The sequence below is a fragment of the Cervus elaphus genome, chromosome 15 (genome assembly GCF_910594005.1).
Source record: "Cervus elaphus chromosome 15, mCerEla1.1, whole genome shotgun sequence".
Classification (NCBI taxonomy): Eukaryota; Metazoa; Chordata; class Mammalia; order Artiodactyla; family Cervidae; genus Cervus; species Cervus elaphus.
In genome coordinates, this window is record NC_057829.1 from 47,763,759 (window position 1) to 48,052,116 (window position 288,358).

The window sequence follows — 288,358 nt, forward strand, 5'->3', positions numbered from 1 at the left end:
TTGTTCATAGTGATACTTCCTAAAGACCACTTGACTTCACACTCCAAAATATCTGGTTGTAGGTGAATGATCATACCAAGTGGTTATCTGGGTCATTAAGATCTCTTTTGTACAATTCTTCTGTGTATTCTTGCCACCTCTTCTTAATATCTTCTGCTTCTGTTAGGTCCATACCATTTCTGTCCTTTATTGTGCTCATCTTTGCATGAAATTTTCCTTTGGTATTTCTAATTTTCTTGAAGAGATTTCTAGTCTTTCCTGTTCTGTTGTTTTCTTCTATTTCTTTGCACTGATCACTGAGGAAGGCTTTGTTATCTCTCCTGCTGTTCTTTGGAACTCTGCATTCAAATGTGTATATCTTTCCTTTTCTCCTTTGCCTTTTGCTTCTCTTCTTTTCTCAGATATTTATAAGGCCTCCTTAGACAACCATTTTGGCTTTTTTCATTTCTTTTTTGGGGGGATGGTTTTAATCAACACCTCCTATACAACATTATAGACCTCCATCCACAGTTCTTCGGGCACTCTATCTATCAGATCTAATCCCTTTAATCTATTTTTCAGTTCCACTATGTAATTGTAAGTGATTTAATTTAGGTCAGACCTGTATCGTATTTAGGTGGTGGTGGAAGTTAAATATGCACAATCCAGCTAACATAGGGTCATCGACAGGAGATAATTGCTTGATTGAACACTATAATTAAATCTAAAAAAATGAGTTTTAATTGTTAAACGTAACTGTTTAAGGACATTTTAAAAGTTGTTTTACAGAACTTACCTCTTTGCTGGGTTGTTGGACCAATTTTGTTATTTTAAAAGTGAAATTAATCAGAAACTACTTTAACATCTCTTTTTGATTATCCAATGTGTGCCAGGCATATGACTATGCTTTGAAAATAATAAGGAAGCTATAATCAATGACTCCAAAGAGCTCATTGCTTGGTGAGTTATTAGAAGACACACATACAATTCACCGTCATGCAATAAGATGAATATTTATAAGGAATATGGATAAAACACTATGGTAGGACTGTTTCAATAGAAACAGTTTGCAAAACATGTATGTAGTTTATATTTTCTAATGGTTTCATTAAAAATGTTAAATACAACCTTAAATTATAAGAATTGATTTATATAATTTAAATAACCAATGTATCATTTCAAATAATATAAGCCTTATTAATAATTTATTTTGCATTCTTTTTCATACCGTTAATAAGACTTTGAATTTTGGTGTGTATAGTAAACTTAAAACCAATTTCAAGTGCTCAGTAGTCATATGGGCTGGTGGCTACTGTAAAGAAGCGATCAGCACTATGAAATTATAAAGGAAGGAGCTATATACTTAAAAATAGCTATCACTTGCCTATTGTTATTTTTCCTATCATATTACCAAACTTTGTTGTTCATATCCTTTACTATTAAGCATAATATAAAGCAAATAAGAACTTGGTGTAACACATACAGAAAGAGTAATGTTATTTTGAAATTAGTTAAGTATATTGTGCAGTTATGTTGCAAATCCATTGTGAACTCAAAAACTTTGGGCCAAGGAGAACTGTGGCCACAAGCAAACCAGTACTTCCAATACAGTGATATACAAATTGCCTTTAACAGTGTGTATTTAGTTGGAATGTTCTTGAAGCAGATCAAAACCTTTGGTACTAAAATATAGGAAACAACCTTTATGCCTCTGTTTTTGATATTATTATTATTTTGTGGGAAGAATAGTTAACCTAGGTCTAAGTTGTTGTTCAGTCTCTAAATCATGTCCCACTCTTTGCGACCTCATGGACTGCAGCAAGCCAGGCTCCTCTGTCCTCCACCTCTCCCAGAATTTGCTCAATTTTAAGTCCATTGAGTAAGTGATGCGATCTAACCATCTCCTCCTCTGCTTCCCACTTCTTCTTTTGCCTTCAATCTTTCCCAGCATCTGAATCTTTTCCAATGATTCGGCTCTTAACATCAGGTAGCCAAAGTATTGGAGCTTCAGCACCAATCCTTCCAATGGATATTCAGGGTTGATTTCCTTTAGGATTGACTGGTTTGATCTCCAAGGGATTCTTCTTTTCACAGATTTTCAAGTGCTGTTGACTACAATACTATATATAGCACTGTATTGTAGAACTTACTCCTCTAGCTGAATTCATAACTAAAATTTTACTCCATGAACAACATTGTCCCCACTCCCTCTTTGCTGGCAAGAACTAGTATAGTCTCTCTCTATCTCACACAAGATTGGCTTTCTATCACTGACTTATCTAGCTTAATGTCCTCCAGGTTCCTCCATGTTGTCGCAAACTGCACATAGAACTTCCTTGGTTTTAAGGCCAAATAGGATTTAATTTTGCCTAAATAAAACATTTTCTTTATCCATGTATCTGTCAGTGGATACTTGGGTTGTCTCCATAGCTTGACTTTTATGAATAATACTGCAGTGAACATATGAATGCAAATATTTATTCAATATCCTAATTTCAGTTCTTTTGGATATAGACCCAGAAGTGGAATTGCTTAATCACATAGAAGTTCTATTTTTAATTTTTGGGGGAACCTCCACACTATTTTCAATAGCCACTACAGTGCTTTGCATTCCTACCAATAGCACACAAGTTTTCCAATTCACTCCTTCATTGCTAACACTCATTCCATGTTTTATAACAACCATCTTAACAGGTTTTAATTTGCATTTTTCTGGTAATGTTGTTGAGTATCTTTCAATATATACTTGCTGGGTACTTGCATGTTTTACTTGGAGTAGTGTCTGTTTAAGTCCTTTGCCCACTTTAAATCAAGTTTATTTATTTACTTATTTATTACTATTGAGTTATAGGAATCCCTTATATATTTTGGAAATTAATCCCTTATTAGATATATGGTTTGAAAATATTTTCTTTCATTGTATAAGTTGCTTTTTCATTGTGCTGATTGTTTCCTTTGTTATGTAGAAGTTTTTTTTGGGTATAATCCCACTTGTCCATTTTGACCCTTGTTTTTGGTATCATATCCAAGAAATCAATACCAAGATCAAGAGGCTTTCCCCTGTGTTTTCCCTGTGTTTTCTTTTATGAGTTTTATAGTTTTAGGTTTTAGTTTAGGAGTTTTATAGTTTTAGGTTTTACATTTAAGGTTTTATTTCATTATGAGTTGATTTTTGTGTTTGATGAAATATGGGGATCCAATTTCATTTTTTTTGTGCATATGGATATTCAATTGTCCCACAAACACTTTCAAACATTGAAGAGAATATAACCTTGGTGCTGGTGGTTTAGTCACTAAATCATGTCCGACTCTTGTGAAGCCTGGTAGGCTCCTTTGTCGATGGGATTCTCCAGGCAAGAATACTGGAGTGGGTTGCTGTTTCCTTCTCCAGGTGATCTTCCCAACCCAGAAATCGAACCCGGGTCTCCTGGATTCCAGGCAGATTCTTTATTGACTAAGCTATGAGGGAACAATGAATAGAACCTTGCCAAACTCATTTTACAAAGCCAGTATCATCCTCATATGAAAATCAGTCAAAGATACTGTAAGAAAGGAAAATTACAGGCCAACATCCCTGATGAACACAAACCTCAACAAAATAATAGCAAACCAAATCCACCAATTCATTAAAGGGATCATTCACCATGATTGAGTGAGATTTATCTTTGAGAAGAATGGTTCAATATCCACAAATCAAGCAATGTGATATACCACGTTAAAAGAATGAAGGGTAAAAATCACATTATCATCTCCACATGCAGAAAAATCTTTGGACAAAATGCATATCCTCTTATGATAGAAAAATACTATAAATGAGGTATAGAAGGATGCACCTCAAAATAATAAAGATGCTATATGACAAGTTCACAGTTCAATAGGTTCAATGCTATCCCTATCAACATCTCAATGGCATATCTTACTGAAATAGACAAAAATTCTCATTAAAAAAAATTAAAGTATAGTCGATGTATAATATTATTTTCAGTTGTGTTTTGTAATGATTAGGTATTTTTATAGCTTATACTCCACCTAAAATTATTATCAACTATTAGCTATAGTCCTTGTGTTGTATGTTACTCCCTTTTGTGATATAGGTTTTTACTTCTTAATATCCTTTATTTGTCCTTCCCTCACCTCTCTTCCCATCGATTACAACTAGTTTGTTCTCTGTATCTGTGATTCTGTTTCTGTTTTGCTTTATTCCTTTGTTTTAGATTTTAGATTTCACATATCAGCAAAAATGTGCAGTGTCTTTGTCTGATTTATTTCATTAAGCATAATAGAATCCAGGTCAATCCATGCTGTTGTAAATGACAAAATTTCATTCTTTTTACGGCTGGGTAATATCGATAGATAGTTAGGTCTCACATTCTTTTTATCCATTCATCTTTTGATGGACACTTAGGTTAGTAGCACATCTTGATTGTTGTAAATAGTGATGCTGTGAGTACTGGGGTCCATATATCTTCTTGAATTAGTGTTTTGGTTTCTTCAGATATATACCCAGGAGTGAAATTTGTAGATCCTATGATAGTATTATTTTTAATTTTTTGAGGAAACACTGTATTATTTTCCATAGGGGCTGTACCAATTTACAGTCCCATCATCAGAATATGAGTTCCCTTTTCTTCACATCCTTGACAGCACTTGTTATTGTGTGAAGTGAACTTTCATTGTGATTTTGATTTGAATTTCCCTGATGATGTTGTGTTTTATGGATCACAAAATACCCAGAATAACCAAAGCAATCTTGAGAAAGAAGAATGATGCTAGCGGCATCACTATTTCTGATTTCAGAAAATAAATCTGAAGTAATCAAAACACTATGGTACTGGCATAAGGACAGACATATAGAGCAATGAAAGAGAATAAAGACCTCAGGAAAAAGTTTCATGCACATATAGTCAACTGGTTTTTGACAAGAGTACCAAGAGTTCACAATGGGAAAAGAATAGCTTATTCAAAACTCAGAATTTTTATAATGAAATTGTCAGAATTAAGTTATCAGTCAAATGAAGTTCATAAAACAAAGAATGTAGTCAACATTTTAAGACTGACATGAACTCTTATATTTGAAGATTTATGCTCATAAGTTCAAGCACATTACAGTAGTTTCAAACCTGTTACATTTTAGAGGAGTCTTTCATTTGATAAATAATCTTAATAGAAGCATTTTAGTGAGAACAAGGTATAGCTTTATAGACTCTTCAGGTCTGATTAATTATTTCTATCAATGAATAAATAAAATACATATAAAATATTATAAGCTTGAAAATTACATTTGGAGTAAACAAATAAATGTGGAGTGAAAGATAAAATATTGTGAGGCCAAATAAGGCAGTAAAAATTTAAAGAAAATGAAAATTTGACTATTTTGTATAAACTATTAATGTGAGATTTGAAGATAAAGCATATATTTGGTATATTTGTGACTTTGATTAAAATTATTACATTGATAACATCACTGTATTAGATGACTTATGTTGTCAAGACTCTTAATGCATCATTGCATGTGTGTGCATGCTGTCGCTCCAGTCATGTCCAACTCCATGTGACACTAGGGACTGTAGCTTGCCAGGATGCTCTGTCGACAGGACTCTCCAGGCAAGAATACTGGAGTGGGTTGCCATGCCCTCCTCCAGGGGATCTTCCCAACTCAGGAAGCAAACCCGCATCTCTTATATCTCTTGTATTGGCGGGCAGGTTCTTTACCACTAACACCACCTGGGAAGCCATCACTAAGATGGTCCAAATCAAATGTAATTGGAAAAGTGTAATTTGGGGGATCTGCCCTCACAACTCTGAATTTTTACCATTCAGATTTAAACATGTAAGTTTCTTAATTGGACAGCTTGCATTTAAATCCAATAATATTGGTAATAATATTTCAATTTATTTAAGAATAATTGAAAGTTGTAATTGGGAAGTAATAATCCTGAGTGTTGTACCACTACAGCACTCTGAGTTTATTCAGTGAGTAGAATTAAGAACAAAAGAGAGAAATTAGAGAGGTGTATTTCTTACTTGGTTATAGAGCCAATTCACAATAGAAACCTTCTAGATTGTAATAGAGTGTAGAGTAAAATATCATTTGCAATCATTTGAATTGCTCACTGGTAAGTTAGTTAACAACATGCTATAGAGACTCCTTTCAGTAGATTGGAAATGCTATGATCTCTCCCCAAAATGAGGAATATTTATTTTAATAGCTAATGGGTTTTAAACATAATACAGTTATAATTAGTTGCATCATAGTCTGAACCATTTCCAAATGAATAACACTCATTTATAAATATTACTTATAACCCCTAATTTTTATTTTATCATGTGGCAGTGTGTACGCTTACAAAAATTGTCATTTTATCCTTAAAGAACTACCTTATAATCTAGGTTCAAATATCTCACATATTACAGATTTAATTAAGGAGTTTCAAAGAATGTAAGTAACATAATCAATATTACACACTTGTTAAACATTTTCATTCTATATAATATCTTCAAGACAGGCTACTATACATCATGTCCTAAGTGACCAAAAAACAAGCTCCTTGACGTTTACAGTAAAAGATTTTGAGTATTACAGCAGCTTTTTAAAAATAACTTCACACCAAAAAATAAGGAAATTGTGGAGATATATAAATATATATGAAATCATCTCTTTGGGATTTATAGAAATGCCCTTAAATGTCAAAAATATTTAATTTTTAGATAAGACATTATTATTTTTGAACATACAGCCCTATAAGATTTCTAATTACCATGAGTGTATTTTAATATTTTAACAATGTTAGTTAATTGCAAATTGATTTCAAGTAACAAAAAATAATACAAAGTATCTGGTGAACCCTTTGCCCACTTTTTACTGATGTCTTGCAAAACTGCTGTACAATATCAGAGCCAGGATACTGACATTGACATAGTCAAGATACATGACAATTCCATCACCACAAGGGTTTCTTCCTTTGCCCTTTTATAAAACCACCCACTTCCGTCCCAGACAATCCCTGCACATCCTCAGCTCAATCCCTGGAAGCCCCTAGTCTGTTCTCTATTTCTAACGTTGATACTTCAGAATGTTATACACATAAAATTATACAGTAAAATTGGGATTGATTTTTTTTTTTCACTTAAAATAATTCTCTGGAGATTGATCCAGGCTGTTGTATGTATTGTCAAAGATAACTAGACCCAGACATTAACTAAAGTGTTAAACACAGATTTTAGTCAGTAATATACTATTGCAATGGCCACAGAATTAAAAGACACTTGCTTCTTGGAAGAATAGCTATGACAAACTTAGTGCATTAAAAAGCAGAGACATCACTTTGTTGACAAAGCGTTCATATTGTCAGTTCAGTTCAATTCAGTCACTCAGTCGTGTCCAACTCTTTGCAACCCCATGGACTGCAGCACACCAGGCTTCCATGTCCATCACCAACTCCTGGCGCTTGCTCAAACTCATGTCCATCAAGTCGGTGATGCTATCCAACCATCTCATCCTCTGTTGCCCCCCATATTTTCAAAGCTATAGTTTTTCCATTAGTCATGTGTGGATGTGAGAGTTAGACCATAAAGAAGATAGAGTGTCGAAGAATTGATGCTTTCAAACTGTGGTGCTGGAGAAGACTCTTGAGAGTCCCTCAGCAGCAAGATCAGTCCAGTCAATCCTAAAGGAAATCCACCCTGAATATTCATTGGAAGGATTGGTGTTGAAGCTGAAGCTCCAATACTTTGACCATATAATGTGAGGAGCCAACACATTGGAAAACATCCTGATTCTGGGAAAGACTGAGGGCAAGAGGAGAAGTGGGCAACAGAGGATGAGATGGTTGGATGGCATCACTAATTCAATAGACATGAGTTTAAACAAACTCGCGGAGATAATGAGGACAAGGCAGCTTGGCGTGCTGCAGTTCATGGGGTTAAAAAGAATTGGACATGACTCAGTGACTGAACAACAGCAATACTATTGCAATGGAGTTTAGTGAGAAGTGAACTTCTCTTTATACAGAGATGACTGGGCATTTTATGGGAGAAAGAAGGAATAGGGAGCAGGATGAGTGGATATTGATGGCATCAGAGAACTGAAAAATTTTTAAAAGCTGTAAGAGGAAAACAATAGAATGGCAAAGACTAGAGATCTCTTCAAGAAAATTAGAGATACCAAGGGAAAAATTCATGCAAAGATGGGCTCCAGAAAGGACAGAAATGGTATGGACCTAACAGAAGCAGAAGATATTAAGAAGACGTGGCCAGAATACACAGAAGAACTGTACAAAAAATTCTTCATGACCCAGATAATCATGATGGTGTGATCACTCACCTAGAACCAGACATCCTGGAATGTGAAGTCAGGTGGGCCTTAGGAAGCATCACTATGAACAAAGCTAGTGGAGGTGATGGAATTCCAGTGGATCTATTTCAAATCCTAAAAGATGATGCTGTGAAAGTGCTGCACTCAATATGTCAGAAAATTTGGAAAACTCAGCAGTGGCCACAGGACTGAAAAAGGTCAATTTTCATTCCAATCCCAAAGAAAGGCAATGCCAAAGAAGTCTCAAACTACTGCACAATTGCACTCATCTCGTACGCTAGTAAATTAATGTTCAAAATTATCCAAGCCAGGCTTCAGCAATACATGAACTGTGAACTTCCAGATGTTCAAGCTGGTTTTAGAAAAGGCAGAGAAACCAGAGATCAAATTGCCAACATTTGCTGGATCATCAAAAAAACAAGAGAATTCCAGAAAAACATCTATTTCTTCTTTATTGACTATGCCAAAGACTTTGACTGTGTGGATCACAATAAGCTGTGGAAGTTTCTGAAAGTGATGGGAATACCAGACCAACTGACCTGCCTCTTGAGAAACCTGTATGCAGGTCAGGAAGCAACAGTTATTACTGACCATGGAACAACAGACTGGTTCCAAATAGGAAAAGGAGTACATCAAGGCTATATATTGTCACCCTGCTTATTTAACTTATATGTAGAGTACACCATGAGAAAGGTTGGGCTGGAAGAAGCACAAGCTGGAATCAAGATTGCTGGGACAAATATCAATAGTTTCAGAAATGCAGATGACACCACCCTTATGGCAGAAAGTGAAGAACTAAAGAGCCTCTAGATGAAAGTGAAAGAGAAGAGTGAAAAAGTTGGCTTAAAGCTCAACATTCAGAAAACTAAGATCATGGCATCCGGTCCTATTATTTCATGGCAAATAGATGGGGAAATAGTGGCTGACTTTATTTTTCTGGGCTCCAAAATCACTGCAGATGGTGATTGCAGCCATGAAATTAAAAGACGCTTACTCCTTGGAAGGAAAGTTATGACAAACCGAGATAGTGTATTAAAAAGCAGAGAGATTACTTTGTCAACAAAGGTCCATCTAGTCAAGGCTATGGTTTTTCTAGTGGGCATGTGTGGATGTGAGAGATGGACTATAAAGAAAGCTGAGTGCAGAAGAATTGATGCTTTTGAACTGTGGTGTTGGAGAAGACTCTTGAGAGTCCCTTGGACTGCAAGGAGATCCAACCAGTCCATTCTAAAGATCAGTCCTGGGTGTTCATTGGTAGGACTGATGTTGAAGCTGAAATTCCAATACTTTTGCCACCTGATATGAAAAGCTGACTCATTTGAAAAGACCCTGATGCTGGGAAAGATTGAGGGCAGGAGGAGAAGGGGAGAAAAGACAAAGGATGAGATGGTTGGGTGGCATCACCTACTCAATGGACATTGGTTTGGGTAGACTCCGTCAGTTGGTGATGGACAGGGAGGCCTGGTGTGCTGTGGTTCATGGGGTCACAAAGAATCAGGCACAACTTAGCGACTGAACTGAACTGAACTGCATTTCAGTCTCTTTAGTTTACTATGAGGGCTACTTCATTTCTTCTAAGTGATTTTTGCCAACAGTAATAGATATAAGGGTCATCTGAATGACCATTCTGGTTCATTATAGTTCAGTTTAATTCAATCATTCAGTCATGTCAGACTCTGCGACCCCATGGACTGCAACATGCCAGGCTTCCCTGTCCATCACCAATTCATGGTGCTTGCTCAAACTCATGTCCATCAAGTTGGTGATGTCATCCAACCTTCTCATCATCTGTTGTCTTCTTCTCCTGCCTTCAATCTTTCCCAGCATCATGGTATCTTTGAATGAGTCAATTCTTTGTATCACATGGCCAGATTATTGGAGTTTCAGCTTTAGCATCAGTTCTTCCAGTGAATATTCAGGACTGATTTCGTTTAGGATTGACTGGTTTGATCTCCTTGCAGTCCAAGGGACTCTCAAGAGTCTTCTCTAACACCACAGTTCAAATGCATCAATTTTTCAGTGTTTAGCTTTCTTTATAGTTCAACTCTCACGTCCATACGTGACTACTGGAAAGACCATAGTTTTGACTATATGGACCTTTGTTGGCAAAGTAATGTCTCTGCTTTTTAATATGCTGTCTAGGTCAGTCAGTCATAACTTTTCTTTCTGGGGCAAGTGTCTTTTAATTTCATAGCAGCAGTCGCCATCTGCAATGATTTTGGAGCCCAAGAATATAAAATCTCTCACTGGTTCCATTGTTTCCCCATCCATTTGTCATGAAATGATGGGACCGTTATTGTTCACTGATTCCTAAAATGTCAATGTTCATGCTTGCCATCTCCTGTCTGACCACTTCCAATTTACCTTAATTCATGGACCTAACTCTCCTGGTTCCAATGCAAGTCTTTAGGGCAACCGTTAAGGCCTAGTTGAGAAGAGGACTCAGAGGAGCCTGGCTAGAGTTTGCTCAAAGAGAGAATCTTTCTCAGTGTTAGTAGGTTATTTATTTTTGTTGTTCAATAGCCCATGATATGGATTACCACAGCTTGTGCAACCATTTATCTGTGGAAGGGCATCTAGGCTGTTAACAGTTTTTGATATTAGTAATAAAGCTAATGAACCTCTGTGTGCAGGGTTTTTGTGAATTTTTTTTTTTCATTCTATGGAATAATTCTAGGAAACTATTGTGAGGTCACACAGTTGCCTGTCTAGTTTTGTTAAAAAACGATTGCCAAATTGCATTCCCGAGTAGTCACATTATTTAACATTTCCTCCAACAAAGTAAAAGTAATAGAATTTCTCTGCATCCTCACCAGCATTTGGTGCTTTCACTGTTTTTTGTTTAGTTTAACCATTCCAGTAAATTTATAGTGATATCTCATTATAGATTTAATTCTAATTTATCTAGTATCTAACGATGTTAACATCTTTCCATGTGCTTATTTGCCATCTGTATGTCCTCTGAGATGAAATGCCTACTCATGTTGTGGGCTCATTTAACTATTACATTGTTTGAGCTTCTACTGTTGAAATTTGACAGTTCTTTATATATTCTGGATATAATAGTTTTATACAAAAAGATTATCATAGGAAATCATCTAATATTTATTAAATTTATTATTTTAACACTAAAATAGTGAATATGGGTTATTTTGTGGGTAACTTCCACAAATAAATCTTTATCAATTTGATAAGATTGTTATAACCATGAAAATTGATAAAATGTCATTGTCACTGTTGAGTGGTTCCCTGATAGTTCATTTGGTAAAGAATCTGCCTGCAATGCAGGAGACTTGGGTTCAATTCCTGGGTTGGGAAGGTCCCCTGGAGCAGGGAAAGGCTACCCACTCCAGTATTCTGGCCTGGAGATTTCAACAGTCCGTTGGGTCACAAAGAGTCAGACACGACTGATTTTCACTTTCACACAATGATTACCTCTCTATTATATATTTGGACCTTTTTTTAAAATCTATTTATTTCTTCTACCAATCTATGATCTACTTATAAATATTTATCTGAGTGGATATAATTTTAATAAGATGTAGAAGAATGAACCATGCCTGAAAGTGAAAACTGGGTGCCCAAATATTGAATTTGGAGTACACTGGTCTCAGATGTTTCAGCTATCTAAAGGAGACTTATAGAAATTTCCAGTTAAATACACTAAAAGTGTTTTGAATCATAAGATAATGAAAGCTACCGGGACTCAAAAGCTCAAAATATTTAATATTTAGTTAATTCCTATCCCACTTTCTTCTGCAGGTAAAGCAAACTTCAGAAACAGGATTGATGTTCACCAATTCACAAATAAAATGTTATTTGAAGGAGCTTGCTGGTAGTTGATTATTAAATTTGACTTTCCAATTATAGTGAATTTTTCACCTCTTTCTGGCCCACCGCCCCCCCAGCAAATCATGTGAAACTCATTTCACTCAACTTTATTTTTTTAATATCCTTTGTATCCTTCAAATACTACTAGTATTTCTTGGGTTAGTTAATTTAGCTTTATTTCTCTAATATTTCTTTTAGAAATTTAATTTGTCTTCACAAGATTTGTGTTTCTATTTTGTATTCACCAAGTGACAATTGTCAAGTTTTTAGAGTCATTTTAAACTTAAGTTTATAGTTGGTAATAATTTACATAACGTCTTCATTAGCTGATATAATAGTGCAAGCAAGCAGCTACTGAAACACAGTCTATGTGGTCAACTTCACACACACAAAAATTCTAAAGTCATTATTCCCCACAATGAATGATCTAGTTGATTATATTACATTTTGGCTTCACTTGCTGTCACAAAGCACTAAATATCAAATATTATGAATCCCTAGGCAACTAGTCAAATATTCCCATAAAAGAACTTATTACCTCTGATCCTTCTTGTCTCCAATAGATTCTAAAATTTATAGAGAAGAGTTAAGTGGTAAAAGAAAGTTAACAACACTATGATTTGCAGATGCTGTGAATCTAGCAGAAAAAAAGATAGCTTTTAACTTTTCCCCCAGTATGCTAGGGGACATAGGGAGTTGTTGCTATGTAAAAAGTCAATGGTCTGAATAGTGTTCCTCATCTTTCCACCTGGAATTGTGTCCTTTAGTTCTTGATTGGTGAGTAGTTAAAGATGAGCACATAAGGTAAGGCCTACAGAAGCCAATTAATATGGACAGTATATTTTATTTCAATGAATGAGATTTAAAAAAAAAAAAAACATACTTTTCAGGGACATCAATATGTGTGGATCTTAAAACTGAAATTGAAGGTTGCTCAGTGTTTTAGAAATCTGAATTTCTTCCTATAAATAAATAAGGACTGTAAGTATACTTTTTCTTTTTTGTTGGGGCATAGTTGTTTACAGTGTTGTGTTGACTTCTGCTATGTGACAAAGTGAATCAGGTATATGTATACACATATCTCATCTGTTTGGGATCTCCCTCCTACCCCTATCCTGTCCCACTCCTCTAGGTCACCACAGAGCAAACTGAGCTCCCTGTGCTATACACTACGTTCCCACTAGCTACCTATTTCACACATGGTGGTGTATATGTGTCAATCCCAATCTCCCACTTCATCCCCCTACCATGTCCACACATCTCTTCTCTATGTCTGCATCTCTCTTCTTGCCCTACAAATAAGTTCATCTGTATCAGTTTTCTAGATTCTACATATATGTGTTAATATGCAATACTTGTTTATCTCTTTCTGACTTACTTCAGTGTGTATGATAGACTCTAGGTCTAACCATGTCTCTACAAAAGACCCAGTTTCATCCCTTTATATGGCTGAGTAATATTCCTTTGTGTATAAGTATCACATATTCTTTATCCGTTCACCTGACTATGGGCATTTAGGTTGCTTCCCTGTCACGGCTCTTGTATGAAATGCTTCAGTGAACATTGGTGTGCATGTGTCACTATGGAGAACAGTATGGAGGTTCCTTAAAAAAGCTAAAAATAGAACCGCCATATAACCCAACAAGTCCATTACTTGGTATATACATGGAGAAAACTATAATTCAAAAAGGAATATAGGTATGTTTTGAAGATCTTTTTGACAGTTATGCAAATAATTATAAAGAATGATTCACAAACTTTGGGGACATAATCAACTCTGTTATATTAAATTTAACAGAAATAGTCATATTATGATGGTGATGTGCACATGTGAGATTCCTTGATTTGCATGATACCTGCTTCTTTTTTAATAGTAGTTCTCAAACTTTTAAATCTCAGGACCTCTTTTTGATTCCTAAGGTTATTACGTACTCATAAAACTTTTGTTTATGTGGTCTATGTCTATTAATACTAGTCAGATTAAAATTATAATTGTGAAAACTATAATCATCATTTCATTTAAATAAAATAATACTAAATCTATTACTAATATAAATAACACATTTAAATAAAATATGATTATTTTTGAAACAGTAGAAGACAGCCAGATTCTCCTATCAGCTGCTGCATTCAATCTTTAACATTGTGTGCTTTTTCTTGAAATATATGAAAAAAATTCAGCTTCTCATAAATCCATAGTTAAAAAGAAAGGAGTATTTAGTAGCATTTTGGATAATAGAGAATATTATTTTGAGGTAACAGAGAATATTTTTTATAGATAATTCACCAATCTCGTCAAGTGGTAGTTGATGAGATTAAAGGTAGTTGCAATGTAGAATCTGAAACCATATAAAACATTTTGTATTATATTTTGGTGAAATGCCCTTGTTAATCTTATAACTTGAATGTATTTTATAATATTGTTTATCTGTCACTTAGAAAGTATTAGTCACTGAGATATTTATTATCTTGAAATATGTCATTTTACAAAAGCATTACATGTCATGGGTCCTCAGGAAATTGTCACTATATCCTCTTGAATAAATAGGAGTGGGGAAAGTAAATATTATTTATTAATATTATGAAATTATAGTAGGGCCCTTAAAGAACCCTCAAAAGGATGACAAGGAATCCAAGGAATTTTCATACTACTTTTTGAAAATAATTAATTTTAAAGAAATAAGAAAATATTTTGCATCTAAGATGAGAACTGTAAATATTTCAGTGATTTGCCACACTTTTTTTAAAGTGGAGTTAGGGGTAGAATACTGGGGCCAGGCTGCCAAAGATAGATTTTCAGTGGGATTCCTTATACATAAAGTATTCTCAATAATAATAGTCTTGGATTAAGAGTTTACTAAAATTAATTTCTAAATTTCTTTTCTACCTGAACAAATATGAAAAGCATCATACCGTAAAGTGCCAAATTCCAGCAGGATTTATATCTACTGTCCTTTTTACATCTCTATATGAATTTTAAAACATTGTTCTAAGAAAAAACATTTGGTAATATAGAATTATCCCATTAAATGCCATCAAATGCAAAGATCCAATATTAAACTACTTTTTTCCAACTTTATTCTTTCGTTTTACAAACTGGGATAAAACTGTGTGTGTTTATTCCAAATACTTGGGCTTCCCAGGTGGTGCTAGTGGTAAAGAACCTGCCTGCCAATGCAGGAGACGTGAGAAATACAGGTTCAACCCCTGGGTTAGGAAGATCCTGTGGAGGAGGGCACCGGCAACCCACTCCAGAATTCTTGTGTGGAGGATCCCCACGGACAGAGGAGCCTGGTTGACTATAGTCTACAGGGTCTCAAAGAGTCAGACCCGACTGAAGCGATTTAGCCTGCACGCAGCACAAACACACGTTCCCAAATGCTTCTAACATTTGTTTCTTTTATTTTTTATTATGTTTAATATGATATAATGTTCTAATCATGAGTTTTAATTAAAATTTGAGTTGCATAGGCAAGTATAAATCATGAGAAATACTAGAAGACATTAGAAAGATGACCAAGATTTAAAACAGAGGAGAGTTACCTGAACTGAGTACAAAGATGGAGTTTTTTGATGAAACCAATAAGACAGACACATAGTCTTTACATTCATGTAACTGAGTCAGACCACATACAGCAAACATTTGACATTTCTTGTATCCTTGTTTCTCACAACACTCTTATGGGCATGGATTTTTAGCTTCTCTGTTTCCACATAAAACACTATCAATCATATTGTCTTGAAATCTCAACTATTAATTTTTACTCCTTATTACTCTTTGCCAGTGATTATTTAAGTCACTCAATTAATCACCACATTTATTAACATAACCAATATGTATAAGATATTGTTCCAAATGAAGCCAGTATACACACTGACACTTGGTAATAGACTGCTATAAAAGAAGTTTAAGATTGAGGAAAATCCTTTAAGATTTATTTCTCCCTTAATTGCTCCTTTATTTCCAGAATTTAACAAATTGCCATTGTCATCTTGGTTTCCTGTAGAGAAGGAAGAAATTTTGTTTAATTACTTCTCCCTGTGTTCTTTCTGCTTTGGGAAAGCAAGTGACTGAGGATGATAAAACACTGAGCCAAAAGTCTGAAGAACTAGGATACACTAATTCTTCCAGTGACTTGGTCTGGACTCCTGTGGTTAGAAAACAATCTTTAAGTTTAATACGCTTCATTCTTCCAGCAGCCAATTGTATTTACAAAAGGTGTCAAGGTTCTTGAAATAAAAGACTCTCTGTGGTAACTGAGCAAGGATAAACTGGTGATTTTTCCCCTCCATCAATTCGTTGTAGGGATTCTCAGATATCTGTTAGTCATTGACCTGGGGAGAGATAGATGGTCCACTCACACTGAAGCAGAAGCACTTAGGTCAAGATGTATTAGTTGCCTGTGGAAGCATTCTATAGCTATAATCCAGGTTCCAAACACTGCCTACAGTCACATTTTTTTGAAGTGCATTGTAAGAGCATTAATCCCAAAAGATATGCTGGGGAGAAAAAAAAAGATATCCTGGAATAACAAAAGAATTCTTTACACATATGAATTTAGAAGATTCTAAGTATTATGTCCCCATCACAGAGCATCAATAGTTTATTGAATTATCTAAAATATATGCGAAGAAACCAGTTAACATTGTTTAACTAGTAGTTCTCAAACTTTTGACTTTATAATTAAAGAACCATTTAAAGTTCTACTAGTCAGTGTTGGCTAAAAACCACTTGAGGAAATTTTCACTTTTTGATCTAAGAAAATGTAAAGTCAATCCCCTTCATTTTCAGCACCCCCTTTTACTGCATCTTCTTGAAGATTCTTCAGTACATTAATGATAACATTTTTCATCCCTAATCAAAATATTCCTCTCAGAAAGAATTCTGAGATTAGATATAAAAAAGTATACTATCCATGAGTTAGTATATTGTGAGATCTATTCAAATCTTTATAACTGGTCACTGTTTCAGGGATTTCAATTATCAGTGAAAATTGTGGGTGGTATTTGTTTGACCTAGTATTTACTTACCTTGAGTAGTTTAACTATTATTTACAGTTAGTCTCCTGTAGATGCTAATAATAGTAGCATTTTAAAGGTCCTGTATAATCCTCAGGAACAGAAAATTGGCAAATATATAACTCTGAAGTAAAGTTTGGAATTACGCCTGGTAAAAAGATAACTCACCTTTGCACTGAGGTGAACATAAACATACCAAATTTGCTTATTTTCTGTTGAAAGATGATCAAAGTTTTCTTGGAAGCCCATACCAAATCTTTACATACTGTAAAAACATTTTTGGAAAATGTAGCTAAATACCTATATATATATTAGTATATATATAGAATATATATGTATATACACACTTTGAAATGCTTAAATTCTTTTTAAAAAAAGAGAATCAAGAAACTGAAAGTTTTTGACTCAGAAAGGAGAATTAAACAGGTTGGGGTCTGAACTGAAGAAAAACTTATTTTGTAATATTCTGCCTTGTTTTGCTTTTGCATTTTGAATAAATATTTATAAGAATAAGCACATCTTAAAAGCTATATGGTTAGAACAAATAAGCAAATACCCCCAATCTAGACTCATTAGCAATTTACTCATCAAATCTTGTAGTATGATGCTAGACTTAAGGAATGATGAGTAGTAAAATGTTTATAGTTTAGAAACTTTTTTAAAGATTAAAGGGAGAAAAATATATTTAACTACTGATTCTAACCATTGATTATACAGCATTTTTCTATCAGTTCCATATTTCCACATTTCATACATCTATCTGAATTATAAACATATAAACATTGTGACTCAAAGAAACTGCATTTGGGGGTGGAGGGAAGTACCAGTAATTTAGTTTGGGCTTCAGGAATATATTATTTAAGATTAATACATGATTCTACTATATTAAGAAAAAATTTGACTTTTTCTTTTCCATATTTTCTAAAATATACTGTAGTTATATAAACACAATATATAAACATGTAACATTGCTATAATTTATTATCAGAGATCAAATACATTATTTATTTGCCCTTAAAAATTACATTTCTTAGAGTTAAGAGATTTAGTTCAGAAGAACCTTTGATCCCTATCTAACAGCTCATAATACAATAAATTGTCTGATATTGAACTGTTATATATCATGGGAAGCAATAAGTCATCGTGGAATGTCATAACAAAATTGTCATTCAGGAGTCCTGAGACTTAAGTTCCAGTCCTACCATCACTATTAAACTGTAGACCCATCTGTCAGTTTCCTAATCTCTCTATGTAGCTATTTCCTCATCTGTGAAACTATTATATTATCTTCTGGTATCTTCTAGCTGGGAGTTTCAGTAGTTCTATGATTTATGACTCAGACATAGAATCGTTTCTCGTGAATCATGCTTTGTTGCTGCCTTATGGCTTACTAACAGAGAAAAAATTTTCTGCAAATTTAAAATTATGTTTGCTGCTGAAATCCTTATCAAATAAGTGTGGAGAAACAGAAATAATAACAAAAAAAGCTAATATACACCCTGCCATACTAATTTTGATGATGATTCTAGAAAACAAACATCTATATAATCTGCTCTCAATTACTGTGATGGGGCAGCCGTAAAAATCACATCTATGTTTCTAAATTATGGATTCTCCCCTAATAAGAGTAGCGTGTATGTAAACTGGAATTTTATTAGTTACTATATCTTTTAAGTCTTTTTGAGTGGTGCTCAAGATATTCTTCTAAAGTGGTTGACATTGTAAACCTGGTTGCTTTGTTTGGCTTCTAGATATGCTTGTTGGTTTGAAATTGTTTTGAACTTTTGGTTTAGGTTTAGGTTTTGGTCACCCAAAGCTTATTATTTTTAAACTGGAAGCATGTATTCTACCAATTGATCACCCTTTCACCTTCCAGTACTGTGTTGCATCAGGAAATTCCACACATCTGTGATTGTATGGATCTTAAAGGCAATTGAGTTTCAGATCTTGATGCTTGATGTTATTTCTGAATTGAGCCAAATCTTTAAGTGTGTGCATACTTTGACAGATTGCCTTGACTTCCTCTTCCTCACCCTACTCCAACTTTCTAATAATCAGTTTATATGTTTTTCTCTATCATGAACTTGCATCAGAATTATTCACAAAGTAGCATACTAAGTGTATCTGTGTTTTATGTATTTTAAGCTTTTATCTTAAAGATTATAAATAATATTTTGTTTTGTCTTGTTTTGCTCTGGTTTAGTTATTTGGACCTCACATATGAAATTGCAGTATTTAATTACATAGGATAATTTGACATGCATTTTTGTTTAATGGTTTTGTTCCTGACCTTTCTTTACAATTTGCTTTCTTGTTTATCTGGCTTCTTTATTATAATTATTAACTTTTATTTTATTATATATAGTATAATGAGCTGTGTAATATCCTTTGGGAATAAAGTAAGGAATTGAATGCAAGAACTTTTGAATAAGATCAAACAATATGATGTCCCCACCCATTTTAGAAAGTCCATGGCTTTGGAAATGTTCATGTCAACTCATAAAATCTGATTACGTACAGAAAAATGTCATAAAAAGTAGTTCAGAGCTATGAATATGATTTCTCTTCTCTGCAGGTTTGTACATTCTAGTTCTAATTGAAGGCCAGATAAAACTTTGAATTAAACAAGCTGACGTGATCTGACTTAGGAATACCTCATCTGAGTAGTTTTTTGTTTGAATTTTACTGCTTTTCTAAAAATGTGTCAGTGCTTCCCAAACTTACAGAAGTGAAATCTGCTGTCATTTCAATTGATCACCACATAGAAGCCTTGTATTAATTTCTTGGTTAGGAAGCAATAAATAATGGTATGCATATATGCATGCTCAATTGCTCAGTCACATCTGATGCTTTGATATCCTATGGACTGTAGCTTGCCAGGCTCCTCAGTCCAAGGGATTCTCCAGGCAAGAACACTGGAGTGGGTTGCCATGCCCTCCTTGGTGAGGGGATCTTCCTGACTCAGGAATCAAATCCGCATATAATGCATCTCCCACATTGCAGGCAGATTCTTTACTACTGAACCATCTGGGAAGGCCCATTAACTAATGACAGAATATATGAAGGATTTTTTTTTAATTAGCCTATGCTAATTTCATTGGGTGAAACAATATCATAGTCCTTACATAATAGAACCATACATCATATCATTTTCTAAGTATTTCCTCCTATGGTGCAGCCATGTTGTTGTTCAGTCACTCAGTCACATTCAGCTCTTTGGGACCCCATGGCCTGGAGCATGCCAGGCTTTCCTGTCCTTCACTATCCCCCAGAGTTTGCTCAAACTCAAGTTCATTGAGTCAGTGGTGCTATCCAACCATCTCATGCTCATTGTCCCCTCCTCCTTCCCTCAATCTTTCCCAGCATCAGGATCTTTTCCAATGAGTCAGCCCTTCGCATAAGGTGGCCAAGGTCTTGGAGCTTCAACTTCAGCATCAATCCTTCCAATGAATATTGAGGGCTGATTTCCTTTAGGATTGACTGGTTTGATCTCCTTGCAGTCCAAGAGACTCTCAAGAGTCTTTTCCAGCACCACAATTTGAAGGCACCAATTCTTTGGTGCTCAGCCTTTTTTATTGTCTAGCTCTCACATGTGTATCTGACTACTGCAATAACCATAACTTCGACTAAATGGACCTTTGTAGGCAAAGTGATATCTCTGCTTTTTAATTCGCTGTCTAGGTTTGTCATTGCTTTTCTTCCAAGGTGCAGCCACAACATGTAAATATATAACCCATTTTAATTGTGGTCTTCCCACCACATCATAATAATATCTAATCTTTAAAAACTTAATATAAAAGTAAATAACATTTTAAAGAGTAAGATACCATGATGATATGCTAAACAGAGTAGCAGCACATTTGTTCTTTGTGATTATCAAGCCATTCAAATTACAAAGCTCTGATATTCTACCTCAAACATTTAGGATATTTTAAAATTTTCAAATTGTACAAAGGTCACACTGAATTTTTAAGTAGGTAGAAGAGCTTTAATTTGGATATCTTAACTTGATTATGATTAAGAAAGATACCTTATTGATTGCTCATGCAATAGCTAAATCTGAAGTATTCTATATGAGTAACATTGCCTTTCCTATGACTCAGCTTTACTATTTAAGTATATGTTAATCTTAAGTTATTTAAATGTCTAATCATTTTATAAGTAACTTGAATCCATAAAACCCCAGGCCACCCTCTGGATTAATTTTTCCAACTGTAATATATGACAATGTTCATGTTCAAATGGAAAGCTCAAATAACTTGTTCCTTTATTCTTTTCAAAATTTTTGTTACTTTAGTTTTCTAGTTTATAATATTTAGAGGAATGATATCTATGTCAGTTGTCCCAATACCTGGACTTAGCTTGTGTGTATGTGTGCATACAAACTCTAGCACATAGATATGAATGATAGCTGTTTATCTCTTGAGAAATATTATGTATTGTAGCATTGTAGCAAAATATGGTCATGTATTTTTTATTTCTATGAAAACTACTTTTTTGTGTGAGATGTCTTTATTTATTTTTTGAAGGTAATACTCCATTTATATTTATTACTAGATATTGGCTATATTCCCCATGCTGTACAGTACACCTTTACAACTTATTTTATACATTTTTGTACTTCTTATTCCCCTATCTCTAAATTTCTGCTCTTCTCTCTCCCTACTAGTGACCACTAGTTTGTTCTCTATATCTGTGAGTCTCCTTTTTTGTTATAGACACTAGTTTGATTTGTTTAGATTTTACATGTAAGTGGCATTATACAACATCTGTCTTTTTATGCTGACTTATTTCATTCGCACAACACTAAGTCCATCCATGTTGTTACAAATGGCAAAACTTCATTCTTTTCTATGGCTGAGTAGTATTCCTCTGTGTGTGTGTGTGTGTGTGTGTGTATACTACATTTTCTTTAACCATTCATATGTTGATGGACACTTAGGTTGCATCTATATCTTAGCTATCATAAATAATGCTCCTGTGAACATTGGGGTGCATGTATGTTTTCAAATTAAGGTTTTGGATTTTGGGGATGTATACCCCAGAGTGAAATTCCTGGGTCATACGGTCTTCCTTGGTGGCTCAGATGGTAAAATTTCTGCCTGCAGTGCAGGAGACTGAAGCTCAGTCTCTGAGTTGGGAAGACCCCCTGGAGAAGGAAATGACTACTCATTCCAGTATTCTTGTCTGGACTACTCCAGGGACAGAGCAGCCTTGTGGGTTATAGTCCATGAGGTCGCAAAGAGTCGGATATAACTGAGTGACTAACACTTTGACACTTTGGGCTTCCCAGGTGACACTCATGGTAAAGAACCTGCTTACCAATGCAGGAGACATAAGGAACGCAGGTTAGATCCCTGGGTTGGGAAGATCCCCTGGAGGAGGGCACAGCAACCCACTCCAGTATTCTTGTCTGCAGAATCCCATGGGCAGAGGGGCCTGGTGGGCTATAGTCCATAGCGTCTCACAGAGCTGGACTTAACTGAAGAGACTGAGCACTCATGGTAGTTCTATTTATAGTTTTGTTTTTTTTTTTTTTTTTGAGAAACCTACATACTATTTTCCACAGTGACTGCATCAATTCATATTCCCACCTTATACATATATATATATATATATAACTTGTTTTATATATATATATATATATATACATACATACACACACACACACATATATATAAGGTTATAAAGGGAATATCAAGTTAAGATTTAAATGTATTAACTCTGAGTGTAATAGGGTTCCCATTTTTCCACATCCTTGCAAATATTTGTTATTTGTGTTCTTTTATGATACATATTTTGACAGGTATGAGGTGGTATTTCATTGTGGTTTTCTTTGATGTTTAGTGGAATGTTGAGTATCTTTTAATGTGTCTATTGTCCAATTGCATTTCCTCTTTGGAAAATGTCTATTCAGTTCTTCTGCCCATTTTCTAATTATGTAATTTATTTTCTAATTTTCAGTTGTGTGAGCTGTTTATGTATGTTGGATATTGACCCCTTATTGGTCATAACATTTGGGAGGAAACTTACTATTTTTTAGTTTTTTTTTTTTTATTTTTATGGTACATGGTAAATGCTTTACATCTAGATTTTCTTTTCATTTAATCTTTGTTGTAAACAGGTGACCTAGGATTCTTTTGTAGAAAATGTTGCAACTTTGATTCTATGAATCCTCAAGATAACATTCATGTTATGATACGTTAAACTGCGTAGATTCTATAGTTAACTGTTTAAAAATTCGTGTTTTTAAAAAGTGATGTATACACATATTAATTTAATTAAGCACATATTCCAAGTCATTTATGTTTTTTATGTCATTATGTCATTTATAATACTGTTTCATGTGGTAATCTTTAAAAATCTCTCAACACTCTGTAAATCAGCTTTCAGAAAGTAGTATGATTTTTTTTCCCCCAGAATGGTGCCTATGTTACACAATAGTTGTAAGATTTCAGAAGAAATGATTAATGTATTAGAAGACATATTAGTCAAAAAAGCACTATATAATCATCACTTGATATCTCAAGTTTTTGTTTCTGTTTTACCTCACTAGCTAAATAAAGATTTTTCTTAAATTGCTAAAATAAATAAATAAGTTGGAATAAAGGAAATTAAGAAAATAAATTACCAATTACTATTCAATATTCTCAAGCAAATGAGCCTTTAAGTACTCCTTCCCCCTAATATGATTAATAATTGCAATGGCTTCCTAGGGCTTCTATAACAAAATAACACAATTTGAGTTTCTTTATACAACAGAAATTATTATTTCACTGTTCAGGTGATTAGAAGTCTGAAATCAGTGTTTGCAGAGCTGTGCTTTATCCAAAGTCTCTAGAGGAGAATTCTTCCTTGTCTCTTCCAGCTTTGCATAGCCCCAGGTCTTCCTTGACTCATAAATGAATAGCTACAATTCCTACTTCCGGTGTCATAAGGTAGGGTTTTCCCTACCTCTATCTTCTTCCATTCTTAGAAAGAAACAAGTCATATTCAATTAGAGCCCACCTTAATGACCTCATCTTAAATTAATGACATCTCCAAAGACCTTATTTTAAAACAAGGTCTCATTCACAGGTAGTAACTGTTAACATTTCAGTGTATCTTTGGGAGGGGTACAATTCAATCCAGAACAATGACCAACTAATTAATTTTTGATAGTAAGATCAGCCTCATTTTGAAATACATTGAAGCATTTTCTTGTATAGCATCAAATAATCAATACATATTTGTTAAATATGTTTTAAATAGCCATAGAAGCAATAATAGGAACAGAATTCTGAATTTATGTACATTCAAAGATTTCACTTCTTGTACAAGTGATTCATAATTCACACAGGTTGCCCCTAAATTCAGAAGACTGAAGCAGTGCCGATGTACCATCTCTGACTGTGATTCCATAGGAACCATCTAAGATTCCCTATACAAAGTGTGGCCACTAGACCAGCAGCATTTCCATCATCTGGAAGCTTATTAGAAATGAAGAATCTAGGTCCCTGCTCCAGTCTTACTGAATTAGTATCTACATTTTAAAAAGATTCTTAAGAAAGGCATAATCAGATCAAACATAAGGAAGTGCTTCCCTATAGAATTTTTTTTTTAATAACATCTTTTGTTTTTTGAAGTTTTGCCACTGCTTTATTTTTTTCTTTGTTTTGTTTGCTTTTTAAAATTGTAATTGGAGGATGACACATTTGAGTCAGTCCTAATGAGGTGGGTGAACCTAGAGCCTGTTACACTTAGTGAGGTAAGTCAGAAGGAGAAAAACAAATATTGTATATAAATGCATATATATGGAATACAAAAAGATGGTACTGCTGAGCCTGTATGCAAGGCAGCAATGGAGATGCAGACATAGAGAACAGGCTTGTGGACAAAGCGGGGGAAGGACAGGGTGGAGCGGATTGATAAAGTAGCATGAGAATTGTCTTATTTTTAACTGTAAGTTTATAAAATTTTCTTGTTTCCTGATAATTGGTTTTTCCCAATACCTAATATAAAAATTATAATAATAGACTATGTGTGTTAGTCGCTCAGTCATGTCCAATTCTTTGTGACCCTGGGGACTATAACCTGCCAGAGTCCTTTGTCCATGAGATTCTCTAGGCAAGAAGACTAGAGTGGGTTGCCATTCCCTTCTCCAGGTGATCTTCCTGACCCAGGGATTGAACCCAGGTCTCCTGCATTGCAGGTAGATTCTTTACCATCTGAGCCACCTTGGAAGCCTATACTAATAGGCTAATCAATTTAAATATCAAAAAATAAAGATAAATCAACATTACACAAAATGAAAATAATAGTTTTGTGTTATTGTTTCAATAGATTAATTATCCCACATATTCCAGTCTTCTGTTGAACATGCTTTAGTCAAGTTTATTCTAATCAGTGTAACTGTGAGAAATTTTAAAACTTTATACACCCTAGTATAGGTATTGTTTACCCAGTCATTTACAAAAATTCTACTTCTCTTCTATTGCTCTTCTTATTTGATGTAATAGTTTATATACAATTTTTAGAGACTGTTCCCATAATCATCAATCACAGTTACTTTTATGACTATTAAAATAGTCATAGTCACACTATGACTCAAAGTGGCTAACATATTTTAATAGATACTATATTTTCTAATACATTTTCTTATTTAATTTTGCAAAAATATCTCAATATTTTCAAAAATATGTGCCTTTTATATTCACACAATAAATCACACAATTATTTCAGTGTATTGGATTTTTAAACCTCTTTCACATATCTAAGTAAAAGTGAAGTCACTCAGTTGTGTCCGACACTTTGCAACCTCATGGACTGTTGCCTGCACCAGGCTCCTCCACCCATGGGATTTTCCAGGCAAGAGTACTGGAGTGGGCTGCAATTTCCTTCTCCAGGAGATCTTCCTGACTCAGGGATTGAACCGAGGTCTCCCACATTATAGAAAGATGCTTTACCATCTGAGCCACCAAGTTGCATGCTAATTGAAGTCTTTTATCCTAAAAGAAACTATCACTAAACAAATGTAGTTTTATTCATTTGAACTATTCATTTTGATATTGCACAAAAACAAATTTTTCAGGGTTTATATTTTAACTTGCTATTCTAAAGCATTACAAATTAAACACAATTTCAAGCTGTATTTCCACATGGAATATTTTGGGGCTACCTCCCTAGAAATCCTAGGGAATGCATTTTCATTTGGATAGCCTTTCATCTATTTTATTTGAACCCAGGTTTGACTTTGACAATTAAACTGAAAAAGATTATAGTATAAAGAAGTGTAAACAAAACAATTAAGAATTTTTTCAAAATGAAGATTGATAAACCTGGAATAATAAGACAGGAAAGATGCAATATTACATATACATGTGGAGAAAAACTAAACAAAGAAGGCAGTTTCAATTTCCCTTTTATGATTATTCCAGGAAGATTGATAGCATTTTTCTTGTATTCAAATGTATTATTTTTTTCTCCAGGTCATTTGAAAAGATCATGTCAAAATTACATTAGTTTTCTATTGCTGCCAAACAGATTACAACAAGTTTGGAATTTTAAAACAGCATTCATTTATAATCTCTTCATTTGCCTCTTTCAGGTGTCTGGGTTTGGGTGCTGGATCCTCTATTTAGGTCTTGCCAACAGGAAATTAAGGTATCGTTCAAGACTGTAATATACAAGGCTCTAGTCCTCTTCTACACTCCCTGGTTGTTGACAAAGTTCTCTTCCTTTGCTTGGGGGCTCAAGGCCCTCATTGTTTATTTTTTTTTTCCTCTGGCTGTCAACTGGAGACCATTGTCAACTCCTGGAGGATAATATTGCCCTGTCTAATTATGGTGGTTTGCTCCTTTAAGGTCAACAGAAGAGTCATCTATTGAATCTTTGAATGTCTCTGAATTCTATTTCTGATGCATAGATTCTCTTTTAGAAAGTTATACTTTTCTAAGAATTTGTCCATTTCTTCCAAGTTGTCCATTTTATCGGCATAGAGCTGCTGGTAGTAGTCTCTTATGATCCTTTGTATTTCAGTGTTGTCTGTTGTGATCTCTCCATTTTCATTTCTAATTTTGTTAATTTGGTTCTTCTCTCTTTGTTTCTTAATGAGTCTTGCTAATGGTTTGTCAATTTTGTTTATTTTTTCAAAAAAAACAGCTTTTAGCTTTGTTGATTTTTGCTATGGTCTCTTTAGTTTCTTTTGCATTTATTTCTGCCCTAATTTTTAAGATTTCTTTCCTTCTACCAATCCTGGGGTTTTTCATTTCGTCCTTCTCTAATTGCTTTAGGTGTAGAGTTAGGTTATTTATTCGACTTTTTTCTTGTTTCTTCTCTTTTAAAAGGACTCATCAGATTAACCTCCCATATTCAAGGGGAGACTATTGGAATTCTGGGAACCACTTTAGAAATCTGTGTACTGTAAGGTCATTGTCAGCTTCTGCCTTAGGATTCAAAATGAGGTTCAAGTGTCAGTTCATTCCAAGTGTGGCAACTTTCTGCAGTAGCAATTATTCATGTGGTACTCTGTATATTCCAGATTTAGCATACTCTAACCCAGTTTTCATTGTCCTAGGATGCAGTGACACTATGTATAACCAAAATTCATTTTTCATTTCAGGGTGTATTAGACACTTGGCACCATGATTATATGTTTTAGTTCTCATTGGAATTGCCTTGATGAAAAGTAAATGTTGAACTTCTGGGAGGTTTTTGGGTTTTGTTTTTATGTGGTTTGAGACAAATGGACTGGCATTATAAAACTGAGTGTCTTGATTTGCTTTCCTTGGACACAGCTATACTACAGAGTTTCATGCCATTTTAAACACACACTAATTGCCCATTCTTCAAAAGTCTCTTTAGTTCTTAAGAACCTATCTAGGTGTATTTATCTCTATGGAGAATTAAATAACCCTTGCCTTTTTAGAAATCTGCCTCATTTGCAAATCTCCAATGAGTCATGAGGTTCAGAAGGAACCTCAGGTGTACTCTTGACTGCAAAATATAATCACTCTACCTGCCTAAATCTGTTTAAAAGCACATAGGTGGAGATAATTTCACTCTGCATTTAGTCATTTTATAATTGAATACAGAACATGGAATCTTTGAAACCCATTTCCTTCTTCAAAAGTATAAACATTAATGAAGGCACTTAAGAGTAGATATAGGCTAAACCCAACAGATTTATACTTATCCACAGATAAAAGAGAATTTCAATCAAAAGATTCCAGCAATTTCCAGTTAATCTTGTACATTTTGACCTGATAGAATTTCAAGAAATTTCACTCTGCTCATTTCACATCTTTCCACTTATATTTATCTACATGTAGATAGAATCATCCTGACAGATATTTGGTGTACGCTTATGTGAAAAATGAATTTAAACAGAGGAGATGAAATAGGATTCAGAGAGCAAGATTCTTATATATAGTCTAAGAAAACTTAAAATATTTATTTTTCGAGAAATAACTTTGGTAAGGCATTCAGACACAGTATTCTTATTTTATTGTGGTCTGCTTTTATTGGTTTAAATATTATTTTAAATAAATGTTTAATTTTAATATAAAAATGTTTGTCCAAGGAAACATTAAATGGATGACATTTTATGAAGTCATATTATTGATGTGATCAATTCATCAAAGCTGTGTTATTATTACTTACAAGAAATACAGTCAACTCCAATTTAAAAAAAAATGTTTTAAAAATAATACCTCTTTCTATATTGAAAGATGTAAGTTGCTATTTTGTCCTCCTTTAAGTTTCTATCTCATCATTTATCTGGATTAATTAATTCTAGCCTGTCAAATTTTTCCCATGAAAAATGTCTCAAATAAGTATTCTATGGTCAAATAAATACCAGTAAACTGCATATTTTATGCAATATTAGAGATTTATAAAGCAAATTACCTTATTAAATCAATGGAAAATTGTTAATTTATTAACTTGACCTTTTCAAAAATTAATCAGCTAGGAAATCAGATATATTTCCTCTATTACATCCATCAACAATAATTGAAACATTAATTAAAAAAATAGAGATATTATTGATTTTGTTCATTTGGCTTTTTCTTCTTATTTCCTATAGTGTGATTAACATATATATGAATATGAATGTATAGTGTGTACATATATAATATATACATGCATATGTAACTAGCATGTTTATATATACTAACACATACCTGGTGGCTCAGATGATAAAAAATTTGCCTGCAATGCAGGGGACCCGGGTTCACTCCTTGGGTTGGGAAGATCCCTTGGAGAAGCGAATGTCTACTCACTCCCATATTCTTGCCTGGAGAATTCCATGGACAGAGGGGCCTGGTGTGCTAGAGTCCATGGGGTCACTAAGAGTCAGACATGACTAGAGACTAAAACTTTCACTTTTTTTCACTTTCATGTGTACACATATCTATAAATATTTCCATATTAGCACTAAGAGGTGTTCAAACTAACAATTTAAACTTAAATTCAGCAACACTTGATTAATTTAATGCTCCCCTCTTGTTTATTTGTATTGTTTTCTCTGACAGTTAAAACTTGGCTATCTTTATCTACAGCTTATTTAATTATGTAACTCTAGGGTTTATGTGTATGTAAATATAAATATATCAAGTTTTTATCTTATTTTTTGTGCTACAATCCTTTAAAGATATTGCTCTGTCATCTTCTGGTTTACGAAGTTTCTGAAGTCTGATTTCTTTTTTATATAAAATTTTTGATATCTATTCCACACAATATATTTCACCCATTTAAAATGCCAAACTTAAAGTTTTTATTAGCTCATACAATTGTGCAACAATCAGCATAACCACATTTAATTTTTTTCATTCTTTCCCTCAGTAAACCACCCAAATCTAGCAGCCACTGCCTTTTTCTCACATCCCACTACCCCCAACTATAGGGATTCATTAATCTACTTTCTGTCCTGTATATCTGCTCATTTTAGACATTTCATATGGGCTTCCCAGGTGGGACTAGTGGCAAAGAATCTGCCTGCCAACATAGGGGACTAAGAGATGCTGGTTCAATCCCTGGTTTGGGAAGATCTTCTGAAGGAGGGCATGGCAACCCACTCCAATATTCTTGCCTAGAGAATCCCACAGACAGAGGAGCCTGGCGGGCTACAGTCCATAGGATTGCAAATAGTCAGACATGACTGAAGTGACAGCATGCATGCAGATGTTTTATATGGAATCTAAAGAGATGGCACTGGTGAATTTATTTTCAGGGCAGCAATGGAGAAACGGACATAGAGAACAGACCTACGGACATGGTGGGAGGAGAGAAGGGAGAAGGGGAAATGTATGGAGAGAGTAACATGCTGCTGCTGCTGCTGCTGCTAAGTCGCTTCAGTAGTTTCTGACTCTGTGCGACCCCATAGACGGCAGCCCACCAGGCTCCCCCGTCCCTGGGATTCTCCAGGCAAGAACACTGGAGTGGGTTGCCATTTCCTTCTCCAATGCATGAAAGTGAAAAGTGAAAGTGAAGTCGCTCAGTTATGTCCGACTCTTAGACACCCCATGGACTGCAGCCTCCAGGCTCCTCCGTCCATGGGATTTTCCAGGCAAGAGTACTGGAGAGTAACATAGAAATTTACAATACCATATGTAAAAATAGCCAATGGGAATTTGCTGTATGCCTCAGGGAACTCAAACAAGGGCTCTACAACAGGCTGAAGGGTGGGGTGGGGAGGGAGATGAGAGGGAGGTCTGGGAGGGAGGGGACAAGGGTATACCTATGGCTGATTCTTGTTGATGTATGATAGAAAACCACAAAATTCTGTAAAGCAGTTATCCTTTAGTTTACAAAACACACACACACACACACACACACACACACACACACACAACTCAGCATTCAAAAAGCTTTAAAAAAAATTGCAATCATACAATATGGTCTTTTGAGATTATCTTCTTCCACTTAGTACATTTAGTACAACACTTAGTACACTAGTACAATATTCACCCATGTTGTAGCATGTATCAATAATTCATTTGTTTTTCCTAAAGAATAAGATTAAATTATATGGCTAGTCAACATTTTATTTTTCCATAAACCAGCTAATGAATTTTTTTCCCACTTTTTAGCTGTTAATCATATTGCTGGTATGAATATTTATGTACAAGTTCTTGTATGGGTGTGTTTTCATTTGGAGGGTGTATAAGAGGTAGAATTGTTAGTCTATATGTTTAATATTTTGGGAAAATGAAAATCTTTTTCTCTAAACCATTTGCAACTCTAAATTCCCACAAAGTTGTCTGAGTATCCTAATTTTCCACATTGGCAAATACAAGTTGTTGCACGTTTTTAGATATAGTCACACTACTGAATGTGAAGCTGTGTTTCATTGTGGTCTTGCGTTTCATTTTCCTAGTGACTATTGATATTGAGTGTCCTTACACGTACTTTTGGCTATTTGCATATCTTCTTTGGGAAAATGTCTATTAAAATGCTTTCCCCATTTTTAATTGGGTTATGTCTTTTACTGTTAAATTGAGAGCATTCTTTAAAATTCTGAATAGAACTTTATTATCAGAGATAGGACTTTCAAGTATTTTCTCCCATTCTTTGTCTGATAACATTTATGGCAGAAAAGTGTTTAACTTTTATGAAATACAAGTTATATATTTTATCTTTTGTTAATCATAATTATGCTATTGTATCTGAAAATCTACTGGCTAGGCCACGGACATGAAGATATACAACTATATTTTCCTATGAGAATTTTATAGATTTAGCTCCTAGCTAAACTATAGTTCTGTGTGGTCCATTTTGAGCTAATTTTTGTGTGTGGTTTAATTAGGGATTGGATATTATTTTTTCACATGGAGATATTCAGTTATACAAGAACTTTTTATTGAAATACTATTCTTGGCACATATGTCAAAAATTAATTGACCATAAGTGCAAAGATTTTTTTTGTGAATTCTTTATTCTATTTCATACACTTATATGCCTATAGTTATGACAGTACATCACTTCGTCAATTACTGTAGCATTGTAGTCATTTCATCTTGAAATTAGAAAGTTCTCTGTTTTTTTCAAAATTTCCACATATGAATGTAAAGATTAAATGAAGAAATAATTATAACAAACTGTTAATGAGTTACAGATATCACATATTTTCCCCTATGCATTGGTCAAACTTTCTTGATTTTTTTATTTGTATTTGTTGTTATTGCTGAAACCAAAAATTTTAGGTTACATATTGTAATTCTTAATACTAATACCATATCTTCCCACACTTCCAGAGAGTTGCTATTGTTGCTCATTGGCCATTTATTTGTTTAATGACTTAGTGGAACTAATTTAGTAAAGTCTATTTCCCCTGTAGTGTCAGCCTCTGATGTCCTTGTTAATATTGTCTTCCCGTATTATCTTTTATATCAGTTAGCTAGAAATAGCCCCTGGATTGATGCAAACCATTTATCGATCAAAGATTACAACTGACTCCCTGTGACCAGTTAGATTGACATCATTCACCATTGCATATGTGGGTGATTTGGGGAGAGGGGCCACTTTTACAGTGTGAAGTTTTATGATTTTGTCTCATGCTTGGCCTGGGACTAGAAGCTTAGAGATTTCATCTCTGATAATTTCTGAGAATTTGCAGTTTGGATCATTCACACATTTTTCCAGATTGCCAGTAATGCCTATTTTTATTTTATATTCAAACTTCTTTTCCTAAGAGTCATCCTTAGGCCAGAGTTATTATTCAGTAAGTGTGTGGTCAGAGGTAGTGTTCAAACTCCTTGAACCCGTGAGGGTTCTGCTTTCTATTGATTGGCTTTGTATACTGCTGGGGAATGATTCCATGCAAACTTAATGTCCTTCTGTCATTGTCCCTTAGTGGGTACAGCTTAGCACATGTATATGTCCTACTTGACTACCAGAGTTGAACTCGATACCAGGAGACCTATTAGCTCTCTCATTTTCTTCTGTTGTGCCATTTTTGTGTTATGGAACTAACATTTCCTCTTAATTTCTCTCCACTAAGATTTCCTCTGTTTTTAGCAATGATCCTAAACACGGAACTTTCCGTATTCTGTTTCAAGTAAAAGCAGTCTCTGAGGATTGAGCTGCAGATTCTTTCATTCTTCTGGGCCGTCTCTCTCCTTGACTGATTCCCTGAACCATTGCATGAGACTGAGTGAGGGTGGCAGCCCCTGTGTTCTCACTTTTCACACCCACCTCACGTTATGAGCAACTGGTTGTTGTTTTTGTTCAGTCGTTATGTTGTGTCAGAATCTCTGTGACCCCATGGACTGTGCACGCCAGGCTTCCCTGTCCTTCGCTATCTCTCGGAGTTTGCTCAAACTCATGTCCATTGAGTCAGTGATGCCATGCAGCCATCTCATCCTCTCTCACCCTTCTGGGCCAAGGGCAAAAGTGACCCCAATATTTTCAGCAACAGTACCTGGAGTAGAGCCTCAAGCCTTTGTAGAATGACTGGATGGGAGTAGGGAGACCCAGGACTCTCTGCCAGAACTGCCTAGAGTTCAACTTCTGAAACTGAGGCTGGGGGCAGAATGAACAATGCTGGCAGTCTGGTCTTCCTTGGTGAAATCATACAGAGATTGAGAGTCTGGAGAAAAGGAGGCCCCAGTTTTCTTGGTCACACCTGCCAGAGATAGAACATTGAGGTTAGAGCCTCCAAAACAGATCTGAAGGAGGTGATAGGGGAGCAGATTGGGGTTCAAATTCCACAGATTCCCACTATTACTGAAATTTGGTAGACTTTTGAAGAAATGTTTCTCCATTTTCTGTTCAGCCTTAAAAAATTTTCCAAAGATTTTAAATATTCTTAAAAATAATTTTCACCAGTTGTTATTTTACTGGGAGTAGGTTCAACTAAGCTCTTTATTTGCAATTTCAATTCTTCTGTGATGGGTTTTAAATTTATTCTCCTGCATGGAATGTTTATGATGGGAGTTTTCCAATTTTTTTTATTCTTATAGAAACTTCATTTATGTAATTTTCTTTGTGTTTTCCCTCTTGGGCTTTAATGAGCTTCTTGGATCATTAATTTATATATATATATATATATATATATATATATACACACACACACACACACACACACACATATATATATATAGTTTTGTTTTTATGGTAAGGGTGGCTTTATAATAATTAAAACTTTGTGGGTAAAAACATGTTTTTAGCAGAAAAACAACTTTTAAAACTGTTAGCAAAGTTTTACTTATTTATTTTATTTTAAATTTTTAACACTAAGTTCCTTTACTTCCATTTCTTTTACACTTGGAAGTTTAGTATTTCATAACTTATATTTTTATTAAATGTCATTTCTTCATATAATTTTTCTATCTCTTATCCATTCATCTCTTGGTAACAATTACACATATGTTAGACTGATATCCAAATTAACTTGATATTTCTGTGTGTAGTTTTTAAATTTTTTAGGAAAAGTCTGAGTTCCCTTTACTCTAGGGCTAAGTAGTTCTGTTCCCAATGTGCAGGCCTTCTTGGTTCTCAGGCAAATTCCCATACAGTCAATGATGTCACTTTACTCTGACTAGTGGCTACTCAAAAGATTTCTAGCACTTTGTGAGATCTGGAAATTTTTTAGCTTTTAAATCCACTGTAATGTTTCTTTCCTTAGCACTTGTTATTTGTCCAGTCTCATGGAATTTAATATGCAGATTGTTATTCAACTGCAGATTCACAGTTAGCCCTCAGTTAGAAGCTCTTTCTAGAGCTCTTTCTCTTTTTAGTTTTATCTTTTACAGTTCACTTGCAGATTCTAGGAGCCTTAGTATCTCTGAACCCTGATTTGTTTCTCCTCAGTGTTGCAAAATCTCTGATTCTGTGTGTGTTCCCTTTCTCCACTGCAGTTGTTAAATTGCCTCCTGGAAGAATGCTAGGAATTCCGCAGTTTCACCTAGTGTATATTTCTTTTTATTCTGCTGTTCTATGGTCTAGTCTGTGAAAAGAGTTGTTTCATGTATTTTTCCCCATGCTTTTTTTTTTTTTTTTTGGTAAGGGTGGTTTTATAATAATTAAAACTTCGTGGGTAAAAACATGTTTTTAAGCAGAAAAACAACTTTTATAATTGTTAGCAAAGTTTCTTTATTTATTTTTCATTTTTAACACTAAGTTCATTTACTTCCATTTATTTTACACTTGGAAGTTTAATTTTTCATACTTTATTATTTTTTAATTATTGATTTATTTATTAGTGGCTGTGCTGGGTCTTTACTGTCTGGGCTTTTCTCTATTTGTGGCAAGTAGGAGCTACTCTGTGTGGTGCCCAGGCTTCTTGTTGTGGTTGTTACTCTTGAGGAGTGCGGGCTCTAGGTGTGTAGTCTTCAGTAGCTACAACACATAGGCTCAGTTGTTGGAGTTCCCAGGCTCTAAAGCACAGGGTCAATAGCTGTGATGCACAGGCTTAGTTGCTCCACGGATTGTGGGATCCTCCTGCACCAGGAATTGAACCCACGTCCCCTGCATTGGCAGACAGACTCTCAAGCATTGGACCACCAAGAAACCCCAATTTGTAATATTTTAGATAAAATTAAAAAAAAATTTTGTTGAGTTCTTATTTTTATAGCTTTAAATTAATATCAGGATAAACATATATTGAATATTTGCTGCCCAAGCCACTATCACATTACAATGCTTTAGAAATGGCAGAAGAAAATAAAAGACCATGTTTTTGCTCAGTCTTTGGTTAAGTATGAGCTTTAGTAGTTTTAAAAGTAATTTTGAAAGCTATGACCAATCTAGACAGCATATTAAAAAGCAGAGACATTACTTTGCCAACAACGGTCCTTCTAGTGAAAGCTATGATTTTTTCCAGTAGTCATGTATGGATGTGAGAGTTGGACTGTAAGGTTTCAAAGAATTGAAGCTTTTGAACTGTTGTATTAGAGAAGACTCTTAAGAGTCCCTTGGACTGTAAGGGGATCAAACCCGTCAATCCTAAAGGAAATCAATCAATATTAACTGGAAGGACTGATGCTGTAGCTGAAACGCCAATACTTTGGCCACCTGATTCAAAGAACTGACTCATTGGAAAAGCCCCTGATGCTGGGAAAGATTGAAGACAGGACAAGAAGGGGATGACAGAGGATGAGATGGTTGGATGGCATAACTGACTGGATGGACATAAGTTTGAGCAAGTTCCGGAAGTTGGAGATGGACAGGGAAGCCTGGTGTGCTGCAATCCATGGGGTCACATAGAGTCGTACTCAACTGAACAACTGACCTGAACTGAACTGAATTTCAAAAGGAATATTTAATGTTAACTAGTTATCTCTCTTTGATAAGAAGATATACATGGAAATGTTTCTTACTTGGGAGCTATGACTTCCTGAGATCACTTTCTACACCAGAATTATTCATGGGGTAAAAGTGAGCAGTGGATTTTACATTTGGAAGCTACGTACAGCCTGTCAAATGTAAGAACTTGTATTTTAAAGTAAAGATATTCTCTGAAAAAGTGAATATGAAAATTACATTACAGGACTCCATATTTATTTCTTTTCAATAGCTTTTAAATAAAATTTTATGGTATATCAAGACAGAGAGAGTTTTCTAACTGCTGGAATTGTAAAGTTAATCTCATCTATTACTGCCACATTTATCACTGGCAGAAATAAAATTCTGCAATTACTATTTAGATGGCAAATTTTAGACTTATAAATGATAAGTAATGTGTTAACATTTTATAACTAAATCGATGGAAATGTTTTTGTAAGGAATTATTTTTCTTTTAAGATAAAATTATGGTGGTTAAAGTATTTCTAGTGCTATACATTATTACTTTTTCCTTATTTAAAATTTTTTCTTATATCTTTCTGTCTCTGATTGAATAACTGATTTATTGTTAGTATAAATGAAATAATATAAATATAGTCTTAAGTATATTGACTATATCAATTATTTCATAAGTAGATAATAAAAGTCAATTTGATTTGAATGCATTAGTGCCAATACATTGTGGCATTGAATTTCATAGCCACACTCAAAAATGGTAAGTATGTTTCTGGCTTACTTCACTCTGTATAATGAGAGATCAGCATCGAAACACGTATATTATCTAGGGTGAAACAGATCACCAGCCCAGGTTGGATGCATGAGACAAGTGCTCGGGCCTGGTGCACTGGGAAAACCCAGAAGGATCGGGTAGAGAGGGAGGTGGGAGGGGGGATTGGGATGGGGAATAAATGAAAATCCATGGCTGATTCATGTCAATGTATGACAAAAACCACTACAATATTGTAAAGTAATTAGCCTCCAACTAATTAAAAAAAAATGGTAAGTATGATAGCTGGATTTAACCAGTTTACAGAAAGAATTCAATAAAAAGACAAAATGACAAGAATTTTGTGAGTTATGGTTGTAGAGTGGTTAAATAGATGTGCCTCAGGGAGATGTTCTGAGAGGAAGGAAATGAAGGAAGGAAAGAAAGGAGAGATACATAAAAAGGAAATGGATAGGTTTTTGCTTTTGTGTGTATGTGTGTATTTGACTAATAGATGTGCATATTTTAAAATGCAAGGGGAAGGTGAGAAAGAAAATGCTAAATGCAAATGAGGTGGAAGCATCTGATAATAACAAAGCTTTGGTGTGGTTATGGAATTGTGTCCCTTGTGTCCTAGAGGTGGGTAAATGTGGACGATATTAAAGCTGAATAGTTAAGGGCTCAGAGAAAAGTTTTGATGCTCTGTTCCAAAGTGAGTACACCAGAATGTCACTGAAGCCATAAAGAGCATCCATACATACCAGAATAATTGATCAAACAATGTGATCCTAAGGACTTGAGATTATGAATAGAGTATAAATAGTTTAAATGACTGTAGGCAAGAAAGAGGAGGTTGTGTTTGCTTGCAGTCTTCATACTTTGTATGGTCTTAGAAAATAAACACTAGGGTGAATGCTTTTATTCTCTGAGGAAAGGAAAATTTTATGTTTCATTGAAGTCAAGCATGAAGGACAGCTATTTTGTGATAATGTTGAGGTTTTAGGTAATAGGAGTTTTTTTTTTTTTTTTTTTTTTTTTTCCAGTAAAATATTATTTCTAAGTACACAGTGAAACTGCTTAAAAGGAAATTCACTACAGTGTAGATGCCTCAGAGAGGATGTAGAGACTAATAAAAATGTCAGGTCCTATATATGAGAACATATATAGGCCTGAGGTTCAGTGCAGTTCAGTTGCTCAGTCATGTCTGACTTTTTGCAACCCCATGGACTACAGCACGCCAGGCCTCCATGTCCATCATCAACTCCAGAGTTTACTCAAACTCATGTCCATTGAGTCGATGATGCCATCCAACAATCTGATCCTCTGTCTTTCCTCTTTTCCTCCTGCCTTCATTCTTGCCCAGCATCAGGATCTTTTCAGCTGAGTCAGTTCTTTCCATCAGGTGGCCAAAGTATTACAGTTTCAGCTTCAACATCAGTCATTCCAATGAATATTCAGGACTGAAGAAATCACTTTAGTATGGACTGGATGGATCTCCCTGCAGTCCAAGGGACTCTCAAGAGTCTTCTCCAACACCACACTTCAAAAGCATCAATTCTTCAGTGCTCAGCTTTCTTTATAGTCCAGTTCTCCCATCCATACATGACTACTGGGAGAACCACAGCTTTGACCAGACAGACAATTGTTGGTAAAATAATGTCTCTGCTTTTTAATATGCTGTCCAGGTTGGTCATAATTTTTCTTCCAAGGAGTGAGCGTCTTCTCATTTCATGGCTGCAATCACCATCTGCAGTGATCTTGGAGCCCAACAAAATCAAGTCTGTCACTGTTTCTGTTGTTTCTCCATCTATTTGCCATGAAGTGATGGGACCAGATGCCATGATCTTAATTTTCATGTGGAGTTTTCAAAACTTAAATGTGGAGTTTTAAGCCAACTTTTTCATTCTCCTCTTTCACTTTCATCAAGAAGCTCTTTAGTTCTTCTTCACTTTCTGCCATAAGTGTGGTGTCATCTGCATATCTGAGGTTATTGATATTTCTCCTGGTGATCTTGATTCCAGCTTATGTTTCCTCCAGCCCAGCATTTCTCATGATGTACTCTGCATATAAGTTAAATAAGCATGGTGACAATATACAGCCTTGACCTACACCTTTCCTGATTTGGAACCAGTCTGTTGTTCCATGTTCAGTAATAACTGTTGCTTTTTGACCTGCATTAAGACTTCTCAGGTAGCAGGTCAAGTGGTCTGGTATTCCTATCTCTTTCAGAGTTTTCCACAGTTTGTTGTGATCCACACAATCAAAGGCTTTGGCATAGTCAATAAACCAGAAATAGATGTTTTCCTGGAACTCTCTTGCTTTTCCGATGACCCAGCGTATATTGGCAATTTGATCTCTGGTTCCTCTGCCTTTCCTAAAACCAGCTTGAACATCTGAAAGTTCACAGTTCACATACTGTTGAAGACTGGCTTGGAGAATTTTGAGCATTACTTTGCTAGTGTGTGAGATGAGTGCAATTGTGTGGTAGTTTGAGCATTCTTTGGCATTGCTTTTACTTGGGATTGGAATGAAAACTGAGATTTTCAAGTCCTGGGGCCACTGCTGAGTTTTCCAAATTTGCTGGCATATTGAGTTCAGCATTTTTACAGCATCATCTTTTAAGACTTGAAATAGCTCAACTGGAATTCCGTGACTTCCACTAGTTTTCTTCATAGTGATGCTTCCTAAGGCCCACTTGACTTCACATTCCAGGATGTCTGGCTCTAGGTAAGTGATCACACCATCGTGATTATCTGGGTCGTGAAGATCTTTTTTTTTACAGGTCTTCTGTGTATTCTTGCCACCTCTTCTTAATATCTTCTGCTTCTGTTAGGTCTATACCATTTCTGTCCTTTTGTGCCCATTCTTGCAGGAAAAATTTCCTTGGTATCTCTAATTTTCTTGAAGAGATCTCTAGTCTTTCCCATTCTATTGTTTTCTTCTATTCCTTTGCACTGATCACTGAGGAAGCCTTTCTTATCTCTCCTTGCTATTCTTTGGAACGCTGCATTCAAACGGGTATGTCTTTCCTGTCCTCCTTTTCCTTTTACTTTTCTTTTTTTCAGAGCTATTTGTAAGGCCTTCTCAGACAACAATTTTCACTTTTTGCATTTCTTTTTTTGGGGGATCTTGATATCTGCCTCCTGTACAATGTCATGAAACTCCATCCGTAGTTCTTCAGGCACTCTGTCTATCAAATCTAATCCCTTGAATCTATTTGCTACTTCCACTGTATAATCACAAGTGATTTGATTTAGGTCATACCTGAGTTGTCTAGTGCTTTTCCCTACTTTCTTCAATTTCAGTATGAATTTGGCAATAAGGAGTTCATGATCTGAGCCACAGTCAGCTCCTGGTCTTGTTTTTGCTGACTGTATAGAGCTTCTCCATCTTTGGCTGCAAAGAATATAATCAATCTGATTTCGGTGTTGACCATCTGGTGATGTCCACATGTAGAGTCTTCTCTTGTGTTGTTGGAAGAGGGTGTTTGCTATGACCAGTGCGTTCTCTTGGCAAAACTCTATTAGCCTTTGCCCTGCTTCATTCTGTACTCCAAGGCCAAATTTGCCTGTTACTCCAGGTGTTTCTTGACTTCCTACTTTTGCATTCCAGTCCCCTATAATGAAAAGCACATCTTTTTTGGATTTAGTCATAAAAGGTCTTGTATGTCTTCATAGAACCATTGAACTTCAGCTTCTTCAGCGTTATTGGTTGGGGCATAGGCTTGGATTACCGTGATATTGAATGGTTTGCCTTGGAAACGAACAGAGATCATTCTGTCATTTTTGAGATTGCATCAAAGTACTGCATTTCGGACTCTCTTGTTGACTATGATGGCTACTCCGTTTCTTCTAAGGGATTCCTGCCCACAGTAGTAGATATAATGGTCATCTGAGTTAAATTCACCCGTTCCAGTCCATTTCAGTTTTCTGATTCCTAGAATGTTGACATTCATTCTTGCCATCTCCTGTTTGACCACTTCCAGTTTGCCTTGATTCATGGACCTAACAATCCAGGTTCATATGCAATATTGCTCTTTATAGTATCACACCTTGCTTCTGTCACTAGTCACATCCACAGCTGGGTATTGTTTTTGCTTTGGCTCCATCTCTTCATTCTTTCTGGAGTTATTTCTCCACTGATCTCCATTAGCATATTGGGCACCTACCAACCTGGGGAGTTCCTCTTTCAGTATCCTATCATTTTGCCTTTTCATACTGTTCATGGGGTTCTCAAGGCAAGAATACTGAAGTGGTTTGCCATTCCCTTCTCCAGTGGACCACATTCTGTCAGACCTCTCCACCATGACCTGTCTGTGTTGGGTGGCCCCACACAGCATGGCTTAGTTTCATTGAATTAGGTAAGACTGTGGTCCATGTGATCAGATTGGCTTGTTTTCTGTGATTTTGCTTTCAATGTGTCTGCCCTTTGATGCCCTCTCACAACAAGAACATCCCAAAACTTCAATTCCCATGAGTTGCCCAAAGACAATCATGAAAACAAACACTTCTTGGGAATGTTCAAGGTTTGAGCAATTCAGTTCTCTTCTATTAATTCTTTATTGCACAACTAGAAAGGTCACATTTTTGTTCCAATTTTTTTTTCAGATTTATTGAGATATCAGTTAGTTCAGTCACTCAGTTCAGTTCTGTTCAGTCACTCAGTCATGTCCAAACCTTTGAGACCCCATCAACTATAGCATGTCAAGCTTCCCTGTCCATCCCCAATTCCCACTGCTTGCTCAAACTCATGTGCTTCAAGATGGTGATGTCATCCAACCATCTCATCCTCTGCCATCCCTTCTCCTCTCGCCTTCAATTTTTCCCTGCATCAGGGTCTTTTCTAATGAGTCAGTTCTTTGCATCAGGTGACCAAGGAATTGGAGCTTCGGCTTCAGCATCAGTTCTTCCAATGAATATTCAGGACTGATCTGGTTTATTCTCCTTGCTGTCCATGGGACTCTGAAAAGTCTTCTCCAACACCACAGTTCAAAAGCATCAGTTCTTTGACACTCAGCTTTCTTTATGTTCTAACTCTCACATCCATACATGACTACTGAAAAAACCATGGCTTTGACTAGATGAACCTTTGTAAGCAAAGTAGTGTCTCTGCTTTTTAATATACTGTCTAGGTTGGTCACAGCTTTTCTTCCAAGGAGCAAGCATCTTTTAATTTCATGGCTGCAGTCACCATTGCTGTGACTTTGGAGCCCAAGAAAATAAAGTCTCTCACTGTTTCCATTGTTTCCCCAACTATTTGCCATGATGGGACCAGATGCCATGATCTTTGTTTTCTGAATGCTGTTTAAGCCAACTTTTTCACTCTCATTTATTCAGGTATAATTGACATGTAATGTTGTAAAAGTTTAAGGTATACAGTGCATTCATTTGATACAGTTATATCTTACAGAATAATTTTCACCATAACATTAAAATTCAGCTTGAAACCTAAATAAATAAATAAATAAACATTTTATACATGTGTAACCATTATACTTTACATTATACATTATACTTTACAAACCAAACAAAAACTTTGTTATTTAATGGTAACAACCTATATATTCACATCAAGGGTCTGTATAGTAGATTCTTATTATTTGTGATAGGTAATTTATAGAAAGTTATCATAATCACTGAATTAATAAATGCTGATCCATTGCTCTCAAAGGAAATATAGGGTTAGATTCCTGTGGGCCTTTGGTAACAATATTTTGGTTAATAGATCAACATATAAACTCATATTATGTGTACTTATGTTTAAAGACACCTTATTAATATATTATTGATCAGTTAACATGGAACTCAACAGTATAACTTAATGCCCAAATGAAGCTTATCTAGCAAACATATTCTCTCCCCAAGGCACATTATATAACCTTTTTGTGCTTAGGGACACTAGACAGCACATTAGTACAATAAGATGGGCCATTTAAAAACATCAGTATCACCAACATAAGACACAGAAATGCAAAGACATGACACTTAAATAGACCATGTAAAGAACAATGGTTTACAATATGAGAGGTAACAAGGGTAATCGGAGCATAGGTTTTTTCAGTCTCAAATGGTCATATGTATATTGGGTACTCAATTTTTACTGCTCTGTATAGATCCACAAATGAGTGAGAGCACCATGAACCTTAATTTGAGATTTCAAATAAGTTTTACTGAGTAGGAAAACTCAAACATACAGAATTCACTAGTAATGAAGACCATTTATTTTTCTTTAAATTAGGCAATTTAGTCATATAGTTATGGGCCTCCCAGGTGCCTAGTGATAAATAATCCACCTGCCAAGCAGGGGATGAGGCTTCAGTCCCTGGGTGAGGATGATTCTCTGGAGAAGGAAATGGGAACCAACTCCAGTATTCTTTCCTCGGAAATCCCATGAACAGAGGCGCCTGGCGGGCTACAATCCATGGGGTGGCAAACGAGTAAGACATGACTTAGCAGCTAAACAATAACAACAATCATATAGTTATGTTACCTTTTTCTTACATTTATTCTTTTCTCTCCACCCCGTTATTAAAGTTTAACTTACTTAATCCCTTTCCCAAACTCCAACAGACTAATCATTCAGAGACTTATTAGGAACGCATAAATGCTGCTTTGTAGCAAGCCTCAGAATTTAGCAAATAATTACTTATAGTCCTAGAAAAGTATTAGTCACTCAGTTGTGTCCAACTCTTTGCGAACCCACAGACTGTAGTCTGCTAGGTTCCTCTGTCTATGGAATTCACCAAGCCAGAATACTGGAGTGGGTAACCATTCTCTTCTCCAGGGGTCTTCCCAACCCAGGTATAGAAGCTGGGTCTCTTGCATTGCAGGCAGATTCTTTACTGGAAAAAAAAAATCTAGAAAAGAAAAGGTGCAAATGTTTTTCACATATTTATATAAGATGACAGTTAATCACATGAGAAGCACTTTCAAAGACGTTGTTCTCTGCTTCAAAGCAAGTACAAGTATCTTTAATGTCACTCCTTTTAATGGAGTTAATTGCCATCTCTGATTAGACAGTTTCTACTTTGGTAGGTAACAAAAATTATCTTCTTTTTTTTTTCTGTTACTTTTCAAAGAAAACTTTATTTTGAAAAAATATAGGTTTCTATAAATATTTAAAATTTGAAAGATGGTATAGAGAATTTCAAAATATCTTTCACTTCGTTTCTACAACTGTTAGCATCTTAGGTTACCATGATACATTTGTCACAACTAAAATACTAACACTGGCACATGGTTAGTAACTAAACTCCCAATGTTATATGTATAGTATTTCACCAACAATGCTTTCTTTTTGTTCTAGGATTCACTCTAGAATACAACATTGTACTCAGTTTTTACGTTTCCTTGGTCTCCTTTAGTCTGAAACTGTCTCTCAGCATTTCCTTGTTTTTCCTTACCTTAACAATTTTGAGGAGTACCAGATAAGTATCTTATAGAATGTCCCCACATCTGGATTTGGTTAGTGTTTTTCTGATACTTAGAATGGATTTTGAAAAATAGCACTGTCAAGGAAAAATGCCTTTTTCATCGTATCATATCAGGGATGCATGATATGCATATAGCAGTAGAAGGGATGTTAACACTGCAGACATTAATGTAGTGTTTTTCAGCGTTCTTTATTGTAAAGTAAATGTTTTTCATTTTCCTTACTTTATTGTTCTGGAAGAAGTTAGTGCTGAGTTTAGCCTGTTCTCAAGTAGGAGGTGGATATAGAATTAAGTTCTATCTCCTGGAGGGAGACCATATCTATGTGTACTATTTTAGAATATTTTAGAAAGTTAGGAAGATTTGACTTTCTTCTTCCACATATTTATTTATTCAATCACTTTTTTACATTTATATGTATATATTTATTTTATATTTTAGGTTATAATGTGTCACTAAGTCATTTATCTTGTTGCTCAAACTGTTCCATATTTGGCCATTGGGAGTTCAAGTTTGACTCCTATGTCCCTTTGAAATTTAAATTTTATGATTTAATTTCTCATTTATTAACAGACTTCCAGAAACAGGTTTAATGAAGAATATATATGTTTATATGTGAGGAGTTAAGCAATGGAGGAATAAAATATCCATTAAATGTAACCTCGTTAAATAAAACTTTAGTTCTAATAATATATAAATCAGAAATTAGGAGTTCAAAAAAACAAGCATATTTTTAAATAGGCATTTTTAAACATAAAAAGAATTGACTTTGAGATAAAATTAATGATCATCTATAAAATTTTATGTATTCATATGAGTTTTTTCAAATGTTTAGAATAATAATTTGTATTTCATCTTGTACAAAGTCATGTCAATGAAACAATGTGGTATGTTATCTTTGTATTTAACTTTTTTCACTCTGCATTTTTGTTAAGCTTTATCCCTATCATTATAGATTAATATTTTGTTCATTTTTATTACTGAGTGTGGGCAGTATATGGATAGCTTATAATTTGCTTATCCCTTTACCAGGTAATGCATGCTTGAGTTATTTTCATAAGTTTATGAATATTTTCTCCTAGTCTGTGGCTGACTTTCTTTTTTTAATCACATCTTCCAAAGAACAAATGTTTTGTTTGTTTGTTTTAATTTTAAATAAGTATATTTTACCATTGTTTTTCTTTTGTGTATTGAACTATTTTCATTTAAGAAAAATATTTGCTTTAATCAATGTAACAAAGCTGTTTTATTTCCTATTCTGTTTTAGTAGTTTAGTAGTTTTAGTGCCTGCTCTTAGGTCTTAAACCCATGATGTGTGTCTGTGTTTAATACATTATGAAGTAAAAATCAAGGTTCATTCTTCTTCCAAGTTTCTTCAACATCATTTATCAAAAATGGTATCTTTATTCCATTAATTTACACAGACAGTTTTGTCAAAAGTCAATTCACTATATAATTCAGGATCTGTATCTTGATTCTATTCTATTGATCTATATCTCTGTACTTGTACAAACAAAGTGCTTCTTTGATTACTGCAGCTTTATAGTAAATCATGAAATCAGATAGTGTAAGTGCTCTAAACTTTTTATTTGTGAAACTGCTTTGGCTATTCAAGTTTTTGCCTTTCCATTTAAATTTTAGAATCAGTTTGTCATTTTATTCAGCAGTTCTGTTGCAATTTTTCTAGGAATGCATTGAATCTATAGATCTGTGTAAGGAGAACTATCATTTTAATATTGTGCAAGGTTTTGTATGTGTGTTTGGGGGCAGTTGTTAAAAGTATTGCTTATGATTACCAAGAATGGAAGTCATGATCTAAGTTATTAAAATATAGACACTTTCTGAGTTTTAAAAACCCTTTTAAAGTTATCTTTACTGTATGTTTGGAAAAATGCAAATAAAAAACAAATGGGAAGTCTTCCTGACTTATCTTTTATCATATTCTTGGTCAAGTTGACCTTTGTGCCTTACTTTTTGTGTGTATGAAATCCAAATGGCACCTGATCTCACCACTTTATACATTAATAATGATAGAATATTTTCGTTCATGGACAAATTACATGGACTCTTAGTCTTGATTTGGGTAAAGGAATACTTGCCTCAACATAGGAATCAATAGTTTCTTCCTTATATCCATAGCAAATAGCATCCATCTGGCTAGGAAAGGTCCTCATATAGTATGTTCCATATTTTTTCTCCTCTCTTAAGGCTTCCACTTCATTCATCCATTCTATCTGCATTTATTTTGTACCTACTTTGTACAAAGCATAGTTCTAGACATCTGAGTAGAGAGCAGAACTCTACTTGTCCCTCAAATATTGAGGGCATTCTAATCAATATCTCAGGCCAAACAAGCTATTTTGAAAACACTAAATGATGGCATGCTGATGTTATCTCTTGTGATATCATGTTTGTTCCAAGCACTTTGTTTCTACCATGCTCCCCAAATCTATGGTCCACAGAGCTCCAGAGCATTGATGAGTTTTGGACTGGCATGGAGAGAATGACCCTTTTCCACTCTGCCAGATTATACCCTTTAAGCATTGAAGCAACCCTGCTTATAATCAGAATCTAAGAATTCTCTTTTGAACAGTTTTTTGACTTGGTTCCAAAACCTTTGTCCTTAATCTCATAGTTTTTCTTATGTAGACATTGTGCTTGAGTTCTGGCCCTCCTCTATTTAAACATAGATGTCCAAGTCCAATCCAAGGATCTGTATTAAAGAGAAGCTACACAGTACATATAAGTCTTCCCTTCTGCCTCCCATTCCTCTGCTGCATCTAGAGTGTACAATGCTTTTCTCCTATCTAGAAGTAAAAGAAATATCAATGCCCAACAAAAAGTATGATAACTATATTTTAATATTTGGATCTGTGATGAAAAGAAAGGTATATCTCTTCTCAGTGAATCTCAGTTCTTTATCAAGCAGACAAGGACATACAGATACACAGAGATACCTCACTGGTTCACATTCAAGTACCTTAATGCATGACTTGTGTTGACAGTTTTTGCTAAGGCAGGATTTTATTATGTGGTTAAAATTTTGTGAAAATCAGGAACACAGGACTGGATTTCTTTTTATTAGTTTATGAAGGCAAAGAGAGTTGGGCAGCTCAATAATTGAGGAAATAAGATAATCACGGGACAATCTATAGAATATTTATTGCCATGAGTAAGTACAGTTGCCATTTTCTTTAGTTTTATTTTTGATACAAGATAGATTAGAAGAAAAATCATATAGTTTTAAATTGCCAAGATAAGTAAGTAGTAAAGTAAGCAGATTAAGTAAAATGGAATTGATTTTCTTCATGTTTAAAATTTTTGAGAGCCAGATAATACATCAATCAAACTAAATTTTCTCTTTCTAATCTTTCTTTATTATCCCTTTTGAAACTAGATTTTCCAAGTATATACTAATGGAAAGTCAGTCTATCATTTTTTCCATAGCTATATTGTATTTTATACATAGAACAGTTTAGAGTATTCTTCCATTTCAACTTCTTAAGATGTAAGACAATATTCTTGGAACATTACCAACTTTTGTCAGCTAAAATATTACACTTTCAGAAGTTCATGAGCTACCAACTAGTTTGGGAGTTGGCTGTATGATGATGAAGTGAGACTGAATTTCTGGAAATGACTCATTTGCTGCTTTGTCATATGCTTCAGATGACTGTGTTTTAAATTCTGCCCATGTATGAAATGAAGTCTATTGTTCCATTCTCCTAGGCAGCCACTGAAATGTGCAAGTATTATTTGATAGTAGATTTAATACACTGGAAAATGGATCACTCTGAAGCCTTCTTAGAAACCTGATTCATACATTGGCATATTCTGTAACAATGAAACCCATTCAGTAATTTTTTCAGCATATGTTTATTGAGTCCCAACTATTATTGCACTGGATAATAAGCAGTGAACTAAATGATCTTGTCCTCATAGAGCCTACATTGTAGTGGGGACATAAAGTCAACAAATGAATGAAAATGTAATTGTGAAATGAAGTAAAATGTGAGATAATACACCCAAGATAACTTGTATTCGGATATAATGTGAATGACAGTTGATTGTCAGTCTGCTCATTCCTGTCCTCCAGTACAGGCTGGCTAAAATTCTGATCTTCTAAGTGGTAGGAAACGGCTGAGTATAAACTAGGAACTGATTGCCTTGTCACTAAGAATTCCTTGTTTCATTATGCATTTCTGATAATATAGACCGCATCTAAAAAATTTTTCAGCAGCTTCACAATAATATGTTTCCTAATAACCTTGTAAGTGTTACTTGCTCAGTAATGTCTGACTCTTTGTGACCCCTTGGACTATAGCCAGCCAGAATCTTCTGTCCATGGCATTCTACAGGCAAGAATAATAGAATGGGTAGCCATTCCCTTCTCCAGGGGGTCTTCCTAACCCAGGGATTGAATCCAGGTCTCCTGCATTGGCAGGAAGATTCTTTACCTTCTGAGTCATGGGAAATAGTGAAGGATAGGGAAGCCTGGCATGCTACAATTTGTGAGGTCACAAAGAGTTGGACTTAGTAACTGAACAACAACAACAAATATAGTCTCGAATCTTATTTATTATTATTACAAGGTTTTACCAGATAATGTGACCTGGAGATTATTATTTCTGAGTGAACAAGCAGGTAAGAGGTTAGAATGTAATGTTAGGGTGTTAATAGGATGGCCAAGAATGACCTCTATGAAAAGGTGACTTCTGAGCAGACAGCTAAAAACCCAAGGAAGCAAGTATGGAGAAACGGTATTTTGAAGGTAGAACCAAGAAGATTTCTTAATGGATTTGAGGTTCATTATGAAAAGAAGAAAAGAGTTAAGAACAAGGGTCATTTTTTAACTTAAACTACTGTTTTGTACTTCAGTATGTGTTAGAAGAATAGTTTTAAGTATGAATTAATTGTGGCCAATAATATGATTACCAATATTAAATTATGTCATTAATATGTTTCAATAAAAAATAAATTCTGTATTCCAATTCTCCTTTTGGAGCTTATGACTTCTGACCCTGACTTGAATCCAACAATCAAAATTTAGAGGCAACAGATTGCTAGAGTCAAGATTTCCAATCCTGTTTGAGAGGGTAACGTTTGATTACTGCTTGTGCTTTTTTACATAACATTCCTTAATTTGTATAAAGACATATTATTACTCAAATTAAGTGAATTACAGTAACTTTTATTTTGAGAATATTGTAATAATTAAAACTGCTGGAATATAGGAGGAAAACCCATCTGAAATTTATTATGTTGTCATCTTGCCAAATATATTTACATATATCGCTAAAATTTTTCAGAGCAAAAAATAAGCTTTTCAAGGGAAAAGAAAGATGGCTCTATCTCAGCTTTTATTTCACATTTCTTCTAGGTGAAATAAACAAAACTGCATGTTAAAAAGAGTATATATTTTAAAAAGGAGAAGATATTCTTTTCATATGAGTATAACATGATTGCATATCTTAAATGTAGTAAACAATTAAAATGTCTTTAAAATTTGATTTCCTTGGCAACATTATTTACAAATAAAATGAGTAACTTTAATTTACAAAGTATAACACATTAGAAATATGATCAAAAACCTTTAAAAGTATTAATATTAATATAAACTATGTCTGAGTAAATGTAATCAGCCATGTTTACTATGATATATACTGATGTGCTGCTGCTGCTGCTGCTAAGTCAGTTCAGTCGTGTCCAACTCTATGTGGCCCCATAGACGGCAGCCCACCAGGCTCCACCGTCCTTGGGATTCTCCAGGCAAGAACAATGGAGTGGGTTGCCATTTCCTTCTCCAAAGCGTGAAAGTGAAAAGTGGTACCTATACCTAAATGTTTAAGATGGAGAAGGAAATGGCAGCCCACTCCAGTATTCTTGCCTGGAGAATCCTGCGGATGGAGGAGCCTGGTGGGCTGCTGTCCATAGGGTCGCACAGAGTCGGACACGATTGAGGCGACTTAGCATGCATGCATGCATCGGAGAAGGAAATGGCAACCCACTCCAGCATTCTCGCCTGGAGAATCCCAGGGACGGAGGAGCCTGGTGGGCTGCCCTCTCTGGGGTCGCAGCTAGTCGGACATGACTGACGCGAGTTAGCTGCAGCAGCAGCAGTTCAAGAAATACTATGATTCTGTCAAATTCTGCATGATATAGTCTCTTCATTTGAAAATGTTGGTACTGATAAATTATGCTCAATGACATACTAACAAAACAAATTAAAAATATCTTTATAATCATTAAAATGAAAATTGGTCTCAACATATGAACTTATAAACTCAGATATAAATTTTTGCAGTAAAAATGAGTAGAGAAATGAGACTTAGATTATGAGCTATTGAAACTTATTGTTAAAGTATAGTAATCAAAATGACATATTGATAGACAGGCTACATGAATAAAATGCATTTTACTTGAGTAAGATGCTTAGCTTGAAGAATTTAAGAATATACAAGTTTCTGTTCATTTATCAAGCTAACAATGAATTGTTTAATAAATGGGATGGGTACATATATTTAACTATTTTAAGAAAAGGGGAGAAATTGGATTGGGACATGTTATCTTAAGCCAAAATATATTCTAGATAGATCAATAATTTAAATGTTTTTAAAAAATGGGGCAAATGAAACCATTGAAATTCTAGAGAAAAATATATATAAAACTGCTTTAACATTATCTCAAGTCTAATACTTTATTTTATATCATGTGTTTTCTAAATGTGACATAATTGCCAAAAGGCATGAATAAAATTATTTAAATAGGCAAATAAAAATTAACAACTTGGAGGAAAATAGTTGTTTCAATATGACAAACAGCTAATATTCATAATAAGTATACTATTCCTACAAATTAAACAGTACAAAGATAACCTTGCATGTAAGGAAAAAACCTTGAAAACAGCCTTGGATGTAAAGAAAGAAAGCTTGAAAACTTTTAATTTCACAAAGAAATCTGTACAGAGATGATACAATTTTAAGTAGTATTGTTAGGGGAAAAAACTAAGATGTTTTCCTCACTATATAATAATTATATATAACACAGCAATGTTAACAAATAGCAAATATCAATATAAAATCATAAAGTATATCTATGTGGGTTGTAATGAAGAAAATTCTAACATACAGGCAAGGGAAAAAGTAGAATGTTTTCATAAAAAATTGTGTTTATGTACTCATGAATATCACTATATAAGCATATATGTAAATACATGTGTGTGTATGTGGAAAAATAACCATGGAACAAGCTGTTGCAAGTTAATACACTAGAATATAAATATATATATATATTATAATGCCTAAATGTGACAAACCAAAAAAATGCAAATTTTCTGTATGCATGTTTCTTTTTCTTTGGTTCTAAAGATGATAGCATGAAAAATTAATTTGATTCCTGTTTCTCAAGTTTGTTTTTTTTTTTAGTTCAAAACTGTTTTCTTTGATTCACAGTGACAGCTGATATTTTAGCAGCTTGTAGTTGGTGAACAGAAAGCTAATTTTGATGATTTAAGAAGAGAATCAAAGCAGAATTCCCTAAGCTTTTGAAGAAATTAATTAGGTGACAGTGTGTGAAAATAAAAGATAATATTATACTTTTCCTCATGCTTCAAAGCTGGAAATTGTTTAGGTTAGAGTTTTTTGCTTAAATTCTGAAAAGCAAAATAGCCCTTTAGAGTGTAAATACATTCACTGGCTTATTTCTCATCTATAAAATCTCAAATGAAATCCAAATACTTTTTAAAATTAGATGCTTTATTATTTTGTCACTATAAACCCTAGATAAAATCTGTTGCAGATGAAAATTAGCAAATTATGAAAAATGCTTGACTTTCTTTATATAAATAGTTGCTTAATTGTATTTTATTAGGTCAGTAACATGTATTTTCCTTTTAAAATTAAGATAAATTCCACAACTTATGTTTCATAGCAGGGACCATATCTTAAAGTAATTTTCACTTTCCAGTTTCTGGTAGTGTTAGTCACTCAGCTGTGTACAACCCTGCAACTCCATGGACTTTAGCCTGCCAGGCTTCTCTGTCCATGAAATTCTCCCAGCAAGAATACTGGAGTGGGTGACCACCCCTTCTCCAGCGGATCTTCCTGAACCAGAGATCAAGCCTGGGTCTCCTGTACTGCAGGCAGATTCTTTACCATCTGAGTCACGGAGGAAGCCCTCAGTTTGTGATACAGAAGACAAAATTTATATAGTGACTTTTTTCAAGAAGGAGGTGGAAGTTTAAGCACTGCTCAGGAATTACCTTTTAGCATAAAATTCCAATTAAATTTAGATTATGATGGAAAGAAAATCAAGATATCCTCAATTCCATTTCCCTCTTCCTTCCTTGTGGCCTGATTTCTTTGAGAAAAATTTCACTCAGCAGAATCGGTCTGGATTCTATGTTTGGAAACTTTCAGCAATTGATCTCAGTGTTTTCTTGAGAACTTGATCCTTAAGGATCAAGCTGTTTATACTCATTATATTAAGGATCTTTTTTTTAGTGCTTAGAAAACAGTTTCTTTAATAACTATTATTTGGCAGTCAATAAAAGTCTTCATTTATAGTTTCAGGGCAAAATTTTTCAGCTAAGAAAATATTGTTGGGTGGGTGGAAAAGCTCTGATTCTTTAGTTTTGTTTTCAAATAAGAAAAGGTAAAGAGCAGACTAGTATTAATGAAACAGTCCTTCTGGGACTGGTAGCAGGATTAGAGCAAATAGAGGTATATGGACCATTAAATGTCATGGGAAGCAGATGTATTTCTTTAAGGAGTACACTTATGAATTTATTTTTTGTCTAATGTGAGTTTATATCTGTAAATATGTATATAAATGTACATTTCTAAAATATGTATTTAAAAAATGTCAAAAATTTAGATAAATGTTTTCTCATAAGACAAAATTGTAATTCTGCCATATTTTCAGATTTCAAATTTCATCACACTCTAGATTCGTGAAGGATTTATATTTCCAGGCAAGATTTATACTTATTTTAGAAATCTCAGTGTTGGGAGTCTCTGTAACTTTGTGAAGATTGAGGAGCCTGACTTCCTAGATTTAGCAGGTGTTTGTGGGTTTTTTCCCCGCATTTCCTTCCAACCTCTTTCCACGACAGCTGGCAGTCAATCTACCTTCTCTCTGTTCCAAACCTGCAGCCAACTCTGGAAATCCTACTATCTTGCTTCACTAGCCCCATTCCTTCTTTCCATTCTTTTTCTGTTTTGTTTGTTTATCCTGTTTAGTTGAAAAAAAAAAAAAAAACTTGGACATTGTCTTAGCTGGAGATTCATTTTTTTACTGAGCAGCTTGGGACATATATCTCTATAAGACTGGAACTCCATCTTTGAGGGTACACAGAGTCCCTGAGAGGAGAGAGGTTTGCCAATATATAATTAAACTCCAGGGACATGGAGTGACATGTGAAAAATGTTATGAGATCCAGCAGATAGAGCGCTGATTGGCAAAGAGCCTGAAGAAGCCTCCCAGTGGAGAGAAAGAAACATTCAGCATGGACAAGAAAGGGGCAAAGAGTTCAGCTGGGAAAACAGGTTATTTTCTCTCTACGAATTATGGTGAGACTCCAGGCAGTTATGAGTGGGTAAGCTTTGCTTGGATAATACAATTGATGAAGATTGCTTTCAGTATAAAATACTAGAGAGGAATTAAGAAAAATAAAAATGGAGAGTCTGGAGAGAGTGGGAACCATTTTGTTATTTCCTTCATTATATTATTTTCTAGGTTACTTCAATTCTACCCTATACTTTCCAGGGTTATCTGTATATGAATGATCAACATTTCCATGCCAGACACTTCTTGACCTCTTTTTCTCAATTCCAGCTTTCCCTGTTTCCTTTTTTTTTTTGTTCTAATTCCACAAGCAATTAGCTGTATGAGAAATAATGTATTTAATAATATGTACCTGTCTCTTGGTCAGAAAAATGGTAATTACCATTCATGCATTTTATGAGAATTGAGTTCATAGACATAAGTGCTTGAACAGTGTTTAACATACAGTGCTAAACAAATGATAGTTGTCATTATTTATCAAATCCTTCACATGATACTTCAGTCATCTCTACTGAGGTAGTACCTCTCTCAATACATGGCTTATATCTATACCATTCACAGGTTTTAATATAAAAGCTAGGTCAAAATAGAGTTTTAATGAATGATTGATGTTTATTTTATGTTAAGTGATTTAATATAGTTTGATTTTCCTGTCTCATTCTTTGCGATCCCATGCACTATAGCCTGCCAGTTTCCTCCATCCATGGAATTCTCCAGTCAAGAATACTGGAGTGGGTGTAGCCATTCCCTCCTCCAGGGGATCTTCCTGACCCAGGGATCAACCCAGGTAACCTACATTGCAGGCAGATTCCTTACCGTCTAAGCCACCAGGGAAGCCCATATTTTTCAAGTTACTTTTCATCATTTTATTTGCACTTGTAATTTCCTTGGACTACATTACTCTAAATATTTTTTAAATGAATATCATGGATTTTGCATTGTTTTAAATTTCTTGCACTTAACAAAAAGTTTCTGCAATTGCTCTCTGTATCCAGTAACAAATCAATGTCAGAAAGAGAATTTGGGTGATTTGCCACCTATGGCTAGGAATGCTCTGGTGGCCCCAGGTCAACACTGAAGGCAATGTAGTGCTGTAGAGTCAATTTCTAAGCTGAAACAGTGCTTTAGTTTATATTTCTGCTGTATAGGGGATGACATATTTTTCTAATTATTTCTAGAATAATCTCTTTTTCTTACAAAAGTGGTTTCTAACATTGGGTACACGTTAGAATCACCTGGGGAGCATTCAAATTAAGAGTGGGGAGGGGAGGGGCTTGTATCGGTGGTTATTTAGTCACTAAGTCATCTCTTACTCTTGCGACCCCATGGAATATAGCCTGCTAAGCTCCTCTGTCCATGGAATTTTCCAGGCAAGAATACTGGTGTGGGTTGCCATTTCCTTCTCCAGGGAATTTTCCTGACCCAGGAATTGAATCCGGGTCTCCTGCATTGCAGACAGGTTCTTTACTGACTGAGCTCTGAGGGGTTTGTATTAGTAGGTTTTAAAAATCTCTGGAGGTGATCCTAGTTCACTGAGAATCACTGCCCTACAAGTGGTATCCTCAGTTCCAAACCCTAATACAAAGCACCTGGGATCTCCACTTAAGTGCTTAAAGAGGCCCTGCAGGAAATACATTCTAAGAGGGAGGAGTCTTTTTCCCTTTATTGCCCTTCGAATCAATACTGCAAGTCGATTCTTCCCTGGGTCTCCAGTCTGCTGGCCTGCCTTGCAGATTTTGGATTTATCAGCCCTACAAAAGGGTAAGTTAGTTCCTTAAAATAAATTTCTCTCTCTCACATACCTATTGGTTCTTTTTCTCCAGAGAAGCTAAGCTCTAGTCTGAGATGGGCCTTATCTTTAAACCTTCAATTTAGTTCAATCGTGTCCAACTCTTTGTGACACCATGGGCTGCAGCACACCAGGCCTCCCCGTCCATCACCAACTCCCAGAACTTACTCAAACTCATGTCCACTGAGTCGGTGATGCCATCCAACCATCTCATCCTCTGTCGTTCCCTTCTCCTCCTGCCTTCAATCTTTCCCAACATTAGGGTCTTTTCCAATGAGTTAGTTCTTTGCATCAGGTGGCCAAATTATTGGCGCTTCAGCATCAGTCCTTCCAATGAACACCCAGGACTGATTTCTTTTAGGACGGACTGGTTGGATCTCCTTGCTGTTTCCAAGGGACTCTCAAAAGTCTTCTCCAACACCACAGTTTAAAAGCATCAATTCTTTGGCGCTCAGCTTTCTTTATAGTCCAACTCTCACATCCATCCATGACTACTGGAAAAACCATAGCCTTCACTAGACGGACCTTTGTTGGCAAAGTAATGTCTCTGCTTTTAATATGCTGTCTAGTTTTGTCATAGTTTTCCTTCCAAAGAGCAAGCATCTTTTAATTTCATGGCTGCAGTCACCATCTGAAGTGAGTTTGGAGCCCAAAAAAATAAAGCCAACCACTGTTTCCGCTGTTTCCCTATCTATTTGCCATGAAGTGATGGGACTGGATGCCATGATCTTAGTTTTCTGAATGTTGGGTTTTAAGCCAACTTTTTCACTCTTCTTTCACTTTCATCAAGAGACTCTATAGTTCTTCTTCACTTTCTGCCATAAGGGTGGTGTCATCTGACTATCTGAGGTTTTTGATATTTCTCCCAACCATCTTGATTCCAGCTTGAGCTTCATTCAACCTTAGAAACCAGTTTACAGTTGAACCAACTAAAACCTGGAAAGATGAAATGTCTTTTAAGGTTCTCAAAGTAATTAAAGATGATAGGTTGTTTAACCTTATGTCTGTCTGACTCTGAATTAAAACCTGACTGATGCAAACATAATAGTTATGTGATATGTTGACATATTACAAAGTAAATGACAGACCTTGTAACAGGATTCCATGTTCCTGGTTTTCACATTTCTTGGACATTCTTTTGTTATTCTTGTGGATTCTAGACAGGGTTTTGTTCATATCCCTTTATAGCCCCTGAAATTTGGAAAGCAGTGCATGATATTGTATAAATTAAATAGCTTTGTAGTGTTTTGAAGATATGATTAAAGTCATTGTGGCCTCTGGTGCTCAGTCATTCCACAGAGTTTGAATTTACCCCAGTGACTTGTTTAGAGAAACTGGCTTTTCAACATATCAATTTTCTTGATATAAAAACACTTTACAATGGTTTTATTTTGATGGCAAAATATTATTTACTGTTTTTATCTTGTAAACTGAAAAACCAAAGGGTTGGGATATAAGGATTAAAATAAAACAAAGTGCTTAAGTACAAAGGACTACCTCGGAACTAATGGGATTTATACAAGCACAGTTTCTCAATATATGCTTGCTTATATAATTTTTGCCCCTACTTGCTGTGTTAGGTCATTTTGAAAGCTTTTAACCACCATGAACCAGTCTGGTTTTTAGTTGCCTTGTGGAGCAGAGGTGTTAATTACCTTATTTGAACCTCCACAATATGCGTGGTGAGCCCTAAAATTCCCGAGGTGGACCCAGGCCATCTTTCTCGCCATCTGTTACTCAGGTGCTCTGGGGCACCTATCTTTGTTTTTTCCCTCAATATTTTCCCCATTGTTCTCATTCAGAATGACATTTACATTTTTATTAAGCTGAAAAATAACAATAAAAACCTAAACAGCCCCTTAGAGGGAAAAACAGTTAATCATAACAGTATTGTACAGTCTTTATTCATCCTTGTGTGGTTTCTCAACATCATTGTTCTGTGTTTGTTTATGAATGCATACTTGCTTTGTAATTAGTTAGAAAGCTATGAGAGTCTCCAGGTTGAAGCTATTGACTGCAGTCCCATTCCCTGTTCCTTTTTCAAAAACTTTAAAAAAAAATTGCTACCTCTATTAAAAACGAGTTGATGAAGTGAGGGTGACAAAAGAATTATACAATATTTGTATTCTGGTCTTTGACTTATTAGGGATTTTTGAGTGTGTTAAACCTATTTGTTTATTCACACAGCAACAGCTCTCACTTTTCTGTGTATTTTTCTGAGAACAATGATGTTTAAGCAATGCAACATTGACTGATCCAAACTTCAACAGTCTTCTATTTATCCCAGTTCTCCCACTCTTCCACTCCCCGAATAAACCAGGATATATATTTTTGGGGAATAACTATCTACAGGATGATTAAGCTAATAGTAGATTTCCTATCAGCACAACTCTAGTAAATGAAGTTAAGTCTGAGTAACTTGCTTTGTTCACAGTGCTAGAAAATTGGGCTGATCTCAATCAATCAAAAGTGATTGAATTGTAGTTGATGTTATTGTCAGTTTTTCACTTTCTGGTTTTATGCTGCTGAGTCCTGACCCTTCTTCTTTCTTTTCAGTCTCATTTTCCCACTTGTTTAGCTCATCTCTGCTCGCATTCAGACAGATAAAGGTAGCAACTATGCAGGCAGGATTTTGCCTCAGATCAAAACATATTCCACAAAACATCCTTGGACATCTAGAACAGTCATCTATATGTTTCTCTTAATTTAAAACAAGCTCATCTTGAAAAGAATTATATACTCTGTATCATTTGTGATTCTAGAGATCTTATGGATTTAGTATAGTCTACTTTCCTTGTGTTTACTACAGTCGGCAGACTCAGCAGCCTTCAAGGCTTATTAAATTTATCGAAGCCTAAGGAAAAGAACAAATGTATTGGTGAAACTAGGTTGTGTAATGATCACAGAAGATTGCCAATGTGATCGAGCCTGACCTAATGAAAGAAACGTAATGCTGGAGTTAAGACTGAATAGGTACAATACACTTAGCAACCTGGCTTTCTTAAGGACTTTTAACCTCATGATGTTAGGTATCTTTCCTTTTGTTGCATACTGGTTAGCAATCTGAGATGACAATATGACCGGTTGAAACCAGTTATGAATGCTGTAAAGCAGAAGTCTCCAACCTTTTTAGCAGCAGGGACCTGGTTTCATGGAAGACAATGTTTCCATGGAAAGGGTTGGGGAAGGTTCAGGTGGTAATGTGAGCGATGGGAAAAGCAGATAAAGCTTTGCTTTCTCACCTGCTGCTTACCTGCTGCTGTGTGGCCCAGTTCCTAAAAGACCACAGACTGGTCCACAGCCCAGATGTTGGGGACCCCTGCTTTAAAGCAACAATGAAACTATTGGCATTCCTTGCCATAGGTGGAGGAACCTCTAGAAATTCCTGCCCAGTAAAAATTCTTTTACTTTACCTTTAAGTTGTTATTTTCTAGAATGAGTGACTGAAATTTATGTTTTTACTTGTCCATTGTATGTGTGTGATGTATCATAGAAAAAGTACCAAAGGACCTGTGGTATATGGCTACCACCTCCTTGAAGTAAGAGCAGAGTGTGCACCATATCTTAGTTCTGGCATAAAAATGCACATGCTAAGAATATGAAAACATGTATCACAAATTATAAAAGTCAGTTACATTTGGAAATATATAAAACTAGGTAATACAATATATATTTTATATCCATGAAAGTTCATTATATTCATCAAGTCTTTCATTAGTAAAATGCTTCTACTTGTGATAGTGAATTTATGTTGAGATCATTGTTTATCTTAGTCTCATGGATTGAATAAAAAAGAGCCATGTCTTCCTCAGAGACATAACAATGGTCAGCTTGGCCATTAATGAGTGTGATTGAATTTTCTAGAGTTGGCAGTGGCATAGTGCTGTTTCCACATATTTTTATTTTGTTGATTATCAAAGATTCAGTTCAGTTCAGTCGCTCAGTTGTTTCTGATTCTTTGCCACCCCATGGACTGCAGCACACCAGGCCTCCCTGTCCATCACCAACTCCCAGAGTATACTCAAACTCATGTTCATTGAGTCTGTGATGCCATCCAACCATCTCATCCTCTGTCGTCCTCTTCTGCTCCTGCCCTCAATCTTTCCCAGCATCAGGGTCTTTTCAAATGAGTCAGCTCTTCGCAGGAGGTGGCCAAACTATTGGAGTTTCAGCTTCAACATCAGTGCTTTCAATGAATACCCAGGACTAATCTCCTTTAGGCTGGACTGGTTGGATCTCCTTGCAGTCCAAGGGACTCTCAAGTGTCTTCTCCAACACCACAGTTCAAAATCATCAATTCTTCGGCGCTCATCTTTCTTTATAGTCCAACTCTTTCATCCATACATGACCACCGGAAAAACCATAGCCTTGAGTAAACAGACCTTTGTTGGCAAAGTAATGTCTCTGCTTTTTAATATGCTGTCTATGTTGGTCATAACTTTCCTTCCAAGGAGTAAGTGTCTTTTAATTTCATGCTGCAATCACCATCTGCAGTGATTTTGGAGGCCCCCCCCCAAAAAAAAATAAAGTCAGGCACTGTTTCCTCTGTTTCCCCATCTGTTTGTCATGAATTGATGGGACCGACTGCCATGACCTTAGTTTTCTGAATGTTGAGCTTTAGGCCAACTTTTTCACTCTTTCACTTTCATCAAGAGGCTCTTTAGTTCATTTTCACTTTCTGACATAAGGGTGGTGTTCTTTGCATATCTGAGGTTTTTGATATTTCTCCTGGCAATCTTGATTCCATCTTGTGCTTCCTCTAGCCCAGCGTTTCTCATAATGTACTCTGCATATAAGTTAAATAAGCAGGGCGACAATATACAGCCTTGATGTACTCCTTTTCATATTTGGAACTAATAAAACATGGATTTTGTTTGGGGATGAAATGCATTTTGTTAAATCTACATTCTGCCCCTCATTGCTATTCCAGGCAGATACATAGCAAAAGTTGGGTTCAAAAATGGAATTTTCTGTGGAAGAAAAGTTTTCTGCAGATCCTGGGTAATCAAGATTAAAAAAAAAAAAAGAAAGAAAGAAATCAGCTTTTCTTGTTTTATTACTCCTGTCAGGCAGTAGGAGGCAGTAGATGAAATTGTTTTCTTACCATAAGGCAACTATAAGAGTGAAAATCTTGTGCTAAGCAAAGATATAGGCATAAGGAACATCAATGAGCCACTATACTTATAGTGTTTCCCTCCAGGCTTTTTATTAAGTAAATAAACAAATGTCCATTTGGCTAAGCCTATATAGTTAGATTTCTGTTAAACACTGCAATGCAACACCGATCTAGCACAAACTGCTATTTAACCTTTGGTTTATTTTGCAACTTTGTTTTCCCATGATTTGCCAGTGTCAGTCTAGTGCAGGGATTTCAGTGGCCCCAAATCAAGTAAGCTTATGATAATTGAATGCAGAATATAATCACATGGCAAATACAGAATTTTGCTTCTACCCCCACCCCCTGCACCCCAGACTTACTACCTTGAAAGAAAAATATTTTGACTTTATAGAGTAATGTCACTTACTAGATGATTTTTTTTTTTTTTTTTTGCCTATGAAGTGTTGAATATTCAGAGTTAAGGTTATAACCCAAATTTACAGTAACATAAGCTAGGTTACATAGGGCAGATAAATTAGACAAGGGCCATAGCATTTGGTTCAAATATTTGACCCTGGAATGTTTTAACAGTGAATTTAGGAGTGGGTATTTTAAAACTATGCCCCATTACTGAAACTGTAGAAAACTGAAACTCAAAAAGGATGATTGTTAGTGTTATGTAAATCATCCCCATATATATTATCATGGCTGTGTTGTTGCAGATATTAGATTTAATTCTTAATTTTGCACATGTGTGAATAGAGTCCATTTTAGGCTGGGAAAGACTTCTAAAGCCAGATATTTCTGTCACTGTATTAACAAGTACTGACACATGTTAACATATTTGGTAAAGACTGGCAAACTGGGCAAAGACCCAACTATAATAAAGTTACCAATTTGGAACATGTTTTTAAAGACAACTAAATTCTGAAGAGAAAATTGAGAGATGTAGCTAAAATTAAGTGAATCAGTTTCTATAAATATCTTGACACACATCAGTTGATGGATGAAATCTAGCAAAGTATAATGAAAACTATTGAAACCAGCAATTGAGTTAAAGTAACAAGAGAAGGTTGACATCAATCAGTCAATCAAAAAATCAGTTGAACAACACCATATAAATTTGTAAACACACACGAAATTCCAAGTCATTACAATTTGGAGACTTCGTGAGTTAAAAAGCAAAGCATATAGAAGACACTTGGAGATTCAGTTTACTGACAGCTTGCTTTGACTCGGTGTCAGGATTGTGATTAAAAAAAAAAAAAAATTGAACGTGCTCTAAGGCTGATTTGATGAAAGAACAAGGGGAAGTTCAGAGTTATTCTCTAATCCAGTCTGGTGGTCTCAAAGTTCTTTTCCCCAGATCAGCAGCCTCAGTAACATTTGGGAAATTATGTCAAATAAAACTTCTTGCCACCACCTCCTCTCCGCACTACCAGGGAATGAAACATTATGAAGGTGACCCAGCTACTTTTGGTTAACAAGAGCCCTCCAGGTGATTCTGATACACTCAAGATTGAGAATCACTGCAATGCTCCATATTTTTTCAGTAAAATGAATAAGTTGAGCTAAATGGTCCTGGCAGATAATATTTTTATAGGATAAAAGGAGTCACTGAAAGATACAAATTGTTAGCCTAGGAAATAGATAAGTTTCACACATTTTAAGATTTTTCACAGAAAGCACCACCACCCAGAAACACATTTTAACTCAACATAAGGAGTATGTTTTCTTATGGAACATAAGTAGTCATCTTTCAGGATCTTTCAGTTGCTGACAGGCAACTCAAATTTTTGAGTATATAAAATCCACTTAAGGGAACTTTTTAATAGTTCTAGGGAAGGTTCTATTAACCAACATTTTTCATAAGAACCAAAGTTGTTTCAGAATCAGATGGTTTCCTAAGCACCCTTTGAGAAATGAAAGGACTGTCTGGAAGGTAATAAGGTTTCATCTCCAACTGCAGACATGACAAAGTTATAGAGTTTTTTTGTTTGTTTGTTTGTTTTTTAAACAAGAAGTTGGATGTTAAGTATTATGTCTAAAATCCACTGTTAGCTTGAGGTGTCATGACGTTATGTGGAACTAAGATTGCATGTGGGGTTTCCCTGGTGGCTCAGTGGTAAAGAATCTGCCTGCCAATGCTGGAGACTCAGGAGACGTGGGTTTGATGCCTGAGTCAGGAAGATCCCTTGGAGAAGGAAATGGCAATCCAGTCCAATACTAGAATGGAAGGGGAGCCTGGTGGATTATAGTCCATGGATTTGCAAAAGAGTCAGACACGACTTAATGACTAAAGAACATGATTTCATGTAAAGTAGGTAACTTGTTAAGTGATGAAGTCAATCAAAATAGCAGGCTTGCAGAGTTGATGAGTAACAAGCTTTCTTAACTGATTGGTGGTATTTTTGACTAACTTATCCAGGTGTCAATTAGGCATAAACCTGGTCTATAAAAATGGCAATGTATAACCAGTTTCCAGGAAGTCTCTAGCATTTAGAACAGTGTGTCTTAGCTTCATGGGCTGACCATGTTTCTTATTACCATTGTGATTTTTTGGGGCACATGAGTTTTATCCTTTATTGAGTCTGCTGTTGAATAATGTCTATATTATTGTAAAGGTAGTGATTTCTGGAAAAATTCTTCTTTAAAATGTTCTAGACTATTCAAGTGGAGACTTGAATTCTAGACTATTCAATGGCACCCCACTCCAGTACTCTTGCCTGGAAAATCCCATGGATGGAGGAGCCTGGTGGGCTGCAGCCCATGGGGTTGCTAAGAGTCGGACACGACTGAGCAACTTCACTTTCACTTTTACACATTGGAGAAGGAAATGGCAACCCACTCCAGTGTTCTTGCCTGGAAAATCCCAGGGACGGGGGAGCCTGGTGGGCTGCCTCTATGGGGTCGCACAGAGTCAGACATGAGTGAAGCGACTTAGCAGCAGTAGCAGCAGACTATTCAAGAAACTGCATTTTTAAGGTAAAATTTTTCCTTGTTAAGCCTCTGATTCTTCCCTAAATTAGGTAGTGTTGGTGATGATATGCCACATTACAGTGTAGTAATTTCAATTTAGGGATTAACATTGTGTTTGATTTAAGACTACTGATACTTTGAAAGAGAATGAGAGAGGATAGATGCGTTGGTCAGCCTTTGCAGTCTAGCTTGGAAGGGTTAATGGCTTTTTCTAAGAATCATAATGCAACCCACTAGGCTTGTAGACAGACAGCATCAGACCTGAGGAGAATTCTGGTACCAGGTTATTCATCCTACCAGTACTTTTGTTTTTAATACCTGCTGGAGCTTGCTAAGTTAATTGCTGTCTCTCTCCTCACACAATAAGAAAGGCATAGCCTTTCTTGGAGAACTGGGGCAGTCTCCAGGGAACGACAAGTAGAAGGTCTTCATTCTAAAAACTGTCTTTTCTGATAGCTGTCTTCTAATGAAAAAGTTCTGCTGCTTTGAATCAACACACTCTTTTCACATGTATCACACATGGACATAACCGAGTACATGACTGAATACACACACACAAATATATATATAACTTTGTGGATTGTTATGCATTGTGTTCAGATATATATTAGTGCAGATGAGTACAAGTTACTTCAACATATTAAATTTTAGTTGATTATTTCAACTGACACCAAGCATGGGATAATTATTGATTCCTAGATTATTTTAAGATCTTGGATTGTTCAGAGTAGATAACTTCAATTTTATCTAACTATATTGATAATGTTTGCTTTTCATAGGATATCTAATTGTGAATACTTCCACCCTCATCCCCAGTCCCTCTTTGAGTAGCATTGTGTAATATACCTTCTCATGTCATTTTTACTATCACATTGTATGTTTGTATATTTCTAGATTTTGGTCTCCAATAGTGTATTAAAAAGAGACTTTCCCCCCATTTTTTTGTTGTTGTTGTTGTTTGTTTTTTTGAATCTTCACCAGAGATCCACATAAGCACAGCAGTGTGACTAATTTCTAATTCCATTCAGAAAAGTTAACATTCTTTCTGGTATTTTGCTCAGGAAGAATGATAAAGCCTAAAATGCTAATTACCAATTTACTTTTCAGGTCTCTAACAAGATGAAGTGTTAACAGAACTAGACTTGACAGCATTATCATCAGTGCTTCCATAAAATCCAAAAATGAGTTAGAGCAAATTGTGGTCAGAATAGGGCAAAGCCGTCATTCTAAACTCTGCTTAGGCATACCTAAATTTCCAGATCTCTCGTAATTCAGGTCTTTTTCAGTGAAAATTTCAAGTAAGTCTATTTTCATCTGAAATGTGTTTTTTAAAACATGTCTGATTGGTGTTATGGATTAAAAATTCAAGAAGACATTCTTCCAACTGATTTAAATAGAATCATTCTGTTCCACTGACTAGTTTATGCATCTTGAGGATGACACACTCTACCATAAGCATTGGATAAAGAGTTTGGTAATTTAATACTATTACTAATAAAATTTTTAAAATAGAATATGGGCAAAGTAAATGATATTTTTTCTACCTGTTAGCAATTAAAACATAAAATAGTTTAAAAATTCAAGGCACAAGTACAGACAAACTAATTTTTTCTTGCTTACCTCTCTGGGCCTTTTTTCTCCATTGATGCGTGGGTGTGTGTGCTAACCACTATTAACGCTGGGTTGGCCAAAAGTCTGTTTCAAGTTTTTCCATAAGATGTTATGGAAGAATTCAAACAGACTTTTGGCCAACACAATATTTTCCTGTCTTATATAGCAATGTATATGCAAATGAAATCTATAATAAGCATACTTATGTGCATACACATATCATGACATTTTTCTTTAAATACATCATACCGTATACCCTGATATTGATAGCTAGACCCTATCACTTTTATCAATAAATAAATCCATAGATTAATTTGGAATTAGTAGGTCATTAGTAAGTATATATGTTTGATATAGTCATATAGTCCTCAAAGAGTTATACTAATTTATATGCTCACCAGCAATGAATATGTTGTTTTTAATTTGATATTGAATAGAAAGTAAGCAAAGGTAGTCACTTTTTTTTAAATCAATGCCTATCATGGCAATGAGGAAAGAATATAGTGATCTTTCTAAACTTGTATAATAGCTCTGATAATGATTTTTAATATCATGATTATGCTATGATTTCAGTAAGTGGTAAATATTAATATGATATAGTAACTTCCTAAACTTTTTCCAGTGTATATTGAGGATCTGAATGCCTGAATTTACTTAATGTAAGGCAGGTGCTGAACAGTGACAGTTAAGTTTATGGATAAATAGTCTGAATGTACAGAAGGTGTTCATCTTTTGTAGATATTTAGCCTTCTACTTAGTGAATTGTCAATAATTGACAATCTATGATATACACATGTGTAACAAGAGAGTTTATCTGAGTCTCACCATAACCTTGCTAGCTTTGGCTTGTTATCTTTGTTTTACAAATGAGTAATTAAAAGCACATATGTTTGTTTGACCTTAACACAGAAAATGACCTATAATTTTATTTCCATTTTAGTTTTGCTTTTGTTAGTTACAATAACATAAAACTATTTAAACTGGTGGGAAAGTTGAATATTTATTGCATTTTCTTTGTATTTAAGGTCTGATATAGCAGTATTTAAGTTTGATTTAAAAAGAAATGCTAAGCATTTCCTAATTGAGCTAAATTGCTTTGTGTGTATTCTGAGCAGTATCTGTATCACAAAGGAACATAGTGATCCTCTTAGATTTGGATTATCAAAGTAATATGCAGATTTATTTTGAATATCAAATGAATAATCCATAGTCTCATAAATATAAATATCCACATTACATTTCTGTATATGTTGTTGTCAACAGCATTTCCTTATTGGTATACATACTTTAGAGAGTAAAGAACCAAATCAAATAAAGATATTTCTATTTTAGTAAAAAAAAAAAACAAATTTTGGCTGTTGTGATATGGGAAATTATTCTGCTTTGAGAAGACAAAATTGCAATACTCCATAATTTAAACACTTAAATTCTCCAGATCTGATAGAATCTCAATGGGATAGTCTCAGTGAATGCTCTTCTTTCAAGATGCAAAGAGAGATTCATATGAATGATACCTATATTATGGTATACCTATATATGAATGATACCTATATTATGAATACCTATATATGAATGATACCTGTATTATGAATGATACCTAATGAACACTGTTCATTAGTTCATTAACAAATTAAAAATAGAATTACTATATGATTCATCAATCTCATTTCTAAGTATTTATGCTAAGGAAATAAAATCAGTATCTTGAATGTCTGCATGCCCATGTTCATTGTAGCACTATTCACAATAGCCAAGATATGTAAACAACCTCAATGTCCTTCAATAGATGAATGAAGAAAATGTAGTATGTACATTGGAATATTATTCAGCCTTAAGGAAATACTTCACTGTGACAACATGGATGTAACTGAAAGGCATGCTAAATGAAATAAGTCAGACTGAGAAAACAAATACTGCATGATCTCACTTATATGTGGAATCTAAAGTAGTCAAACTGATAGAATGGCAATTGCCAGGGGAAAGTGGAAATGGGAGGTAAATGGAGACTTAGTCAAGAGTACAAAGTTTCAGTTATAGGGGAGGAAATGTTTTCACTTCTTCCCTTATCTAGGTTCTTTGGCCTAATAATTCAGCTGACATAAAGCAGTAGCAGGAGAAAAACATTTAATTTTTTTACATTCAGGAGTCCTATAAAATTAAGACTCAGAGATAGACAGTTGAGACTTATATCCCATCCTGTGCTAAGGAGAAAGGGAGAGGAATGTGGGCCTTCTAAGAGAAGGAAGACAGTTCACAGGAAGATGAGAAAAGCAAGTGTTTGGTAAACAAATGTTGACATGCCATGCAGACAAGTCTTTCTAAACTCTAAACCACCCCCATCCAAACTCTTTTAGGCAGTTAATGGAGAAGTAAAATACTTTTCCTGAGTCTATTGTCTATTAATTGCCTTTAGCTCAAAAGAACCACATGCCAAAGTGGCATACTTTGTGGATATCATATTCTATTCTTCCTTACAGTTACGCAAGATGAAAGGTTTCTGGAGATCTAATGTACTGCATGGTGACTACAGCTAATCACACTGTATTATACACTTGAAATTTGCTAAGAGGATACATCTTAAATGTTCTCACCACAAAAAAAAAGACAGTTACTATGTGAGGTAATGGGTAGGTTAATTGGCTTAATTGTTGTGATCACTTTACAGTGTATACATTAAAACATCGATCTGTGCACCTTAAATATATACAATTCTTATTTTTCAATAAAACTTAAAATGTAAAGAAAGATATTTTAACACAGGAGTGAGTCTGCGTTGAACACATTGGCCTAAGGTATAGAGGTTGGAGAGAGCTTGGAGCCTGGCTTGTTACTTGTGGCAAGTGCCCTATAGCCTGGCTGAGTGTCTAGTGCTATTGTCAAGAGAGGCTGCAGTCAAAGTCAGGTAAATGGGAGTGAAAACAGAATGCAATGACTAGTTGACACCCCAACCAAGACACAAACCAAGTCAGCATACAGTGAAAAAATCAGATGCACGATTCAGTAAATGTGATCAAGAAAGTACACAGAGTCAAGAAGGAGGTGGGCAGGGTGATTTAAAGGAGCCACAAGGCTTCAATGAGGAGGTTGGCTTCTGGTTATATTTCATGGGTAAAAGTAACTTCTTATTCAGTTTCTTTTATCTTAACACTTCCAGGGGAAAAAAATGTCTTTATGCATGTTTGGGTGTCCTGTCAAAACTCTGCAGCAATGAAACTTATTTGTATGTGTACTTTTCAAGTCAGAATATGTTAATACTGTGAGGGTACATCTAATCCGTTTATTCATTGGCTGATCTCATATTTTCATGTGAGATGTCCCAACATTCACCTTTACAGAATGCAAAGACCTGGAAAAGCAAACCAAAGGCCTAGTCTTGTACTAAATACTTTATATGCAGTAACATGTCAGCTAGTTTAAGCCCTAAACAACTTTAGGTGATAATTTTTTGTGCATGGAAATAATTATCAGGCACTTAACTTATTTATTTTTATTTGGATTTGTATAGTTTTTTGAATCAAACTATAAATTCAACAATGCAGAGATAGTGGTTTAAATTTCATGGAGTCTCTGCCCATTGCTTCTCATAACTGTTCTGTGTTCCAAGTCACCTCCTAGGCAAATTCTCCTATGTGTTTGATATTTAAAAAATGCATAGTCTTTGTATGGGGATACATTTGGGGATATTGAGGTTGATCTGACATTTCTTTATCCGTAAAGTTTCTCACTTCTACTCTATGTCAATTCCAAGCTGATTCACAGCACATAAATTCTAGTTTTTATGGTGATAGAATATACTGTTAATATGATGTCATTGGAATATTTTGTGGGGTTTTTTGTTTGGTTTGTTTTATTTTTAAGTCAGCATTTGTGTATCAAATCAAATTAAATACGAATTTGGGTTGTAATATTTCAGGATCTGCTTTATATGCCACAAAGGGACACACTTTATTGATACTCAAGATGCATTTCAATTATTTTCTGAACACAAGAATAAATTATTCACTATTATTCAACTTTAGGCTGGTGTCAGGTTAAAAAAAGGAAACTAAAATCCAGATTCCTTAAAAAAAAATGGAATGTAGTTGGGTATTAAAACAAACCTCTTTAGGTGAGTTCAAGATGGGAAAAATACTCTAACCTTGCCTCTATATGCCTTATGGAATCCTGTTATTTGGCATTTTCCTGAGTTCACTTATGACTATGGGTCAAGATTGCCATGCAGGACAACCAAGTAGATAATTAAGTTTGCTTCAGAGACAACCTAACACAATGGTGAGTTGTGCTCTAGTCTTTGGGTATCACAAGCCACTGATAAAAGACAGTTCCAAAGGCATTTGAGATAGACATTTGTAGATCATTTTTTTAAAATATACTTTTTTTCAAAGACATCCTTGAATATAAATCAGTGTTATGTTTTATACTAGAATATGCAATAATGAAATGACAAGAATTATCTCATCATTCATAATATAAATGTTTCTTAAAATGGTTAAGAACTAGGTAGTACTATTTTAATGTATTTCCTCACATCACATATAACTTTAGTACTTTCCTGGTGGCTCAGTGGTAAAGACACCACCTGCAATACAGGGGACACAGTATGTGTGTTCAATCCCTGGGTTGGGAAGATCCCCTGGAGGAGAAAATGGCAACTCCAATGTTCTTGCAGGGAAAATCCCGTGGACCAAGGAGCCTGGCGGGCTACAGTCCGCAGAGGTCACAAAGAGTTGGATATGACTGAATGACTGAGCATGTATGCACATAACTTTACAGATAGAACCTTATACTTAGATACCAAAGAATGTGGTATCTTGCCTTTATTGAATAAAGGAATAGAGACATATCTGGCAAGAAGTATAAGCTGTATAATTCTAGGTGTTCAGAAATAAGCAGATCACAACCATTAAACACAGATACATAGCTACATATAAGCATGTATTTTTTGTTTGTATCTTCACATGGTGCAGGTATGCAGAATCAGCAGCAGAGTTAGAAATTAAATCAGTTTTCTCTGTCACAGTCATTTTGGACTGAGTTGCTTATGCTTAGTCTCAGAACCAAGATAGGACTGTACATGATTCATGGTTTTGAAGGAATACCCTTTTGTAGTGTACGGTCAGATCTTTATATGTCACAGTATAAACACAGACTGTTTTCTTTTACAGGGAGAGTGGATTGGAAGCAACACTTAGGCCAGGGCAGTATAGCATAATAAAAGAAATATGAGCTCTGGATTCAGAAGACCTATACCTGAATATCACTTGAGCTGATGGCTATCAGCTGAATGACTTATTGCGCCACTTTACCTCTCTGCCATCTTTGAGACTCTGCTTAAACTAGATGGCCCAGTGGTAAATAATCTGCCTGCCAGTGCAGGAGATGCAAGAGACATGGATTTGATCCCCGGCTCAGAAAGATCCCTGGAGTAAGAAACGGAAATCCACTCCAGTATTCTTGCCTGGAAAATTCCATGGACAGAGGAGCCTGGCAGGCTACAGTCCATGGGGTCACAAAGAGTTGGATACAACTGAGCACACACACACACAGGCAGTTGAACATTATAGACAGTTTATGTAGCAGCTATGTTGGGATCATATCAGGAATGTAGTAGATGCCCCTTATTCCATCTACCTTCTTTCAAATATTTTCACTATTCTTTTTGATGTCTTAGAAACATAGGAAAACAATTGTATGTCAGAGCAATTGATGGAATATGTAAGACTGGACCTTCCTAGGTGGCACTAGTGGTAAAAACAAACAAACAAAAAAACCTTGCCTGCCAATGCAGAGACACAAGCGAAGCAGGTTCCATCTCTGTGTTGGGACGATCCCCTGGAAGAGGGCATGGAAACCCATTCCAGTATTCTTGCCTGGAGAATCCCCATGGACCAAGGAGCCTGGCATGCTGCAGTCCATGGGGTCACAAAGAGTCAGACACTGACAAAGCACAGCGGTCAGAATTTTGGGATTCTGAGATGGCACTAGTGGTAAAGAACCTGCTTGTCAAGGCAGGAGACATAAGAGATGCTGGTTCAGTCCCTGCATTCAGAAGATTCCCCTGGAGAAGGGAATGGCTACCCCCTCCAGTATTCTTGCCTGGAGAATCCCATGGACAGAGGAGCCTGACGGGCTACAATCCATGAAGTCGCAAACAGTCAGATACGACTGAAGCTGCTTAGAACACATGCACGTGAGATCAATTTGCCTATTTGTGGGAACCAATCGTTCAGTGTTTTTACAATTGAAGTAAGTTTACACAAAGCAAAAATAGAGTCCATTGTCAAAAGTATACATTTTCTCAAACAACCAAGGAGGAGTTTGTATTTGAAAACTTCAAAGTGTAAAATATGAACTCCTAAAGGAGCATTGCAAGGCTGGTTTCTATACAAGAATAAGCAATTTCTGAAAGCTCCAGTGATGTTGAACAGTTGACCAATGTGAAGAAGACAATCCCAAAACACTGCTGTCTTAGATTATTTTTAAGTTCCAATAGAGTTCTGGCCACTTGCTTCCTGTGGTAGATGCCCAAGAGAGCCTGACTGAACTGAAGTTCAACTATTACTAGCGTTCTGACAATTTCACAGCTGTTACCACTCAGCAGGGGCCTGTGGGCTGTTTCTAATTTTGTTCCACTTGTTTTCTTAAATCGTCTCCTGGGATTGCACGTGATCTGTTATCCAAAGTGACAGTGCCTCTCATCACCTACAAATTTTTTATTCCTTCAGATTACTTGAGAATGAAATAATCTTTTCCCCCATAAAAGTGAGCCTGAGAAATAATTATGTTTTATGATGGCATTGAGCTGAGCTGTCCATTCATTCCCAGATTGTCTCAAGTTTCATTCCTGTAGGGAGATGAATTTCCTTAGCTTCTGGCAGCCAAACTAGATTTTCCAGACAACATTCGATAGCGTTACCTGCACTGTGTTCACTCACTAAGTCATGTCTGACTCTTTATGACTCCATTGACTGTAGTCCGTCAAGCTCTGCTGTACATGGAATTTTCCAGGCAAGAATACTGGAGAGAGTTGCCATGTCCCCCTCCAAGGGGTCTTCCAAACCCAGGAATAGAATCTGAGTCTCCTGCATTGGCAAGAGTATTCTTTACCACTGAGCCACCTGGAAAGCCCTATTATGCATTCAGTTTGATATTATGGAGCACTACTGTAACGCCCCTTAGCTTCCTAAAAAGGATAGATATAATTTCTATATGATAAGCAAATGCTAAAATAAGGGAGAAACACTTTTAATCCAGGTCTGGCCATGCATGTCTTTTCTGTTTTATATCTTCCCAGATTTCTCAGAAATACCTAAGCCAATCTTTTGGAGCATATTTAGTGATGCTATCAATTCTCATATATATACTGGAAGTTTGGGGTTACAAAAATTACTGAGAACTTTACCTACCACAAATACTTTACTCCCTTGTAGAAAAATTGGGACAAGCAAAATTTATGAACCAAAGTTCATTGGTTGCAACTTTTCTTAAAATGAGAAGCCTTAGAGACATAAATGATGGAATCAAGTAAGAATAATTAGAAGGATGTACTGATAGTCCTAAGAGGTTTCTGAGTTCTTTAAAATTAAAACAGAAATCAATAAAACTATTATTTCTATTATATGTTCTACATGAAGAACATTTTTTTTTCTGGGGTTTTCTATCTTTCCCATTTGTCCAGGTTTATATCCAATTTTTGTTCTCTTTAAAAACTGCATTCCTGTTATTTGGCATATACCTTCTAACTGCTATATACTTTCTTCATGGTGATTTTCATGGCATCTTTTTATTTTTTAATTTTTTTTCCTTTTTGAAAGCACATGCGTCTTGACAGTAAAAGGTACATATGCCATTGTAGAGTGATGGGGGACTCTGCTGTTTTAAATAGAAATGCATTGCCCTTTATTCTCAATAGTAACCTGGTATAGTTCATTTGTTTCCTTTTCTACAGGATATGCATTGTTGTGCAAGCTGTTTAGTTTTTTAGCTGCTTATTATTTTTCTCATAGATACTAATACCTTTTTTAAGGTGATCCATATTGATTTCGGTTTGTGCATTTCTTTTCCACTCTTTTTTATATTTCTCATTTTAGACAAGACAGTCTTTGTGTTATCTTTATACATGTGGGTAGACACTGAATTATAGGTATACTCTTAAGACGTCATAAGTTTCATGTGATTTAGTATGTTAAACTCTGCATTGCCTTGGAATAATTGAAAATCAGCATTTGTTTGAAATGCAACCAAGATTGTACAGAATAATAAAGATAATCCTGAAGCCCAGAAATAATAGGCATTGATGCCATCTATATGGAAACATTGAGAGAATATGAAGTAAGCAGAGGTTTGGATTTAAAACAAGGTGTTATAATTGAAATGCGACTAGTCATGTTAGTGATTTTCTTTGCATTTAAAAGTATTTAGAATTATTTTATCACTTGGTTAATATTTAAAGTAAATTATAATCCTGGGTTTATCAATATGATATGTATTTGATTATAAATATGTTAATCATATTTATTGATGCACATTGGGGTTAAATGTAAAATGTGGGATCTAGAAGGCAATTGCATAAGATTATGAAATTAAATCTGTTGAATAAATTACCATCCTGTTTAATTTCACAACTATTTTCATTTGTCAACTCCTGAATTGAATGACTTCTTTGTATGACTAGAATGGCAAATTAAAAAGCATATTAGCTAGTGAAATGATTGCTTTGAATTTCTAAATTTGATCTCTATAACATACAATGAAGAGATCTGAATATATTGCTTTTTAATTTTCCCAAGTCTTTTGTGATCTTTAGAAATATATCTTGTGTTACAAAGAGTGATTATTTAAGCAATAATGTGTTTTGACAGATTTGCATCAGAGAGAAACTGAAGATATAAACAAGCTGCTGTACATAATCACTGTTCTTTCACATTTCAAATTTTATCAGTAATACCAAAGCATTGCTAAACTTGAAAAGGTTTACTTAGCCTAAAATTCTCAAATTTTCCACAAAGAACAAAGGAAAATCTTTTTATTGCAGTGCTTACATGTCAGCCTCATTTTTTTTTTAATGAGCAATTATTTTGTAAGTTCAAACTGGTTATTTAACACAAATATCCCCTAGACACGGAAGAAAAATCTTTTTTAAAGAATGAATTTGCAGCTTAGAAATGCATAAATCTTTATGTATCTTATATAGGTGAGCAATTCATTAAAAGGTAATGTTAACATACAAGAAACTGTGACTCTGATTCTTGTTGAGCTTAGTTTCTGTAAGGCAACTTATCTTTGTTTCCTGACAAGTGAAAATGGTAAGACCAGCTTAGCTAGATCCTTAATGTCACCTATGGAATTATGTCTCTCTCTCTCTTTTTTTAGGTAAAAACAATTTTTAAATTAAATAGTTCTATTTTTCCTTCTGTGATGTATTTAAGAGTGTTACAATAATATGTTTTATAAGAGAGTTAAGTCAAAAAACATTTGGAAGAAAATGTGCAGCCAACAAGTTACAGGAGGAAAGGGGACTGAGACAAAGCAATGTGAAGCATTTAGTTCTTGATTGTCACAGTTGATAAAGTTATGGAAAGTTTATTTGTGAGTAATTTGTGAAAAAAAATGATTTGAGGCAAATTCCTCACAATTAATATGGTCATGGTTGATTTTCAAATTCTTACCTGAAGATCTTATTAATGGCATTTTCTGTCCTCAATACCTATAAATCTCATTATTCTTTGTTAGCATGAAGTAAAATAGTAACATACCATCTGCTGGTGTCAAGGTAATGGAAGGCTTTTGTGCTTTGTGACTGCATTTTTAAAAATAATTTTATACCATTTTTAAAGGTTATACTCCATTTACAATTATTACAAAATATTGACTATATTTCCTGTTAAACCATTGTCTTTAAAAAAAAAAAAATTCTCGTTTGTTGGATGTCCTTCTTAGGGAGTTGACCAAGGAAGCATGTTCAGGAATTAATATCTCAGAAGGCCCATCTAAAATGTCTTGATGCTATGTTCACCCTTGAGAGTAGATTGCCTATAATAAAATTCTGAGGTAAAATAATTTTCCCTTCAAATTTTTAAGTCATTTTATTGTCTCATAGGTGCTTGTTGCGATTCACAAATTTAATTTTTAAGGATTTCTGGCTTTTATACTTTTGTCTGACAACCCTTACTAATTTTACCCTTCCAGTGCTCTAAGGAGATGTAGTGTAATTTCTTATTCATTTTGTTTAATATCATAATTATACCATTTGGATAATATTACTATTTATTTTACTTGACACTAATTGATGCTCTTTCAACAGAAATATTGCATCTGCTATTTGAGAAAGTTTCCTTTATTATTTCTTTGATAATTTTAAGACGTTCATTTCTTCTCTTTCAGTTAGCAGTTGCTATGTAACGGACCCCCCTCAAATGACATTTTACAGCAATGTTGATTTATCTTTTCTCACCTCTGTGCTTTCTTGCTGTGGCTTGACTGACTTGGCATGGTTTAACTGAATGACTGTGCTTTATACTACAGACCTGTGAGTCAGCTAGTGGGACTCTGCTTCCTGTGTCTAAGTAGTGGACTAGTTAGGTGTGTGTTCCTCACGTGGCAATGGCAGATAAACCAGCAGGCTTAAAACCAGCTCACTGTCGTTTTCATCATATAACACTGACAGGGAAGTTAACTTTGCCCATGATGAGACCATAGCCAGTCTGTGCATGTGGAGGACTCAATAATCACAGTCAATAACGTTACCCGCACTTTCTTTGGAATCATATCCATGGGACCTTGTATGTCCCCCTTGACTATGTTTATCCCTCCCCCAACTTTTTTCCTTATGCTACCTTTTAGGAGATTCTTTTGCTTTTCTCTTTGAACCCTTCAATTGAGTTTCTCTATAATTAAAAAAAAAAAAACCCTCAAGAATGCTTTTTTTCTGTGAATGTTATTCTTATGGGATTTTGTTTTTATTTTATGAAATATTGTGTATGTAACTGATAATTGTGTGTGTCTGTATGTAAACATATATATTTTGAGGTACACATGTGTGTATAACACACATATTTTTTGAGGTATTCTTGTTCAGGAACATGACTTTCTTCAGGGTTTCTTTGTTTCTATTGGTATGACTGTTCATCTATCTTTAGTGTAAAAGATTTCAAGTATCTGATGGTCATTAATATTCATTTGCATTTAAGACTTAAAAATGAAACATTGATGTAAACCCTCCATATAGGTATGGTTGCAAACTGGTGAAGTGTTCAGTTCAATCGCTAAGTCGTGTCTGACTCTTTGTGACCCCATGGACTGCAACATGCCAGGCCTCCCTGTCCATCACCAACTGCTGGAATTTACTCAAGCTCATGTCCATTGAGATGGTGTTGCCATCCAACTATTTCATCCTCTGTCATCCCCTTATTCTTCCACCTTCAATCTTCCCAGAATCACGGTATTTTCAAATCAGTCACTACTTTGCATCAGGTGGCCAAAGTATTGGAGCTTCAGCTTCAACATCAATCCTTCGGATGAATATTCAGGACCGATTTCCTTTAGGATGGACTGGTTGGATCTCCTTGCAGTCCAAGGGACTCTCAAGAGTCTTCTCCAACACCACAGTTCAAAAGCATCAATACTTTGGGGCTTAGCTTTCTTTATAGTCTAACTCTCACATCCATACATGACTACTGGAAAAATCATAGCCTTGACTAGATGGACTTGTTGGCAAAGTCTCTGCTTTTTAATATGCTGTCTAGGTTGGTCATAACTCTTCCAAAGAGCAAATCTCTTTTAATTTCATGGCTGCAGTCACCATCAGAAGTGATTTTGGAGCCCAAAAAATAAAGTCAGCCACTGTTTCCACTGTTTCCACATCTATTTGCCATGAAGTGATGGGACCAGATGCCATGATCTTAGTTTTCTGAATGTTGAGCTTTAAGCCAAATTTTTCACTCTCCTGTTTCACTTTCATCAAGAGACTCTTTAGTTCTTCTTTGCCTTCTGCCATGAGTGGTATCATCTGCATATCTGAGGTTATTGATATTTCTCCTGGCAATCTTGATTCCAGCTTGTGCTTCATCCAGCCTGGCATTTCTCATGCTGTACTCTGCATATAAGTTAAATAAGCAGGGTGACAATATACAGCCTTGACGTACTCCTTTTCCTATTTGGCACCAGTCTGTTGTTCTATGTCCAGTTCTAACTGCTGCTTCTTGACCTGCATACAGATTTCTCAAGAGGCAGGTGAGGTGGTCCGGCATTCCTATCTCCTTCAGAATTTTCCACAGTTAGTTATTATCCACACAGTCAAAGGCTTTGGCATAGTCAATAAAGCAGATGTTTTTCTGGAACTTTCTTGCTTTTTCAATGATCCAATGGATGTTGGCAATTTGATCTCTGGTTCCTCTGCCTTTTCTAAAACCAGCTTGAACATCTGGAAGTTTACAGTTCATATATTGTTCAAGCCTGGCTTGGAGAATTTTGAGCATTACTTTACTAATGTGTGAGATGAGTGCAATTGTGCAGTAGTTTGAGGATTCTTTGGGATTGGAATGAAAACTGACATTTTCCAGTCCTGTGGCTCCTGCTGCATTGCATGTATAACAGTGATGAATCCTTTAGTTCACTATTTTCAGATAAAGGCTAGCTACTAGCACTCTAGGTGGCATGGAATGAGTGTGTTTGGCATCCTATTGTTAACTATGAAAATTTCAGTTAAATTTCTCCTAATATATCCCTTTTGTTGAGACTGGCAGTTTTCAAGTATTCTCTGGTTCAGTTTTTTCAAAAAGTAACTACCCAAATTTTAAGGTGTGTGTGTCTTGGGAGGTTAGTTTTGTCATTACTCAAAGTGGATCAAATAATTATGAAGTCCCAAATATGAAGTTGCACCAGACTCTCCTGTTTTCAGGCCCAGCTCCACATCCTGTAATTAGGAGTATATCACATCTCCATTTATGAAATCTTTGGCCATTTTAGTGTATTTTTAGTATCAATATTTAATGTTATTGTAGAGCTTGGTGGGTAAAGAGAAATGCATATTTTCTTTTCTCATCATATTTACTTGAGCCCCCCCCAAATTCCTGTTGTTATATAAAGAAAATCACAAGAATACAATTTATTTCAGCTGTACCATAGTTTTATTTTTTATGTCTAGTTATGCAATTATGGCATTGGTTTATGTCATTACATACATTGGTATATAAATAGGTACTCTTAATAGCTGTTTTAAAATTGAATCAACTGAGATTTAAAAAGGTTGAGTAACTTGCCCTGTGTCTTAAGCAAGGATGAAACTGATTCACATTTCACTTTCTCGTGATAAAAAGGAATTAAAGTTTTTTTTTCTCCCTCTGGTTGGGAATCTTCATCCCTTTTAGACACTGTAATTTAGGTAATTCTTCAGGGATGCAGAAAAGAAGCAAGAAAATCAAGGTGTTCAGACTCCAATCTAGAAACTTCAACAGACTTTTCTGCCTCATTAACCAAATATTGAAGAAAGAAAAATAGAGAAAAAACAAGCCATTGGCACAGATGGCTTTCTATATTCACAATATCTATATGTTTTCCAATTCAGTCATTCCAATGGATGTGATTGGGATTTTAAATATGAATAAAACAATTAAAAATAAAAGCGGAAAAAACTAATCTTTTTTCACTCTCACTTTTCTGTCTCCACTGAATGTTAGGCATTCTTGCCTATATACAACAAGTACAGAATATTTTACATCTTAAACATCTCCAGCTTAACTATTTTTTCCTTTTTATCAACCATAGGATGAATATGCATTTAAACATGATTTGGCATAGATAGGAGCATATTTTAGTATCTTCAATAACCTTCCAACTGATATGTTATTTAACAGCTTGTCAGTTTTAAACAAATTGATAGAAGAGCACTGCCCCATTTAATTTTTAAATTCCGGTCAAATGAGAGACAAATTGTGGAAAATACTCAGAATATTCCATTTTCCTCATAACAGCAGTGCTGGATTTTAGATTCCTTCTTTCTCTTTGGGGAGGAGAATCTAATTTCAATGAACTTTGGTTGTTTCTATGTTTTCTTTTAACCAGCCTAAAGGAAATGTTTTATTTTTAAAAATTTTACTTGAATTAAAAATCAATAGTGATTTTTAAGATTTCTCTATCAGTATATTAACTGTATGTGATTGACTATTTCTAAATTTATTTCCATGTAAAATATGACTAACCATAAATTAAGAGGCTATCACAATTAATCAACCCTGAATATTCACTGAAAAGACTGATGTTGAAGCTGAAGCTCCAGTACCTTGGCCACCTGCTGTGAAAAGACAATTCACTGGAAAAGACCCTGATGCTGGGGAAGATTGAAGGCATGAGAAGAAGGTGGCAACAGAGGATGAAAGTGTGATGTAAGATTATCATTATACTTTCAATGATACCAAAACCTCATAAATTTTAGTTTTTAATTTTTAATGTTTACTTATTTGGCTGCACCGGGTCTTAGTTGGGGCATGTGGGATCTGGGATCTTTAATCTTTTTTGCAGCATGCAAGCTCTTAGTTGTAGCTCTTAGTTGCAGCATGTGGGATCTAGTTCCTTGAACAGGGATTGAACCCAATCCCCCTGCATTGTTAACACAGTCTTAGCCACTGGACCACCAAGGAAGTCCCATACTTTTTAATTTTAATATTGATTTTTAAAGCACATGTAAAGGAGAAATCATTTGAGGTTTATTTAATATGTAATATAAAAAATAATTTTACCTTCAACAATCAGATTTGTAAAAATCATTAAGATAACAATTTTCATATACTAAAGTTTTTTTTCCTAGAAATTTTTGTAATTATAAATTGAATATCTTTTTCAAATATATTATCTCCTGGAGTTTTTTGTATATGTGCTAGTTTTTTACTTTCATATATTATCCAGCTACTATACTGAAACATTTTATTTTTTGAATTTGTTTTTCATTTGATTTGTTTTTCCAAATTTATCAAATCATTCTAAACAATAGTATCTTTAACTTCTTATGCATTACTCATTCTTATAGTTTTCTCTTTTCAGACTGAATTGAATAATACCCCAAAACAAGTAAAAATAAAGATTGCAATTTTTTTAATCCTTTCCTTTGACATGACTTTCAGTTCAGTTCATCTCAGTTGCTCAATCACGTCTGACTCTTTGCGACCCCATGGATTGCAGCACACTAGGCCTCTCTGTCCATCACCAACTCCCAGGGTTTACTCAAACTCACGTCCATTGAGTTGGTGATGCCATCCAACCATCGCATCCTCTGTTGTTCCCTTCTCCTCCCGCCTTCAACCTTTCCCAGCAACAGGGTCCCACTCCTGGGCATACACACTGAGGAAACCAGAATTGAAAGAGACACAGGTACCCCTATGTTCATCGCAGCACTGTTTATAATAACCAGGACATGGAAGCAACCTAGATGTCCATCTGCAGACGAATGGATAAGAAAGCTGTGGTACATATACACCATGGAATATTACTCAGCCATTAAAAATAATACATTTGAAACAGTTCTAATGAGGTGGATGAAACTGGAGCCTATTATACAGACTGAAGTAACTCAGAAAACACCAGTAAAGTATACTAACACATATATATGGAATTTAGAAAGATAGTATCGATAATCCTATATGTGAGACAGCAAAAGAGATACGGATGTATAGAACAGTCTTTTGGACTCTGTGGGAGAAGGCAAAGGTGGGATGATTTGAGAGAATAGCATTGAAACATGTATGTTATCATATGTGAAACAGGTTGCCAGTCCAGGTTCAATGCATGAGACAGGGTGCTCAGTGCTGGTGCACCTGAATGACCCAGAGGGATGGGATGGGGAGGGAGGTGGGAGGGGGGCTCAGGATGGGGATCATATGTACACCCATGGTGGATTCATATCAATGTATGGCAGAAACCACTATAATATTGTAAAGTAATTAGCCTCCAATTAAAATTAATAATTTTTTTAAAAAAAAAGGAAGAAATAAAAAACAAAGATCAGCTTGGGTGATTATATACTTACCTGATATTCCTTTCATTGGATTTATTCTTGTTATTCCACTACTGGCATACCCTGTATTTTGCTGTCCAGAATATTGATATATATGTTATTTACTTTGTATGTGACTTGGTCACATATTTTTTCTGCTTAGAAGTCCTTATGTTTTTGACTAATCCAGGCAAATTTTCCCTGGAGTATCATGGAAACTTTCATTATGTAAATGTAAACCATCACCTAATTCCATGAAGGTTTTGAATTAATTGTTTTAAATATTTGTTCAATATCAGTCTTCAATATTCATCATTATTTTTTCTGTGACAAGTTAAAACCTGAGTATTGTTTCTATTAATATTTTTTGGCAGTTTCTATTTTTATACTCAAAGTCCCTTCCTGTACTCTTAATTGTACCTATTTGTGCTTAGGCATCTTGTAATGTTTTTTCCTGTGTTGAATCAGTTACATTTTACCTCTTCCTATTGTTGGCCAATTTGTTGAGAATAAGCCTGCAGTATCTTTCTGCAGTCATTTGTCACAATGCCATGAAGGCAAATATATATATATATATTACTCTAGCAATTGTACTTTAGACTAATTAGCAAACATTTCTATAAAGATAAAACAGTGTAGATTTTAAACTGATAACTGATGTTTATATTTTATTTTTTTTAAGATTTCTGTTTTTATATATTGGTATTTCTAATGATTTTTAAACTAGGAGAAAGATATTGTGTATCCTACATATGTTAATATTTGCAACATATGCTTAGCTGGCACAACAAAATTGTATTTAATAAATTCTTGGGTATTTGTGTGTGTGTGTGGTGTGTGTGTGTGCAAGTCGTTTTTAAAAATATAACTGCTTACAGATGCAAATAGATAATTTAGTCTGTTTATTTTCTGTTGTCTGATAGTACCTTTCAATGCTGCTTGATTCCATTCTTCCTCTTTCTGGGTACTTGTGTTTTCTTTTCCTGAATCAGCTATAATGAGAGATATTATCAGAAAAGGAATGTATGCCATACTTGGTTCAGTTTCTTGGGTCTATCACTATCTTTTATGCTCCTATGGAAAAGTGTAGTTTCCATAATAATAATTATTGCTTTCTGTATGTCATCTTCTAAATAGTTAATACTTGTAACAGTAGAGCCCTTTATTTCTTTGTTACTTTTTATCATGTAAACTAGGGACATCACCATCCAAACTGTCTTCTTCACATAATTGTCCTCTCAAGTTTATACACTTTACAAGTCCATTTCTTGTAGCTTCTTAGTACCTGTAATTCTGGATCTCCAGAACATACATGTGCTCTTAGTGTTTCTCACCCAGATGTGGGAGATAACTTTCTGGTAGTAGACCTCAGTTATAATGTCAGGGTTTAGCCAGTAGTAGAGATACATCACACTCTGGGTAGGCTGTCCCTAGTACTCTGCTAAGGGTCTGACTCAACTAGTCATTTTTTTCCTTCAGGGACGGGAGTATTGAAGTTTGCAGTACTCTTTTCTCTTATTCACTCTATAAGCTTGAGATATGAGTGATATAATTTGATTTCCTCAGTGATATGTATGGTTTTTAAAAAGTGGATGGGGATATTCAAGATGACCACCTTTATCCTCATTATGTTTTTATGTTGTAAATTCCAAACTTGAACAAAATCATATGTTCTGATAACCGAGTAACAAAGTATACTGATAAAGTAACTCTCCTGGGCTAAAATATTGGGTTGGCCAGAAAGTTCATTCAAGTTTTTCTGTAACAGCCTCACGAACAAACTTGTTGACCAACCCAATATAATGTATGGGCTTCCCACGTGGCTCAGTGATAAAGAATCTGCCTACTGACACAAGAGATGTGGGTTCAATCCCTGGGTCAGGAAGACCCCTTGGAGTAGGAGATGGCAACCCACTGCAGAATTTTTTACTGTAAAATTCGATGGACAGAGGAGCCTGTTGGGTGACAGTCCATGGTGTTGCAAAGAGTCAGATATAACTGAGCACACAGGCAATATAATGTATAATATAATTACACATATAATTTAGAAATTAAGATTTAATGGGCATTAAACAACTTTAACATTAGAAGATCCTTCATAATCTTTATTTACTACAATAAAGGCAAAGGTCCCTTTATTTTTTAAGGATACTATGGAATTTTCCCAGCACAGTAGATAACCCCACTTACAATTACCTATCCCCACAGTTACCAGTTCCGTGATTTACTTATCTGCACACAACCGCCAATTCTTGTGTTTTCCATTATTGCATAATAAATAAATGTTCTATATGCAAACTCAGACAATAAGTGGAGATTACTTTCTTTCACAGACTTACACTCTTATTTAGTAGCATGTGGTTTTTGTGAACTGAACTTAAGACTTCCCATTAGTGGTAGTTAGGATCCCCTAGAAAAACATCTTTTCATCTTTTCCCAAATAATCAATAGAGGATTCTCTGAAAATGACCTGTAGGCTTCTAGAGAACCAAACTAAACAAAACAAACACAGAAACAAACCCACAGCCCGTTAGATTTTACACAAGATAAGAATAAGTTACATATCCGTAATGCCAAAAATATTTAAATGCAGCGCTGAGATTGCTGTTTCACTGAAATTAAAATAGGTTTCAATTTTTTTTTTCCGTTTTCTATTTTAAATATGGCCAAACTAAATTTTAAGGCTATATTTTAAAAGCACTGACTCGTATCATTTCATTTTTCCATGTTTAGAGGAGTTGTTTATATTTATATTCTGCAATGTATATTTTAATGATTTGTCTAAAGGAATTTTAGAATAAGGTATTAGACATCTAACACCTTGCAAACAAAGTATGTGTGTTTGAATTGAGAGACTCAATCCTCACTTTGCAGCACTATCACTGAACTCCTTAACTTGATTGAATATAAGTTAATTTGATTCATTAATTTACATAATTAGAAATTTTCACCATTGGATTAAGGACAAATATTTGTGCTTCAGTTCAGTTCAGTCACTCAGTCGTGTCCGACTCTTTGCCACCTCATGAACCGCAGCACTCCAGGCCTCCCTGTCCATCACCAACTCCCAGAGTCCAGCCAAACTCATGTCCATTGAGTTGGTGATGCCATCCAACCATCTCATCCTCTGTTGTCCCCTATATTTGTGCTTATGGGATATTTTGGTATATTAATTATGCATAAGTTGACTGATACAAGTTGAGAAGAAATATGTTTGCCATACACTCATCAATTTCATACCACCTTAGGAAAAATAATTCTGAATTACAGGAAATGTTTGCAAATATTTTTTCCTTTATTAATCCCTCTCTCTTTTTTAATGTAAATATATACAGATTCTCTGCCAATGTACTCTTTTTTTTTTTTGATTCTAAGCTTTACAAATTTTCTATTTCCCACTTGTTTTTCTCTACTTTTTCATTTTAGTTGACCTGGTTGAGTTGTTTTCCATTTCCTCCCATTCTTCATATTTTACTTTTTTAATTTAATTGAAGAACTATTTCCCAGAGTAGGAGGATATGAGGTGTAAAGCAACAAACCCCAGTCCATCTAATCTGTTTTCTACTTTAGGGATAGTATGGATTAGATAAAGTAGATGAAATTCATGTGATGATTCCAAGGGAATAATGGGCAACTGATACCAGATGCTCTCATGATTTAATTTTTTGAAAATTTTCTAAATAGCAAATAACATGATAAAAATACAGGTAAAATATTATTAATATTATATTATAAATAATGATTGCTACCTTTTTCTCGATACCTTAGTAATGGCACATTCTCAGGTAACAAATGATCATTTGTGACAATACTTTTATATCTTTGTCTGAGTTCATATCAAATAAGTATATATCTATATAGTGTTTATACTATAATTAGGAAGACTTCCATCTTATTAAATAATTTATATTGCCTGCAAAAGCATTACACTGAGCTTATTTATTTATTTTTTTGTAACTGTGTCCTTTTGACTTACTGATCTTTTTTTTTTTTTTTAATTTCCTACATGACAGTTAATCACTTCCTCTTCCTGACCATAACTTGGCTTCATTCCAGCTTTCCACATAATATACCAACTTATGTGTTGCTATTCTACAAGTATGATTTTGGTTTATATGAAATAAATCTTAAATAGGATCCTTAACTTTGAAAATATTGGGTTGAAATATTACAAAAATGTCATGACTTTATAAAGATAATTGAAAAATTAAAACACATTATTGAAAGACATTAATGAATTCCTATAAAGAAATACTATTGCAGTGAACGGATAAATCTTACATCATTATGTCAGTAATCTCCATATTCTAACCAATAAACTCAATGGAAAAGTTACATTAAGGTTACTTGGCAAATTATGAATCTTATTTGAAAAATGAATGTGGAAATATAAATATCTTGGAACAAAAAAATGCCACTTGAAAGAGAAAAGAGAAGAGAGTTCTCTATGTATTCATAACTATCAAGCTACAGTAAATAATTCTGAGTAATATGGTAAAAAGTTCAGGCATTCAGTTCTGTCCAACTCTTTGCAACCCCATGGTCTGGAGCACTCCAGGCTTCTTCGTCCATCACCAACTCATGGAGCTTGCTCAAACTCATGTCCATGGCATCCAGTGATGCCATCCAACCATCTCATTGTCTGTCAGGTCATCTCCTCCTCTTGCCTTAAATCTTTCCCTGCATCAAGGTCTTTACCAATGAGTCAGTTCTTCACATCAGGTGACCAAAGTATTGGAGTTTTATCATCAGTCCTTCCAAAGAATATTCAGGGTTGATCTCCTTTAGAATGGACTAGTTGGATCTCCTTGCAGTCCAAGGGACTCTCAAGAGTCTTTTTCAACACCACAGTCCAAAATCATCAATTCTTTGGTGCTCAGCTTTCTTTAGAGTCCAACTCTCACATCCATACATGACTACTGGAAAAACCATAGCCTTGACTAGATGGACCTTTGTTGGCAAAGTAATGTCTCTGCTTTTTAATATGCTGTCTATGTTGGTCATAACTTTTCTCCCAAGGAGCAAGCACCTTTTAATTTCATGGCTGCAGTCACCGTCTGAAGTGACTTTGGAGTCCAAGAAAATAAAGTCCGTCACTATTTTCATTGTTTCCACATCTATTTGCCAAGAAGTGATGAGAATGGAAGGCACGATCTTAGTGTTTTGAATATTGAGTTTTAAGTCAGCTTTTTCACTCTCCTTTTTCACTTTCATCAAGAGGTTCTTTGATTCCTCTTCGTTTTCTGCCATAAGGGTGGTGTCATCTGCATATCTGAGGCTATTGATATTTCTCTTGGCAATCTTGATTCCAGCTTATGCTTCATCCAGTCCAGAATTTCACATTTTTTACTCTGCATACAAGTTAAATAAGCAGGGTGACAATATACAGGCTTGATGTACTCCTTTCCCAATTTGGAACCAGTACATGTTTCCATGCCCTGTTCTAACTGTTGCTTCTTGATCTGCATACAGGTTTTGCAGGAGGCAGGAAAGGTGGTCTGGTATTCCCATCTCTTGAGGAATTTTCCACAGTTTGTTGTGATCCCCACAGTCAAAGGATTTAGCATAATCAATGAAGCAGAAGTAGATGTTTTTCTGGAATTACCTTGTTTTTCCCATGATCCAACAGATGTTGGCTATTTGATCTCTGATTCCTCTTCCTTTTCTAAATCCAGCTTGAACATCTGGAAGTTCACAGTTCACATACTGTTGAAACCTACCTTGGAGAATTTTGAGCATTACTTTACTAGCATGTGAAATGAATGCAATTGTGCAGTAGTTTGAACATTCTTTGGCATTGCCTTTCTTTGGGATTGGAATGAAAACTAACCATTTCCAGTCCTGTGGCCACTGCTGAGTTTTCCAAATTTGCTGGCATATTGAGTGCAGCACTTCCACAGTATTATCTTTTAGGATTTGAAATAGCTCAACTGGAATTCCATTACCTCCACTAGCTTTGTTTGTAATGATGCTTCCTACGGCCCACTTGACTTTCTACTCCAGGATGTCTGGCTCTAGGTGAGTGATCACCCCATTGTGGTTATTTAGGTCATTAAGGTCTTTTTTGTATAGTTCTGTGTATTCTGCCACCTCTTCTTAATATCTTCTGCTTCTGTTAGGTCCATACTGTTTCTGTCCTTTATTGTGCCCATCTTGTAAAAGTATAGTTAAAGACCATTGGAAGAAATTATAGAGTCTAAAAATAAACTATACACACATATAAATAACCTTCATATATGACAGAGAAAGCATTGCTTCTTAGTAGAGAAAAGGTAGATTGATCATTAAATGGTACAGGAATAAGTGCCTGTATATATGAACAAAATTAAGATTCCTGTCTCAAATAAGGCACAAAGATCAATCCAAATGAATTCAATCTTAAATAATAAAACCTTTAAATCTTTATATGAATATTTAGGGTACTGTCATTATGTTTTTGGAAGAAGAAGGTGCAAAATTGCAAATCATAATGAAGATACGTTTTCATAAAAATTAAATTTTTCCATCATATGACTCCATAAAACATGGGAAATATATATTTTAAAGGTATCTCATATAGAAAAAATCTGTGAAATATTCCCTCATATTATATCCAGTCTATCCAATTCATATTCTTGATGTTCTTCCACTTTTACCACTTGATTCAAGTCATCATCAGTCATCTCTAAACAAGTCTCTACATGTTTATTTCTGCCTCTCTGTAGTCCATTCTCAAACAGATCTAGAGTAGTTTCCTGAAATGTAAGTTGGATGATGTCAATCCTCCACTTAGAATCATGCAATACCTTCCACATTGTTCGGAGTGAAATCTGAGTAATTTTAGAAAACATACTGATCTGCAAGCCCCCAATGTGCCCATAATTTCATATCTCCTACTCATCATTTATTTATCAGGCACACTGTCCTCTTTATTTTTCACACAAAACAAGAATGCTCTGGTTTAGGCCTTTGAACTTACTTTACCTGTTATGCTATTCCCCAAATAACCACATAGCTTATCCTTCAAATTCTTAGAGTCCCTGTTCAAACAGTAATTGACCAATGAAGCCATTTATTTGATAGCTCTCTTTATCCCAATCACTCTTGTTTTATGTTTCACCTTTCACAATCTGACAAAACATATATCCACAAAAACTTATTATTATTGTTTATTATAGTCTGCCTGGAATTTAGAGGAGTGTTTGAATAATATGCATAGGAATCTTCAAACTTGGGATAGTGGTTACTTCTGGGATGAAGAGGAAGGAGTGGCATTTTGAAGTTTAGATAAGAAGTTTTAATAATATATATGAACTTTTTTCTTAACTGAGGATAGCATTTGAGGATCTAGTATTTTATCATTCTTCTTGTTTACTTGGGATATCCCATTGAAAGAAAAATACAGTTTTGGAGTACAGATGTAAACGCCTCATTTATTAAATATGTTTTACTTAGAAGAATAAAATGACAAAAACAATAACAAAGTTTGTCCTAAGAGATTTTGCCTTGTGCATTAAACAGGACTGCATTTTTGAAAATGTATCCTAATATTTTAGCAGTTTCTATGGATTTTAATTTTGATTATACAATTAGTTAAACTTACTATTTCCTTATGTGTTTAGTTCAGATGTCTAATTATTTTTCATACCTACTTAAGCAAAGAACTCAACAGAAGCTAACTAATAAATAATTATTATGATTTTGTTTGTTTGTTTGTTTTGAGTATAGTAGGATTAACAAAATAAAACAGTGATGTTGAATGAATTTTCAAAAGCAATCTCTTTAAATACTTTGGTTTGATTAAAAGGCAATATGACATAACTTTGTTTCAACTATTTTATTTAAAAAATAGGTAAATACAAAAAACAAAATATAGCATGGAATTGAATATATATTCAAGATAGATATAGAGAAATACATCTATATATGTCTATTCATACATGCATATCTAAATATCTAAAAAAATGATCAAAGAAATTCATCTTATAGAAAAGGAGTATAACTCAGAATGAATTACTACTTGGGTAGGTTTAGATATGTGATCAACTTTTAACATAAGTTCGGGTCGGTAGATGGTTACATAAATTTAAACACAATAGTTATTGGATTTTTATTTCATAGACCAAAACACTGAGGAGAAAATTATATTAACATCTGTTCAAAGGTCAAAAATCTTATGTAAATTATAGCTCCTCCCTAGAAGTCCACTCAAATAAATCACAAAAAACAATTTTTTTTCAAATAGATCATGAAAATTTTTAGTTCATTTTCAAGTATTTTTTTGAGTTTTATTGATAATCTTAATTACTATTATGAGATGCTAGTTAGAGGAGTTAAGTTAAAAAATCGATGTGAAATGGGTGTTTATATAAATTACTATTTAATAATGCACCTTTTATTAATCTAGAGCAGATGGTGAATGGGACTTATACAAGACATTTGTACAGAGTAAGACTATAAGCTATAAATCTAAGGAATTAAAATGGACATCTTTTGGAAATGTAAGGAGTCATCTTTTAAGCTTCACAGTTATATGTAGATACAGTTTTAGCTAGGTAGAAATAAGATCTTTTATAAGTTCTATACTCTTCATTTTTAGTAGTTCATCTAATTGCTACCCCACATTCATAGTTTATATTGAATAAAAAGTTTTATGATGATTGTAGAAACAACATGTTACTGCTTTTTTTTTTGATTTATAGAAATGGACGTAGGCAAAATTGTAAACTATTCAACATTTGTTTTCTTCTTTTAGTATTCTTTGTCATCTGAAAAAAATGGCCTCTTATATGGTTATTAGGTTGCATATTTTATGCTCAGTTCCCTGACTCTTTCCTTCCTTATTTTCCTCCTTTCATTCTGAGAACAACATACCACTGAATTGCTTTTACTTTATTCTTTTCCTCTGCTTTTTTTGTCCCTAAAAATATTTTTTTTAAAATAAGCTTCCAGGTTGGAAAAGATTTGTCCATTTCTTAGTATCCCACTGGGTTACATGCTGCTGATAATGTACTAAGATAGGATATTCTTTTTTATTCTAACTTAGTTATAAAACATCTTTTCCAGGTTAGGAGGTTATTGCATTTGACCTACAAATTATGTCTCAGAGGAGACTACTTGTCTATTTTAAACATTTCCCACTAATATGACCCATGCCTATGTGGAAAATTTATTTTTTATTATAACTGAAATCTATAGGAATAAAACTTGATTTCTCATGCAAAACAAGATATACTACTTTTCCATATTTTTATGTTAGCATCATATTATGTTCTTTTGTAATGTGTTCTGCTTACTATTCTTTATGATGTCCTTGAATAATTCTAATTACAAGTTTTTTTTCTCACTAAGAGAGTATCTACTCCCTAGGCTGTAATTGCTAGATATAGTAACTCATATGTTCTATTTTAAATCACTCTCATGAACCAATTTTAACCCTCAACAGACTTTTTATAGTATTACACTTTCTGTTTGTAAAGCTATTAGATTGTCACAGGCTTTCTATTTTCTTTATTAATAATCAGTCTCAATAAAACGTTATCAGTTCCTCTTTTTTTGATCTGCCACAATATATGAGCGACATTCAGCATACTGTGACTAGTTGACCCAAATAAATCTATATTATCTTTTGAAGGAAAAAATAACTGCAAAATCTACCAGCTGACTTTTCTGTTCTGTTCCAAATTTTACCCTTTTCCACTACTTGTGTGACTCTTTTAAACAAAATTCTCTACCATAATGTGCTGGAGACTAATAATTTTCTGTCAAAATCTTTTACCAATATTAAAACAATTTACTATATAATTATTTATGTTATTATTTAGCAAGGAATCAAATTAAGGTTTATTGTGATTTTTAAAGATATAATCATTCATTTTCAGTATTTTTTATTTAATGTATACATTATCATGATCCAAGTATTCCTAGCAACATCTTAACTCCCTCCTTGTGTAACAAAATTCAGTATCCAATTATATTATAGTGATTCAATGATAGAAGAATGGATTTTCAGTCCCAGATCTATATACTGAGAAATTTATTTAAATTATGTAAGCTCTTTGCTTTCAGTGTTCTAATTTATAAAATTAGAATAAATCTCATATAGTGTTGATGTTAGAAGGTAGAAGTACAGATATAATTTACCAAAAAAGAATTAGGCAATCAAATTAAAAATATTATTTAACACAATTAATTAAATGTGATAATCATCTTACTTCCCAGATCTTACCTTAATTTTGATATTACACTGTGACTACATTTAAATGAGGTCTCTACTTTATAGGCACATAATCTATCAAAAAGTTAACATTACCAAACCAATATATGGAACTCTCTCCCTACATTTCGATGGTCTTTAAGAAGCCTTTACTGCTGGTTTCAGAATTCATAGTTTCTTGGTTTTGGTTCCTGGATTTGTGTCTGTTAGTTAAGGATATTTTAAAAAGGAAATAATAATTTAATAAAAAATTTTAGATTTATGACTTTTCAGAAAGACACATATGATTATTTTAGACAAAATATCTGTTAAATAAATTAAATATAAAATAAAATAGAATCATACAGGGTCCAAAGGAAAGAACATTTGAGGAGCCTTGCAACGGAGATTCTATGTCAGGCCTTGCTAAAATTAGCTGTGTACAACATTTAGAGGGAGGATAAAGTTTCACTCATCTATAGTATATTTCAGCAAAAATATATAAAATCAACAAAGAACAAAATATGTTTCAAATTACAATTTTTTTCAAATTGAGTAATGGAAGTGGTGATTAAATATATTTAACATAAAATTAAGGCGTATGTGGAGAATAACATCCAAATTTTTAAGAATACTAAATGACCAATATTTGTTTTGTTAATATTTTTAATATGAGAATATGGAAAAGTGTTGAAACATGGGTATTTTTCTCACTAGTTTCAGTAATTTATCAAAAATCACATAGTAAAAAACTTCCAGAGCCATGTTTGGAACCCAAAAAATTTGGCCAAGTTCGTACTCTTAACCTATACACTCTACCATCTCCAGTGCATTAGATTATTTGTTTTTAAAACAGGAATAGAGTTACAATGGGTTTCCCAGGTAGCTCAGTAGTAAAGAACACACCTTCCAATGCAAGAGTCTCAAGGTTGATCCCTGGATTGGGAAGATTCCCTGGAGGAGATGACAATCCACTCCAGTATTCTTGCCTGGAAAATCCCATGGATAGAGGAGTCTGGTAGGCTATACTTCATGATGTCACAAAAGAGTTGGACATGACTTAGTGACCAAAATGACAAGAGTCATGATATTGTCATTAGGATTAAAAGGAGCTATTTTATTTAAGCATAGAGTCAAGAACAGAATAGCTAGTTAATAAGTGGTAGTTTTGATTCTTATCATATGTGCTATGTTTTACTCTACACTTCTAGTTAGATAATATATTCAGAAAGTGAAGGTGAAAAGTGAAAGTGTTAGTCACTCAGTCATGTCTGACTGCAGTCACATGGACTATAATCATATACATTCAGAATATATATACATATATACTCGCAGAATATATTCAGAAAAATCAGTATTAAACCCAAAGTACATGGCTACTAGTTGACTACAAGTGCTTCTGTTCAGTACCTACTCCAGCAATGGGAATTATTGCAAATACTTAACCTGTAAGATATGCTTCCACGTGAAAACTGAATTAGACTGATAGCCAGTGATGGGTTAGATCTCAGATGAGAAAGGGAAAAAGTATACATTATAAGAAACTGAGAAAAGTAGTAAACAGGTAACTATTATTCAAATTTAACATGGAACTATGGTACTTAACTATGAACACAGATGAAAACCCACTTGCTTATATTCTCTCATAGTATGCAGATAGGTCAAGAGTATGTATCTCATAAGCCAGGAAATCTGGATATATTCTTCAGAGTGAATTTGCTTTGTTCATATATTTTTTAATATATTAACCATTCTGCTGTGGGTTTTTTTTTTTCTATTCCCAATAAGTAAAGATATCTAGAACTTTTCTATACATTTCATTTATATATTTTCTTTTGTAGATGACTGCTTGGAATTTTTGCACGTGGAAAATTGTCTTCATTTGTAGGATTTTATTATGCTTTCTGGGAATGAATCTCTTGTGAGATATTTCTGACAAAATATCAAAAATATATTTCATTCTATGGCTTTTTCCTTTCAATCTTAATGGTATCTTAATCTTAATGCCTTGTGAGGAAGGCATGAGCAAATGTTCTTTTGTAAGTAAATATTTTAGGACTTGCAGGCCGTAGAGTGTGTATGTCTCTCTCTCTCTGTTATAGTGATAATGTGGCCATAGATACTGAATAAACAATTGGTGTGACTGTGTTCCAGAAAAATGATTAATAGAGAACGAATTTGAATTTCATATAATTTCTAAATAGTTTTCCAAAAAGTTCTTAGATGTTAGGACTTATAAAACATCAGCATGAATTCACTGGAAAAAAACATTCATCAAACTATGAACTTAAGAATTGTGCACTTTACTGTGTATAAACTATACCTTGAAAGGAAGTAAAAACTGACTAAAAAGTTTAAAAAAAAAAAAAAAAGGACTTCAGTATAACAACTGGATTTGACTCATTTGAAGTAGTTTAGAGACCTTTATTTTGAAGCTTTTTATATATTTTTCTTTTTAGGCCATCCTTAGTAAATTTCATATCAAATCCACATGTCTCTCTTCATTGCCTCTTTTTATCCCAAAGGCATTATTAAACCCATAGATGAAAACCCAGAAAAATGCAGAACCATTTGTTTTATGGTAAAGTGACTGAGGAAGGACACTAATATAGATATCTTATCTTCAAAACTAAGTATCAAACTTTCAGTTAAAACCAGAACTCTGTAGCAAGTGTCCATTTTCCTCAGCTGCAAAGCTTTCGGGAGGGTCCTGTGGTCCACATTCACTGGATCTTCTTATTAATCTCTGAGTTTAGCTTTTCTACAGACTTGATTCACTAACTTGCTCCACACACTTTTTATCTTAATTTGTTGAATTTCTATTCTGTTGATAAAAGAACACTCTTCTCTTCTCTTCACTATTGATTTTTCCTTTTCGTGCTGCTAGAATTTTATTTCAGCAGCATTATAGACAGGATGGAAGACACATCTATGTAACTACACAGACGTCTTGAATAAAAACCAACACATTTCCAGTTAAATGAGATTTATCCTTACATGATAATGTAATATCAGGCTTGATTAAAGTGGTTGTAATTGTTTATTCATCCAAGTGAAGACAGTATGGTTCAAGTTCCAAAAGCAAATCTGAGTATTTTATTGTTTTGTTGGTGTTGGGGAAGTTGTTACCAGAGGGAAGAACAAGGATTGAAAGTTTTGCATGAGATCTATTTTACTAATTATAATGGAAAACCATTGAAAATTATATTTTAGTGTTATTTATATATTATACATGTATCTTTGGGGTCTAAGGTTATCATGATATCTTTAAAACTTTTAATTATGGATTCCTCCAACTGTGGAATGTTGGGCCCTTTTTTGATATTTGAGTTCTGCTATTGATATGAGGAAATAGTAGGTATGTTTTTACAAATATTGCTAAAACAAACTCTTGGTAGAACCCCCTCAGAGTGCCCTGATGCCCTTTATTCTTCAATTTATATAATTATCAGCACATTCATGAATGTTAAAATCAACCTTCCCATGGGATATTAAATCAAGGTCCTTACAGGAAGTTATTTCTATTTTCTTCAGTGTAATTCTTAGGGTATACATGGCAATCAAAAAATCTTTAAATTCTAGTTCTAATTATACTTGGCATTTAAAATAGCTCACTTTGATAGAAATATTTGTATTTCATCGAGTCTTCTCATACCCTGGCTTGACAGATGTCAATCAGTAGTTAACTACCTTTACTTATCATACACAATTGATGATTCTGGTTTCTTATACTTAATCTCATTTCTCAAACTTCCACTTTTCAAAATCTTAATCTAGATTGAGAATAAAAATCAATCCCAGAACCTGATTTGACCTCCTCTAGTTTTAAATCTTGATAGAGGAAATGTAAAGTACATGTAATTTAAATGAATACCAAAACAGAAGGGACTAATTAGAAGATTGTTTCAGTTCAGTTCAGTTGCTCAATCGTGTCTGACTCTTTGTGACCCCATGGACTGCAGCACGCCAGGCCTCCCTGTCCATCACCAACTCCCAGAGTTTATTCAAACTCATGTCCATTGAGTCAGTGATGCCATCCAACCATCTCATCTCCTGCCCTCCTCTTGTCCTCCTGCTTTCAATTTTTCCCGGCATCAGGGTCTCTTCAAATGAGTCAGTTCTTCGCATCAGGTGTCCAAAGTATTGGAGTTTCAGCTTCAACATCAGTCCTTGCAATGAATATCCAGGACTGATTTCCTTTAGGATGGACTGGTTGGGTTTCCTTGCAGTCCAAGGGACTCTCCAACACCATAATTCAAAAGCATCAATTCTTCGGCACTCAGCCTTCTTTATAGTCCAGCTCTCAGTCATGTATTTATATAATCAAAGAGAAAGAGGAGTATGCTTTAGCATACTTTGATACATTGTAAGGCAGCAGTCTGTGGGATTCCTTTTCCCAGAATATGAAGGATATTATAGTGAATTGTTGTTGATGTTCTTGCTGATCGTTGTTCAGAGGTTATTGATATTTCTCCCGGCAATCGTGATTCCAGCTTGGGCTTCATCTAGCTTGGCATTTTGCATGACGTACTCTGCATAAAAGTTAAATAAGCAGGGTGATAATATATAGCCTTGATGTACTCCTTTTCTAACTTGGAACCAGTCTGTTGTTCCATGTCCTGTTCTAACTGTTGCTTCTTGACCTGCATACAGGTTTCTCAGGAGGCAGGTAAGGTGTTCTGATATTCCCAATTCTTTCAGAATTTTCCACAGTGTGTTGTGATCCACACAGTCGAAGGCTTTAGTGTAGCCAATGAAGCAGAAGTAATTGTTTTTCTGGAATTCTTTTGTGTTTTCTATGATCCAACAGATGTTGACAATGTGAATTCTGGTCCCTCTGCCTTTCCTAAATCCAGTTTATACATCTGAAAGTTCTCGGTTCACATACTGTTGAAGCCTAGCTTGAAGGATTTTGAGCATTACCTTGCTAGTGTGTGAAATGAGTACAGCTGTGCGGTGGTTTGAACATTCTTTGAGATTTCCCAAAAAGACTGCTAAATCATTGCTATGTAGTTTATATACTAAGGTTATAATTATGCTTACATGACACAAAGAATTTTCATTTCTCTTGTAAATAGGATGTGATGTGGTTTAATAGTTCATATGGTCATCCTTAAAAATTTAGCAACAAATACAGTGCTTAATTAAACACATTTACTTATAGGATAGAAGGTAATTTTTCTGGCACTGATACAGACATCTTATTTCTGAACTTACCCTGTCTGTAAAAAGCGAAATGCAGTGCCTGAGGATACATTTTATTTACAGAAAACTCATGCTGTGATGTTTTTGGAGGTTCAGCATAGCAAGCATATATATGGGGTGATTATTTTAATCTTTCCTGATGTTTTGACTCACTCGAAAACTGTAAGGAGGAGGTTTCTCTGTATTATTCTTGTGAAACTGCAGAGTGGTGAGGTAACTTGCCTTAAAGTGTCTTTTTAATGCAGAAACAGGAACTGCTTTCACACAGAGAAGAATCAGTTTTCCAAGTTAAGTGGTTGTTGAAAGAAAAGATACATTTTATAAGTAAGTATTCCAGTGGGGGAATAACTATACTTGTGCTGACAGCACAAAGACAGACATAGATAAGGAGACAATATTGATCGTGCATCAGAATGATCTGAATTTTTATCAGACTGGTTTGAATCTGAACTCTGAAGCTTACTATGTCACTTGATCATGTTGCTGGGTCCTGTTTATCCTGTGTTACTTTATCTCTAAGATAAATTTAGCCATGAATGCTCAATAGATGTTAGGTAATTGTATTATGTACAATTGACAAGAACAGAGTAAAGTCCTGCTTAGAAGAATTACATTGAATAGCTTAACACTGTCAACACCCCACAGTGAGTTTTTTTTCCTTCTTAGAACTTGTGCACTGCAGCATAGCAGAAAGGATACTCTATGGAATTATTTTGTTCAAATCCTTTCAAGCTGCTTCTGTGGAGACACAAACTTCTATGAATTAACTCTGGCAGTAGGAAACTCTCAGGAGATAATGTAGCCTCTGTATCCCCCACTGCAATTCTTCTGAAGTCTGTGGACCCTGCAAATGACTGGCTTTCCCTCTCTTCCATAGTTTAGAGCATCATTGTTAAAGTAAATTTCAATTCCAATGTCTGATGATTTTAATTCTTGATGACATGGAAAATTAAATGATCTCCAGATATCTAACCATTTTATTGCATATTCAAGGTATTTCTTCCTGTAAAGTGATGGAATAGTTACTTTGATACTTAGAAAGAGTAAAAACATTTATTTAATGCTGGGTGAAAAATTTAGCAAACATCTTTTTAATATTTTTCCTATGACAAATAATATCCATAGAGAAAATTAATTCTTCTACTAAAAGTTTATAAAGTTGTTTTTCTCCTTTCAAGTGTTTTGTTTTGTTTTTTTTTTTTTAAAGCAAATCTGTAAAACACAACTGCTGTGGAACAATAAATCCATGTCAAATGGTAAATAATAAAAGCATTCAGAATAAATAACTTGAATTTGGCAAGTATAGGATGCTGATTCTTTCCCTTGTCAATTAATCACTATGAAGATTTAAAGTGACAATTATATTTGCTGTATCAGGACTGTGACTCTACCACCAATTTATGAAATTTTCATTGATATTAGAAAGCATAGTATCTGAGAAAAGAAGCATCCCCATATTACACACACACACACACACACACACATGCAATCAGTTTACCCACAAGGGCTCTATCCTTGATTTTTTGATCCAACAGGATCAAATCATGAACATAACCCTTCCAGCTTGTATGACCTTGAAGGAAAAAATGCTTACAAGTACTGTACCCATATGTAATTGAAAATATGACTAATTCTTCAGAGTTTAAAATAGATTAGGAATGATGCATATATAAGAAATATCACTAGATCTGTCCAATCTGGAGATAAAAATAAAATAACCTATAAGGAGCCCTGCCGTACAGCCCTCTTCTATGTAACTATAATACAAAGCTTCAGTGCCTTTATTAATGTGTCATCAGCTGATCGCTAGGCATTCTTGCGTGACCTGTGTATTTTAAAAGTTTATTCAATTTGTCGTGTCTCACGTTACCTCTGGAAATCAGCTTCAGCCAAGCAGTTTTCAGGTAGACTCTTACTGATTCCATTTGCTGCTAGAGATCAGCTTTCCTGTCATTTTGGAGCTTCATTATCTCTGCTGGGTGTTGGAATTAGGGAATAACTAGAGAAAATGACTGTCTCCCTGACCTTGAACCTGAAATATCATAGATCAAAGCAGCAATGGCTAAGGCCTGAACCTCAAATTTCTTTCTAGATCACAATGGGGACAAGTCATTTTCAAATCTCATAGCCAGAATACAGCAGAGCTGGACTAGAATTCAACTTTTAATCTCCAATTAAGTGAGTTCATAGTACATTAAGGTTATTTTATCTTCCATAGGAGTCTATACTTTCCTCCCTCCCTGCTACCAGTCATGTCCATAGCTGCTTAGTGATTGGTAGGATTTGAAAAGAGACTCATATGCAAACAAAGATATGAGTGTGCACAAACACCATCTTTCTCTGTTAATGTACTTAGTTTAGCACTTAAATAAGTGTAAACCAGATTTCTATAAACAATTTTTTCTAGTTGAGCAATTAGTTTGATTATTAAACTTTACAATTCTTATAATTCACACTCATGGTGAAAAGAAGTGTATCCTTGATTTTGTAGATGTCTCTTTATTTGCTAATTGCTTACATTCTTAAAAATTTGCCTTTATAGATGGGTCAAAATAGATATGAGCTTTCTTCACTTGCTGTTTGTTTCGTATAGAAGATAGCATGAAGAGTAGGGACTATAAGTGTGCTTTTCATTGCTGTATTCTGATCTGTTTCCTTGCTGTTATAGTTTTTTTTTTTTTTAAATAGACTTTGTTTTTAGAATTAGGGTGTTTTAGAATAGTCCTAGATTCACAGTAATACTGAGTAGAAGTTACCAAGATTTCCCAAGTGACTCCCCCTCCACACACACAAATGCATGGCAACCCCCATTGTCAACATCCCCCAGCATCACTGGCACAACTGGTGAACATACACTGATGTATCATTATCCTCCAAAATCCATAGCTTACATTACTATTTACACTTGGTGTTTAACATCCTATGGGTTTGGAGAAATTCATAATGACATGTATCCACTATTATAACATACAGAAGAGTTTCACTCCCTTAAATAAACTCTTTGCTCTACCTATTCATCACTCCTTTCTCCCATCCTCTGGCAACAACTAATCTCTTTATGGTCTTCAAATTTTCAAGTTTTTCAGAATGTCATATAGTTGAAATTATATAGCATGTAGCCTTTGCAGATTAACTTCTTTCCCTTTAGTAATATGCATTTAAATTTTCTCTTTTCATGGGCAATAGTTCATTTCATTTTAACACTGAATAATATTCCACTGGCAAATTATTTAATAATTTTCCTGATGAAATCTTGGTTGTTTCTGAATGTTTGCAGTTATGAATGAAGCTGCTGTAAGCATCTTTGTGCAGGTTTTTGTGTGCATGTGTTTTCAGTTCCTTTGGGTAAATACCAAGGAGCATGGTTGCTGGATCATATAGAGTAAGTTTAGTTTTGTTCAAAACCACTCACTCACCTATCTTGCAAAGTAACAGTACCATTTTGCATACCCACCAGCAGTAAGCTGTGTCTTTCAGTTTAATATATTTTCAATGCTTAATGACAAATCATGTGTAAATAGACATTCCTTTTAAAGAGGCAAAAAATTCTGTTAATAAAAGCATAAACATGTTTTTAAAATTGGTTGCACAAACAATACTTGTCAGTTACTGTATTTTGTCATAATTATGTTTTTTAGGAGAGGAAAATAATTATTTTAATCCATTAGGTCATACTATCTTGAGTGCCATACTTTCTGAGAATTCCCTAGTGCTGCGAACCCTGCAATATCTATCTGCCCCTAGAGATTTGTTATAATTTCTACTCTGAAATTTGTGCAGCATATTACTATTACGTTTCTTGAACAATGATTACATATGCATATAGTTTTTATTTATATTTTATGATGTGAGTTCAAGCGGGATAGAAATCTGACTACCTTTCACTTATCTTAATTCATTCCATTTATATTGATCTAATAGGATATTTTTTCAGGCCTAACTTTCATTTAGGAAATTAACACTTTAGTCTCAGAAATCTGTTCACAGTATAATTACAGCATTTCTTATAAGAGCTTGTAACATGAAAAATGTTCCACTGTAATTTAGTATCAAAACTGAACTAGACCATGGCATGTAAGGAATAGGAATTATTATAAAAGCATGTTGTTTGAGAAAGTGGTATTTTTATCTGAAAAATATATATGTATAAATATACGTAAATGCAGATATACAAAAATTATACTTTGGGATCTCACATACACCGAAGATTACTTTCAAATCACTTGGTAATATGAGTAAAATTAGGAGGTCAAAGTATAGTTTATGCAAAATTTTAATCTGAGTCAATACTAATGGATGCAAGACGAAAGAGAAGACATTGAATTAACTCCCCACTCTCCTACTTAAACTTCATTTTGTACCTGATTAATGATACTAGACAGTATCACCTATGTTCAAAATAACAGACAGTCTTTGTAATTTGGAATGTTTTATATACAGTCTCTGGAATTACCTGTAGGGTGCATTTGCAGGTAGATCTAAAATCTTCTATCTCATTATCAACTATACTTCAGTTGAAATTAGAAAAGTATGTAATAATAATGTAGTTTTGGGAGCCTGTTAAAGACTAGACCTGTACTCAAAGTCACACTGAGGCAGTATGCTTTCTGTTATAACAGCTAAACCAATATATTAAGTACAAAGACAGATGAAGAAGTACTCGGAGTCCATGGATTTATGAATAGTGTGGAAATATATGCTTACAGAAGCCTTTGACTGCATCTTAGAAGTTCAGTAGTCTTAGAAACATTTGAAAATTCCTCCATTCTCACTTTGGAGCAGACTTCATCTATTCACTAGAAAGGTAAAGTTTGTATATCATAGCATTTCTTTTAAAAGTCTAAACTATTAACATGTAGGCATCCTTTTAAAGAGCACTTAAATGCTACTTTACTTGTATGTATACTACATATAATTCTTTTATAGAACATAAGGTCCAGAATGGTAGGGACATTTATCTAATATTGCTGGGGCTAGCAATGATGTTAAGACAAATAATAATTATCCAACAAATGTTGAATGATTGAATGTAAATTTAATTCCTGCCAGATGAGTTGATAATTATATAAAGCCTTTGTATTAGTCAGTTTAGGCTGCTATAACAAAATACCACAAAGGGGTGGCTTATAAATATCGGAAATTCATTTCTCACAGTTCTGGGGTCTGGCAGTCAGAGAGCAGGATGACAGTGTGATTGAACGAGGGTCCTTCTCCAGATTGCAGAATTCTTCAATCTGTACATGATAGAAGGAACTAGAGAGCTCTGTGGGATCTTTTTTATAAGAGCTATAATCTCATTCATGAGCATTCCACCCTTAGGAGCTAATCACTTCCCTAAGACCCTACCTTCTACTACCATCACCTGGGATTGGGATTTCAATAAAGGAATCTAAGGGTACAAAAACATTCAGACCATAGCACTGATCAAATTAATAAGATTTTAAATCTTATGATATTTAGAATTATAAGCATAAGGGTGTTAAAATATATACTGATGTGTTTAACAACCTAAAATTCTTTTTTCCAAAAAGGTTTAATTTATCCATTAATGATGTACTTGCTACCTGATGGTCATAATTTATAATGTATGGATCCATCTCCTGTAGCTTCAGGGTAACTAGGTTTCTACATTTTAATTATGGGCTTCACTAGCCGAGTTAAATCTGTTGCGTGTGTGCTTATTGTTATTATTGACTAAATCTTTCAGCAGGTATCCAGTTTTACCTGAGGAAAGAAACTTTAGTTAGTTATACATAACATCGTTTATTCCCTAAGTAAATAGAGTTGACATTTCTTTGACCAGTAGTGAAAATTTGAAGTTTCACTTTACTCTGGATCTAATGAATTTTTTTTTATCCTTATAGACATGGACATAGTTCAGCAATGGTGAAATATTTCTTAGATTCTTAGATTTTTATGTTTATCTCTTAAGTGATCTTTTATTTTTATTTATTTTTAATTGGTGAATAATTGTTTCCCAGTGTTGTGTTGGTTTCTGCCATACGACAATGCAAAACAGTCACAATTGTGTGTGTGTGTGTGTATACCCTCCCTCTTGAACTTCCTTCCTCTCTCCCATCCCACCTCTGTAGGTTGTCACAGAGTGCCAGGCAGCTTCCCACTCTTTTATATTCCAATTATTGTTCCATGTTATCAATCCACCTACCTGATACACAAAGCCATTCTTTATGATGGCCCTATATTCCGTATGCCTTATTTCCCTAATGTGCTATTATGCCATTCATTTTTTATCCCAACCTCGTTTTTAAGATTTCTTTTTACATTTCCTTCCACAATTCCTAATAGCTAACCACACTCTCCTCTACTCATTATCACACATGTGCAATGTCTATTAGAGTATCACTTTAAACGACTACTAAATTTTCCAGAGTTAAAAAATTCTGAATTGTCAAACTATTGGCAGTGGAGAGAAGAAACATGAAAATCAATATTTGTTTACATAAATATCCACAAGATGCATTGCTATGTCAACTTATGACTGCAACTCAGATCTCACACAGAAATACATAAATTCAGTGAGGGAAGTGGATGCAATTTAATGGCTACTTGATGGGGCATGAGACATGCAGAATGAGAGAACTTAGTCCAGATGACTTTATAATGCTCATGTCTGCTTTAGTTTTCCATGCTGCTCTGATTGCATATTTTCCTCTCTTATGATAATTTTCTTCATCTCTGCCATGTTGTATAAATGTCCATCTCCTCTAGTCTTGAATGTCATAGGTTATGAAAAGTTCTTTGTATTCCTCAAGCAGCCTACGGTTCTCGTTATGATTCCATAGCTCTCTATGCATATCTTTATTTCATTATTCTTTAATTACCAATTTGCAATACTTTCAACCCACATGAGTGTGAGATTATTTAGGAAAGGCTGCAAGGTTTGCCTGACATAGTCAGTTCAGTTGCTAAGTCATGTCTGAGTCTTTGTGACCCAATGAATCACAGCATGCTAGGCCTCCCTGTCCATCACCAACTACCGGAGTCCACCCAAACCCATGTCCATTGAGTCGGTGATGCCATCCAACCATCTCATCCTCTGTCATCCCCTTCTTCTCCTGTGGTCAGTCTTTCCCAGCATCAGGATCTTTTCCAACGAGTCAGCTCTTCGCATCAGGTAGCCAAAGTATTGGAGTTTCAGCTTCAACATCAGTCCTTCCAATGAACACCCAGGACTAATCTCCTTTAGGTTGGACTGGTTGGATCTCCTTGCAGTCCAGGGGACTCTCAAGAGTCTTCTCCAACACCACAGTTCAAAAGCATCAATTTTTCAGCGCTCAGCTTTCTTCACAGTCCGACTCTCACATTCATACATGACCACTGGAAAAACCATAGCCTTGACTAGATGGACCTTTGTTGACAAAGTGGTGTCTCTGCTTTTTAATGTGCCGTCTACGTTGGTCACAACTTTCCTTCCAAGGAGTAAGCGTCTTTTAATGATATGGCTGCAATCACCATCTGCAGTGATTTTGGAGCCCAGAAAAATAAACTCAAACACTGTTTCCACTGTTTCCCATCTATTTCCCATGAAGTGATGGGACCAGATGCCATGATCTTGGTTTTCTGAATGTTGAGCTTTAAGCCAACTTTTTCATTCTCCTCTTTCACTTTCAAGAGGCTCTTTAGTTCTTCTTCACTTTCTGCCATAAGGGTGGTGTCATCTGCATATCTGAGGTTATTGATATTTCTCCCAGATATTTTGATTTCATCTTGTGCTTCGTCCAGCCCAGTGTTTCTCATGATGTACTCTGCATATAAGTTAAATAAGTAGTGTGACAATATACAGCCTTGACGTACTCCTTTTCCTATTTGGAACCAGTCTATTTTTCCATGTCCAGTTCTAACTGTTGCTTCCTGACCTACATACAGATTCTCAAGAGGCAGGTCAGGTCTGGTATTCCCATCTCTTGAAGAATATTCCACAGTTTATTGTGATCCACACAGTCAAAGTCTTTGGCATAGTCAATAAACCAGAAATAGATGTTTCCTGGAATTCTCTTCCTTTCTTAATGATCCAGCGTATGTTGGCAATTTGATCTCTGGTTCCTCTGCCTTTTCTAAAACCAGCTTGAACATCTGGAAATTCACGGTTCACGTATTGCTAAAGCCTGGCTTGGAGAATTTTGAGCATTACTGTACTAGAGTGTGAGATGAGTGCAATTTTGGGGTAGTTTGAGCATTCTTTGGGATTGGAATGAAAACAGACCTTTTCCAGTCCTGTGGCCACTGCTGAGTTTTCCAAACTTGCTGGCATATTTAGTGCAGCACATTCACAGCATCATCTTTCAGGATTTGAAATAGCTCAACTGGAATTCCATAACCTCCACTAGCTTTGTTTGTAGTGTGCTTCCTAAGGCCCACTTGACTTCACATTCCAGGATGTCTGGCTGTAGGTGAGTGATCACACCATCGTGGTTATCTTGGTCGTGAAGATCTTTTTTGTATAGTTCTTATGTGTATTCTTGCCACCTCTTCTTAATATCTTCTGCTTCTGTTAGGACCCTACCATCTCTGTCCTTTATTGAGCCCATCTTTGCATAAAATGTTTCCTTGGTATCTCTAATTTTCTTTAAGAGATCTCTAGTCTTTCCCATTCTATTGTTTTCCTCTATTTCTTTGATCACTGAGGAAGGCTTTCTTATCTCTCCTTGCTATTCTTTGGAACTCTGCATTCAAATGAGAATATCTTTCCTTTTCTCCTTTGCTTTTTGCTTCCCTTCTTTTCACAGCTATTTGTAAGGCCTCCTCAGACAGCCATTTTGCTTTCTGCCTTTCTTTTTCTTGGGGATGGTCTTGATTCCTATCTCCTATACAATGTCATGAACCTCCATCCATAGTTCATCAGGCACTCTGTCAGATTTAGTCCCTTAAATCTATTTCTCACTTAACATAGTAGATTCATTAATAACTTGTAGAATTTGTATACTATCTCTGCCTAAGCCACCAGAACTGATTGACTCAGTGGAGAACCAGGGAATATCTGTTTCTTCCCAGTTAATTTACCTAGAAATGTTAAAAACTAAGGGCAAGTAGATTGAAAGGGGGCCATGCAATTGAGAATAAATTCCATATTAATGACATATTAATGAATTTCACGGGCACCTAAAGATACTCCTTGACTGATACTGTGCCAAATAGCCAGATGATATTTTGGGGAAAAAAATTATTAACTATGCCTTGTGAGAAAGTGTAGCAAAATCACAGTAACTAAGAGATAGTAACAGACATAGTAGTTGTTGGAGTAGTATTTATTACTTAAACGCATGCATGCTAAGTCACTTCAGTTGTGTCCGACTCTGTGCAACCCCATTTTTGGCAGCCCATCAGGCTCCTCTGTCCCTGGGATTCTCCAGGCAAGAATACTGGAGTGGATTGCCATTTCCTTCTCCAATGCATGCATGCATGCTAAGTCGCTTCAGTCATGTCTGACTCTGTGTGACCCTATGGACAGCAGCCCACCAGGCTCCTCTGTCCACAGGATTCTCTAGGCAAGAATACTGACGTGGGTTGCCATTTCCTTCTCCAATTACTTAAATAAAAGGTTATATTATGTATAAATAGTGACATTTGTTCTTTTAGTTTATAAATACAATACCTATTTGATTCTCCCATTCTAGGTGTTATGATCATCAGTCTACATAGATAACATCATTTACTTTTATTCTGGCAGCATCGGGTACAATTGTATAGCTGAGTAAACTGAGATGTAGAGATTTTAAGTTAATTATGTAAGGTCAACTAGGAAGAAGGGAGTAAAGCCAAGATTCCAATTTGTGTCTCTAAGATTAAATCCTGGGTGTATTACTACCTAAAATCACCAGGCCAAAGATGCTGAATCTTTTTTTCTCCACTTATTTAATATTATTTCCCTTTTTTTCAACTCTACCTTCTTCATGATGGGTTTTATTAAAGTCATTTAGAAAATATAAGTATGTGTCCTGTTCAGTGCTTGGTGTTCTATGCAGAAAATGTGTGAGGTATACCCAAAGTAACCACTGAACACTGGAAAATGCCTGTGGAAAAACCTGCAGGACAAGGAGTGATGATGCATACATAGACAGTAATTGCCCTAGAAAAACCAAACACAGGCTTGAAAACACATTGGGGAAATGAGACTGGGAGTGGCAGAAGAGGTCACTGTTGCTGCTGCCTTGCCTGATGTTTGGGAGGAGTTAATTATTGAGCAGCAGGTGTTTTCTGTACTCAGTAGACAGCCTCCCAAAAGCAAAACTGGCAGAGCTGCCTCTGAACAAGAGCCACCGATCCTGCCATTGTTTGGCACAATGAACCAAGCTTTCTGCTCTGGGAAATGCTGCATTGTATTATCTGGGATTTCATCCAGCCTGGATCCCATCAGACAGAATTGCCTCATCGTGTTATTTCTGACTGACTGGGGTAAGACTGCAGGTTTTGCTTTTGAAAATCAACCTGCAGCAAATCAACTTTGATTATGGATTGAATTTACAAAGTTGTTTATTTCTCATCTTATTCCCTGGTCTCAGGAACTGCAGAGTGAAATCCAGTAAGATCAAGCCACATCACCTACCTTCCAGATTCCAAAATGTCTGAAGATATTAAAAAGCAAACAAACAAACACACTAATAAAGGTTAACTCCTGTTTCATTATAAAAGTGAATTTTTTCCAATACCCCTCCTTCTCAATTCTAGGCAAGCCAATATAATATTAAGATAAATTGCATATTATGTTTCTAAAAGTAAATCATAGCTTTATACTAACAGTTTTATATAATATTTAATTTTATAAGTACTTGTGGAGAAAAATGGCTTTGATGAAAATGCCCATTAAAGAGTGGAAAAAAGAAAAAACACACCAGCTATATTAATGACAATACTTATAACACCATGATAGTTCACACTTATTTAATATTCACTATATACTAAGTTGTTTTAAGCTCTTTAAGCACACTTTCTAAATTAATCTTCACAGATTATATGGTAGGAAATATCCTTTCTGTTTTTGTTTTGACCCTAGAGTCAGAAATTTGTGTTAATGAGAGCCTTCAGTTCTTGGTGCACTATCATGATTGACCTATGTCCACAAAGCTCTTCTTTTCACTAGGCATGGATTTTTTAATAGTTTGCTCCTTTATTCCTAGTCTCCATGCCCATTCTCTTCCTCACAAGTCAGTTAACACTTTACCATGTTAATATTGTTCCTGGATTAGGATTTTATATATGTTTGCTAAATATGGGCTTCCCTGGTGGCTCAGTTGGTAAAGAATCCACCTGCAATGCAGGAGATCTGGGTTTGATTCCTGGGTTGGGAAGAACCCCTGGAGAAGCAAAAGGCTACCCACTCCAGTATTCTGGCCTGGAGAATTCCACGGACTGTCTAGTCTGTGGGGTTGCAAAGAGTTAGACATGACTGAGTGACTTTCACTTTTTCACTTTCAACATAATCTAAGTTTTTCTTATTGTGCCTTCCTGATACTCTTGAGTACAGGTTTGTTCAGCACTGTTTGAAAGTTCTACCTCTGATGCTGAATGTATATTATTGTTTCTAACCACTAAACAATATTGTTATCTACATTTTACCTGTCATTTCCTTAGTGATGTGTATTTTTATACTTTACACTATCAAAACTTCAGTGTGATGAACATTCTGGGCAATCACCATTTTTAGATCAACTATTATAGTTTATTGCTATTTGAATTAAGATGCTTTCTAACCGAATAAGATATTCTCTAGGTCATATTTGCAGACTTTTAAAAAGACTATTTGTAAAGCAGTTTCAAGTACACAGCAAAATTAACAGGAGAGTGCAGAGATTATATATATGTATAATATATCATATATATATATGATATATAATATATATCTATATATCCCCTGGCCTACATGTGTATAACTTCCCACATTATCAACATCCCCAACCAGAGTAGTGCATTTGTTACAGTTGAAAAGCCTACATCTACATAGACACATCATTATCACCCAAAGTCCATAATTTACATTAGCAGTGACCGACTCTTGACATTTTACATTCTACAGGTTTGGAAAACTTGATAATGACTTGTATCTAGCATTAGAGTATCTTATAGATCAATTTCACTGCCCTAAAAAAACAAACAAACAACAACAACAAAAAACCAAAGACAAAAAAGAAAAGCTACTTTGCCTATTCATCCCTCTGTACCCTGATCCTATGTCAATAACTGAATCTTTTACTCTCTCTCTGATTTTTGCCTTTTCCAGAATGTTATGTAGTTGGAATCATACCGTAATTAATCTTTTCAGATTTGATTCTTGTGCATAGTAGTATGCATGGTTTCCTTTGCCTTTTATTGGCCTTATAGCTAATTTGCTTTCTAGCACTAATATTAGATTGTGTGGCTATATCACAATTCATTTATCCATTCACCCTCTAAAGGACATATTGGTTTTTTTCTAACTTTTGTCAGTTAGAAACGAAGCTTGATGACAACATTTGTGTGCAGGTTTTTGTGTGGAAATAGTTTTCAAATCCTTTGAGTAAATACCAAGAATTGTAATTGCTGGATTGTATGGTAAGAGTGTGTCTGGTTTTGTAAGAAACCACCTTATGTGCAGAATTTTGTTTGAAGGGCCATTGGTTACACAAAATTAGTTTCACAGATCCTGTCAATTACTTACCAAAATGTGTTTTCTCAAGTTAGTAGTATTTGAGGGCCACCATTTCCTGCAGTCTATCAAAGAGTATTATCGATATCTCTAATTCTTGAACTATGATCATGTTTATAGATGACACCTTACTGTTTTTAATTTATAGTTCTCTGATAAGTAGTGTTTAAGAGGATCTTTTTCTATTACCTTTTTCGCTTTTGCTTTTCTGTAAATTGCCTAGTCACCCTGTTTGCCCATTTTTGTACTAAACATTATTTTTCTTATTTTTCCAGAAATTCATTGATTAATACAGTTAGATATCAATCAGTTTTCAACTTTTAGACATTTACTTATTTTTTCCTTGTCAGTCACCATATCATGGACTTAGTTTATTTCGTCCATTGTAACTAGTAATCTTTAATTTTGTCGTAGTCAAGATCAACTTTTTGATATTTTCTTTAACCATTTTTGCTTACCCCAGGAGTATAGGGATATTCTCTTCCATGAATTACTTTTGTATTAAATTTTAATTTTGACATTTGAGTATAAATACAACTGAATTTCATCTTTGAAGAATGAAATAGAGCACTGCCTTGGTTTGGGTTTCTCCCAAAGCAGACAAGAATCCTTAACAAAGAATTGTAGATAGTAGTAGATGTGATCTATGAGGTGAAAGTGAAAGTGAAGTCGCTTAGTCATGTCCGACTCTTTGCAGCCCCATGGACTGTAGCCTACCAAGCTTCTCCATCCATGGGGTTTTCCAGGCCAGAATACTGGAGTGGATTGCCATCCTTCTCCAGGGGATCGTCCCCACCCAGGGATTGAACCCAGGTCTCCCGCATTGCGGGCAGATGCTTTACCCTCTGAGCCACCAGAGAAGCCCTTTTCTATGAGATACTATCCCAGGAAAAAATCAGAGGAATGGTTAAGTAGAAAGGAAGGGAAGAAAGCCAATGAAAGAAGAATTTTCCAGCAAGTTACCAAGGTGTATAACTGGAGCTTAAGACCATTGCAGAAATATGAGTTCTATTGTGAAGCACAACTTTAGTAGTTATTTCCCACTGAGGCAATGTTAGATTCTTGGTCACTTCTAGGTTACATTATGGACAGGGTGAACTCACCCTCACAGAAAGCTCTGTTAGAGATAATGCAGGCACAGCAATATTGTATGGTATGCTGTGGACTGGCAAAATCAAGGAGACCAGGCATGAAATTTAAAACTGTTCATTTCCTTATTAATATATTTTTGTGGGCATATTTATAACATGCTAAGTTTCTATGAATAGATGTGTGGATCTGTATTTATGCAATCATGTTTATATACCTGCGTGAGTATTTTAGAAACAAAACTAAGTGTAATGAATGGTACTGCATTATTTGTTAAGGTGATCTTGAGATAAAATACTGGTTTGTTGTCTCTTTTCTTCCCTGACACCCTCATTACATATTCTAGTTCAGTAGCTGTATTAGCACTAAGGGGTAATACTTTTTTATTTCCCCAAAGTTGATATTTACTCAGCAAATATACTAGACCGTATTAATTCTGTTACTTGATTCTGTTGTGTTTTATGTAAGTCCATATCATATGCAAGAAAAAATTATTTCTTACCTTTCCTTTCTACGTATTTGCCTGTTTGTCTTTCGTTTGATCACTAGCACCATGTTGTACAGTAGCACTGATAATCTTGCACTATCTTTCATATCTAACAGAAAGCAAATTCCTCTAAAACACTTCTATGTAGACCAAATTCTTTTCTGCACCTATTGCTAAAATGTGAACATCTCCATCTTTCACTAATATAAATTATTTTAATAGATATGCTGATTATTATCTTTATATATCTAGAATGAATCCATTTGAATATTATTGAATCAGGTGAGATCATATTAAATTTTTCTTTTAAATTTTCAAAACTTTTATTGGCAATAAGATTACTTTTCAATTATTTTATGTGTATACACACATATATACCCAGCAGTTTCATTTAGAACTTCAATTCACAAAGGTTTTATGTTCAAAACATGTGTAACATTAGACTTTCTTACCTATAATAGTTATGGTGTAACAGAATTTTAAAACTGACAGCACTGTATATATTCTCCACATGCAATGCCCATTTCAAGTCTAGGTACCCTGAGAAAACATCCAGGCATCCTGAAAAAGGATTTGATGGACTAAATCCTTGGGCTCTTGAGATAAGGATTTTCCTTTCCCTCCCCATCTGCAGTCTCCTTAAAATCTAGTCAAGAGTCTCCACCTCTAGATCAGAGACAGCCTGATTCTCAAGGCAAAACTTCAGAGCAGATTGGTGTTTCCAAAGAGAGATTCTAAAGACTGCTAACAGGCATTTCCTGACCCTCTACAGTGAGTCAGATTCTGTGTTTGGCAGTTGAACTCCTGAAATTCTCCACCTTTTTGAAAAGAAGTATGTTTCCCCACATTGCTACATGGTTAGTTCAGGTGCTTGAAGTGCTGTCTGGAGTGTATTGTAAAGGTTAAACTAAAGAGAAGGTCTTGAGTACATGTCCTCTTAGAAATAGTACACAGGAAAGGATTTCCAACAGGAATTGACTCCATAGGTGCTTAGTTGCTCTGTCATGTCCGACTCTTTACAACCCCATGGACTGGCTCCTCACCCCACCAGGCTCCTCAGTCCCTGGGTTTCTCCAGACAAGAATGCTGGAATGGGTTGCCATTTCCTACTCCATGATTCCGTATAACAAAGCCCTGTTACTGCTTTGAACCAAACTGCTGAAAGACCAATGTTTCAAGAAGCAAGGTATTGCTGGGTCATATGGCAGTTCTATTTCCAGTTTTTTAAGGAATCTCCACACTCTTGTCCTTAGTGGCTGCATACACACTGAGGAAACCAGATCTGAAAGAGACACGTGCACCCCAATGTTCATTGCAGCACTGTTTATAATAGCCAGGACATGGAAGCAACCTAGATGCCCATCAGCAGACGAATGGATAAGGAAGCTGTGGTACATATACACCATGGAATATTACTCAGCCATTAAAAAGAATTCATTTGAATCAGTTCTAATGAGATGGATGAAACTGGAGCCCATTATACAGAGTGAAGTAAGCCAGAAAGATAAAGACCAATATAGTATACTAATGCATATATATGGAATTTTAAAAAGATGGCAACACTAACCCTATATGCAAAACAGAAAAAGAGACACAGATGTACAGAACAGACTTTTAGACTCTGTGGGAGCAGGCGAGGGTGGGATGTTCAGAGAGAACAGCATTGAAACAAGTATGCTATCAAGGGTGAAGCAGATCACCAGCCCAAGTTGGATGCATGAGATGGGTGCTCAGGGCTGGTGCACTGGGAAGACCCAGAGGGATGGGATGGGGAGGGAGGCAGGAGGGGGGATCAGGATGGGGAATACATGTAAATCCATGGCTGATTCGTGTCAATGTATGGCAAAAACCACTGCAATATTGTAAAGTAATTAGCCTCCAACTAATAAAAATAAATGGGGGAAAAAAAAAAGAAGCAAGGTATTGGTTATCTCTGGTTACTAGCCTCTCCTGTGGTGGAAAAACCACCAGAGTAACATCCATGCTGGTTTAACAAGCAAGCCTCTTATATCAACAGAGGGAGGCAGGACTAGACAGCCAGTCTGAGACTCACCAGCCAGCATATCAGACATTGATTAATCAGCCTTAGCAGAGCAGGAACTCTCAATGCCGGGTGTTAACAGATCTCTGTTCTTCTGTCACTAGAACTAGCACCCTGCAGGGAACCACAGTAATTTTTCATCGCCATGTTGGTGTCTTCCTTAGTTAGGTTTTTCAAGTCTATGTTCATGACTAAACTGGGCCTATAGTTTCTTTTGTATTATTTTTATTCTTTACCAGTTTTAGAATCAAGCTTATTTTAGAACCATAGCATGTGCTAGTGGTTTTCCATTCCTCCAATTTTCTGAGCAAATTGAAGAGTTGGTAGAACATGACTGTAAAATCACTGGGACATGGCTTCTGTGAGGAAAATTTATTGTTACAATTTGGGAATCCTTAATACTTAGTTTTCATAGAACGTACTTCTTATACCACTTGAGATCTGCTTGGATGCCTTTTGCCAAGTTCTGTACCCACCATCCACTTTTGTATTAACTACTGCAGACTGCCTAGATGGGTCTTCCCAGGTGGCTCAGTGGTAAAGAATCTGCCTGCCAAGCAGGAGATACAGGTTTGACACCTGAGTCAGGAAGATACCTCAGAGAAGGAAATGGCACCTACTCCAGTATTCTTGCTTGGAAAATCCCATGGACGGAGGAACCTGGCAGGCTATAGTCCATGGAGTTGCAAAGAGTTGAGCATGACTTAGCGACTAAACCACCAGTCACCTGCCTAGAATTGAGAATGCAAGATAGTTGCCTTTGACAAGAAAACATCTCTAAGACTTAAGACTTCAGTCTATTCAGATTCTTATTTCTCCAAGTATTGATTTAAGGTTACCTTTTCCAGAAACTTATTCATAGTTGTCTTCTCTTTTCTAAGAAATATCTTTCTCTTTTAAACCCAGGGCTAGTGCACATATGTGTTTGTGCCTGTGTTTGTGTGTGTGGGAGTAATTTATGGGAGTTGATTAGCAAGGCTCACTGACTGGAGCCAGACTGTGTAATCCTACTCCTTCCTTGTTGCATTAGTTTTGGCCTTTCTGGAGCATAGCTTAATATTCCCCCAAAGTTCACATTAATAACCATTGTTGAAGGAGTCTTAGGTTTAAGAATGATGAACAAGATGCCTAATAGATGAAATAAGCTGGAAAAGTGCTTTTCAAGCAAAAATTCTATGGAGACTACTTTTCTTGGGGTAAGAAGAGGAGAGTCTACATCTCCAACACCTTTTTTTATGGGAAACTGGGCCATATCTTTCCATTTTACTGTAGAAATTTTTCCTCTGACCACCAGTAAAATATTTCTCCAGAGAGTCTCTTGTATCTCATTAGTTTTTCCCAGCCATAAAATAGTCTGAACAATATACAAATATGCAGTTATTTTTCATAAATTAAAAAACAAAAACAAGTACAGCTTACCCATGAACAACATGGGTTTAAACTCTGTGGGTCCACTTGTATGAAGATGTTTTTCAATAAATACATACTCATTCAGTTAGTTCAGTAGCTCAGTTATGTCAGACTCTTTGTGACCCGATGGACTGCCGTACTTCACTGTCTATCACCAACTCCCCGGAGCTTACACAAATTCATATCCATCGAGTCAGTGATGCCATCTGACCATCTAATCCTTTGCTGTCTCCTTCTCCTCCTGTGTTCAATCTTTCCCAGCATCAGGGTCTTTTCAAATGAGTCAGTTCTTTGCATCAGGTGGCCAAAGGTACTGGAGTTTCAGCTTTACCATTAGTCCTTCCAATGAATATTCAGGCCTGATTTCATTTAGGATGGACTGGTTGGTCTCCTTGCAGTCCAAGGGACTCTCAAGAGTCTTCTCCAATATGAAGTTCAAAAGTATCAATTCTTTGGTCCTCAGATTTCTTTATAGTCCAACTCTCACATCCATACATGACTACTGGAAAAACCATAACTTTGACTAGATGGACCTTTGTTGGCAAAGTAATGTCTCTGCTTTTTAATATGCTGTCTAGATTGGTCATAACTTTTCTTCCAAGGAGCGAGTGTCTTTTAATTTCATGGTTGCAGTCACCATCTGCAGTGATTTTGGAGCCCAAAAGAATAAAATCTGTCACTGTTTCTATAGTTTCCCCATCTATTTGCCATGAAGTGATGGGATCAGATGCTATGATCTTAGTTTTCTGAATGTCGAGGTTTAAGCTAACTTTTTCAGTCTCCCCTTTCACTTTCATCAAGAAGCTCTTTAGTTCTTCACTTTCTGCCATAAGCGTGGTGTCATCTGCATATCTGAGGTTATTGATATTTCTCCAAGCAATCTTGATTCCAGCGTGTACTTCATCCAGCCCAGCATTTCTCATGATGTACTCTGCATATAAATTAAATAAGCAGGGTGACAGTATACAGCCTTGATGTACTCCTTTCCCAATGTGGAACCAGTCTGTTGTTCCATGTCCAGTTCTAACTGTTGCTTCTTGACCTCCATACAGATATATTGGTAGACAGGTCAAGTGGTCTGGTATTCCCATCTCTTTCAGAATTTTCCACAGTTGTGATACACACGGTCAAAGGGTTTAGCATAGTCAATAAAGCAGAAGTAGATGTTTTTCTGGAACTCCCTTGCTTTTTCTGTGTTCCAACAGATGTTGGCAATTTGATCTCTGGTTCCTCTGCCTTTTCTAAATCCAGCTTGAACATCTGGAAGTTCACAGTTAATGTATTTTTGAAGTCTGTCTTGGAGAATTTTGAGTATTACTTCACTAGCCTGTGAGATGAGTGGAATTGTGCAGTAGTTTGAGCATTCTTTGGCATTGCCTTTGTTTGGGATTAAAATGAAAACTGACCTTTTCCAGTCCTGTGGCCACTGCTAAGTTTTCCAAATTTGTTGGCATATTGAGTGCATCAATTTTACAGCGTCATCATTTAGAATTTGAAAGAGCTCAACTGGAATTCCATTACCTCCACTAGCTTTGTTCATCATGATGTTCTTAAGGCTCGCTTGACTTCACATTCCAGGATGTCTGGCTCTAGGTGAGTGATCACACCATCATGGTGATCTGGGTCATGAAGATCTTTTTTATATACTTCTGTGTATTCTTGCCACCTCTTCTTAATATCTTCTGCTTCTGTTAGGTCCATACTATTGCCTTCCTTTATTGTGCCCATCTTTGCATAAAATGTTCCCTTGGTATCTCTAATTTTCTTGAAGAGATCTCTAGTCTTTCCCATTCTATTGTTTTCCTCTATTTCTTTGCATTGATCGCTGAGGAAGGCTTTCTTATCTCTCCTTGCTATTCTTTGAAATTCTGCATTCAAATGACTATATCTTTCCTTTTTCCTTTGCCTTTCTCATCTTTTCTTTTCTCAGGTATTTGTAAGGCCTCCTCGGACAATCATTTTGCCTTTTTGCATTTAGTTTTCTTGGGGATGGTCTTGATCACTGTCTCCTGTATAATGTCATGAACCTCTATCCATAATTCTTCAGGTATTCTGTCTATCAGATCTAATCCCTTGAATCTATTTGTTACTTCCTCTGTATAATTTTAAGGGATTTGATTTAGGTCATATCTGAATGGTCTAGTGGTTTTCCCTACTTTCCTCAATTGAACTCTGAATTTGGCAATAAGGAGTTCATGATCTGAGCCACCATCAGCTACTGGTCCTGTTTTTGCTTACTGTATAGAGCTTCTTCATCTTTGGCTGCACAGAATATAATCAGTCTGATTTCAGCATTGACTATCTGGGTGATATTCATGTGTAGAGTCTTCTTTTGTGTTAAATAGAAGATAGTGTTAGCTATGATCAGTGTATTCTTTTCCCAAACTCTGTTAGCCTTTGCCCTGCCTTGTTTTATACTCCAAGGCCAAATTTGCCTGTTACTCCAGGTATCTCTTGACTTCCTACTTTTGCATTTTAGTCCTCTATAATGATGCAAATATATACTACAATGCTACATAGTTATTTGAATCAGGAATGTAGAACATTGACTACAAAGGGATGACTAAAATTATACATGGATTTCTGACTGCATGTGGGCCAGTTCCCATTCACCCCTTTGTTCCTCAAGAGTCAATGGTAAAAACTTCTCTCAACCCAACTTACCTGTCAATTCCCTTCCCATGTTTCTGTACACATTTTCTGCAAAACCAATCAACTCATCTTAGTTTTTCACCTTTTGTTACCTTTTGCATAGTGAATGATTTCATCTCTATCAATTCATTAAAGACCCTCTTGTCAAGGTCATGAATGATCCACACCCTCACATCCCTGGTCAATTTTCAGCTAAACAGCAAACATTTGGCATAGTTAATCAAACTTACCTCTTTTTTTTTTTTCTTTACTTGGTATTATGTGTATATTCTACTTCACTTCTCATTCCTTTACTGGTGCCTCTTGCTTTTCACCATGTCTTAGTGTTAAAGCACCCCAGAATTGTCAGTCTTTGTACATTTCAATTATCTAAAATGGTTCATTCTCCTAGATCATCTACTTCAGGCTTTGAATATTTTCTATAGTGACTCCAAAAGCTCTATCTCCATCTTACACCTCTTTCCTAAACTCCTCTGTTGAATAGCCAACTGAGCACTTATCATCATGTCTAGCTTTATATCTAATAAATATCTCAAACTTAACATGTCCAACCTGTATTCTCAGTGTTCCCATGAAATCTGTTATGTGTGTAGTCCTGTTTCACTTGATGGCATTTCCATTCTTTGTTTGCTCATTTTTGAACCCTTGGTGTCATATCTAATTCCTGTCATTGTTTCTCATCTTGCAATTCATCCATCAGAAAATTTCTCAAAATACATTCAGATTCTGACTAATTTTTACCATTTTCATTGTAATCAACAGGGTTCAAATGATAATCATTTTACAACTGGATTATTGCTATAGTCTTTTAAGAGATTTTCTTGATTTTATTCTATTCAGCATAATAATAAGAGTTACACTTTATGCATGTTACTGATCTGTTACTTATCTGTTCATGTTACTTACCTGTTCAAAGTCCAATATGTGTCTTCATTTCTTTTTTAGCACCAGCCAAATCCCTCTGAGGCCTATAGGATTTTATATAATTTAGGCCTCTATTACTTTGCTGAATTCATCTCCAACTTTCTTTTAGCCCAAGTCTTACAAGTGTACTGACCTCCTTTCCATTAGTTGAGCACATCTAGCATGCTAATACTGTAGAACTTTGCACTGTTTCCCCCTCAAACTCTTGGTGGCTTAGTAAAGAATTCACCTGCAATGCAGGAGACCCGCTTTCAATCCCCGTGTGGGGAAGGTCTCCTGGAGGAAAAAATGGCAACCTACTCCAGTATTCTTGCCTGGAAAATTCCACAGACAGAGGAGCCTAGCAGATCATAGTCCATGGGGTCACAAAGAGTTGGACACAAAGAGCCCAGACACAACTAGTCAACTAAAACTTTCACAAACTCTTGGGTTTCCCTGGTGGCTCAGATGGTAAAGAATCTGCCAGCAATGCAGGAGACCCAGGTTCTATCCCTAGGTTGGGAAGATCTCCTGGAGAAAGGAGTGGCAACCCACTCACTATTCTTTTCTGGAGAATCCCATGGACAGAGGAACCTGGTGGGCTACAGTCCATGGGGCCATAATGAGTCAGATATGACTGAGTGACTAACGCAAAAAATGGTGCTTCCCCTAAATGGACATATAGCTCACACCATCACTTCCTTCATGTTTGAGCTTAGATGTTACTTTCTTATTAAGACAGACTCCAGTTTCTGTATTTAAAATCATATCTTCCTCCTATCACTTATATTCCCTATTCCAATTACTTGGGTAAGTTTTTCTCATAATATTTATAAGCTTCTAATATACTAAATATTTTACTTATTGTGTACATCTGTATTATGTAGGTCCCACTGCTAGAATAATAAACTTTGTAAAAGCAGAGATTCTGTTTGTTTTTCCACCAATATATTTGTGTAGAACAGTTCTTGGCTTATAGTAGGTACACAATAAATATCTATTAGTTAAGGCATTTTATTAAAGTTTCTACATTCAAAAGTGGCACTTTTACTTTGTTGTGTATATTGGAATAGTAATATACATTTCCATTTAAAACCCAATTTTTTTTTCTGATTTGTTGCATGTTAATCCCATATAGATTACTGTATTTTATTGATCTTTGAGTAATTGCAGAAATGACACAACGGAAACCTATTTAAACTATAGAGAAACAGGTAAATGTTATAAATTAGAAAAAACAAAGGCTCAAAAAGTGATGTGTATAACCATGATGACAGAAGAGAGGTATCCAAACTGAAGTGGACTCTTTATTTTTTTTTTTTGGATAAAGAATACTCTACCATATTATGATAGAACATGGAACATCATCTTTATGTGTCATTTAGAATTATAAGCACAAGCATACATGTATGTATATATCAGAATGTTTCTGTGTATAGATACATGTTTGTACATAACTGAGATACAAATCTTTGGCCACCTGATGCGAAGAGCTGACTCATTTGAAAGGACCCTGATGCTGGGAAAGATTGAGGGCAGGAGGAGAAGGGGACGACAGAGGGTGAGACGGTTGGATGGCATCATCAACTCGATGGACATGAGTTTGGGTGAATTCCGGGAGTTGGTGATGGACAGGGAGGCCTGGCGTGCTGCGGTTCATGGGGTCGCAAAGAGTTGGACACGACTGCGTGACTGAACTGAACTGAACTGAGATACAAATCGAAAGGAAGCTATTGGTTTACCACAGAATTTACAGAATAATTCCAAAACATAACTTTCCTATCCTTATGATTTATATTTTAGGTCCTGAATAGCAAAATAGTGCCCCAATATGAAGCTTGTTATTTGGCTGTTTTTTTTTTTTCCACTTATGCTAAATTGAAACTATGAACATAGCACTTTTCTGTTCAATTAAATACAACTTTGTGAAGGTCAATAGCAAGCTGATTAGGTGGAAAAAAGTTTTAGCTTATAATTGACTTCATATGATTCTAGAGAAATTTTATATTTTCTTATATCTGTGTTATATAAATTTGAATTATATGATATATAGTTAACTTCACTTTCATGCTTGTGTACACAGGTGTGCTTCCTGACTATATACATGTAAAGTATTTCCAGGCTTTTTAATCTATGTAAGTCTGATATTATTTTATGTTCTAGATGCCATGGTATAAAATTATCTTCTAGGGCTAAAATAAACAAAAGAGAAACACTCATTATCTTTTTGATCTCAATTTTAAATGTATTCATTTTTATACATTCCTAATAAAGACCTAATTATAACATTTCCTGGATGTTTACTATTAGAAATAGGATAAAAACAAGATATCTAGTTATCTTATTTGTAGATATATTAGATTCTTTTGGTTCATATTCTCATTCATATATCTAAGAGATTCATGTTACTTTAGAGCCATACCCCTTCACTCATATTCTTATTTTGGACTTTTAGGTGGAAAGTCCACCTTTCCACCTAAAACTTTCTTTTTTTCTTTTTTTAAGAAAAAAGGAAGTTAGCTGATAGCATGTCTTTTAGTCATCAGATAATGAAAAGTGAAATTGCCATAGTGATGTTCACACTCTTAATCTCCAAAAGCACTAGTGTACAACCTTACTTGCTTGTCCCAAGGAGCCAGTCATAGAATTAATCAATCATGTCTATCCCATGAGTTCCAATAACTGGGGTCATTGTCTTAACGTAGAATGTTCTTTATCTTTATCAACATGGGCTTCTTCAGTGGTTTGGTCATAAGACTCCTGCTGTGGGTTTACTGGTATTTTTTTCTAAGCTTTACCCCTCCCAGTGATTAAGAACTCCCATATTTTTTCTAGATAAAATAATACTCCAAAATGGAAATTAGATATTTGTATTGGTCTAATAAGAATATAATACAATTTGGCTGCATTCATAACTTATTAGTTACATTGCTTATAGCATGTATAGCTTCTAGTGTGGCTTGCCCATCCTCCAACTCTAACTGTTTATAGTAGACATTTATCTGTCCAAACTTCTATTACCAAGACAACTCATAGAAAGTGACTGTCAGCATGAAAAGGATGCATTTCTTCCAACTGGTATTTAATCTGGAAAAGTACTTGAGTAGTTATTACTGGCTCTGAAACTTACTTGAGGAGGTTATCCGTAACCTGGAAATTTAAAAGCTCCCTTGAAATAAATTGGAACTTTCTTCCCCAGGGGTTCATGCCAAAATGTTCTATGAGGCATCAATAAAAAAGCAACGGGCTTATTTTGCAAATTAAGAATCCTTTCCTAAGAAAGAGGATCTGTATGAAACACCACGATTTATCCAAGGGTGAAGTGATAAATAGGAAAATGTACCCAGCCAGAGACCTTTGCAATTAGAGAAAACATTCTTTGCTTCATCTTTTTGCAAGGTCGGATTCAATTAGCATGTTCAGTGGACAGTGGAGTCCTGGCTTCTCTTTACAACCTGTAATAGATGCAATTATTTTTCAGGGTTGCTTCCATTCTGTAAATATGCCAGTATTGCCTGGTTTAAAACTAAGTGTATTTTTATAAGAACTATGGCCCCTAATTCCTCTCAATTCATGGGATTTCTGCACAGTGGCAGAAATTTCATATCAAGGAAGATGAATAGCCAAATATTAAACTCTTTTGCCTAAACAGATAGAGCATATCAAATGTACACTTGATCTCCTAATAGAAATCCCAACTTCACCTTTGGTTTTCCTCACCCTATAATTTAGGATTATCATGTTCATACTGTAACATACTCAGGCAGATTTATGCAAAATTATGGATATTCACTATACCATGAACTGCAAAATGTCAGTGTGAGAAGAAATACACTAAAGAGGTAGAAAGTTCTGTCCAGCTGTGGTTTTCCATCTGCTTCAGAATTGATCTAATGGAGATAATTGTCAGGGCATAGACCTTTGGATTAGAAATACACTGATGCACTGTGGACAGAGTCATGACATCATGCATTCTCTCACTTTTTCTTCATTTCTAAGGCTAAATTCCTCCCACACGACTGTGAATTATGTAGCAGAAATTGACAGAAATTTTAATCTCAATAGTGAATGCTCAGTAAATATGTATTTTATATGCTGCTCAGGCAGATAGTCTTATCATTATTAAGCTACCATCTTTGGATGCAGAAGATAGGAAGCCTGGGTATTATCTTTTTGTTTCTATGCCTTACTCATTTTGCCGTACTGGGAGACACATTATAAAAGCTGGTAGTGTTCCAGAAGTTAATTTGTAAATCAATTGTCTGGAACTTGAAATACATTTTCCCATAGAAGCAATATTAAAAATGATAGGTTAGGACAACGTATAACATGCCTGCTTAATCAGCAATAAACATTAATTCTAAAACTTACCCAGGTTGCTTAACTGGACTTGATTTGTTTGTTTCAATAGGAATGTATTTTTACCAAAGTTAAGAGTTCTACCTTTTTATCTCCCACCCCAACCTCCAGGCATATGTATAAGCATGTCCCAGTCTCTCAATATCTGGATTTTGAGAGTGAAGAAACAGGACAATCTTAGTGCATCTGATTGTGGTCTCACTGAGTTAGTCCATCTGGGCTTCATCTGGGATGAGATGTAGGAGAAATGGAGGATTAGGAAACTCTAAATATGGAAGCTTAGAGACAGGCGTGTGGAGAATCGTTGGCACAAAGCAACATGGCACTAAATAGACTGTGTAAAGGACATTTGTTACAATATCAAACCCCTTGTGTGACCTCAGTTGGGACGTGTGCATCAGGTGATTCAAATTGCTAGCTGCTCTACACATGCCAGGAAATGACCATAGGAGCACCCGAGTACTGATTCAGAAAAATTTTATACTTAGGAAAATATAAGTTCTGTTGTGTAACAACCACCCAATCCTCAATGGGTTAAAAAAAGTTTTCTTTCCAACTCATATTACATATCCAACATATTTCAGTGCCTAGGGTTTTAAAGTGTGTGATCAGAGTAATCACACTGAAACCCATGTTAACAGACAGCCAATATCACAATAGTTTCTGTTCATCATAGGGAAAAAAAAAAAAGGCCTCAGGAGGACGCACTTTTGACAGTTAAACACCTTGACCTGGAATGGCCTGTATCTTAACTCATTACAGACTGATCTCATCTCTTCACCCAAACACAAGAAAACATGGGGCAGAGTTTTACCAGCTATCTGGAAGCAGGGTGAAGTACAAGTGCAGAAAGAAAAATGGAAACATTTGTTGAAATATTTAGACTGCCACACATAGATTAACAAACTATATCCAAGTGATACTGATCTTGCAGATTCTCACTACCAGTTTTGAAGATATCAGATACAATTAGTCCTAGAAGAATGATATTAAGCAAGGATTGGAAACAAATACCAAAATAGCAAATATAAAATTTGGTTCTGAATGTGTTTATATAGGTTATTTTCACCTACATTATGAAACCATATGGGCTTCCTAGGTGCTGCTAGTGGTAAAGAACCCACCTGTCAATGCAAGAGACATAAGAGACATGGGTTCCATCCCTGGATCAGGAAGATCCCCTGAAGGAGAGCACGGCAACCCACTCCAGTATTCTTGCCTGGAGAATTTCATGGACGGAGGAGCCTGTTGGACTAGGTCAGGAGCCCCCCGACCTCATGGGGTCACACACAGTCAGACACGACTGAAACAGCTTAGCATGGCAGCACGGTATAGACTATATATATATTTCCTAAAACCAAACAAAGGGGTTTTTCTCATACAAAAAATATACTTGACCTGAAGGACTTTATTGATGTCTTCTCCTGCCAATATAATCGAATATTAAGTTTGTGATTCTGTTTTTGTCCTTGAATAACACAACAGGCCCCTCTCATATCAGATCTTCTTCAGTTCAGTTCAGTTCAGTTCAGTTGCTCAGTCGTGTCCGACTCTTTGCAACCCCATGAAATAGCAGCACACCAGGCCTCCCTGTCCATCACCAACTCCCGGAGTTTACTCAAATTTATGCCCATCGAGTCAGTGATGCCATCTAGCCATTTCATCTCTGTCGTCCCCTTCTCCTCCTGCCCCCAATCCCTCCCAGCATCAGGGTCTTTCCAATGAGTCAACTCTTTGCATGAGGTGGCCAAAGTACTGGAGTTTCAGCTTCAGCATCAGTCCTTCCAATGAACACCCAGGACTGATCTCCTCCTTTAGGATGGACTGGTTGGATCTCCTTGCAGTCCAAGGGACTCTCAAGAGTCTTCTTCAACACCACAGTTCAAAAGGATCAATTTTTCGGCGCTCAGCTTTCTTCACAGTCCAACTCTCACATCCATACATGACCACTGGAAAAACCATAGCCTTGATCAGATGGACTTTTGTTGGCAAAGTAATGTTTCTGCTTTTTAATATGCTATCTAGGTTGGTCATACCTTGCCTTCCAAGGAGTAAGCGTCTTTTAATTTCATGGCTGCAGTCACCATCTGCAGTGATTTTGGAGCCCAAAAAATAGTCTGACACTGTTTCCACTGTCTCCCCATCTATTTCCCATGAGGTGATGGGACCAGATCTTCAGGCACCCTTAATTCATTTCCCTTCTTCCACTAAATCAAACATGCATTGTGAAGTGAGTAACCTGGGATTTATTATAGTCAGTGTGTTCTCAAGCTCCTCTTCCTCTGATTCTTAGACCTTCTAGGGCTTAAAGTCGGAGAAGGCAATGACACCCCACTCCAGTACTCTTGCCTGGAAAATCCCATGGATGGAGGAGACTGGTAGTCTGCAGTCCATGGGGTTGCTAGGAGTGGGACACGGCTGAGCGACTTCACTTTCACTTTTCTCTTTCATGCACTGGGGAAGGAAATGGCAACCCACTCCGGTATTCTTGCCTGGAGAATCCCAGGGACGGTGGGAGCCTGGTGGGCGGCCGTCTGTGGGGTCGCACGGGGTCAGACATGACTGAAGTGACTTAGCAGCAGCAGCAGCAGCAGGGCTTAAAGTAAGATTCACCATGCAGAGAGCACTTAGTGCTTATAAATCACATAATTTCATATCTGATCTTTTTCCAAAAATACATACCTTCTGTTCATTATAGAAGAAAATATTTCCACTTAGTGGGTAGAAAATGCTCATAATTGTTTTAAATTTAAAAATTACATGTGCTGAATTTATATTTTTTATAGTACAAATTTTACTGTTCAATTAGAGGACATTTTTTTCTAATATGGAAATAGAGGTAAATACTTAAAATTTGGTTTCAGATCCTTTAAAATCTTATTTTTTTAAATTTGTTGACAGTTTAAAAATCCCAGGAATTTAACAATAGGTAAAGACAAAATCCATCAAAAAATATACACAGTACTGACTTTACCTTTTTACTATTATATGTGAATGATACTTTACAAATCAAATATTTCATAAAAAAATACTGATTGTACACACATACATCAACCTGATTTTTTGACAGGACGAATAATTGTAGTAACATTGTTTCTTTTATCTAATTAATTTATCTCTGTTTAGTCATTGAGTAAATATTTATTGGCTACTTGTTGAGCACCTACTATGTAACTGGGCTTCCCAGATGACGCTAGTGGTAAAGAACCTGCCTGACAGTGCAGGAGACATAGAGACTGGGGTTCGATCTGTGGGTTGGGAAGATCCCCTGAAGGAGGACATGACCACCAACTCCAGTATTCTAGAGAATCCCAAGGACAGAGTAGTCTGGCGGGCTACAGTCTATGGGGTCACAAAAAGCTGGACATGACTGAAGTGACTTAGCATGCAGCATATTATATAACTGCCATATATGACCCATATAAAATTATCCTAAACTCATCGAATGTTCATTTTAGTGTGGTGAGACAGACAGTTAATAATTAAATGAGTCAAGTCTCTATGTAATATGCCAGATGGTGAGGAGTGCAATGAAGGGGAATAACAGGACCATCCCCATTTCCAATTTTATGACTCAGTTTGTATTTTTGAATCAGTAAATCGTACTTACAGACTTATGTACTTGTTCAGAATAATTTTATTTTATAGTTTAAAATATATTGAGAGAGAAGGACAGAGGAGAAAAGAGAATTTTCAAGAAAGAGACACTACACACAATAACATAACAAATGCCTCATCCACATAGAACTTAAAATTTTTGGCAGTGCACCTATCATGTTCAGAAAGTATCAGAGCACATCTTTGTTGACCTAATCCAACATCTGTGCAGCCCTCCTCTAGAGAAGTGATAAAACTGAATATTTTAGATCTTTCTCACTTCTATTTATTTTCTTCCCTCTCTTGGCTTTATCTAGCAGGCTAAAGGTTTTTCACGATGAGCTCCAACCACTCATTTTTTAAGTGTTAAAATATAAAAGATAAACTTGTGGGGAATTTTGTTGTTGTTGTTGTTTGTAACTGAATAGTTTTAAAACATGAAATTCTTGACATTCAAAATATAAACCCTTGGGTTAGGATATGGATCAAAGGTCTACTTCACAGGGTATTTGTTCTAGCATATAGACTTACTACATTAAATAAAAACGATTTTGCAATCGAGAGCATTAGAACTAGAAATAAAAATCAGTTCTTCTCTTCAGTCCTTTTGGAAGACTAGTTACCTCTTTAGCATATGCCCTCACTGGGTCTACACAAAGTGAAAGGCAGTGTACACCAGAGCCAGTCAAAATGAAGCACACAAACATTAATAAAATGAAGAGAATAAATAGTTTTTTTTCTTAAATAACTTGCTATGAAGAAGGTAGACTGCTACAGAAGTAGCAAGAAACAAAAATCACATACAGTATGATAAATGATAATAAAAGAATGGCTTGTACTTAGAACTAAAAGCTTCATGGAAGAGTAACACCCATTGACTAAGTAATTATATTTGAAAAGTGATAGTAATACCATGTTCAGAGCTGAAATTATTTTTCAACATGTCCAATTAAACACAGATATATTAATTTCAGGATTCTTAACTAAAATGAAAATGATGACAATTCTCAATGTAGAATAAACATGGGGATGTACATGTTTTGTTTACTATTCAATTGTCCTCAAGCTTAAGAATTAATATTATGAACAATAACCAAGCTCCTATGTCAAAAACTGATCTTTGATCATTTAAAATTGTTTTGGCCATTGAGCTTGTATCTCCCACAGTCATTGTTAACTAATTTATGTGTGTGCGTGTGTGTGTGTGTATGTGTGTGTGTCCCACTTTAGAATAACTGGTTCAAAGTATTAAATAGTCTCAAGTGGGCTGAACTTAATCCCCTAATACTGGGACATTCCTGTTCTAAGGATACCCATGTTGTGTGACATATTGCCAGAGCCAGAATGCCTATGAGTTCAATCACTTATAGGAAAAAAATTTTTCTTTTCATTCTTCTTTTAATTGGGAGATTGAGTTACCCTAATGTCTCTTCAACACCAAGTCTCAGATTAGACCTCGATTTTAGCACCTCTGAAGGATTCCAGCGTAATGACATCTTGAAGACACCTCTTATGCTATATTTGAGGTCAAGTTATTACAAGAAAACCCGAAACTTGATGAAAATCCATCCAGCTATACTTTGACTCATGTATTGACAAACTGACATGAGATTTGGTTTATGTAGATAATAGACTTCCAACAGCAAAAGGCCATCTGATGTTTTATTTCCCCAGAATAACCTAAGCCAACATTTATCTTTCCTGGACAAGGTTAATCAGAAAATGGGGAAGTGTCTCTAAAGTGTTGAAATGAGTGATAGGGAGATACTTCGACACTGCCTTTAATTCTGCTGTTGGTGTAACATTTCACCTGAGAAAGAAAGTTTTCCAGAAAGCAATAAATTAACTGTGTTAAGTACCAAAGATACTGATATATTTCCTCAGTACTTTTTAAGTCTCATGAATTCAGATAATACTAAAATATATTTTAATGTAAAATTCCATCACAGTGCTGGCTAATGGAGCATTTGTAAGATTAGTTGTGGCAGGCATATATTGTTCTTATAAAATTTATATTAAATTTAAACGTTCCTCAAATTTACAATTGTATGTTGCAGAACATTGTGGAGTCTTTTTTGATAGTACAGGATATAGAACTTTAGTTTGAAGTATAAAGAAAACCTGAGAAGGGATAGTTTCCTTCATACTTTGTGCTGGTACAGATTCATACTTGGCTTTATTAAACGATATTAAATAGTACAAAGAATTCAGATTTCTTAGGTTAATTTTAAACGAATGTTTTTCCAAACTTGCTTGCTTATTTGAAATTTATCCTATAAATTTTACAAACTAGAGAATACTCAGAGTATGTGTTTAAAGGCAAAAAAAATTCAGCTCTGGCAAATTTAATAAAATATCAAACACATTAATTTCCATTCATCATTTGAGGGACCATTAATACAAGTTGTTTTTCCATTTTTAATGTGAAATTTTATAACTGTAATCAGTTATTTTATGCAAACTAGGAACGGGCTTATCTGACTTCCAAATAAGATTTAAAGATCTATAAATGCGGAAGAAACAAAAATATTAGAAAATTACATGGGAGTGTGAATATCAGATTTAACTCTCTATAGTGTGTGTTAGTCGCTCAGACATGTGTGTCCGACTCTTTGCGACTCCATGGACTGTGGCTCGTCAGGCTCCTCTGTCCATGCGATTCTCCAGGCAAGAATACTGAAGTGGGTTGCCATTCCCTTCTCCAGATAACTCTCTGCTGCTGCTGCTGCTGCTGCTGCTAAGTCACTCCAGTCATGTGTGCGACCCCATAGACGGCAGCCCACCAGGCTCCCCCATCCCTGGGATTCTCCAGGCAAGAACACTGGAGTGGGTTGCCATTGCCTTCTCCAATGCATGAAAGTGAAAAGTGAAAGTGAAGTCACTCAGTCGTGGCTGACTCTTTGTGACCCCGTGGACTGCAGCCCACCAGGCTCCTCCATCCATGGGATTTTCCAGGCAAGAGTACTGGAGTGGGGCGCTATTGCCTTCTCCGAGATAACTCTCTAGTAACTGGTAATTTTAATACTGGGTTGACCAAAAAGTTAGTCTGGGCTTTTCCATAAAATTTTATGTTAGGGAAAAACTGAAGGAACTTTTTGAAGGAACTTTTTAGAATAGCTTAAGTAAGACATAACAAGCAAGTCCTTAAAACAGATTTAGAATACTTAAAGCATCCATTATAATCTGTAATTTAAAAAAAAACAGGTACACACTTTTAAGTTGAAATATTCAATCTTTTTAGTCTCCAAAATGTGTGGTCAAATAAATCACTGTTAAAAAGTTGTCCATTTAATTTATATTTGTTATTGCTGTTTTATATAGACATTTTACATGCTTCTTTAGTTGGTTATTATTATTGTTGTTTTTATTACTATTCTTGTTACTATTATTGATGTTTCACAAGGTTAAGAGACTGAACTGTAAAAAAATAATTTATCCTAGGACTTTGGACTGACAATAAATATATAGCTGAGCTAGAAACAAAAACTATCTGTTTAGACTTTAAATAAACTTCCTAGTACTCCACAGATATTGATAGTGATAAATGAGCACATCTATGGAGACACTTGTTTAAGATTGAGGGTTAAGAGATGAAACATCTAATTCCAAACTTCCACCCTATATTCTTAATGATCTCAAGCAAGGAGTTAGATATTCCCTGTGCTGACTATGTATTGATATCCTAGGTACTTTAAAAGCTAGTTACGTAATAATGGTATGGTTGCTATTTTTTAAGTCTTACCATTTAGAAGTGCATGTGGATTTTTTATGAGGGAAATTGCATCTGGAATTTTCTTTCAAATAGACTTCAGAAGGAAAAAAAAAAAGAAACAACAGAAAGAAATAAACAACAATAAAGGCAAGTGGAAGGGAAAAGAAAAGCAAAGGGACTACAAGGAAAAATGGAACAAAAAAAAAAAAAGAAAATTTAGCTCTGGGTAATAGATGAAACAATACTGTCTATTAAGTATTGAGGTTGGTTGGTTGATGCAGAAGGCTTCATTCTCCATTCATTTTTGTGTGCAGTTGCAAAGTCAAAAACAAGCAAGCAAAAAGCTACAGTTTTTTCTCAGGCTCTAGTTTTACCAGTTCTAGAGATTTTAATTTAATTCTTTGAATTACTGGTTCCCAGATTATGGTGCCCAGAACAATGTCATTACCTGTTCATTAATTTAAAATACAGATTATTATAAACAGTGCTGCGATGAACATTGGGGTGCATGTGTCTCTTTCAGATCTGCACTACAATATTGTAAAGTAATTAGCCTCCAACTAATAAAAATAAATGGAAAAAAAATACAGATTATTGGGATCTACCCATGAACTATTAAATCAGAAATCCTGTATTTGTTTAAAAAAGAGATCATTGGGATCCACCCATGAACTACTAAATCACAAGGCAATCCCTGTGATTTTGATTTGTAAATTTAAGAACCATATCTGTGTGAGGTTCTATATTGATGTTATTATTTAGTGATCTAGGCTATTCTACTATGAGGTAACACTAAGAACCACTGGATAAAAAGAATCTCTGAGGTCAATATGTCCTCTAAAGGTTTATTTAAAAAAGTAAATCTCAAAAGATGCAAGAAGACACATTCATATACTCATTCATATTCATATATATACACATTCATGTACATTTTACCTCTTGGATTTGCTTTACAGTATGGTACAGATTCCTCATATAAAAATAAGTAAATTGATACATTTTTCATAAAGTTAAAGTTTTCATTTTTATGTATTTTTATATATCTGTGTAAAAATTAATTAATTTTGAAGATTGAGTCCTCCAAGTCAAATAGAGAATTGTAACTTATACATTTATAAGTAACAAGCCACAGGTACCTAAATACTGCAGTAGTTGCTTTGGTTCTGAAGTGAAGGTTGTTTTAAAGAAATGTATCACTCTCTGTCTTTTCACCTTTCCTCTTTAAAAAATATATATATATATTTATTGGAGTACAGTTGATTTAAAATGCTGTGTTAGTTTATGTTGAACAGCAAAGTTTATCAGTTATCTACTCTTTTTTGGATTACTTGATTGAAATCTAAATCTAGATTTAGATCACAAATATCCACTCTTAAGATTCTTTGCCCATATACTTCATTAGAGTATTCAGTAGAGTTCCTTCTGCTCTACATAGGTTCTTATTATCTATCTTATATACAGCAGTGTGTATGTGTGAATCTCAATCTCCTATTTTATCCCCCTTTCATTCCCTCCTTGGTAGCTATGAGTTTGTTTTCTACATATGTGACTCTATTTCTGTTTTGTAAATAAGTTCATTTGTATCACTTTTTTACATTCCAGTTAAAAGTGATGTCATGTGATATTGGTCTGTCTCACTTCACTCAGTATGACAATCGCTAGATCCATCCATGTCATTGTGAATGGCATTATCTTACTCTATTTTAATGACTGAATAATATTCCAGGTATATATATGCAACATCTTTATCCATTCCTCTGTGGGTGGACATTTATATTGCTTCCATGTCCTGTCTATTGCATATAGTGCTGCAATGAACACCAGGGTGCATGTATCTTTTCAAATTACAGTTTTCTCTGGGTACATGCCCAAGGAGAGTGATTCCTGGATCAGAGAGAAACATTCTCCTACACTGTGGGTGAGAATGTAAATTGGTACAGCCACTATGGAGAAGAGTATGGAGGATCCTTAGAAAACTAAAATAACACTCTTGTTGAGAAGATTAAATTAAAACATATAAAACACTAAAGTAGTACCTGACATATAAGAACAGCTAAGTATGATTTTAATTTTTGTTGTCTTAGTTTCTGTTGCTCTGCTGCTGCTGCTAAGTCGCTTCAGTCATGTCCAACTCTGTGTGACCCCATAGACAACTGCCCACCAGGCTTCCCCGTCCTTGGGATTCTCCAGGCAAGAACACTGGAGTGAGTTGCCATTTCTTTCTCCAATGCATGAAAGTTAAAAGTGAAGGTGAAGTCGCTCAGTCGTATCCAACTCTTAGCAACCCCATGGACTGCAGCCTACCAGGCTCCTCCATCCATGGGATTTTCCAGGCAAGGGTACTGGAGTGGGTCGTCATTGCCTTCTCAGTTCTATTGCTCATCTATATATTAATAAGTTACTCTGCATATATTTTTACAGATTTTACCATGAAAAAGTTGTAAAAATTTTAGATAAATTTTATTTTACATATTTTCTAATGTGTTTTTTTGTATTACATCAATAACTGAAACATATTATTTTTACCTTAGTGAAATATATTAATATTTATCATGAGTATTATCTTCTATGTAAATCAAATAGCAGTATTTCTTTTATCAACTTATTTTGATTAACCAAATGTCAACATTTATTTCCTCCATAATTGCACAATTTATTGGGAAGAGGGTCAAGACCATTGGAACATGATTTGCTGCTGGGTAGAAAAGAGCAGAATATAAGCAGACTTCATTGTTTCAATAAACAATTCTGTAATGATCTAAATGGACCCAATTTTTTTTAGTACTGAGCTTATGGACTATTATCAATTCCAAAACACTTCAGCTGCAATCCTCAAATTTATTGACATTGTCTTTAACATTGACATATATGAACTTACGAGACTCCATTTTGATAAAGTTTTGATAATATTTGGAAGCAAAAAATATAGGGATTTGTTTTTTTTTTAATTTTAGATGGCCTTATTTTAGGTAATCTTCCAGTTGACCAGCTATAAAATGTTAAATTCTATGGGTATAAATTTCTTCATCTGCAATATGAGTATTTGGATGAATCATTCTAAAAGCAATTTTAATAGAGAAGACACTTGGTATCTTTAGTTCTAAATATGTCAATTATTAGTTTCATTCCCTTAGGTAAGTCGTTTAATCTGATTTCTGAAATCACACATATACTAAAGAGAAGATGGGCCTTATGATGTCTGATGCATTTTTAGACTGTGCGTGTGATAGATTATGATCAATGTGTCTGTGAATCTATGTCTCTCTATGAAACAGATTTTGAGAGTAAGTTATATATTTGTAAATCAAAAATGGATGGTAGTTTAAAGGAGACAAGTTTCTCATCACTGGAGTAGGAGGTTTAAGGTAAGCAAGGAGACAAGTCTAGAATGATGTTTGTATGAACTCGAGCTTAGCTTGATATAGAGATGGCTGCATATAGAACGGGGCTTCCCAGGTGATGCTAGTGGTACAGAATCCACCTGCCAATGAAGGAAATATAAGAGACAGGGGTTCGATTCCTAGGTTGGGAAAATGCTCTGGAGTAGGACATGGCAAGGGGAAGGAAATGGCAACCCACTCCAGTATTCTTGCCTAGAGAATCCCATGGACAGAGGAGCCTGGTGGGCTGTTGTCCATAGGGTCGCACAGAGTCAGACACGACTGAAGCGACTTAGCAGCTGAAGCAGCAGCAGGACATGGCAACCCACTCCAGTGTTCTTGCTGGGAGAGTCCCATAGACAAAGAGCCTGGCGAACGAGGGTCGCAAGAGTTGGACACAACTGAAGCAACTTAGTGCACACACACATGTAGAAAAATGCACAAATATATGTATATACATGTGTGTGTGTGTGTGCTCAGTCATGACCAACTCTTTGCAACCTTCCAGGCTCCTGTGTCCATGAAATTTTCCAGGGGAGAATACTGGAGCAGGTTGCTATTTCCTTCTCCAGGGGATCTCCCTGACACAGGGATCAAACCCACATCTCTTGCACCTCCTGCACTGGCAGAATTCTTTACCACTGTGCCACCTAAAAAGCCCATATACATTAGTAAACACATATATTGATTTGTTCAGGCAGCTGATTGGGATTAGAAGCAATAAAACTCTAGTAACAGTGAACGCATCTGGTGGTCATATCTTGGTTTCTCATGCCATTCTCCAATAAAAGCAGCAGGTTCTCTTAGAGAAATGACTGGTTCTAGAACTCATTCAAAGAATGTACATGACAAGCCTGGAATATATTATTTGGTCAGAAAGTAATGAAGGTTTCAAAACAAACAAAACCCACATTCATGCTATTCTGTTAAAGGGACTCGACAGCTACCTGAAATAACCCATGATGGCCAAAGACAGAACAATTTGAGCAATAAAATAATACTGGGTTATAATCCAAAATAAATACCTTTGAGGCCATGCTGATATAAATAAATGACTAAGTAACTTAACTGGCAAAGACGGACAAACTTTATTAGAAAAATTACAAGTAATAGAGTATTGCTGCTACTGCTACTGCTAAGTCACTTCAGTCGTGTCCGACTCTGTGCGACCCCATCCCTGGGATTCTCCAGGCAAGAATACTGGAGTGGGTTGCCATTTCCTTCTCCAATGCATAAAAGTGAAAAGTGAAAGTGAAGTCGCTCAGTCACGTCTGACTCTTCGCGACCCCATGGACTGCAGCCTACCAGGCTCCTCCGTCCATGGGATTTTCCAGGCAAGAGTCCTGGAGTGGGGTGCCATTGCCTTCTCCGAATAGAGTATTAGGTTGGACAAAAAGTTCATTTGGGTTTTTCTGTAAGATGTTATGGGAAAATCCTGTGCAAACTTTTTGGCCAATTCAATATTTAGATACTCAGTTCTCAAGAGGGAAGTAATTATCCATTCCTTAAGTGTGGGCTATATATATATACTTCCTTCCAGAGAGTTCTCTATGGAAAGGGGAGTAGAAAGTAAGTTTATAATGGGAAACCTTAAAAACATACCTCAGCCAGTGATCAAGGTTGACATCAATAACAAGATATTCTGGATGGCATGCTGAAATGATAAAAGAGAAAAAAATACGTTAGTTATTAACTAAGAAAATTTTAACAAAGTAAGAAACTGAAAATAGTATATCAATATTTAGCTCACTAATTGTGAAAAATGCACTATACTAATGTAAGATGTTTATAATAGGGGAAACTGGGTGCTGGGTATCTAAAAACTCCCCGTAATCTATCCTCAGTTTTTCTATGAATCTATAAATACTCTAGAAGTAAAGCTTTCTTAAAATAATGTAACATTTTAAATTTGTCTTTTAAACCAGAATTTCTTATTTATTTAGCATTTTACAAGATATCAAAGCTTTTGAGGATGTTTATTTTTTAAAACTTCCGTGAAAACAGTACTTTTTAAATTTGTAAAGTTTCTTCCTAGACTTCAAAATAGAACTTTAATACTATTTCAAATGCTAGCTTGATGATACATGAGTGAATTGGCTGAAAATTAGAGTTCAATATTCAAGAGGCTTTTGTGTCTTGATATTCCTCTCAGCAAAATAAGAAAAATAGACGTTTCCAGAGTGACAAGATTTTTCACTCTACTGTTGCAGAAATATTGGAAAATCTGGTTTAATAGAAGATATTTATGGATTTTGTAGACTTTCTGTAAGGACATCTGTAAGGACATCACATATTTCTATTTATAGCTTCACTGCTGACTATCTTCCTTATCATTCAATTTGGGTTTTATTTTGTTAACCATGTTTGTGTGCCTCAGAGGAATGGCATTGTTGCAAATTAGCCATGGCAAAGATTAGCTGGTAAAATTGACTGTAACAGAGATCATTTAGGATTAAGTAAAACTATCTGATTCTGAGGATGAGCTATGTTTTAAGAGGGGGAAAAATAGTAAGTTTGCTGGCTTGTCTAAAAGACTAGGAGCACGGTTGGTTTATCAGAATATTTTCTACATTCCCTTCTATTTTCCCATCTCAATTGACAGCTATTCACTTCACCTTCCCTCTTCTCAGACAGCATGCTGACATGTCTGAGTCTCCTCACCCCATTCACTTTCTCTAAACTCTCCCTCAGGGAAACTGAAATGTCAGCTTTTGACTCTGGAAAAGATTGATTCATCATCGGGAGTTCATTTTGCCTTCATTCCATTCTTCACTATATTGTCTGGATATACATATGCAATTATATTAAAACAATTATAGGAATGTAATGAAGTCATTCTTCTTAGTTGCCTTCTTTCATAATCTACTTAAACAATCTCTCACAATTATCATTCAGAGAAGGAACTGATTATTTCTGGTCATCTTTTTTTCATCTCCAAAAGCCCCTAAACTGCCATGGCTTACAAATTTCTACTGGCTCAGTTCTCAATGATGGAGAAGTCTTAAAAGTTTATTAAATTCCCACAGAATAATTGTCATTATTTTACCCAATATATTGGTTAAGTTTAGATTAGGAACAGGTTGATATTACTGTAAAATTCTGTGCCATAGTTTATGAGGGAGAAAACCCCTTCCCATTCCTTTATTTTTGAGCCAAAGTTGGTTTCTGTGGTTATGGACATTTGATAATCATGTTAAATTCCTTATTAGCATCTTTATCATTCAGTCACTCAGTCGTTTTCCACTCTTTTTGACCCCATGGACTGCAGCATGCCAGGCTTCCCTGTTCCATTCACTTTCTAATATATTCTCTGTGATTGTCCATGTAGAATAGCATTCTGGATTTAAAACATTTCTTATTGTTTAAACCTGAAAGAATCTCAAAACCTCTTTAATTTTGTTTGAAAATCCTATGTGGATGGGCAGTCAAGTTCTATTTGGGGTCTCAGTGGAACATAGAAAAAGTGAAGCTGTCAGTTGGCTTAGAGATAGGAAAGTCCAAGGAAATGGCGTGGGGGTGGTAAATGCAAGGAATCAGGGAGAGTGAGTAAAGTTGATGAAAATTAGGTCCAGAAATGAAGATGAGTCATTTGGAAAGGGTAATTTCCTATGAGTTATTAGAGATATGGGTAGAATCTAGTGGAAAATCCAGTACAGAAGCATAGATAAAAATAGAGATTAAGCATATGTGGAAGCAGTCACAATTTATAGGAATTGTTCCTGGAAGAAGAGACTGAGGTTTAAGTTGAAACTAACAAGAGCATCAGGAGAAAAATCTCCTGCCCAAGTGTCAGAATGCTCTCTATTGCACAATGCACTCTTTCTGTGTGATAGAAGGCAACATAGGCTGACACACCTAAGCAGACTGTCCATTCTGCAATAAAATATCAGAGCCAAATGCATTTTAAATAATAGCCAGAACTGAAGTGAAATAGAAAACATATTTACTTGCAGTTAGAAAAGGAAATTAATAAGCTAAGTATAACTATTAGAAAGTAAGCCAAAACTTGAAATCTGAAACCTCTGCTTATTAAAGAAAATATTGAGTTGTGTTCTATGAAGCTATAGAGTCTGACAACTGGTTCCTCAATAAATATGACAATGTTTTTAAGGCTGATGTGAAATACTCTTGTAAATTAAAAAAGTTTTTCTTTTCTTAGGGTAAATCTTACAGTATTAAGTAGAAAACATTTGGGTGTTTGTTTTTTTTTTTTTTTCAATTTGAAAATTTGCCCGTAAGTTGCCAACGACTTTCCTAGATATTGTGCCATAGTTTGAATACATTGCAATAAGAAAGGTGTAGGTGGCTTTACTTATACATGCAATTGCCACATACCACAAAAGATCTTTCAAATATTACAGAATAATATAGGTTAAAATCAAACCCTTTAGTTGCCTCATGTACCACAGTTAACAGCAGATGTGTTATTCATGTACTCCTATATGTCAAGAATTTTCAAACTTTTCTAACTGGAATTTTTCCATTCAAAGTATTCTGTGTAGCTTCAAGGTATAAAGTATATAAAAGAATAATTTAGATGCAACTGGTGAAAGTGAGAGATTTCCAGCATAATCTTGATCACTTTGTCTTCCCATCAGTCTTCCCCAGTGACAACACATATCCCTGGGGAATTCTAGGGTTCTCTGAAATGTAGTTTAAAACCACAGATGTCAACTGTATAAATTTCAGCCACTAAAATATAATACGCTTGGATCACAGTAGTGGGTTTCTTGCAAGTCATTGGTAAGCCATTGAGAAATCATTTCACTTCCTCCAACCCCACTAATTTTAATGAGAAATAATGGCACTTGGTAAAAAGAATTTTAAATATTGAAAAAACTTGTTATATAAAGATGAATCAGCTTCTAATTTTTATTTTTCTATCATATTTTCCAGGTATTATATTTGTTTTAATTTCTTCTCTTTCCAAAAGTATCCCATGCACTTGCCTGTGGCCTGCACATGCATGTACATATGCAGACCCCAACATGTTCCTTTTTTATTCAGGTGAAAAAACAAAAAAATCACTGATTTGTACTTTAATTTATGCACCTAAGAAATATTAACCTGCTTTCCTTCTTTGAGGGTATAATTTAAATTCTATGTAGTGTTTAATAATATACAATATTTGGCTATGGCAACATTTATTTTACCAATAATTAATTGTGATTTTTAGACTAGAGTATTTTATTAATTATAATTATTTAATGATCAACTTTATAGAAATATTTGCAAATATGTGCAAACATTTATGTAGGATGAAGCCCTAGAGGTAAAAATGCTAGGAGTTACTGAAGATTGCTCTCCAGTGAGCCACAGAGACTCAGGTCAACAGTGATGTTCACTGAAAGACTGTGTGTTTACTTCCTCTGCCACATGGTACATCATCAAATCTATTTTATCTTTGAAAATATTGTCACTTAAAATTTTAATTGCTTTCTTTAATAGCTAGTAGATTGGGCATATTTTCATACAGTTGAAAGCCATTTCATTATTTTTTCCCCATAAATTGCTTCTATCAGTATCCTGTTTTCTAATTAATTTACAAGAACCCTTCTAATATTAATAAAACTACCTCCTTTTGTTTTTTGAAAAACATGGTCAAACTTCTCTATTTTTAAATTTTACCTATGAATTGCATTTAACATTATTTTGGTTTAGGGCTCTGGATTTGTTATAAAAGCTAATTGAGAATAATTATCAGTGTCAGATTCTTATTTTTTATATTCTCTAGTGATGTGTATAAAATACACCATTAGAACAGAATTTTACATTCATTTCTTAGAAAATGATACATGTCTTGAGTAATTAGTGTGTTTCATTTCAATTATGAGAAATGCATAGTATTTTTCCTGTATGAATCATGGTTGCTGGAAATTTCAGTCAAGTTTGATAGTCAATTAAATTTTTACTTGCTGTCATTTTTAGTAAATTTTATCTTCCATTTTACAATTTGGTTTTCAATTTGCATCTGTATTTTATTGGGCAGTCTGAAAACAATGATGTTTTTATGTGTTCATGATAGATATAGGGTTTCCCTCATAGCTCAGTTGGTAAAGAATCCACCTGCAATGCAGGAGACCCTAGTTTGATTCCTGGGTCAGGAAGATCCAGTGGAGAAGGGGTAGGCTACCCACTCCAGTGTTCTTGGACTTTCCTGTGGCTCAGCTGGTAAAGAATCCGCCTGCAGTGTGGGAGACCTGGGCTCAATCTCTGGGTTGGGAAGATCCACTGGAGACAGGAAAGGCTACGCACTCCAGTATTCTGGCCTGGAGAATTCTATGAACATACAGACCATGGGGTCTCAGAGTTGGACACCACTGAGCGACTTTCACTTTCATGTTCATTTAAATATGTATATTGGGGTGTGTGTGTCTGTGTGTGTAAAAAGAGACAGAGACAGAATCTGTTGCAAGCAGGCATAAAGTTATTCAGCTAGACAAGACATTTCCAAAATGTTATATATTCTTTGCAATGAGAGCCACACATGTTCTAGTCATCTATTTCTACAAAATGAACTTCCTGAAAACTTAATGGATTGAAAATACCTTATCTTTTGTGATATTTATTTAGGACTGATTGACTGAACTAAGTGGTTGCCATTTGGAGTCCCTCATACAGTTTCAATTAGAGGGCCACAGAAGCTGAAGTCATCAGGAGACTTTTCATCCTCTTTCACTTAAAGTGTGAAGGCTGAGCTAAGGGGGAAATTGATCATCTCTCTCTCTCTCTCTCAACCTCTTTATGTGGTTAACTTGGCTTCCCTCATAGCCTGAGAGGTTCAGAAAAGTTTGATGTTGTACATGATGATTGAGAACTCCAAGAAATTCAAGGAGAGAAAATGTAGATCTTGATTCTCAATGGTAGAACTGTCAAAGGATTTGTGACCATCTTTAATTTCAGGTGTCATATAATAAGAGCTTCCCTGGTGTCTCAGATGGTAAAGAATCTGCCTGCAATGCAGGAGACCTGAGTTTGAGTTACTTATACATTCGTAAGTAACTTATCCCAGTTATGCTATTTATGAATATATGTTTATTATACATATACATGTATATCACACAATACTTGTATGCATTTTGTACTATATTATATATAATCCAGCACGGGTACTGCTTACTAAAGTGTTTTATTCTCCTTCATCTCTTCCTCACAGCCCTACCAGGCAGCTATTATAAGTCTCTTTTTCAGGTATAGATACAGAGTAATTTATTTTAGACTAGATTGTTAAACATTAGTGATGTAAGTTGAATTTGAATCTAGTGACATAATAACTTTTTATCCTGGAATCTGCTAGGATGGTGTGATTATCTAGAGCATGGGGCTCCTAGGGGAATGTATCTAAATGTTCATAGATTCATAGAAAGTTAGAAATTTTGAGCTTGGCAGAATTGTAGGGATTATCTTTTTTCACCTCAATCTTTCATGATACAGAAATGAATTTTCAGAAAATGTAGGCTATAAAGTATAGATAGTGGAAAGAGTCTGATAGACCTGAATGGCAGTCCTACCTCTGACTTCACCTACTGTGGAACCTCTGAACACTGTCACTTTCCATTTCTCCATCTATGTCATAATCTATCTGCTGCAGCATAGCAAACTGCCACAAAGTTTACAGTATTCAAATAGCAGGGATTTATTATACCTATGGACTGGGAAGGTTACCTGGAATGTTTTTCTGCCAATCTTGATTTTTCTCAAGAAATGCTTGTTTTACTGAGTCTAAGCTCAGTTTGGGCAGCTGAATCATCTGGAATCTTTCCGCAAGTGGTCTTTCATGGCAAAACTCCTCACTCTGTGGCAATCTCAGGGCAGCATCCCCAAAGGTGCAAAGGCAGAAACTGCAGTTCTGTTGAGTTCCAAGCTTTGGAACTCATAGGATGTTACTTCTGCCTCCTTTTGCTGATAGAAGCAACTCACAAGGCTGGAGCAGATTCAAGGTGAGCTGCCATCCACTTAATTGATGGCAGGAGCTGCAAGTAATATATAGCTGTAGTTCATTGACTGCAGTCTCTAAAACAGAACAAATTGAAATATGTCTTGTAATAGAATACATATATAGGGCTTCCCAGGTGGTGCAGTGGGAAAGAATCCACCTGCCAGTGTAGGAGACTCAAGAGACATGGGTTCAATCCCTGGGTCAGGAAAATCCCCTGGAGGAAGAAATAGCAAACTCCATTCTTACCCGGAAAATCCTAGGGACTGAGGATCCTGGCAGCAGGTTACAGTCCATAGGGTCACAAAGAGTTGGACACAAATAAACATGTATATGAGGGTGTGTGTATATATATATATATATGTATATGTGTGTTCATATATATTAATACACACATATGTATACACACATATATATATATATATTATATTTAATTTAGTACCTAGAATTTTAATTTTCAACAAAAAACTTTAATCTTCTCTGGCACTCTTAATTGTTACTTTTGAGGACTTCTCAACAATGAGTTATTGACAAATTGAGTTTGAGTTTTTAATCAGATTATATGATACAGTTTTATACTCTTTTTTCCTCCAGAGAATAGCTCTGGTTTATCTGTGTTTCAAATTCTGCTTCAAAGTTAAAAGTAATTTAATTTTGGACTGCTGCCTCCTCTGTTCCCACCCCTAGCTCCTTTGCTCTTCTTTATTGTTCTCTTGAGTACAATATACACCGCCACTTAACATAAATGTTTCCTTTATTCTGCTTTATTTCTAGAATGTCATCTTTATGGGAATAGTAACTTCGTTTTCCTTCCTCCTCTGCCCAGGAACTAGAAACCAAATGATACGTGATAGGTGTTCAATATGTGTAGTTTGAAAGGGTGCATGAATGATGTTTATTTCACCTGTTTCAAAGCCCAATTCCACAGCAACAGAATGGCACAAACTGGAGCATTAACCCCGATGATCTTCTTGTAGATCTAGATTAGCAAAACTTGCTTAATGCCATTGCTTTTTGACTAGTTTTCTTTGGCTGAAATGTATATTTCAAGGAGAACATTGCCTCCCCACCTTCGAGAAAAGAAAATCTACCAGACAACACATCATTCCTTTTTGTGAATTTTAAACATTACTGAGATATGTCAAAATACAACATAACCTAAGAACTTTTTGAAAAGTATTCATAGTATTTTTACCTCTCTGCCCAATGTCAAGGAACTTGTATTAAGTTTAAGAATGTCACCGATCTTAATATAACTTCTGAAGTTTTCCTGTAATGCTGTGGCGTATTTTCTTTTTATATATTTGTTTAAAGAGTCAGATTTAGAATAATTTGTGAAAAACATCTGTGAATTCCAATACCTCATAATAAAGGGCTATATTTGTGCTTTGCAGTTAATGTGGAAAATGGAGTGGATTACTTTGCTTGAAGTGTAAATGTGTGAGACTTCACAATGACATGATATGTTATTGGGCAATAAGATATTTTTTGAAAATTACTTCCTTCTCAGTGGAAAATAGTATTATTACTAAATCCTTCTCTACATGGAAAAAATGACAATATAGGATGTAAGATTTCAAGACAAATATTATATAAGCACTTTGCTTCTAATCTCTCTTTTATGAAGTTAGCTGATACAAGTAAAGATAATTCATCTCAGTAAACACAAACTGAAACATGTTTTCTAAATTAATGAACAGAATATAAATGTGAGGTATTTTTTTTTTCCTGTCCTTTTTTCTCCTAAGGAATATGGGGGATTCTCGGAAAGGTATTTTCAGACTGCTTTTCTACTGTGATTAATATTGTCAAAAAATAGTCTTTTCTTTTTTCCAATTTATAAATATCTATCTCTCTTGCTTTGAAAATAGAGCCATGTGAAAGGTGGAATAGATATAATTTCCTTTTTTCAGATGGAATTAATGACATTCTAAGTATTTACATCACATAAACAAATCATGCAGCTAGTTTCACTGAACTAAATTGGAATCTGTGTTCTGACTTCTAATTCTATTGGTTCTTTCCCCATAACAGCAAACTCTTTGGCCTGACACTCATAATCTGTGACTTCATAAACTCTTCAAAAGAACCCTCTAAAATAAACATTATTAGCCTCATTTTTCAGATGGTAAGATTCAGGTTAAATGACTTTAAAAATGGACAATTAAACTGAAGTTTATCTGCCATCTATAATAAATGATCTTTCCTTCTTACTTCTTAAACTTTCTTACTATGCTATGTGGATGCCAGTCTCTAGTATTTCTAGAATTTTACTAAACTGTTATTGAAGTAAGATCAAAGAATTTAGCCTATATTGATTTGCTTAAGTATTGTCTATGTAAATCTCAATTTCCCATCTCTCTTTTCCTCCTTTTTTTTTTTTTTTTAACCACCATGCAAAGTGCTACCAAATGTTAAATATCAATGTGTGAGGGTGTCATTTGCCCTTTCTCAAGTTCAAGGTGCTCATATTTTTTATTCTGAAAATTACCTCATTGATTTTTCAAATCCTGTAAGGTGAAAAGCCTAGGACACTGCAAGAATTCACCACTGGGAGCCATGGCTTTAAAATGATTTGTAACTGTTCTTCAAATAGGACAGAGAATATTAGGAATTATTTCCTGTAAGGATGATGCTGATTTTCATCTTTTAAAAAGTCTTACCAGAATAGAAGCTATATTCATTCTTCACAAGCCAAAGTACCTTTGTCATATATATGGGTGCTAAGATAATAAAAAAAACATCTTTCTGAGAACTGATCTGTGCAAGAATTAGCAATAGACTGGATTTGTGAATAAGTGGCTATCTCAGCTCTAGTTAATCAGTGAAAACTCTTAAAGACAGAATGAAATAGAGCACACATAGTTCCCTTAGCATAGAGGTTGAAGTAACTCCTTCTAAAGTATTAGGATCTAGTTCTTTGGCAAGAAGCTAGTAACATTTTCCATCAATTCTCCTTGTTCTGTTGAATGGTTAAATATATCATTTCAATTATCCTGGATTGATAATCTAATTAGGATATCAACACCTTCATTCTCTGACGACAAATTGGAAATAAAATATTTATTAAGAGCTGCCAATAAAATAATCTCAAGGATTTTTAAGGCTTAAGACTTTAGACCTAAAGGGAAATAACTAGTAGACACTATAATTCAAGAAATTCATTTTTTTTAAGAAATTCATTTTTAATTTAAACTGTTACATAATTGTCAAATTTGAAACTTTATATATTTGATTTGAAAGCAATTACATTTAAACAAAATAAGGCCCTTTGGGTTTAAGAAAGTTCAATACTACAAAAAATGTTTCTCAAGATTAAAACATATAACCTTTCTCAAGTATCTTTATTTTATATATTAGATGCTGAATTGACTAAACATATATTTGCTTTACTAAAATGTATAGACTTTTCCCTATCATTAAATTGACTCACTTGAACTTTATTGTAATAGCAAGTACTGCAGAATTTTTCAGTAAAGGTTATTTTTACTCAAGATTTAAGATAGTTGTTTATAATGTCTGTGAATGTGTATCTTTACAAATGTCTTTGATCCACAGTTGGTATACTGAATTACCAACTTAATAGGGAATTTCAAAATCTTCTCTGTTCCAATCTCAACTCCATTTATCTTTTAACATAATATCACAAATATTTTTACTCTTAAAAATGGAATAATATTTTCTTAGACATCATGGTCAATTAGATAAACAGAAAAGAGATGATCAAAGAGTAAAAAGGGGAAGAGTTTTTTTCTTTTTTTAACATGCTACAAAAAAATGAGCTGAGCCAGTAACATCATTAGTGTTAATGATGTTTCATTTCTCCATTAGAATGTTGGTATTTAAGATTTCTTACCATCTACAAATTAGGAGTGTTTCTGTTTGAGGCTTCCCTGGTGACTCAGATGGTAAAGAATCTGCTTATAATGCAAGAAACCCAGATTCTATCCCTGGGTCAGGAAGATCCCCTGGAGTAGGGAATGGCATCCACTCCAGTATTCTGTCTGGAAAATTCCATGGACAGAGGAGCCTGGTGGCTTACAGTTCATGGGAACACAAAGAGTTGGACACTACTGAATAATTTTCACTTTCATCTTGAATATTTCACAGTTTTCCCTTGAAATTTAATTTTAAAATATAAATTTATTAAATTCAACAAAAGTGAAATAAAACATGAATTTATTAAATTATACCCTGGTAGTATGAAATTTTTTGTGTGCAAATTTTAATTTCAGGCAATTATTTGAAAAGTTCAGATCTTCTCTAAATCTTCATGCAACTCACAAGGAATATTCTAAAAGGATTCTCAAGTATTTCCTAGTTGGTAAATAAAGCAAATAGTTTGAGACTGGCCTGGAATTCCATGCCAGATGCACTTAGTTGCAGAGAATATGAACAAGTGAGTGATTATTATTTGATACTGTTAAGATAACAATTTTTAGGTATGCACAATGAATTTATGTGAAAGGTTATACTTTTTTTTTCTGTTTATTTTTATTATTTGGAGGCTAATTACTTTACAATATTGTAATGGTTTTTGCCATACATTGACATGAATCAGCCATGGATTTACATGTATTGTACTTATATGTAATGTACTTTTTGCATAAAAATAGATGTATTTTACACATTGTATTTGCTATTATTTCATGTGGTTAAGGGCTTCCCAGATGGCACTAGTGGTAAAGAATCCACTTGCCAATGTAAGAGGTGTGGGTTTGATCCCTGTGTCAGGAAGATCTCCTGGAGGAGGGCATGGCAACCCACTCCAGTATTCTTGCCTTAAGAATCCCATAAACAGAGGAGCCTAGCCAGCTACAGTCAAGAGGATAACAAAGAGTTGGACACAACTAAAGCAATTTAACAAACACACACATGTGGTTAAAACCTAAAGACACATCGTTTTATGTGCTTTTGTATGGTAACTCAGGCATATTCACTGTACAGTTCTCTGTCAACATAAATAATTGGTTTTTCCACGTATAAGAGGTAAATTTTCTAGAGCTTTAGAAAGTATAGTGTGGGCTCTAGTTCCCTTTCGACTATCAGGTGTGTTTACAAAGGACAAGAAATTGTTCAGACCAACCAGAGATGGGTATCATAATTATTGTCTCTATAGGCATCATTGAGATAACGGAGATTTAATTAGCTACCTCAGAGCCCAAAGTATTAACAGCTGCAAAGGAGCTCATCTTTTCCTCTGAAACAGACCTAAGTCACTGTGCCATGAAAACTCTCATTAAACAAGTGTTATTAACAGTGCTAAGATGAAGCTCCTTCAAAGAAATTCATGGCCACTAAGACTGAATTTAGGTAGGTGTATTAGTTTTCTACAAATTTCCAGAAACTTAGCAGCTTAAAAATAGATTTATTATTTCACAATTCTATAGGAAAGAATGCAGTTTGAGTCCCATTGGGCTAAAATCAAAATGTCAGTGGGGTTCTGTACCTTTCTGGAGAGACTAGCTGAGTATCTGTAACCTTGCCTTATGGAAATTCCTTCCTTCATCTTCAAAGCCAGCAAGTCCTTCTCACATTGCAATACTCTGATCTCTTCTCTAACCCATTCTTTTTTTTTTCTCTAACCCATTCTTATACTGTTTATGGCTCCTCCAATTACACTGGGCCCACCACCGACAATCTTGCTGTCTTAAAGTCAGCTGATAAGCAGCCCTCAATTCTCTTACTTCGTAGAACACATTTGCAGATTCTAGGAATTAGGATGTGGGTATTTTGGGGAACCATTATTCTATCTACCATGTAGAGGAGTTCAGAACAATAGGGAAAAAAAAAAGAGAGAGAGAGAGAGAGATATCACAGTGCCGAATTACCAGACTGGTTTGTGACTAGTAAAACTAGGAATTTTTTTGTATAGCCATGATTGAAAATGACTCAGACAGGCTCAAGTATATAGAATTCCTTAGCTTTCCTATCTAAGTTTTCAAGGGTAGGATGAGTACAGCTACAACTGAATAAAGGAATTCAAACTATACACTTCATAATCAGGTTTCTCCTTTATCACTAACCTCTACTTCCCTGACACTGTCACTTTTTAGAAAAGCTTTCTTTGAAATTTGCAGACTGTTTTTGCCCCAGCAAACTAACCAGAGGAGTCCTGGGAGGGAACCAGTGGGCAGAGGACAAGCTCGTTTGTGGCAAGTGGCTGTAGAAGAGAAGCTTCCTTTTTTTTTTTGGCCAAGGGCAATACTCTCTCCTCTCCAAGCTCTTTTCAATGCTGACATTCTTGAAAGGAAGTCCAAAACATTAGCTATCACTACCTTTGCTCACAAGATGTACAGAAGCTGGAGAGACCCACAGAAAATACTCATATGTACCTCTTCTATCATTAATCATCTAGCTTGTAGTATCGGATAATTCTTAGTCTTCAAACAGTATCCTAAAACCAATTTGCTCACATATTTCTTAATTTTCCCCTTAAGGATTTTTAGTGTTTTACCTATTATTAGCCACTGAATATTCTTTGGATATCTGTGGCACCAAATATTTTTTCTATAATTCTTCCTGCCTCCACACCATACCTGTCATTTCATAAGTTTATAAATTTAGAGTAATAGACTTGCATCTATTTTTCTTATGTAAAATACGTTCTGATATAGTCATTTTTCTCTAAAAGTTTGCTCTGGCCTGATTGTCTCACTTTTATCCTTTTCTTTTGACAGTAAGTTCCTGACTTTGGTTTCTTGGCCTATGTTTATAGTGCTTTATTCTGAAATTGTTGTTGTTCAGTCACTAGCTTGTGTCTGACTTTTTCTGACCATGTGGATTGCAGCATGTTAGATGCCTCTGTCCTCTGCTGTCTCCTGGAATTTGCTCAGATTTGTGTACATTGAGTGAGTGATGCTGCCTAACCATCTCATATTCTGCTGGCCACTTCTGCTGTTGCCTTCAATCTTTCCCAGAATTACAGTGATTTTCAATGAGTTGGCCCTTCAAATCATGTGGCCAAAGTATTGGAGCTACAGCTTCATCATCAGACCTCTAATGAATATTCAGGGTTGATTTCCTTTAGTATTGACTGGTTTGGTCTTGCAGTCCAAGAGACTCTCAAGTCTTCTCCAGCACTATGGTTTGAAATCATCAGTTCTTCAGTGCTCTACCTCCTTTATGGTCCAAATCTCACATTATACATGATGACTGGAAAAAACCATAGCTTTTACTATGTGGACCTTTGTCAGCAAAGTAATGTCTCTGTTTTGTAACACACTAAGTTCGTCATAGCTTTTATTCCAAGGAGCAAGTATCTTTGAATTTTATGGCTGCAATCACTATCCACAGTGATTTTGGGGCCCAAGAAAATAAAATCTGTCACTTCTTCCACTTTATTCTTAGATAATTATTGCTTTATTTTACTTTGTTATCTAATACCTTCAGCATTTCTAGAATGACTAACTTCTCTGGTAGAAACAATTTGGGAAATCTGATGTTCACCAAAAAAGGAGACAAAATTATGGTTATGTTTTTTCATGTCATGTTCCCATTTTTTTTTATATACTAAACTTGAGGTGGTGCTGATGTACCTCGAAGATCTTTACACATGTAAACTAGCTTTTCAGGAAGCCACACACCTTGATTTTAAGCAGTAAAGAGCTATGCACATGTAGACAAAGCATTGAGGTAAGATTCTGGAGCCAGACTTCCTAAGTTTGAATGTTAGCTCTAATATTTAGCTGTACAGTATTAGACAAATTATTTCTGTCTCTATTTGCTCATATATCAAGTAGTGTTTTAAAAAGGATTAAATGAATTGACATTTGTTAATTTGTTGGCATATTGAGTGCAGCACTTTCATAGCATCATCTATCAGGATTTGAAATAGCTCAACTGGAATTCCATCATATCCACTAGCTTTGTTCGTAGTGATGCTTTCTAAGGCCCACCTGACTTCACATTCCAGGATGTCTGGCTCTAGGTGAGCGATCACACCATCGTGATTATCTGGGTCATGAAGATCTTTTTTGTACAGTTCTTCTGTGTATGCTTGCCACCTCTTCTTAATATTTTCTGCTTCTGTTAGGTCCATACCATTTCTGTCCTTTATCGAACACATTTTTGCTTGAATGTTCCCTTGGTATCTCTAATTTTCTTGAAGAGATCTTTAGTCTTTCCCATTCTATTGTTTTCCTCTATTTCTTTGCACTGATTGCTGAGGAAGGCTTTCTTATATCTCCTGGCTATTCTTTGGAACTCTGCATTCAAATGGGAATATCTTTCCTTTTCTCCTTTGCTTTTCACTTCTCTTCTTTTCACAGCTGTTTGTAAGGCCTTCTCAGACAACCATTTTGCCTTTTTGCATTTGTTTTCCATGGGGATGGTCTTGATCCCTGTCTCCTGTACAATGTCATGAACCTCCATCCATAGTTCATCAGGCACTCTATCAGATCTAGTCCCTTAAACCTATTTCTCACTTCCACTGTATAGTCATGAGGGACTTGATTTAGGTCATACTTGAATGGTCTAGTGGTTTTCCCTACTTTCTTCAGTTTAAGTCTGAATTTGGCAATAAAGAGTTCATGATCTGAGCCACAGTCGGCTCCTGGTCTTGTTTTTGCTGACTGTATAGAGCTTCTCCATCTTTGGCTGCAAAGAATATAATCAGTCTGATTTCAGTGTCGACCATCTGGTGATGTCCATGTGTAGAGTCTTCTCTTGTGTTGTTGGAAGAGGGTGTTTGCTATGACCAGTGCGTTCTCTTGGCAAAACTCTATTAGCCTTTGCCCTGCTTCATTCTGTACTCCAAGGCCAAATTTGCCTGTTACTCCAGGTGTTTCTTGACTTCCTACTTTTGCATTCCAGTCCCCTGTAATGAAAAGGACATCTTTTTTTGGGTATTGGTTCTAAAAGGTCTTGTAGGTCTTCATAGAACCATTCAACTTCAGCTTCTTCAGTGTCACTGGTTGGGGCATAGGCTTGGATTACCGTGATATTGAATGGTTTGCCTTGGAAACAAACAGAGAGCATTCTGTCGTCTTTGAGACTGCATCCAAGTACTGCATTTCAGACTCTCTTGTTGACCATGATGGCCACTCCATTTCTTCTAAGGGATTCCTGCCCACAGTAGTAGATATAATGTTCACCTGAGTTAAATTCACCCATTCCAGTCCATTTTAGTTCGCTGATTCCTAGAATGTTGATGTGCACTCTTGCCATCTCCTATTTGACCACTTCCAATTTGCCTTGATTCATGAACCTAACATTCTAGGTTCCTATGCAATATTGCTCTTTACAGCATCAGACCTTGCTTCTATCACCAGTCACATCCACAACTGGTATTGTTTTTGCTTTGGCTCCATCCCTTCATTCTTTCTGGAGTTATTTCTCCACTGATCTCCAGTAGCATATAGGGCACCTACCGACCTGGGGAGTTCCTCTTTCAGTATCCTATCATTTTGCCTTTTCATACTGTTCATAGGGTTCTCAAGGCAAGAATGCTGAAGTGGTTTGCCATTCCCTTCTCCAGTGGACCACATTTTGTCAGACCTCTCCACCATGACTTGACCGTCTTGGGTGGCCCCACACGGCATGGCCTAGTTTCATTGAGTTAGACACGACTGTGGTCCTGTGATCAGATTGGCTAGTTTTCGGTGATTATGGTTTTAGTGTGTCTGCCCTCTGACTCATTGGAAAAGACCCTGATGCTGGGAGCAATTGGGGGTGGGAGGAGAAAGGGACGGCAGAGGATGAGATGGCTGGATGGCATCACCGACTCAATGGGCATGATTTTGAGTAAACTCTGGGAGTTGGTGATGGACAGGGAGGCCTGGCATGCTGAGATTCATGGGGTCACAAAGAGTTAGACACGACTGTGTGACTGAACTGAACTGAACGGAAGCACAATATACTATGCACTAAAAATCTTACTGTTTTATAAGAATTTATAAAATACGAAATAACTTCCTACATATCATTTACCAAATTGAATCAATATGCATGATTTTCATAAATACATTCAAATATGTATTCATGTTTTTCCTTTTTTTCTTTTTCACCTTTCAAATAAATTTTTTCTTACCTTTGGTTCTAGTCTTCTGCACTATTAATACATTGACAAGGGGACGTCAGGAGAATCACATTTTAAAAGCATTTGTGCTTACAAAAGGGCTTAGACAGTGAGGGTACAAAGGGAAATGATTATCCATAGTTGCATCTATAGAGGAAAGGTAGGTTCTTGATGTGAGAGACCAAAAAAAAGTCTAAACAGCAAATGGAAATTTTGTTTCCGTGATAAAACCCATTAATAGATATTCTCCCTGCTTCCTCATACATGTTCCTGGAACACAGTTCATTAAAATTTGGCTTTTAAAAATAGGTCCAAGTGACTCTCTTTTCAGAACGTGAAAACAATAGTTAGGTCAATAAGAAAATAAGTAATTTTTGATTGCAATGAAGGAGAGATTAGCAATTGACTTTTTTTTTTTTTTATTTCAGTACACATTTTAGAGCAGGTTGAGACAGGCAGATTGAGATTGACAAGAGAAAGGAAGAGAGAAAAACGGAAAAAAAGACAGGGGCTGGGAGACTGTGCTTAAGACTTCCAGCTGCTCTGAGCAGTGAATAATTCATTAGGGAATTATGGCCTTCATAGTTCACTGCTCATGTTACTAGGCTAGGACCAAATATGACGCAGTTTTATGAATGAGATGACTCACCTGTTATTGGAATACATATCCCGAAAGGCTTAAGAAAGCTAGAGAAATGTAAGTGAGAGGGCACATTTTTATTATTACATTCAATACCTTGTATTTAATGCATATTTTGTCCAGAAACAAAAATCAGCTGACAGGAAAGGGAAACTGAATACAAGAAGAAGGTTTTAGAAAACAGTAAGAATGGCATCAAGGGTTCAGTTCAAGTCCAATCCAAAAAAAAAAAAAAAAAAAAAAAGACCAATCCATTTAAGAAGGATGAAGTTAGGAGAAAAAATCATCCATAACACAGCTACAAAAGTCTCATAATGCACAGTATTGCATTTAATAAGAAAATAATCTTAACAGCACCATCTTAAGTCATACCTGGGAGAGTGCTTGGAAGGGTGGATTACATAGTCCTCAGTAAATACTACGCTTTTGATTCTCTTCATAAGAAATTATAGCTCAAGTTAATAGATGGACAATAGACAGAGATAAGATCGATTTACACAAGTTAAACATTTAATATGTGTCCATGCCTCATTTGATCAAGTTTATGAAATGTAATTCTTTTACTGGTACATGTATTTATTTATTTAAAATGCTGTCCAAAGTTATTTAATTGATTTATTTATAATTTTAATTTTCCTGGAAACAATAGTTACATATTTTCTTTAATTCCTTTTCTAAAGTATTCATAATTTTTGTTGTGTTGATTTTTAGGATATCCTAGTTTAGCTGTTAATTATCATGATCATTAATATTATTGGTTTTCCCTAAGTAAAACTTTCTACTTTAACATAAAAAGTAGAATGTATAAATATACTTCATAAGTCAATGATTTTGTCATAATGTCAGTATCTGTTAGCAAAATCCTGAAAGATGGCAAATAAAAACAAAAAATGTGTATCTTTTGCTAGTGAAGAGATGATTAGGTTTGGAGTATTTTTATATTAATTTAAAATTATTAGCTACATAAAGTATATATGAAAACTACATATGTGCTAGACCTCATTGTTGTAAACCAGGTCCCTTCTTGATATTTGTATTTCAGTCTTTATCAAAAATAGGGAAAACTTAATCTATGGAAAGTTAAACATGTCCCTTTAACTATTTTGCTAAGTGAAGTAATTTTTCAAATGTATAATTTCCAGCAGAGATCTTTCTTTTAAGTTCCCAGGGCACTTTATGTATTATACTTTCAGTAATCTTTTTTCCTTCTTTGGTAGTTACTTATATGTTTTAAAATCCAAGTACATTGAATAATAGCTAGCAGCATAGTAGGTTATATAATAGTAGCTCAGAGTACATGTGAAATAAATCTTACTTGTTAATTGTACTAAAAAAGGGTTGGTACATGGTATACCAAGTTGTACCAACCAAGTAATACCTAGTGCTATACGATTGTTTTTATGGAAAACTTGAAGCATACAGCAACAGAAATCTATTAATATTTTGCATAGGAAAATTTATACAAACACTTTAAAGCTCTGACACATCTGCTCACATATGAACCAAATATTCTTACCAGTGCCTCCTCAGCATTTAAACACTTCAATACCTTGCTTACCATTGGAAAAAAAAAATGTTCTTTTAAAATACGACTGAATACCTAGCTTTGTTTAAGAAATAGACAAATAATTTTAGGCTAAGAACCAAACATTAATTTTGTTGCTTTGAAGATTTTATTATTTATATTCTATTAAAGTATTAATACTACATTTTGTCCTACTTACTAATCAGAAGCTACTATTTTTTATTATTAACATATTTGAAATATTTAATCCATTTTAAATGGGGCCTTGACTTTTTAGTGTTGTTTCACATTTTATTTGAAGAATTCATTAATGAAGATATTGCCTCCCAAGAACAAAATTTAAATCTTGGTTTTGACTTAGTTTATAATCATTACTCTGTAGAATATTTAAGAAAAGTCAATGAGATCAAAATGTTCACTACTAAAAGGTCATGCAAGAATATGGCCTACCTTCTTCTCTGAGTAATCAAAGCTATAACTGGGAGAATCTCTGGCAAACAAAAACAGAACATGATTCAGATACTATAAGTCAGAATGTAACACTTCTGCCCCTTGCAGAAAGAAAACATTTCTTTAAAAACCAAGGACAGAGAATGAGCTTAAATAAAAGCTAAAGAGAATCTTCTTCCATAAATAGTGCCTCTTTGTGATGAAACCTGAGAAACCAAGGGCAAGAATTCTTTTGAGGTCTAATTTTCTTATAATATCATAGCTTAAAGTAATGCAAATCTTGAAGGATAACATACCTGTAATTTGCCTAAATTAAATGAAAACTGGATTCATGTATAAAAAATAATAAGTAAAATATTTTTTTATGTGTTAACTTGTCTGCAGAATTTTGCACAATTTCAGATTTAATCTTGAGTTAAGCATCCAGGTGAAAAGAAAATATGAAAATTCCAAGTATTAAGAAATAACTATCATCTAATGTGGGGCTTCCCTGGTGGCTTAGCAGTAAAGTATCTGCCTGCAATGCAAGAGTTTAGTTCAGTTCAGTCGCTCAGTGGTGTCTGGCTCTAGGTGAGTGATCACACCATCATGATTGTCTGGGTCATAAATATCTTTTTTTTTTTTTTTTACAGTTATTCTGTGTATTCTTGCCACCTCTTCTTAATATCTTCTGCTTCTGTTAGGTCCATACCATTTCTGTCCTTTCTTGAGCCCATCTTTGCATGAAATCTTCCTTTAGTATCTCTAATTTTCTTGAAGAGATCTCTAGTCTTTCCCATTCTATTGTTTTCCTCTATTTCTTTGCACTGATCACTGAGGAAGGCTTTCTGATCTCCCCTTGCTATTCTTTGGAACTCTGCATTGAATTGGGTATATCTTTCCTTTTCTCCTTTGCTTTTCGCTTCTCTTCTTTTCACAGCTATTTGGAAGGCCTCCTCAAATAGCCATTTGCTTTTTTGCATTCTTTTTCTTGGGGATGGTCTTGATCCCTGTCTCCTGTACAATGTCACAAACCTCCATCCATAGTTCATCAGGCACTCTATCAGATCTAGTCCCTTAAATCTATTTCTCACTTCCACTGTAAAATCGTTAAGGGGTTTGATTTAAGTCATACCTAAATGGTCTAGTGGAAGCAACTTAGCACAGATATGTGACTGTAAGATTCTCTTTTAATTTTTTTTATTTCCATGTAAATCTTGAGAGTTACGTATTCTTCTAAGTGTCAATATAGAGTACTGTAGTAAAAACAAAACAAAACAAAATAATGCTTCTAATCCTGGTTAAATTTCTGTTCCACTAATTTTTCTGTAATTTCCAAGAGAGAATTCTAAAGCCAAATATGTTAGTTAGGTGGTAAGGAAAAAATCACCATGCTGATTAAGTGAAGTAGCATTACAAAGGGTTGGAGGAGCTAACAAAGAGCATTGTCCTTTTTATTCTGGCTATGCTGGGAAAGCAACTGCAGGTATTCTAATCTACAAAATGGAAGCAATTTGGGGAAGGAAGTATGATCACTTTGATTTGTATACTCAGAAAGGAGACATAAAGAACATACTCACCCCTTTGGATTAAAAGTTTGCAACAGAACAAAGATGTTAGATGTTTTGCCAACAGTTTCCCATGTTTAGGTTGTATTATGTTGACAAAAGGCTTTGTCATGGGGTTTAAAATTTCAGACAAATGTGAGTTAAACCGGACTTACTGTAAACAGTGATTGAAAGTTGAGCTTCCCTTGTGGTTCAGATGGTAAAAAATCTGCCTGCAATGCAGAAGACCCAGGTTTGATCCCTGGGGTAGAAAGATCCACTGGAGAAGGGAATGGCAACCCACTCTAGTATTCTTACCTGGAAAGTCCCATGGACAGAGGAGCCTGGTGGGCTACATAGTTCATGGCTCCCAAAGAGTCAGACTGACCAACTAGCACTTTTCACTTTTTCATGATTGAAAGTGGACTTAATGGTGAATTATCTAACCATTGCTAAGAAATCATGACTCAAGATTTTCCTATGTAACAAAAGTCACTAATTTTGACTAACTTTGACCATGGAATACCTCACTTAAAAATCGATTGAAATATTATTCCATTCCATCTACTTTTAAAAAATTCATTCTTTTTTTTTTTAATTTATTTTTTCAGTGGGTTTTTTTTTTTTTTAAATTTTTTTATTAGTTGGAGGCTAATTACTTCACAACATTTCAGTGGGTTTTGTCATACATTGATATGAATCAGCCATGGATTTACACTTATTCCCCATCCCGATCCCCCCTCCCACCTCCCTCTCCACCCGATTCCTCTGGGTCTTCCCAGTGTACCAGGCCCGAGCACTTGTCTCATGCATCCCACCTGGGCTGGTGATCTGTTTCACCATAGATAGTATACATGCTATTCTTTTGAAACATCCCACCCTCACCTTCTCCCACAGAGTTCAAAAGTCTGTTCTGTATTTCCGTGTCTCTTTTTCTGTTTTGCATATAGGGTTGTCGTTACCATCTTTCTAAATTCCATATCTATGTGTTAGTATGCTGTAATGTTCTTTATCTTTCTGGCTTACTTCACTCTGTATAAGGGGCTCCAGTTTCATCCATCTCATTAGGACTGGTTCAAATGAATTCTTTTTGATGGCTGAGTAATATTCCATGGTGTATATGTACCACAGCTTCCTTATCCATTCATCTGCTGATGGGCATCTAGGTTGCTTCCATGTCCTGGCTATTATAAACAGTGCTGCGATGAACATTGGGGTGCACGTGTCTCTTTCAGATCTGGTTTCCTCAGTGTGTATGCCCAGAAGTGGGATTGCTGGGTCATATGGCAGTTCTATTTCCAGTTTTTTAAGAAATCTCCACACTGTTTTCCATAGTGGCTGTACTAGTTTGCATTCCTACCAACAGTGTAAGAGGGTTCCCTTTTCTCCACACCCTCTCCAGCATTTATTGCTTGTAGACTTTTGGATAGCAGCCATCCTGACTGGCGTGTAATGATACCTCATTGTGGTTTTGATTTGCATTTCTCTGATAATGAGTGATGTTGAGCATCTTTTCATGTGTTTGTTAGCCATCTGTATGTCTTCACCATTGCAACAAAAAGAATAAGATACTTAGGAATATATCTACCTAAAGAAACAAAAGACCTATACATAGAAAACTATAAAACACTGATGAAAGAAATCAAAGAGGACACAAATAGATGGAGAAACATACCATGCTCATGGATTGGAAAAATCAATATTGTCAAAATGGCTATTCTACCCAAAGCAATCTATAGATTCAATGCAATCCCTATCAAGCTACCAACGGTATTTTTCACAGAACTAGAACAAATAATTTCACAATTTGTATGGAAATACAAAAAACCTCGAATAGCCAAAGTAATCTTGAGAAAGAAGAATGGAACTGGAGGAATCAAGCTGCCTGACTTCAGACTATATTACAAAGCCACAGTCATCAAGACAGTATGGTACTGGCACAAAGACAGAAATATAGATCAATGGAACAGAATAGAAAGCCCAGAGATAAATCCACGGACTTATGGACACCTTATCTTTGACAAAGGAGGAAAGGATATACAATGGAAAATAGACAACCTCTAACAAGTGGTGCTGGGAAAGCTGGTCAACCACTTGTAAAAGAATGAAACTAGAACACTTTCTAACACCATACACAAAAATAAACTCAAAATGGATTAAAGATCTAAATGTAAGACCAGAAACTATAAAACTCCTAGAGGAGAACATAGGCAAAACACTCTCTGACATAAACCACAACAAGATCCTCTATGACCCACCTCCCAGAATATTGGAAATAAAAGCAAAAATAAGCAAATGGGATCTAATGAAACTTAAAAGCTTTTGCACAACAAAGGAAACTATAAGTAAGGTGAAAAGACAGCCGTCAGATTGGGAGAAAATAATAGCAAATGAAGAAACAGACAAAGGATTAATCTCAAAAATATACAAGCAACTCTTGAAGCTCAATTCCAGAAAAATAAATGACCCAATCAAAAAATGGGCCAAAGAACTAAACAGACATTTCTCCAAAAACTTCATTCTTAATGAGATTTGTCACCTTTCAAGCATGCTTACTGTAAAAGCAGTAGTCAGTGCTTTTGGCAAAGGAAAATCAAAAGCTTTTGTTCTTACTTCTAGTGGCAAACTCAGTTGGCATTGCCCCCAAAGTCAATACCAAGAGAAGTCATTTGTTTGCTTCACATGACCTCTATGTAACTGTCACAACTTAAATGTGGAGATGCTTTGAAAAAAAAAAAGAAAAAAAGGGTGTAACAAGTCATGGATGAAAACATGGAAGGTAATTTCCTAGTAATTGAAGTTGATGTTTCTTATTATTTTTAACATGGTTCATCACAGTAAATGATAGTAAAATTATATTTTAGTAAAACTATTTTTACAGAATTTAGTAAAACCATATTCTATAGAATTCCCCTTCTATGATATTTTTTTATTATTGGTCAGTCTTGTTGTTATTTTAGTCACTAAATCGTGGCCGACTGTTTGCAACCCCATAGACTATGGCCCACCAGGCTCCTCTGTCCATGGGATTTTCCAGACAAGAATACTGGTTGACATTTCATTCTCTAGGCAATCTCCTAGAACCAGTTATGGAACTTGCATCTCCTACATTGACAGGCTGATTCTGTTGGTCAGTTTAGTTATCACTTTATTGATTTTTGTTAAGTAAACTTACATGCACATATGGAAAGGCAGTTGTGTGCCATGTACTGGCCTCACTCCTTGTAATCACTGACAATGACATTCTCAAATATCTCAAAGATAATGTTTGAAAGAAAAATGTTGGAGTCACTTCATTCATTTTTGTATTTATAATAGTGGCTGAATGCAATCTTTTTATTCTTTCATATACAAATGAATACTATATTTAATTATACATTTGAGATAAAATCCATGTTGATTTGAAGCTGGGGTTCCTTATCTTATTTGTCACCTGCATAGTCATTCTATGCTGTAAGTCTAAAATCCTCTCTGATCTCTCACCAACATGGTTACTGCATGTGGTTCTCTATTGTTGGATTCTTATTTTCTTGAGCACTGGGTATTTAGTTTTTGTATTTTAATGAGTTGTAGATGTGGTAACACTCAGCTTTCTTTTACATAAGTACAAATAAAAACAGTACATGCTTCTGTTTTCAGTCCATATTGCTACTTACATACATATGTTTTTATGGAAGGAATCATCATGTCCTCATTCTAGCATAGGACTCCTTGATATATATTTTCCCCTATATAAAGACCCTGTTTTCAGCTAACCAATTAACCCTATTGCTGTCAAAGAAACCAAGGCATTCTTCTTTGAAAATCATGACTCTTGTCTGGAATGAACATAGTGGTTCAACATTTAAATACATTATGAAATGATCACCACAATAAGTCTAGTAACCATCAGTCACCTTACAAAGTTATCACAGTAGCGTTGACCTCATGCTACATAATATACACCTGTAAGTTATTTTATAAATGAAATGCTGTACCTCTTAATACCCTTCACCTATTTCACTCAACTTCTCACTGCACAGTCCTTCCCCTCTTTATCTATGAGTCTATTTCTGTTTTGTTTTCTCATTTATTTATTTATTTATTTTTTTATTCCAGTGTAAGTTAAACTATATAGTATTTGTCTTTTCCTGTCTGACTTATTTCACTTTAGCAAAATACCTTCTAGGTCCATCTGTGTCACAAATGGCAAGATTTCTTTCTTTTTTCTTTAATGACCAAGCAATATTTTATTGTATATATACACCACTTCTTTTTCCATTCATATGTTGGTGGACACTTAGGTTGCTTTCACACCTTGGCTACTGCAAATAATGCTGCACTGAAAAAGGGGGTGTACATGTATCTGTATAAATTAATGTTTTTGATTCCTTCAGCTAAATACTTAGAAGTGAAACTGGCAAATTATAGGGGATTCTCCTTTTAGTTCTTTGAGGTACTTCCATAGTGGCAGTACCAATGTACATTTCTACCAACAGTATACAGGAGGATTCCCTTTGCTTCACATCCTCACCAACATTTGTTATTTGTTATATTTTTGATGATAGCATTTCTGACAGGTGTGTGGTAATATCTCATTGTGGTTTTGATTTGCATTCTCCAAATAGTTATGTCTATTATGGGTTTTTTTTTTTAACTTTAGTTGGAGGCTAATTACTTTACAATATTGTAGTGGTTTTTGCCATACATTGATATGAATCAGCCATGGTTTACATGTGTTCCCCTTCCTGTTGACCATCAGTGTGTTTTGCTTGGAAAACTATCTATTCAGGTTATCTCCCTATTTCTTTTTAATAAGATTATTCTTTTGCTATTGAGTTGTATGAGCTGTTTATATATTTTGGATATTAACCCCTTATTGGATATATCATTTACAAATATATTCTCCCATTCAATATGATGCCTTTTCATTTTCTTGATGTTTTTCTTTGCTGCACAAAAGTTTTTTCATTTGATGTAGTCTTACTGGTTTATTTTAGCTTTTGTTGCCTTTGCCTGAGAAAACAGATCCAAAAAATAGTACCAAGACTAATGTCAAAGAGTTTACTGTCTATGTTTTCTTCTAAGAATTTTATGGTTACAGTTGTTACATTTAAGCCTTTATTCTATTTTCAAGTGTTTTTTTTTTTTTTTTTTTTTTTTTTTTGTATATGGTATAAGAAAGTGGTCCAGTTTCTTTTCTTCTTTTTTTTTTTTTTTTTTTTTTTGCATGTAGCTGTCCAGTTTTTCTACATGGTTTATTGAAAAAGCAGTCTTTTTCTTATTATTATTCACTTTATCATAGATTACCTGAGCATGAAAGCATGGATTTGTTTCCAGGCTCATTGTTCTGTTCTATTGATCTTTGTGTCTGTTTTTCTGCCAATACCATATTGTTTTCATCACTCTGGCTTTATAGTATAGTTTGAAATCAGGGAACCTGGTACCTCTAGCTTTCTTCCTCTTTCTCAAGATTGCTTTGATAATTGGGGTCTTTTGTGGTTCCATATAAATTTTAAAATTCTTTGTTCTAGTTCTGTGGAAATTTTCTTTGGTACTTTGAGAGGGATTGAATTGAATCTATACACTGCTTTGGATAGTAGGGACATTTTAACAATATTATTTCTTCTAGTCCATGGCACAGGTATCTTTATATTTGTGTTGTCTTAAATTTCTTTCCTTAACATCTTATAATTTTCAGAGTATAGGTCTTTTACCTCCTTGGTTGAAAATTTTCCTAGATATTTTATTCTTTTGTGATGCAACTGTACATGAAATTGTTTCATTAATCTCTCATTTTGGTAGATCATTGTTCTCTGTGTTCAACACTCTACACAAAATGGTGGAAGACATAATTTCCCTTATTTCACATACTCAGAAGCTGAAATTCTTGAGTTGATGCCTGCCATTAAGGTTGGGGTCGGAGTAGCAGGGAGAGACAGATTATTTTAATTAAAATGAGAAATGTGTAGTTTGTGAGCTCTGTCATTTAAGAGTTGTATAGTCTGGAATGAATCTGTGTATTTCTCTATAAATATAAAAGATTAAGAATATGGGCACTATGTATGTCTCATGATTCTATAAGCAGCAAATGAGATTATTATGAGTTTATTTAACTTCAATGATTTTTTTTTGTTTAAAGAAAAATAAAATTATTTTTAAAATTTTAAGCAAAGGAATAATAAACCCAGGTACTGATAACTTCCGGCTGAGGGACTGAGCAGACAGGATGGGAAGGAACACAGACAGAAATGGAAATTATTGGGAATGCCACCCCTCTTTAGCTTAGTGGGGTTTCAGGGTTGTTTGTTGTCTGATTATGTGTTCCATGCGTGCTATATGTGTTATCTTGTATGTTGCTGTTTTTCAGTTGCTAAGTCTTGTTTCACTAACTTCAATGCTTTTTTAAGGATTGATTTAATTATCATCTTTGCACCAAAGATGCTATTCCTCCTGCCATCTTGCCTGAGGTCTTTGGCGTTAAATAATGCAACTTTATATTTAGGGATGTTATTTTAGAGTTTCTTAAAATTTTAGGCAAATACAAGTTTATTTATTTTTTCCTTTTTACCAACATATTCCCTTGAGATATTTTAAAAACTCAGGAAGTGAAATATTTTTGAAACATTTTTGTTGAGATAATGTTGGCTTATAACATTACATACATTCATGTGTACAGCATTATATTTCTACCTCTGCATGCTCTCCAGTGACCCCACCACCAAAAATGTACTTTCCATTTGTCACCATACAATTGACCTCCTTCACTCACATTACCCTTTCTCCTCTGGCCATCCTTACTCTCTTCTTTGTATTACATAATTTGTTTTCGGTTTGGTTTTGTTGGTTAATATGTTTTTCATTTTGATTTTTATATTCTATATCTTAGTAAAACTTTTTTCTCCCAAGTATTTGTAATGGGAACTCCATATCTGTAAAAGTGGTTCCTAAACATTTTAGCGTGTATCAGAATCACCTGGCATGCTTTTAAAAATGTTTGCAGTGTTCCTCCACCAGAATATCTCAGTCAGTAGATCTGGGATGAGGTCCAAGAATTTAAATCTAGCAAATTTCCAAGTGATGCTGGTAGGTGCTAGTTAGGAACCACATTTTGAGAACCATTGATCTATAGTTTTCTCTCTGAATCAGTATATAACTTAATTTAGGTTGACTTTAATTCTCCATCATTTCATTCCATGCCCTACCTATTGCTATTCTGTCTTAAAATTATTATTCCCTCACATTATTCCATATTTTTATATTTTTCCCTATTATGATGTGAAATTTAAAGCAATGTTAAAACCATGATGCCATAAAAGGTAAATACTAGTGAAGTGATTTGACTTTTCCCCTACCCCCAACCAAATCATTGAGCTATTATCTTCTCTGTTGGCACACATCCAAATGTAGACACACCCTCAAATTTTAGCTACACACCCTGTGTTAGTACTTGCTTTTACTTTCAAGAAGTAACACTATGATTAGAAATCCAGACCCATTTTTCAAATAGACATGATGAAAAATAACAGGTAAGATACTTAAGAGTGCAGTCAATTGCATTGTATGTTATGGATAGTCTGAACTAGAGTAGGGGCAGGTATGGAAAAAAATGGAGGAAAACAGAGTTGGCCTCGTTAGCAACTCTAGTTTTACTTCTGACATACTTTAAAGGTAAAATCCCTAATTTATTTTGAAATATAAATGCTAACATAAAAGATTTGTAAAGATCACTAAATACGACATTACTTGTTACTGAATAGAAATTTTATAGTATAAGAAAGAATGTCCCCCAAACCAATAATGACCTGACATAAACAAACCAGGGGTTGTCTCTGTACTTATAAGATCAGAAAAAACTCATTATATTTGGTTGTCAAAAAAGAATACATTACACAAGCAAATGACACAATTTGCAGTTAAAGTAGCTAAAGTGAGTTAGCCCTAGTCAAGTGAACAGTTTTATTTTTGTTGTATTTAGTAATCACACAGGTATGAGTCATTAAAAAGCCAGTCTGGTTTGGTTCTGTGCATGCTGTTTTATTGTATCTTCTTTTTTGCCAGCATGTGCATTTACCTAAAAATGGTCCACATCTGTTCTTTGTAATTTAGTGATTATGCGAAGGCCTCTGTGTCCTCCTCGTTTATTTTAAAAGCTTTATTCTCATGAGATTTAAGGGAAAGTCTTGATTTCTGAGATTTATTTGGTTATTTGCAGCCTTTCCTTACAAGTGGGTATCAAATCTTTATAAAATGTTAAACATTTAAAGTCTGTTTAAATTATTCCTTATGGTCATTCTAATTTAGTTCATGTACATTGATGGATGGTCCCTGTATTTTTCAAGCTGTTGCCAGTACTTGACCACCTTGCTTGTTATCCAAAGATAAATCTGGTTCATTGGGATAATCACAAATCTCAGTCCAGGAACAGTCCCTATTTATACCTCTTGTCCTTATGTAATTATTGATAACCCTTCTCTCAAAATTGTACACATTTGGATGATCGAGCATATGTCACCCTAGATAATAAGGTATAACTGTTGAATCAGTAAAGTGAGAAATTGGATGATAACGATTTCCTACTGTTCTGGAAGAAGTCTTGGTAAAGTGCCTACTCACTTTTAAATATTTAGGAATCAAAACTGAAAGCTTTAGAATTAATTTATTCTTTAAAATGTTATAAACTATAGCACATTTCTAGTATATTTTGTGTTTATAGTTTACGTATCATCTGATCCATTTTAGATTATTTGGTATTAGTTCAAAGTGGAACACTATTTAATATGTATTATTATCATGCTTAGAGAAATGCTCTTTTTGCCAGCATCATCAAATGTACTTTTATCCCCATTGTACTTAATATCATTTAGTCTTGTCTACTGTATTCAATATATATGTATTGATTTCCATTTGTTAAGTGACTCCTACATACAGAGATTCAGAACATCTTTTAGTTTTATTTGAATCAGTTAGTTTAGAATGTCAGGTGCTTGATAAAGGTGAAATTGCTTTTACAGAGTAGAGAACTATTTACTGAGAATAATGAACAACTTTGTGTGATAGCGGAAATGCTGGATTTCCTACTGGGGAGTATTCAGGCAGTGAGAAGTCTCTGTGTCAATTTTCTAAACTTGATTTTGTAGATAAGGTTACATCAATAATTCTTATCTAACAACACAGTGGATACAAAAAGATCTGGCACTACAAGATATATGAATAGAAGATGACCCTGGGAATAAGAAAAGGGATTGGACTTCTGACCATTGGCGTTTCTGAGGTTCCTGCTGTGTCTTTTTTTTTTTTTTTTACTCTCAAAGATGAAATTTGAACTTATTCAACCTGTATCATAAGTAATAAATTGTACTTTTGTAAAGTACCAAGGATAAATGCATCTATCTGCTTTCTCAATTAATGATCTCAACACATATCCTACTTAAGACACCTGTAGTTGCCTATGTATAAATAATACATTATCATGGTTTCAGGAAAGCATTCAGTGGGAAATATCACTGATTCAGATGTGAAACAGTGACATTTTCTTGGGAGCTATTCATAGCAATGGAAATTACACTTACAGGGCTTTCAGCCAATATTAATTAAGTCATCGTACAGTGTAGACTATAGTATTATTCTTAAGACTATCAAGTTTATAGATATTATTAGCTATCCATTCCACAAATTACAAATAATGGCAAATACCTTTTAGAATTCAGACTTTATGCTCTACACACACAGACATTTCTGAGTGATTCTAAGAGATTTCTATTCTGTAGGTAGAGCAATCACTACTAAATGCAAACATATTTTATGATTACCCAGAGTTTCAGTGATTCCTTGGTGTCCAGAGCCACTCAAAATGACTTCTGAGGAAATCCAGAACAGAATTTCTTAAATGTGTCACTTGAGTGACTGTGTTGTGTGGCTTATGTGGATGCTCATACATACAAATGCTAGGATATTGCTATGGAAGTTAATTTTTTAAAAACTTAAAATGATATGCCTTGAACTCTGAAAGTGTATTCCCTTCTATTGTTGATTATATAGCGTTATTGACAAAAATGAAGTCTATTCAGTTAAAGAGAGAGCAGAAGTGTTTTATATTCTCTTTATTTGTTGCTTTAGGATATTATTTCTAATGTATTTTGCACTATATCAAATAACAATTACTGTCTAGAATGGCCAATAAAGTTATTATATAATAATTGCTGTATTCCCTGTATTATACAGTATATCCTTGTAGCTTAATCATTTTATACATAATAGTTTGTACCTCTTGAGCTCATGTCTTGTCTCTCTCTCCCTTTCCCTCTTCCCACTGGAAACCATTAGTTTGTTCTCCACACCTGTAAGTCTATTTCTGCTTTGTAATGTACATTCATTTGTTTTATTTTTCATATTCCTAAATATGTGGTAACATACAGTTTTTGCCTTTCCCTATGTGACATATCAGTACTCTTGCCTGGAAAATCCCATGGATGGAGGAGCCTGGTGGGCTGCAGTCCATGGGGTCATGAAGAGTCAAACATGACTGAGCAACTTCACTTTCACTTTTCACTTTCATGCATTGGAGAAGGAAATGACAACCCACTCCATTGTTCTTGCCTGGAGAATCCCAGGGACAGCGAAGCCTGGTGGGCTGCCGTCTATGGGGTCACACAGAGTCGGACACGACTGAAGTGACTTAGCAGCAGCAGCATGTGACATATCACTAGGCATAGTAACATCCAGGTCCATCCATGTTGTTGGAAGTGGCAAAATTTCTCTCTTGTGACTGAGTAGTAGTAATCCATGTGTGTGTATGTATACATATGGATATATACGAATATGTGTATATATCACCCCTTTATCCATTCACTTGCTGATGAACACACAAATTACTTTCAAATTTCGGCTATTGTAAATAATACTGCTATAAACATTGGGATGCATTTATCTTTTTGAATTAGTGCTTTTGCTTTTTTCTCATATTTGCTCAAGAGTGGATTACTGGATCATATGGTAGTTCTATTTTTAGTGTTTTTGAAGAATCTCCATATTCTTTTCTACTAGCTGTACCAATTTACACTTGAACCAACAGTGTTTAAGGGTTCTGTTTGTTCCACATCCTCACCAACACTTGTTATTTGTTGTCTTTTTGATGATAACCATTACGACAGGTATGAGGTGATATCTCATTGGGGTTTTAATTTGCATTTTTCTGATGATTAACAATGTTAAGCATCTTTTTTTATGTGTTTATTGATCATCTGTATGTCTTTGGAAAAATGTCTATTCAGGTCCTTGGTCCATTTTCTAATTATTTTTTTAAATTATTATTTTGACATTGAGTTGTAAGAGCTGTTTGCATATTTTGTATATTAACCTGCTATGGGTCACATTTGCAAATATTTTCTCTCATTCAGTCCATTGTCTTTTTGATAATGATTTCATTTGCTGTGCAAAATCTTTTAAGTTTAATTAGGTCCCATTTAGTTTTGCTTTTATTTCCTTTGTTTTGGGAGAAAGATTAAAAAAAAATGGCTCAGACAAAAAATAAAGAATATCTAATAGTGAAAACTTTCTAAATTAGGCAGAGAATATGTAAACTTATATAATCAAGTGCCTCAAACAAGTTAGTTTTAAAGAAACTATGTCCAGTGCATCAGAATAAAAATGCAAAAGGCCAAAGATAGGGGATTAAAAATCTTCTAAGCATTCAGAGGAAAACAATATATTATACATGGGAGAATAATGATTCAGATGACTCTAGTTGGAAACCAGAAGGCATTTTTCAGGGAATAATAGTATATAATTCCTTTTCTAATCAAGGTATGTTTCTGAAATGAAAGTAAATTAAATACATCTTCAGATGAAAGCAAACTAAAAGAATTTGTCGTCAGCAGAACTGCTCTCCAAAAACACTAAAAGACAGTCCTCAGACAGAAAAAAATGACGCCACAGGTGGAAATGGACTTTCAGAAATGAAGTACTCAAAACATATCAAAAATATCATTAAATATAAATGGTTCAAACATGTTTGTTACAAGAGATTAAGATTGGCTGTTATTGGATGTTAGATATACAGAGGCACAGCAAGGGAGAAACTTGATCTGACTTCAACATACCTATCAGAATGCCTAAATGAGAAAAAATGTATAATGATAACACCAAGACTGTTGAGGATAATAGAAATTGGAACACATACTTGCTAATAGAAATATAAATTTGCACAGTCACTCTTGAAAAATATCTTTCAGTTTCTAATGAAATAATCCACGCATGTACAGTGTAATTCAACAATTGCATTATTGGACATTTATACCAGAGAAATGAAAATTTTAATGCACACAAATATCTATACATAAATGTTCATAGCAACTTTATTTGTAACATTAAAAAATGGAAATGACCCAAGTATCTTTCAATGGGTGAACCGTTAAACAAATCGTGGTACATTCATTCTATGAAATACTACTCAGTAATGAAAAGAAATAAGCTCTTGATACACTGATACATATAAGACAGTGGATGGATCTGCAGAGAATTATGCTGTGTGAAAAGAAAACCTATCACAAATAATTACATGGTGTTCAATTCCATTTACATACAAATTTTGAAATGGCAAAATGAAAGAGAACAGATGGCAAATAGTGGTTTCCAGATATTAGGAAGAGGAGGAGTTGGAGTGTAGAAATAACTGTGCCTATAAAAGGGTATTGTGAGGAGTTCCTGTGATGAAATTCTTTTGTGTATTAACTGTTGTAATGATCACATGAACTTGAATAAGTGGGAAAATTGCACAGACCTGAACACACACACACACACACAAATTTTCACAAAGAGAATGCAAAACTGAATTTTGAATAAGGGCAATGGACTATATATGTTAGTTTTCTGGTTGTGATATTGTATATATTTATACAAGATATTCCCATTGAGGGGAAACTGGATGGAAAAATATTTGAATCAGCTCAGGCATCATTTTCTCCATTCAGGTGTACCTAGATCACGCCCAGAGGAGACCAAAATAATTCTCCCTAATAGTTGGCATGATTTTCCATTCTATTACTGAGGTATAGTATCCTATCCACTTTTGTATTCACAGAACCTTATATTGTACCTGGTACATTTTAGGTGCTTGATAAATATTTCTTCAGTGAATGAATACATGAAAGAAATTCCACTAAATGAAAATGTAATCTGAGGAATTTCTTAGGCCTCTGGATATTTAGATGTATTGAAAACAATTACTTTAAAGAGAATTGCTAAATTTAATGGGTTAGAATATCAGGCGATATAGTTTATTCTCATTATGTCAAGAGTCTATTTCTCTATAATAAAAAGAAATATGCCCAATGGAAAAATGGACAATACTCTTCAATAGCCATAGCCAATATGACCATGTCACTTCTATTAAGGTGTGCAGAGTTAACCAGACGCATGACACAGCTCTTGCTGTGTTAAGTTATGTTTCTAACTTAATTTCTCATCTAAGAGAAGAGATTTACTTTCAGAGCCAGACTAGAAGACATCCATGGTGAATGTAATATATGAATTATGAAGGTCACTCCCACATTAAAAGTGAATTATATTCCATGGCCTTATGTGTTCACTACAAGAATAAGAAAAAGATGTATGCATTTGGTATAATGCTGCTTATTTGGGATACGGTAATTTCTTCTACTCCTGTTGGTCCAATACTAAGGCTTCATGGTTCAAAAAAAAAAGTGCTCTTCCTATTCAATAGTTCAAAAAATGGTATTATAATGATGAATTGCACATGTTTCATGTATTTTTTATCTTTTGTATCACTTCATTTAAAGATACATTATTGCCCATATATTTGAAACTATTTTCTGTTGTTGGCAACTATCAAACACCCCTTTATTTAGCTTTCTCTGAATTTTTTGGCTAAATTATAGCACAGAAACAATTTAAGATTGTATGTAATGAAAAATGGTGTTAGAAGAGGCTTAGCCAATTTTTGAACTTTTTACTTAGAATAGGAATATTATAGACTATGAATTTTTATGAAATTCTAGAGAAGAATCATGGCTAAATGAATGTTTGAGTATTCTTTTGTCTAATTTTAAAAACAATCAATAAGGTATGCCAATTAAATTTTATAATGTAAACACCTGTTACCAGCAGCACCCTCAGGTCATATCTAGTCTCAGCTTATTTTACCACACCAAGGGTGACCACTATTCTACCTCCCAGCAGTCTAGAATAGCTGTCTTTTTTTTTGAAATTTATATTAATGGAATCATACGATGTGTTCTATTTTGTGAATGGTTTATTTTACTCAACATGATTTTAGAATGCATTCATGTTTTTTTATAGCTCATTCTTTTTATCACTATATAGTTATCTTCTGTGAGTTCCACAATATAGTCATCCATTCACTCTGAGTATTTATTTTGGTTGTTTCTAGTTTGAGATATTTTGAAAAGAACATCCTTACTGATGTCTTCTCATGACTTTATCTATGCATTTGTATATTTTATATAGTAGGATGGAATTGTGGTTCATAAGGAGCATATGTGTTCAGTAAAATGTATGTTCTTTATCCGGGGTTTCCCTTTTTGTGGTTTTAGTTACCTGTGGTCAACCACGGTCTGGAAATATTAAAAGGAAAATTGTAGAAATAAGCAACTCATACATTTTGAACTGCTGACTTCTGTGTAGTGATAGAATCTTACACCTTCCTGCCCCTTCCTCTATGGACATGAATCATCCCATTGTCCAGCTTATCCAGGCTGTACACACTCACTAACACTCATTAGTCACTTACTACCCTTCATGGTTGTCAGATTGATAATTGATTGCAGTATCACAGTGTTTGTGTGCAAATACTCCTTATCCTACTTAATAATGCCCCAAAGCATGAGAGTTATAATGCTGGCTATTCAGATATGGCAAACTGCTAAGTGCTAAATCACTTCAGTCTTGTCCGACTCTGTGTGACCCCTTAGATGACAGCCCACCAGGCTCCGCCGTCCCTGGGAACCTCCAGGCAAGAATACTGGAGTGAGTTGCCATTTCCTTCTCCAATGCATGAAAGTGTGGTGTCCAACTCTTAGCGACCCCATGGACTGCAGCCTACCAGGCTCCTCTGTCCATGGGATTTTCCAGGCAAGAGTACTGGAGTGGGGTGCCATTGCCTTCTCTGCAGATATGGCAAAAAGTAGCCATAAAACGCTTCCTTTAAGTGAAAATGTAAAAGTGCTTGACTTAATAAGGAAAGAAAACAAAATCATACACTGAGGTCGCTTAGATTTACAGTAAAAACAGATTTTCTGTCTATGATATTGTGAAGGAGGAAAAGAAATTCATGCTATTTTGCTGTCATACCTCACACTTATACAGCCTGCAAAGTTACAGCTACAGTGCATTCTAAGTGCTCAGTTAAGATGAAAAAGACATTAAAATTGTGGGTGGAAGACATGAACAGAAAATGTGTTCTGATTGACAGCAACTTGTAGTGCCATAAGCACTTAGCCTGCACAAAAACTTCAGCAAATAGTCTCCTGAAATTTGACACCAAGCCATTTTCTGCCAGTCAGGGATGGTTACACAAACTCAGGAATAAGTTTGGACTGAAAAATATAAAAATTACTGAGGAGTCTGCCAATGAAGAAACTGCTCCCACATTTATGGCAGTAGTCAAGATTGATTAAGGTGAGAGACCACATTCTTATAACTTGCATTATAGTATATTGTTATAATTATTCCATTTTATTGTTGCTAGGCTCTCACTGTGTCTAATTAGAAATTAAAACTTATAAGTATATATCAGCTCAGTTCAGTCGCTCAGTCATGTCCGACTCTTTGCGACCCCATGAATCTCAGCACGGCAGGCCTCCCTGTCCATCACCAACTCCTGGAGTTTACTCAAACCCATGTCCATCGAGTCGGTGATGCCATCCAACCATCTCATCCTCTGACATACCCTTCTCCTTCTGCCCTCAATCTTTCCCAGCATCAGGGTCTTTTCCAATTAGTCAACTCTTCCCATGAGGTGGCCAAAGTATTGGCATTTCAGCTTCAGCATCAGTCCTTCAAATGAACACCCAGGACTGATCTACTTTAGGATGGACTGGTTGGACCTCCTTGCAGTCCAAGGGACTCTCAAGAGTCTTCTCCAACACCATAGTTCAAAAGCATCAGTTTTTTGGCACTCAGCTTTCTTCACTATCCAACTCTCACGTCCATACATGACCACTAGAAAAATGATAGCCTTGACCAGACGGACCTTTGTTGGCAAAGTAATGTCTGCTTTTTAATATGCTGTCGGGGTTGGTCATAACTTTCCTTCCAAGGAGTAAGCATCTTTTAATTTCATGGCTGCAATCACCATCTGCAGTGATTTTGGAGCCCAAAAAATTAAAGTCTGACACTGTTTCCACTGTCTCCCCATCTATTTCCCATGAAGTGATGGGACCAGATGCCATGATCCTAGTTTTCTGAATGTTAAGCTTTAAGCCAACTTTTTCACTCTCCTCCTTCACTTTCATCAAGAGGCTTTTTACTTCCTCTTCACTTTCTGCCATAAGGATGGTGTCATCTGCATATCAGAGGTTATTGATATTTCTCCCATCAATCTTGATTCCAGCTTGTGATTCCTCCAGCCCAGTGTTTCTCATGATGTACTCTGCATATAAGTTAAATAAGCAGGGTGGCAATATACAGCCTTGACGTACTCCTTGTCCTATTTGGAACCAGTCTGTTGTTCCACGTCCAGTTTTAACTGTTGCTTCCTGACCTGAATATAGATTTCTCAAGAGGCAGGTCAGGTGGTCTGGTATTCCCATCTCTTTCATAATTTTCCACAGTTTGTTGTCATCCACACAGTCGAAGGCTTTGGCGTAGTCAATAAAGCAGAAATAGATGTTTTTCTGGAACTCTCTTGCCTTTTCTATGATCCGGCAGATGTTGGCAATTTGATCTCTGGTTCCTTTGCGTTTTCTAAAACCAGCGTGAACATCTGGAAGTTCGCGGTTCACGTATTGCTGAAGCCCGGCTTGGAGAATTTTGAGCATTACTTTACTAGCGTGTGAGATGAGTGCATTTGTGCGGTAGTTTGAGCATTCTTTGGCATTGCCTTTCTTTGGGATTGGAATGAAAACTGACCTTTTCCAGTCCTGTGGCCACTGCTGAGTTTTCCAAATTTGCTGGCATATTGAGTGTAGCACTTTCACAGCATCATCTTTCAGGATTTGAAATAGCTCAACTGGAATTTCGTCACATCCACTAGCTTTGTTTGCAGTGATGCTTTCTAAGGCCCACTTGACTTCACATTCCAGGATGTATGGCTCTAGATGAGTGATCACACCATCGTGATTGTCTGGGTCATGAAGATCTTTTTTGTACAGTTCTTCTGTGTATGCTTGCCAGCTCTTCTTAATATCTTCTGCTTCTGTTAGGTCCATACCATTTCTGTCCTTTATGGAACCCATCTTTGCATGAAATGTTCCCTTGGCATCTCTAATTTTCTTGACGAGATCTCTAGTCTTTCCCATTCTATTGTTTTCCTCTATTTCTTTGCATTGATCGCTGAGGAAGGCTTTCTTATATCTCCTGGCTATTCTTTGGAACTCTGCATTCAAATGGGAATATCTTTCCTTTTCTCCTTTGCTTTTCACTTCTCTTCTTTTCACAGCTATTTGTAAGGCCTTCTCAGACAATCATTTTGCCTTTTTGCATTTGTTTTCCATGGGGATGGTCTTGATCCCTGTCTCCTGTACAATGTCACAAACCTCTGTCCATAATTTTCAGGCTCTCTGTCTATCAGATCTAGTCCCTTAAATCTATTTCCCACTTCCACTGTATAGTCATAAGGGACTTGCTTTAGGTCATACTTGAATGGTCTAGTAGTTTTCCCTACTTTCTTCAGCTTAAGTCTGAATTTGGCAATAAAGGGTTCATGATCTGAACCACAGTCGGCTCCCGGTCTTTTTTTTTGCTGACGGTATTGAGCTTCTCCATCTTTGGCTGCAAAGAATGTAATCAGTCTGATTTCAGTGTCGACCATCTGGTGATGTCCATGTGTAGAGTCTTCTCTTGTGTTGTTGGAAGAGGGTGTTTGCTATGACCAGTGCATTTTCTTGGCAAAACTCTATTAGCCTTTGCCCTGCTTCATTCCGTACTCCAAGGCCAAATTTGTCTGTTACTCCAGGTGTTTCTTGACTTCCTACTTTTGCATTCCAGTCCCCTATAATGAAAAGGACATCTTTTTTGGGTATTGGTTCTAAAAGGTCTTGTAGGTCTTCATAGAACCATTCAACTTCAGCTTCTTCAGTGTCACTGGTTGGGGCATAGGCTTGGATTACCGTGATATTGAATGGTTTGCCTTGGAAACAAACAAAGATCATTCTGTTACTTTTGAGATTGCATCCAAGTACTGCATTTTGGACTCTCTTGTTGACTATGATGGCTACTCCATTTCTTCTAAGGGATTCCTGCCCACAGTAGTAGATATAATGTTCACCTGAGTTAAATTCACCCATTCCAGTCCATTTTAGTTTGCTGATTCCTAGAATGTCAGCATTCACCCTTGCCATCTCCTGTCTGACCACTTCCAATTTGCCTTGATTCATATAATTATGTATAGAAAAAAAAAAAAAAGAAAAACATAGTATATAGAGAGTTTGGTACTATCAACAGTTGCAGCATCTGCTGGAGGTCTTAGAACACATCCTGCCACATATAAGGGGGGGAGCTTCTGTATTAGCAAACTGCCAGAATTTACCGTGCGTGATTGTATCAGATCTAGTCATCAACTATTCTTGCTTCCTTTTTTGAGGCTTTGAGGTGAACACATAGAGATAACCTATTATGATTTAAATTTACATTGCTGTGATGATTAATCAAGTTGAGCACCATGGTATATGTTTATTAGCCATTTAGATATCCTTTTAAAGTGCTGGTTCAAAATTTCCCTATTCTTCTATTGGGTTATCCTTCTGCTTTTGTTGTTGCATATACTTTCTGGATGTTTCAAGTATCTTCTCCCATACTGTGGCTCATCTTTTCACTTCTTAGCGGTGTTTTAATTATAGTGTAAAATGATTAATCAATCTTCCTTTTGTTAGTTAGCATTTGTGTGTTTTAAGAAATATTTGCCCATTCTGATATCATGAGTCATAAAGATATATTTATATTTTCAAAAACGTATTATGTGTAAATATTTCATGTATTATATATACAAATGTTATATATGAATATTTATAAATTCTGTTTATATATGACATTGTACTAGATATTAATTTTGCTATATATGTATATATGTACATGTATCAATACATATATAGTATGTGGGTAAGAGGGAAAATATAGCATATAGGATTGTGGAGATAGTGTCAGGATCTGTTGGGAGGACATCATAACAGGCGGTTCATCGGTCAAGGGAGTAGACAGGGGAGGGAAGAAGTCTGAAGTTTGTGTTATCTTTTCAGAATTCAATAGGTAATACCTTCTTGAATCAATTCTTGAAAAATGAACATACTTTTTCTGAAATTGATGCAAAAATCATTTTTTGAATTCTGCCATCATGCATGTGGAAATTGATGTGATAAAACCTAAGAAAATTCTCACTATTTTTATGAATACATTTTAGGATCTCTGTCTGTCTTCCACATTGTGCTGATTTCTCCTCGTTTTTTATTTGAGGTAAAAGAACAACCTGAAAGTTAATTAACTTGTTTAACATCATTCGGTAAATTGGGAATGGGATTTGGAGTAAGATTATATAGATTATAGTGACTACACTCTCAATTCCTATACTGTACCAATTCTCACAAGGTTTCTGAAGCTCATTAGACATGGGTTGTATAGCAATAAATAGCTGATTAGAATCTGTATCATCTTCATTCAACAACACTTACTACTGAAAACTCACCATGCAGAAAGTGAAAAATAACTCCATTTTTCCTATTTAAAATCGATTCCACATGATAGTCCAAAGATGAAGACCAACTGTGGTTTTCAAAATTTCATTGTTATAATCAGGTTTTTCTCAAATCTTATGTGGTAAAATATATAAGCATGAAGTAGACTATTTTAACCATTAAGTGTACAGCTCAGTGGTGCAAATACATCCATAATATGTTACTATTATCATGCTATCATTGTCCATCTCCAGAACTCTTCATCTTGTATAATTGCAACTTTACACCTATTAAACCATAGCTCCTTTTTCTCCCTTCCCCGCAGGCCCTGGTAGCCACCATTCTATTTTCTGTTTCTATGATTTTGATTATTCTACATACCTCCTGTAAGTGGAACCATAAAGTGTTGCACTTTTTGTGAGTAGCTTATTTCATTTAGCATATTGTCCTCAAGCTTCATCCATATTGTGAATTTACTTGATATTTTTATTGTGTCTATCTTTTTACTCAATTGAGACAATTTTTGGCATAACATATGATATAATCTGGAAAATATTCTATGTGCACTTTAGAAATTTGTATTTTGTTTTGGTTTATAGTGTTTTGTATATGACTGTGAGATTTAGTTGATTTATCACATTATTCTAGTCTTGTATTTCTTTATTTATCTTTTATCTGGTTGTTCTATCCATTACTGGAAGTGGACTATTAAAGTTTACAACTGTTACTATAGAATTATTTCACTCCTCAATTCTGTTAATTTTTGCTTCATATATTTTAATGGTCTGTTATTAGGTAGTAAATGTTTATAATTGTTATATTCTTCTTGCTTTATTGAGCCTTCTATTAAGAGGTAATTTATTTCTTTGCCTCTGATAACCTTTTTAAAGTCTCTTTTGACTGATATTAGTATAGCTACCTCTGTTGTCTTTTTGTTATTATTGGTGTGGAATACCTCTATTCTTTCACTTTTGACCTGTTTGTGTCTGGACCCAATTTGAGTGTTTGGCAGACAGCATATGGTTTTATTATATCATTTTACCCCCATCTGCCAGTCCCTTTATTTTGATTGGAGAGTTGAATATGTTTACATTTAACACAATCACTGATAAGGTGTGACTCCTGTTGTTTTTCTCTTTGTTCTTTATTTTTATAGTTTGTTTTGTCTCTTATTTTTGAATTACTCCATTCTTTTGTATTTGATTTTTGTAGTAGAATATTTAGATTTCTTTCTAATTTCCTTTTTTCATAAATTCTGTAGCTTTATTTGTTATGGTTACAATGGAGATTACATTCTATATTCAGTGGTTATAATGTGAATTTATACCAGCTTGTAATTGGGCTTCCCTTGTGGCTCAGCTGGTAAAGAATCCTCCTGCAATGAGGGAGACCCAGATTTGATCCCTGGGTTGGGAGATCCCTGGAGAAGGGAAAGGCTACCCACTCCAGTATTCTGGCCTGGAGAATTCCATGGAGTATACAGTCCTTGGGGTTGCAAAGAGTCGGACACGACTGAATGACTTTCACTTTCACATACCAGCTTAACTTCATCAGTATAAAAATCTCTGTTCTTTTACAGGTCTATCAGTGCCCTTAGTGTTGATATCACAAAGCTACATTTTATATACTTTATGCTCCAAAACCATGGCTGAAAAATTCTTTCTAGTCTCTGAAATTATGTAGAAAACACATTGTGGTGTTAAAATCAATGTTACAAAAATATTAGGTTTCAGACTATACTATTTTTAAATGTGTCATTCTTTTAAATCACGTAGAAAGCAAAATGTAGAGTTAGAAACTGTTAAAATAAAAATAGCATTCGTTTTTGCCTATAGTATTCACTTTCATATAAATATTTGTTTCTTCATATGACTTTAAATTACTATCTCGTAGCCTTTTATTTCAACCTGGAGGACTCCCTTAGATAATTCTTACTGTGTAATCCAAATCTATGCTTCTGTTTATCTGGGAATGTCTTAATATCTCGTTCACTTTTGGAGGACAGTTTTGCTAGAAAGAGGTTTCTCTGACAATTTTTTGTTTGTTTGTTTGTTTGTTATTGTTTTCTTTTGGACCTTTGAAAGTACTTGCCCACTGCTTTCTGGCCTCCAAACTTTCTGATGAGGAAGAAATCTTATGGTGATATTATTAAGGGTCACTTCTGTGTGATCACATTTATCTTGATGCTCTCAAGACTGTCTTCTTCCTTGACTTTTGAAAGTTTGAGAATGTTTCAGTGCAGGTCTCTTAGTTCATCTTACTTGGAGTTGATTAAACTACTTGGATATTTATATTTATGTATTTTATCAAACTTGGGAAATTTTTAGCCATTTTTTTTCAAATATTCTATCATCCTTTTCCTTCTTTTTCTTTGGACACTCCCACAACATATGTCAGTCCACAGGATTTTCAGGCTCTTTGACTTTTATTGTAATGGAAACCTAAGCCACAAGCTTTGGGATTACACTTGCTTCACATCTTGGTTGCATAATCCTGTATAACTGATGGCTAAATAACAGGAAACAAAAATATTTGTATACATAGATTTATCCTGACTCAGAAATGCTGTTGTCTTTGCATCAACTATTATAAAAAATAGAGGTCAGTATAAATAACTCTCTAACCAGTTACTTGATTTGCTGACTGAGATTAGGAAGCTACATTCTGTTTAGAGGAAAATATATGAGGCCATGTAATTACTTTCAGACAAATACGTAAATCAAGAAAAATATGACATCCAGGTTACTGAATCATACCACTGAAACGTGTACTCTACATTTAAAAGAAGTGCTAAAATTCAAAGTTTCATGTACTTCACACTATAGAATTCACTGAAAAAGTCACTAAAATTGAAATGTATAAAGTCAAACATATTGCCAAACAAAAGCAGAAATGTGAGTTGGTTCCATTATTTTAAACAGATATTTGTCTTAGAATTTTACTATTTGTTGGGTTTATTTGAATGATGTAACAGGATTAAACTGAGACAGTTTGTCATAATATTGAGTCATTATGCTTTTATGTGTTTGCCTATTGCATTTTAATTATAAAATATTAAAATATAATTGGATTTATTTGCTATATTTACATCTAATAAGTAGTCACATATAAAGATACAAAGTTTGGGATGTTGCCTATAGATTATCACAAGCTTAAGTTTATATTTCTAGTATTCTGTACTCAGTTTAGTTCAGTCGCTCAGTCATGTCCGACTCTTTGTGAACCCCATGAACCGCAGCACGGCAGGCCTCCCTGTTCATCACCAACTCATGGAGTCCACCCAAACCCATGTACATTGAGTCGGTGATGCCATCCAACCATCTCATCCTCTGTTGTCCCCTGTGAAACTGTGGAAAAAGTGTCAGACTTTATTTTGGGGGGCTCCAAAATCATTGCAGATGGTGACTGCAGCCATGAAATTAAAAGATGCTTACTCCTTGGAAGGAAAGTTATGACCAAACTAGACAGCATATTAAAAAGCAGAGACATTTCTTTGCCAACAAAGGTCTGTCCAGTCAAGGCTGTGGTTTTTCCAGTGGCCATGTATGGATGTGAGGGTTAGACAGTGAAGAAAGCTGAGTGCCGAAAAATTGATGCTTTTGAACTGTGGTGTTGGAGAAGACTCTTGAGAGTCCAATGGACTGCAAGAAGATCCAACCAGTCCATCCTAAAGGAGATCAGTCCTGGGTGTTCATTGGAAGGACTGATTTGAAGCTGAAACTCCAGTACTTTGGCCACCTCATGCGAAGAGTTGACTCATTGGAAAAGACCCTAGTGCTGGGAAGGATTAGGGGTGGGAGGAGAAGGGGACAACAGAGGATGAGATGGCTGGATGGCATCACCGACTTGATGGACATGCGTTTGGGTAGACTCCATGAGTTGGTGATGGACAGGGAGGCCTGGCGTGCTGTGATTCATGGGGCCACAAAGAGTTGGACACGACTGAGCAACTGAACTGAGTACACATCAGTGCACATAAAATTGCAATGACTAAGATTTTTTAAAAATGTTTTAGTTAATGATGCATTGCCATTTCTCTTTTTATATATTGAAGTGCAGTCTATTTACAACATTAGCTTCATGTGTATAATGTAGTAATTCAATATTTTTATGGATTATACTCCATTTAAACTTATTACAGAGTAATGCTTATATTTCTCTGTGCTGTACGGAATTTTTTTAACTTTTGTTTTGCATTGAGTACAGCTGATTAACAATGTTGTATTAGTTTCTGGTGTACAACAATGTGACTCAGTTATACACATACACGTATCTATTATTTTTCAAATTCTTAGATTCTACCTATGTGTTAAAATGCCATATTTATTTTTCTCTGCCTGACTTATTTCACTAGACGTAATATCCTCTAGGTCCATCCATGTTGTTACAAATGGCAGAACTTCATTCTTATTTATGGCTGAGTATAACTACATTGTATGTACATACCACGTCTATTTTTTACCATTCATTGTTGATGGACACTTAGGTTGCTTTATTATCTTGACTATTGTAAGTAATGCTGCTATGGACCTTGGGGTCCATGTTTCTGTTCAAGTTGGTGTTTATATTTTCTTTGGCCGTATACCCAAGGATACAATTGCTAGGTGTTATGGTAGTTCTATTATCAGGATTTTGGAAAATTTTCATACAGTTTTCCATGGTGGCTATGTGAATTTACATTCTCACCAATAGTCTAAGAGGGTTTCTTTTGCTTCACACCCTCCACAAGATTTGTTATTTATAAATCTTTGATAATAGCTATTTTGAAAGATGTGCCTGTCATTTCACTGTGGTTATGATTTGCATTTCACTGATTAGCAAGGTCAAGCATTCTTTCATATACCTGCTTATCATCTGTATTTCTCCTTTGGAAAAATGTCTATTCAAATCTAATGCCAGTTTCTTTCTTTTCTTTTTTTTTTTTGATGTTGAGTTGTATGAGCTGTTTATATTTTTTAAATAATAATGGCTTATGGGTCTTATTATTTGTCTCTTCTAAGGACAGTAATTCTTAGCAGTTATGACTGATATAAAATTATGAATTTAAGCATTTTTCAATTCAGAATTTTTTACTGAGGTTTGCAGAAAAGATTTACTATTCAAAACTCACCTGCCAGTCAAAATAAGTCTTATTAAATCTTTAGCAAGGATAGCTCTTTAAAACATATAGGAGTTCTCTTTTCTTAGAACTGTACTGGTTAGTGTGACCTGTAAATATATCAGTATTATGCAGTTCAGGTATGAGTAACCTTTTCAGCTACAACAGCAACTCAAATTTAAGTTCAAAATCATGGGAGCTACATTTCTACTATCAAATAGGATAGGATTCAACTTCTGTGAGTCACAATTTCCTCTACTGCAAGATGGGGATATTTTAAATTTACTATGATTAGCCAAAATAATGGTTAAATAATGGTTAAGTATAAGAAACATAGGTTTCTTTCAACTTTGGTGGTTGCTGTTAGTACTATCACAGTTACTTTCAGAGGTAGATGCTGTATATGCTTGCAAAATTTAGTGGTGTAGGACAGAGTTACATATAATTAAGTCTCCTGAATAATGTTCCATCTGATACCAAGGAAGAATGAGAGGCACCATCCAGAGGAAGAATACAATGAAATGGACTGGCAGATTATTTGCAGGAAAAGAATGTCTAAGGTTATTTATATTCTTGGCTGAATTAACTTACATATCTTCTGTGTCTGATTATCCTTGCATACCCAACATTTTTCCTAAGCCTCCTAAGAGCAAATCAGCATACTGCCTGACATGCAACAATTTTTCTTATTTGAGATTCCACAGTATCTTCAAAGTGCCCTTTCAGGAATGAAAAAAAAAAAAAAATCAGACTTCAGATATATTCCTTTTGTCATTAATTTACAATCTGTAGGACCAATAACAATAATTATTAACAAATCTGATACTGAATTTAAGAGGCCTGCACCTCCTCTTGAGAGAATGAAAATAGCATTTATTCTTGTTTGTTCTACTAAGTGCTAATGTTCTGCTCAATCACCTGGAAAGGAAATCCACCCAACCAGGACAATTATTCTGACACCAAATGTTTCCTGTATCTGTGGGCTTTGCAAACAATTGCTGGCTACTAAATGGTTATCATAATATTCATTTTGTTTATCTTTGGGTAAACACTGGGATGTGTGGGACAGAGAGACATAGAAGCTGGAGTTTTGGTGAGTTTAAGCACTTTTTACTTAGAGTTAATGAAACTCAGATAAACACTATCAAAAGTGTGTTTGTTTACAATCCTTATAGCCCAGCATGATCTATATATCTGTATATGATTGCTCCATCTGGCATAAACATATACACAGAATCAATAATACTATTATTTATTAGAACTGTGTGCCAGATATTTAAGAAATACTACTAAATACTTCTGTTATATTTTTACATTTCCTAGATAAAATTAAGAAAACAGGTTTATTCATACAATTTTGATATTTGCCAAGATAGTTTTATTTTTTAAAGTATTATACTTTTGATTTATTTATACCATTTTTTTTTCTGGTTATATTTCCTAGGCATTCTTTTGTTCTTATACATTTATGCATATATATTCCTGTTTTTTTGGATCAAGAATTTAAGTGACTCTCAGATGAGACAATATCACTATTCATGTTTTTCTCTATGACACAGAAAATTAAGTGTTAGTCTCATTCTTATTTCTTCATACCTACATAGATCTATCCTTTACTGCTTCATTAGTTTTCAATATTTCCTTTCATTTCTAAAACAAGACTTTAGTATATACTTTAGAATAATTATTGATTTAGTGACCTACATTTTAATAGACAAATTTATCTAACATAATCATTACCTCACCAATTGATTATATTTCCTTCTTACAAATTGCAACCCATTCCTGCTTTAAAAAAATAAACATAAAAACTAGTACATTACTCATCCTCTTCAGCTGTTGAATTCATCCTATTTAACTCAATAATGAAGAAATTCAGGTATTTGGAAAGTATATTTCTTTTTTTCTACATTGTCAGCATACATTTCCTTTTTTCATGTGAAAATTTACATTTTAAAACATCTTTCAAGGTGTTTAGACAACTTTTTAAAATACTTTTATATTGTCAAGTACTCAGAAATTAAAAATATTCCATTATATACCATTAAATATTGATAATGATAATGCAGATATTTAGCCAGATTACGGTCTGGCACAATGCGAATTATAACGATTATTTTTCAATCACTGTGGCACAGCTTAAATACCTTGCAAATAAAATAATTTCATTCAGAATTGAGAAATCTATTTTGAAAATAGCCAGATATATGTATTTGTTAGTTACAGTTAGAGGTTTTTGTCTGAATTTTTTCTCTTTTGTTTAGTGTTTATTCACTGTTCTATGCAATGAAAGGAAAATTATATGTTTTATTTTTTTATTATCCCATGATTGTCCAAGTACATTCCTGATCAAAATAATTTTAAATTTAGATGTGTCCTTGAGTTAGTCTATATATCCATTCCTGTTGACAAGTAAACTGGTTTTTCTTTTTTTCACACAATTTTGTTCTGATTCTTTACATATTTTTGTTAGAGAACACTGTTTCCTTATTTTCAAATTATGTATGGAGGCGTCCTTAAAATTGCAGAGTATTAAAAACAGAGGTATATGTTTACCCTAAAGGCAAAACATATACATAACAGAGGCAAACAGAGTGAATGGTTAAGTACACTGCCTTGGATGTAAAGAGAAAACTGGAATCACTTCTCAGTGTTCTAGTACTAATGATATGATCTCGGGATGTTACTATATATATCTCAGTTTACCTGTCTTACAACTGAATGCAGTGAGACTGACTAGGTTACAAGATAATTAGAAAAGCTAAATTGAATAGTGTGTGAATAATACTTAAACAGTGCCAGATGCATAGTGAAGAACATTATCTACTAGAAAATTCAATTTCATAGAACTGGTTTTTTTTTTTTTGAAGGGATAAATAAATACAATAAAATTTATTCTTCCTTTGCTCAGTTTATCCTTATAAACAGAATTTTACTACCTCATTATCCTTCTGATTCAGGCTGGTTAAATTAGCAAAAAATGGATCAGACTGTTTTTCATGTCTATCCCACTCCAGATTTTAGCCTCTCTGCTGCTGCTGCTGCTGCTAAGTCATTTCAGTCGTGTCTGACTTTGTGTGACCCCACAGACGGCAGCCTGCCAGGCTCCTCTGTTCCTGGGATTCTACAGGCAAGAATACTGGAGTGGGGTGCAATTTCCTTCTCCAATGCATGCATGCATGCCAAGTCGCTTCAGTCGTGTCCGACTCTGTGCGACCCCATGGACAGCAGCCCACCAGGCCCCTCTGTTCCTGGGATTCTCCAGGCAAAAATACTGAGTGGGTTGCCATTTCCTTCTCCATTTAGCCACTCAGTGCCATGATACAACAGCTGTGGGCCATACAAACATATAAAGAATCAAAGAAGCTCATAAACTATATTTTTATATTTTATTCCTCTCTCCTCATTCTTCTTTTTCCTTTCTACCATCTCTCAATACTCTCCTTTTCCCTCTCTTCCTCTCTCTACCTATCAAACCACTCTTTTTTCTTCCTTTTCCTCATAATATGAATTTTAAGAACTTAACAAAAATAAAAGATGTAAACAGAGCAGCAGTTTGCTAGATGAAAATGAATTCAGACTAAACATTGAATTTGGTGTATTAGTATTAAGAGTGCAGTGGAAACAATGTATCTAACATGTAATTTTTTCAGAGATATGAAGAATGATAGCTATTTCAATTATCAGCAGAGAGTTTATTGCTACAGTTTATTAGGTAGCACTATTTTGAAAAAATTCCTTGGTTCATTACTTGCTGACCTTACTCATGAACAGAGGATCTTAAGCTAGGCTGAGAATCAAATGAAGACTTGTATTTTATTTTTTAAGTGCAGATTCTTGAGTGTAACATCTAGATATTGTGATTTAGTAAGTCAAAACTGCAAATGAAAATAAAAGTTTATAATCTAAATAATCTGTTGTTCCCTGATCATTGTAAAAAAGAAAAAGCAAAATTAATTGCAAGTCACATATCTAAAAAAGATGCGATATATAAAGAACTCCCAGCATTTCACAATAGGAAATAAACTGTTGTCATTGTTCAGTCTTTCAGTTGTGTCCAACTTTTTGTGACCCCCATAGACTGCAGCACACCAGACTTCCCTGTCCTTCACCATCTCCCAGAACTTGCTCACATTGTTCAGTCTTTCAGTTGTGTCCAACTTTTTGTGACCCCCATAGACTGCAGCACACCAGACTTCCCTGTCCTTCACCATCTCCCAGAACTTGCTCAAACCGATGGCCATGGAGCCAGTGATGCCATCCAGCCATCTCATCCTCTGTCGTCCCCTTCTCCTCCTGCCTTCAATCTTTACTAGCATCACGGTCTTTTACAATGAGTCAATCCTTTGCATCAGATGACCAAAATATTGGCACATCAGCTTCAGCATCACTATTTCCAATGAATATTCAGGTCCAAGTTTCCTTTAGGATTGGCAGGTTTGATCTCCTTGCAGTCCAAGGGACTTTCAAGAGTCTTCTCCAACACCACAGTTCAAAATCATCAATTCTTATGTGCTCAGCTTTTTTTATGCTCCAACTCTCTCAACCATACATGACAATTGGAAAAACCATAGCTTTGACTCTATGGACCTTTGTTGGCAAAGTAATGTCTCTGCTTTTAAATACACTGCCTAGGTTTGTGATAGCTTTTCTTCCAAAGAGCAAGCATTTCTTAATTTCATGGCTGTAGTAACCATCTACAGTGATTTTGGAGCCCAAGAAAATAAATCCTGTCATTGTTTCCATTGTTGCCCCATCTATTTGCCATGAAGTGTTAGGACTAGATTCCGTGATCTTCATTTTTTGAATGCTGAGATTTAAGCAAGTTTTTTCACTCTCCTCTTTTACCTTCATCAAGGTGCTCTTTAGTTCCTCGTCGCTTTCTGCCATAAGGGTGATGTCATCTGCATATCTGAGGTTATTTATATTTCTCTCAGCAATCTTAATTCCAGTTTGTGATAAATCCAGCCTAGTATTTCACATGATGTACACTGCATATAAGTTAAATAAGCACAGTGACAATATACAGCCTTAATGTACTCCTTTCCCAATTTGGAATCAGTCCATTGTTCCATGTCCAGTTCTAACTTTTGCTTCTTGACCCGCATGCAGGTTTTTCAGGAGGCAGCTAAGGTGATCTGGTATTCCCATCTCTTTAAGAATTTTCCACAGTTTGTTGTGATCCACACAGTCAAAGGCTTTACCACTGTCAATGAAGCAGAAGAATTTTTTTTTTTTCTTTCTGGATTCTCTAGCTTTTTCTAGAGAAAAACGGATGTTTTGAATTTGATTTCTGGTTCCTTTGCCTTTTCTAAATCCAGTTTGTACATCTGGAATTTCACAGTTCATGTAATGTTGACGCCTAGCTTGAAGGATTTTGAGCATGATCTTGCTTATATGTGAAATAAGTGCAATTGTGTGGTTGTGTTCTTTGGCATTGCCCTTCTTTGGGATTGGAATGAAAATGGACTTTTTCAAGTCCTGTGGCCACTGCTGAGTTTTCCAAATTTGCGTATTGAGTGCAGCATTTTCACAGCATCATCTTTTAGGATTTGAAATAGCTCAATTGGAATTCTGTCACCTCCACTGGCTTTGTTTTTATTGATGCTTCCTAAGGCCCATTTGACTTCACACTCCAGGATGTCTTGCTCGAGACACCAACATGGTTATCTGGGTCATTAAAATCTTATTTATATAGTTCTGTGTGTATTATATATAACTTTATATCTATTCAAATGCCGGTGGGTATAATTTTGTACTTCAGGGCTAAACTTGCCTGTTACTCCAAGCATCTCTTGACTTCATACATTTTCATTCCAGTCACCTATGATGAAAAACACATCTTTTGGGGGTGTTAGTTCTAGAAGATCTTGATAATAAAATAAAAATTCATTTTTTAACAAATAGCTGAAAAACTTCAGACTCTGTAACGAAAAGAATATAAACATAATAAACAATTCCCTGAAAAGATATTCAGTATCATTAGCCATTAAGGAAATTAATTAAAGCCATGTGTGACACCACTACATACTCATGAGAACGCCTTTTTAAAATATATCTAACCATACATAATACTGGTGAGGATGTACAGCAATAAGAGCACTGTATGTTTCTGTGAGGGCACTGAAAGACCTCATTATTTTTTATAAACTTAAATACTTTCTATATGTGAAATGCTGGGATAGATGAAGGACAAGCTGGAATCAAGATTGCCAGGAGAGATATCAATAACCTTGGATACGCAGATGACACCGCCCTTAAGGCAGAAAGTGAAGAGAAACTAGAGCCTTTTGATGATGGTGAAAGAGGACAGTGAAAAATTTCCTTAAAACTCAGCATTCAAAAAATGAAGATATGGTATCTGGTCCATTTGCCGCTTCATGGCAAATAAATGGGGAAACGATGTAAATAGTGTAAATAATGACAGACTTTATTTTCTTGGGCTCCAAAGTCACTGTAGATGGTGACTTCAGCCATGAAATTAAGTCACTTTCTCATTGGAAGAAAAACTATGACAGACCTAGACGACATATTTAAAAGCAGAGACATTACTTTGCCAACAAAGGTCCGTCTAGTCAAAGCTATGGTTTTTCCAGTAGTCATGTATGGATGTGAGAGCTGGACTATGAAAAAAGCTGAGAGCCAAAGAATTGATGCTTTTGAACTGTGGTGTTGGAGAAGACTCTTGAGAGTCCCTTGAACTGCAAGGAGATCAGACCAGTCAATTCTAAAGGAAAGCAGTCCTGAATATTCACTGGAAATACTGATGCTGAAGCACTGATATTTTAGCTACCTGATGCAAAGGATTGACTCATTTGAAAAGACCCCAATGTTGGAAAAGATTGAAGGCTGAAGGAGAAGGGGACATATGAGGATGAGATAGTTGGATTGCATTATTGACTTGATGGACATGAGTTTGAGCAAGTGTCGAGAGATGGTGCTGGACAGGAAAGCCTGTTGTGTTGTAGTCCATGGGGTCACAAAGAGTCGGAATGACTGAGGAACTGAACCAATATGATTCATCAAGCTAGCACCTGGTAAATTACCTTACCTTGAGTAATAAACACTTACATTCAGACAAATGCTGTATGAGAACATTTCTAGCAGCTCTAGTCAGAATCACCAGAAATCTCAACCCAACCCAAGTATCTTGTACCAGTTGAATGGATAAGTGATGTGCAGTACATCCATATAATGGAATACTCTTCAGAATAAAGATAATTGCAACCTCCTTCAAAAGGTCCCATGCATGTGCTGCTACACTCAAGGCTCTCAAGCCTGCAGCTTGCTACCGCCGACCTACGCCTTTGCCAGTGACTCTTGGACACTCCCAGGCAAATCTGGATCAGTCTCTTGTGGGGTCACTGCTCCTTTCTTCTGGATCCTGGTGCACACAGGGTTCTGTTTGTGCCCTCCAAGAGTTTATTTCCCAGTCCTGTGTAAGTTCTGGCAGTTCTATGGTGGAGTAAATGACAACCTCCTCCAAGAAGAGCATACCCAAGTCTGCTGCGCCCAGAGCCCCTGCCCCTCGGCAGTCTCTGCTGAACCCACCTCCATAGGAGACACTCAAACACAGTTCTGTGTCAGTCTCTGTGGGGTCTCTGGGTCCTGGTATGGACAAAGTTTGTTTGAGTCCTCTGAGCATTTCTGGCAGGAATGGGGTTTGATTCTAAATGTGAATTTGCCCCTCCTACCATCTTGCAGGGGCTTCTCCTTTCCCCGTGGACATGGGGTATCTCTTTTAAGATGCTCCAGAGGCACATAGCCATTGCTCCAGCACCTACCATCTTGCTGGGTAAATAACAGAGATGGAACACAGCTCCACCCATCAACAGAAGATTGGATTAAATATTTATTGAGCATGGCCTCGCCCATCAGAATATGACCCAGTTTACCCCTCAGTCAGACTCTCCCATAAGGAAGCTTTCATAAGCCTCTTCAGACAGGCTGAAATCACAATCACAGAAAACTAACCAAACTGATCACCCTGACCACAGACTTGTCTAACTCAATGAAACTATGAGCCATGCCATGTAGGGCCACCCAAGATGGACGGGTCATTGTGGAGAGTTCTGACAAAATGTGGGCCACTGAAGGAAGGGATGGCAAACCACTTCAGTATTCTTGCCATGAGAACCCCATGAAGAGTATGAAAAGGCAAAAATACAGGACACTGAAAGATGAAATCCCCAGGTCGTTAGGTGCCCAACATGCTACTGGAGATCAGTGGAGAAATAACTCCAGAAAGACTAAAGAGACAGCAAAGCAAAAACAACACCCAGTTGTGGATGTGACTGATAATAGAAGCAAAGTCTGAAGCTTTAAAGAGCAATATTGCATAGGAACCTAGAATGTTAGGTCCATGAATCAAGGCAAATTGGAAGTGGTCAAACAGGAGATGGCAGGAGTGAACACTGACATTTTAGGAATCAGCGAGCTAAAATGGACTGGAATGGGTGAATTTAACTCAGATGACCATTATATCTACTCCAGTGGGCAGGAATCCCTTAGAAGAAATGGAGTAGTCATTCATAGTCAACAAGAGAGTCCAAAATGCAGTACTTGGATGCAATCTCAAAAATGACAGAATGATCTCTGTTCATGGCTGCAATCATCATAAGCAGTGATTTTGGAGCCCAGAACAATAAAGTCAGCCACTGTTTCCACTGTTTCCCCATCTATTTGCCATGAAGTGATGGAACCAGGTGGAAACAGTGACAGAGTTTACTTTGGGGGGTTCCAAAACCACTGAAGATGGTAACTGTAGCCATTAAATTAAAATATGCTTATTCCTTGGAAGAAAAGTTATGATCAACCTAGACAGCATATTAAGAAGCAGACACATTATCTTTCCAAAAAAGTGCATCTAGTCAAAGCTATGATTTTTCCAGTAGTCATGTATGGATGTGAGAGTTGAACTACAAAGAAAGCTGAGCACTGAAAAATTGATCCTTTTGATGACTCTTGAGAGTCCCTTGGACAGCAAGGAGATCCAACCAGATCATCTTAAAGGAAATCAGTCCTGAATATTCATGTGAAGGACAAATGCTGAAGCTGAAGCTCCAATACTTTGGCCACCTGATGCAAAGAATTGACTCATTTGAAAAGATCATTATGCTGGGAAAGATTGAAGGCAGGAAGAGAAGGGGATGACAGAGGATGAAATGGTTGGATGGAATCACCGCCTTAATAGACATAAGTTTGAGTAAACTCTGGAAGTTGGTGATGGACAGGTAGGCCTGGTGTGTTGCAGTCCATGGGGTCGCAAAGAGTTGGACACGACTGAGCAACTGAGCAAATTGAACTGGTTCAGAATAAAAGTGAGCTACTGATAAATACAACATATTGGATAAATCTCAAAGGCATTATGCTAAGTGAAATAAGCATGCCAGGCTTCCTTGTCCATCACCAAGTCCTAGAGTTTGCTCAAACTCATGTCCATCGAGTCAGCAATGCCATACAGCTCTCTCATCCTCTCTCATTCTCTTCTCCTCCTGCCTTCAATCTTTCCCAGCATCAGTGTCTCTTCCAAGGAGTCAGTTCTCATCAGGTGGCCAAAGTATTGGAGTTTCAGCTTCAGTATCAGTCCTTCCAATGAACACCCAGGACTGATCTCCTTTAGGATGGACTGGCTGGATCTCCTTTCAGTCCAAGGCACTCTCAAGAGTCTTCTCGAAACCAGAGTTCAAAAGGATCAATTCTTCAGTGCTCAGCTTTCTTTATAGTCCAACTCTCACATCCATACATGGCCACTGGAAAAACCATAGGTTTAACTAGGTGGACCTTTGTCAGCAAAGTAATGTCTCTGCTTTTTAATATGCTGGCTAGGTTGGTCATAACTTTTCTTCCAAGGAGCAAACAGCCTTTAATTTCATGGCTGTAGTCACCATCTACAGTGATTTTAGAACCTAAGAAAATAAAGTCTGTCACTGTTTCCATTGTTTCCCCACCTATTTGTCATGAAGTGATGGGACTGGATGCCAAGATCTTCATTTTTTAAATGCTGAGTTTTAAGTCAGCTTTTTCGCTCTCCTCTTTCACTTTCATCAAGAGGTTCTTTAGTTCCTCTTCACTTTCTGCCATAAAAGTGGTGTCACCTGCATATCTGAGGTTATTGATATTTCTCCCTGAAATCTTGATTCCAGCTTAGGCTTCATCCTGCCTGGCATTTTTCATGATATACTCTGCATATAAGTTAAATAAGCAGAGTGACAATGTACAGCTTTGATGTACTCCTTTCCTGCTTTGGAAACAGTCTGTTATTCCATGTCCAGTTCTGAATGTTGCTTCTTGACTGCATACGTATTTCTCAGCAGGCAGGTAAAGTGGTCTGGTATTCCCAGCTCTTGAAGTATTTTCCACAAATTTTTGTGATCTACACAGTCAAAGGAAGTGGCATGGTCAGTAAAGTAGAAGTAGATGTTTTTCCGGAACTCTCTGCTTTTCTGATGACCCAACAGATGTTGGCAATTTAATCTCTGGTTCCTCTGCCTTGTCTAAATCTAGCTTGAACATCTGGAAGTTCATGGTTCACATACTGTTGAAGCCTGGCTTGGAGAATTTTGAGCATTACTTTGCTAGCCTGTGAGATGAGATGAATGCAATTAATATTTATTAAGTAATGAAAAAATGAAGGGAGAGCAGTGAGATTTGACATTCAGGAACTTGTAAAGATATTTGAATGGTGGGGACTTTCTAGGCAAATATTAAATTCCTAAGGAGACCAACTTTACTGTTGTTTGAAAATGAGAATATTTATTCCTTGAAAGATAAACCAAAATATTGAGTTGGCCAAAAGTTTTGTTTGGGTTTTTACATAATATCTTGCAGAAAATACCAAATGAACTTTTTGGCCAAACCAATAGTATAAATTTGGGAGCAGCATATGACAGAATGGTCAGTGTGAAAAGAATCTACAGAAGGTGCGAGAATATATATCTGTCTGTTTCTCAGACCAAGAGATAAACAGTCGGTGTTCAATGGAGACAGTAAGTGGTGACAGTGGAAAAACTTACAGTGGCTGGGTTTGAATTTGAGACAAAAGAAGAATTTTAGAAACAAAATTTAACATAATGAAGGAGAAAGAGGTTTGATGTTGAATTCTAGAGAAAAGTTATTTATTGTTGTCTTATGTCTTGGGTTATTTGAGCAGCAACAATATAAAGCACATTGTATAAATCATAGTTTATGTCCCACTAACAAGATTAGTAAGAATATAATCCAAAGATAAAAGGCACCAATCAGGTTAGTACTGAATACCATTGGGAATTATGAGGTAATAAGCCAATTTTTTTTTCTCTCCTCCTTCTGAAGCCAATCTCAAATAAAAATTGTCATTGAAAACTATGCATATAGGAGTCCCAGGTAAAGGAGGGGAAATATAAATTAAAAATAAGAGCTAAAAATGAAGGGACAGTTTGGAAGAATACAGGAAAACCATTAGGAAACTAAGAAAAGTCACTATTTTGATAAACTTATATTTGTCTGATATTTGATAGAAAAATAAGAACAAATACATACCATGTGGTCCACATAATATTCATATGTTATGATTTATTTTTAAGCAATTGGTAAACAGCCAACTGATGGACTCCAGCTGTTGAGTTATGTCATTTTCCAATATTACAAAGAATTAAGATCTTTTGAGCATTTAATTTAAACCTCAAAAGATCTTAATTATCTACTCATATGTTCTATTAATGAAATACTTCATAGTATCTTTATTGTTTGATTTCTTATTTATTGTTACCAACAATTGTGGTGCATTATGAAAAGAGGGAATTAGAAGAAAACTGAAGCATAGAATATAATGGGTTGGCCAAAAAGTCCGTTTGACTTTTTCTGTAACATCTTATATACATTGATCCATCTGAGGAAACCATTATCTGAAAAAATGAGAGCACCAGGAAGCAGTCATTTTGTAATTAGCAAAAGAAAGTTGTTCATTAAGATAAAAGATATGAAGAGATATATATCAATGTGACTAGAAGGATACTTCAGGAGAAAACCATCCTTTTCTGGAAACTGTTAAACTGTGAACATAGGTTTTGAAATTACTTTTACATAACCCAGTGCCTGTGATAGTTGACAGGGTCTTCTAGTACTAGACATTAGTCATGTTAGGGGATACTGGAGCTTTATAACTCAACAGAAATAATGATCTAGTGTAATGTAAGTCTCCAAACGGTGTCTTGGTGGTTCAAAACTAGAGTAGATGCTAAAGCAAAAAGTGCATTATTTTTAAGAAATCTGATATTTCTTTTGACTTCTGTGCTACTGTATTGTTCCAGGTCACTACCATCTCCCTTCTAGAGCCCTATTCAGTCAGCTCTTGAGCTTCCCTACCCATTTCTGCCTATGCCCACATGTTCTGTTCTCCACAGCACAGTCGGAGTGATGCTGTTTGAAAGTTAATCTTATTATATAACTTATGCTATGGGCTTATTGCTCTTCCTTGACCCACATTAAGGAATACCCTGTCTCAGCACCTTTGTAGTTATTGTTCTCTTAATGAGGAATATTCTGTGCATAAATGTCCTTAGTTTTCTCCAGCCCTTCATTCAGATCTTCACTCCAGATAGTCATCTCATTCTTCACCAACCAGATGATCTAGTATACTTTTCTGATTCACTTATTATCACCTTATTGTTTTAGTTTCTTCAAAACACTTATATATTTAATTTATCATCTATTAGATGAAAAGCATATGAATGCAGAATTTTGTTTGGTTCATTACTAAATTCATTTTCTAGAATTCATAGAATCTTAATTTTTCTTGCATGAATGAAAGAATGGGAAGCAAAAATATAGAGAATTGTTTTTCAAACACAAATAACTAGTATAGCATTGCCAGTCATCTTTCTGTAATGGTGGAAACATTCTATATTTCTGCCTATATATTTCCATTCTATATTGTGCTATGTAATACAATAGCCGCTAGAAAAATGAACCTATTAAGCATCTAAAATGTGGCTAGTTAAACTGGGTTGTATTTATTTTCTTTAATTAAATTAAATTTGAACAGCCACATTTCAATCGTATTGGACAGGTAACATGGGACAATAACAAAGACAGGTGAAAAACTAAGCCTATTAGCATAGCATATTGAGCAAAATATTACTGTGCAATTAACATTTTTTAAATGTCCCATTGAAACTGCTATGTTTGAAATGAGTGTCCTGGTGTTACTACATTATTAAAAGTTTCAATTTTGACTCCAAAAACCTCATTTGACTTATTCTTGTAGTTCAATTATGTGCTACTGGAACATATAAGTTTATAAGTAAACATTATTTTTTAACTACTGAGAACAAAATGGAAATAGAAATGAGGATTTTTATTTTCAGATTTTCAAAATATTAAACAGTTATTTGTAGTGTTGCAAAAATCTGAATGGATTTATGTAAAAGATTTACAATTAAATACTTTATCCATTCAATTTCATGTTTGGCTGGTGATCACAGTCCACAGATGAAGGAAGCTAAGGACATGGAGAGCTGATTGTTCTGAGCATGTGCAGGGGCTTACAACCGTGGATACCGAGGGGTAACTGTATACATATTTGCCAATGAAATGATTAGATCCAGGTTAAATGTGTTTGGTATACAACAAGTTTCAATGAAGCTAGCATTTATAACAATGCAGTCATATCTTTAACATCCAAGGATAATGGAATTTACATTAACACAAATGTATTAAAACCTGTTGTTGAAGTACTTATGTGGGATTAAGCCACTAATTGTTTCCAAAAAAGAGAATAATATATATTTTGTGTATGTATTAATATGTTTATAATTTGATTGCATAAGCCATCGATAAGTACTTTTATTTATTAATTTATATGTTTCAGGAGACTAATGGCAATAACTGAACTGGCTAAGATTAATAATTATCACTGAAGTAAAAGCTAACAGTTAGTCCTTGGCCTTCTAAGAAAGCATATTATGTAACTGCATTTTCTTAGGTAAAGCTCTTTCAGCTTACCAGAAAAAAAATTTCCACTATACATTTTTCATCCTCCTCCTAGATTCTAATTACCTGTTCAAGGTATCACTCTAATTTACCAACCTCTCCTTCAGTCTGTTCTCTATCACATGCATCTTTAACTTGGAGAAATCATGATTAGAAAGAGTAGACCTATAAGTCGGTTCAGATGCTGCTGTTTGCAAGAAAGATAATGTACTACTTGGAACTGTGGCTCAGCTGGTAAAGAATCTGCCTGCGATGTGGGAGACCTTCATTCCATCCCTGGGTTGGGAAGATCCTCTGGAGAAGGGAAAGGCTACCCACTTCAGTATTCTAGCCTGGAGAATTCCATGGACTAAATAGTCCATGGGATTGCAAAGAGTCGAACACAATTAAGCAACTTTCACTCACTTGCATCGACTTGAGTTTTAATGTGAATTTATTGACTCCAGAGTTCAAAAGTTCAAAGGTGGGGATAACTGAACTTGGATTAACGGGTGCCACTTGTATCCAAAGTATATGTTTGTTTTTTTTTTTTTTTTTTTTCTTCTTTCTGCATTCACTGAGAAGTTCCTGGGATACAATGCTTTCACCTTGTTCACTTGCCCAACCTTGAATCTTTGAGTGGATTATACCTGGTTAAAGTCTATTGAATTCTTTTAACTTTGGAGTAAGGGGTGAGGTCTTTTCTGGATCTTCACACACCTCACTTTAAAACTGGAGTCCATTAGACAGGAAGAAAGAAAAGTTTATCTTAGGAAGAACAAAAACTACAGAGTTAGATTCCTACTTCCTATATTCCTGACCTCAACAGACTCCCCTGCTATAAGAAAATCACTTAGACACAGATTGGTGATGAAATGAGTTTAGTCTTCATTGTGGTGTGTAAAGTATAACACTTAATTATCTGAAGCCACCATGTCTGCTCATTTTCCTATGATTCTTTTGCATGTTCACAAATGTTTCGCTCTTTGACTAGGACAGTTATTTACCTCTTTCACATTAGTATTCATAGGTTTCATTTGTGTGGGTTAGAAATGACAAATGCACTGTAGTGTAGCATTAAGTGTCAAATAAGATCAGGGTATTTGTTATTTAGCTAAGGCTTGTTAATCTGGCATCAGATTTCTTTTCTGTTGGTCTTCTTTTTGAAATAGTCTTAGGTCTTGTTTCATACTTATCATGAGTTAATGATGGTAAACTCTCTAATTCCGATCAATATCATCCACAGGAGATAGAATACTATTTCTGTTACTATAACAAAAGACAATGTAACAGAAATATATTTATTTTTACATGTATATGTATAACTTGAAAAAAACACAAACATTTACTCTAAATGTTTGGATGTTTTTTCACTAGGCTACATAAAAAGATTGTAAGGAAATAAAATACCTCATAAAGGCAAGCTAAGCTATTATAGCAAACATTAGTATCTTTAACATAAAAATAGCATCATGAAATAAGAAAACAGGTGGGTCATACATAATACACTATTGAAAATAAAATAAGAATTAGAAAAAAATGATTTTCCACCTACAAGTTCTAAAGGTAGTATAAATTATAACTTGATGTTTTCTGAAATGATTTGAGTCTGATTTATAGAGTGTAGAACTGACAAGAAGGTGTAGGAATTGCCATAGTTCAACTCTGGCTTAGGGCTTTGAAGTGGTGTTATATAGTTATTTTCACAGTAAAAAGGTTCACCTTTCATTTTATAGAGCATGATGATGGATGGCACTTTGGGGGCCTTGAAGTGATATGTGGCAGCCCCAAACACTGAGATATACATCCAGTGTTTAAACAGCAATCCACCACTGGGCACTGCAGATGAACATGCTGGCTTTTGGCATGATTTAATTATGTCATGGGCAGCAAATGAAATTTTCCTAGGAAGATTAACTGACTTTATCAAAAGTAAATTTATCCATCAATATAGCATTACCATATTTTAATATTGTCACGCAGAATAGTGGAGAGATTGTTTAATAAAAATTATATGAAGAAATCGCATTGCTGGCACTGTGGAACTGTATTACACTTAAGACCTTACTTGTATTGCCTTCAAAAGATAACTGCAAATAATTTAACCTCTCTGAGGCTTTTTTTTCCCCCTCACTTGCTTTATTTGTTATCATTATTTATTGTTAAATAAAAATGAGATAACATGGGCAAAATTATCTCTCTGTTGATTTTCTTCCATTATCCTTTTCTGGTCTTTTTCTCGATGTCTTTTCAAATCATTTGAGCCTAAGTTCTATTTTTGTTTGTCAGTTTGTATCTTTAACCCTCTACCCTTTGCTTGGTTTTTTTTTAAATCCCATCTCTGTGGTCAATTTTATTCAAGTTCAGTGATGCCAATTTCAATATATACTCCTGATTTTTCCAGCACCAATTTTCATTCATGATCCATCACCCAAGCACCCACACAGGGAACCACTTGCAAGGATCCATGATTGAATTCAGTCATGTACTTTCCATTTTGCCCAACTCCCACCTCATTTCCAATGAACAAAACTTGCATCTAAGTAAAAACCACCATCAGAGCAGGTAAACTGGAAATGTGGAATCTGGTTTGAGAATCTTACAGTTGTTAAAACCTCTTGTATCCAAGTAACAATTAAATCCTATCTATTTTATCTAATTTATGTATTTGTAATTAATTCTATCTCTTCTGAACATATATGCACAGCCTTAACGTAAACTACAACAATATCAGCTTCTACCTTGTATTTCTGCCTCCTGTCCATGGCACAGAAGTAGATTGCTAGATCTTAAACACAATTTCCACATGCCTGTACCCCACTCATATCCTTTCATACCTGCAAAGCAGTGAAATCTTTAATAAGACTCCTGTAACTTCACCATCTACTGATGCCCGTAAATGCCAACTTAGGCCCTGAAAATGAGGCAGGTATGAGGACACCCCCAATATCAGCAAAATGAAATTAAATTTTATTTCCTGAAGATACTTGCTATTCAGTTTCATGCATCTGTAGCTTTTCAAATGCTGTTTCCTTTGTCTGGACAGTCTTTATCTTCTTATCCACCTAAATAATTCTTACTTTAGCATCTTTCTCATGTACTTTCTCCTGTGGGAAATTTTACATTTATTCTTGCACATCTGAAATTCAATGATAATCTATTTATATGTTGGACTCCACCCCCCAACACCCCCTTAACACCTAGCACATTAGTATCTTTCTTGAGGGCATGGATAGTTTATCCTGATGTATGTAGGCAAGTACTTTAATTTTAAAATTATATTATTAATTATTATGATTTATTAAAACAAATTTACTAAAGAAATTGGCCATTGAAATGTTGTGACTTTATATATTCATATTTGCCACATTTTAATGAAAACCAGTAAAATATGAATGTCTGAATTCAAAGCTAATTTCTCAGCAATAATAATGAATATGATATAATTTACATTTACACTGTTCATTTTTTTGTTAAACACTAATTGGCCAGTTAATAGAATATGTCCTGTTATTCTTATAAAGTACATAACGTGAGTGAGTGAATGAGTGAAAGTTGCTCAGTCATGTCTGACTGTTTGCAACCCCAAGGACTGTAGCTTGCCAGACTCCTCTGTCCATGGAATTCTCTAGGCTAGAATACTGAAGTGGGTAGCTGTTGCCTTCTCCAGGGGATCTTTCCAATCCAGGGATCTAACCGAGGTCTCCCATATTGCAAGCAGATTCTTTACCGTCTGAGCCACCAGGGAAGCCCAAAATAAGTGAAAATATTATTTTAATGTATAAGAATTAAAATCAGAACTGAGACTTTTTCTTATTTAGATGATATTCTAGTTTTAAAGATTCCAAGAGGCATTTTTACCTCACAGAATGATAACAGTGACTAAACTGTGTTGGATACATAGAATGTGCCAGTCATGGTGCTATCATACTTCAAAACTCACAAAAATCATACGAATAAAGCACAGTTTAGATAGCTATTTGCTACTTTACTTTGACTAGTAAGTGGTAGAGATGGCCCTGCACATCCTAGAGGATGCTGATAGGTAATGATTTATTTTAAATTGCTTTCTGTAGTCATATAGGCTGGGAACATGGGCTAAACCTTGTTAACTAGGTTTCTCTAGCATAACCCTTGACAGTCCTTAAGTTGTAATGTGCAATGGACAATTTCATTTTCTGAAAAGAGAATGTGTTTCTCAAGCTTATTTGACCATGTAATCTGCCCACATTTACTGCAAGAGTATTTTGCAAAACTATTGTCTCAAAAGCACAACCTGGAAAATCCTGCTTTGAAATTTCCATTTATAATTCAATATTTAGTGAAGCAGATGCAAAAACAATCTTTGTGAAAAAAATCTTAAGGGCTTAGTATATTATTAAAGCCATTATCGCAAATGTTAATTTCTGTATTCTAGAATATAATATGCTCTGCTTCCTGGAAAAATATTCAGGAAATATTTATGTTGACATTCTGTGGTCTATGATGGAAATATTAAGTAATTAGATGGAACCAAAGCATTATCTAAAACCATGCAAATTAAAATTTGCCTGTGACAAAGATTTAGGATATGCATTTCCTCTGATTTATAAGATTTCTTTATTTACCTTTCAAAATAGCCTAAGTATTTCAGAAATTAAAATAACACTCAGGGAATTCATGCATGAAAGTCAGGACTTACACACATGTGAGCTAATGGAAGTTACAGCCTGAAGTTGTAGCAAATGGAACTACTATTGGGAACATTTTCTGTTTTGAGAGAGGATAGAGATTGGAATAGAATTAAAGCAGCATGGTGTAACACATAACCTGCAGGTGAGCAGTTTATTCAGCTGCTTACACAAGCAACTGGCAAGTTCAGATGTGAAGATCAACAGGCATGAAGATATGAGAAGGGAGTGTGGAGGAATCTATTAGAAGGGAAGAAATAGAAGCAAACAGAGGAGGAGGGAAGTTTCTCAGGAAATCATGACTGCTTCCCCATTTCTTGAGGATGAAAAAGGAGAAATGGGGACAGTGATTAAAAAAAAAAAGATGATAGAGAAGTGTAGTTATTTGAATGAATTACTTGTCATGAAGATAAGGGCAAATCAGCAAGTCCTGCTCATGAAACAATTGAGGATAATTAGAAAGGATGTTGTAGTAATGATGAGTACAGTGGGGATGAAAGATAAAACAGACTCAGAGAGGTGACTTGTCAACAACCTTTCAGGAAGAATGAGAACTGGTAGATGAAATTCCAATAGGTATTATTAAGAGTCAGATAAATAATGCCTGGAGATGAGTCATTTGGGTAAAAAAGATAATGAAATATTACATGTTAGCTGAATAGGACATTGGGCAGATATATTAGATTAGTTCTTAATAAACTCTATCCCCAGATTATTTTCTTGAGGTAAGTGGTGATCCAGAAAGGATTTATGCAAAATCCTTAAAAAATAGAAAAAGAAGGTCAATAAACTATTTCTCTAATGTCATGCGTTATGTCACCCATGTGACATAACCATGTCCTCATTATTTCCTAAATGGGACTTCACCATCCTATCCTCTCTGCTCAGAAAGCTCCAGAATGTAGTACTTGGACACTTTTTCTTTACTCTGTATGCCTTTTTTTGATGCTCTCTTTCAGTCACGTAATTTTAAACCCAGTCTACACAGTAATCACTATAATAGTTTTCTTTTTTTTTTTCTGCTCAGACCTATTACTTGAAGTCTATATTCCATTACCTGTTAGACATCCCTGCTTGGATATCTGAAGCAAACTCTGACCAAAACTGAGCTTCTAGTGATTTTTCCTTTAAAGCTGCTTTCCCAATCTTTTTCCACTTCAGTTTTTGGCTACTGTCTCCTACCTAATGCATAGGTCAAAACCCCCCTTGGGGAAATCCTTGACTGCTCACTCTTTCATTCATACATCATGTACCATCCTTTAGAAAATCTTATCAATTCTATATGCAAAATTTCTATCTGTAAAATAGGTTTGTCCTTGTCTCATTGATCTGGTCCTCATCACTATCATCTCTTAATTAAATTATTACAAAAGAGCAGCAGCAAAAATTCTTAATTCATCTTTCTGCTTTGCCCCAAACTGCTACATTTTGCTCACAACACAGTATCTAGTAATTAAAAAAAAAAACAAAAAAAAAAAAAACACTTGTGTTATTTCTTAGATCAAAAACCTCCAGTGTCTTGCTTATATCACTTTGATTAAAATTCTCAGAATCATTCCATTCCAGACACAATTGTATTACTATTCCTTGAACATTTTCAAGCATACTTCACCTGAGTTCTTATATGCTTACTATTTCCTCTTCTTGGAAATCTTTTTGACCTGATGTTTTTATGGCTTGTTGACTTAATTCAAGTATTAACTCACATGTTACCTTTTCAATAAATATCTCCTTGTCCACTCTATGTAAAACCAGAATACCTCTTCTTTATTACCTGTCAGTGCTTTATTTTTCTCTGCTGCTCATACCATGTAATAGTCAATGTATTTAACTTATTAAATATGGTTATATTTTGTTTCCCATAAAAGTTTTGTGAGCACAGGGAGTTTTATCTGTTTTGCTAACTGTTTTATTGACTGTGCATAGAACATGCCTGATTCATAATACATGTTCAAGGATTGATTATTTGCTTAGCTGCTTGCTTGCTTGAATGAATGTATGTTTTAACCATGTAAATTCTTTACTTCTGTCTTCTACCAATACAAATTGATGAGGGTTGGGCACAGACCACATTACCAGCCAATTCATGTGTTGTTTAGTGATCAAGAATCATAGGGACATGATTTTTGTGAAGAAGATGAGCTGAATTAAGCAAAATCTATTTTTAAGTAATTTAAATTGAGAACTGCAGGAATCTTGTGAGTTATACTTAGGAGCAAAAGTATGAAGTTTATTTTCTTAGAAAATATTCTGGAACTGGTGTGGGAAGAGATATGGATCAGAAGAAAAAAGAAGCCTTGAGAAAAGAGAAAAAGATACTTGGTAAAAGAAGGAGAATGAAACAAAAGGAGTAAGGCACAGGGGAGAAAGTCTAGTCATTAAAGGTGTTGCCATTTTAATTCCAATTTCTATCCCCATTTAACAGTACAGTAAAATTTTTTGTCTGAGATAACCTAGATATATCTGTTCCTCAGAGTTGTGGAGGACATTCATTTCAGTCTAATTCCACTAAGGATATCCTTTATTTCTTCATTATAGTAAATTACCTTGATTTTGCCTTCAGGAAACTTTCCTTCCAAGCTGGCTGTAATTCAAATTTAGTTACTTGTTTTTCTCTTTCACTCTCACTCAACTTTGCCTGCTTAGACTGTGCTGTTGAAAAGCAATTTGTTCCATCCTGTCTGGCTCTTTACGCTTCTGTGTATTTGGTCTTCCCATTCTACATTTGGAGCATAGGAAATGTCAATGAGAAAGCCAGCATTCTCTAAGAGCTGGGTCTTCTTTCCTAGAAGCAGCTCACAGCCCTCCCTAAGCTCTGAGAGTCTATTGCTTCCTTGGGGAGGACCTGCAGCATCTAGGACAGAACCCACCCCAGCCGCCTTCCTCTTTCTAATGTCCAGAAATATGTTCTCTTTAGCTTATTTCTTTTCAGTCTCTTTTCATGTCCCATGGTAAGAAGGTATAGTACACTGGAATAATCATTCTGTTGAGCACATTGAATTACAAGACAAGGAGAGAGGCTGCTTCTGTTTTGAGTCCTGCCAAAATCACTATAGAAAGAAATCACAAAGCCTGGCTATCTGTTTGAAACACACACAAATTAATATTATTATGCAAATCAATTGAGTCTGACTTATGGACTCTATGGACTTTGTCATAGTGACATATTTTTGGTAGATTCTATGGTTCATTTCCTAGAATTTATCCATTTCCTAGAATTTGAGGAAAATAAAGTGAAAGACCAACTATTTGAAAAAGTAAATGCTTTATAACACTTTATGTTTTCTTATGTAATATATATTTTAGTAAGATAATTTAAGTATCAATTTTAGTAATATTATAAATACTATTATTGTGGAAAGATAGTCTTGTAGGACATTCAGAAAATGAAAGAGTGTAGTTGAAACAAGCCACTGAAAAAAAATAAGTAGAGTTAATTCATATAAAATATGTTACCTTTGATGTTATCCAGATATATATTCAAGTAAAGGGGCAAGTTGGACTTACTTGATGTATTTATTTTCTGACTTGACTGATACTATTGACCTTCTAATCCCATTTAAATCTAAATTATAATACATTACTTTAGTCAATACAAAACAAGTTGCTCACTTATAAAATATAAATAGTAGTACAAATCTCATGAGATAGTTGTGAAAATTAAGCAACTTGATATATTTAAAGCACCTAGAGTTATTTAATAAAATGGAAAATATATAATGAATGCTTTTCTTAGTTTGACAAACACATTCTCATGAAACGCTATTTCACATCATACTAATTTGTTACAGTGTAACAGTGACTTACTCTCATACATACTGTAGGTGAAGCCAATTTTTTCATAGTGGATTTTAAAATTATTTTATATAGGGTAAATTCATACATTACATAGACACCACATATCACAGGAGCAGTATAGAATTATAGTGGCCTTTAAAAATGGAAGATAAGACCTGTAAAAATATAAGAACTTGATTTTATACCAAAGTATCAAGGATCAAACCCAGGTTTCCCACATTGCAGGCAGATTCTTTACCATCTGAATAATAAGGGAAGCCCATGATATCACAGTGTGTATTATTAAAGCAAAAACTCTTTTGCTACCTTGCATATAGGATAGTTGTTACTGTCTTTTTAAATTCCATATATATGTATTAATATACTGTATTGGTGTTTCTCTTTCTGACTTACTGCACTCTGTATAATAGGCTCCAGTTTCATCCACCTCGTTAGAACTGACTCAAATGTGTCTTTATAGCTGAGTAATATTCCATTGTGTATATATACCACACTTTCTTATCCATTTATCTGCCAGTGGACATCTAGGTTGCTTCCATGTCCTAGCTATTGTAAACAATGCTGCAATGAACATTGGGGTATATGTGTCTCTTTCAATTCTGATTTCCTTGATTGTATGCCCAGCAGTGGGACTGATGGGTCATATGGCAGTTCTATTCCCAGGTTTTTAAGGAATTTCCACACTGGTGTCCATAGTGACGGTACTAGTTTGCATTCCCACCAACAGTATAAGAGGGTTACCTTTTCTCCATACCTCTTCAGCATTTATTGTTTGTAGACTTTTTGATGGGAGCCATTCTGACCAGTGTAAGATGATACCTCATTGTGGTTTTGATTTGCATTTCTCTAATAATAAGTGATGTTGAGCATTTTTTCATGTGTTTGTTAGCCATCTGTATGTCTTCATTGGAGAAATGTCTGTTTAGTTCTTTGGCCCACTTTTTGATTGGGTTGTTAATTTTTCTGGTATTGAGGTGCATGAGCTGCTTATATATTTGGAGATTGATTCTTTGTCAGTTGTTTCATTTGCTATTATTTTCCCCCGTTATGAAGGTTCTTTTAACCTTGCTTACAGTTTCCTTTGTTATGCAAAAGCTTTCAAGTTTAGTTAGGTTCCATTTGTTCATTGTTGTTTTTCTTTCTGTTACTCTGGGAGGAGGGTCATAGAAGATCTTGCTGTAATTTATGTCAGAGAGTGCTCTGCCTATGATTTCCTCTAAGCGTTTTATTATTACTGATCTTACCTTTAGATCTTTAATCCATTTTGAGTCTATTTTTTTGTTTGTTTGTTTGTTTGTATATGGTGTTAGAAAGTGTTCTAGTTTCATTCTTTTACATGTAGTTGACTAGTTTTCCTAGCACCACTTGTTAAAGAGATTGTCTTTTCTCCATTGTGTATTCTTGCCTCCTTTGTCAAAGATAAGGTGTCCATAGGTGCATGGACTTATCTATCTCTGGGCTGTTTTTTTCCATTGATCTATATTTCTGTCTTTGTGCCAGAACCATACTCTCTTGATGACTGTGGCTTTGTAATATAGTCTAAAGTCAGGAAGGTTGATTCCTTCAGTTCCATTCTTCTTTCTCTGGATTGCTTTGGCTATTCAAGTTTTTTGTTTCCATACAAATTATTTGTTGTAGTTCTGTGAAAAATACCATTGGTAGCTTGATAGGGATTCTGTTGAATATATAGATTGCTTTGGGTAGGTTACTCATTTTCACTCTATTGATTCTTCCAATCCACGAACATGGTATATTTCTGGAGCCTATCATACAGAGTGAAATAAGTCAGAAAGAGAAAAATACCAACACAGTATCAGTTCAGTTCAGTTCAGCTGCCCACGACTTTTCGTGACCCCATGAATAGCAGCACACCAGGCCTCTCTGTCCATCACCAACTCCCAGAGTCCACCCAAACCCATATCCATCGAGTCAATAATGCATAAATATGGAATTTAGAAAGACAATAACAATGATACTATATGCAAGGCAGCAAGAGAGACACAGATGTGAAGAACAGACTTTTGGACTTTGTGGGAGAAGGCAAGGGTGGGATGATTTGAGAGAATAGCATTGAAACATGTATATTATCATATGTAAAACAGATTACCAGTGCAAGTTCTATACCTGAGGCATGGCACTCAAAACTGGTGCTCTAGGACAACACTGAGGAATGTGGTGGGGAGGCAGGTGGGAGGGGGATTCAGGATAGGGAGACAAATGTGCACTTGTGGCTTATTCATGTTGATGTATGGCAAAAACCACCACAATATTGTAAAGTAACTATCCTCCAGTTAAAATAAATTGATTAATTTAAAAAAATTAAAAACTCTTCATTATTTGACTAATCAAAATTACTATTAAAATATTTGTTGTAATAAAAGGAATTAAATGAATATAAGGACTTTATACTCATAAAGGTCCTACAACAGAGGAAAAAAAAGAAAATGAGATCACAAATTGCATATATTTTGAAATACTGGTGTATTTTGATGAACTGTAGCCTTGTATTTGAAATGAATGATTCACTGAACTTATCAAATCAACCTCTAATTATTAGGCAGAAAGAACTCATTTAACTTTTTTTTTTTTTTAATCCTGAGAAATACAGGTATTTAACATTTGCCTGAAACATAACAGAATTCTATGGATTCACCATCACATTTCATGTTATCCATGGTGGTGGTGATTTAGTCACTAAGTTATGTCTGACTCTTGTGACCCCATGGACTATAGTCTGCCAGCCTCCTCTGTCCATGGGATTCTCCAGGTGAGAATACTGGAGTGGGTTGCCATTTCCTTCTCCATGGGATCTTCCCAACCCAGAAATTGAACCTGGGTATCCTGCACTGCAGGTAGATTCTTTACTGACTGAGCTACGAGTGATGCCTATAAAAATCTCCCCACTTATATTTTCCTATTTGGGAGAGTAAGATTCTTGATATTATGATTTAACAATTGATTAAGTAACATTTTTTTCCCTTGGGAATAACTCGTGAAGTTTGTGGCAAAGAGATGTATTATATTATTTTCATTGTGATTTTTTTTTTGCAAATTATTCTGTAAGGCATTAGTACCCTGCAGAACCATGAAGTTTCATATGATAATGGCATGTACCCTAGAACATAACAAATGCCAAGTGAGAAGAGACTAATATGAGATAATTAGCTTCCCATTGTAAGTGACCATATTCTTTATCATCTAAACTGGTATAATTTTAAGAGTGCGCATGATGTAAAAACAGTTTCAACAGTACTAAGGGTATAAACAGATATTGCCTCATTGAGTACATAAAAATAGGTAAACTATGTTAGTATACTGTGAAAGTGAAAGTCACTCAGTCGTGTCTGACTCTTTGTGACCCCATGGACTGTATAGTCCATGGAATTCTCCAGGCCAGAATACTGGAGAGGGTAGCCAGTCCCTTCTCCCGGGGATCTTCCCAACCCAGGGATTGAACCCAGGTCTCCTACATTACAGGTGGATGCTTTACCAGCTGAGCTACCAGGGAATCCCCTATGTTAGTGTATATATATATACACACACATCATCATACTGGCAAATACATACTATGTAGTATAAACAACTATATAATATAAAATGTATATTATACATGCATATGTGTGTGTATGTATATATATATATACACATATATACAATATGTATATTTTTTGCTATTTAAGTGTTCATTTAATGTTGAATAAAAGAAAAAAGTACTATATAATTCAAGTTATGAGTTGCTTTTGCACAATGCTGCATTGAATTAGGTGAATACAGGCAATTCTTTTATTTTTCCCTTTTATAAAACAACTATATTTGTTCTCTTAGTTGTTTCCAGGTAAGTTTTCACAGGGAGAAAAAAACTCCCTCCATAGACAAACTGCAGGGAAAAAGCAATTATATTATACTCATTGTGTATTCTTTTTATATTCCTTTCTATGTACTAAAAGTGAAAAGTGAAGTCACTCAGTCATGTCCTACTCTTTGCAACCCCATGAACTGTAGCCTACTACGTTCCTCTGTCCATGGGTTCACATAGAATCAGACATGACTATGTACTAAAGTTTCTTCCATATACCTCTAGGTTAAATCAATACAAGTGGACGAATCATTTTATAAATTATTTAGAAGCTGACAACACCCAAATGTGCACTTTTTGGTCCCAACTTTCAACCATCCTTTATGTAAAATGGCTTCAGACAATTTGTGATCCTGTTTAAAGTAGTGTTCTAGATGAGTTCTAGCTTATCAATGTCATTTTTGCATTGTGAGCTGGAACTATTTGTAAAACTTTTGATGTGATCTGATTAATGTGGTATGGAAAGAACTTTCATTGCCTTTGGTTATACATTGATTAAGGAAATTGAACATTTCATTAACATTTTCACATTCTTATTATGCTACTGAAATACATTGTTTCTAGTTAAGTAAACCCTTAAATCTTGTTTATACATGCTCCAATTTATAGAACTAGAATTTGCCATTCAGCATTCCTGTGTCTGGCTCCTTGGCCCAAATGAAGAAAATGTAAAGTCCCCGTTGCATTCTTTTTTTCTAGCTTCTTAAAGTATTTTTATTGTCATTGTTATCTCTTCAAATTTACATGTCCCAAAAAATATGAATTAACATACCCTCTACATATTTATTTATAAATTCATTGATAGACACTAAAAAATAAAATTGTAAAACAGGGTCTTATAATATATAGCTAGAGACCTACACTTGGGCATTTGTCAAGCTTTTAATAAATACCTTTTATACATATTTCACCCTATTTAAAGTATGCTCTGTCAAATTAGACTAATATAAGACATGTAAATGTATCTCTTGCTAAGGACCAATTATTCTGCTCTATGGTAGTAATTAATATCCAGTCCTCTTAGACTATCTTTCCCACATTATAATTACAAATCTGAAGAAGGACGGAATGTATCCTGTGTACTCCAGTATTTGTCAGTTCTGTGCTCAGGAAGGCATTATTTCCAAAGTCATGTTTTTAAATTGCTAAACAACAAATCAGCAAGTATCAAAATTCACTCCTTTCTACCTACATGAGCACCAGATTCTATTGTAGGGAACTTTTCTTGTTTTCTTTTTAAATAAGACATAGCATCTGCTCTTAAAAACCGAATATTGTATAATACTTGTTATACAGTATACACTTTGTTCAGAAGTGCTGTTTCATCTTTTCTTTACTGGAGTCATTGTATATTGAACTAGATTGAAAAGCTGGAATAATTGTGTCATAGACTACAAGGTGATGATATAGACCAAAATCTCAGGCTTATAGCTTGACCTCAGAATCAACTTGTGCCAAGACTTTAATGATATACTGGCTCTCTGCCTCTCTAAATCCTATATTGTTTTCTTTTATATCCTTGTGCGCTTTATTCTCTTTCATTGGAGAATGGCTGTTTCCCGACTATGAGAGAGAAGAGTGCCTACCACTTAAACTTGTTAATTTCATATCCTACAGTTTTCACTCTAGGAGAAGATTTTTTTTTTTTTCCTTTTATGCCAGCCAATGCAGAGGTGGGAGGGAAGCAAGGAAGCAGAGTGGGAAGGAGGGGAGGGAGGAAGGAAGATAAAGAAAATGTGAAAAGTGTGCTGATCCAGCTGGTATGGGGAAAATACTAGCCTAGTTAAATCAAGCTGGGCTTTGCCAGCAGGAAAAGGGAGAACATAGCAGGCATTTTGTGAAGTCTGAGACTAGCAAACAGTTTTGTACTCTTGATCCTGGATGTGATTCCTCTGAGCTCATCAATGTTCTGTGGGGTTGCAGACACCTCTTCATGTCTAATTACTTCTCTCTGTGAAAAGATTCATGTTTGTCATCTTGCTCTAGTGGAGCTATCACTCCACCTCTTCCCAATCTACTGCACTCTTAGGATTATTTTATTTTTCATTTTATCTTAACTTTTTATTGTTCATCTTTGGGATTATGTTTCTTATTTTGCCTATAATAATACATTCTGTCTTAAAAGTTCTGATATTTTTGAAATTCTATACTGGAAGTAATTTCACCCCATGGAATAAGGGATGTTTTTGGCAATGTGTGGAGAGATTTTTTAGCTGTTAAAACTAGTGGGAGTGAGGAGGGGGTGGGAGAGAGATGGGGTAGGAGTGGGGCAGGGGTGGGAGGTTGCCACTAGCATTTAGCAGGTGGAGTTCAGTGATGCTGCTAAATATCCTACAGTACATGACACATAGGCCAGTTCCTCATAACAAACAGTAATCTGGGCCAAAGCATCAAAAGTGCTCAGCTTGAGAAAACTCATTCTATAAAATGTAAAAATGCTTCTCAAATTTTGGTGCACAAATCAGCAAAAACAAACCCACCTTACAGTCATTGGATCATAAAATTAAGGTAGATATGGATGCCTGAGAACTTGCTTTTTGTTTTTGTTTTTTTTTAATTTACTTATTTTTTAATTAGAATATGGTTGCTTTACACTGCTGTGTCAATTTCTGTTGTATAGCAAAGTGAATCGGTTATACATATACATGTATCTCCTCTTTTTTGGATTTCCTTCCAACTTAGGTCACCACAGAGCAACAAATAGAGTTCCCTGAACTATGCGGTAGGTTCTCATTAGTTATCTATTTCATACATAGTTTATACATGTCGTTCCCAACCTCCCAATTCATTCCACCTCTCCCATTCACCCTTGATATCCATATGTATGTTCTCTATGTCTGTGTCTCTCTTTCTGCTTTGCAAATAAGATCATCTATAACATTTTTCTAGACTTCACATATATGTGTTAATATATTTGTTTTTCTCTATCATCACTCTGTATGATAGTCTCTAGGTACATCTATATCGCTGCAAATGACCCAGTTTTGTTCCTTTATATACCTGAGTAACATTTCATTGTATATCTGTACTGCATCTTTATCCATTGTTCTGTTGAGGGACATTTAGGTTGCTTCCATGTCCTGGCTCTTGTAAATAATGCTGCAGTGAACATTGGGATGCATATATCTTTTTGAATTATGGTTTCCTCTGGTATATTCCCAGGAGTGGGATTGCTCAGTCATATGGTAGTTCTGTTTTTAGTCTTTTAAAGAATCTCCATACTATTCTCCATAATAGCTACACTAATTTAAATTCCTACCAATGGTGTAAGAGAGTTCCCTTTACTCCACACCAGCTCCAGCATTTGTTGTTTGTAAATTTCTGGATTATGGTCATTTTGACCCTTGTGTGGTGATACCTCATTGTAGTTCTGATTTGTATTTCTCTAATAGTGATGTTGAGCATATTTTCATGTATTTGTTGACCATCTGTGTGTAAATTTTATGATACACAGTTGCTTGTAGTAGTCTCTTATGAACCTTGATATTTCTGTAGTGCCAGTTGTAACTTCATTTTCATTTCTAATTGTATTGCTTTGAGTCCTCCCTTTTTTTCTTTTCTTTTTCTCTTTTATTTTATTTATTGTTGGCCACATTGGGTCTTTGTTCCTGCACACGAGGTTTCTCTAGTTGCAGTGCATGGGCTTCTCATTGTGGTGGCTTCCCATTGTGGTGACACAGACCCTAGGCACACAGTCTTCAGTAGTTCCATCACAAGGGATGAGTCGTTATGACTTGCAGGCATTAGAGCAACTAAATCTGAGACCTAGTAATAGATTGAAGTTCACTACTTCTGAAGGTTTAGATACCCTAAATAGAAATTAACTTTTTTCAATCAGCTTTCTAAGATTTTTTTTAAAAGCAATTCATAAAAATGTAGACAATACCATGATACACTGACAATATATGATGATATAATAATTAATTTTAAAGCATTTAGGGTCCTGTGTGTAAACAACCTCTACAATTTAGCACCGAAGATATTCTCTTCTCTGTAGAACTTCTTTTAGAAATACCTTCATACCAAATTGAAATTATTGCAAAATAAATAATTTACATTCTTTTTGGTATTTGAGTACCAGATTTTTCAAATATTTTTAGGAAACTAGACAGAATCTCAGGCTGAGAATCCAAACTCCTTCCAGAAATGGAACCAGTGAAATAAAATGAAGATAGACTAATGGTGAATTTAGAGAAATCTAATTTTGCACCTCAAGGAAGCAGGAAACTGAATACAGTTTTCAGTCATACATCTGTCAATCCAACTACTAGTGTGTGCACACTGACTATGTATACACCCAGGGGCTTGAGGTTAGCATGCCATATGAGCCACAGATATAAATGCCACTCAGCGAGAATAAACCCATTATTTTTGAAGGATGAAAAATGAAAGCAACAGAAAAAAAGCCTTCATAATTTATTTTAGAATAAATAAGGGATGATATAGATTTTCCAGTTTACATAGACTGTTTATTGTCTCCCTATTGCACACATAAGACTCCCAAGGTTAATAGTCATTTACATTTAGGAATGATTCATTTAAAAATGATAGGAGAAAAAATGTCACTAAGTCACATTTTATGGTTTCACTTCAGTTTTGTTTCTTGAAATCTTTATGGTGAAAAATTACACACACAAATAGAGTAGAATAAGGAAACCCAGTGCACGTGTCCTACACCTCAACAACTTAACAATTATTATCTCATGGCAAATCTTGTTACTTACCCAACTGTGCTATTTTCAAGCATATTCCAGACATCATATAATATCTTCTGTAAATAGCTAAAAGATAAGAATTGTTTAAAGAATAACCATGATTATATCACATTAAAACATTAAGTATTTTTTTTTAATACATGACTTTCTATCTTTAAAAGTGTTCATTAGCAAATAGGGGCAGCTCTCTGAACATTTAAGAGGAGTAAATAGCTCAAAGTAGTATCCATGTTCATGTGATGGCATATCTGAAGGCTTTCTTAATAGCATGAAATATCAGCCAAACTAACCAGGGCTCAGTCTCTCTCAGATGCATCTTCATTTTCATTGATTGGCTTGTTTGCTAAAAATAATTCACATTAACTTAGCTGTCTTTCACTGCCATATAATGTTGGGGGAGGGTACTGAGTCATTTGTTCTAGAGTTTCCTGCCTTTTGAATTTTGCTAATATAATCAGCTTCCCTGGTGGCTCAGACAGTAAAGACTCTGCCTGAAATGGGGGTGGTCTGGGTTTGATTGCTATGTTGGGAAGATCCCCAGGAGAAGGGCATGGCAACCCACTCCAATATTCTTGCCTGGAGAATCCCCATGGATAGAGGAGCCTGGTGGGTTACAGTCCATGAGGTTGCAAAGAGCCAGACATGACTGAGCACAGTACAACACAATATAATTGGCACACCTCTGTATTTCATCTAAATCACTATTTTTCTTATTCAGATTGATTGGATTTTTGTTTATTTGCAGAAATATTTCTTCTGTGATATTGATTATTTGCATTGGAAGTCACTTAAATTATAGGTTACCTCTCATTGGGATATTAAAATTATAGCTGGGTTCAGTTTTGATTAGTGTGATCTAATTATGGATTTCAACATCTTTATATTATATTTTTAGCTCTTTTATTTCATTATAGACTAAAATTTATATTCTAACTACCTTATTTCTTCTTTATTAATTACTGAGAGTGTATATAAAAAAAAAATTTCCCTCCTCATTTATTATCCTAGGATGCATTTTACATAGGCAAACCAAGATAAGTTTTATTCATTATCTATGTTTACTATTTTTGTGATTAATGATTTGGTTTTCTAGACTGCTCCATATAGGAACATTAAGGTATGTTTTTAGTGTCAGTTTAAATTCGTGGATTTCAATTACTTTAATCTATTTCAGTTGTTACTAACAATGCACAATTTGCCCATCTTTGGCTAGTGGCGGCAGGAAGGGTAGGGTTCTCCCTATTCCCACTTGATTCAGGTAATTTCCTTTGATATCTGGCCTTTGGTTTGAATCTTAAATAGTATCAACTGCCCATTATCTCCCATAATATGTGAGGCCTAGAAAATATTTTCATATGTGAAAAGTCTCATAATTTTTAAATAAAAGATGTATACCTTCACCACTTTTTACTATCTTTATTGTCAAATATTTGTGAGAGTAACAGAATTAAGCCTCTTAAATAATCTGTAAAACATACTGTTCTTCACAAACAATTGACAATCAGGTGGAGAAAGAAATATCATATTATTTGATTTTATTTATTCTTGCATGTCAATTTTTTAAAAGTTAAGTTCCCTTATAGTGATTGTAAATGACAGCCAGTTTTGATGTTAACTCCCATGTAATGAACACGTGTGATTGTTTATTTTCTGTGTCATCATCAGTTTCTTCTTGGATTCCTTTTCCACTGTCATAGAGTGCTGTCATGTTGAATGTGTAAATTATACAGTTAAGTGCAGTTGACTGTATTAGATGTATTTTACTATCTCCTAAATCCCATTACCTGTCACTATTGCTTTACAAACTTTCAAAAAAAGAATTTCAATATGTTTATTAAGAGGTCTCCTTATTCTTGAAAGAGAACACTCTTTCCTATACTATGTGAGTAGTTGAAGAGCTACTATTCAGTCACAACTTCTTTCTAGAGACCTACCTTGCTAGTTTCCTCAGTGAAAGCTGCATGACTGTATTTTGTATCAAAGTGAATCCTTGTGTAATATTGTGGACTCTCTCCTCCACACTTCTCTCAGAAGGATTCTCAGAGCTCCTTACTTAGGTTTCCAATGGATTCTCAGTAGAACGTATTTAAGTTCTTGGAATGGTACATATCAATTTCCTTCCCTGAAAAAAATATTCTCTTTATCATTCCCGAAGTAAAAATTGTAGAAACTTCTGAAACATGATATATATTAATAACTATTAGAAGAGGATAAAAGCAGATCTAAAGTACCTGTACAAATCATGGTTGATGAAGTAGTATCACATATATCACACAAGTCACAAACAGTGGTACTAATGGTTCTTAAAAATATCACTAAGAAATACCAAAATTATACTTCTGAACTGTGTAAACTATATTTTGGAAGAATACATGCTACTCAGATAGTGACACAAATTATTATTTTTAGGAAGGGAAGTTTTAAAAAAAACATTTGTGGGAAAAATTAAGAGATGAAAGAGAGAGGGTATTGCTTTTAGAATTGTTTTCCTCTAGAAAAGAGGATTTCCTAAGAAATACTAAGTGTGATGGACAAAATATCAGGAGTAATTACACTCAATGACCTTGGATAGGGTAGTGGAAATGATTCATCCTTCAGAATTTCCTGAGTCCACATAGTATTTGTGACAGTTCAAAATTAAAACGTGAATAAGACTAAAGATGAGAATATTCACTCAGATATTATATATAGAAAAATCAATCTGCCTCACTTATTTTCATTCATAAGATAGAAATTTTTGGCATTGGAAACAAAATGCTAAGCTTTTCTGGTGTTCATTTGACATAAACACTAATAATATGATAATGAGTCACACACATAGAAAATTATTATAAATTTATAAGGGCCTGTGTGATTATCCTCAGTGAACAATTGTAAACCTGTCATGTAAAATATAGGAAATCACTTAATTTGTGTTTAAAATAACAGCTCTAATATTTAAATAATGTATTAGGCCTTGACAGCCCTATACATTTATAGCCTTTAGTGGAAATGCATGTAAAAACCATAGAAGACAACTAAAAAGAACATTTTATTCTTTAGGAAAAGGAAAATCAATCACCAGTGCCATTTAAAATGCTTTAAATAATGCCTAATGATGGTAATTTTTTTTATCAATGTTTCATTTTTTAAATTGGTAAATTGGGTATATGTGTATGTGGAGGTATTATCAGTGCCATGGTCAAATATGAGACAGACAAATAATTGATTTTTGGGTAATTAAAGCTTATTTTTAGCTCTTTTGAGATCTGAAAAACTTAGAATCATGTATGAAGCCTTCAAATAACTAGGTATTAAATATATGAAAGAAAATATTTTGAACTCTACTATTGCTGTTCAGTTGATAACTTGTGTCTGCCTCTTTGTGACCCCACGGACTGCAGCTCACCTGGCTTTCCTGTCCTTCACTATCTCCCAGAGTTTGCTCGGACTCATGTCCATTGAGTCAATGATGCTATCCAACCATCTCATCTTGTATCACCCCCTTCTCCTCCTGCCCTCAATCTTTCCTAGCCTGAGGATCTTTTCCAGTGAGTCGGCACTTTTCATCAGATAGCCAATGCTTTGGAACTTCAGCTTCAGCATCAGTCCTTTCAATGAATATTCAGGATTGATTCCCTTTAGGATTAACTGCTTTGATCTATTTGTTGGCCAAAAATCTCTCAAGTCTCTTCAATGGTCAATATTCTTTATGGTCCAACTCTCATGTCTATATATGATGCCGGCCATAATTTTGATGATATGGACCTTTGTCGGCAGTGATGTCTCTGCATTTTAATATGCTGTTTCTCATAGTTTTTTCTTTCAAGGGGTAAGGATCTTTTAATTTCATGGCTGCAGACACTGTCCACAGTGACTTTGGAGCCCAAGAAAATAAAATCTATCACTGTTTCTATTTTTTTCCCCTTCTATTTGCCATGACGTGATGGGATTGGATGCTGTGATCATAGTTCTTTGCACATTGAGTTTTAAAGCCAGCTTTTCCACTCTCTTCTTTCAGCCTTATCCAGAGGCTCTTTAGTTGATCTCCTCTTTCTGCCATTAGAATGGTATCATATCTGAGATTATTGATGCTTCTCCCAGCAATCTTGATTCCAGCTTGTGAGACATCCAGCCTGGCATTTCACATGATGGACTCTGCATATAAATTAAATAAGTAGGGTGACAATATACAGCCTTGATGTACTCCTTTTCCAATTTTGAACCAGTCCATTGGTCCATGTCTGGATATAACTGTTACTTCTTGAACTGCATACATGTTTCTCAGGAAGCAGGTAAGGTTGTCTGGTAATCCCATCTCTTTAAGAATTTTCCACAGTTTGTGTGACCCACACAGTAAAAGACTTGAGCATAGTCAAGGAAACATAAGTAGATTTTTTTTTAATTCCTTTGCTTTTTCTATGATCTATTGGATGTTGGCAATTTGATCTCTGGTTTCTCTGCCTTTTCTAAATTCAGCTTGTACAACTAGAAGTTCTTGACTCATATACTGCTGAAGCTTAGATTGAAGGATTTTAAGCTTTATCTTGCTGTGTAAGGTAAAGTCACTCAGTTGTGTCCAATACTTTGCAACCCCATGGACTGTAGCCCTCCAGGCTCCTCTGTCCATGAGGATTCTTCAGGCAAGAATACTGAGGGGGTTGTCATGCCCTCCTCCAAGGGATCTTCCCAACCCAGGGATCCAACCCAGGTTTCCAGCATTGCAGGTGGATTCTTTGCCATCTGAAGCCCAAGAATACCGGAGTGGGTAGCCTACTTCTCCTCTAGTAGATCTTCCCAACCCAGGGATCAAACCCAGGTGTAACTCATTGCAGGCAGATTCTATATTGTCTGAACTTCCTTGCTAGCATATGAAATAAGTGCAATTGTATGTAGTTTAAACATTCTTTGACATTGCCCTTCTTTGAGATTGGAATAAAAGCTGACCTTGTCCAGTCCTTTGGCTACTGCTGTGTTTTCCAAATTTGCTGGCATATTGGCAGCAGCACTTCAATAGCATCATCTTCTAGGATTTGAATAGTTCAGCTGGAATTACATCACCTCCACTAACTTTGTTCATAGTAATGCTTCCCAATGCCCATTTGACTTCACACTCCAGAATGTCTAGCTTTAGGTGAGTGATAACACATCATGATTATCTGGGTTATTAAGACCTTTTTTGTATGGTTCTTCTGTGTATTCATGCCTCCTCTTAATCTCTTCTGCTTCTCTTAGGTCCTTACTGTTTCTGTCCTTTATTGTGCCCATCCTTGCGTGAAACCATCCCTTGATTTCTCCAATTTTCTTGAAGAAATCTCTAGTCTTTCTCATTCTATTGTTTTCTTCTATTTCATTGCATTGTTCACTTTGAAGGTTTTCTTCTGTTCTCTGGAATTCTACATCCAGTTGGATATAATATACTATTAAGAGATGCTTAATCACTGAAGTAGTATATTTGTAAATTTCTAAGATTTGATGTTTTTTATCAAGAGTTCTAAATTCTATTTAGAACATTTGGAGATGTCTGATTTACAATGAAAAAAAAAAAAGCAATGTGAATCAGTGAAATAGCAGTTAATAATGTGGTGACTGCATTATGAAGTACCAACATCAGAGTCTGTGTTTTTATAATAAAACAGATAATTGCCACAGTAATAGATCTTGGGAAGATATTAGACAATCATTTATCTATCTGCCTTTTGTATATAAAAACATTAACTCTTGGGTGACCTTGTAGCTTAAACTCTTTATGATTATTCCATATTTAAAATTTAATTTTGTATCTAAGAACATTATATTATGGTGTATCCTATTATTGTGTGCAAATCCCTCCTTTCTTTTGCGAACTTTACCTTGTTTATAGGCTTCCTTGTCATTGAGAGATAAAGTTGAATAAACCCAAGTACATTTTGGGTGATAACCCGAGTCTAATGTGGTAATCTCTCAGTTTGATCCCTTGACATGCTGTTGTTTTCTTAGTAATTGTTCCTTATTTCCCCAAACACCTTGTCATTTTTTTCATAGAACTAATGCTCTGTGTATACAAATGGCTCTCATATTTTTTTGATTCCAAGACCCCATTACACAGAAAATTATTGAGGGTCCAAAAGAGACTTTGCTTATGTGGATTGTATCTATTGCTATCACCCTAGTTGCTTAGTCACTCAGCCATGTTTGACTCTTTGCGACCCCATGGACTGCAGTATGCCAGGCTTCCCTGTCCTTTACCATCTCCTGGAGTTTGCTCAAACTCATGTCCATTGAGTGATGCCATCCAACCATCTCATCCTCTCTCATCCCCTTCTCCTCCTGCCCTCAATCTTTTCCAGCATCAGGATCTTTTCCTTTGAGTCAGTTCTTTGCATCAGGTGGCCAAAGTACTGGAGCTTCAATTTCAGCATCAGTCCTTCCAATGAGTATTCATGGTTGATTTCCTTTAGGATCAATCCTATTAGAAACTAAAATTGAAGTTTTAAACAGAAGAATGTACAAATACATATTTCACTAGATATCAGAATCAACAGTGTCATCACAACATGTGTAGTCTCTAGAAATATGTAGAAGTCTCTACCATATCTCATGGTAAGCATCAGAAAATTAGAGAAAAATATAATAATATTAATGGAATAGATGTAATCTCAAATTACATGAAATGTCTTATGGACCTCAGGGGTCCCTATACCACATTTTAAGAACTATTTGTACCATATTTATTTTACTTGTCTCTGCTCAATGATTCTTGTTTCCATAGAGAATGTATTATTTAAATTTACATTTACAGTACCTAGTGAAAGGACTTATTCATGATACATGCTTAATCAATTATTTTTTGGATTAATAAATTTTCCATATGAGTGCATTGCAAAATAATTTTGCAGATTATTTCTTAGGATAACTATATAGCTAAATTTTTAAAATATATTTCTGTGTGTGTATATATATATGAATAACAGCTTTCTACTATATATATAGTTGTATATATATATACATATATAGATAGCTGTAATTTTGTTCACAGAGATCTATGGTTGCCTAAGTTCAGGTGGTTTTGGAGATCCCTGATTACCATCACCTCAAGAGGCAGAGCCTTTCAGTAATAGCATAGCAGCTGTTTCTCTGTAATGTTTGGGGAACACAATTTTTTTTTTTAATTAAATGAGGCTCTGATCCTAGCTTCTTACAGGCCTAGTCTCATTGGCTTATGTTGCAGTCATGTCCTGTAAACCTTAGTCTTCTACCAAGACCGTGAAGAAAGGCAAAGCTCTCCCCTAACTCTGTCTCCTCCTCTACTTTAACCCGAGTATTTATTGCCTATCTCTTCCCTGTCTGTGATTTTCATTAGGACGTCCTTCAATATAAACTATTCTTAGATGTTACCTTGAAGAACTGCAAAGAAAAACAGTTGATCTGTGAGATTTAGACATGTTCTATGCAATCCATAACACGGTGATGTCTGAGCATAAAACAAATATGACACAAATTTAATAAAGGTGGTAAAGTTTCCTCTTAGGAAATATTTATCAATCATTACTTTGTTTCAATCTTGACATGACTTGTCAAATAAAATAGCAATTGCCACCTTATTTCCCACCTTAGTTTGTTACTAATCCCTAAAATTTACTAGGGAGTAAAACAATCTTGAAGTGAGAAAAGTTGATACTCAAAAGCCTGCTTTAATCCAGGGAATGTGATTAAATTTAATTTCAAATTAAGATGAAATTGCTTGCTATATTGTCATAGAAACATTAGTAAAACAGTACAGTTCATTTTTATCCTTTCTTCATTTTTTAATATATACCATGTATATAAAAAGTGCACAAATTCAATATTTACAAAATAGTGATTTTTCATTAAGGGAACACCCTTGTAACAATGTGATGTTCAACACACCAGGAACCACTTTAAGGCCTGCCTCTTGGTTCTCCCTTTTTCCCATAAAACAGGTTTCCTGATTTCCATGGAAATCAGTTCTTTGTTTTCTTCATTTACAAACTGAATATGGAACCCTAAAAATATGGTTTAAGTTGCCTTTTTGTTTTTAATTTTCCATAATATAAGTGCAGAGAAAATATTTTTTGTTCTGATTTTTCTGTAATGCCCATATTCTTGGGATATTTATCCTTGTTGTGAATTATTCTAGTTCTTAAATTTATATTGATATGTATCTTTCAGCTATATCCATTCTACTTTCAGTGATCATTTGGGTTGTTTCAGTTCGGGATTATTATGAATTATACTGCCATGATCATTCTGCTATATTTTTCTAGGTGTCCGTGAACATACCATGTAGGATATATATACTTTGGAGTAGAATTACTGAGTCATAGATAATGCATATATCCAAATTTCTTGGGTAATGATTGGCTGTTTCCTGCAGTGGTTGCAATAAAGTACCCATGGGCCTCAAATGAAACCTTGAGTTGCTCCATATAACTGTCAAAATTGGTACTAAAAAAACAATTTTAGATCTTCTAGTGTGTGTGTAGTAATACTTGATAATGGCTTTTATTTTGTTATTAATAAGTCAGAGCATTTTCATGTAGCTATTGAACATTCAGACGTTATAACTGTATTGTGCTTTTCCAATCAGCCTGCTTATTTTCTTCTTCTTCTTTTTTTTAATGACTTCAAGAATTTTAAGTGTTCTCTTGAAACAAGGTATTTTCCGGTTACATGTCTTACAGATCTTGTCTTCCATGGCTTGCTTTTTAACTCTCTTATGTGTCATTAAAAGAATAGGATTCTTAAATTTAACAGAATACTTTATGGTCAGTATTTTTCTTGAACTGTTTAAACATTCTTTTCCTGCCCTGAGGTCAAAAATATAGAATCTTAGTATAACTTCTAAAATCTCTCTTGCTTTGCACTTTACATTCAAATCTAAAATCTATTTGGAGTTTTGTGCATAGTTTTGACAGGGGTTATTTCATTTTTAGCACTTTGGATACACTATTGACTTAACATAGCTTTTAAAAATTATAATTTCTTTGTCTATAGGACAAACCTTCCCTATATCAATGCCTTTTTGTGATGTGGCTCTGATTCTGAGAACTCTATTTTCTTCAGTCTTTTCATGATGTTGTATTTTTAGATAACTGAAGCATTTATATATGTATTGTTAGCATGTAATTATTTTATATGTATGCAGAATACCTGTATATTTGATAAAGCAAATATCATACTTTTTTATTTTTAAAGAATTTCTTGACTATTCTTGTCCCATTGCATTTTCATAAAGTTTAGTATTATTTTGCCTATTTCCACAAATTATTGTGTTGGAAATATTACTGATGTTTTATTAAATCCAAATATAATTATATATGCTATAACTATAATACTGTGTGTTCTAAATCCATAAGAATGATAGATCTTTGCATTTATTCAGGTCTTCTTTAGTTTCCATCAATAAGGATTCTTAGTTTTAAAAATGGAAAACTGGATCATGGAGATTGATCATCTCTTACTAGAATTGTTTCCACACATTTGAAATATACTATAGTAAACAGTATCTTTTAATATTTTTGTTTATAACTGTTGTCCTGATAGGATTACAATTTTTGTCTATTGCTATAACCGACTTTCTAAATTTACTTTTCAATAGATTATTTTGGGTTTTCTGTTATGTATCAACAGACTACATACAACCAATAATTTTCTTTTTCTACCAATCTTACATTTCTAAATTATTGTCCTTCCTTCCTGCACAAAGTAGGGTCCCCAGTCAGTGTTGACTAAAAGTAATGATAACAGAGATTTTCTGCATTCCCAAATGCAAAAGAGAAACTATTCAATATTTTCTTATGTATGCTAGTAATTTTGTAAATACCTGTGTAAGATTAAAACTGTTTCCTCCTAAGTCTAGTTTGTAATATTTAAAAAATTCAAGTTGTAATTAATTGTATCAAATCTTTTTTTTTTTCCTCTAAACATTTGGAGTATATTTCCAATATTTGTCATTATGGTAAAACTGTCAATCTGTATTAAAATCCTAAATCAGACTTAAACCCCTGAATACAGTCACCTTGTTTGAGATATACTATGCATATACATCTGCCTCAGTGGAATCAGTTTGATACTTTTTGTTTATAATCTTCACATCTATATTCATGAGAAAGATCAACTGGCAAATAACCTAATTTCCACTAACTCTTAGTATCAAGTTTATACTGGCTTAATAAATGTAGGAGTACTTTTTAAAGTATGCTGAAAAAATTATATATGATTAGTGTTATTTTTTTACTTATTTGTTATAATTCAACCATACTAGTATATAGGCTTCAAATTACTTTGAGGGGAGAAGATTTCTATACTTAAGTCAATTTTTAATAGTTAAACAAAGTATTTTTGTTTTTTTCAATTTGAGATTATATTTCTATGAGTTCCTCTGTCATTTAAAGTTTTAAATTCATTAGTGAAAATTTTCTCATAAGTTCTTATCTTTAAGCCTGTTATCTCTGCAGTGATAGTCTCGTCTCACTTTCAGTCCTGGTAAAAATTTGCGTTCTTTCTTTCCAACCAAAAGCTTATTTTCTTATTATCTCTTTAAAATGTCTCTTTCCTAATTTTTGTAATATATCTCTCTTAATCTCTGTTAGAAATGTGGTAGGTTTTCTCATTTTATTGGCCAGACCTTTATATCATGTTGCATTCTGTATAATAACTCCAGATTTATTCTCCAACTTTCAAATGAAATTTCTTTATAATTTCTTACTTTTGATATTAATATGTATATATAATATATATATAATGTATATAATGTATATAATTTACTGTGTGTTTGTGTATGCTCAGTCACATCTGACTTTTTTGCTACCCCAAGGACATAGACTGCAGCTTGCCAGGCTCCTCTGTCCATGCGATTTCCCACTCAAGTATACTAGATTGTGTTGCCATTTCCTTCTCCAAGGGATCTTTCCAACCCATTTATTGAACCGACTATTCTTACATCTCCTGCATTAGCAGGTGGTTTCTTTACCACTAGTACCACCTGAGAAGTCCCCATATAATTTGATATGTAATATCAAACATTATTTTCTAAATTATATTTTTTATAATTCCAGTATTAGAAATCTCTGGAGGTCTGAGTTTTTTTTTGTTTGTTTGTTTATTTTTTTCTAGGTCTCACTATAGTGTTTTTGGTCCTTGTGTTCTTAGAGATTATTTAACCATGAATTGCTAACTTTTCTTAGAACTTGAACTCCTTCACCAGTGTTAACATTGTCCCACTTCAGAGAGGAACTGTGATTCTTTTTGCAAGGTGCACATGGGCATAACGACTCCTTGCAACTACAGCTTAGATTCTCTTCTTAAAAATGCTCAGACAATACTGATAATAAGAAATTCACTTGGAAACCTATGTGATTGTCAGGATACAATTGTAGTTTCTCAGTGAAGAAACGATTTCTCCTCTTACACGTGCTCAGTTTGATGAAAGCAAATTTAAAATTTTCTTGATAATTGTTGTTCTGCAATTTCACCAAAATACATCTAGTTGCATATTTTGCTTTTATTTCTCTTTACCAGGACTCAAGTGCCTTAAGTCTGGAAACTCATGTATTTGTTTAAGCAACTTTATCAAATATTATAGTTTCAGATATTTTCTCTCCTCATTTTTTAAATATAATTTATTTCAGTTTTCTAAATTTGCCTTTTCTTTACTCTTTCATATTGTGTGTGTATGTGTGTGTGTGTGTGTGTGTGTATAAATATATATTTGGCATTGAATTCTGGGTGTCTTCCTCATTTCTAACTACCAGATCATTTTCTTTTCTTTGGTTTAGTCTAATCTGTTCTTTGACTTATCCATGCAGCTTTTCATTTTTATCACCATTTCCAGATTTCTAAGCATTCTTTTCTTTAAAATCTTATTTTTTCTGTTTCCAAAATGAACTACATTTTATTGAGTCTTCTATATTTTTTTTCTTATTTGAACACATTTAATTTGTTTTCTCTATCAGATTATTGTTTCTAGTTACTAGGATGTCCCTCCTTTTACAGTTTAGGCTCATTGATATTCCCCCATATGTGTTTTATTTCTGAACCTTCATTTCTTCAAGTGCAATTTTTCTTGTATAGGTGAATGACCACATTATAAAATGTCCAACCGAGTGGTTTTTATTTTGCTCCACCAGGGCAGGGAATTCAATTGTCCTTGTCCAATTGTTATTTTATGTTCTCAATTTGAAGCTCCTGTTACTACTCTATATGTATACATTCTACAGGTCAGTGCTTCTGATTCTTCACTCAAGACTTTATGTATACTAAAATTATTTCCTACCATTGTCAGCTAGTGAGTCAGATCTTCACCTCTCTTATTTTCACAGAAAGAATAATTTTTAGAAATCTCTAGCCTCGTTCCAGTTACCTTGCTTTTTATAATCCAGAAGACATCTCTCCAGTTTCCTCCTGGGTTCTAGAGATCAACTCCTCTGCCTTCACTCAGATATAAAGGTTTCTCTACCTCTTTTCACCTTTCTTTGATTATACTTTCCACTTTCAACAACTGAGAATTTTTCTGTTCTCTTCTTCTGTTCCCTTTTAAGCTGGACTTTACATATGAAAAATTTCTTACTGCTAAATTTTAATTACCCTTTCTGGGTGGTTGTACTAGGAGAGAGGTCTATCCAAACAACTTTTTCAGCTTTTCATGTTGGAGCACTAGAGTTTTAAATTGTGAAGAGTTTTAAGTTGCAATTACTGAAAACTTTCTTAAAAGTTCATTATTGGTTAAAATCTCATTGATAAGAAATAATCTTAAGGAGAGCAAACAAACACTACTGAATCTTGTATATCCTGGGCTGTTAAAATAATTAAAAGGGTAAGGTTTTAATAAACATAGGAAAGAAAATTGCTACTACAGGGGGAAAATACTTATATTCATTTTTTTGATATGGAAAATAATACATTTGTGGTTGAAGCGAAACAATAGCTGAACTAAAATGTAAAGTTCTGTGACATATTTTTATTCCAAGGATTTACTTGAAAATTAGATTTTCTAATACCTAATTAATATTTTCAAATGTATATTTCCATGGGATTTGGTTATAGATGTACTATTGAGTTTGTAGAACAGAATAGCCTAAGAGGAGAACATAGTGGACTTGAAGAATTGAATGGGGAAGAGGGAAAAAATAACATTTTTAAAAGACAATGAGAATGTAGTATTACAGTATTTAAGATTTTTGAATCATTACTTTGTGGCTGGTAAACTTAAGTGATTTCTGTATATTAACATATTTAACTATATATCTATGAGACAAACCCTCACAGAGTGTTTAAAATGTTCCTACTTTACAGATAATTAAATTATAATTCAGTTCCCTTCTCTCCTTCCACCTGCCCAGGTTCCCAGCTAGTTGGCAGGGGGGCCAATTAAGTTCTTGTTAGCTGTGGTTGTGAGTAGGTATTCATACCAAGAGCTAAACTAGGTTAGTTTTGAGGAAGGATTGGCTTATATAGGTAAAGAGGATCCACAATATTTAGAAAAAGAGACTTAAATGCTAATGGGATTTATAAGTTTGAGTCCAGGGCTTGGGGAAAAGCTTGGTATGAGAACTATAATCATATGAATAATAATTAAAACAATATAAACCACAAATTTATTGATTATATTGCAGATGCTATGCAAAGAAATTTAATGCCAACATGTTCTTATTTTAAATTTACAAATGACATTATGAAGAGCATATTATTGTCCATATATTAGAGAAAAGGAAACTGAACCTTAGAGGGAGGTAATTTGCTCAAAGAACAGTGCCAAGAATTAGAAAAGGGAGTTATAATAATCTGTACTTGATTCCAAAGTATGCTTTTCATCCCTTCATCTAATCTTCCTCCCTTTATATAGATCAAAACAAACATAGACTCTAACTACAAGTAGACTCAGGAAAGCCTGTAAAAAGTTCATACATGATAGACTTTTTAAAGAGTTAATAGGAAGCAATAAGAATTTTGATAAATGTTCTTAATATTCTGCAGCTGTAAATTCACTTCAACAAATTCCAGTGGGTTTGAGAATAGATACTCTAGTTGGTATTTAGTTTTAAGGTTTTGCTAATCACCTGAGACAATATTATTAATTTAGAGTTGTATATTTCTTCATGAATTAGATCTAATTGTTTAAAAATATAGAAAGTGGAATTTTCTGTCAAGCATATATTGTTCACAGAGAACATTTTTAGATCTAACTTTTGTGTAACTCCTGTTGACTAGATCATTTTGTATTTCTGTAGAAAGTGCAGAGTTCATTACTACTGTGAAGTACTGAATATGTGAGTCTAGACTTTTTACCTTTGCACAGATGAATGTAATCAGAAGCATAGTTTCTTACCGAATACATAAATACGGGAACTGTGATGGTGCAGAATAGAAAATAATATCAGGGCACAGAACCAACAGTATCATTGTGGCTAGGAGAGGGGAGGAGGATTCTGAGAGAAAGGAGACTGGAGAGAGAGCCCAGGCTACATTAGTTGTCACATATATAACTTCAGTCTGTAACTTACACCTTTGAAAATACTTTTTACTGAAGCTTCCTCTTATATAGCATGTGAATTAATATCTAATAGCTTTTAAATTGCTTCCCTAGTGGTTCAGTGGTAAAAAAAAAAATAATAATAATAATAGCAATTCTCCTGCCAAGCAGGAGGTTCAGGTTTCATCTTTGGGTCAAGAAGATGCCCTGGAGAAGGAAATGGCAACCCACTCCAGTATTCTTTTCTGGGATATCCCATGGACAGAGGAGCCTGGCAGGCTATAGTACATGAAGTCCCAAAGGCTTGGACAAGACCTAACAACTGAACAACAGTTTGAAATTCTAATAAATTTTGCTATTTTTCCTGATTTTATCAGGTTAAACACATTTATAAAAATTTTGCAAAACTCTTGAACTTTTCCATAAATAGACTATTTTATAACATAATCTAAGAAAATGGCAAGTCCTAGTTGTGGGTAGGTTAGCTTTAGAAATCCAGGAATAATCATATATTATCCTACATTATTAGCTACTATTATAGGAAAATAATATGTATTTTACAAATAATGATGCACATTAATATTATGTAGTCTTAGTCTAAAAATTAGACTCCTATTTCTTTCTGGTCTTTAAATAGAAGACATCTGATGTAATTATAAATAAACAAAATACATATCCCTGGGTATTCATAGAGGAAGTTTCTTGATTCTTAATATTTTAGCCAATTGCTTTAATTAATTGGAAAACAATATTTAGCAGTACAATAACTTTACTCTGAATGTCATCATTGTGCAAAAGACTGAAGTATTATTTTAATATAGAAATTTACTTCCAAATTTTCTGAATAATTTTCAAGAGGTACATTATGGAAACAATAAACTTGAGTGTGGAAAAACATAACTGAGCTATTTAAAATAAGACTCCATGAGGGGACGGTGAGATTAAATTTACTGTGCCATTTTTAAAAAACTAAACAGTTTTTAATAAGTGTAACATTGAGGTTTTAATCTGTTGGTAGTGACTGTCTATAATAAAGTGAACTTTTAAAAAATTATAGATATTTGAGATTTTCTCCTTCCCTTGGGGAACACTGAAATATAGAAAATTATTGAAGTCATAATGACAAAGCTAGGAAACAAAAGAAAGGAAGAAATAACTATATACTCTATTAACCCAAAAATTAGTTACCCAGAATTTTTCACATTGTAGTGAGGGCTGGAGTTTAAGGGGTATTCTCTCTGTATCTCAGGTATCTTCTCTTGCCAATTGTTGTTTCCTTCTTCCTCACCAGTTTGTCCTCTATCCCACCAGAAAAATGATAAATTAGATCTATAATAGACAAAAATGTATAAAAGGAAAGGAAGCTGTAATACATAGCATCTCAGAAAGAGGAGCTTCCTGGGGTGAGCATGGATAGAACATGCTGTCAATTATGATAGAATGTTGTTTTTGTTCAGTCACAAATTTGTGTCCAAATCTGTGACCCCCATGGACTGCAACACTCAAGGCTTCCCTGTCCTTCACTGTCTCCCAGAGCTTTCTCAGACTCATGTCCATTGAGTTGGTGATGCCACCCCAACAATCTCATCCTCTGTCACTCCCTTCTCTTCCTACCCTCAATCTTTCCTAGCATCAGGGTCTTTTCTAATGCATTGGTTATTCGCATCAGTTGGCCAAAGTATTGAAGTTTCAACTTCAGTATCTGTCCTTCCAGTGAATATTCAGAGTTGCTTTCCTTTAGGATTGACTGGTTTGATCTCCTCTCTGTCTAAAGGACTCTCAAGAGTCCTCTCTAGGACCATAGATAGAAAGAATCAATTCTTGGCGCTCAATCCTTTTAATGGTCCAACTCACATCCATACATGACTACTAGAAGAGCTGTAACTTTGCTTATATGGACCTTTGCCAGCAAAATGATGTCTCTGCTCTTTAATATGCTGTCTAGGCTTGTCATAGCTTTCCTTCAAGGAGCAAGCATCTTTGAATTTCATGGTTGTAGTCAGCATCCGCAGTGATTTTGGATCCCAAGAAAATAAAATCTGTCAAAGCTTTCACTTCTTCCCCATCTATTTTCCATAAAAATGATGGGATCAGATGCCATGATCTTAGTTTTTTGAATGTTGAGGTTTAAGCCAGCCCTTACAATCTCCTCTTTCACCCTCATCAAGAGGTTCTTTAGTTCCTCTTAACTTTCTGCCATTACATACAACCAGATGGTTAACAACATAGAATTTGATTTGGAGAAAGGATAAATCTGAATTTACATCTATTGGGTTGGCCAGAAAGTTTGTTTAGGGTTTTCTATAAGATGTTATGGAAAAATCCAAATGATCTTTTTGACCCACCAGATACATCTGCCATGAAATGGCTGTACATCATTAATTTAATAATTTAAATTCCATAAGCCTCAGCTTTTAAAAGAAGATATTCCTAATTTATGAAAATGATGTAAGGATAACATGAGATAATTATGTACCATGCACTTAGCCTAATACTTGACACAGAGTTTTTAATTATCTAATTATCTGTGGCTGGAAACAATATTTAGACATGGTTAAATGTAATTACAAACAGTTTGGGTGTATTGTAAAAAAAGAAAAAGAAAAGAAAATCCACAAGTGATTCTGATTTCCCTTTTCCTTGTTCCCATACAGTGTCTACCAAGCACTAAAAATCATTTCTTTGTATATATAAAACAAGTGGTGAATTTTTATTGGTGTGTGTATTTTATTTTACTCAAATTCAATTAGATGATTTATTTTTCAACATAATTGGTCAAGCAATTTTATCCAAACCCCTTAAATTTAATTAGCCAGTGTAAATGAGTCCATATAACTTTCCTATATTAACATAATAGTCTCACATGTAGCATTTTATAGCAGAATGTACAGTGTAATAAATTATAGTAAGTAACCTAAAGAAATGTATGAACAGAAGTCCATTTATAGCTTAGCCAAAACCACTTGGAAGTTTGTATCTACCAACTGATTCACAGTCTAATTGCTGCATATGCTAGAAAATGATGAGGTCAACTTATAAACTTTAAAAAAATAGAGCTTGTGTTTTCACTGTTTGTGTTTTAGACATCTATTATGTCACCCCAAAGGGAAACATTTTTGACAAAATCATCTATTGTCAGTCCTTCATAGTTTCATTTTTAAATAATTTTCTGACACTGAGATTAAATTAAACTCTTGAATATATATATACATTAAAAAAAAGCCTAAGAGCAACATTTATTTTTTTTTTTTCAGGAGGGGGTTAATTTCCCCTTGTCAAGCCCCTCAACTCAGAGCTGCAGTAAAGAAGGGAACCTCTGTAGTGGAAGAGAGGCTCTTTTCATGATGTTAAAAATTAATGACTTTTAGTGTTTTGAGATTAAGTTCTATAAGGGCAGGACTTCTATCTTTTTTATTCTCAAATGCAGCCCCTGTCAGTAAACATCTGTTGAATTATTTTATTATTTGTATGAATATGTTTTAATTAATCTTGCTTTTTTTGTGGAGTCAAGTATATACCTCCATCTTTCCATTATTCCACTATTATTTTTATGCCAAGAAAAGTTATAGTGAATTTAAGAAATCTAGTTTCTAGATGTTGGATTATCATTCTGTATTAAATACAGCATAGGGGCCCATGATACAACTTTTAAATATTTCCATTCTACAATTATCAGAACAGTCAAAATTCGTAATAAAGAATCACAATAAATGTATCATGGGAAGCTGACATTTTTGCCTTCTTAAGGTCAGGAAGCAACAGTTAGAACTGGACATGGAACAACAGACTGGTTCCAAATAAGAAAAGAAATATGTCAAGGCTGTATGTTGTCACCCTGCTTATTTAACTTATATGCAGAGAACTTCATAAGAAACGCTGGGCTGGAGGAAGCACAAGCTGGAATCAAGATTGCTGGGAGAAATATCAGTAACCTCAGATATGCAGATGACACCACCCTTATGGTGGAAAGTGAAGAACTAAAGAGCCTCTTGATGAAAGTGAATGAAGAGAGTGAAAAAGTTGGCTTAAAGCTCAACATTCAGAAAACTAAGATCATGGCATCCGGTCCCATCACTTCATGGCAAATAGATGGGGAAACAGGGGAAACAGTGACTGACATCTTGCTGGTTGTTATCTACAACATGGGGAATTGTTTCATTATCTGTATAGGTACAGGTAAATCTCTTCCTCTCACATTCCTTAAGATTTTAGCATGTCTTAGGCAATGCAAAATATTTTCTTTTTATCATAGAATGTTTTTGCTTGTTTTTATAACTTGTATCCTTTTACACTGGGTTCATGTGGCATTTATTACCTTTAACTACAACAGAAAAACACCAGGATGCATGAGTTAAACAGCTAGCTGGCAAAGCAAAATTAATAGCTTCTTTGATTTTTTTTTCTTTGATACGGCACAAATGGGTTTTTATACCAAAGGCTTATTTACAATAATCTCTTTTCAGCAGCTTGCCCTGGAGCAGCATGAAAACACAATTAATACAAAAGTTTGCCATAATAGTGACTCACAGCAGATGAAATTCACTATCCCCATATTTACAACCTCTTTTAATAGAGTGTTGCTCCCCTGATTCACAGCGTATAAAATCAGAAGTGCTTTGTATTTGTGCAGAGACCTGGTTTAGTAGAATAGAATGACTCATTGGTATATCACCAATTGTCACCTAATATTTGGGTACCTGAATATTAAAAACAGACTATTCTCATGTATAACTGTGAACATTTGAGAATTATAACTTTTTTTTTCTGTTAGAACAATATTGGCAGTCATCTAGTCCCCACCTTCTCATTTCAGGGGCCCACAGAGAATTAGTTCTGGTTTGGGCTGGAGTTTAGATTTTTAAGTCATGCTCTATCTCACTCTTTTGCTGCATAGAAGAACAGAGGGTCTCAGATGATGAGCCAAAACACACATCTTTTGAGCCTTTCTTTGAGACCCTATAATTTATCAAGCCATCTAATAATTAATCTTCAAAAATTTACTCAATCTCCCAATATTTCCAGGATGTTCTATTTCATGACCATTCTAATAAAGTGAGATTGTATCCTGTTCATAAACTTTCAGGAATGCTGGATAGATTCTAACTAATCTGGTTAGAATCATTTGATTAAATGAATTCAGCAAATATATATGGAGTGCTAAAATATGTTAATCCCTGTGACAGACAGGAAGGATAGAAAAATAAATATAATTTCTGTACTGAAAATACTCAAGGTTCATTATTACTGGTGTTATTTGGTCAATCTTGTTCTACTATTTGTGACCCCATGGTTTTGTACTTACTGCTATATAGGAGCTTCTCTGAATGCAGAGTTCTAGAACCCTCTGCATTAAGGGACTCCCTTATTATCAAGCTGATAGATTCAGACTGAATAACTCATTTATACAGTCTTCCATTCTTGAGATAGTAAAAATTGAGAAAAGCTGTCCCATCTTTTTACTTTGTCCCATCTGTATACTTACAGATCCACCTGTAAGTGTACAGGTAATGAGACAATTTCTCATGGAAATTTTAAAAGCAAGATAGACTTCAACATGAATTACTGAATTTTTTGCTACTAAGGAACATATTGTAAAACCTAACAGAACTGATTTACCCATTTCAGATTCACTGATTAATTTCCAACTTTCCAGTACATGCTATAAGAACAGGTATAATAAAATTGTGTGTGTTGGGGGGTGGGGGTGCTGTGGATGCATATTTTTTACTCTTTCCTTCATATAACAAAAGCTAACTTCTTTTTTTGTAATTTATCTGGTTCAATAAAAATTCCTCAATTTCAAACTAATCTGGGTTAGATTACAAATAGGTTAAAATTAACAATGACATTTTATATGAAGGAAAAGGGATTCAATAGTTCCTTTTTCCCTAGGTGATTGAATTCATTTCATTTCACTTTCACTATATATATTCAAAAATACTCCTAAGTGAGTATTTTTACTAACTTACAAAAATTTATTAGATTACAAAATAATTTACAAAATAAATAAATTACAAATTATAAATTACAAAATAAATTACAAACATTTATTAGAACCTCTTGTATGCCAGACTCATGCAGGGGACATAAGAGTGAACAAGATAGATGTTTCCTGTTAACATGTTAGGCAAGAAGGCTGACTTATAAGAAATGAATAAATGGAAAAATTACAAATTGCTCATGTGATAGTAAATAGAGATTTTTAACGTAAACAATGACAGGTGCATTTTGTAGGGTACTGAGATCTCTTAGAAGGTATTTAAGCTAAGGCCTGAAAATGAATGCACCCAGGGAGGGGAGAAGGGTAGTGGTCGGGAGTAAGAAAACATTTCAGGCATGGAAAGAAATGTGAACAAACATTTAAGGTGAGAAAGAAATTCAGGAAGCTGAGTGAATGGTAGGTAAGTAGACTTTTAGTGATTTCCATTTTTAGGTTCCTGAAAAACAGGGTGTTTAATATAGGCACTGTGTCAAATGATATGTCTTTTAACCTTCTTATCATGGATAGGGAATATTATATAGCTTGAACATATTAAAATTGAGATTTGCAAAGCAATAGCTAAAAGAGCAGCCATTTTAAGAGATGTCTAAATTATGACTCCTGTATTTTACCCGGAAAGTTGAAGTAGGCTTGAGTTGTAGTGTTCCTATTAAAATACATTGACTCTTTTAGCTTCTTTCTTCAAGCTAAGCAGTTTTTGTCTTAGACTATTATTTATGTTCCCATCTGTATTGCTTTGTGACTCACATTCAAGTTGCTAGGATAAAAGAGAGTAAATATATTGCTTTCCACATAAAGTGACTTCCAGATAAAGCATGGCCACAAGTTCAAAATAGCTGGAACTGATATTTTCATATTTTGCTTATCTTTATAACTGTATTACAACCCTACATAAATACCCATAGATGTCTTTAGTAATGTAATTTTGCTTTGGTGAAACTCTGAAATGGAAAGTTACTATTTAATAGAATATTAGATAGAATTACAGCTTATTTTTGTTTTTTCCCTATGACAAAATAAAAAAGAATATATATACACACATATGTATATAATCAATGTATAGCTGATTTGCAATGTTGTGTTTGTATCAAATGTACAGCAAAGTAAATCAGTTATATGTATACACACATCCACTCTTTTCTTATTCTTTTTCCATTTGGGTCATTACAGAGTATCCAGTAGATTTCCTTATGCTGTGCATGGGTCCTTATTAGTTATCTGTTTTTTGTAGTAGTGTATATATGTCAATCCCAATTTTCCAATTTATCCCTCTTCCTTTCCCCCCTGATAACTGTATGCCACCATGTTCCTGGGGTGAGGGGGGTGGGTGTGGAAACTGTTTGTTCTCTACATCTGTGACTCTATTTCTGTTTTTTAAATAAGTTCATTTGTACTTTTTTTTTTTTAATTCCACCTATAAGTATACCATATGCTGTTTGTCTTTCTCTATGGACTTACTTCACTCAGTATGAAAATCTCCAGGTCTATTCATGTTGCTGAAAATGGAATTATTTCATTCTTTTCATGGCTGAGTAATATTCTATTGTATCTATGTGGCACATCTTAACCCACTCTGTGAATGGACATTTACGTTGCTTCCATGTTGGCTAGTGTAAATAACGCTGCAGTGAACACTGAAGGGCATGTCTTTTTGAACTTTTTTGTTTGTTTGTTTAGGATATATGCTCAAGAGTAGGATTGCTGGATCACATGGTAGTTCCATATTTAGTTTTTTAAGGATCCTCCATCTGTTCTCCATAATGATTGTACCGTTTTATATTCTCACCAAAAATATATGAGGGTTCCCTTTTCTCCACACCTTCTCCAGCATATATTGTTTGTAGACTTTTTAATGATGGCCATTCTTTTAGGTGTGAGGTGATACCCCACTATAGTTTGGGAATAGCTGGGTTTTGCTATCACTGAGGGTAGTAGGAATAAGTGACTTTTAGTCTATCTGAGGCATGGGGAGAGGGAGGCAGAGACAATGCAAACATTAAGATAAAAGTAGACTTGAAGTATCTAATTTTCTTTCATTATATTTGTTTAATTGAGGTATAATTGATTCACAATATTGTGTTAGTTTCAGTTATACAGCAAAGTGACTCAGTTATACATATTCATACATGTATATATTTAGAGTATAATTTTAAACAAGTTCTTTCCCTGGCATCGCAGTCTGATATTCTGATCTCCAAACTGGGAAACATCCTCCCAGATATCATATTTTATAGGTAAGGCACTCTCCCACTTATAATAGTGGAATTCACAATAAAGCTCAGTGACTCTTCCTGGAGTCTCTGTCCAACAGCTGTTATTCCCTAGATCTTTTCCAATCCAGAAGACAGAGGAGTAGAAATGGTTTCAGGGTATCATCTGAAGAGAATGGAGTTTAATGTTTACTACAGAATACCTGTGTTTTTTTTTTTTTAATTTTAATTATAGTTCATTTGCCTCTTTAAGACAGGGGGGCCTGGCATGCTGCAGTCCATGGGATCACAAAGAGTTGGACACAGCAACTGAACAGTTGCTGTTCAACAAAATAGTTGATTCATAATATCTCAGGTAAACAAGAAAGTATTTCAGTTGTATACATATATATTATTTTTAAAGTTAGCTTTCATTATAGGCTATTATAATATATTAAATATATCTTATAATGACATATATAGTAGTCTTTTGTTTTTCTAGTTTATATATAGTAGTGTGTATATATCAATCCCAAATTCCCAATTTATCTCTCCCTCCCCTTTTCTCCTTTGGTACACCCATCTTAAGCACTATTTAATTGATCTTTCCATTCCTGACTCCTGTCTTGTACAAAAGAGTCATTTATAAGAACACACATCTCAAAATCAAGGACTCATGAGAGAATCTGACTGCTCATTTCTTTTTACATTCTATCAGAATAATTAGGCCATCAGTGCCATCATCTCCTACAAGAGTTCGAAAGCTGAGTATCTTAAGATTTTATTAAATCTGCGATGCCTCTATTAAATGGCAACTTCTCTTACCCTTATTTATTTCCTTACTCACTTCCAGGCTCTCTTGACACTTTGAATTTGTAGAATAGCCAAAGCTCTGGCATACAGAGAATGCTCTATTAATATAGTTTTTACTGCCACTGCCTTTGTATTTAAGACATGTTTCCTGAGGATTATACTTTTAGAGAGGAAATATGACATAACTTATGCCCTTACCAAGCACATCCCCTTGTTAACTAAAGTTTAATATTCAAAACATAGGGGGTAACATATTTTACCTCAAAACTCATTAGGGCGATAAAATACTTTGGTTGGTACAAAACTTGTATCTCTATCCTAGGAAACTGGACTATAAGAAAAAACAAAGCTTGAGTGAGTTTTTCTAAACTTTCCGTTGGGCAACTCAATAGTAATAGATCGAACAATCAAAATGTGATACTTTTCATCTCATTTAATATACCTCCCTTTCAACCTGGTTTTGACTGACTCCAAACCATCTTCTACAAATCTTCCAGACCAAAAAAAGTTTAAAAAGTATCACTTTCAACACTATACACATTATATATTGGGTTGGCCAATGTTTGTTTGGGTTTTCATAAAGTGTTATAGAAAAGCCCAAATGGCCTTTTGGCCGACTCAATATTTTATATATATATATATATATATATGTATATGTATACACACACACAAACATATATCAAGTTAACCTGGGTTATACATATTATCAGTATATTATAATTACACACACACACACACACACATATGTAAAGTGACATAAGAGTTCTGAACTAGTTAGTAAAAGATTGGAGTTCTTACTTGCACTCAGGTACTCAGTTGTTTGAGCTAGTTTCTGCTATTTTGTGAGACCTGGCTTCAGTGTTCATCTATAAAGTAGGCTTAATTTTCAATATATGTTATAGCCTCATGTACTAGCCTGCATGGCAATACCTCACAATTCTTTGTATTTATATGTTGCAAGCCTCTCTTGTATCTTACTTTATTATAGAAGAGTAGTATCAAATTCTTTTACTCAGTGTGACACAGACATTGGACTATTTCCCACATATAGAAAGTATTTTCATAGTACCTTATATGTAGGTTGTTTTGAAAACTCATAAAACCAGAGAGTTCAAGTCCGCAATATTTCTCAAATAAGTAAAGCTGCCAGTGATAAAGGTATCTATAATATGCCACTGCTTTACTATTCCATCTGGAAGAAGTGAAAGTTGCTCAGTTATGTCTGACTCTTCATGATCACATGCACTGTAGTCCATGGAATTCTCTAGGTGAGAATACTGGAGTGGGTAACTGTTCCCTTCTCCAATCTGGAACAAAGAGGTAACTGATTGTTAAATTGGCTGATCTCTCAAATGGCCACTCTGGGCCATCCCTTTGTTCATTCAGTGAGTGCAACTGCATAAAATTCACTGTGTTGGGAATTTCCAGAAGGGAAAAAATGAGCCCAGACTTGTGGATAGATGACTTGCTCATGACCCATCAGTTGAATTAGGTCTGCCTGGCTTCATTATTTAATTTAAATTGTGACCTTTGTCTCAAACAAAGCATATGAATTGGAGGGGAATATCACCCAAAGGCAAAGATGAAAAGTTTTAGAATCGCCACCAACTAATATATTCCTGCCAGGCAGAAACATCTGTTAGGGCAGAGGCTGAAAGGGGCAGCATGGCATAACCTTGCTACCCATGTAAAGACCTGCAGACAGCTGTGGTCTCCTGGCATTATAGTCTTTCATGGCAAGAGCTACCCTCGCCATTGTGCACAACAAAACACAATGAAGGAAAGGTAAAACAAGGACATGTGGTTTATTTGTTTCCTTGGAACATATCATCATGTTTGGTACCAACAGGCAATGTAAAACTATTCAGTGGGAATGAAATGACCTGATTTCAAATTGTTTCCCTTGCTGTCCAGCACTGAAGAGGCTATTAGATCAACAGAAATATCAGTTTTCACCTTTGCTAAATAAGGATAGCAATAAAACTTATGATTCGTTTATACAGATAAACTTTGGTAATGCTCATAAATATATTTTGTGAATTTTAAAGTGCTATGACACTTTAAGGAGAATAAAATTTATCACCTATGTCCATGTTCTCCTGCTATAATACACCAGCAAAGGCCTATACCACACTCTCCAGCAAGATACTTCAAACATACCAACATTGGTGAGACACAGTTAAAGCAATTCTAAGAGGAAAGTTTATCTCATTAAATGCATATATTAGAAAAAAGGAAAACCCTCAAATTAATAATGTAAGCTCCTTCTTCAAGAACATAGAACATGAAGAGCAAAATAAACTCAAAGAAGGGAGGAACTAATAAAGTTAGGGTCAGAAATCAATGAAATGGAGAACAAAAAGAAATCCATTGAGAGAAATAAGTGCAATAAGATGCTGGTTCTTTGAAAAGATCAATAATATTGACAAACTTCTAGGCAGACTGACATAAAAAAAAAAAAAACACATACACAGATGGGCACAGTTCGGAGATATTACTGCAGTCTCTGCAGAAATCAAAAGGATAATAAGGGGAAAATACAAACAACTTTGATACCTTAGACAACTTAGACAAAATGGACTGATTTCTCAAAAAAAGTCAACTATCAAAAAATCTTCCAATGTGAAATAGGTCATTTGAATAGCTCCATAACTGGTAAACATATTGAACAGGAGGTTAAGACTACCACACTGCTACTTTGGATTCCACAGCAAAAGTTATTTGCTTGTATCAACAGACAAAAAAGGTAATTATGTGCCCCTGTGGTGATTCATCCTGATTACCATGAGAACAGTAGACTGCTATTCCACAATGGATGGATATAATAAATAGTATATCTGAAATATAGAGGATCTTTTAGAGTGTCTCTTAGCTCAGTCATGTCCGACTCTTTGTGACCACATGGGTTGTAGCCCCACCAGGAGGAGTGTAGCCTGCCAGGCTCCTCTGTCCATCAAATTCTCCAGCTAAGAATATTGTAGTGAGTTGCCCTTCTCTTCTCCACAGTATCTTCCTGACCCAGGGATTGAACGTGGACCTCCAGCAGTGCAGGCAGATTCTTTACTGTCTGCGCCACCACGGAAGCCCCAACATTAAGGGTATGTCTTAGTACCATCATTCTCTGTGATTAAATTTAATAGTAAACTACAACAACATAATCTAGACAGAATTACTATTAATAGTAGTCCAGACCCTTTAGGAATGAAGGTTTGGATATCCCCACCAAAGAAAGAACCATGACTATCAGAGGTATTTGCTTTGATAGGGCAACAGGAATATGGAAAAGGTCATAGAAGGAGGTAGTTATAAATATCAGCTATGATCACATGAACATATGCAGATGCAAGGGGTATGTGAGGGTCATGAGTATATACTTATTTCTTCCTTATTTTGTTAGAAATACGTGTGTGTGTCCCTTATTCTTTTATCCTATAATTTAAGACGAATTTGAATTGGGAATCTGTGTTCTTGTTCACAGAGCCAAAGAATAGAATCCATGAACACACAAACACTCATGGTAGCAAGTGAATGGAATTTATTAGAGAGGAGAAAATGACAAAGCTCTTAGCAAAGACACTGAGAGGGGGTAAAGAGTCCCCCAAAGGCAGGATTTACAGCAGTTTTTATATACTTAATCTGTACATTTTTGGTTCACTCCTTAAAATATGTAATTTTAACCAATCAGTTTAAAGGTCCAGATACTTAACATCTTTATGGCTTCTCTTGATCCTTGGATTAAGTTGCCATCCCTTTTCATGCCCCCTGGCCATTTTACAATGGACAGAATGTATGGGCTTATGACTAATGATCTACAGATTTTTTTTTTTTTCTCTCTTAAGCATATGGAACAGAAGTTAATTACTGTCATTCCCCAGATCTGACTGCTGATAATTTACCAGACCAAGGTCACATTCCAGGAATTTGTGACAAAGGGTATAGTTTTAGGTTAATAGATCAGGATGTTTACTGAAAACAAGACTGAGGTCTCTTCTACACTGACCACTAGCAATATTTACCTCAAAATAACTTTATATCATAATACATACATATTGTTAACTTTACATCATAGCACTTAAGGTACATGATCTTGGGGAAAGTGAACATCACTAAATAATTTTAACTCTTCTCTGAGGAAAGGATTTGTATACTTTTAGTTACATACAGGATATTGTATCAAGTTTAGTGAAAGTATTACTTTATTATCATCTTTATTGGAAGGTAAATTATGATTTAATGAGATGTCTATGAATGCCATATTTATAAAGGATGGACTTCTGAAGGTTACCTTGGCTAGGCCATGGAATCCAGGTATTTCTTTAAACTCTGATCTGGATGTTGCTGTGAAGATATACTTTAGACAAGATTAACATTTAAATAAGTAGCCTTTGAGTAAAGCAAATTACCTTCCATAGTGTGAGTATGTCTCATCCAATCTCAATTCAGTCACTCAGTGTCCAACTCTTCCTGGCCACATGGATGGCAGCACACCAAGCTTCCCTGTCCATCACCAAATCCTGAAGTCTACTGAAACTCATGTCCATTGCATTGGTGATGCCATCCAACCATCTCATCCTCTGTTGTCCCCTTCTCCTCCCACCTTCTATCTTCCGAGCATCAGGGTCTTTTCCAATGAATCAGTTCTTTGCATCAGGTGCCCAAAGTATTGGAGTTTTGGCTTCAGCATCAGTCCTTCCAATGAATATTCAGGACTGATTTCCTTTAGGATGGACTGGTTGGATCTCGTAGCAGTAGAAGACTCTCAAGAGTCTTCTCCATCACCACAGTTCAGAAGTATCAGTTCTTCAGAGCTCAGATTTCTTTATGGTCCAACTCTCACATCCATACATGACTACAGGAAAAACCATAGCCTTGACTAGATGGTCCATTACTTTGTTGGCAAAGTAATGTCTCTGCTTTTTAATATGCTGTCTCGGTTGATCATAACATTTCTTCCAAAGAGCGAGCTTCTTTTAATTTCATGGCTGCAATCACCATCTGCAGTGATTTTGGAGACCCAAAAACTAGAGTGTCTCACTGTTTCCATTGTTTGCCCATCTATTTGCCTTGAAGAGATGGGACCGGATGCCATGATCTTAGTTTTCTGAATGTTGAGTTTTAAGCCAGCATTTTCACTCTCCTCTTTCACTTTCATCAAGAGACTCTTTAGTTTTTCACTTTCTGCCAGTAAGGGTGGTATCATCTGCATGTCTGAGGTTATTAATATTTCTCCCAGAAATCTTGATTCAAGCTTGTGTTTCATCCAGCCTGGCATTTCTCATGATGTATTCTGCATATAGGTTAAATAAGGAGGGTGACAATATAGCCTTGACATACTTCTTACCCTATTTGCAAGCAGTCTGTTGTTCTGTGTCCAGTTCTAACTATTGCTTCTTGACCTGCATTCAGATTTCTCAAGAGGCAGGTCAGGTGGTCTGGTATTCCAATCTCTTGAAGAATTTTCCTCAGTTTATTGTGATCCACAGAGACAAAGGCTTTGGTGTAGTCAATAAAGCAAAAGTAGATGTTTTTCTGGAACTCTTCTGCTTTTTCGATGACCCAACAGATGTTGACAACTTGATCTCTGGTTCCTCTGCCTTTTCTAAATCCAGCTTGCACATCTGGAAGTTCATGGTTCACACACTGTTGAAGTCTGTTTTGGAGAAGTTTGAGAATTACTTTCCTAGCATTTGAGATGAGTGTAATTTTGCAGTAGTTTAAACATTCTTTGGCATGCCTTTCTTTGGAATTGAAATGAAAACTGACCTTTTCCAGTCCTGTGGCCACTGCTGTGTTTTCCAAATTTGCTGGCATATTGAGTGCAGCACTTTCACAGTATCATCTTTTAGGATTTAAAATAGCTCAACTGGAATTCCATCACCTCCACTAGCTTTGTTCATAGTGATGCCTTCTAAGGTCCACTTGACTTCACATTCTAGGATGTCTGGCTCTGAGTGAGTAATCACACCACTGTGGTTATCTGGATAATGAAGATTTTTTTGTATAGTTCTTCTGTGTATTCTTGCCACCTCTTCTTAATATCTTCTGCTTCTGTTAGGTCCATACCATTTCTGTCCTTTATTGTGCTCACCTTTCCAATCCAGTAAAGATCTAAAGAGTTAAAAGGTTGACTCTCTCTGAAGGAAAGGGAATTCTGCCTGCAGTCTGCTTTTGGAATCCAGATGCAAAATCAGCTTAACTTTTTCCTGACTGTTTTGCAGAATTTAAACTTGACCAGCTCCTACAATGGTATGGGTCAATTCCTTAAAACATATTTCTCTCAGTATCTTTCTGGGCTTCCCAGGTAGCTCAGCAGGAAAGAATCTGCCTGCCAATGTGGGAGACACAAGACATGCATGTTCAATCTATGGATTGGGAAGATCCCCTGAAGTAGGAAATGGCAGCTCATTCCAGTATTCTTGACTGGACAATTCCATGGACAGAGGAACCTGGCAGGCTACAATTAATGGGGTCTCAAAGAGTCTGACTTGACTGAGCACAGTATGTATCTATTTCTTCTGGAGAGTCTTGACTAATACATAAGGGAACTTAGTCAATTTCATCAGGAGCATCTAAAAAAGCACTACAGCTAATACCTTAATTAATGTTGAAAGACTGAATATGTATTTCCTAAGATTATGAACAACATAAGTTTCTATGTCCCCATTCTTATTCAACACTCTTTAGGGAAATGAAAAAGTCATGAAAAGAAAGAGATTCAGAAAGAAAAAAATAAAACTGTACCTATAAACAGATGGCATGGCTGTGCATATAAAAAATCCTGAGCGATCTACAGAAAAAGAACCCCTAGAATTAATAAGTGAGTTCATCAATATCACAGATCCTGCATATCACAAAATCTAAGATAAATATATATAAATCAATTTTGTCTCTACATATTAAAAATAAATATATGCACACCACACCAAAATTATATTACTATTTAAAATCTCTTGAAATAAAGTGAAAAACTTAAATCTATTGAAACATATTATACTTGTTCAGTAAAACTGCAAGGTAATGATGAAAGAAGTGGAAGAAGACCTTCATCAGTGGACAGCTGAACTGTGGTCATGGATTGGAAGCTTTGACACGGTAAATCATGTAGTTTCTCCTTAAATTTATATATAGGTTAACAAAATGTCTATTCAATGAAATCCCATAACATCTGAGACAATATTGTTCTAAAATTAATATATGAAGGCAATGGAACTGGAAGAGCTAAACAATTTTGAAAAAGAAGAATAAAATGGGGGAAAGCTGTAAACACTACCTCAAGGATAATTATATGACTACAATAGTCAATACAGTGTGGTTTTGGCAGAGGGATAGACATAAAGACCAATAGAACTAAATAGAGAACTTGAAAATAGCCCTGCTGCTGCTACTGCAGTTAGGTCGCTTCAGTCGTGTCTGACTCTGTGCGACCCCATAGACGGCAGCCCACCAGGCTCCACCATCCCTGGGATTCTCCAGGCAAGAGCACTGGAGTGGGTTGCCATTTCCTTCTCCAATGCATGAAAGTGAAAAGTGAAAGAGAAGTTTCTCAGTCGTGACCACCAGGCTGCTCCCTCCATGGGATTTCCCAGGCAAGAGCACTGGAGTGGGGCGCCACTGCCTTTTCCAGAAAATAGTCCTACTACTCACATAACTCCCTAGTGCTCTTTGACAAAGCTAAAACACAATTAAGAGTAGATGAGATAGACATTTCAGCAAATTGTGCAGGAGAAATTGAACAGCCACACACTAAAAAGATGGGCTTCAAGACCCACACCTTATTCAAAACAAAACAAAAAAACTAAAAAACTGGATCATGTGGTAAAGTGTAAAGGATAAAATTATAAAGATTTTAGAATGAAAACTGAGGAAAACTCTTCAGGATCTAGAGTGAGGCAAAGATTTCTTAGACTTGACATCAAAATATATGATCTATGAAATGAAAACATTATTTGGTTTAATCAAGATGAAAAATTTTCTCTGTAAAATCCTGGTAAGAGATAAAAAAGAGAAGCTACAGATTGGGAGAAAGTATTTGCAAACCACATACGTAAAAAGGGGCTAATATCAAGAAAATAAAAAGAACATTCAATATACAAGAGTGGAAACAAATCATGTAAAAATGGACAAGAGACAGGAATAGATATTTTGCCAAAGACATAGATGCATGAAAAGATTTCCAACAGCATTAGCCAGTAAATAGATGCAAGTTAAAACTAAGATAAGGCATTGCTGCCCAACTATTTTGGAGAAGGCCATGGCAACTCACTCCAGTATTCTTGCATGGAAAATCCCGTGACAGGAGCCTGGTAGGCTGCAGTCCATGGGGTCTCGAAGAGTCGGACATGACTGAGCAGCTTCACTTTCATGCATTGGAGGAGGGAATGGCAACCCACTCCAGTGTTCTTGCCTGGAGAATCCCAGAGGTGGGGGAGCCTGATGGGCTGCTGTCTATGGGGTCACACAGAGTCGGACACGACTGAAATGACTTAGCAGCAGCAGCAGCAGCAGCCCAACTATTTGACACATAACTATTCAGTTTAGTTCAGCCGCTCAGTCATGTCCGAGTCTTTGCCACACCATGGACTGCAGCATACCAGGCCTCCCTGCCCATCACCAACTCCCGGAGTTTACTCAAACTCATCTCCATTGAGTCAGTGATGCCATCCAACCATTTCATCCTCTGTTGTCCCCTTCTCCTCCTGCCCTCAATCTTTCCCAGCATCAGGGCCTTTTCAAATGAGTCAGCTCTTCGCATCAGGTGGCCAAAATATTGGAGTTTCAGCTTCAACATCAGTCCTTCCAATGAACACCCAGAACTGATCTCCTTTAGCATGGACAGGTTGGATCTCCTTGCAAACCAACAGACTCTCAAGAGTCTCCTCCAATACCACAGTTCAAAAGCATCAATTCTTTGGCACTCAGCTTTTATATAGTCTAACTTCCACATCCATACATGACCACTGGAAAAACCATAGCCTTGACTAGGTGGACCTTTGTTGGCAAAGTAATGTCTCTGCTTTTTAATAGACTGTCTGGGTTGGTTGTAACTTTCCTTCCAAGGAGTAATCGTCTTTTAATTTCATGGCTGCGATCACCATCTTCAGTGGTTTCGGAGCCCAAAAAAATAAATTCTGTCACTGTTACCACTGTTTCCCCATCTATTTGCCATGAAGTGATGGGACCAGATGTCATGATCTTAGTTTTCTAAATGTTGAGTTTTAAGCTAAATTTTTCACTCTCCTCTTTCATTTTCATCAAGAGGCTCTTTAGTTCTTCTTCGCTTTCTGCCATAAGGGTGGTGTCATCTGCATATCCAAGTTATCGATACTTCTCCCAGCAATCTGGATTCCAGCTTGTGATTCATCCAGCCCAGCGTTTCTCATAAAGTTCTCTGCATATAAGTTACATAAGCAGGGTGACAATATACAGCCTTAACATACTCCTTTTCCTATTTGGAACCAGTCTGTTGTTCCATGTCCAGTTCTAACTGTTGCTTCCTGACCTACATACAGATTTCTCAAGGGGCAGGTCAGGTGGTCTGGTATTCCCATCTCTTTCAGAATTTTCCACAGTTTATTGTGATACACACAGTCAAATGCTTTTGCATAGTAAATAAAGCAGAACTAGATGTTTTTCTGGAACTCTCTTGCTTTTTCGATGATCCAGCAGATGTTCGCAATTCGACCTCTGGTTCTTCTATCTTTTCTAAATCCAGCTTGAACGTTTGGAAGTTCACGGATCACATATTGCTGAAGCCTGGCTTGAAGAATTTTGAGCATTACTTTACTAGTGTGCGAGATGAGTGCAATTGTGCAGTAGTTTGAGCTTTCTTTGGCATTGTCTTTCTTTGGGATTGGAATGAAAATAGACCTTTACCAGTCCTGTGACCACTGCTGAGTTTTCCAAATTTGCTGACATATTGAATGATTCACTTTCAGAGCATCATCTTTTAGGATTTGAAATAGCTCCACTGGAATTCCATCACCTCCATTAGTTTTGTTCGTAGTGATGCTTCCTAAGGCCCACTTGACTTCACATTCCAAGATGTCTGGCTCTATGTGAGTGTGAGTGATCACACCATCATGATTATCTGGGTCATGTAGATCTTTTTTGTACAGTTCTTATTTATAATAAAATAAACTCTTCTTAAAATAATTGTTATAACAACAACTGTTAGTAAGGAAATAGAGAATTGTTTAAATCATATATTGCTGGTAGGAATATAAAATTATACAGCCACTCTGGAAAACACTCTGATAGTTTCTTACAAAGCTAAACATGCAACTGTAATATGATTCACAATTGTACTTCAGGGTTTTATCCCAGAGAAATGAAAATTTATGTTTATACAAAAACTTGTTCACAGATCTTCATATCAGCTTTATAGGTAATAATCCCAAACTGGAAACCATCTAAATGTTCTTTAATGAGTTAATGATTACACAAGTGATAGTATGTTCATACCATGGATTACTACTCAACATGAAAAGGAATGAACTATTAGTGAATGCAGCAACCTGGATCCATCTCCAGATAATGATACCAAGAGAAGAACTAACACTATAGGCAACACACAGTATGACTACAGCAATAGAATGATATTGATATGATAAAACTTTTAAAATGGAAAAAAGATTAATAGTAGCCAGCAGGAAAGGAAGGTATAGGAGTGGGAAGGAAATAGGTATGAATATAAAAGGGCAATATGAAGGATCTTAGTACTGATGGAAATATTTCAAATCTTGACTGTTTATGTCAGTATCTTAGTTGTGATGCTGTTCTATAATTTTCCAAGACGTTACCATTGCTAGCAACGAGGCAAAAGGCACACAAGACCTTTTCTTATCATTTTTCAATGATATGTAAAGCTACAGTTACCTCAAAAAGCTAAAAATATACCCACTTAGCACATTGAAAAAAATCAGGGTGTCACAAATGACTACTGTTATTATAGTAATTATTATATATATTTATATATATTATAGTAATAGCAATATATTATAGTAATATAAAATATAAAAATGCCTCAGATTCCTATAAACAATATTTTTTTCTAAACCAAATAAAATTTAATACAATACATTAGTTCAATTTTAATAAAAGCATAAAGTATACCTTGTTAGATAAAAACATGCAAGCCCTGATTTAAATTGCTATTTTTTTGTGTGTATGTGCTTATTGTTTATGGGCATGTGCATGTATAAGTAACTCTGTCAATAGGACATTCAGAGGGGCCTATTGCCTGACAGAAAACATGATGCAGGACTTTCAGAATCTTTCTTTTTCTGTGTCTAGGATTTGCACTATGCTTACAGGCTGTATCTCTTTGCTGATCGCATCTTGTATAATGTATCTCTGCTTAGGTTGCATGTCAACATGTCACTCTCTGGTGAAGGCTAAAATTATCTGGCAGGCAGTTTAGATGATGTTTGTATCTGTTGAAAGGAAATACCTTCTCTTGAGAAGTGGCCTCAAAAGAAAAATGTCAGTGGTGAAAGTAGGTTAAGTTTGGGTTTTGATTTCTGTGGACAACAGTAGATATTTCAGAAGCTAATGGAGATTACACTCTTATTTCCAAGTGAGAATGGTAAAAAAAACAAAAAAACAAAAAACAGTCTCAGTTCTGTATAGAGCCTGAAGCATTTGCCAAGTAACGCATACACCTGAAACTAATATAACAACTAACACTATATGTCAATCATACTTCACTAAACATTAATGTAAGACTTTAATAGTTGTCTAATCAAATTTGCTAGCAACATACGCTATTGTATGTATTAGCATGAGATCATTGCCTAATCAAATTTGCTAGCAATATATGCTATAGTATTTATTAGTATGAGATCGATAGAGCCAGAATATAATTATGTACTTCTATATTTTGCAAGTGACATGTGGTATTCATCTCACCAATAACCTTTCAGGGTGAACCTAACTTCATATATTATATATTCAGTGTAACTAGTGGGTTTCTTGGAGAGATTTCTGCCTTATAAATAACTGAAACATCCTGACCAGGTGCCAAATGATCCAAACACAATTGAACACTGGCATCAGTGTTGAGTAAAATAAAGCAAGTGACTGTCTCCTTATTAAATTCAGTACATTTCTGAATATTAGTGAGGGTGGAGACTGACCTTCATGACTGGAAGCTTTTTCACTGAAAGTAGTAAGGGAATCTTAAAGACATTAAACTGTAAAGCATATGAAATCTTTAATTAAAACCCAATTATAGCCAAATAAAATTTTGCTAAAGCTTGGAAACAGAAGAAACCTCTGATTTCAATTGTTGTTGTTTAGTCAATAAGTTGTGTCCAACTCTTTGTGACCCTGTGAACTGCAGACCACCAGGCTCCCCTGTCCTCCACTGTCTCCTGGAGTTTGTTCAAACTCATGTCCATTGAGTAGATGATGCTGTCTAACTGTCTCATTCTCCACTGCCTGCTTCTCCTTTTGCTTTCAATCTTTCCCAGTATCAGGGTCTTTTCCAATGAGTGTGTTCTTCCTATCAAGTGGCCTAATCATCAGTCCTCCCAATGAATATTCAGGATTGATTTCCTGTAGAACTGACTGGTTTGATCTCCTTGCTGTCCAAGGGACTCTCAAGAGTGATCTCCAGTACCACCATTTGAAAGTATCGATTCTTCAGTGCACAGTCTTCTTCATGGTCCAACTCTCACATCCATACATGATTACTGGAAAAAATAAAGCTTTGACTATATGGACCTTTATTGGCAAAGTGAAGTTTCTGCTTTTTAATAGACTGCCTAGATTTGTCATAGCTTCTCTTCCAAGGAGAAAGCATATTTAATTTCATGGCTGCAGTCACTATCCACAGTGATTTTGTAAGCGAAGAAAATAAAATCTGTCATTGCTTCCACTTTTCTACCTTCTGTTTGCCAGGAAGTGAGGGGACTGGATGCCATGATCTTAGTGTTATGAATGTTGAGTTTTAAGACAACTTGTTCCCTCTCTCACCCTCATCAAGATGCTCTTTAGTTTCTTGTCACTTCCTACCATTAGAGTGGTATCATCTGCATATCTGAGGTTGTTGATATTTCTCCGAGCAATCTTCATTGTAGCTTGTGATTCATCCAGCCAAGAATTTCTCATGATGTACTCTGCATAGAAGTGAATTAAGCAGAGTGACAATGTACAGCCTTGCCATACTCCTTTCCATGTTTTGCACCAGTCAATTGTTCCATGTAAGATTCTAACTGTTGTTTCTTGACCCACATGTAGGTTTCTCAGGAGGCAGGTAAGTAGTCTGGTGTTCCCATCTCTTTAAGAATTCTCCACTGTGTTGTGATCCACACAGTCAAAGGCTTTAGTGTAGTCTATGAAGAAAAAGTAGATGCTTTTCGGGACCTCCTTGATTTCTCTGCGGGCTTCCCTCATAGCTCTGTTGGTAAAGAATCTCCCTGAAATGTAGGAGAATTGGGTTCAATTCCTGAGTCGGGAAGATCCCCTGGAGAAGGAAATGGCAACCCACTCAGTATTCTTGCCTGGAGTATCCCATGGACAGAGGAGCCTGGCAGGCTACAGTCCATGGGGTCACAAGAGTCGGAGATGACCGAGTGACTTTCACTTCACTTGATTTCTCCGTGATCTAATGAATATTGGTACTTTGATCTCTGGTTTCTCTGCCTCTTTGAAACCTATTTTGTATATCTGGAAGTTCTCAGTTCACCCACTGCTGAAGCCTCGCTTGAAGATTTTGAGAATTACCTTAGGGCTTCACTTGTGGCTCAGCTGGTAAAAAATCCACCTGCAATGCGGGAGATCTGGGTTCTATCCCTGGGTTGGGAAGATCCCCTGGAGAAGGGAAAGGCTACCCAGTCCAGTATTCTGGCCTGGAAATTTCCATGGACTGTATGGGTTCACAGAGTCGTACATGACTGAGCAAGCAACTTTCACTTTTGCTTTCATGTGAAATAAATGTAATTGTATGGTACTCTGAACATTCTTTGACATTACTCTTCTTTGGGATTTGAATAAAAACATGTTTTTCGGTCTTGTGACCACTGCTAACTTTTCCAAATTTGCTGGCTTATTGACTGCAGCACTTTTACAGCATCATCTTTTAGAATTTGAAATAGCTCAGCTGGAATTCCATCACCTTCACTAGCTTTGTTCATAGTAATGTTTCCTAAGTCTCATTTGTCCTCACAGTCCAGGATGTCTGTCTCTAGGTGAGTGATCACATCATCATGGCTGTCTGCATCATTAAGATTATTTTTGTATAGTTCTTCAATGTATTCATGCCACTTCTTAATTTCTTCTGTTTAAGTCCTTAGAGTTCTGTCCTTTATGATGCCCATCCTTGCATGAAATGTTCCCTAGATATCTCCAATTTTCTTAAAGAGATCTCTAGTCTTTCCCATTCTGTTGTTTTCCTCTATTTCTTTGCCTTGTTCTTGTAAAAAGCTTTCTTATCTCTGATTTCAGACCTTCCCTAATTAAGTGTTTATTCATTGTCTTGCTAGGCAGGAAGAGTTCAACTTTTGCTGTGCATTTAGGACATAATTTTCTTACTCATCTAATGTATGGAAGTAGTGTCATAAAGTAGACCCTGAGTTTTCTTTAATTTGCAAGGGAAGTAATGTCATAGCATCACTTATCTAAGGTTTGATAAGTAACACCTTTAATTAAGAGAGGCATAACACAATGGCTTTTCTGTGGTTTAATCTGTCATTTTAATGATTAGCTAGCAGGTTGAGAGTTTACATCTTATTTCTATTACTCTTGAGGTCGAGAGAGTTACCATAGGTCTCAACTCATCAAGAAGGAGGTGCTCTCTTTTGTAGAGTCAGGAAGAAATCATAACAAGGACTAAAGCAGGACTGAACATAGATCATTCATTTAATCCATTAAATTAAAGCCAAATTTTAGATCAGAAATACAGTGAAGCCATGGGCTTCACTGGTGGCTCATCAGGGAAGATTCCACCTGCCAATGTAGGAAATGTGAATTTGATTCCTGGGTTTGGAAGATCCCCTGGAGGAGGGCCTGTACTTATATGCATTATAAGACCCTATACTTATAATCTTTAAAAATGAACTGAGGAAGTTCTCAGAACAGTTTTCTTATTATTTTCCTTTTATTTTTGTGCTTTGTTAGAAATCCTGAATTTAAATACTGGCTCCATCATTTCCTACTCTCTGCACATGGATAAATCAGTTAACTTCTCTCTATGTCAGTTTGAAAATGAGCTAATGATTGTGTGATTTCATTTGTATGAAGAATATCAAACTATATCCATAATTTTGTGAACCTTAATAATTATTAGCTATTATTTCTTATTGAGCACATGTACATTTTGCTCAAAAAACATTTTTGTTCTAATTTTAATTATTATATAAAAAGAATAATATAAACATAAATTTCTATACTGGTATACAATATTTTATATTGAGTTGGCCAAAAAGTTTGTTCAAGTTTTTGGCCCACCTAATATATCAGTATTAAATTGTAGATGTATACACACACACACATACATGTATACGTATTTAGTATGTGCACTCAAATTTATTATAAATAATAAAATTATATTTATTATAAATATAATAATAATTATTATATTTGTCTTTTTTCCCACAAAAATTACTGAGCAAGTACTGTGTATTAAATATGATACCAAATTTCCGAGAATAAAGAAAATAATTTGATCTTTAGTATATAATGGAGGGGACTTAAATCTACTGTGTTGTATTTCCTCCTTTCTTTCATGTATGTGTTTTGGGTTCTTTCTTTTACTCTTGAGAATTTCCTCAATTCTGGTGATTCTTGACCACCCTTTCTTAAATGTAAAACATTAAAATTTGCTGGGAAGTTCTGTGTGTATGAGTAGTGCTTCGGACTAATGGGTTTTAGAGCAAAAAAGAGCAAACTCGTTCAATTCTTTGGAATACTCCAAATGTTAGTATTTTGGAGGACTTTGTCAGTAGACCAGGCAGGTTCCCCAGGAGAGAATCCTTCAGCCTCTTGCTTGGAGATTTAACATCTGTAGTTGCTGGTGTATGGGGACCCATTGGAAGTTAGATAATTGCATAATTTAATTTGTCCACTTAGTTAATGTATTTATGTTTTCTAGTCATGCTCTATGCTATGCTAAGTCACTTTAGTCATGTCCGACTCTGTGCGACCCCATAGACGGCAGTTCACCAGGCTCCCCCTTCCCTGGGATTCTCCAGGCAAGAACACTGGAGTGGGTTGCCATTTCCTTCTCCAATGCATGAAAGTGAAGTCGCTCAGTCGTGTCCGACTCTTAGCGACCCCACGGACCACAACCTACCAGGCTCCTCCATCCATGGGTTTTCCAGGCAAAGTCATGCTCTATACCCATGGTCAGTTCCATTCTTGTCTGTACTTCGTGCCCCTGACTCTTAAGCTCTTCAATGTTTCTACATAACAAAAGACCTGCAGGGTATACAGATATGTAAGTGTTTGGGCGTGTGTTGTAGTCTTTATGATTTTATGACTTTTTATTTTAGATTGCCTGTTTTGTTTGTTTCATGGGACCTGGTGATTGTACATTTACGATATTGGAACTCAGATTGGCTGGCTTTGGTTCAGTTGGGCATCTGCCTTAGAATTCATTTTTTTAGCTTGGTATGTTGACATCACTCATACATATAGGTTAATAACTTTCTAAATCATTTAAAGCCATGTTAACTGAGTGTCGGAAGGATAATATTATGTACTTAAATTATTATTCAACATATCCCCAAATTTTTAAAAGAGCTTTATTTACACAAATATATATTAAGGCATTTCCTGCCTGTGTAATTTTCAAATTTGTGGAAGAGATTAACTTAATTAGAAATAAAAACAGTGCAATATAGAGAAAACTACAATCAAAGATATGATTCTATAAACTTAATTGGGACATTAAGAAAAACACATTTCAATATTAAATTTGCTAAAACGAGATGAAAATTTCAGAGTATGTGTAACGTAAGGATTTTAAATTTTGCACAGTCTTCATAACCATGGAATGAGTTGCTTAATGATCACCCTGTTTAAATTTGTAATCATCCATCTGCAGCTCATCACTTTCAATTTCACTTTCGATTTTTGTTTCTATAGGGCATTTTTCTAACATTGTTATGTTCTTATTTATTATGCTTATTGTTTACTAGTCAATGCCCTATCCCACCCCTCATTGAAATGTATGAACGTTATGAGGCAGAAATTTTTTTTCATTTTACTCATGTGTTAAATGCCTGATATAATGTGTGGTATGTAGTAGTTACTTAATATTTGTTGAAAATATAGTATTTGTATAAATCTTTTTAAAAAGTAAAATCATTACACACAAATATGAAATATAAACAGAAAGAAACTCAGAGACCTAGAAAATAAACTTATGGTTACCAGAGGGTAAAGGGGATGGTGGTGGGGATAAATTAGGCTTTTCGGATTAGCAGATACAAGTTACTATATATAAAATAGATAAACAGCAAGGTCCTACTGTATAGCATAGGAAACTATATTCAGGGTTATCTAATAAGCTATAATAGAAAAATATGAAAAAGAAAGTAGTATTATGATATATACATACATTGATATATATATCAATTGAAAATATATGAAAAAGATTGATATATTATTATGATATATAATACATCCTTGGTCTGAGTCTGGCTTTGAGTTCTTGGGTTCACAGAAGTGTATAATGCTGAAAGCAAGGGAAAGGAATGCTTGCTGTGCTATGTGAAGGTTAATACTGTAATTATATTTTAAAGCAGCTTTGCCTTTGATGTATATTTAAATTTAAAATAGTTTTAGAGATTGAGGGAAGTAAGAAGTAGAAATAAAAGGAGAAAGGATAATTAAGACTAGATTTTTGTACATGCATAAAAGACTTGTATATTGGAAGTTAAAATTTTTTTCTTATTTTAAGTGTTGACAAAAAAATCATTCTCATATTTATCCAATGAATGTTGCCAGAGGGAAGGGTTTTATAACATTTTCAGTCCTTAAAGTAGCCGATACAAAATATAATCTTTTAGAGAAAGCATTATTTAAAAAAGGGGAAATGTTTGATATTAATATTTAATAAAAACAGTGTAAGAAAAGTGACGCTTTACTTTTTAACAAGAGCAGAAAAACATTGTATGTAATACAGAAGAAAAGCCATCTTGATGTGTTGTGTCTGCCACTTAAAGCTCTAAGCTATTTTTATTTCAGAAAATTTTCAAGCATCTTGACAAGCATAAGTGTCATCAACCATGGTCCAGAATATACATCATATATTAAAGTAAGCTGTTGCTGAGTTAAAGTACTTATATAACTGCCTTCAGTATGTTCAGAGGCTTATTATGAACTACAGACATATTTCAAAGCATGATCACAGAGATTTAGTAACAGATTGTTATGAATGGGACATAATGAGCGGAACAGCGAGCAATAAAGTGTCACAATTATATAAGGAAGGTATTACTGACTCATGAACAGAAAGTGTTTTCCATAATGATGAGTTCTTTTGGTTTTATCCCAGACTCATCTTCACTTCTCAGCCAGAATTTTCACTTTCTTTCTGTTTCCTGCTCTCCCTGCCCCAAGCTTATTGAGGTATAAATGAAAATGACACTTTTAAAATGTACAACATGGTGATTTGATATGCATATACACTGTGGAATGATTACCACAGTCGAACTAAGTAACAGATCAATTGCCTCACATAGTTACTTTTTTCTTATGTGTGTGATTTACCCTATTAACAAATTTTGAGTATACAATATAGTATCATAAACTATAATCATCATGTTGTACATTAATCTTTAGAACTCATTCATCTACACCTGAAAGTTTGTACCTTTTGTCCAACATCTCCTTATTTCCACCAGTCCTTCAGCCCTTAGCAATCTTCAAGTTCTGCTTCTTGGCATTCAATTTTTTTAGCTTCCACACACGAGAACATGTAGTATTTGTCCTTTTCTCCTTGGCTTATTTCATTTAGCATAATATCCTGCTGTTTTATCCCTGTTGTCAAAATGGCTAAATTTCCTTCTTTTTTATAGTTGATATGTGTATATTTCATGTGTGTGTGTATACACCTTTTGTTTATTCATTCACCTATGAACTGATGTTTGAAGTGTGTATAAATATGTATATGTAGCTCCTCTAAAATTAATGTAGATATCTATTAATATATTGATCAGTTTTAAAGTGGATAAATTAATATAGCTTGCACCTAAGTTTAGAAAAATTTTTGACTCATGTAATAACATGCACAGAATGTTAGAGGCCCATAAGATGTCATAGTGAGAAGTCCTGGAGTAATGGTTTCCTCTTTAGGTTGCCTGTCTCTTCCATTTGGTTTCCATTATGCTTTTTTTTTCCTTTTTGAGTTTCTTTGGGTTTATTCTGGTGGGCTTGATGTGGGTTTACTTTGATTGATAAGACTTTGATTGGCTGAGAAATATGATCAAAACCAAAAGCTTACTTTCTATAATATTCATTTTGAATGAATGGACATTTGCTCTTGATTTTAGGCAAACTTATGCTTTCAAGCATTGTTTTGAGCTTCCTTTTTTCAAATAAGTTTGTATTGCCAGATACTGTGCACATTGAGATATAATAACAGAAGATATATATTCAATTGCACTTTACAAAATGAGAAACAGAATATTTCTAAACAGAAGAATATTTTATTTGCATATGTATTAATTCATCTATATAATAAATTGAATAGATAATACAATAAATATATGCATTTATTCATCTATCCAATAATAAAATTAATACATAATAAATATAATAAATACATATATTTATTTATCTGATAATGAAATGAATGCATAATAAATATAATAAATTGCATATGTAGGACCTATTATATGTCAGGCATTGGTCTAAGAGCTTGATGTATATAAATTAACTTAATCTTCAGTGCAACCCTGTGAGATATGTATTGCTATCATCCCCATTTTACTGATGGAAATACTGTGGCACAATTAAGTTTCTTTCATCATTATCTTAATTTTCCCTTACAGTATATTTTCCCTTCACCAATTCACCCCTCAAAAAAATAAAAAGGACAAAATGTACAGGAACAGAGTAACTAAGATGAGTTATATGTAGTGGAACCATCTTTGCCACTTTGACCTAGTCACAGAGCAGCTTCTGGCATGGTGTTCCATGTTTAGGATCACTATCTTAGCTTGTTCTGAAGCCAACTGAAGGAGTCCCATTTCTACCTATTTGCCAAAATGATCTCCTTTATTTTTGGTGATGGTTAAACAGGAAATTTAGCTTGACTAAGGTAGTTTTCCAAGGACAACATTTTGCAAATCATTGATTTTGAGTCATTACATGATAGTATCAGCAAAGTTACCAACCACTATTAGTTATAGATTTATTCATTCATTAATCAAATATTTAACATTTAGTAAGAATAATGATATAAAGTGTTATAGGAGGTGGCTATAACTCCATCCATAATAAAATTTGTGTGTTGTAAATTGGTTGACTTTTAAGCAAAATGATCACAGACTCATCAAATCTTAAACTTGGAACACTTTTGAGTAGAACCCCCTTCTCAATACTAGATCCCTTTTTATATTTCATGCATGACAACTCCAAATTTCTGTTCTTCTTGTGTGTGTGTGTGTGAATGTTAACATATTCTAATCAATAGGTGTTATGTATCAGTACCAGGCATCTGTATTAATGAAGAACACTTTTGAGTTCTAAATATAGTATAAAATAATGCCCTATTTTAGACAAAAAAAGAAAATAGGGGAGTAATGATGAGCTAGTTTTAAATCATGGAACTGACTTTAGACTTTAAAAGAAAATTGAAGATTTAATAAATGGATCCTAAAATAGCAAGTCCATTAAATCAGTACTTGGTTCACACAAATGCATGGGAAGAAGTATGTAATAAAACTTAAGAAAAGTGTAAAGATGCTAAGGGAAATATCCTTCATCACGAGCTTTCAGAAATGGGAAAAGTCTGAGGTCTCAATATAGAAAATGATTATACAAAATATAGGCAGGTTGCAAATAGATAAATCAATTCAGTGGGGGCAAATTAGAAGCTCATTTTGGTATCAGTGTAGGCCACAGAGAACGTCATGAACAGTGAGTTTGGGATTTTATCTGTTTTATTCATTTTTGCATTCTTAGTGCATAGAGCCATGACCATTTGGGTGGTATTCAATGAATATTTGTTGAATGAATGAAAACATTAAGCAAAGAAACTTGCAGACCACTGCTACAGACATAACCAAATCTGATGGTGTTTTCCATTATAAAGTTATATTATGTATTACAAGCAATTTATATAATGACATATATAAATAACATAATTTTCAAAGGTTCTGATATTCAAGTATTTAGTAAGAGGGCTGACAATAATAACATTTGCATGACTTAGTGATTAGCTAAAACAAGCTAGAGAGTGTGCTGCTTTGGAAACTAATTATTGCAGAGTATTCTTTTAATGTAGCGATTTTCTATGTGAGAAATAACTATAGCACAATATTAGCCCACCAGTGAAGCTTCAAAATGTAGCTCTTTCTTTATGTTTGGATAATTCTAATGGAAACAAAATATGTATCAGTAGATGTTATATGAGAGTTTATTATTTGGTCATTGCCATGCAAATCTTAAAGTTTCCATTCTATAACATTTCAGAATTAATCCTCATAGTTTAAAAGTTTTGCATTGTGCATGAAAAAATGAATGAAACAAAGAACATCTTTCCTCATAAGCGTACCTGTACTCCACTTTGAGTTAAATACTAAGATATACCTCAGTAAAGCAGTTTTATTAGGACAAGCTGCTAGGCACATCTAGGTTTTTCATAAATGGTCTATTAAAAAAAAAAATAGCCTGCCAACTGTGGTCTGACATTCTGAAATGTTCCCACTGTCTACTTCTTAGTACATTTTAATTCTTTAGAGAATGAATAATATCCAAGGAGGTGTCAGCTCTCACAATTGTTTATTGGCTTATTTAAAATTATTAAGATATTTTTATTGAATGCTTATGTGCTTGATGTTCTACCTCACTTTACCCAGGCATATTTGCTATAGGAATTTATCCAAAGAAAATAATATTGAATAAAAACAAAGATTTAACCCAAGGGGTCTATATAAGGTAAAAAAGAAGAAACTGAAAATTCTATGGTTCAGAAAAGGTGAATTAATTTTAAAGGTACATTTTAAGTTAGATGCCACTATCCCTTGAAAATGATGTTGTGAAATAATATTAATATAAAGCATGATCATGGTTCTCCCTTAAATAAAAAATGCATGCTAAAAAGGCAGTTTGTAGTGTATAGTCATAATAACATATATTTTATGCACTATTTAAATATATACCAAAGGATTAGCTTTTTTATCTCTGGTAATAGGAGAGAATTTAATTTAATTTTTGACATATATATATGTGTGTGTGTATATATATATATATATATATATATATATATATATATAATGTATATATATCTGCAAAGAACATATAGCCCACTGTAAATTTGTATCTAGAATACCAGAGAATTGTAGAAAATGTACATTGGAAGCTCAGTATATTTGGAGAGATTAAGATAACTCTTGAACTCTAGTTAACATTTAATTTACTCTCTATTAGAATTTGAGGGATCACATTTTCTTCATTTTTCCCCTCCAAATCTAGGATCTTCCTGCTGTTTATACCATCTGTTGACCATTTCTTCTTTTTATCTAAACTCTGTATTCAATGAGCATTTAGAAGAAGCCAAAAATTAGCACCACATGAACCAAACAGTGTCTCCAAAGAAGTGCACTGAGACTTTGGCTTTGGCATTCATTTTGATGCTGTTGTAGCTGCCCCATGATAATTGTCTGTAGTGCTTCCCTGGCCAAATAGCAGTCTAGTTACATGTGGCATGAAAAAATAGAAATATTGAAGGCCCAGATCTAAAGACAGGTTGGGGAGTAAACTGCTGGAATAGTATAGGAGATATGCCTTACATTTTTTGTCATGATAAAAGCAGGTGAGCTAACAGGTTGAAGCCAATTATCAGTATTTCCAGTGAGAAACAGTGAAAAACTGTGGGATTTGAGTGCAGGGGTCAGGGCTGTAGAATCATTTTATATTAGAGTTTCTGCATAAACTCTCCCTGTATGACTGTAACTCACTCTTTTCAGGAAAACTGCACAGATTCTGAGTGATAAACTCCCTCATTTTTAAAAATATCTTTGAGAAAACAGGGGAATGGCTTCTTACCATGAAAGTTATCTTTATTTCCTGTTGAGAATTTACTCTCAGTGTAGTTGAGAGCAAAGGGAAATTAGTGCGCTATCAGTCTGCAGTCCATCCTGAATTACTGGGGTAGCTGCCTTTGTTAACTGCCCCCAGGAATGGTTGAAAGCCATCTCTTAAGCCCTTTAACCTCAATAGTGCCCTGAGCAAGCTCTCTAAAAGTTCAAAAGTACACATTACTCATAAAAGAACCAAATGTTTTGATTAGAAAACCATAGAGAACATTCAGTATTGTGAGAGAGTTGTGTGGACTTTTCTGATGACAAGTGCATCCACTGCTATTTCTCTGGGTTTCAGAAGAGAACTCCATGCAGATAGCATTAAAGTCAAGATTTAGTTTAATTTTTAAAAATATTCAAGTCATTTCTTATATCAGGCTTGATTTTGATTTGCACATTTTGGATATTCTGATTCATTAATTCAACAAATTTTATTGAGCATCTAAAATGCACAAAACTCCATTCTAAACACTCAACTGTGACTGGGAAAAAAAAACAAACAAACAAGAACACACAGGCAGAAATGGATGAGAGAAGGAAGAAAAAGAAGGAAGGAAAACAGAAAGGAAAGAAGCCTGATCTATTGTTAAAACTATCTACAGTTCTTGATTTAGCTTTCTGAAATGTTTCTCAATGGTTTGGGTAAATTGCCTTTAAACTTTTACATTGTTGGTGGGAATGCAAACTGGCACAGCCACTATGGAGACCAGTGTGGAGATTCCTTAAAAAACTGGGATTAGAACTGTCATATGACCCAGCAATCCCACAGCTGAGCATTTACCCCGAGAAAACCAGAATTGAAACAGACACATGTACCCCAATGTTCATTGTAGCACTGTTTACAATGGCTAGGACATGAAAGTAACCTAGATGTCCATCAGGAGATGAATGGATGAGGAAGTTATGGTACATATATGCAATGAAATATTACTCAGCTATACAAAGGAAAACTTTTGAGTCAGTGCTAATGCAGTAGATGAACCTAGAGCCCATTTTACAGAATGAAGTAAGTCAGAAAGAGAAAGACAAATACTGTATATTAACATATATATATGAAATTTAGAAAGATTGTACCAATGATCCTACATATGAGCAGCAAAGGAGACACAAACACAAAGAATGGGCTTTTGGACTCAGTGGGAGAAGGAGAGGGTGGGATGATTTGAGGGAATAGCATTGAAACATATACATTACCATCAGTAAAATAGATGACCGGTGTGAGTTCGATGCATGAAGCACAGCACCCAAAGTCAGTGCTCTGGGACAACCTAGAGACAGGGTGGGGAGGAAGGTGGGAGGGGATTCAGGATGGGGTCACATGTATACCTATGACAAAATCATGTTAATGTATGGCAAAAACCATCACAATATTGTAAAGTAATTATCCTTCAATTAAATTAATTTAAAATAAAAAAATACACTAGGAAATTCATCAGTTTATTCTTGCAAATAAGTTTTGATTTATTCAGCTATTGAATAAAGTTTTTGTAAGCAAGATTATGGAATTTACTCTCTGGGAACTGGTATACTAAAATAGGTCAGTAGGTAAATATCAGAAAATCATTAAAAATTGATGAGTGCAACCACAGTGTAAAATAGTTGGACTTAATCTAGTCAGGAGTATAGCAAATGAGGAAGGAAAGTCTTTAATGAAAGACTGGCTTTTGAGTTTAGATCTGGAGATTAAGAGGAAGTTAACTAGGGGAAAAATAGAGATGGGGAGGCAGGGCATGTATGGCACAGAAACAGCATGTGGAAAGCCTCAAAATGTAGGAACTCTGGTATTTAAATGGCTCTGAAAATAGGCAGCATAGCTGAAGATCAGAAAATAAGGTGCAAGGCCTCACTGGTAATCATGTTAAGGATCTTGGTCTTGACCCTGGAGTAATGGGGTAGCTACTGATAATTTAAATAGGGAAATTTAATTATTGAATTTTAACTTTTAAATTATGTCTCTTCCTGCGGATTAGAGAACAGGGTCAGTAAAAATCAATATAAACATAATTTTTTTTATAGAGCTATTCCATTAGTCCAGGTGAGAAATGATGACTATATGTACTAGAACATTTATTTCTGAGATAGAGATAAGTGAATAATTTTTATAAATATTTAGGAAGCAAAGCTGTATTGGTAAAGTTTTAGAAATGGCAAATACAAGAGAGAAAAGTTTAGGAATGAATCTAAAATTTTGAGTATGTTTAATTGAATACATAGTTATGGCATTAGTTGAAAGAGAAAATTAGGAGTAAGATTTTTTTCTTTTGTGTGTGTGTGTGTTTAATAGTGAGTGGAGAAATGATTATAAGTTGGTTTCACGTATGTTTTCATTGTCTTTGAAAAATCTAGGTTTCAAGAAGCTGGTTAAATCAGCGTCTTTGATCCACCAAGATATGGAGTGGTCTAGAGATACACATGTGTGAGCCATTGTCATACCATCTGAAGTTTTGGGCGTGGATGAGATTTCTTGTGAACAAACTAAAGCAAGTCCAGAAATAATATTGTACTTAAAAAAAAGCATATGGTGAACTTTCCGAAGAAAATTAATAGTGAGGATCAGAGACACAAGAAGGAAAAGATTGTAGTGTCTGAGAAGGTAACATGGGGAAAAGTATTGTCAGAAATGCATTGCTAAGGAGTGATAAGATATAAAAAAAAAAACACATTAAATTGAACAATGTAGATATCATTACAGAGCTTAGGAAGCATTCTTAATGATGGAATTATGGGAAGTGGATAGAGTGGAGTAGGCGGAAGACTTGAATAGAGAGAGGTGTGGTGTGTTAAGGTCTTCTCTTCTCTTGGTGCTATTCCATCCTACCATGCCCCTCACTAAATATAGCCTCTAAATTTATTAAGCACTTCTTAGTTAGTCAAAAAGAGGAGACTTTGTTGAAGATGTTGGGAAAAAAACTAAAATGTTGGAGAAAATATTTATTATGTATTTAGTAGTCCCATATGATTATACCAGTTCAGGTTTTATTCTGCTAAACTGTTAATATGCTACACTATCAGGGTCTTCCCTCACCCAGTATCTTACTTAACATCTGGCTGCAGTCTATTATGGATAAGTTAACTTTTAAAAATCCATTATGCACTTCAAAATTAGTTCTATAATTGTATTATCACTCTGGAAGAATTGGCTACATTTCAGCATAAAAAATAAATGGCTCTGACTTTTTTCATTAATATTTGATGGTACATGGTTTAATATTGAATTGAAGTAGAACCCTGAGGTGGTCATGAAAAGGACAATTTATAAATGTGAATTTAACCAGGGGATGATAAAATAAATCTTAGTTTTAGTTCCTCTAGGTGAATGAGGCTTACTAGACTCTATCTACTTAAGAATCATATTTAATTAAAAGTAGAACATCTTTATCACTATGAGGGAGAATAATCAACATCTCCCTGTTTAATATATTCAATCAATGTGGCTCATGAAGAATTAACAAATTCTATCTTTTTTGCACACATCATAGCCTCTGTGTTTATCAATACATTTGAGAGATGCTGATATATACATGAGATTGAAAGGATCTACCCGAATCAAGAAACCTCAAGATTGTTGTCAAGGGGACTACCTCTATTCTATTCATTTTGCTTAAATTTATAGCAAAGAGATTCTATTTGCTGTCTTTGCTTTGGGAAAACAAATGCCTGGCAATAAGGTGTCTTGGTCATTTTTTGTGGAACCACAATATGCCAGTGTATATTTATTGTGCTTCGTATTTTTAGAAGGCAAAATCTTAAAAGCACCTAACAACAGATAATGTTATCTTCTCTAACCAGATTGTGGGTTTGTTATAGAAAACAAAAACTGTGGTTATAAATTTTAAAAAAGTACCTGCATGTCACTTTGTTTTGATAGCCTCAAATACCTTGAGATTCACGGCATGGTTACTCAAAGGTTCTGCCCTTACTCCTTTCATTTGTCAGCCGACAATTTAGGTGAAAGGATACCTCATCTAGATGATGTTTTATATATTGTTTTATTTAAAAAAAATTGTACCCAGGAAGAAGCAAAGCTTTTTAAATAATTTGGGGCACCCAGTACAAAAGTGACAGTTTGGAAACTCTTGATCAAAACTTTTAAAAAAGGACCACAGCAGAACATTAAATTAAGCATGGGGTTCCTTAAGTATGGACCCTGTGTAACTGCACAGGTTGCAGATGATATCAGCCTTATAGTAAGGCATGTAAACAATCCTGAGAAAACTACCAGGATGTAAAAATCTATTCCAAAAGAAATCTAATACAAGACTTCCATATTTCTCTCTCAGAACCTAAAAGAAGTAGTCAGTTCTTATCTTTGCCACACTTTCCTGAATTTAAATATCTATGCAATTTCCCTGCGCATCTACATACATACATATATTTTTTTTCCTCCAACAGCTCCTGTTGGCATTGCATATCAATTAAATGATCTATGGACCATCTGCTCTGAAATTCCCACTATATTCAAAGTATATTTTATAACTCCTTTTGAAGTAAGGCTTCTTTTGTGTAGTTTCATGGTCTTTAGTTTTAAACTCAAGATTTTCCCAGTTATAAACAGGAGGGCTTTGGCCCCTCTTCAGCATCAAAGCCAAGATTTACTCAAACTGTCTTTTGTAACTGTTTCATGCAACTCCATGGCCCGAATCAGGTAGATGCTGGAAATTTAACACTGCAGACTAAAATGAAGTTTGAGCATAAAAACGTAGTGTTAAATGGAGTATAAAATTGAAGCAGAATGTTTCGGAGCATGGGCTTGCCTCGGGCTCTGCGCACTTTCAGGAGAGCTCAGACTCCAAGTACTTCACAGGTTGACAGGAATTGCACAGTCCAGTCTGAGACACGTTAATGTAAAAGAGAGGAGAGAATCTGAAACCCTCAAAACATCCTAGCCCTCTGATTCAATAGTACTTTGAGTTTGTCTTGACAGTTTATTAGTAATTGTTCTTTAAAAGTTTGCAAATATATATCACAAATAAGAAAACATCCAATTTAGAAATTCTCTTTGATCTGCCTAAACTAGTTACCTTACTTGATATTCAGCTCTTTATTTATTGAAGGTAATCCTATTCTTAATATGGGCAGAATGATCACTGTCATATTTGAATACATCAGACTCACTTAAATTGAAAGTTAAGATCAAATGTGAAAGACAGTAAGATAATAGAGAATAGGGTAATTGTTAATTAACATAACAAAAGCATAACTATAGAATTTCTGGCCACAATTTGGGCTTCTTTAGATTTTTTAACTAGGGGAATTTGTTTGTATGCTTTTAAATTCATGCAGAGATGTGGGCTTCTCCATGCTCCCTCCCCCCCAAAAAAGGTATAAAAATAAATGTATTTTGTTCCAATACAGTGAAGAAGTAGTAAAACTCTACACAGCCATAGATAACTATGCTTGTGTGCAATCTCAACAGCATATTAACAATTCTACCCATATCCACTGAGTGTATTGACAGGCAGTTTCTGATATTTCCTTTCTCCTCTGTTCAAACAATACCACAAAGGTACTTAGTGGATGTTGATTTAATGCTTAAAAAAATCATATTAGAACAAGATCACTTCCAGGCTTAACGAGTCCTAATGGCTGTAGTCATGAATAGCAGTAGTAAACAAACCTGAGATGTTGGCAAAGAAGATCAGAAGAGACATATTTTGAGAAGATGTTTTCTCTATTTAAAAAATGGTAATTTGTCCTCTAATGAACATTTTATGAGGTGGAGTCTTATCACTTAGCAGACTTTGAGATCATGATAGCCTTCCTAATTAGTCTGTTAATGGTAGCGGCATAATGGAGATGGTGCTTATAGGCAGAATCAAAGTCAGGAGATAATTACTCTGGTTCTTGAGTAAAGCAGAAAAAATCATCTCAGAAATATCCTGTGACAAGCTCCACATTGCAGCACATCTTGGGGGGAAAATTCTAACATCATTAACTATTTTATCAATCTGTCATTGTACTAGCTTTTTATGCTTCCGACAAAGCCAATCAAGTTATCACAGTAGTGTACAGGTTCTTTTATCACTTTTGGTCCCCCTCTGTGAGATATTTCCCAATGAATGAATATCTAGGAAAAAAAGAGGTATGTGGGACTATTTACCAGAATATCATTGTGCCTCGTACGCGAAATACCTAACTGCCCATCTGAAAAATGTGGATTGAAATTCATGTTCTAATCCACATTCACAGGGCTATTTTAAAAGGAACTGTTCTAATGCAGCTAGGAGCAGGTATTTTATACTAACAGATTATAAACTATCTGAGTAAAGACTCACTGAGTTGCAAGGAAGCTTATATTGGAGTTTTTGGATCTCTTGCTCATTGATGGTCAACCTTAGACCAAGACAGTGCCTGTCAGTCAAACTACACAAAATCATTTGAGAAACAGGCAATATTAAAATACCAGTATTTTTCTCTAAAAATTTTAAAGAAACATACTTAAGTCCACCCAACAAATCATTTGTATTTGTAACATTTATATAGCAATTCTGAATTTGTATGAATATTAGCATATTAGCACTAGTAGCATAGTCTCAAAAATATCAAGCAAAAATTTAAAGTGATATAAGAAGTACTTGTGGGAAACTTTATTATATATGCCTTTCCCAAACGTATTCAAGTGATCAAAGGATATTTAGGAAATCCAATCCCTTATTGGGTTATAAGGCTAGACTCAACTCATAGCCAAAGATTGGTATCCAACTGATTTCACACTCTGACTACATTGAGTTACAATGAAGAATAAGAAAAAGATTTGAAATTTTGATTATTTAAGTTTGCATCTCTAAATAATGCATAGTCAGAAAACTATGAGGCAAAATAGAGTATCTTCAAAACTGAAAAATATACATCATTTCAGTTCAGTCACGTCCGACTCTGCAACTTCATGGACTGCAGCACTCCAGGCTTCCTTATCATTACCATCTCCTGGAACTTACTCAAACTCATGCCCGTTGAGTTGGTGATGCCATTCAACCATCTCATCTTCTGTCATCCCCTTCTCCTCCTGCCTTCAATCTTTCCCAGCATCAGGGTCTTTTCAAATGAGTCAGTTCTTTGCATCAGGTAGCCAAAGTACTGGAGTTTCAGTTGCAGCATCAGTCCTTCCAATGAATATTCAGGACTGATTTCCTTTAGGATGGACTGGTTGGATCTCCTTGCAGTCCAGGGACTCTCAAGAGTCTTCTCCAGAACCACAGTTTGAAAGCATCAGTTCTTTGGTGTTCCACATTCTTTATGGTCCACTATCACATGCATACTTGACGACTGGAGAAATCATAGCTTTGACTCTGAAGTGGAACCAAACAGGTATTTTATAGTCTTAAAATCTTAAGTTCTAGCTTTGATTAGAAATGAAAGCAAACTCAGATATTTAATAAGCTAATTTTTAAACTTAGAAAAGCTGAGAAAAGCAAAATATGTGGGCCTAATATCTATGATAAAGAAATTAGTGAAATAGAAATAAAATTACAGTAAATATTATTAAAGAGGTCAAAAGTCAGTTGTTCCAAGTGATTATAAGTTTGGGAAGCATCTAGAAATTATAGGCCCATTTGCAAAATTTCTCATCAAAATATAAACACATTCAATTCAGAGTATATAAAAAATGTATTCGCAAAATGAAAGGTTGGCATAGTATTAGCAAGTTAATTGACATAATACATTATATTAAACAAAAGGAGAAGAAAGTATTATAAGCTCAGTGAACTTTTAAATGTTTTCTGTCAATTAAGCACCCATTCAGAGATGGGAATACCAGACCACCTGACCTGCCTCTTGAGAAACCTGTATGCAGATCAGGAAGCAACAGTTAGAACTGGACATGGAACAACAGACTGGTTCCAGATAGGAAAAGGAGTACGTCAAGGCCGTATATTGTTACCCTGCTTATTTAACTTATATGCAGAGTACATCATGAGAAACACTGGGCTGGAGGAAGCACAAGTTGGAATCAAGACTTCTGGGAGAAATATCAATAACCTCAGATATGCAGATGACACCACCCTTATGGCAGAAAGTGAAGAAGAGCATCTTAATGAAAGTGAAAGAGGAGAGTGAAAAAGTTGGCTTAAAGCTCAACATTCAGAAAACTAAGGTCATGCCATCCGGTCCCATTACTTCATGGCAAACAGATGGGGAAACAGTGGAAACAGTGGCTGACTTTATTTTTCTGGGCTCCAAAATCACTGCAGATGGTGATTGCAGCCATGAAATTAAGAGACGCTTACTCCTTGGAAGGAAAGTTATGACCAACCTAGACAGCATATTAAAAAGCAGAGACATTACTTTCTCAACAAAGGTCCATCTACTCAAGGTTATGGTTTTTCCAGTAGTGATGTATAGATGTGAGTGTTGGACTATAAAGAAAACTGAGTGCCGACAGATGGATGCTTTTGAACTGTGGTATTGGAGAGGACTCTTGAGAGTCCCTTGGACAGCAAGGCGATCCAACCAGTCCATCCTAAAGGAGATCAGTCCTGGGTGTTCATTGGAAGGACTAATGTTGAAGCTGAAACTCCATTATTTTGGCCACCTGATGCTAAGAGCTGACTCATTTGAAAAGATCCTGATGCTGGGAAAGATTGAAGGCAGGAGGAGAAGGGGACGACAGAGGATGAGATGTTAGATGGCATCACCGACTCAATAGACATGAGTTTGGGTAAACTCCAGGAGTTGGTGATGGACAGGGAGGCTTGGCATGCTCAGTTCATGGGGTTGCAGAGAGTCAGACACAACTGAGTGACTGAACTGAACTGAATATGAATTAAAAAGAAATAGCAAAATGTGAATATAATACTATATATATATTTTTTAATTCATCAAGTGGGTTTATGAATGGATTTCCCACATAGGAATATTTTCAGCAACGCCATGTTGGAAGTTGAAATATTGAAAACATGCCTTTTCATAAAAAAGTCATGAATGCTTCTTTCACACTATATATGAGAAACTTAAGGGTCTGTAAAAAAAAAAAAGTTGTAAATTTAATAAAGCAAAAAATTACACTTTAGTTATTTGCATCTTATGCAAATAGCACCAAAGAATCCACAGAAACATTTGTTTTATTGAACTGCACACAGTTGATTTACAATGTTGTTTACAATGTTTTGTTATTTTCTAGTGTAAAGCAAAATGACTCAGTTGTGAATGTATATATACATATGTATGTGTATATACACATAGTTTTTCATATTCTTTTCCATTTTGACTATTTACAGAATGTTGAATATATTTCCCTGTGCTACACAGTGGGACTTGATGTTTATCTATTTTATATTTAGTAGTGATCAGTTTCGGAGAAGGCAATGGCACCCCACTCCAGTAGTCTTGCCTGGAAAATCCCATGGATGGAGGAGCCTGGTAGGCTGCAGTCCATGGGATCTCTAAGAGTCAGACACGACTGAGCGACTTCACTTTCACTTTTCACTTTCAGGCATTGGAGAAGGAAATGGCAACCCACTCCAGTGTTCTTGCCTGGAGAATCCCAGGGACGGGGGAGCCTGGCGGGCTGCCGTCTATGGGGTCGCACAGAGTCGGACACGACTGAAGCGATTTAGCAGCAACAGCAGCAGCAGTGATCAGTTTGCTAATCTCAAACTCCTAATTTAGCCCTTCCCCACTCCCTTTCCCCTTTTACAGCCATACATTCATTTTGTATGTCTGTGAGAATGATTCTGTTTCATAAATAAGTTTGTGTCTTATTTGAGATTCCACATGTAAGTGATATGGTGTAGTACTTGTCTTTCTGTTTCTGACTTACCTTTGCATCTTATGAAAAAAGCACCAAAGGATCCACAGTAATGTTTGTTTGTTTTATTGAACTACACACAGTTATAGTCTCTAGCTACACCCATGTTGTTGCAAATGGAATTATTTCATATTTTTTTAATGGTTGAGTAGTGTTTCACTGTTGATATAGAGCATATCTTCTTTATCCATTCATTCGTTGCTGGATATTTAGATTTTTTCTTTGTCTTGACTACTGTAAATAGTGCTGCTGTGAACATTGGGGTGCAACCATCTTTTTGAATTAGAATTTTATGTAGATATATGCTCAGAAATGGGATTGCTGGATCATATCATAACTCTAGTTTTATAATAGCAATGTTGGTCTTCTTTTTGTGTGCCCGTTGGCCATCTGGAAGTCTTCTTTGAAGAAATGTCTGTTTAGGTCTTCTGTCCATTTTTTATTGGGTTGTTTGATTTTTTAAAATTATTGAATTGTTTGAGCTGTTCATATATTTTGGAAATCAAGCAAGCCCTTGTTGTTCACATCATTTACAAATATTTTCTTCCAGTATGCAAGCTGTCTTTTCATTGTGTTCTTGGTTTCCTTTGCTGTGCCAAACTTGGTAAGTTTGATGAGATTCCATTTGTTTAATTTTACTTTTATTTCTATTGCCTTGGGAGACTGACCTAAGAAAACAATGGTGCAGTGTTTTATGTTGACCCAGTGTTTTGTTTATGATCTCCTTTAGAATTTTTATGGTATCATGTTACATTTGTCTTTAAGCCATTTTGAGTTCAGCATGTGATGTTGGGAAAGCTGGCCAGTCTCATGTAATAACTGAAATTAGAATACTCCCTCACACCTTACACAGAAATAAACTCAAGGACTTCTCTGGTGGTACAGTGAATAAAAATCCACCTGTCAATGTAGGGGATGTGGGTTTGATCCCTGGTCCAGGAGGATTCCACATGCCATGGAGCAACTAAGACCATGTGTCACAACTATTAATTTCAATTCTTATTTGAAAACAAGGTGTAAGTAAAAATATTCTACCTCAGAGAGGTGAAATGAGTGAACATGAGGCAGCATAAGAATTTTTAAGTTGTCCAACTTGACCACCTTTATAGAAAACGCTCCCTGAATGTTTTAACCATTTGTTCTTATGTTCACTAACTGATTGAGCAATTCAGAAAAATCACTTAGTTAGTTCTCCAATTGATATGAACTTCAAGTTAATTACTAAGTTCTCTACCATTCTTATATACTACTCTTACAGAAGGAATGATATAGACAAAGCACATAGTGATATTTCTTCAAACAGATAGTGGATGCCATTACCCCATCATGGGACTAGATTTAATTATGTGAGTGGAACTGCATATAGGATTTCATGAGTTATATGAAGGAGAATCAATTTCATATATTGTGGAAATAGTAGGTTCTTATTGATGTTTTCTCTTAGAAATTTTTGATATACATAACTTAGTTAATACCTGCAAATTTACTGAGTGAAAACTTGTATTTCTTGTGGAACAAATGTTCCATAGATTTCAGAAAAATTAGTTTTGAGAAGCTTCATGGAGACAAGAAGATCTGAGCTTTGCATAAACTCTGTGTAATTCAAGTTAGAGACCTGTAGCCAGGGACAGACATATTTCTACAGAGTGTGGGGAAGCCATGAAAATGCTTATGCTGATGAATACATAGGATGAGCACTATTTCAACCTGTCTGATCCTGACAATCAAAAGGATCCATTTTCTTCCCAGTTGTCCCCATATTTGCTTGAAAGAGCCTGGAATATAAAATGCAAATCGTGTGGTTCATTAGTCTTCCCTTGAATTAAATATGAAAGCAACTGACAGCAAAATGTCAAAATTATTCTAAAACACCTTTGTAGTGTTTGTTTAGTTTTTTCTCTTGTTCGTTGTTCATAGTCTTTTCCTCTTTATAACAACACATTCCTGCATTTAAAAGGAAAAGTATCCTTCTATAATAAATACATATATACTTTTTTCACCATCAGAGGATAATTTTTGTTTCTTTCCTCCATGAAAAAAGCAATGATTTAATTCACAAAGGTACCCGAACATTTAATTGGGGAAATTTTCTACGATTGACTTTTCCTAATGACTAGAGCTGTGAACATTTTTTACTACAGTAGTAAGTCAGTCTATTTTGGAGACACTAGGTTTAAGTCTGAAAATTATATGCCAAATGTTTATTAGATTCTATCCCAGTGAGCTACAAATTGAAAATCTTGAGGTCATAAGTAAACCAAAACCTCTTAATGTATATTTTTTAAATTTATAATTTTTTGTTTATTTTGCACAATAGTATACAAATATATTTTCACTGTAGAATGTTCAAGAAAAGTAGATTTTTCTACATTTCATAGAATGAAATGTGAATATACTATTTGCTAGCAGACCCTCATACTCATTTTCTTAAAAATGACTTTTATTAATAATTTGATGTGTAATAATCTCCTCTCCATTATAATATATTAATTTCCTCTCCCTTATTTTTTGCTTAAATGGAATAGTTACATGAGCATTTTCTGTGAAAATGCATTTTTAAAATTAGCAAACAGTTATGCTGATTTTACAAGCAACCACTGAAAAGTAAATTTATTTTATACACATCTATATATCTATAGTTTATTTTACTGTTTATTACTTGAAGAATATTTTTGCTTAATTTCCGCATATATGCTGCAATAAATATTGTGTGTTTCAGAATCCTGACGAAAAGTGAAAGTCTATGCTTTATTTTTATCTTTATATAAAATACCAAAGTATTTTTTAAGAAAAGTAGAAAAAAGGCCCTATTGAAGCTGTACTTCCATGCCCGGTGTTTGAGAGGAAGCTATATTCCCCAGTATATGAGAGTTTATTGATCCAAGAATCCTCACCAGCACTATATAATATAGTATAATGTGATTATAAATATGTGTTAAAACTACATAAAATCCTAATAGTTCACTTAAGATATCAGTTTATTAGATACTTTTAAGACTAGAAAATGGATCTGTATAATAACATTAGTCTCTGTTTTACAGGGGGAAATACAGAGTGGGACGAATTGAGACAGTAGCACTGAAACATTTATGCTACCATATGTAAAATAGATGGCCAATGGGAAGTTGCTCTATAACGTTAATACTCTGTGGCAACCTAGAGGGGTGGTGTGGGTTTTCAAGGGAAGGTTCAGTAGTGAGACATATGTATCCTTATGACTGATTCATGTTGCTGAATGGCAGAAGCCACCACAATATTGTACTTATCCTCCAACTAAAAATAAATTTTAAAATAATTTTATTTCTTGATGCACGTGTGTGTGTGTGTGTGTGTGTGTGTGTGTGTGAGTTCAGTGCAGGGTTGGTGAGAGCAAAGATGTGGACATTACTGAGGTTGAATTAAGCTCTACCACATGATATGTTAGAACTTGAGGAGATCATTCACTCTCTTTAAACTTATAAATAAAATGATAGTAGTAAGGACATTGAGAATGCCAAATGATGATGAGAATGTGCAGACAGGAACTCTTATTTAGTGATCAATGGTATAGTTTCTTTGGAAGACAATTTGGAGGTTTCTTACAAACTAAACATACTCTAGCCATATGATGCTTTGAAATGGTTTCAAAGTTGTTAAAATCCATATCCACCCCAAAACCTTTTATAGAGTTTATGACAGGCTTTATAAATAATTGCCCAAGCATAAAAGCAACCAAGATGTCCTTCAGTAGGTGACTGGGTTAATAAGCTATGGAACATTCTGAAAATGAAATATTTCTCAACACTAAAAGAAATGTGCTATCATGCACGAAAGGACACAGAGGAACCTTAAATGCTTAGTACTAGGTGATAGAAATCAATCTGAAAAGACTATACAACTGTGTGATATCAACTATATATACTTTCCTGCTAGCTCAAATGGTAAAGAATCTGCCTACAATGCAGGAGACCTGGGCTTGATTCCTGGGTCCGGAAGATCCCCTGGAGAAGGAAATGGGAACCCACTCCAGTGTTCTTGCCTAGAGAATCTCATCAACAGAGGATCCTGGCGGGCTACAGTCTATAGGATTGCAAAGAGTCAGACACTACTGAGTGACTAACATTCATCAACTATATGACATTCTGGAAATGGCAGAACTATAGAGACTGTAAAAAGATCAGTGGTTGCTAGGAGTTAAGAAGAAGGACAGGATGAGTAGGCAGAGTGCAGAGGGTAGGATACTATAATGGTAGCTATATGTCATATGTTTTCCCAAACCTATAGAATGTACAATGCTATGAGCAAACTGAAATGTAAAGTATGGATCTGAATGATAGTAATCTCCTTGTAGTTCAATTAAATGCACCACTCTGGTGGGAGGATGCTGATAATGGGAGAGGCTAGGCATGAGAGAGGGTAGGGGATCTCTCTACTTTTTGACTCTTTGCAACTCTAAGGACTGCAGCAGGCCAGGCTTCCCTGTCCTTCACCATCTCCCAGAGCTTGCTCAAACTCATGTCCATTGAGTCGGTGATGCCATTCAACCATCTCGTTCTCTGTTGTCCTCTTCTCCTCCTGCCTTCAATCTTGCCTAGCACCAGGGTCTTTTCCAATGAGTCAGTTCTTCACATCAGGTAGTCAGGTATTGAAGCTTCAGCTTCAGCATCAATCCTTCCAATGAATATTCAGGATTGATTTCCTTTAGGATTGGCTGGTTTGATCCCCTCACAGTCCCAGGGACTCTCAAGAGTCTCTTCCAATGCCACAGTTCAAAAGCATCAGTCCTTCAATGCTCATCCTTTTTTATGGCCCAACTCTCACATCTATACATGACTACTGGAAAAACCATAGCTTTGACTGTATGGACCTTTACTGGCAAACTCTCTGCTTTTTAATACTCTGTCTAGGTTTGTCATAGTTTTTCTTCCAAGGAGCAAGTGACTTTTAATTTCCTGGCTGCAGTCACCAATTGCAGTGATTTCGGAGCCAAGAAAATAAAGTCTGTCACTCTTTCCATTGTTTCCCCATCTATTTGCCATTAAGTGATGGGACCAGATTTCATGATCTTAGTTTTTTGAATGTTGAGTTATAAGCGAGCTTTGTCACTCTTCTCTCTCACATTCTTTAAGAGGCTCTTTAGTTCTTCTTTACTTTCTGCCATAAGGGTGGTGTCATCTGCATATCTGAGATTATTGATATTTCTCTTGGCAATTCTAACTTGTGCTTCATCCAGCCCAGCATTTTGCATGATATTCTCTGATAGAAGTTAAATAAGCAGGGTGACAATATGCAGCCTTGACATACTCCTTTCCCAATCTGGAACCAGTCCGTTGTTCCTTGTCCGGATCTAAGTGTCGCGTCTTCACCTGCATGCAGGTTTCTCAGGAGGCAGGTAAGGTTTTCTGGTATTCCCATCTCTATAAGAATTTTCCACAGTTTGTTGTGATCCACAGAGTCAAAGGCTTAACATAGTCAATGAAGGAGAAGTAGATGTTTTTCTGAAATTCTTGCTTTTTCTATGATCCAGCAGATGTTGGCAATTTGATCTCTGGTTCCTCTGCCTTTTCTCAATCCAGCTTGTACATCTGGAAGTTCTCAGTTTATGTACTATTGAAGCCTCACTTGGAGAATTTTGAGCTAGCATGTGAAAATCGTGCAATTGTGAGGTAGTTTGAATATTCTTTGGCATTGCCTTTGGGACTAGAATGAAAACTGGCCTTTCCCACTCCTATGGCCATTTCTGAGTTTTCCAAATTGGCTGGCATATTGTGTGCAGCACCTTAACAGCCCCATGTTTTAGGATTCAAAATAGCTCAGCTGGAATTCCATCACCTCCACTAGCCTTGTTTGTAGTGATGCTTCCTAAGATCCGCTTGTCTTCACATTCCAGCATATCTGGCTCTAGGTGAGTGATCACACCATCATGGTTATCTGGGTCAGTAAAATCTTTTTTGTATAGTTCTTCTGGGTATTCTTGCCACCTCTTCTCACTATTCTCTGCTGCTTTTTAGGTCAATACCATTTCTGTCCTTTATTGTGCCTATCTTTGCATGAAATGTCCCCTTGGTATCTGTAATTCTCTTGAAGAGGTCTGTAGTCTTTCCCATTCTATAGGGCAGTGTACAAAGCTGAAATCCTGAATCTAATGAAAGTAACTTTCTAGATTAGTAGAAACATATCCTTTAAATTTTTTGTCCATCCATCTGCTTTTTTTCTTTCTTTAATTGCCCACCTGCCAAAGGGAATTCCTCTCAAATTTTGAAGAGTAAATACAGTGTGATGCCCAACATCTGACTCAACAATTATTTGTTTAATGACTTGATTTATCAACTAGACATGTAGATGTATTATGTAGGGCTGAAAGGACAATATGTGATGTCATGTTGTCTAGGCTTGAATCCTGGACAACTACACATTTTTTCCCCCAATTTATGTGTTTTCTATGTGATTCTGTCCGATCATTTTTAAAATGGTTTCAGAATATTGTGAATGTATAGGTTTTAATACTACCTAAATACATCAGTTCATGGGAAGTCCTTAGAGGAGTTCTTGGGACAGAGTAAGTTCTCAGTTAATGTAAGGATTTAGGATTCTAGTTACTTAGGAATCATAAGTAGCTATAGCGTGATGCAAACAGTGGACCTGAATTGGAATTGAGTACCTGCCAGTTACTAGTTGTATACCTTTGATCAGGACTTTAAACATTTCTGAACCTCGGTTTTTATAGTGATATAAAAGTCACCATTCTAGAGAAACTTATTGTGAGGATTAAATGGAAAACGAAGGCATCTTTTCACAATGCATAGTAAATATGGTGAGTGATAGTTCCCATCACGCATATTGGAAATATAATAACAAAAAAGACATAGTCACATGCTTATGGAATTTATAGTGGAAAGTTATTAGGTTTTTATGAATGTTTTCTTCTCTATTCAGTCTGGTTTCAGTGTATCTGTCCTGGGTAGGATGAAATATTTAAGGAGTGACCTTTGTTGCCAGGAAATAGCATAAGGCAATTCATATGTAGGTTTTTTTCAAGGTAGAAATACATTCTTTTCTAATATCTTGGACAAATCATGAAGATTTCTTCTTTTTATATTAGCAATTTTAAGGGATTGCTTAAAGTTTGGATTTTTATATAAATCTTAAACCTTAAATCTCTATCTCTTTCTATGTATCTATCCCAATAATGGAATTGAATTTGTTGAGGAGGCTATGCAGAAAACAGAAGCAGTCTGTGTTTATTTTTGACTCTCTGTAGATGAAATTTTCTTTGGTTGCTAATGAAACAAATATTGACCATTAATTACAACTCTGAGCAGAAAACAGAAATATCAAGTAGTAAGGTAGGACACACATGCTTTTTGGACATCAGTTTAGTACTTAATTTTTAAAATATAATTTACAAAAATTTATAATCCATTTCAGATTTAGTCTTTCAAGGACAGATGTTTCTAAACCTGTTAAACTTTTGAAATTATAAGTAGCTGTTTGGGGAACATTCTAGGAATAATTATCTCTTAGGATCAAACTTGAATCTATCTTATTTATTCCAAGCTTAGCTAATTATCTTTTTGTGTATTTGTGAGCAGTGTTGTATTGCTGATGAAGATGCTAATATTTTAATAGTGACTGTCTGCCAATGCAATGAAAAAACCTTACCAAAGCATAGGTTTGCATAATATGGTAATTCTAGGCATATCAGCAGCAGTTATCAAGCTGGGATATCAAATGTTTTAATGACAGACTGACCTTTTAACGTCCCACAAACAGCGGTGCAAGAATGGTTACACATGTAGACTTTGCCCAGGCTTATGGTCATTTATCTCCAGGTCTATAACTTCACCCTTCAGTAGGATATCATTACGGGGAAAGGTTAGAATTAAAACAGTAGGATTATTAGAAAGATTGAAAAAGACATTTCAATTTGTTACAATTGAATTTCATGTGTCATAACCATGAATTTGGCAAAGCCTTATTATGGCATATGTTGAATTAATTGGGCAGTCTCATGCTACTTAATTAAAGCCTGAGGAATTTTGATTAGTTGCATAAAAGGCATAGCATAGGTAGGTATACTATTTCATTGTTCTTTTTGTTTCTTAATCATCCAAAGACTTAATCTTTAGTGTTTGTGGACCATCAAGTTACCCCTGAGCCATTCCTATTGAGGAAATAAACTAAAAAGCCCAAAGGATTTTACCACGAATCTGTTCATTAGATAAGTTACAGTTCACAGATGAGTTAAAATGTGGATTTCAGTCCCAAATTCCGACAGAGATCAAAGCAGAGGCATTTGTCTTTCTACATTCCACTTTACATTTTGAGACTTGGAGCCCAATACTTTGAAAGATTGTGCTTATCTGTCCTTCCTGTAATATTTTAAAAGCCCTAAAGGTAGGATGGACCTGAGCTAAATTGTTAAATGCAAATATGGCATATGTCATTTGTATTTAAATGACTTTAACGTCCTGCAGTATTACCTAGAGGTTTGCCTTCCAAATGGGTATAAAGAATATTTTAGAGAAGTCAACTACAAGTAAAACTAATCTTTTTTTTTTTCAGACTGTATAAATAGGCTTAATGCTTGAAATCTACAGAAACATTAATTTTAGAAGGAGAAAAATGAAATTTTATGTGTCTGACCAATTTATTAATGTTAAAAATCTGTTTTATTTTAGTCAGCATATTGTTCAATTTTATTTCTTCTGCAGAATAATATGGAAATCATTTCTATGTCCACTAGGCAATGCCTTCTTTTCTTACCAGCATCTCTTTCTTCACTTTCTAGTCTCTCTGCTCCTCCCTGTTTATTCCCTTCTTTGTTACCTTTTCATGTTCAGTGAGAAAATGGAAATAATAAAATTGGAACTACTTTATTTTGCCACTATTGAATGACAATTCCTTTAATATTTATACTATTGTAGCCCTTGACTTCTCTCAGAAGAAGAAACATTCCTTGATCTTAACTTTAAGGGCAGGCATCATTCCATTTATGCATTAGATCCCAAGGGGTCCCATTCACATACTTTTCTCCTGTCAAGATTTCTTAGCTTTCCAGTACTACACATTTTTCAGTCTATTGGATTATTTGCAATGGCCTAAAAGCAAGTTATACTATTAACTATCTCTCAAAATATTATTATACCCCTCTCTCTTATGCTTCCTTTTGCCTCTTTTTAGCAACTTAGAAAAAGTGTATACTTGCTGTCTCAATGTCTTAAAATCTCCTTGTAGCCTTAATTCACTCCAATCAGGTGATTGCTTCTCAGTTATCATCATATGCAACTGCCTGATTCCTGTCTCTGAAATATTTTTGTTACTTAGCTTCCGATACACCTTTGCATGCTCCTTTTCATTTCACCTCTGAGCCCCAGAATTCAGCCCTTGAATTAACTGTTTTCTAATTTCTTTCTATGATATGTACCTGTCCTATGCATTAAATAGCTTTTATATGTTGATTATCTCCATGTTTATATTTCAAACACTGATAGGTCTTCTGAGATTCAGATTCACATGTGATTTTCTTAGCTGATATCTTCTCTTGAATGTTCATTCAATAGCTACATCAAACTTAACTTATACTATTGTGCTAGCTTTCACTTTCCTGCTCAAACCAAGTCTTTCCAAACCTAAGCTAAGAGCTACATCATTCCCTCCATTCTACTGTAAGCCAAGGGCTTAAAATCATCTTCAATCCTTCTGTTTATTTCCATTCCCACAGCCTATTAATCCACCAGGTCCATAATGAATCTACCTACCCACCATGGAGAATGTGGCCATCATTTTTTTTTTTCTCTCTCTTCTAAACTGTGTAAGTGTAACCAAAGTCAGTTCAGTTCAGTCTCTCGGTCATGTTAAACACTTTGTGACCCCTGGACTGCAGCACACCCGGCTTCCCTATCCATCACCAACTCCCAGAACTTGCTCAAACTCATGCCATCAAATCAACTCATCCTTTATCGCCCCCTTCTCCTCCTGACTTCAATCTTTCCCAGCATCAGGGTCATTTCCTATGAGTCAGTTCTTCGCATCAGGTGGCTGAAGTATTGGAGTTTCAGCTTCAGCATCAGTCTTTCCAATGAATATTCAAGACTGATTTCCTTTAGGATGAACTCGTTGGATCTCCTTGCAGTCCAAGGGACTCTCAAGAGTCTTCTCCAACACCATAGTTCAAAAGCATCAATTCTTTGGCACTCAGCTTTCTTTATGGTCCAGCTCTCATATCCATATATGACTACTGGAAAAACTATAGCTTTGACTAGACAGACCTTTATCAGGAGATTAATGTCTCTGGTTTTTAATATTCTGAGTTTGTCATAGCTTTTCTTCCAAGGAGCAAGTGTCTTTTAATCTAATGCCTGCATTTACCATCTTCAGTAATTTTGGAGTCCAAGAAAATAAAGCATGTCCTTGTTTCCATTGTTGCCCCCATCTATGTGCTATAAAGTGATGGGACCAGATGCCATGATCTTTGTTTTTTGAAAATTAAGTTATAAGCCAGCATTTTCACTCTCCTCTTTCACTTTCATCAAGAGGCTCTTTAGTTCCTTTTCACTTTCTGCCATAAGAGTGGTGCCATTTGTATATCTGAGATTATTGATATTTCTCCCACCAGTCTTGATTCCAGCTTGTGCTTTATCCATCCTAGCATTCCGTATGATGTACTCTGCATACAAGTTAAATAAGCAGGGCGACAATATATAACCTTGACATACACCTTTTCCTGTTTGGAACCAGTCTGTTGTTCCATGTCCTGTTGCTTCTTGACCTGCAGACAGATTTCGCAAGGGGCAGGTAAGGTGTTCTGGTATTCCCATTTCTTTAAGAATTTTCCACAGTTTGCTGTGATCCACACAGTCAAAGGCTTTGGCCTAGTCAATAAAGCAGAAGTAGATTTTTTTTTTTTTCTGGAATTCTCTTGCTTTTTCAATGATCCAGCGGATTTTGGCAATTTGATCTCTGGTTCCTCTGCTTTTTCTAATTCCAGCTATAGTGTCTGGAAGTTCTCTGTTCACATACTGTTGGAGAATTTTGAGCATTACTTTGCTAGCATGTGAGATGAGTACAATTGTGCGGTAGTTTATACTTTCTTTGCCATTGCCAGTCTGGGGCTGGAATGAAAACTGACCTTTTCCAGTCCTGTGACCATGGCTGAGTTTTCCAAATTTGCTAGCATATTGAGTGCAGCACTTTAACTACATCATCTTTTAGATGTTGAAATAGCTCAAATGGAATTCCATCACCTCCACTAACTTTGTTCATAGTGATGCTTCCTAAGGCCCACTTGACTTTGTATACCAGGTTGTCTGGCTCTAGGTCAGTGATCATACCATCATGGTTATCTGGGTCATTAAGATCATTGTTGCAAAATTCTTCTGTGTATTCTTGCCATCTCTCCTTGATATATTCTGCTTCTGTTAGGTCCATACCATTTCTGTCCTTTATTGTGCCCATCTAACCAGAGTCATTGCATATTATCTCACAGGTTTTACCCAGCAATCTTGATTTCAAGACACCAGCATCTTTCACATAGTGTATTCCAATAACTTCCTCTATTTCTATTTCTACCCCATAAACAATCATCTGGAAAATAGCAAAGTTGAACTTTTAAATACAAACAAACAAAAATATTGTATTATTAGCATATGTAAAACCAAAGAATGGCTGCAGTAGCATTTAGACCAAATGGTTTACCAAGTCCTCATGATCCGACATAATGTGGATTTTACCTACCCACTTTGATCTCATGTCACGATGTATTTTCCCTCATTTACTATTCAAGAAACTTGCTGAAAAAATTATATAATTTCCTCAATGAGATTATTTGTTACTATATAGTCAAAAATACCATTCCCATCTAATAATATACTTTTTCCATGTTCTTATTTCTGCCTGTGTGTGTGCAGGCATGATCAGTCACTTCAGTAATGTCCAGCTCCTTTTTTACCCCATGGACCGTAACCTGCCAGGCTCCTCTGTCCTTGGAATTCTCCAGGCAAGAATACTGGGGTGGGTTGCCATGCCCTCCACCAGGGGATCTTCCCAATACAGGGATTGAACCTGCCTCTCCTTCATCTCCTGTATTGCTGGCAGTTTCTTTCCACTGAGGTGCCAGGGGGGACCCCTATTTCTACATGAAATTATATTTATTAGCCTGGTATGTACTAATTATCTCTACTAGAGTGTAAACTTCATTAGAGCAATTCCTGTGCCTGTCTTACTCACCACTGTCCTCCTCATCAACTGTAATTATTCTGGACACATAATACATGTTCAATCAATATGTTATACAATTTTATTGATGGCCCTTTCTCTATCATTTTCAAACTTTCATAGGTTTCCCAATTTTTAAACAAAATTCTTTGGCCTTCATCAATTTAGTTATACTCTGATTTTTCTCTCCAAGTCCTGTGACCTGATTTTTCCATTTCTTTTATTCTGATTTCTTGGTAAATTTCAAACGTACTGATTTTTTAGAAAATCATTTATCTCGGTGTTTATGACATCTCATCCTTTTAGCTCTTCTTTTCCTCTATGCCTAACATCTTTCAGTTTTATTAATTTCATTTCTCTCCTACACTCCTCCTTACCTTTAACAAAGGTAAAACTCACTCTGAATTTCAGTTCTCAGACATCTACCCTTTGCTTTCACATATACTAACCAAGACCATATGCCTTAACTTTTTACAGATACCTCTAATAAGAAGTTTCATCCCTTTCTATTCCCTATATCCTTGTCCTATATTTCTCAAGACACTTCTTTTCTGCCCTGCACATGTATAAAAAATATTTCAAAATCGAGAATCATATTAGACCCTTTGCACACTTCCATCCTTGTTTTCCCATCATCAAGTCCTGTCAATAGTCTCTTTAAATTAAAACTCAGCTCTCTTATTTCTATTTATACTCATCTGATTCTAGATCTCAAAATCTTGTGCCTGGTTAATGAATTAATTAATCTCCTCTCATAATCTCCGTCTTCCTCAAAGCCTATTTAGAACCAAATCTAATTTTCCTAAAATACTGCAATTACCATACTTTTATTCTTCCTAATGACTTATAGCAAATTCTGACTTCAAGCAGATTAAATCCAAGATATCCTATCCTCCAGTTACTCCAAAATCTGAGCATACTTTCTCTATCCAAAATTAGGTGCTAATTTTCTGCAACATATTACATGCAACATGATGAATTGGGGTGCTTCAAGCTCTGTAGCTGAATTACTCATCAATTCCAATGGCATGAGGTGTATGGAATAGGCTAGACTCTTTCTAAACCAAGCTCATCTTGAAGCTAATTATTCACAGTGTTCTTGATATAGCAAGGTTATGATATAGAAATATCATGTTCATTTCTTTTGTCACAATCCTACCAATATTTCAAGTCCCGCAAATTACACAAGCTTTCCCTATTTATAAAAAGTCTCAAAACCTGTTATATTTATCACATATTATAATATTACAGTTATTTCTTCATATTGTTTTATTTTCTGTACATAAGATTGTTTCTCCAAAAGGTTGTAGGTTCCTTGAGAAAAGAGATTTTGTTTTCTACCTGTCTTGTATGCCTAACCTTACCAAGTCGGAGGATTATAAACTTTGTCCAATGGAACTGAATCCTCTTTGCCTTAAATGTGTCACTTACCATTCTGACGAACAACTCATTACTAGATGAGACACCTTACCCGTACTACAAATGTTTGCAAATGGAGCTGTGGATCAAGGCTTCCATATGCAGCTCTAACTGGAGCTCTGAACTTTCTGAACCATAGTTCCTAGGAAATAGCATCTTCCAAAACCCTCACTTAAGAGAGATGTTTATTTTATAACCATTACCACATATAAAATCAACTGAAAGAGTTGAACCTTCTTGGAAAACATAGTCTATAATGCTCCATACTTTCATTCCTTGGTATGGGAAATAACTACTGGTCTTGGACCCACCTATAAGTAACTAGATTTTTAGAGCTTGAGTTCAGTTAATAAAACATTCTCATGTATTGGATTAATGCATTTCTGTCATATAAATTATAAAATTTTAAAATGTGATAAATGCATTTTCACACATACTATTATTATTAAGAAGGATGCTTTCCAAATGAAAGCCATGTGTTAAATAAATTCTTAGATATTAAAAGTGCTTAAAAGATGATGACAGATAAAAGAAATTCACTGACTAATTAGCATTTTGTGTAATTTTCCATCCACATACTAATTTTATTTCAAATTTAATATTCTTAGCCTAATCACTGAAATATCATGTTTTTGTGGTTGACTAGATTGCAGTGTGTAATTTGCTTGACTTCAAATGCATAATATACTGTTTGAACCATTATATACTTAACTCACTGAACCAAATAGTGAAATGGTTTAATTTTTGCACATTTTACAAATGAAGCCACAAACTTTATTGATCAATCAGCATACTTTAGTGGTTCAGTTTTATGTGCAGAGCTGAATGAGCCATATAGTTTACAAGAATAGCTTTATATGTTTCTGGAATTTAGCTGCAAACTCTCCTAGCCAAAAGAAATACCGTATTGTGCTTCACTTAAAATGCACAGTGCCGTTTTGTTATCTCATACTTTACTGGTAAAGTTATATTGTCAATAAATCTCAGCAATTCCAGTATTTGCTTAAGAGTTATTAAGCTATGGTAGCAATGGGTAATTCAATGCAAGTGAAAAGTATAGGCATGAACAAGTTCCAAAACCTAGGCAGTCAATATGTAGCTGAGAGGAATGGCAAGATAAGATAGGTGGTACCCAGTTCTGCTGTTCGGGTCAATAGGGAATAATTTATTTTCACTAAATAATGGACTCAATTGAATTCTAATTAAATTCTTCCTCTCTCCCTTAATCTCCATCCCTATTCCCGTACCTTATTTTCTCCCGATTCCTTCTGTTTCTTTGTCTCCCCTCAGTTGAATTGTTTATAACCCATTTAGATGCAACTTGAGAGTTTTCAAATAATGGAAACTTCCTGATGGTTGAAAATGAAACAGCTATCATGGTCTGCAATATTTATACTTAAATCTTGCCTTATTAAAAAAAATGTCATTATATCTCTCCTTCCCCTTTTATTCTAACTAAGCACAATTTGGCAAAAATCCATTGTGTCTTAATAAGTTTCTTTCCCACTTTACTGAATGTTGATGTTATATATACTTATTGAAAATTTCATATTATTAGATATTCTGACTTCATTATATAGAATTCTTAATTTCTTAATAAATTCAGTTTAACTGAATTGATTAATTTTATAATACATTTTAGAGAATTCTTTAGTGAATGACATGAAATAGTTTGCTAATTTATAGGTGTGTGTGTATGTATTGGAATATTTGTGTGTATGTATGTACTTTAAATCATTCCTCTTTTTTGATGAGTTTTACTTTTTTGAGGTTATACTGAAAAATTTCCCCCTCAAATTTTGATACTAAATTGCCATAGATTCTTACAACTTTACCTTCCTGGGCTCTTAATTTTACTATAACTTGAGTGATATTTTAGATTCCTTCATGGTATATTTGATAGCTAATTAATATCCACAATTCTGAATTAATTATTTTATTATATTTGTTACATTCCTCCACTACAGAAAAAAAATATTAGAATTATAATGAAAGAGAAAAGTTATAGAACTATAAGTCCTGCTACAGGTTCCAATATTTTATAACTTTGGGACAGTAATATAAATACAAATTAAATATTTTAAAAGAGACAAAGAAGTAGATGAATATTTTTTAACCAATCATTTTTTCCAAAGTTAGGAGTAAATTTAGGCCAGAGAAATGATAGTAGGTGTTGATTAATTGAATTGAAAATTGTTCAGATGTGCTAATACTTTTTATGTGCACTTTTTTGGTCGTGTATAAAGGTACTTGCCCAACAAAATACATCTGTCAGGATCAGAATATATTGAAGATTTCACTGGTAATTTTAATGGTCTCACAAATCACAGGAGAGGAAATGCCACCAAGCATTTACTGTTTCTCTTTCTGGAACAAATATCATACAGATGATGCCAGAAACATCCAATGAAAAAATTGGACAGATAAGTATGAATAATTTTCTAAAGTCTGTTTCCTATGAATTATTATTACTATTCAAGGATACTGTCTCAGGAACTTCCCTGTTTCTTTTTTCAACATATATGAGTAGAAATATATCAGGTCCTTTCTGGGTGAAAGGTTTGAAAGCTGGTAGCATACTTCTCTCTGTTTAGGCAAGTCAGTCTTGGAAGATAGGACACACCCCCCACCCCATTTGCCTGCAAAGTGATAGTGAAAGTCATTCAGTCATGTCCAACTCTTTGCAACCCCATGGACTATGCAGTCCATGGAATTCTCAAGGCCAGAATACTAGAATGGTTAGCCATTCCCTTCTCCAGGGGATCTTCCCAAACCAGGATTGAACACAGGTCTCCCACATTGCAGGCAGACTGTTTATCAGCCGAGCCACCAAGGGAGTCCTGTAATGAATTACTAATTCCATTAATTTTCCAAGTAAAACTGTGGAAATTTGACAAACAACTGTGGATTGTATCAATGTCAATATCCTGGTTGTGATATTGTACTATAATATTTACAAGTTTCTATCAATGGGAAAAACTGGAAAGAGTATGCAGGATATCTCTATATTATTAGTATTCCTTACCACTACATATGTATCACCGACTATCTCAACAAAACAAATCTAAGTAAGATAATTTTAAACTGATGGGAGAAAAGTTTGGCCTAGTGAGCACTATATACTTGTAACATTGATAGTTTCATGGAATTTCTGATAGGCTTAAAAACTAAACATCATATACCAGAATATAACTAGTATGAATTTCTTTAACTTTCTGAGGATATTTTTGATGTTTACATTTGAAGAGGTAAGTGAAGTGAAGTTGCTTAGTCGTGTCTGACTCTTTGCGACCCTGTGGACTGTAGCCTGTCAGGCTTCTCCATCTATGGGATTCTCCAGGCAAGAATCCTGGAGTGGGTTGCCATTTCCTCCTCCAGGAGATCTTCCTGACCCAGGGATCAAACCTGGGTCTCCAGCACTGCAGGCAGACTCTTTGCCATCTGAGCTATCAGGGAATCCCTGATGTTTACATTTATTTCTTTATGAATATCTGATTAATTAATTCTTTGTTGGCTTATGTATTGTGCATGCATACTAAGTTGCTCCAGTCATGTCTAAGTCTTTGCGACCCTATGGACCATAGCCTGCCAGACTCTTATGAATACTGGAATGGGTTGCTGTGGTTTCTTCCAGGGAATCTTCCCAACCCAGGGATCAAACCCTAGTCTCTTATATCTCCTGCATTGGTAGGTGTGCTGTTTACCACTACTGCCAGCTGGAAAGCCCTGCTTTAGGTATTGCAGATATCTGTTTTCAACTTGTCTTTCCTTAAAGTAATAATAATGAGCACAAGTTTTAGTTTAATGTAGACAGTATTTTTCCTTCTGTTTAGCGCTCGTATGCTCTTATTTCAGTTATGCATTCCAACATCAAGGTCAGAATAATATTAAACTGTATTTTCTTCTAAGCATCTACAATTTGACTTTGGATATATAAGTTCTGAATCCTTTTGGAGTTTATTGGTATCATGTAAAGAGATGACCCATTTTATTTCATTTATTATTTGTACAGCTAACTAAATTTTCTAGCTCCATTTGTTGGAAAAAAATATTGTCTTTCTAAGGATCCATTTTATCCACCCTTAATATAATAAACTCTCAGGTGTATGTAGGTCTGTGTCCCCTAATTTCATTCTTTGACAATCTGTCTACTTCTAAACATTGTCTTACTTTCATAAATTTATGATTATTTTTTCATAAGACTTGTGCTCATTCCATATTATGTATCTTTGTATGTATTTTGGTTCTACTAGACTCTTTTATCAACATTAATTTTAGTAGCAAGTTATCAGGATCCTCAAATAATATTTTTGACATTTTGAATGGGGTTGCCTTAAATGTAGAGATTGCTTTGGAGAAAAATGACATTTTCACAATAGTAAATCTTTCTATCCATGTCTATCAGATTCTTATCCCCTTAAAATCCCATGTATCTTTCTTTTTTTTTTAGTCATTCCCCACAATACATTACAAATTGATTAAACAGATGAATGTAAAGCAAGTTTCAGAAGAAAAACATAAGCAAATATGTCTAAAATATTTGAAGCATTTCTAAAACAGACATAAAACCCCAAAGCTTTTTTAAAAAATTGATAGATTTAACTAAACTATTAAAAAAATAAAACTGGTTGATAAGAAACTTTTAAATGCAAGTGAAAAAACTTAAATAGCTAATATATATTTAGGAAAATGTATATGTAACCATGCCTATATACAATATAGTTAGGTATATTTTGCATAATATACAAAGATAAATGTGTGTATATATTTATAATGAAATGAGTGTGTTTGGTTACTCTTAGTATTCATAAAGGCCATAATAACCAATAAGAAAAAGTCAAGATTCCAGTTATTAATAAGAAAACAATAAAAGTTTTAAGTACTAATTTCCATATTTTCAAGTATATTTTTAATGGCCGTAAATATATAAAGAGCTAGATTGCTCTTATTCAGTCATCAGTTTCAAAAAATGTAAGAAAAAAACCACAATACTTCTTAAGTATTATCCTGGTTAACACTCTCTTATACTCTTTCTAGAGTATAAACTGGTGAATTCTTGAGATGTCAATTTGGTTGTCTTTCAAATTGAAAAATGAACATGCTTTCTTTTACTAGGCCATTTTCTTCTTTGTATTCATCTTGAAGAAATATTCTTAGTTTACATAAGTATACTTACACAGAATTTCTACAACAGTGTTTGCTGTTATGAGAATAGGATCTACCAGTAGGGTGACCAATATGGGTATTTAAATGAAATATTAAAAATCTATGCTAGAGAATGCATTGCAGCAATTTAAAAGAATAAGATAGACTCTCCTTAACTGACATGAGCAAACTCCTAGATTCAGTGTCCATTAATCAAAGATAGAATAGCTCTAAAACAGAATCTCATTTGTGTGAAACATATACCTATCTTTGAGACAATGTGTGATTCTGTTTGAACATGTAAGTTGATATGTTTGTACTTGTCCACTCACTTACAGTGTCAATCGAAGTATATAAAAAGCACCAAGGTTTACATATCAAATGAGCAGTAATAATTTATTCTGGGACAGATAAAGGGATGGACATTTTGACAAAAGGGTACATTTTATGTTGTTGTTGTTATATTCCTATTTGTGGCTTAACACTTTATAGAGAAAATACAATATTACTCTAAATTTGAAAAATTACCATAACTAAAAAGAAAAAAAAACCCACAAAGCTTCTAGGTCTTTCTAACAGAAAATTTATTGGCCTATGCAGCAAGTAATAGTTTATTACTGCAAAATGATGTATAGCCATCATAACTTCTGATACACAGGAGAATGTATTTTAGAGCAGGTGCAATGGCTCCCCATCTTCCCTGATTTGATCCAATAATAATCACTTTCCCTACTGAAAGCCAGATAGAAACATCAACTTTCTAAACTGGACTGCTTTTCCATTTAGGTAATAAATCAAAGAATTCTTAAAACTGAGAGCATTTGAATTTGAGTGTTTTCTTGTTACACATTATTCTTCTGTAATTGGAGCATCTCTTTTTCAGTTGGGTGCTAGAAAATTAGCTGAGAAGGTATCAATAATTCAAACTCATTCTCATGTATGTTGCCCAACACAGATAACTCATATTTCCATTGTCTTTCATTCCCAGAGTAGCAATATTTAATACATCCCATATGTCTGATTGGATATCTGTGAAAGAAGGGCTAGATTTAGATGTGGGAAGGAAATTACATGCAATTACAGTTTCAATTATTGTGATATTTATCCACAGACTGATACTGTGAGACTTCTAAAATGTTCATGTGTCCTAACTCTTATCTCTTAATCAAAAAAGACACCATGGGTTACTTCCTGCTGGAACCATAAACTGCTAGTAAAATACTTATTTTTCTGCCATTGATGCAGACTTTGAGTTTCTTTATTGATTTTCCAGATGCTGCTCTGTGTAGGATATTGGCATTATCATGGTAACAGAACTGGGTAATTTTGCAGAGCACTGATCACTAACTGCATAGGTCAGCCTGAGGTCAGCTCTCCAAGCACGGTTGACAGCACAGAATTCTTTCCGGTTTAGTTCTCTGAAGATTAAGTAGAAACTGACTGTCTTCTCTGATTAAAAGTGTTTTTAAGAAGTGAAAACTAATCTTCACAATTTTTTTTTATGGTACACATTGAGGAATTCTGGGGGAAAATATTATAACCAGGATATGGAGGAGGAAATGGCAACTCACTCCAGTATTCTTGCCTTGAGTATTCCATGGACAGAAGAGCCTGGCAGTCTATAGTCCGTGGGGTTGCAAAGAGTTGACCATGACTGAGTGACTATCACTCACTCACACTATGGATCTTATAGCGCTGATCATATTACTTGGGTGCCATCCCTTCTGAAATTTGTCCTGAGATATTAGACAATTTAGACACTCAGATATATTAAGTAATTACTAGAGCCTTTCTTTCTCTTTGAGCAATATTCCAGATTTTAAAAACATAATAGATTTTTAAATGTAAATTTAAGAAATTATGACCTATGAGTCACAAAGTGAGTGTGTGCGTGTTAAGTC